The 288,358-nt window shown below is 45.5% G+C and overlaps 1 protein-coding gene across 4 annotated transcripts; it reads left to right on the top strand.

The window, feature by feature from the left end:
• The first annotated feature begins 159,836 nt into the window (after positions 1–159,836).
• ABCC5 (ATP binding cassette subfamily C member 5) lies at positions 159,837–288,064 on the top strand. Of its 4 annotated transcripts, XM_040428481.1 has the most exons (30): positions 159,837–159,970; positions 161,461–161,644; positions 183,710–183,870; positions 183,955–184,110; positions 186,104–186,251; positions 189,824–190,057; positions 203,063–203,236; positions 205,315–205,462; positions 207,069–207,217; positions 208,155–208,262; positions 209,296–209,646; positions 215,775–215,846; positions 218,068–218,192; positions 219,751–219,823; positions 233,356–233,559; positions 233,678–233,821; positions 236,435–236,537; positions 247,564–247,748; positions 248,285–248,431; positions 248,526–248,655; positions 255,749–255,902; positions 268,508–268,636; positions 270,343–270,529; positions 272,773–272,862; positions 273,197–273,386; positions 273,484–273,643; positions 279,371–279,449; positions 279,548–279,661; positions 280,415–280,579; positions 287,543–288,064. In XM_040428481.1, the coding sequence occupies exons 2-30, from the start codon at positions 161,507–161,509 to the stop codon at positions 287,642–287,644; spliced, it is 4,320 nt and encodes a 1,439-aa protein (XP_040284415.1). In that variant the 5' UTR covers positions 159,837–159,970; positions 161,461–161,506; the 3' UTR covers positions 287,645–288,064. The 4 variants fall into 4 exon arrangements, with proteins under 4 accessions (XP_040284415.1, XP_040284417.1, XP_040284418.1 ...); XM_040428482.1 differs by lacking the exon at positions 161,461–161,644 and having other exon boundaries at positions 159,853–159,970; XM_040428483.1 differs by lacking the exons at positions 215,775–215,846; positions 218,068–218,192; positions 219,751–219,823; ... (14 more) ...; positions 280,415–280,579; positions 287,543–288,064 and having other exon boundaries at positions 209,196–209,361.
• The last annotated feature ends 294 nt before the right edge of the window (positions 288,065–288,358 follow it).

Genomic DNA, 288,358 nt, shown 5'->3' with positions numbered 1-288,358 from the left:
CAACAGAAATAAGCTACTTTAAAGAGGAGCTGTCACCAATAGCAATGCAATCTGCAAGCAGTATGTTACAGAGCAGTAGGAGCTAAGCAGACTAATATAGAGTTTTATGGGCCAAAATTCTGTAAAACTTGTAATTTATACATTTAAACCCTCGCGGGCAAATATTATTGCAATGTACTCATTTTGAGATAAAAATAATTTTTTTCAATTGGTCTTTATTAAAAAAATTTAACCCCTGCATCTGTGCAGCCATGAGTTTTTCTAGTAGCAGGTTCTAAATTTTCACTCTGTTCCATCAGGCAGCTCAGCTGATGGCCTCTTATCTCTGATCTCTGACCTCCTAAACATTCGTTATAGCTCAATTCTTATCTTACTCATAAAAATGTGGCTTAAATAAGTGTTTATGACCTTTTAGTAATTTAAGGTTTACTAGAGTGAACGTGAATGTGCCATTCACACAGCTAGACAAACAGTTAACCCTTTGTGACAGAACAGTTCAATATTTTTAATAGAGACCAGTTTAAAAAAATTATTTTAGCCCAAAATTTGTAAAATGTTCCTAAGGCTATATGCACACGACCGTTGTGTGTTTTGCTGTCCGCAAATTGCGGATCCGCAAAACACGGATGGCATCCGTGTGCGTTCCGCAATTTGCAGAACAGCATGGACAGCCTTTAATATAACTGCCTATTCTTGTCCGCAAAGTGGTCCACGGAATGGAGCCATGGATGCGGACAGCACACGGAGTGCTGTCCGCATCTTTTGCTGCCCCATTGAAGTGAATGGGTCTGCATCCAAGCGGCTCGGATGTGGACCAAAAAAACTGCTGTGTGCATGTAGCCTAAAGGTGTACATAGCCTTTAAATCTCATCTGTTTCTGACTTCATTGTCCGCGGGGGAGATGTTATCAGTGACTGACACCTATCTATGAACATACTTACACAGAGAATGCTATCAATCACTGGTAACACCTCCCAAGTGAACAAAAGAGTCAGAAATAGCAGAGATTTAAATGTATAAATTACAAGTTTTACCAAATATTTTCCCATAAAACTATCAGTCTGCTCAGCTCCTCCTGCTCTATATCATGCTGGCTGCAGGTGGCCTTACATTTTGTGGTGACAGGTCCTCTTTAGAAGTAGGTTCTTGTTTAGATTTTGGTTCTTTCAAGCTTTAGGACAGAGTGGGCAAACTTTTTGTGGAAACTGATGATATTGGACTTGTTGACAGGTATCAATAAGAAACTCTAATTGCTCTTCCCAATGTTGTAATTGTGGCAAAGGAGGCAGTGAAACATGTTGCCCACTTCTAATTTACGGTCTACAAATGTTAATTTCAATAGCCAATTCACTCTATAGTTCACACGTCCCAGGAACAACTGGCAGCACATTCCTAGAAATTAAGTTAGAGCCTTTTGCTATTTTGAGCCATTGACTATTTCTGATGGGCCATATGTGACAACCCAAGACTTGGCGCCTTTTTCTTTTACACTGCCCAAAGATCTGAGATCTTAATGGGGTTTTCTGTGATTTAAATATTGATGCTGTATGCTCAAGATAGGTCAATAATATCTAATCTGTGGGGATCCAACTGACATCATTCCCTGCCTATCAGCTGCTTGAAGAGGCCCAGGTGCACCTCTTCCTAGGTCTGCCATGTCATGCCCATCGGTCACATGAGCTTTGTATAGCGCAGTCCCTTTCAAAAGCACAGACACAATTCAATTTACAGCACTCTGCTTGGTACAGATTGAAGAGACCGCAGTGCTTGGACAAGTACTGGGCCCCTTCAAAAGACTGATTGGCTGGGTTTTGGAAACAGTATCCTCATTGATCAGATATTGACCTTTCCTGAATATAGGTAATGAGTATTTAATTCCAGTGCCGGACTGAGACTAAAATTCAGCCCTGGAATTTTAAAATAGACACTTGCTGTTTGGGGAATGTGAAATAAGTTTGTGCCCCCCCCCCCCTCCCCCAGCGCTAATGGCATATTTGGATGGACATTACATTCAGCACTACAAAACATACAGGAGTATACAGCACTACATACCTATTATATCCAGGGATGTCTCTTCTAATGTAGATGCTCTCTTTCCTCATCTTCTCTTCTGGGAACAGACTGCCATGATTACATTTTTCAGCCATATCTCATCTCTACAAAGTTTTCCACCCAATTATTAAATTCCTCACTTTTCTATCCCCCTGGGGCCTCACACTAAGTGAGCACTTCCTGTCAGTCCGGCCGGGTACAGGAAACTTAAGCTCCTGTACCGCAGACCGAACAGAGCTCGGCCACCCTACACTAGAGGTGACAGGGGGGGGGGGGGGTCGAACAGAGCTCGGCCACGCTACATTAACACAGGGCCGGCGCCACCAGTAAGGCGACTTAGGCAGTCGCCTAGGGCGCCATTTAGCAGGGGGCACCCGTTGCGGTGTGGTGTAAAAAAAAACAAAGGTGGTTATATAAGTTCGGCCGGCGGCGCCCCTCATGCTGCGCCTCCTGAGCGGCTGAGCACTTGCCGCTCCTCTAAAGAATCTCCGGCCGCCGGCTCAGTGCTGCGCAGCCTGCCCCTGCTGTGTCTGCTCTGTGCTGTTAATGTAGGGTGGCCGAGCTCTGTTCGGTCTGCGGTACAGGAGCTTTTGTTTCCTGTACCCGGCCGGACTGACAGGAAGTGCTCACTTAGTGTGCACTTCCTTTCAGTCCAGCCGGGTACAGGAAACAAATGCTCCTGTACCGCAGACCGAACAGAGCTCGGCCACCCTACACCAGAGGTGACAGGGGGGGGATGGAAATGGAAATGAGAGTGACAAGGGGGGGGGGAATGGAAATGAGAGTGACAAGGGGGGGAATGGAAATGAGAGTGACAAGGGGGGGGAATGGAAATGAGAGTGACAAGGGGGGGATGGAAATGAGAGTGACAAGGGGGGGGAATGGAAATGAGAGTGACAAGGGGGGGGAATGGAAATGAGAGTGACAAGGGGGGGGAATGGAAATGAGAGTGACAAGGGGGGGGAATGGAAATGAGAGTAACAAGGGGGGGTATGGAAATGAGAGTGACATGGGGGGGTATGGAAATGAGAGTGACAAGGGGGGAATGGAAATGAGAGTGACAGGGGGGGTATGGAAATGGGAGTGACAGGGGGGGTATGGAAATAGGAGTGACAGGGGGGGGAATGGAAATGAGAGTGACAAGGGGGGGGATGAGAGTGACAAGGGGGGGAATGGAAATGAGAGTGACAAGGGAGGGGGGGGTGTAGAATGAGAGTGACAACGGAGGGGGTGTAGAATGAGAGTGACAACGGAGGGGGTGTAGAATGAGAGTGACAACGGAGGGGGTGTAGAATGAGAGTGACAAGGGGGGGGGGGGGGGAGAGAGTGACAAGGGAGTCCCCAGAGCCAGACCAAGATCCAGACTGCAGCCAGAAACCAGATCATCTTATTGTCCTGGTGGTAAGTAGACAATGCAATATGTTTATTATGTAATTGTTTAGTTATTAATACTACATTGGAAACTAATTTACCTCACATTTAGGGTCCATTCACACATCCGTGTGTGTTTTGCGGATCCACAAAACACGGACAACGGCAATGTGCGATTCGCATTTTGCTGATCGCACATTGCCGGCACTAAGAGAATATGCCTATTCTTGTCCACTATTGTGGACAAGAATAGGACATGCTCTATTTTTTTCATATAACCACCTTTTTTTTTTACTGCAACGGACGCCCCCTGCTAAATGGCGCCCTAGGCGACTGCCTAAGTCGCCTTACTGGTGGCGCCGGCCCTGCTCAGGAGTTATAATGCCTTCTATAGTAGTTATAATGTGCCACCGTAGAGCTCACAGTAGTTATAGTGAACTTCTGTAGTTTCCTCAGTAGTTATAATGCCCCACTATGTTGCCCAAGTACTTATACATCCCTATAGTACCCCCAATAGTTATACTGTCCCCCTGTCGTGCCCCCAGAAGTTATACTGCTCCCCTGTATTGGCCCATAAGTGATTAAAAAAAACAAATACTCGCCTGAGTTCAGTTCAATGCTTCAGCCTGCGAAGCAGGCCACAGCCCTCTTTTGGCCTGTGGCCTGAGTTACCCACAGCCCGGCGCAGGTGGTCATTTCGGAGTCATTGCATCATCACGACTGCCTGCACCGGCTTATATAATTTTGGCCTAGTGGCCTGTGATTTATGACAGTGAACGAAGGGGCCAGAAACCATTGGTTCCCATGCCTTGCCACACAATTAATTGTATCAGTGTTTTTCGGATGGAGATACGTTTGCATCTGCAGAAGCCACTATATTTGGGGCCCAGGGCAAAACATCCTGGGGCCAAGTCCCAGGAACAGGTGGCCCACTCTGGCAGTCTGGCCCTGTTTAATTCCTAGAAAACCGTTTTAACTAATGCATGACCAATCAGTTTGGTAAATACCTTCACAAGCATTTACAACCATCTATAGTAAAATATCACTAAATACAAGAGGGAACAGAAAAAACACCCTTTTACAACATTTGTTATCTGTTCTCCAACAGTTATACCATAAATAACACATAATGGCAGGCTGAAAAAAAGATCCCACAAGGTCCACCTATATCAACATTTTGTGAGACTGTCATAATTCAATTATTTGTATGAAAGAACCCAATTAATGGCTGATAATGGGGAGAACAGCTGAAATTTGCTGCTTCTGTAAATGCTTATCTCTCCCCAAGGCCAGCTGTACAGCTACTCCTGCTTTTCTCTCATAACCTTCTATCTCCTTACTTGTTCTGCTGGAAGGATCTGCTGACTCATTTGTACTGCAATGTAATGCCATGTATTTGTACGTTGAGGACAATGAATCTTTTGTGATAGATAATTATTAGTGTAGAATGGTATTTTATAACATGGTTCTATTGGTATATGATCCTCACCTGGATCTGAAGAACTTTCTGTGCCTTTTTTCCTTACTCCCTGTTTATAGCTTACACTAATATAAGGCTATACCAAATACCCCCATAAATATAAGCATGGTAATATTACGTACTTGAATCAGGAGGAACAAGTAGAGAAGTATGTGCATACAGGTTTATGTGAGGTCTCGGTAGTATGGTAGGTGAGAGGTTAGGAAGAAGGTCATTTATTTATAGCAAACTAGGAGAGGATTTAAGATTAGGCTCTGGAGATACAGTTATTATCAGTACTAAAGGGATAGCAGGTCATGACTTAGCAGTTGTGGGTAAAGTCGATGTAACTGGAAGACTAAATCCCCTGGAACAGCAGTATTTTACTTTAGATACCAGTGTGTCTACTGGTTTTGAGATCTGACAACTAGAATTCAGATATATGGATAATAAAAGCAAGGCATGTCGTCCTCCAGAAAGACCAGGCCAGAAGTTAGAAAGCAAGGCCATGTAATTGAAGATGCATAATCCACCCTGTTAAACTAGACATTCTGTCTGTTAGTGTTGATCATGCAGAGTTAAAGGGGTTGTCCACTTTCTGGCTACTGTTGACCACTGTTTATGTAAGATGACTACATGGCCCTTACTAATATAGCCTTTGTTGATATTCTGTGCAATATGTGATATTACATAAGTTATGTTCTCTTCCTGTACATATCTTATGTGCTGTGCACACAGAAATCTTGTCCATAATATGACTGCTGATGAAGGGTCATGTGACCAAGCAAATCACTGAGTAGCCTTCATTCACACACACACTGCAGCTGCACCAAACTCCCAGCATTGCAAATGCAGATTGCAGATCTTGTGTGAACACAAAAAACTTGGACAACAAGTGGTTGACAACCTTATGAAATATAGCCCCTTGGAGCATGGTTTCACCACCTCTTTCCCCTCTTAGCCACTCCTATTTTCCCCTTTAGTGACAGGGCCAGGCATCCATGACTCAGCATTCACAGTATGGGTGGGATTACAGGGACAGGCAGGAAAACAGTGAGGATGTCCTGAAACACAGTGCTTAATACTGTGATTGTGTTTAAAGTAAATTGTGCTTATATATGAGTTCCAATAAAGTTGCATAGGGAGGTTCTAACAAGCCTCCCATGGCTGATTCCGCCCTACACACACAGTACAGAGAAGAAGAAGGTCAGTGTGTGTGTGTGATGTCTGAGGACAAAGCTGCACCTCAGCAGCCATCTTGGAGAGTTACAACAACTCCAAAGTTTAGTTCCATGTACCAGCCCAGAGAAGGGAAAGATTACAGAAGAACCAAGCAACTCAGAGAGGGAGTGAGAATATTGGCAAAGGAAGGTAACTGTCGTTTATCAGGCTCTAGTCTCCTTTGCATTAGGTGGAGAGATTCTAAGCTACAAGCTGCCCACCATAACCAAGGACAGAAAGGCCATCTGTCAAAAGATAGTATTCCTAGAGAGGATACAGAAGTACATGACTATACAGTACAGCAGAGATAGTCCATTCCCCCAGCCTGGAGAAACAAGGGAGAAAGATTGATTGTCATAGAAAACTGCCCCTTATGCAACTTCTGGGAACTAATATGAATCACTGTAAAAGCTGCCTTGCTGTAAATGACTTTTACATACATTGATGACCTTTGGATCAGCTTCAGTAAAGTACTGAGAGTTTGTTAAGAAACTTGGTCTCCTTATTCCACATCATCTAATTGCACCTCATTGTGCTGGCGTCACGAACACAGGTGCTCAGCCACCAAAGCACCCTAAGCATACCCATTACCATCAAGGGCACCTCAACTTCCATCTGGCTGGTGTTCCCTGCAATAGAGAGTGTGCCGGTGGATTTAGTGCTGTCTTCCTCATCACTGCACACCGACCCAGGGAGCTGCGAACCCGTGAATACGACTACTACCCCATCATCCCACCGTGCACTCACATACTGCCCCTGCGGTCCGGTCCGCTGCATTAATTTTGGCGTCACGAACAGGATCCAAATCCTTTGTGCCTCAGAATAAAGAATATACATGTGCTCTCAGATCACTGCTGAAGCTTACAGCATCTGTAAAAAACCCATACAAGTGACTGTATTGCATTTATTTGCTGCTGGTAAAACAGGGGTTAATCAGCCATCTTGTTTTTGCTCTCCACAAAGGAGCAAAAGTGTTTGAGTGCAAGTTCCTAGCAGGACAGAAAAAAAAGCTGTACCCATAGAGGAAGTGAAAGCAGCTCAACCTTGAAAAAAAAATTGAGTTCCAACTCCCCTACAGCCTGAGAATCATCCATGAATGTCAGAGTGAGTGCAGTTGGGGAAAATTAACCTTAATAAGGACTTTTTAGGATTACAATCTGCCTTACAGAGCACTATACTTCTCTATATTAAGCTGTCACAGCGACTCTTAAAGGGCCAGACACCTACAAAGTAGCGGTTGCCCATAGCAACGCAACACAAAAAGTATGTAAAACTGTATTTAACCTGCATTATATTGAAAGACTGTCACTGCCATGTCTGAACAAGGAGATAGTGAGCAGCCTGATCTTAACAGGTTTCCTGCAGCAGCCGCAGCTAGTTCTGGCGCAGCACCAGCCGCTGCAGCACCAAGCATCATGCCCTCAACAATGCCTTATTTTCTAGGAGCACCCTGGTTCCCACGATATGCTGGGGAAGCTCATTGTCACGGGTAGAGTAACGGGTATCAAGATAGAGCGGAGGTGCACCCCCTGAGCTGCCACACGGTCCCCTGTCCCTGCCTACTTGCACCACCCAGCCTAGGTGACGGAGCGCAACTGGGCGACAGTCCCTAACCTACTAAGTGCAAGCAGAGAGAAAGAGACGGCAGGGAAGAGGACAGCCACTGAGAAGTTACAATAAGCGGACAAGAGGTAGAACAAAAACGGAAGGCGAGGCGGGTCAACTAGCCGAGGTCAGTCCAGGAGGTCACGTCAGAACAAGGGAAGAGGCAAAGACAAATCCGTAAACAAACCGAGGTCAAAATCCGAGAGGTAGCGTCAAGGTACATGGAGCAGGCAAAAGAGGTGTCAATAGGCGGATGGAGGTTCAATTCCAGAGGTAGCTTAAATAACAAATAAAGTACACAGCCTATAGGATGAAAATCACAGGCAACCTGTAGCCAGCAGGCCGCCTGTATTTATAGTGGGGAGTGAGGGTCATGTGACGTGGCCAGCGTCACATGACCGACAGACAGACAAGTCGAGCACCGAGTGATCAGCTCGGCGCTCAAGGCAGACCTAGGAGCAGGGAGCCTCCCAGCTAGCAAAGCCGCCCTGGGAACAAGGCCAGACACAGATCCTCGCTCCCGAAGCTAAGCTGCAGGTCTGCGACTGATGGGAGACCGAGTGCGCCTTTGGCGCCCCATTACACTCATATTTTAAGAGAATTTTAAGAAATTTTTTTGTCTGTATTCAGATTGTACCCTGTGTCAGCAGAACAGCAAATGGAAATCCTCATTGGACAATTGGAAGGAGCTGCCCTCAGAGAAGTTCTACCTTCCTAGACTTCAAAGAACTAGCTACCAGTATTTTGGGGAAAGATCCACAACCAGAGCCTGCCAGGCCTGCTGAAATGTCAGTCAGGAAGCCCAAGCTCCAATTATTGATGCAGTTGCTGCCTTGACAGAACAAGTCAACTTCCTAACCAAAAGTCTGGACAAAGTATGCCGAAAACTAGAACAGTGGGAAAAACCATTATTGCTGGAGGATGAGACACCATTACCAAGGAAGCATTTCACTCCTGATGGTAAAGAGACTTATCCCATAAACTCGGGTAGACGCCCCACTGACCGCTTTAATGAGCAAAAGCGACCCATTTGTAGATACTGTCAAAAGCCAAGCCATACAGAAATAATGTGCTGGCAGTTTAAAAGGTTGACCCCCGAGGCTAAGGACTGCTCCTCCGGAGGTAAAGCAGTAGGTCCAGAAGATCCCAGCTGGATGCCCAGATATGTAGGACCCCGTCCAGAAGTGGTTCCACGAATCAATGGGGTTCGCTTTGTTGCCTGTCACGGTCATATTGTTGTTTGACCGTGACGCAGTTGCTGTGCAGACTGGTTGCCGGGGGCAACGTGTATTTTTCGGTTTGCACGTGCATTTCCCCTTTAAGGTATGTCTCCCTGCTGTTTGGTGAGCGAGGGTTTAAGCCTCTAGCTAGTGGGGTTTTAGGTGTATCCTGGGTGTGGCTGCTTTGTGAATATTACCTGTGGCTTCCTGGCTGGAGTCAGTGGGACTCCAGCCTTGTTTGCTGTTGGAGCTCTGCTCCTGTCCTGGGTGATATTGTCCAGTCCTTGAGGGCCACCTTGTTGGACATAAATTGTTTTCCTTTTGTATGCTCCTTATAATCTACCTCACTTGTTGTATGTTAGGTGTGGGTTTATGTTCAGGGTGTGTTGTACGTCTTGATTGTTGTTACATGTCTGGGCTGTTGTTGGTGTTTGTCCCTGCATGTATGTAAGACGTTTTCCATGTGTGTTGTGTCCTCCGGAAGGGGGTTGGTTTCCCGAAGGGGTAAACCACTAGCCTGTATGCAGCGCTGCCTGGGGCTGCCATGCACCTGGTGGCATGGGGGTTCTGGCAGAGTCTGGTGTGCTGGATACCTGTGTGAGTTGCTGGTACGGCGTCCTGTTTGGTGCTAGGGCTCCTGTACGTATGCACGGGTTCCAGTTGTGGAGACTTCGGCAGGTAAGTGTGTTGTCTTTTGTTCCTACCTGCCAATCCTATTGCTGTGTATGGTCTCTCCTTTTCCCTGCTATTAGGTCTTTGGAGACTCTTGTTCTTCTGTGTTTGGGATGAACAGGACGTCTCCCCCTACTCCTATCTGAGGGATTATCAGGGTGACTCAGGGTCCCAGGTTTCCAGGGTATGAGCCGTCCTACCATCGGGGTCCGCTTATACGGTGAAGAGTTAGGGAGAGGATTAGGGACGCTATAGGAGGTGACCTGCTTCCCTTTTCCTGGCTTCTTAGCCTAGCAGCTATCTCTTATCCCTTTACATTGTACGGTGGGGGGATTCCCCCACTCCCCACAGTGACATTGCCTTTTTGGACACCGGGTCTCAAGTCACAACTATCCAACAATAATATGTAGTGGATGGCACTCCTCATGTAGTTTTCGGTGCTCCGTGGTAATGATCAATAAAGATATAGGTAAAGACCACGGCACTCGTATTTGAAGTAATTAGAAATGATAAATATATTGTCCATCCCAAAATTGAATGTTATAACACTGGCCAACATTTCGATCCACCAGGACCTTGTTCACGGCCTAAAGTACAGATAGATACATAAGCTTTTGGTATAAATAGAACTCATAGGGCAGACAATAAGTATGAAATATAACAGAGAATCAGTAACGAACTGATGTAGAGATATCTATAATATACACTGCTCAAAAAAATAAAGGGAACACAATGTAACTCCAAGTCAATCACACTTCTGTGAAATCAAACTGTCCACATAGGAAGCAACACTGAGTGACAATCAATTTCACATGCTGTTGTGCAAATGGGATAGACAACAGGTGGAAATTATAGGCAATTAGCAAGACACCCCCAATAAAGTGGTTCTGCAGGTGGTGACTACAGACCACTTCTCAGTTCCTATGCTTCCTGGCTGATGTTTTGGTCACTTTTGAATGCTGGCGGTGCTTTCACTCTAGTGGTAGCATGAGACGGAGTCTACAACCCACACAAGTGGCTCAGGTAGTGCAGCTTATCCAGGATGGCACATCAATGCGAGCTGTGGCAAGAAGGTTTGCTGTGTCTGTCAGCGTAGTGTCCAGAGCATGGAGGCGCTACCAGGAGACAGGCCAGTACATCAGGAGACGTGGAGGAGGCCGTAGGAGGGCAACAACCCAGCAGCAGGACCGCTACCTCCGCCTTTGTGCAAGGAGAAACAGGAGGAGCACTGCCAGAGCCCTGCAAAATGACCTCCAGCAGGCCACAAATGTGCATGTGTCTGCTCAAACGGTCAGAAACAGACTCCATGAGGGTGATATGAGGGCCCGACGTCCACAGGTGGGGGTTGTGCTTACAGCCCAACACCATGCAGGACGTTTGGCATTTGCCAGAGAACACCAAGATTGGCAAATTCACCACTGGCGCCCTGTGCTCTTCACAGATGAAAGCAGGTTCACACTGAGCACATGTGACAGACGTGACAGAGTCTTGAGAAGCCATGGAGAACGTTCTGCTGCCTGCAACATCCTCCAGCATGACCGGTTTGGCATTGGGTCAGTAATGGTTTGGGGTGGCATTTCTTTGGAGGGCCGCACAGCCCTCCATGTGCTCGCCAGAGGTAGTCTGACTGCCATTAGGTACCGAGATGAGATCCTCAGACCCCTTGTGAGACCATATGCTGGTGCGGTTGGCCCTGGGATCCTCCTAATGCAAGACAATGCTAGACCTCATGTGGCTGGAGTGTGTCAGCAGTTCCTGCAAGACGAAGGCATTGATGCTATGGACTGGCCCGCCTGTTCCCCAGGCCTGAATCCAATTGAGCACATCTGGGACATCATGTCTCGCTCTATCCACCAACGTCACGTTGCACCACAGACTGTCCAGGAGTTGGCAGATGCTTTAGTCCAGGTCTGGGAGGAGATCCCTCAGGAGACCGTCTGCCACTTCATCAGGAGCATGCACAGGCGTTGTAGGGAGGTCATACAGGCACGTGGAGGCCACACACACTACTGAGCCTCATTTTGACTTGTTTTAAGGACATTACATCAAAGTTGGATCAGCCTGTAGTGTGTTTTTCCACTTTAATTTTGAGTGTGACTCCAAATCCAGACTTCCATGGGTTGAAAAATTTGATTTCCATTTTTTAATATTTGTGTGATTTTGTTGTCAGCACATTCAACTATGTAAAGAACAAAGTATTTCAGAAGAATATTTAATTAATTCAGATCTAGGATGTGTTATTTTTGTGTTCCCTTTATTTTTTTGAGCAGTGTAGTACGATTACATCTAAAAATGCAGGGCAGAGGAGATCTGACAAACAGACATATATATATATATATATATATATGTATATACACTGCTCAAAAAAATAAAGGGAATGCAAAAATAACACATCCTAGCTCTGAATTAATTAAATATTCTTCTGAAATACTTTGTTCTTTACATAGTTGAATGTGCTGACAACAAAATCACACCAAAAAAAAATATGGAAATCAAATTTTTTAACCCATGGAGGTCTGGATTTGGAGTCACCCTCAAAATTAAAGTGGAAAAACACACTACAGGCTGATCCAACTTTGATGTAATGTCCTTAATACAAGTCAAAATGAGGCTCAGTAGTGTGTGGCCTCCACGTGCCTGTATGACCTCCCTACAATGCCTGTGCATCATTATGAGGTGGCGGACGGTCTCCTGAGGGGTCTCCTCCCAGACCTGGACTAAAGCATCTGCCAACTCCTGGACAGTCTATGGTGCAACGTGACGTTGGTGGATAGAGCGAGACATGATGTCCCAGATGTGCTCAATTGTATTCAGGTCTGGGGAACGGGCGGGCCAGTCCATAGCATCAATGCCTTTGTCTTGCAGGAACTGCTGACACACTCCAGCCACATGAGGTCTAGCATTGTCTTGCATTAGGAGGAACCCAGGGCCAACCGCACCAGCATATGGTCTCACAAGGGGTCTGAGGATCTCATCTCGGTACCTAATGGCAGTCAGGCTACCTCTGTGCGGCCCTCCAAAGAAATTCCACCCCACACCATTACTGACCCAATGCCAAACCGGTCATGCTGGAGGATGTTGCAGGCAGCAGAACGTTCTCCACGGCGTATCCAGACTCTGTCACGTCTGTCACATGTGCTCAGTGTGAACCTGCTTTCATCTGGGAAGAGCACAGGGCGCCAGTGGCGAATTTGCCAATCTTGGTGTTCTCTGGCAAATGCCAAACGTCCTGCATGGTGTTGGGCTGTAAGCACAACCCCTACCTGTGGACGTCGGGCCCTCATATCACCCTCATGGAGTCTGTTTCTGACCGTTTGAGCAGACACATGCACATTTGTGGCCTGCTGGGGTCATTTTGCAGGGCTCTGGCAGTGCTCCTCCTGTTCCTCCTTGCACAAAGGCGAGGTAGCGGTCCTGCTGTTGCCCTCCTACGGCCTCCTCCACGTCTCCTGATGTACTGGCCTGTCTCCTGGTAGCGCCTCCATGCTCTGGACACTACGCTGACAGACACAGCAAACCTTCTTGCCACAGCTTGCATTGATGTGCCATCCTGGATAAGCTGCACTACCTGAGCCACTTGTGGGGGTTGTAGACTCCATCTCATGCTACCATTAGAGTGAAAGCACCGCCAGCATTCAAAAGTGACCAAAACATCAGCCACGAAGCATAGGAACTGAGAAGTGGTCTGTGATTACCACCTGCAGAACCACTCCTTTATTGGGGGGATCTTGCTAATTGCCTATAATTTCCACCTGTTGTTTAGCCCATTTGCACAACAGCATGTGAAATTGATTGTCACTCAGTGCTGCTTCCTAAGTGGACAGTTTGATTTCACAGAAGTGTGATTGACTTGGAGTTACATTGTGTTGTTTAAGTGTTCCCTTTATTTTTTTGAGCAGTGTATATAAAAAAACACAAAGAAAGGACAGCAGCACTTGTAGATGAAGTCGGGTGCAAAAACCTCTGTCCTTAGGCTGTTCGGTCAAAATGGTTGTAGATTTTTCAAAGAAGAGGCAGCACTCCAGGATAAAAGTGAAAAAGCGACTCGCTTTATTTCCCCTGTGCAACGTTTCAACTGCTCATTGCAGTCTTTCTCAAGCATAACAATTGGTGTCACAGCATCTACATTTATACCCACAATGCTTAGTGAGTCAATTAACAAAGTGATTAACAATAACATGATCAATAATGTATAAAAACATGAATTACATTTAAAAATTTTCATAGTTGCATGTGAATTCATTACATATATCATATGGCTAAGCCACGATTTTACATACATTGTAAAACTTCATAGATAATTTTCAAAAATCGCAAACAAACATTGCCTGATTCATAAAGTGCCTCGTGCTTTAGTTACAGTGAATCACCTGAATGTGCTAATTAGGCGGTCAATAGGCCGCGTGATATAAAAACTTACAGAGTGGAGTATCATGATGGCAGCCGTCCCGGCGTCCCCGGACCTCCACTGCGCATGCTCGGTGTCCTAGCAACTGGTGTCCACAATCAAAGACCGCGCTCAGTAGTGACGTCGCTCATGATGCACGAACCAGCCACCAGGCCCCTCCCCCGAAGCATGACGATACGGGAGGCGACGCCTCCACGTCCGGCCTCCAGGTCACATGACAAGTTATGTGAGCCCTAGCCCGGCAACAAGGAAGCACTCACCCCCAGCGCACCGCAATCTCCAGGGCTGGTCAGAGCACAGCAGTGAGGCCTGTATAGGGGAAAAAAAAGGACCACATAGGGAATGATCGGGTTGTCAATTACTACTAGCTAGATTATTGCAAATGATTATTGTAAATAGATCAGGATGTCAAACCGTAAATATCGGAGGATTGTAGTCCTTGATAGGGACATTACATGTATTCAATGGAGAAAAAAAGGGGGGGGGGGATTGTGCAGTGTATATGGACGCATCACGTAAGTGATCATCCCTACACACCTATAGGGCTACAGGGCACAGAGTGTTGTCCACACCCCGCATCCTCATAGCCTACATCCACCCCCTATACATCTCCTATGGTCATAACTTCCTCCATTCATGACCTATCCATTTTCCCTTTAAGAACAAGATCATAGTTCCAACCCCATTCTCCTATTATGGGACTAAACCGCCATCATTCTCTTCCACCATGAACTTGAAAAATAGAAGAATCCCTTTCAGATCCGGAAAGTTCTGAAAGTAAAAAAGAATAATAAATAATTAAGATAATAGACACCAAAGGTGATCACATAACCAAATTGGTATAAGAGGAAAACATGATGTTCCATTTAAAGTCCACATTCAGGCCCTGTGGTTTGAGTGACTGTAGGCGATGTATCCACCGCAGTTCCAGTTGTTTAAGGGTCACTATGCAGTCCCCACCTCGTCTCCCTCTTTGGACCTGATCTATAATCATACATTTCAGATCTTTTTCAGTATGGCCACATAGAGGAGACCACATGGGCATTTTAACACGTATATGACAAACGTGCTGTCACACGTCAGAAGATGTCGTATTGTACTCCAGTTCCCGGGTGTGTAAACACATTACCCTTAATCATATACGTGCAGTTCACGCATGTAAGGCACGGGAAACATCCCGTCCTTCTTGTACCAAGAAATGTTTGTACCTTCTTTTTAATAGGGACATCAGCCCTCACCAGCCTGTCACGCAGGTTGGTAGGCCGTCTATATGATAGGAGTGGAGGCCTAGCCAGTGATTCGATCTTAGGGAAATTACTTTTTAGGATAGGCCAGTGTTTTCTCAGTATACTAGATATATCCTTACTCTGCTCTGAGTATGTTGTTACAAATGGGATCTGTTTTGATTTAGATTTCTTTTCCTCCTCCCCCTGCGGGTGCTGTATTCTCCTCAGATGTTTTACTAAATTTCTTTGTGGGTACCCTCTCTGTCTAAATTTGTTGACCATTTGTCCATATCTGACAGGTAAGTTCTCTGGATCCTGTACAATTCTCTTCACACGCAGTAATTGGCTGCGTGGTAAGGATTTGATACAGGGTCTGGGATGACAACTTTCATATCGCAATAACGTATTGCAATCAGTTGACTTGGTGAAGATGTCCGTAGACAATCTATCACCAACAATGGACACCATTGTGTCGAGGAACTGGACCTGTTTGTTGGAGTGTGTTAATGTGAATACAATCTCACTGTCCATATCATTCAAATAGCAGTGAAATTGTTCCAAATATTTTATGTCACCTCGCCAAATGAGGAAGATGTCGTCTATGTACCGCCACCACCCCAATACCCTGTTGAAGTGGTGGGATACATAGACAAGGTCCTCCTCAAGTGACGCCATAAACACATTTGCATACGTGGGGGCCACATTGGACCCCATTGTGGTCCCACCTAATTGCAAAAAAAACTGCTCCCCAAACATAAAATAGTTATGTCTCAGGACCAGGTTCAACAGTTGGATGATAAAATCACAGCATCCTCCAGAATAGTCACTACGTTCAAGACATCTCCTGACTGCATTAATTCCCCGTTCATGATCTATAGAAGTATAGAGACTGGTGACATCAAAAGATGCCACCAGACATCCATCAGGCAATCTCACGGTGGAGATTTTTTCCAAAAAATCCTCCGTGTCCCTGATATATGATTTCGTGCTGATTGCATAAGTGCGGAGTATGCGATCCAGGAAAATGGAAATGTGTGAGCAAATTGAATCAATACCCGACACGATGGGTCGCCCGGGGGGGGATTTGTCAGGGACTTATGAATTTTTGGCAATACGTAAATCATTGGCATGCCTGGATTCTCTATAAGCAAAAATTAGTACACACCCTCATCAATGATATCATGATCACGTGCCACCACTAATACATTTGTGATCTTTTTAATGTACTCAAATTTTGGGTCACCTGGCAATTCCCTATACACATTTTGATCATTCAGCTGTCTTCTAATTTCACCTATGTACCAGGACGTGTCCATGACAACAACCGCACAGCCCTTGTCGGCAGGTTTTATGGTGAAGTTGTTGTCATGGCACAACTCATCCAGTGATCTAATGTCAGCTGAGGTCATGTTTGGATGTTGCAAAGGTATATCAAGGACCCTGGATTTGAGTCCACTGATATCCAATGCCACTGCTTTCATAAATGTTTCTACAGTGTGGTGGTTTGTCTGTGGTATGAAGTCACTCTTGGGTAACAGATTGACCTGTCCCAGTGTAACGGTCGCGTACACACACACACAGGGGGGAGGGAAGTGACCACTGCGCTCCACCCTTACCCCTGGCCCTGCCTACTTGCCTCGCGAGTCCTAATGACAGGGGACAACTGGACGGCAATCCCTAACTTGGAGTAAGTGCAGGGATGACAGACAGACAAACAACAGGACGTGAACGGACCGAGTCAATACCAGGAAAGCTGCAAAGTACAAATGGAGCAAGCAGAGAATTGTCAGGAGAAGCCGGGGTCATAAATACCAGGAGAGCAGAGAAGTACAAGAGGAGTCCTAAGAGAGTAGTCAGGTGGGAGCCGAGGTCACAATACCAGGACGGATGCGCAGTACAGGAGGATCAGGCAAAAGGATGGTCAAGGAACAGGATCAGGTAAGTATTCAGCAGTCCAACAAATAGCCAGGAACCTAAAAATTAACAGGCAACCTGTAGCCAGCAGGCTGCCTGTATTTATAGTGGGGAGTGAGGGTCATGTGACGTGGCCAGCGTCACATGACCGACAGACCAACCAGTCGAGCACCGAGTGATCAGCTCGGCGCTCAAGGCAGACTAGGAGCAGGGAGCCACCCAGCTAGTAAAGCCGCCCTGGGAATGAGGTCAAACACAGAATCTCATTCCAAAAGCTAAGCAACAGTTCTGCGGGCAATGGGGGACCGAGTGCACCTTCGGAACCCCGTGACAGTACCCCCCCTTTTACGAGGGGCCACCGGACCCAAGACTTCAGGCGATGGCTTTTCAGGGTGTTCTAAATTAAATTTACGAACAAGTCTAGGAGCATGAACCTCCCTGGCAGGTACCCAAGATCTCTCTTCAGGTCCATACCCCTTCCAGTGAATCAGGTACTGCAAGGAATTACGCACCTTCCTGACATCCACTATTTTAGACACCACATACTCGACAGCATCATTAACAAGAACCGGCGGAGGCGAGGCTTTTGATGGTACTACCGGTTCAAAATATTTTTTAAGCAGAGATTTATGGAACACATTATGAATGTGGAATGACTCAGGCAGCTCCATCCTAAAAGATACCGGGTTAATCACTTCCGTGATCTTATATGGTCCAATAAAACGAGGAGCAAATTTTTTAGAAGTTACCTTGAGAGATAGATTCTTGGAGGACAACCATACTTTATCCCCAACCTGAAAGTTTACCCCCCTTGAACGTCTCCTATCGGCCTTGAGTTTTTGAGAACATTGAGCCTTTTCTAGGTTCGATTGAACCCGGGCCCAAACTGTGCACAGTTCGGAGGAGAGTTTATCCGCTTCAGGGTTAGAGGAGGAGACGGACGACCCAGAATGAAAACGGGGATGAAAACCATGGTTACAAAAGAAAGGGGAGACCCCAGCAGAAGAATTGACACGGTTATTCAAAGCAAATTCAGCCAACGGAAGGAATTTGACCCATAATTGCTGGTCATCAGCAACATACAACCTCAAGAATTGTTCCACAGACTGATTAAGGCGTTCAGTCTGCCCATTACTCTCAGGATGGTAGGCGGAAGAAAAAGACAATGAAATTTTACATCTTTGACAGAAGGCCCTCCAGAATTTGGACACAAACTGCACACCCCTGTCAGAAACAATATTTTCCGGGATGCCATGTAAACGAACAATCTCTCTCACAAAAATAGACGCCAGGGTTTTAGCATTCGGAAGTTTAGACAGGGGAATGAAATGAACCATCTTGCTAAACCTATCGACCACTACCCAAACCACAGTCTTACCCTCTGCCAGCGGTAGGTCAGTTATAAAGTCCATCGAGATATGGGACCAGGGTCTACTGGGAATGGGTAGGGGTCGTAGGTTACCAGCAGGGCGAGTCCTAGGTGTCTTGGACCTGGCACAAACCTCACAGGCTGACACGTAGGACTTGACATCCCTAGTTAGAGTGGGCCACCAATAAGATCTAGAAACCAGATCCTTAGTGCCCTCAACACCCGGATGTCCACAAAAGGCAGAATCATGACACTCACCCAACAGCTGGAGACGAAATTGTACGGGAACAAACAACTTATCTGTTGGGGTGGATACCGGTGCCAGATGTTGTTCAGACCTAATGCGAGCCGAGATATCCTGGGTAAGAGCTGCTAAGAAGATTTTTGCTGGTAGGATGGATTCAGGTGGTACCTCAGTAGGTTGAAAAGCCTGGAAGCTCCGAGATAATGCGTCCGCCTTCACATTTTTACTTCCCGGCCTGAACGTGATGGAAAAATCGAAACGAGTAAAAAACAGAGCCCATCTGGCTTGACGGGGATTCAACCTCTTAGCAGACTCGAGAAACATAAGGTTTTTATGGTCAGTGACAACAGTTACACAATGCCTTGCCCCCTCCAGGAAATGCCTCCACTCCTCAAATGCCCATTTAATGGCCAGCAGCTCCCTATTCCCTATGTCGTAGTTTCTCTCCGTGGGAGAGAATTTCCTGGAGAAGAAGGCACATGGTCTCAGATTAGTGAGGCTAGCAGGACCTTGTGAAAGGACTGCTCCTACGCCGTCCTCGGACGCATCCACCTCCACAATAAAAGGTTTCTCCTGATCAGGCTGGATCAGAATGGGAGCGCTACTAAATGCCTTTTTTAATTTTTCAAATGAAGAAATGGCCTCAGTAGACCAATTCTCCAAATCCGCCCCTTTCTTAGTAAGGTCGGTCAACGGTTTAGCAATTACGGAAAAATTCATAATAAATTTACGATAGTAATTGGCGAAACCTAAGAACCGTTGTAAGGCCTTTAAGCATGAAGGTCTTACCCATTCCTTAATTGCTAGTACCTTACCAGGATCCATCTTGAAGGCGTGAGGAGTCAGAACATGCCCTAGAAACAGAATCTCCTGTACACCAAAGACACATTTCTCTTGTTTAGCGGATAGCTGATTCTCCCTCAACACCTCTAATACTTGTTTAACATGAGACACATGGGATTCGAAGTCAGGAGAGAATATCAAAATGTCGTCAAGATAGACAATAACAAATTTACCTAAGTACTCCCTAAGAATGTCATTCATGAAGTTTTGGAACACAGCTGGGGCATTGCTGAGTCCAAAAGGCATCACTTGATATTCAAAGTGTCCTACCGGAGTATTGAACGCCGTCTTCCATTCGTCTCCCTCCTTGATTCGGATTAGATTGTATGCCCCTTTCAGGTCAATTTTGGAAAACCAGGTTGCCCCCAGAACCTGGTTAAATAAATCCGGAATCAATGGGAGGGAGTATCTATTCTGGACAGTGATTTTATTTAATCTCCGGTAATCGATACATGGCCTAAGACCACCATCTTTTTTCTTAACGAAGAAAAACCCCGCCCCCATAGGAGAGACAGAAGGTCTAATATGCCCTTTACCAAGGCTCTCCTTAATATAATCTTCCATGGCCTTGCGTTCGGGCATAGAAAGATTATAAATTCGTCCTTTAGGAAACTTGGCCCCCTCTACTAGCTCTATGGTACAATCATAAGGTCTATGGGGGGGTAGAACCTCCGGGGTTGGTGATGAGAATACATCAGAATATTCTCTAACAACAGAGGGTAAAGTATCAGACTTTACTGAGACCCCAGCCTGTACCACGGACAAGCACGGGTCACACTTAGGCCCCCATCTCACCAACTCCCCATTGGACCAATCTATAGTGGGGTTATGTAGTCGGAGCCAAGGTAACCCTAGTACCACCTCAGCAGGTAGGTTCTCCAGGACTAGAAGCGAACATCTCTCTGAGTGGCACACACCCACGGTTAGAGAAATCTCCGAGGTACATAAGCTCACCGTACCACCAATAAGAGGAGTAGCATCAATAGCCATGACATGGATAGGAGTTGGTAAGGCAAACATAGGAATACCCAATCTTACAGCATACTCAGAGTCAATAAAGCTAGCCGCTGAGCCAGAATCAATAAAGGCCTTACCCGGCCATTTATCTACTCCCAGAGAAATCGTAATGGGTACCGAAAGCTTACATTTAGAAATTTCAGGGTGTACCTGGTCTTTAGGTTGCCTTGTCTTAGGAGACTTGACAGAGAGGACCTTCTTAGGACACTGGTTGATCCAATGGTCAGGATCTCCACAGTAAAAGCATTCTCCACGTCTGCGGCAAAGATTCCCTCGGGTCATGCCAACCTGCATGGGTTCCTCGGTGGAGACCTCAGCATTGTCTCTGGGATAGGCCTCTGGCTGGACCACCATCTGGGAAGAGAACTGTTGTTCCTGTCGTCTCTCTAACCCGTCGGTCAAGTCGGACAACAAGGGTCATCATCTCCTCTAAGGTCTCTGGAAGTTGATAACTGACCAGAAGATCCTTTAATTTATCAGACAGACCTGACCTGAACTGACTCTTCAGGGCTGGTTCGTTCCATCCTGAGGGGACACACCACCTTCTGAATTGGGTGCAATAATCCTCCGCTGGTAAATTGCCCTGAACCAGTGCCTTTAGAGCCGTCTCGGCTACTAGAGCCCTGTCTGGTTCATCATAGAGGGTACCCAAGGCCTGAAAGAACCCCTCCACAGAATATAAACAACTGGTGCCAGCAGGTAAAGAGAACGCCCAGTCCTGGGGATCACCCTGTAATCGGGAAATGATAATGCCCACGCGTTGACTCTCGGGGCCAGAGGACACGGGGCGCAAACGGAAGTAAAGTTTGCAACTCTCCTTAAAAGAGAGAAACTTCCTCCGGTCTCCAGAAGAGAGGGTTCTGGGAGCTTAATCTGGGGCTCAAAATGCAGACTGGAGGCCTGAGGAGTGGAAGAACCTTGCCCTAACTCAAAAGAACTGAGTTTTTCCCCAAACTCCTGCACCCTCTGCGTCAGATTAGAGACATGGTCAGTCAGGGTCACCAGAGGATTCATAATACAGTGGTTATTGGGCCTGTTAATCTGTAACGGTCGCGAACACACACACACAGGGGGGAGGGAAGTGACCACTGCGCTCCACCCTTACCCCTGGCCCTGCCTACTTGCCTCGCGAGTCCTAATGACAGGGGACAACTGGACGGCAATCCCTAACTTGGAGTAAGTGCAGGGATGACAGACAGACAAACAACAGGACGTGAACGGACCGAGTCAATACCAGGAAAGCTGCAAAGTACAAATGGAGCAAGCAGAGAATTGTCAGGAGAAGCCGGGGTCATAAATACCAGGAGAGCAGAGAAGTACAAGAGGAGTCCTAAGAGAGTAGTCAGGTGGGAGCCGAGGTCACAATACCAGGACGGATGCGCAGTACAGGAGGATCAGGCAAAAGGATGGTCAAGGAACAGGATCAGGTAAGTATTCAGCAGTCCAACAAATAGCCAAGAACCTAGAAATTAACAGGCAACCTGTAGCCAGCAGGCTGCCTGTATTTATAGTGGGGAGTGAGGGTCATGTGACGTGGCCAGCGTCACATGACCGACAGACCAACCAGTCGAGCACCGAGTGATCAGCTCGGCGCTCAAGGCAGACTAGGAGCAGGGAGCCACCCAGCTAGTAAAGCCGCCCTGGGAATGAGGTCAAACACAGAATCTCATTCCAAAAGCTAAGCAACAGTTCTGCAGGCAATGGGGGACCGAGTGCACCTTCGGAACCCCGTGACACCCAGAGTGAGTTCAGATCCACCTGTAGTTCGTCTATGGTCAGCTGGAGGTGGATGTTCAGAAAACCAAATTTGTAGTTTGATATTCCTGAACAGACGTTGCATATCCACCTCAAGCTGAAACCAGTCGACCTTTGTAGAGGGACAGAAGGACAAGCCCTTTGACAGTAAAACCATCTGTGCATGAGACAAAGGAACAGAGGACATATTTACCACCGTAGGTTTGGAGATAGAAGACTCATCCAGCCCTACTGATTGGCCTTTTTGCGACGTGTCGTTTGCTTCTGTGATCTCTGATTTTTGGAGTTTTCTCCTCTTATGGTGCTTTCTCCCTCCCCGTCTGGTTCTTTTGGTGTGGGTCCCTGGCCTAACAAAGGCATCGATGAAGGTGATACAATGTCCGCTTTAGATATGGTTGTCATATTATTTTGTTGTTGTTGCTGCTGATATTGATTAGATAGTGGATATTGTTTCCTCACTGTGGAGCGATAAGGTGTCAACTGTCTCCTTTGTATGTCTTCTTGCCAGGTATATATTTTTCCTCTGGCGTAATCATCAGAGTCACGGAGCCATTTCCTTCTCTTAATGATCTCCTGATCTTTGACAAATCTGTCTAAATATTGGGTACAATTTAGGTCATACTGATTCCATTCCTCTGTATTAAGTAGTAGCTGGAGTGCAGTTTTAGTTTTCAGAGGTCTCTCCTTCACTTCCACCAATTCCTGCTGTAAATACTCTAGGTTGAGCAATATAACGTCAAAGGCATATTTATTTGATATTTGCACAAACTTCAATGCACAAGCTGAGTCACCAGGGAATAAATTAGGTTTTAATTGTGAGCGAATCCCCCTGGGGATTCTATGTTCTTTATAGTATTGACCCAATGTCATGAGATGTAAGTTCATAGAAGCAATTTTTTTGGCATCAGCTTCATATTGTTTCTTAAGGTCAACAGTGGTGGGAGTGGATAGAAACTGGGGATCACTCACCAAACCCTGTAGGATTCTTTCCTCATCCTCTTTGGTGTATGTGAACACGTCGGGGGGGGGGTCCATGATGTAATCAAGTAGTGGAGCAAAGATGGCAGTGCAAAGCTGTACAGGTCCGATAATAAAACACAAAGAAAGGAGAGCAGCATTGTGAAACTTCATAGATAATTTTCAAAAATCGCAAACAAACATTGCCTGATTCATAAAGTGCCTCGTGCTTTAGTTACAGTGATCACCTGAATGTGCTAATTAGGCGGTCAATAGGCCGCGTGATATAAAAACTTACAGAGTGGAGTATCATGATGACAGCCGTCCCGGCATCCCCGGACCTCCACTGCGCATGCTCGGTGTCCTAGCAACTGGTGTCCACAATCAAAGACCGCGCTCAGTAGGGACGTCGGTCATGATGCACGCACCAGCCGCCAGGCCCCTCCCCCGAAGCATGACGATACGGGAGGCGACACCTCCACGTCCGGCCTCCAGGTCACGTGACAAGTCATGTGAGCCCTAGCCCGGCAACAAGGAAGCGCTCACCCCCAGCGCACCGCAATCTCCAGGGCTGGTCAGAGCACAGCAGTGAGGCCTGTATAGGGGAAAAAAAGGACCACATAGGGAATGATCGGGTTGTCAATTACTACTAGCTAGATTATTGCAAATGATTATTGTAAATAGATCAGGATGTCAAACCGTAAATATCGGAGGATTGTAGTCCTTGATAGAGACATTACATGTATTCAATGGAGAAAAAAGGGGGGGGATTGTGCGGTGTATATGGACGCATCACGTAAGTGATCATCCCTACACACCTATAGGGCTACAGGGCACAGAGTGTTGTCCACACCCCGCATCCTCATAGCCTACATCCACCCCCTATACATCTCCTATGGTCATAACTTCCTCCATTCACGACTTATCCATTTTCCCTTTAAGAACAAGATCATAGTTCCAACCCCATTCTCCTATTATGGGACTATATACACTGCTCAAAAAAATAAAGGGAACACTTAAACAACACACTGTAACTCCAAGTCAATCACACTTCTGTGAAATCAAACTGTCCACTTAGGAAGCAACACTGAGTAACAATCAATTTCACATGCTGTTGTGCAAATGGAATAGACAACAGGTGGAAATTATAGGCAATTAGCAAGACACCCCCAATAAAGGAGTGATTCTGCAGGTGGTAACCACAGACCACTTCTCAGTTCCTATGCTTCCTGGCTGATGTTTTGGTCACTTTTGAATGCTGGCGGTGCTTTCACTCTAGTGGTAGCATGAGACGGAGTCTACAACCCACACAAGTGGCTCAGGTAGTGCAGCTTATCCAGGATGGCATATCAATGCGAGCTGTGGCAAGAAGGTTTGCTGTGTCTGTCAGCGTAGTGTCCAGAGCATTGAGGCGCTACCAGGACACAGCCCAGTACATCAGGAGACGTGGAGGAGGCCGTAGGAGGGCAACAACCCAGCAGCAGGACCGCTACCTCCGCCTTTATGCAAGGAGGAACAGGAAGAGCACTGCCAGAGCCCTGCAAAATGACCTCCAGCAGGCCACAAATGTGCATGTGTCTGCTCAAACGGTCAGAAACAGACTCCATGAGGGTGATATGAGGGCCCGACGTCCACAGGTGGGGGTTGTGCTTACAGCCCAACACCTTGCATGACGTTTGGCATTTGCCAGAGAACACCAAGGTTGGCAAATTCGCCATTGGCGCTCTGTGCTCTTCACAGATGAAAACAGGTTCAGACTGAGCATGTGACAGATGTGACAGAGTCTGGAGACGCCATGGAGAATGTTCTGCTGCCTGCAATATCCTCTAGCATGACCGGATTGGCATTGGGTCAGTAATAGTGTGGGGTGGCATTTCTTTGGAGGGCTGCACAGCCCTCCATGTGCTCACCAGAGGTAGCCTGACTGCCATTAGGTACCGAGATGAGATCCTCAGACCCCTTGTGAGACCATATGCTGGTGCGGTTGGCCCTGGGTTCCTCCTAATGCAAGACAATGCTAGACCTCATGTGGCTGGAGTGTGTCAGCAGTTCCTTCAAGACGAAGGCATTGATGCTATGGACTGGCCCGCCCGTTCCCCAGACCTGAATCCAATTGAGCACATCTGGGACATCATGTCTCGCTCTATCCACCAACGTCACGTTGCACCACAGACTGTCCAGGAGTTGGCAGATGCTTTAGTCCAGGTCTGGGAGGAGATCCCTCAGGAGACCGTCCGCCACCTCATCAGGAGCATGCACAGGCGTTGTAGGGAGGTCATACAGGCACGTGGAGGCCACACACACTACTGAGCCTCATTTTGACTTGTTTTAAGGACATTACATCAAAGTTGGATCGGCCTGTAGTGTGTTTTTCCACTTTAATTTTGAGTGTGACTCCAAATCCAGACCTCCATGGGTTAAAAAATTTGATTTCCATTTTTTTAAATTTGTGTGATTTTGCTGTCAGCACATTCAACTATGTAAAGAACAAAGTATTTCAAAAGAATATTTAATTAATTCAGATCTAGGATGTGTTATTTTTGTGTTCCCTTTATTTTTTTGAGCAGTGTATATATATATATGTAGATTGGTTCCAAGGTGGGGACAAGCTCATCTTGATCCAGGTAGACTAAGTGCAAGACCTATGTAGGGGAGCAGTAGTTAAGATTTATCAATAATCATATGGAAACTGAAATTATGCAACTTTCTGCATTATATCAAAGACAAAACATTCAATGCAATGCACGTTGCTGACTTAATCAAAGGAGTATCAGGTGTACAAGCTGTAGTGTAATCCTCATTAAAAGCATCAGCATGAGGATATACTGTATAATAAGGAGCAAGACAAGGAGCAAGTGAAGAACAGATCGCCCTCAATATACTGAGCGATGACAAAAATATCACAATAAAACCGGCCGATAAAGGTGGGGCTATTTTTGTGATGGACACTACAGCCTATATCGCTGAAATTAAACGACAATTGTCCGACATTAATACCTATTCCAAAGTGTCCAGCAACCCCATTTTTCGCATTAAGAAATAAATCATTTCCTTACTTGACCATCATCTCCAGTTAGGTACAATTGATAAACCCACCTATACCTTTCTTATTAATGATTAGCCAGTTACTCCCGTCTTCTATATACTGCCCAAGATCCATAAGAATCTTACTAATCCTCCAGGCCGACCCATAGTTGCATCCACAGACTCAATTCTCTCTCCACTTTCCATATTTCTAGAAAGAATCCTTACTCCACTCATCAAAAATACCCAGTCTTTCCTATTAGACACGACACATTTTATATCTGTCATTTCTTCATTACAGAACATTCCCTCTGATCGTCTATTAGTCACATTAGACGTTAACAGTCTGTATACTTCTATTGCCCATGAGAAGGGCATTGAAGCTGTTTCCTCCCTGCTCTCTACTTCCAACTATTCACCCAACGCCAAGGCTTTCTGTTTAACACTTCTGAGGTTTGTACTACAAAACAACTACTTCATGTTCGGCGATGATTATTATATTCAGAAGCGTGGAACTGCAATGGGTGCGAATGTGGCGCCACCATACGCAAATGCCTTTATGGCTAAATTTGAGGAGGGTAAAATTTACCCTTACCTCCCCTTTCAACAGTTTGCACAGATTTGGTATCGTTATATCGATGATATCTTTTGCGTGTGGACTGGCGACACTGATTCACTTTCCCATTTCATAGACTATATCAACAAACAGGACCCGGATCTCTCCTTCACTTCTCATATAGACCAACACAATATAAGCTTTCTAGACACACTGGTACTTAAGACACAAACTGGATCACTAACTACTGACCTCTACAGGAAATCCACAGATCGTAACACATTGCTACACTATTCCAGTTGTCACCCTCAAGATACCAAACACTCCTTACCCCAGGCTCAGTTTAAACGTGTATCCAGGATTGTAGCCGACCCTTCCCTCCGTAAACAACGCCTTAATGAAATGGCGAGAAAATTCACAGACAGAGGCTATCCCACTAGCCTTTTGGAAGAAGAACTCCCTTTGGCTAAATCGGCTCCCTCTAGATCAGGGGTGTCAAACTCAAATTCATCGGGGGCCGCATCAGCAGTTTGGTCACCCTCAAAGGGCCGGAAAACTTACAGTTACTTGGCTTGGCCCTTGGGGATCTCGGACGCCACTTCCACACTTTGGCCGGGGGCTCGGTGGAGCTGATGAGGTGTTTTATCCTAATGAGAAAGATTTCATAATAAGTATTTGGAGAAGGTGCAGAGGGATAGCAGAGCAGGGAGAGGCTGGTGCTGCTACTAGGGGGTCATACCATGGGGGAGTAATAAAGCCCACCATAATGCCCCCCCCCAGTGCCAGTAATAATAGCCCCCTATGCCAGTAATAGCAGCCCCCCTGTGCCAGTAATAGCAGCCCCCAGTAATAACAGCCCCCGGTAATAAGAGCCCCTCTGTGCCAGTAATAACAGCCCCCAGTAATAAGAGCCCCTCTGTGCCAGTAATAACAGCCCCCAGTAATAAGAGCCCCTCTGTGCCAGTAATAACAGCCCCCAGTAATAAGAGCCCCTCTGTGCCAGTAATAACAGCCCCCAGTAATAAGAGCCCCTCTGTGCCAGTAATAACAGCCCCCAGTAATAAGAGCCCCTCTGTGTCAGTAATAACAGCCCCCAGTAATAAGAGCCCCTCTGTGCCAGTAATAACAGCCCCCAGTAATAACAGCCCCTCTGTGCCAGTAATAACAGCCCCCAGTAATAACAGCCCCTCTGTGCCAGTAATAACAGCCCCAGTAATAAAATCCCCTCTGTGTCAGTAATAACAGCCCCCAGTAATAACAGCCCCTCTGTGCCAGTAATAACAGCCCCCAGTAATAACAGCCCCTCTGTGCCAGTAATAACAGCCCCCAGTAATAACAGCCCCTCTGTGCCAGTAATAACAGCCCCCAGTAATAAGAGCCCCTCTGTGCCAGTAATAACAGCCCCCTGTAATAACAGCCCCTCTGTGCCAGTAATAATAGCCCCCAGTAATAAGAGCCCCTCTGTGTCAGTAATAACAGCCCCTCTGTGCCAGTAATAACAGCCCCCGCCAGTAATAACAGCCCCCCCTTTGCCAGTAATAACAGCCCCCGCCAGTAATAACAGCCCCCCCTTTGCCAGTAATAACAAACAGCCCCCCCTTTGCCAGTAATAACAGCCCCCGCCAGTAAAAGTATTGTACATAATAAAAAATAATAAAAAAACACATACTTACCTCCATGTCAGTGATGCGATGCAGGCCTCTTCTGGCCTGTGTCCCACGCTGTATGGCTCAGGCAGCGCGATGATGTCATCGCGCCGCCTGCGCCGGTCTCTGATAGGCTGCAGGCACTAGGCCGGCAGCCTATCAGAGGAAGGGAAAGGGACACGCCTCTCCCTCCCCTACCGCAGCACAGGCAGGCATCTGTATCGCTGTCCTGAGGATCTCCCTGTGCCCAGCCGCCGCCGCCAGCTCGCTCGCTGCGCGGGCCACATGACGAGGTCTGGCGGGCCGGATTCGGCCCGCGGGCCTTGTGTTTGACACCCGTGCTCTAGATTTATTAAACCTACATCTCCACCACGTATTCCTCTTATCACTACCTACCACCCTTTTGCTCTGAAGATACAAACCATAATAAAAAAAACACTGGTCCCTATTAGGGCGATCATACCCCAATGTCTCTGAATTTCAAAATCCTATCCGTATGTGTTATAAACGCCCGACTAATCTTAAAGATAAACTGGTACACGCTGACATAGGCCCACTCACACCCAAACTTCGACAAACCACCTAATACCTCGTAAAACAAGTACCTACCCGTGCCTCCACTGCGCACAGTGTACCAATGTCATTAAGGGTAATAGGATCGTACACCCCCATTCGGGCAAAATTTACCACCCTAGAGACCCCTATACATGCAAATCCTCTTTTGTGGTGTATTTTATTAAATGCCCCTGTGGTCTAGCCTATGTAGGTGAAGCAACCCAGTGTATCCGTGACCGTATTTCCAAAACATAAGTCTGACATTCGCTGCCAAAAAACTGAACTTCCGATCCCACATCATTTCTTATCCACAAAGCACCAAATCAATCAGCTTCAATTCCAGGTTTTGGAGCATGTGTTACCAGCACGACGAGGAGGTAATCGAATTGCACGCCTCAAAGAGCGAGAGGCTTTTTGGATCTTCGAACTAAAAACTTTGACTCCCCATGGAATGAATAGGGACTTTGACTTCCATGTTTGATTTCTATATTTTGTCTATGTATTAATTGTGGTTTTGTTTTTGCTTATCGTTTTCATTATTATATATATAGTTTTGATCATATTTATTAATTCTCTTCTTCTTACTTTTCACAGAAAAAATGACCCCCATAGCTTCATCACCAAAGGTAGTATATACAGTCGTGGCCAAAAGTTTTGAGAATGACACAAATATTAGTTTTCACAAAGTTTGCTGCTAAACTGCTTTTAGATCTTTGTTTCAGTTGTTTCTGTGATGTAGTGAAATATAATTACACGCACTTTATACGTTTCAAAGGCTTTTATCGACAATTACATGACATTTATGCAGAGTCAGTATTTGCAGTGTTGGCCCTTCTTTTTCAGGACCTCTGCAATTCGACTGGGCATGCTCTCAATAAACTTCTGGGCCAATTCCTGACTGATAGCAACCCATTCTTTCATAATCACTTCTTGGAGTTAGTCAGAATTTGTGGGTTTTTGTTTGTCCACCCGCCTCTTGAGGATTGACCACAAGTTCTCAATGGGATTAAGATCTGGGGAGTTTCCAGGCCATGGACCCAAAATGTCAACGTTTTGGTCCCCGAGCCACTTAGTTATCACTTTTGCCTTATGGCACGGTGCTCCATCGTGCTGGAAAATGCATTGTTCTTCACCAAACTGTTGTTGGATTGTTGGAAGAAGCTGCTGTTGGACGGTGTTTTGGTACCATTCTTTATTCATGGCTGTGTTTTTGGGCAAAATTGTGAGTGAGCCCACTCCCTTGGATGAGAAGCAACCCCACACATGAATAGTCTCAGGATGCTTTACTGTTGGCATGACACAGGACTGATGGTAGCGCTCACCTTTTCTTCTCCAGACAAGCCTTTTTCCAGATGCCCCAAACAATCGGAAAGAGGCTTCATCGGAGAATATGACTTTGCCCCAGTCCTCAGCAGTCCATTCACCATACTTTCTGCAGAAGATCAATCTGTCCCTGATGTTTTTTTTGGAGAGAAGTGGCTCCTTTGCTGCCCTTCCTGACACCAGGCCATCTTCCAAAAGTCTTCGCCTCACTGTGCGTGCAGATGCGCTCACACCTGCCTGCTGCCATTCCTGAGCAAGCTCTGCACTGGTGGCACTCCGATCCCGCAGCTGAATCCTCTTTAGGAGACGATCCTGGCGCTTGCTGGACTTTCTTGGACGCCCTGAAGCCTTCTTAACAAGAATTGAACCTCTTTCCTTGAATTTATTGATGATCCTATAAATTGTTGATTGAGGTGCAATCTTAGTAGCCACAATATCCTTGCCTGTGAAGCCATTTTTATGCAACGCAATGATGGCTGCACGCGTTTCTTTGCAGGTCACAATGGTTAACAATGGAAGAACAATGATTTCAAGCATCACCCTCCTTTTAACATGTCAAGTCTGCCATTTTAACCCAATCAGCCTGACATAATGATCTCCAGCCTTGTGCTCGTCAACATTCTCACCTGAGGAAGGGGGCGCAAAAGGAGTTAAATGACAGGCTGTTACTTAATGCTAAAAACAAACAGTTTTTCCAAAAACAAGTACATTACGAAGAAGGAGAAAAAACGGGAAGAATGCTGGCTCTGATATCTAGAGCGCAGAGACCCACCAATTATATTGCGAATCTCAGGGACCCAACTGGAAATCTGTGTAGTGCTCCGGAGCATATTCTGGAGATTATGAAGGGATTTTACTCCAACCTATATATATCCCGTTTATCGGCCTCAGATGCAGAAATAGATTCATTCTTGGATGGGCTTCGCATGCCTATACTCACTTCTGATCAGAGTATTAAATTCGATTCTCCTATAACGATTTTTGAGCTGGGGGTGGCGCTGTCAAGTATGTCCAACAATAAGGCCCCAGGTGGTGATGGTTTACCGGCCGAAATATACAAGCGATTTGCCTCAGTCATGCTGCCTCAGTTGTTGGAGGTCTTCAAGGAGGCGATGACACAAAAAAGACTGCCCCCCAGTATGACTGAGGCGACAATTGTGGTTCTTCCGAAGCCGGGCAAAGATATTCAGGAGGCCGAGTCGCAATCTCACTACTTCAGGTAGACATTAAAATACTAGCTAAGGTCCTAGCTAACCGCCTGAACCTGATTATATCTAACCTTATTCACACAGACCAGGCTGGCTTTATGCCAAATATGTCTACAGCGGTCAACATCAGACGCCTTTATCTAAATATCCAGAGTAGGAGATATGCTTCAAATGCGGCGGTCGCATCTCTAGATGCGGCCAAAGCATTTGATAGTGTAGAATGGAAATACTTATGGAAGGTACTCAGGAAGCTAGGGTTCGGGCAATCATTTATAGGGTGGATTCAGCTCTTATATGATAGGCCAGTGGCTAGGATTAGGGTGAACGGCAATCTATCAGATAGTTTCACACTCCATAGGGGGACGAGGCAGGGATGTCCCCTATCCCCTTTGTTATTTGCAATTGCAATTGAACCTCTAGCTGAAGCTATTAGATCTTCTACAGGGATCAGGGGCTTCACATACGGCTCCCTGGAGGAGAAAGTGGCACTATATGCAGACGATCTGTTACTATTTATGGATGATTGGAGAGTGTCACTTCCGGTGGCAATGGAAGTTATTAATAGGTTTGGGAGGATGTCGGGTCTGTGTATTAACTGGACTAAGTCCGTGCTAATGCCATTAAAGGAAGACATGGTTGACAATGACTCTTGTGTGGAGGGCTTACAAGTTGTGCACTCTTTCAAATATCTGGGTATTCAGATTTCTTGCAATGACCTAGATTTTGAGAGACTGAACATCTCTCCTCTACTCCAGAAGTTTAAACAGAAGGTTAATACATGGACAAAACTGTAGTTATCTATTATAGGCAGAACTAATCTAGTAAAAATGATACTAATGCCACAGCTTCTATATGTGCTGCACAATGCTCCTGTATGGCTCCCTCTGAGGATTTTTTATGTAATTAATGCAATTTTCAGGGATCTTATATGGAAGAAGGGAGTGCCCCGCATTAAGTTGGCAACTCTGTGTAGGCCAAAGACGAATGGGGGTCTGGGGGTTCCGGATCCGTGGATGTATTACCTGGCGGCACAAATGCAGCATATGAGAGGATGGGAGTCGACGGATGGCATGAGTACTGCTAGTAAAATTATTCAGACATTGGTAGGGTGTCAGAATTTGAGATCTGCTCTGGAGGAGGGTACTTTCCATACACTGGGTAGTACATATCGGGTACTGCGAGCCATTCATAATACTTGGTGGAAAGTTAGGGGAATAATAGGAATAAAGGGTTACTCTGATATCACTCCTATTTGGCCAAATTATATGTATACAGAGGTGGACAAAGTCGAAGGAGTTAAAGTATGGGCCGATGCGGGGCTTAAATATATGAGCCAGCTGTTCAGCAATGATGTCCTCAAAGAGTTTTCAGGGTTACAACAGGAATTTGGATTGCAGAAGTCCCAATTTTACCTTTATCTGCAACTTAGACACGCTCTACGTGCTCAGGAATAGGTAGTGGAAGTACGTCCTGCACAAAAAAATTCAATAGTTGACTTGGTAAAGTCTAGCGGAGGGACAGCAGGTGTGATAACTTTAAATTCCACGTGTCTTATGGAAGCGCAATTTAAAAAACAGGATTTTCCGCTATATGATAAATGGAAAAGGGATGCCCCAGAATTAACTGAGGAGCAATGGGACACTGTCCTAGAGGAGTTTACACAGGTAGCGGTGAGTGAAGCCCAAAGGGTATCTCAACTCTTACTGGTACATAGAGTATACAAAACACCTGTCATATTGAAAAGAATGGGGTATAGAGCGGATGATTGTTGCCCGAGGTGTGATGTAGCGAATGCGGACCTCATCCATCTCATGTGGAACTGTCCTAGACTAAGGAGGTACTGGAGTGGGGTAGAAGGGATAGTAAAAACTGTCTTTGATATCAACCTTAGTATGGATGTTGTGACGTGTATATTGGGGAATGTGGATGTACCGGGATTGGTGCCTGAAAAAAAGATTGGCCATTATTAGAGTGCTTTACCAAGCTAGGAAGGTAATTGCTTTCCATTGGATAGATGCTCAACCCCCATCATTGGACGAATGGGAAAAAAAGGTACATTGGCTGATAAGCCTGGAAAAATATGTATACCAAAAGAGGAACTGTATGAAAAAGTTTGAAAAGATATGGGCACTCTGGATTCAACATTATAATCTGCAAATGTAAAGGAATGAATGAGAAAATGAGTAGGAATGTATGAGAGAGATATACAGGAACGGGAGTTGAGAAGAGAGAAGGAATATAAGAGGAATAGGCGTTTAAAAGGGTAATCTTCAATTAGTCAGGGAATAAAAGTGTTACATATCATGTGTACCTGAATAGTCACCTTTACAAAATGTATTACGGTATATTGCTCAAATTGTGATGCACGAATTTGATACACTACAATATGTAAAATCAATGTGCCGATATGTCAGACCATATGATGCAATATCATTTATTTGTATTTAACTGCTCTTGTCTCATATGTTGAGGGAGGGGGAATTGGGGGGATAATGTTCTGTATGTGACTAAAATTGAAATTTTCAATAAAAATTATCTGATTTAAAAAAACATTCTCACCTGAGTTAACAAGACGATTACTGAAATGATCTCAGCAGGTCCTTTAATGACAGCAATGAAATGCAGTGGAAAGGTTTTTTGGGGATTAAGTTAATTTTCATGGCAAAGAAGGACTATGCAATTCATCTGATCACTCTTCATAACATTCTGGAGTATATGCAAATTGCTATTATAAAAACTTAAGCAGCAACTTTTCCAATTTCCAATATTTATGTAATTCTCAAAACTTTTGGCCACGACTGTACTTTCACATAGTTTAGAGCTATTATTAGCATTGGCCTCTATGTCCCTTTTTTGCTTGTAATCTAATATTGTCTATCTATAACCGATGTACATATTAACAACAAGCCCTTTGTTATGCAGACAGTCGCAATGACATCATTGGGACCTCCTGCACCGAGTCATGGGCAGTGCCATAACGTAGGGCAAAGAGGTCATGATGATGTCATTGCGACCTCCCATGCCGCTGTACTGCCTCATAGGCTGCCCCCCTCAGGCTCAGGGGCAGGTGTGCTTTCTGCCACATTTTTAAATATTATATATTGTAAGAAGGTACAAGGAATCATCGTGGATGATAGGTATGTGTCACCGAGGTTCCTGGCCTCGGTGGAGTAAGAGCCGGGTTTTATGTGTCAGCAGCAATTGCTGTTTAACCTAATACTTAGAATGGCTGTATAGCTGATCTGGGATGACTCTTACTGGGAGTAGTCAAAGTGCTGGGTGGGTGACTACTCCCCATGTTCCAGGCCTGGTTTTGCCAGCCTAAAAACCAGCCAGCACTGCCATGTGGGAAGGATTACCTCAGTCACAGTGGAGCTCAGGAGGTGTGTGTGCTGGGATCTAAGGCTTGTGCCGTGCTGGAGGGCTGAGACCCGTCTGTAAGGGAAACGGGACTCCTAAAAGCCTGCTATGGACTGCTGGAGGCAGATCTCCCAACAAGGTGATATTTGCTATGTGGACTTTCCATTGTGTGTGAACTAACACCAAGATTGCAAAGTGACATTTTGTTTTTGCTTTATGTGTGAATAAAGGCAGAAGTTTGATTTAAGAACTGGTAATTTGCCTCTGTACTGCGTCCTCACACCCTGTCTACCAGAGCGAATCCCCACAATTGGTGGACAATGCAGGCAAGACCAGTGGGCTGAGGTCGTCGCTCTGTTCCTGGCATCTGATTCCCAGCAAGTGTATTTCGACTTGCCGGACGATCGAGCGGCCGACTGCCAAAAAAGTAAAGGGTGAGATTTTGGCAAGACTGGGGGTAAATGTGTTGGTCAGGGCCCAGTGGGTACATCAGTGGCGGAGCCTGCAAGACCCTAGTATTAAGACTTATTTCACCTCTTGCAAAAGTGGCTACAGCCTGATGTGCTGTATGTATGCTGGGTAGACTATTGGCTGATATGTTCTGGAGGGCTCTGCCACCCCTCTCCAATACTGGAATGACCAGGTGTCTCCTGGCAATGCCCTAGAAATAGTGGACCTGGTGGAGCGCTACGAGGCTACTAAGAATCTTATGGGGGGTTCTTTTGGGAGGGGGGCAGTCAAACCCCGTAAATCTCCATCCCAGACCCGGCAACTTGTACTATCCAAACCCACCTGGGATGTACCCCCTACGAACCTGGCTCCGATAGTCTGCTGGCGGTGTCAGGAGCCTGGCCATGTAAGAGCTGACTGTCCACATCAGGTGGAACCCATGGATACTAACTATGGCTACAGTCAGTCGTTATATGCCAGGAAGCTGTGTGCAGCAGGTACCCCAGAAACTCTAAACCACTTGTGCCAGGTGGAAGTGGGAGACACTCTAGCGGAGGCTCTACTGGACTCAGGGAGTCTGGTGTCCCTAGTAAGGGCTCCCCTGGTACGGTCCACGGAGTATACTGGCTGGAAAGTCGAGGTCATGTGCATCCACGGAGACTTAAAAGACTATCTCACCGCCCTGGTGTCTCTAACCACAGGGGCCAGCAGGCGGACTCATGAAGTGGCAGTTGCCACAAATTTATACTATTAACTTATAATATTAGGGAGAGACTTCCCGGGCTTCCCGGCCCTGTGGCATGCTACGAGAGTGACTGAAACCTATGAGACAGGGGTAACCCTAGCAGAGTGGCCTGGCTCCAGGGGGAGGCCAGAACCCTGGCAAACCGAGGCCGAAGGGCCAGCGGTAGGGGTGACCGCCACTTCAGTGGAAGAGGGGGGGGACAACCCCACTGAATGTAATGGTGGGAGATGTAGAGGACTTGCCGCTAGGGCCTGAGCTGGCTGACCTTAATGTCTCTGGGGATAATTTTGGTACTGCACAACACCGAGACCCAACCCTATCCCGATCTTGGGGAAATGTATTAATAGTAGATGGTGAACCACAACAACCAGGGGCAAAGTTGGTGTTTCCCCGATATGTTGTATCGGGTAAACCAACTGTGGGGTGAACATATTGAACAGTTAGTGGTGCCCAGGCTTATCGCAAACTCGTGTTAGAGTTAGCCCACCAACATGTTCTTGGGGGGCATCTAGGAATGCAGAAAACACAGGAACAGATACTACTACGGTTTTACTGGCCCAGTGTGTTTAAAGAGGTGGACGAATTCTGTAAGTCTTGCCCGACCTGCCAGGCAACTAGCCCCCAGCACCTTTTACGCAGTCCCTTGGTACCTCTCCCGATCATCGAGGTACCGTTTGAGCGAATCGCGATGGACATCGTAGGCCCAGTACCGAAGTCCGCTAGAGGACACTAACACATCCTGGTCATCCTAGGATTATGTCACTCGGTACCCGGAGGCAGTGCCACTGCGACATACATCGGCTAAACTGATAGCTAAGGAGCTAATGGAAATGTTCTCCCGAGTGGGGCTACCTAAAGAGGTTCTGACTGGCCAGGGGACCCCTCTTATGTCTAAGGTCATGAGGGAGCTCTGTAAGTTGCAACTTCCAGCAAAATATAACCCTAAAATCTCTTATACTTTATTTAAATTAGTAAAAAAAATGGGAATCGATCTCCCAAAAGAAAAGGACAGACATTAATCAATGAAGATCTAGTCGATAGAGACAAAAAGTAAGCACCATAAGTACATATATTGTAAGGGAGATGGGAGATCTGTCCCTCGTCTTTCCCTACTCTTCTCCTCAGCCCAGGAAACAATTGATATGTTTCTCCTGTCAATGATTATTGGAGTCTTTGTACTATATCATTGGATATTGTGTATATAGCTGCGGATGCCATACAATCTATTTGTGTATCCTGACATCAGTTATTTAGCTACGGATGCCACACTATCTATGTGGGTATCCATCACCCATATCCTATCACCCCCTGATGAACCCGTGAACGGGGGAAACACGTCAGGGTTGTACAGTCGTGGCCAAAAGTTTTGAGAATTACATAAATATTGGAAATTGGAAAAGTTGCTGCTTAAGTTTTTATAATAGCAATTTGCATATACTCCAGAATGTTATGAAGAGTGATCAGATGAATTGCATAGTCCTTCTTTGCCATGAAAATTAACTTAATCCCAAAAAAAACTTCCCACTGCATTTCATTGCTGTCATTAAAGGACCTGCTGAGATCATTTCAGTAATCGTCTTGTTAACTCAGGTGAGAATGTTGACGAGCACAAGGCTGGAGATCATTATGTCAGGCTGATTGGGTTAAAATGGCAGACTTGACATGTTAAAAGGAGGGTGATGCTTGAATTCATTGTTCTTCCATTGTTAACCATAATGACCTGCAAAGAAACGCGTGCAGCCATCATTGCGTTGCATAAAAATGGCTTCACAGGCAAGGATATTGTGGCTACTAAGATTTCACCTCAATCAACAATTTATAGGATCATCAAGAACTTCAAGGAAAGAGGTTCAATTCTTGTTAAGAAGGCTTCAGGGCGTCCAAGAAAGTCCAGCAAGCGCAAGGATCGTCTCCTAAAGAGGATTCAGCTGCGGAATCGGAGTGCCACCAGTGCAGAGCTTGCTCAGGAATGGCAGCAGGCAGGTGTGAGCGCATCTGCACACACAGTGAGGCAAAGACTTTTGGAAGATGGCCTTGCGTCAAGAAGGCCAGCAAAGAAGCCACTTCTCTCCGAAAAAAAACATCAGGGACAGATTGATCTTCTGCAGAAAGTATGGTGAATGGACTGCTGAGGACTGGGGCAAAGTCATATTCTCCGATGAAGCCTCTTTCCGATTGTTTGGGGCATCTGGAAAAAGGCTTGTCTGGAGAAGAAAAGGTGAGCGCTACCATCAGTCCTGTGTCATGCCAACAGTAAAGCATCCTGAGACCATTCATGTGTGGGGTTGTTTCTCATCCAAGGGAGTGGGCTCACTCACAATTTTTCCCAAAAACACAGCCATGAATAAAGAATGGTACCAAAACACCCTCCAACAGCAACTTCTTCCAACAATCCAACAACAGTTTGGTGAAGAACAATGCATTTTCCAGCACGATGGAGCACCGTGCCATAAGGCAAAAGTGATAACTAAGTGGCTCGGGGACCAAAACGTTGACATTTTGGGTCCATGGCCTGGAAACTCCCCAGATCTTAATCCCATTGAGAACTTGTGGTCAATCCTCAAGAGGCGGGTGGACAAACAAAAACCCACTAATTCTGACAAACTCCAAGAAGTGATTATGAAAGAATGGGTTGCTATCAGTCAGGAATTGGCCCAGAAGTTGATTGAGAGCATGCCCAGTCGAATTGCAGAGGTCCTGAAAAAGAAGGGCCAACACTGCAAATACTGACTCTTTGCATAAATGTCATGTAATTGTTGATAAAAACCTTTAAAACGTATGAAGTGCGTGTAATTATATTTCACTACATCACAGAAACAACTGAAACAAAGATCTAAAAGCAGTTTAGAAGCAAACTTTGTGAAAACTAATATTTGTGTCATTCTCAAAACTTTTGGCCACGACTGTAGGTACCTGTATGTCATGCATTTATTTCAGACATTATGGCAGACTTAAAGATTATGTCATAGAATGTCAGGGGCATGGATACTCCGCATAAAAGGTCTATGATATTCTCCCTTGTTAGAAACTCTGGTCCACATATTCTGTGCCTCCAGTAGATGCATCTTACTAATACCACCTTGCGAGCTCTGCGGAAACCATGGGTTCAGTGGGCGGCACACTCTTATCACTCCTCTTCTTCCAGGGGTGTGTCTATATTAATACACAAACAATCGCGATGGGAGGTAAAAGACCTAGCAGTTTATTTAAAAGGCAGCTATGTCTAAGCTCAAGACTAATGAGTCCCCTAACATTTTTGTCGGCAAGAAGGTATAGAAACTATTTGAGTTGAGTTATTAATAATCATTATAAATTATTAAAAATTATTAAAAATTATCATTATCATAAATATTGGAAATGATCAAAATTATTAAATAGTTTTAGAACAATTGATTATATATGACGAAAAGAAATGAAAGGACCATAATTTTAAAGGTAATTTTGTGAGTTTTTATCCATATTCAAAAAGTCCGTTACCTATATTTATATTGATATTTATATATTGTTTTTATATAACATGAAGTATTATTATGGTTGATGGGAACAAATCTTGTTCCAAATTTTTTCAAAATTTTTTCAACATTTATTTTTAATATTATATATTTTTCTGGTTTTCTCTGTGCCTTTTTTTATCTTTTTTATCTTTTTTATCTTATTATAAAAAATTATATTTTTTAATATAGTCATATCCCATAACATTATTAGGAAGAAAAGGGTTTCATCCATATGACCAGTAATAACTCATTTTAGAGACACTTATCTAGCACTGGACAAATTATCGTTATACCATAATTGACTAGTTCATATAGAAATGGAAGACGCAAAGTTTTATTCATATTTATTTGTTTATTCTAAATTATATGTTTATATCCAATGTACATTCGTATAGAGACAGTGACTAGTATTATTTGTGGTTGTCGATATGTTGATATGTCCTTTGTCTGTGTATTTACACACTCCATGACATAAATAGAATAGCGACTTATATAAAGTCGGAATGGGAAATTTAACAAGTTGATCAAAGAGAGAAAAAAAGAGGTGTTTCTCTATAGAATGACAAAGACTTCGAAACCTGCATTACACTGATTGGTATCAGAATGTGAATAATAGGAGGAGTAACACCTAATTGGATAATTGGAATCAGCATAACTTTTTAGATAAAAAGGTCTTTTGTAAGGGGGATTGTTCATCACTGAGGAAGGGGCAATGTGAAGCCCCGAAACGCGTTTGATCCAAGACCCCCAGCCTATCTCCAATCGAACCCGTGTCATACCAAGTGTGGAATTTCATCCAGGCTGACGCCACAGAACCGGAAAACTGTCTAAGAGAACCTGGCACGCTAAGTCATCAGGAGCTCGAATCTCTTAAACAAACTGAGAACGAGCACACTCCTTTTTTACGACTGCCAACTTAATCCAGCGTGGAAGCAGGCAGACACAGGCTTGAAAGTCATCGGCTCTTGAATTGTACGGAGCGGTGCCCGGAGCCGTACTAAACCGGAGGCGGAAGACAACCTGGGAACAGCTACTGGGTGACACAGAGAACCGGAGCTTCAGTAGTGTTTATTACACACTAATAATTATCGAACAGTGAGTACTAGCGGGACGCCGCATATTACACCCACTGCAACATTAACATTGCTCTTTTACCGTTCTATTGAATTGGATCATCCATACAATTTGCTCCAACAGTAGTATCATTTCTTTGGGCCAGGAACCCGATTGTCCTACAAATTATCTGATACCAGCCGTGCTTTATTATTCGTTATTTTATTCTTATTTATTGTTTAATAATCACTATTTCTAATTTCTTTTAGGTTCTAATGCATTATTATATTCTATTGTTATTTTATTGACTTCCAGACAGTCGAGTTTATCACAGTGTATTTTATTGTATTTTAGTGATCCATTAAGCCATCAGCTATATTAATAAATACTAATAAATTTTGAATTTAGTAATCAGTATCGATTTTATTCGTGGTTCTACCTACAGTGTGAGTGCCCAGTATACCTTTTTATATTGTTTTACTTGTAAAGGAGGGGCGAATCCTTTTTTACTGTGAGCACCTCCACCTGTGGCCTCACCCACTCCTGTGCGTCTCATAAACTTCTATTCCAGCTATGTCTTTGTTCATTCTCTTATTGACAACATACAATACACTATATTGGGAATATACAACCCTCCCCCTGGGTCAATGCATGGGCTACATCAGGCAGCAGCTTTTGCAGCTGCCTACCCACACGCTAGAACCATATGTCTGGGAGACTTAAATATGTTGCTGGACCCATCCATGGATCGGTTTGTGAGTGGGGGAGGTCCACAAGTGTCAGGGGTCCCCTCACAATTAAGCAGATTTATGACAGAGTTCCGCTGGTCTGATCTATGGAGGTTTGCTCACCCTACAACCCGTGAATACTCGTGTCACAGTGGAGGACACCACTCGCTGACAAGAATTGATTATATGCTAGGGAGCGAAAATGTGCTATTAAACCTTTGCTTCATAGTATACTTACCCAGAGGAGTGTCGGATCACTCACCAATATTAGGAATCTTAACTCGTAAGGCTCCCTCAGTGATGTACAAAATTAACATACTGTCACGGCTGAGGATGAGGGAAATCCTCAGCCGTGCGGTGAGGGAAGATGTCCAGTCGCTACTCGCCAGCAACACAGAATCAGGGAGCAGGTCACCTCCTGTTGCGTCCCTAACGCTGACCCTGTCTCCTACCTGCATGGGCCGACCTTGATGGTAGGAGGACCCATGCGCAGCAACCTCGGATCCCTGACTTACCCTCCAACCGGTCCCTGGGCTAAGGAGCAGGGTAAGACAACCCACTCCTCCTAGGCACGGAGGAGCAGGAGTCTCACTGGGCAAGCAGCATGAAGAAAGGGGGTACATAAACAGGACTATGGATAAGACAGGTGAACCAAACAGTTCCACACAAACCTGTCTCAGCCTTGCTGACTGGAACCCGTGCTAAGGAAAGGCTGTCCACACAGACAAAGGTAAACAGCACACACATGAAGACACACAGGGACCAGGACATCCATAGCTGCACAAAACACAGAGACACAAGACATCAACAACACATCACGGTATTAGAACTTATGACCGGAAGGGTGGCCCTTACAAGAAGATGGAAATCACAGGAGGCTGCAACAGCAAAGCATGACTGAAGCAACCTACTGAGCCATGCCAAAGTGAGAGGCTTTATAGGCCTAAGAGGCCACACCCAACGGTCAGACACACCCAGTGACATCCCACACACTGGGAAGGGAGTTAACCCTTCCAGCACCACAGGAAAGGGAAAACACCAACTTAAAGGGAAAGTGTCCAACACAACAAACACACTGTGGTTGTTACCGCAGGCAATGACATGGGTGGCAACCGTGTCCTGGGAGTCAGCCCCAAGTGCGGGACACTGCCACCACATGTACACAACGACAAACGTTGCCACGGGCAACCACAGTGCAGGAAAGGCAAACGACAGTGCATACAAACACGCACACAAACTCCAAAGGGACTGCACACATACCTGTTGTCCGCGGCAACCGCACTTGAGGCAAACAACATCAAGCCTCAAGCTGCGGTTGAAACAACAACCCAAACCGCGGGCAACTGTATGCGGCTCCCAAGGAGTCACGGCCAAAACCGCGGCCGTGACACATACACCCGTTTTGGCTGGGTCTCTTGGGAGCGGCTGATGGGATCCCCTACCAGATAGATGAGTTTTTATCGGTACACACAGAGGAACCCAATTTAGTCCACCTATGGGATGCCCTGAAGGCTTTCGTGAGGGGATGCTTACATTCTAGCATTTCTTATATCAAGAGGGACACCAGCCGCTCTGAATTGGAGTTGGCATCCCAATGTACTAACCTAGAACAACAGTACATCCAACACCCCACTGAGTCTAACAGGACCGCCTGGCTCCAGGCAGGGAGACAATATTTGGCAACCCGAAGAGAAAGGGCAGATAGAAAAATGTTTTTTTCTGAAACAAACTGCGTTTGAGTTAGGTAACCAATCTGCTAAATTCATCTACAATTCTAGCAATACGATCCCTAGCTGGTCAGGAGCTTCACATACAGTCGGACATTCTTCAGACTTTTAGACAGTTCTACGACAATCTATATAAATCTAGTATAACCGCCTCTGAAGCAGAAATAATTACCTACTTAAATAGTATCCCCTTCCCTACCCTGACCACATCACAGGGTGCTAAGTTAGAACAGCCCATAACTTTGGAGAAAATACTGCAGGCAATTTCGGATCTTAACAATGAGAAGTCCCCGGGACCCGATGGGCTCCCTAAAGAGGTGTATGCCAGATACTCAGATAAACTGGCCCCACAGCTGCTATCCACTCTTCATTCGGCCTTAGAGACAGGAAACCTGCCCGCCTCCTTCATGGAAGCCACTGTAATTCTGATACTTAAGCTCGATAAAGATCCACTTGACTGTAGCTCATATAGACTAATCACACTTTTAAATGTAGATTATAAAATCCTCACAAGAATATTAGCTACCAGACTAAATCTGGCAATCCTGTCATTGATTCATCCAGATTAGACGGGATTCATGCCAGGGAAGTCAACCTCGGAGAATATTAGAAGGGTACAGGTCAGGGGCGTAGCTTTAGGGGAAGCAGGGGAAGCGGCTGCTTTGGGGCCCTGACCCAGAAGGGGCCCATCCAGGAGAAGGAGGACTAAAAAATTTTGTCAGGGCCCCCTCAACAGTATTACACAATGAAATGACATACAGTGGCAGTATAGTCGGATGGAACAGCTGCCGGGCCTGGCCTGAGAGAGTGATTTTTACTAACAGGAATGGGGGCGGCATGAAAGAAAGGGGTTGCGAAAAAATTTCTGGGGGAGGGGGGCCTCAATCAAATATTTGCTGTGGGGACCAGTCATTTCTAGCTACGCCTCTGCTACAGGTAATTACCCAGATTGGCCACTCCACTGATCAAGATTGGGCCTTGGCTTCCCTAGACGCGACCAAAGCCTTTGATTCTATTGAATAGGCATATCTGCATGTGTGTCTCCGAAATTTCAGGTTTGGCCCTCAGTTCTGCATATGGATCTCATTATTATACTCTAACCCAGTGAGTAGACTATTAGTAAATGGTCAACTATCTGATAGCTTTACCCTACAGAGAGGAACAAGACAAGGATGTCCCCTGTCACCATTACTATTCGCACTGGTGGTTGAGCCTTTGTCCATCCAGGTGAGGGAGAGCGATAACATTATTGGGATAAGATTGGGAGAGAGAGAGGCGCGCATTGGGTTGTACGCTGATGATATGATTCTATATCTGTCCTCCCCAAATATTTCTCTATATAATGCAGTGGTTCTGATAGATGAATTTGGAAAATTCTATGGCCTTAAGATTAACTGGGAAAAATCTGTATACATGTCTCTGCAAAAAAGACAGCAGTCGGGCCCCTCGCACATGGCGGGATTGAAAGTGGTAGACACGTTCAAATACCTGGGGGTTAACATAGCTAGACAACACTCTAAAGCGCTATCTTTTAACATTCATCCCCTAATTACACACATACTGGATAAATTCAAAACCTGGAAGTCACTCCCCTTGTCAGTAGCGAGACGTATTAATTTAGTAACATAGTAACATAGTACATAAGGCCGAAAAAAGACATTTGTCCATCCAGTTCGGCCTGTCATCCTGCAAGTTGATCCAGAGGAAGGCAAAAAAAAACCTGTGAGGTAGAAGCCAATTTTCCTCACTTTAGGGGAATAAAAAATTTCTTCCCGACTCCAATCAGGCAATCAGAATAACCCCCTGGTTCAACGATCCCTCTCTAGTAGCTATATCCTGTAATATTATTACACTCCAGAAATACATCCAGGCCCCTCTTGAATTCCTTTATTGTACTCACCATCACCACCTACTCAGGCAGAGCGTTCCATAGTCTCACTGCTCTTACCGTAAAGAATCCTTTTCTATGTTTGTGTACAAACCTTCTTTTCTCCAGACGCAGAGGATGTCCCCTCGTCACAGTCACAGTCCTGGGGATAAATAGATGATGGGATAGATCTCTGTACTGACCCCTGATATATTTATACATAGTAATTAGATCTCCCCTCAGTCGTCTTTTTTCTAACGTGAATAACCCTAATTTTGATAATCTTTCAGGGTACTGTAGTTGCCCCATTCCAGTTATTACTTTAGTTGCCCTCCTCTGGACCCTCTCCAGCTCTGCTATGTCTGCCTTGTTCACTGGAGCTCAGAACTGTACACAGTACTCCATGTGTGGTCTGACTAATGATTTGTAAAGTAGTAGGAATATGTTCTCATCACGGGCATCTATGCCCCTTTTGATGCAACCCTTTATCTTATTGGCCTTGGCAGCAGCTGCCTGACACTGTTTTTTGCAGCTTAGTTTGCTGTTTATTAAAATTCCTAGATCCTTTTCCATGTCAGTGTTACCGAGTGTTTTACCATTTAGTATGTACGGGTGACTTGCATTATTCCTTCCCATGTGCATAACTTTACATTTGTCAGTGTTAAACCTCATCTGCCACTTATCTGCCCAAGCCTGCAATCTATCCAGATCCCTCTGTAGTAGTATACTGTCCTCTTCAGTGTTAATTACTTTACACAGTTTAGTGTCATCTGAGAAAATTTATATTTTACTATGCAAGCCTTCTACAAGATCATTAATAAATATATTGAAGAGAATAGGGCCCAATACTGACCCCAGAGGTACTCCACTAGTGACAGTGACCCAATCTGAGTATGTACCGTTAATAACCACCCTCTGTTTTCTATCATTGAGCCAGTTACTTACCCACTTACAGACGTTTTCTCCCAGTCCGAGCATTCTCATTTTATATACTAACCTTTGATGTGGTACAGTGTCAAATGCTTTGGAGAAGTCCAGATACACGACATCCATTGATTCGCCACTGTCAAATCTAGAACTTACCTCCTCATAGAAACTGATTAAATTAGTTTGACATGACCGATCCCTCACGAAGCCATGCTGATATGGCGTTATTTGATTATTTCCGTTAAGATGCTCTAACATAGCATCTCTCAGAAAACCTTCAAACAGTTTACCCACAACAGATGTTAAACTTACCGGCCTATAGTTTCCAGGCTCTGTTTTTGGACCCTTTTTGAATATTGGCACCACATTTGCCATGCGCCAATCCTGTGGGACATTCCCTGTCAGTATAGAATCTGAAAATATCAGAAATAAGGGTCTGGCTATGACATTACTTAATTCCCTTAGGATACGGGGGTGTATGCCATCCGGTCCTGGCGATTTGTCTATTTTAATCTTTTTAAGTCGTTGTTGTACTTATTCCTGGGTCAGACAGGACACTTTTAATGGGGAATTTATTTCAACATTCAGCATTTCATCTGACAGTTTATTTTCCTCAGTGAATACATTGGAGAAAAAAATATTTAACAGCTTTGCTTTCTCCTCGTCGCTCTCTGTGACTTCCCCCTCATTACTCTTTAAAGGGCCGACACCTTCAGATTTATACTTTTTAACATTTATATAATTGAAGAACATTTTAGGGTTAGTTTTACTCTCTTTGGCAATTAATCTCTCGGTCTCTAGTTTGGCCGCTTTTATTTGTTTTTTACATGTTCTATTTTTTTCCTTATAGTTTTTCAGTGCTTCCGTGCTACCTTCCTGTTTTAGTGATTTATATGCTTTCTTTTTGTCATTTGCTTTCTTTACAGTTCTGTTTATCCACATTGGTTTCTTTTTGTTTCTTAACCTTTTATTCCCATACGGTATGTACCTCTCACAATGAGATTTTAGGATGCTTTTAAAGATATCCCATTTTGTGGCTGTATTTTTATTTGTGAGGACTTTATCCCATTTAGTTAGGCCTATGGCCTCTCTTAGTTGGCTAAATTTAGCTTTTTTGAAGTTTGGTATTTTTGTTCCTCCCTGTAGAAACGCTCTTTTGAATGATAATTGGAAGGTTATTACTTTATGGTCACTATTTCCCAAGTGTCCCCCAACCTGCACGTCTGTTGTTCTGTCAGGTCTATTGGTTAATACTAAGTCCAGTATGGCCGTCCCTCTAGTCGGGTCCTGAACCAGTTGGGAGAGGTAATTGTCTTTGGTTATTCCCAAGAACCTGTTTCCTTTATGAGATATACAAGTTTCAGTTTCCCAGTCTATATCTGGGTAGTTGAAGTCCCCCATAATAACCACCTCATTTTGATTTGCCGCCTTGTCTATCTCATTTAGTAGTAGATTTTCTGTGGACTCTGGTATATTAGGTGGTTTATAGTAAACTCCTATTAGTAATTTATTATTGTTTTTAGCTCCATGTATCTCTACCCACAGTGACTCCACATGTTCATGTCCCTCACTTATATCTTCAGGAAGTGTGGGCTTTAGACAGGACTTTACATAAAGGCAGACCCCTCCCCCTCTCCGGTTTTGACGATCCTTTCTAAACAGACTGTAACCTTGTACATTAACTGCCCAGTCATAGCTATTATCCAGCCATGTCTCAGTTATTCCCACTATGTCATAGTCCTCCTCACACATCACTAATTCCAGTTCACCAGTTTTATTAGTCAGGCTTCTAGCATTAGTATACATACATTTTAGAGGTTTATGTATATTTTTTACCCTACACCTTTCCTTCTGAACTGTTCTAGTCCCTCCTTCCATTCCTCCCTCACTCCCACTACCTTGCCCCTGGTCTCTATCTGCACTATCTTCCCCTCCTATAACGTATTTACCCTCCCCCCCAGTCCCTAGTTTAAACACTCCTCCAACCTTCTAGTCATCTTCTTCCCCAACACAGCTGCCCCTTCCCCATTGAGGTGCAGCCCGTCCCTACGATAGAGCCTTTAGCCGATAGAGAAGTCGGCCCAGTTCTCCAGGAACCCAAACGCCTCCTTCCTACACCAGTTCTTGAGCCACTTGTTAATTTCCCTAATCTCCCACTGCCTTTCTTGTGTGGCCCGTGGTACCTTTGAGGTCCTTGCCCTAAGCTTTTGACCTAAATCCCTGAAATCATTTTTAAAAACTCTCCACCTACCCCTAACTTTGTCATTGGTTCCGATATGGACAATGACCGCTGGATCTTCTCCAGCCCCTCCCAGTAATCTGTCAACCCGATCCGCGATGTGTCGAACTCTAGCGCCAGGAAGACAGCACATTGTTCGGCGATCACGGTCTTTGTGACAGATTTGCCCTATCTGTTCCCCTAATAATTGAGTCTCCCACTACCAGCACCTGTCTGGCCTGCCCTGCTCCGCTGCTTACCGGAGCTGACATTCCCCTGACTGGCAGAGGAAGTGTCCGGCTGCGGCAGTGCCGTCCCTGGACTGATATCCCCCTCATCTGCCAAACGTGCAAACTTGTTGGGGTGTGTCAGATCAGGGCTAGCCTCCCTGACACTCTTCCCTCTACCCCGCTTTCTAACTGTTACCCAGCTAGCTACCTCAGCCTCCTCTCTGTCACCCTCCCCCTCATCTAACCCAAAGAGTGCTTGCTCGGTGAGAAGCAAACTCTTTTGCAAATTGTCAATGCCTCTCAGTGTTTCAACTTGCCCATTTAGAGACTCGATTTGCGATTCCAAATGGGTAATTTGCTCACATCTTGAACAAAGATATACACCCTTGAACGGCTGTTCCAGGACTGCATACATCATGCAAGATGTGCACTGGACTGCGTTGTCAATTGTGCAACACAAACTAAATGGGGATTACACCACAAAAGCGAAAAATACAATATAATGTAGTACTAAGAAACTGGCTAATTGCAGTCCCCCACTGAAGTCCCTGAATCTAAAGTCACTTAATCTTAAGTCACACACTTAACCACGCGTCGCGGTCAAACTCGCGTTATATATCTCCTTATATAAATATAAATGCAGCTCACTATACCAGCCTGGTTTGTTTTCCCTCTGGATTCAAAAAGGCTGTGCTGCTCTCACTGCTGAGTTTTTATAGTCTCCTAATTAGACAGCCACACCCTAATTAGACAGCCACACCCTAATTGCTCACCTGTGCAACCCCTGGAGAAGGGAAAAAAAAGTGTTATCACAGCACACAATACAGTCAAACACAGCCACTCATCAATGTCCACAAATAATTTAGCTCTCAGATACTCCTTCACTTAATCTTAAGTCACACACTTATGCAACCACACTTAATCAACCACGCGTCGCGGTCAAACTCGCGTTATATATCTCCTTATATAAATATAAATGCAGCTCACTACACCAGCCTGGTTTGTTTTCCCTCTGGATTCAAAAAGGAAAAGGATAACCCCATCCCAAGGCCCTTTATGCGTTACAGCATTCGGAGGTGCCCATCTCCAAATCAATATTTAAAGAATTGGATTCCATGACCCAAACCTTCATATGGGGAAACTCCCGATCAAAATTAAGCTTGGATACATTAAGGAGACCAAAGACTGAGGGAGGCATGGCACTGCCAGATTACAGATTATATTACCTGGAAGGGCAGTTACAGGGCTCATACATACTTGGTACACCACTGAGGAACTCCCTGACTCTGAGTATTTCCTTAAACATTACCTGGGTGTCCATACTCTATGGTCAGTCCTGGAGAATTTTTCTAGGGCTCAGAAACTGTTGCTTCCCATACATAGATTGGCACAGGGAGTTTGGAAGGAAGCAAAATTAACAACCCAATTTACGAGTGTAATTTCTGAAATACCTGTCACGGGGTTCCGAAGGTGCACTCGGTCCCCCATTGCCCGCAGACCTGTTGCTTAGCTTTTGGAATGAGGTTCTGTGTTTGACCTCATTCCCAGGGTGGCTTTACTAGCTGGGTGGCTCCCTGCTCCTTGTCTGCCTTGAGCGCCGAGCTGATCACTCGGTGCTCGACTGGTTGGTCTGTCGGTCATGTGACGCTGGCCACGTCACATGACCCTCACTCCCCACTATAAATACAGGCAGCCTGCTGGCTACAGGTTGCCTGTTAATTTCTAGGTTCCTGGCTATTTGTTGGACTGCTGAATACTTACCTGATCCTGTTCCCTGACCATCCTTTTGCCTGCTCCTCCTGTACTGCGCATCCGTCCTGGTATTGTGATCTCGGCTCCCACCTGACTACTCTCTTAGGACTCCTCTTGTACTTCTCTGCTCTCCTGGTATTTATGACCCCGGCTTCTCCTGACAATTCTCTGCTTGCTCCATTTGTACTTTGCAGCTTTCCTGGTATTGACTCGGTCCGTTCACGTCCTGTTGTTTGTCTGTCTGTCATCCCTGCACTTATTCCAAGTTAGGGATTGCCGTCCAGTTGTCCCCTGTCATTAGGACTCGCGAGGCAAGTAGGCAGGGCCAGGGGTAAGGGTGGAGCGCAGTGGTCACTTCCCTCCCCCCTGTGTGTGTGTGTACGCGACCGTTACAGATTAATAGGCCCAATAACCACTGTATTATGAATCCTCTGGTGACCCTGACTGACCATGTCTCTAATCTGACGCAGAGGGTGCAGGAGTTAGGGGAAAAACTCAGTTCTTTTGAGTTAGGGCAAGGTTCTTCCACTCCTCAGGCCTCCAGTCCGCATTTTGAGCCCCAGATTAAGCTCCCAGAACCCTTTTCTGGAGACCGGAGGAAGTTTCTCTCTTTTAAGGAGAGTTGCAAACTTTACTTCCGTTTGCGCCCCGTGTCCTCTGGCCCCGAGAGTCAACGCGTGAGCATTATCATTTCCCGATTACAGGGTGATCCCCAGTTGTTTATATTCTGTGGAGGGGTTTTTTCAGGCTTTGGGTACCCTCTATGATGAACAAGACAGGGCTCTAGTAGCCGAGACGGCTCTAAAGGCACTGGTTCAGGGCAATTTACCAGCGGAGGATTATTGCACCCAATTCAGAAGGTGGTGTGTCCCCTCAGGATGGAACGAACCAGCCCTGAAGAGTCAGTTCAGGTCAGGTCTCTCTGATAAATTAAAGGATCTTCTGGTCAGTTATCAACTTCCAGAGACCTTAGAGGAGATGATGACCCTTGTTGTCCGACTTGACCGACGGGTTAGAGAGAGACGACAGGAACAACAGTTCTCTTCCCAGATGGTGGTCCAGCCAGAGGCCTATCCCAGAGACAATGCTGAGGTCTCCACCGAGGAACCCATGCAGGTTGGCATGACCCGAGGGAATCTTCGCCGCAGACGTGGAGAATGCTTTTACTGTGGAGATCCTGACCATTGGATCAACCAGTGTCCTAACAAGGTCCTCTCTGTCAAGTCTCCTAAGACAAGGCAACCTAAAGACCAGGTACACCCTGAATTTTCTAAATGTAAGCTTTCGGTACCCATTACGATTTCTCTGGAAGTAGATAAATGGCCGGGTAAGGCCTTTATTGATTCTGGCTCAGCGGCTAGCTTTATTGACTCTGAGTATGCTGTAAGATTGGGTATTCCTATGTTTGCCTTACCAACTCCTATCCATGGCTATTGATGCTACTCCTCTTATTGGTGGTACGGTGAGCTTATGTACCTCGGAGATTTCTCTAACCGTGGGTGTGTGCCACTCAGAGAGATGTTCGCTTCTAGTCCTGGAGAACCTACCTGCTGAGGTGGTACTAGGGTTACCTTGGCTCCGACTACATAACCCCACTATAGATTGGTCCAATGGGGAGTTGGTGAGATGGGGGCCTAAGTGTGACTCGTGCTTGTCCGTGGTACAGGCTGGGGTCTCAGTAAAGTCTGATACTTTACCCTCTGCTGTTAGAGAATATTCTGATGTATTCTCATCACCAACCCCGGAGGTTCTACCCCCCCATAGACCTTATGATTGTACCATAGAGCTAGTAGAGGGGGCCAAGTTTCCTAAAGGACGAATTTATAATCTTTCTATGCCCGAACGCAAGGCCATGGAAGATTATATTAAGGAGAGCCTTGGTAAAGGGCATATTAGACCTTCTGTCTCTACTATGGGGGCGGGGTTTTTCTTCGTTAAGAAAAAAGATGGTGGTCTTAGGCAATGTATCGATTACCGGAGATTAAATAAAATCACTGTCCAGAATAGATACTCCCTCCCATTGATTCCGGATTTATTTAACCAGGTTCTGGGGGCAACCTGGTTTTCCAAAATTGATCTGAAAGGGGCATACAATCTAATCCGAATCAAGGAGGGAGACGAATGGAAGACGGCGTTCAATACTCCGGTAGGACACTTTGAATATCAGGTGATGCCTTTTGGACTCAGCAATGCCCCAGCTGTGTTCCAAAACTTCATGAATGACATTCTTAGGGAGTACTTAGGTAAATTTGTTATTGTCTATCTTGATGACATTTTGATATTCTCTCCTGACTTCGAATCCCATGTGTCTCATGTTAAACAAGTATTAGAGGTGTTGAGGGAGAATCAGCTATCCGCTAAACAAGAGAAATGTGTCTTTGGTGTACAGGAGATTCTGTTTCTAGGGCATGTTCTGACTCCTCACACCTTCAAGATGGATCCTGGTAAGGTACTAGCAATTAAGGAATGGGTAAGACCTTCATCCTTAAAGGCCTTACAACGGTTCTTAGGTTTCGCCAATTACTATCGTAAATTTAATATGAATTTTTCCGTAATTGCTAAACCGTTGACCGACCTTACTAAGAAAGGGGCGGATTTGGAGAATTGGTCTACTGAGGCCATTTCTTCATTTGAAAAATTAAAAAAGGCATTCAGTAGCGCTCCCATTCTGATCCAGCCTGATCAGGAGAAACCTTTTATTGTGGAGGCGGATGCGTCCGAGGACGGCATAGGAGCAGTCCTTTCACAAGGTCCTGCTAGCCTCACTAATCTGAGACCATGTGCCTTCTTCTCCAGGAAATTCTCTCCCACGGAGAGAAACTACGACATAGGTAATAGGGAGCTGCTGGCCATTAAATGGGCATTTGAGGAGTGGAGGCATTTCCTGGAGGGGGCAAGGCATTGTGTAACTGTTGTCACTGACCATAAAAACCTTATGTTTCTTGAGTCTGCTAAGAGGTTGAATCCCTGTCAAGCCAGATGGGCTCTGGTTTTTACTCGTTTTGATTTTTCCATCACGTTCAGGCTGGGAAGTAAAAATGTGAAGGCGGACTCATTATCTCGGAGCTTCCAGGCTTTTCAACCTACTGAGGTACCACCTGAATCCATCCTACCAGCAAAAATCTTCTTAGCAGCTCTTACCCAGGATATCTTGGCTCGCATTAGGTCTGAACAACATCTGGCACCGGTATCCACCCCAACAGATAAGTTGTTTGTTCCCGTACAATTTCGTCTCCAGCTGTTGAGTGAGTGTCACAATTCTGCCTTTTGTGGACATCCGAGTGTTGAGGGCACTAAGGATCTGGTTTCTAGATCTTATTGGTGGCCCACTCTAACTAGGGATGTCAAATCCTACGTGTCAGCCTGTGAGGTTTGTGCCAGGTCCAAGACACCTAGGACTCGCCCTGCTGGTAACCTACGACCCCTACCCATTCTCAGTAGACCCTGGTCCCATATCTCGCTGGACTTTATAACTGACCTACCGCTGGCAGAGGGTAAGACTGTGGTTTGGGTAGTGGTCGATAGGTTTAGCAAGATGGTTCATTTTATTCCCCTGTCTAAACTTCCGAATGCTAAAACCCTGGCGTCTATTTTTGTGAGAGAGATTGTTCGTTTACATGGCATCCCGGAAAATATTGTTTCTGACAGGGGTGTGCAGTTTGTGTCCAAATTCTGGAGGGCCTTCTGTCAAAGATGTAAAATTTCATTGTCTTTTTCTTCCGCCTACCATCCTGAGAGTAATGGGCAGACTGAACGCCTTAATCAGTCTGTGGAACAATTCTTGAGGTTGTATGTTGCTGATGACCAGCAATTATGGGTCAAATTCCTTCCGTTGGCTGAATTTGCTTTGAATAACCGTGTCAATTCTTCTGCTGGGGTCTCCCCTTTCTTTTGTAACCATGGTTTTCATCCCCGTTTTCATTCTGGGTCGTCCGTCTCCTCCTCTAACCCTGAAGCGGATAAACTCTCCTCCGAACTGTGCACAGTTTGGGCCCGGGTTCAATCGAACCTAGAAAAGGCTCAATGTTCTCAAAAACTCAAGGCCGATAGGAGACATTCAAGGGGGGTGAACTTTCAGGTTGGGGATAAAGTATGGTTGTCCTCCAAGAATCTATCTCTCAAGGTAACTTCTAAAAAATTTGCTCCTCGTTTTATTGGACCATATAAGATCACGGAAGTGATTAACCCGGTATCTTTTAGGTTGGAGCTGCCATTCCACATTCATAATGTGTTCCATAAATCTCTGCTTAAAAAATATTTTGAACCGGTAGTACCATCAAAAGCCTTGCCTCCGCCGGTTCTTGTTAATGATGCTGTCGAGTATGTGGTGTCTAAAATAGTGGATGTCAGGAAGGTGCGTAATTCCTTGCAGTACCTGATTCACTGGAAGGGGTATGGACCTGAAGAGAGATCTTGGGTACCTGCCAGGGAGGTTCATGCTCCTAGACTTGTTCGTAAATTTCATTTAGAACACCCTGAAAAGCCAGGGGTAAGGGTGGAGCGCAGTGGTCACTTCCCTCCCCCCTGTGTGTGTGTGTACGCGACCGTTACAATACCATTATGGCATAATCATTCCCTGCCGGGGATACAGGCGGTCATGGGAGCGGAGAGATTGAAGACGGCCTGGGGGATGTATACGACCAGGAAGTTTTTTTGACATTCACAGAACTGACACAAAAATTTGAAATACCCAGATCTATGTTCTTTTCCTATTTACAACTTAGGCTACTCTCACACTGGCATTTTTGTTTCCATTTGTGAGATCCTTTCAGGGATCTCACAAGCGGTCCAAAACGGACCATTTTTGCCCTTAATGCATTCTGAATGGATAAGGATCCGCTCAGAATGCATCAGTTTGGCTCAGTTTGGCTCCGTTCCGCCTCTATTCCGCTTTGGAGGCGGACACCAAAACGCTGCTTGCAGCGTTTTGGTGTCCGTCTGACCAAACTGAGCCAAACGTGATGACACACAATGTAAGTAAATGGGGACGGATCCGTTTTCACTGACACAATATGGCACAATAGAAAACTGATCCGTCCCCCATTGACTTTTAATGGTGTTCAAGACGGATCCGATTTGGCTATGTTAAAGATAATACAAATGGACCAGTTCTGAATGGATGAATGCGGTTGTATTATCGGAACGGATTCGTTTGTGCAGATCCATGATGGATCCGCACCAAACGCGAGTGTGAAAGTAGCCTCAGATTGGCCCTACAAGCTATTTATCCAGACCCCAACACAAAATTCTCCCAGTATCCGCTAATAGGAATTGTTAAAACCAAGTGACCCAGATGCCTTGTTTCTGCAATCTATTCACATCTGCTGCGTGCAAAGTCTCGTGCCGCTCCCCTGAAGGTAATAGATCAGGCATGGCCAACCTGCGGCTCTCCAGCTGTTGTAAAACTACAACTCCCACCATGCCCTGATGTAGGATAATAGCTGTAGACTGTCCGGGCATGATGAGAGTTGTAGTTTTGCAACATCTGGAGAGCCTCAGGTTGGCCATCCCTGTAATAGATAAATCGAAAAGACAAATACCCGCACTCACAGATGAATCAATATCTGACTTATTAGAATCACATTTCCAAGTATCACCAGCAATAAATAGCAAGTTAATTCAACTACGGTATATATTATTCATCAAACATATCTCAGACCAATCAGATTGCATAGAATGGGAAGGTTGCCCAATACGGCCTGACCAAGGTATGGAGAATTGGGGGCAGACTTCTGGCACATGATGTGGGTATGTGATCCAATTGTTGCATTTTGTAATGGGGTGACAGACTTTCTTTCGACCCTGCTACCAGTTCAGGTTACACGCACCCCTGATCTGTGTCTCTTAGGAATAATGGAGGAGGATCAGTGGGACCATTATATGTCTATCTTTTTGCGAGAGTCGCTATTCCTAGCACGCAAATGTATAGCTTTGAGATGGTACAGCCTAAATGTCCCAAATTTAGGCATGTGGAAAACACAAATAGACCAGATCTTACCATATTTTTCTGTGATTTACAGGCATCGTAAGAGACCTCAAAAGTTTGACAGGGTTTGGGGCATATGGTGCAGATCCCCACTCACTACGTGTACAGTTCCGAGAATGCGCCGGGCCCTGTCAACTATACACGATGCCTTTGTTCACTCCACTTAGTTAATAAATGTACTTTCAACTTTCATATATGACATTGTTTACTGATATTGCAAGGTATGTGCAACTGTACAATATGTACTGGACTGATACACGTTCTGTTATATTGAACATTATTGTAATGTATGACTGTTATATAATTCTATTTCTGAATTAATAAAGAGTTAACAAAAACTGGCCAATTCCTTTAAATTCAGTTGACAAACTGCTTGCTCATTGTGTTTGAATATACAAATGCCAAAATCCTGACAGAATCCACATGTGAACATGACCTTTCTATACGACACACCAGAGACTGTACAGAGCTCTTATGCAGTAGTGTCCACAAGGAATGAAAACGATTAAAAAATTATTATATACTGTTTGCACATACAATATGTATCTAGTAAATTTTAAAAAAAAAATGCTACACTGTAATAACATAAACTAAACTCAACACTTTCCATTTCCATGTAAGTAATGTGCACTGCAGAGATGTGTCCCACTGATCCATTTTCAGAGCTAACCTCCTCAATATGAGTGGGGGTGTCTCATGGAGGAGATGGTGGGTTGGAGTATGGGCAGGAGGTCGGCATTTTTGAAAATTTGGCAACCCTGGCTGACATTCCATAACAAAGCTATTAAAACTTAAGAGCGGTTGACGATAGATACTCATCTACACCCAATGGTTGTCCTCTATGTACGCGTTTACTCCATTAGATGCAACAATGCACAATCACAGCTACTTGCAGTTGACAAATGTATCTCACCCTTCACCTAGTCACTAATGTTCCCGCCTATAATGTGTTATTTGTATGTCTTGTTTTCTCTGACATACCTCTGACAAGTGAATATTTTCTCTTAACTCTCTCATGTAATCCTGTGTTCATCTCTTGTATGACATTGTATTTCTATAGATTACCTATGTCAAGATGCTAACATGTGTTTTGATTTTGTTAAAAATCATTAAAAATAAAGAATAAAAAAAACCTGTGAATTAGGGGTCTCTATTTGTATATAAAGATCCATCTTTGTCTCCTATCATCCACATCCCATGCATATTTGGGTTGGAAACAGCATAGCTAGAAAAAAAAAGTGTGATTATCCCACAAAAACTATACAGTGAATAAGGCATACTAAATTATTATTGCAAAATATTGTGATTTTTTTTCCCTGCACATTTTCCTTTCTGGAAGCATCCCTGCTGTTTATCCTTCTGGTCCACCATCTCCTATATTCAGTGGTGGACCGTAATGCTCAGCGGAAACAAAATAGCAGGTCCAGCACTTAGGACTTGCGTAAAACCATAAATATATATATATTTTTTTTTAAAGACAATTTTTATTTTCATTGAGAAAAATAGAACATAAAATACAAAGATACAGAAATCAAAGCAAAGCATGTCTGTTACATATCATTTTTCATAAAGCATACATTAATGCCTGGTTAGACAGCAAGGATACGTAACAAGTTGACCCAAAGAGGCAAGTACCTCCTCAAGTAATTCCCCCACCCCCCCAACCCCAAAAACCTAAATCCCCCCCCCCATCTTCCCAACCCCAAATCAAAACCAACTAACTTTCTTTTTCTTCTTGTCCTGCCAGAACAATTGCAAAGCCACTTGATAGCCATGGGTCAAAGGTATTATGTCAACATAGGGACTAATTCTCAGACGATCTGAATAAAAATATCATAGTGCCAAGCGACCTAGCGTCCCTTTCAATTGTTCCTCTAGATACCATTTTGTTAGTGTAAAAGGTCTCATAATATTATCAATCTCGGAATTAGTAAAGAACTGGATTAGGAAACCTCTCCATTTCTTAAGAAACTTGCCTCCCTTCCCTTCTTTATGTCTTATTGCATCACCTCGCTCCAGAGCCAACAATTCCCTAAGAGAGGCTAGAATGTCATCTTTAGAAGGGACCAAAGGCTGAAGCCAGCGCTGCAAGATGCTCCTCTTAGCTACCATACAGAGTGCATGGAAGAGGGTAGGCAGTCTTCGCTCCACAAGGACCCCGTCCTTCAATTCCTCCCAATAATGAAACAAAAAGATCATCGGGCTTAATGGAACCGTAAGATTCCAGCTAACCTTTGAAATCTGGGCTATCTGGGACCACAGACCTTGAATTTGAGGACAGGACCATAAACCATGACCATAAATATTTTATTTCAAATATTTTTTTTAAGAAAAGACAAAAAATGGCACACAACAGGACATCTCCCGACACCGGTCAATCCGTTTCGGACTTTGCTTAGTCCATATTCAATGCTTGGTAGCTTCCCTGCTTTCTTCCTCTTTTCAGCGCTGGTGTCCAGACACCTTTCATTCATTCACCCCTAATATATAGCTATAGCTCTGTCTACAAAGCGGAGAAGGAAATTGTGAGGTCATTAAATACCATATTTATCTCTGGGGTTATATGTGAGGGACTATTTTCTATACATGGGGAGGAAGGGGTTAATAAGAGTTAACTGCAATGCATCTTGGGAGATGCAGGTCTCATGTGACAAGCTGCTGCCCACCCACAGAAAGGGAAGAAAGCCCTCTAGATGTTTTCTTAGCCAAATAAAAAGAGTTCTTAATTTGTGTGATAACCCCTTCTAAGGAGCCTGATATCACTTGAACACTATCTGATACATTTTATGGGGGGAAAAAAGCCATATTGTGGTGGTCCTCACCATAGACGAAAATGTAAAACTGAAACATAAAATCTTATTCAAAAAGTGCACTTTTCCACATTCTTTGGAGACTGCTTCAGTATATTTACCATAGGCAATAACCAAAGACAATTACTTTTCCCAAGCTGGTTCAGGACCCGACCAGAGGGACGGCCATACTGGCTTAGTATTAACGAATAGACCTGACAGAACAACAGATGTGCAGGTTGGGGGACACCTGGGAAATAGTGACCATAAAGTAATAACCTTCCAATTATCATTCAAAAGAGCGTTTGTACAGGGAGGAACAAAAATACCACACTTCAAAAAAGCTAAATTTAACCAGCTAAGAGAGTAAAGGCCTAACTAACTGGGACAAAGTCCTCAAAGCTAAAAATACAGCCACAAAATTGGATATTTTTAAAACCATCCTAAACTCTAATTGTGAGAAGTACATACCTATATGTCTTGGGCAAACTGTGTAAAGGTTTTCTAAGGCCCCTTGCAGATGAGCGTGAGCGGATTAGGTCTGGATGCATTGCGGATGGATTCAGTGAGAAATACACAATTTCGCAAGCAAGTTCCTTCAGTTTTGTCTGCGATCGCGTTCAGTTGTTCAGTTTTTATCGTGCGGGTGCAATGCGATTTAATGCGTTTTGCACACATGTGATAAAAAACGGAATGTTTACAAACATCTCTTAGCAACCATCAGTGAAAAACGCATCGCATTCGCACTTGCTTGCGGATGCAATGCAATTTTCACGCAGCCCCATTCACTTCTATGGATCCAGCGTTACATGAAAATCGCAGACTATAGAACATGCTGTGATTTTCACGCAACGCACATGTGATGCGTGAAAACCAATGCTCTTGTACACAGATCCATTTAAATAAATGGGTCTGGATTCTGTGCGGGCACAATGCATTCGCATCACGCATTTCACCCGCGCGAAATACTCGCTCGTGTGAAAGGGGCCTAAGAGATGCTATATCAGCATGGCTTTATGAGGGATCGGTCATGTCAAACTAATTTAATCAGTTTCTATGAGGATGAGACTTCACTGGGTTGAGTCAATGGATGTCGCATATCTGGACTTCTCGAAAGCATTTGACACTGTACCACATAAAAGGTTAGTATATAAAATGAGAACTAGGAGAAAATGTCTGTATGTGGGTAAGTAACTGGCTCAATGATAGAAAACAGAGGGTGGGTATTAACGGTACACACTCAGATTGGGTCACTGTCACTAGTGGGGTACCTTAGGGGTCAGTATTGGGCCCTATTCTCTTCAATATATTTATTAATGATCTTGTAGAAGGCTTGCACAGTAAACTATATTATGCTGACAATACTAAATTGTGTAAAGTAATTAACACTGAAGAGGACAGTATACTACTACAGAGGGATCTGGATAGATTGGAGGCTTCGGGAGAGAAGTGGCAGATGAGGTTTAACACTGACAAATGTAAGGTTATGCACATGGGAAGGAATAATGCAAATCACCTGTACATACTAAATGGCAAAACACTGGGTAACACTGACATGGAAAAGGACCTAGAAATTTTGGTGAACCGCAAACTAAGCTGTAGAAACCAGTGTCAGGAAGCTGCTGCCAAGGCCGGTAAGATAATGGGTTGCATCAAAAGGGGCATAGATGCCCATGATGATAACATAGTCCTGCCACTTTACAAATAACTAGTCAGACCACACATGGAGTACTGTGTACAGTTCTGGGCTCCTGTGAACAAGGCAGACATAGCAGAGCTGGAGAGGGTACAGAGGAGGGAAACTAAAGTAATAACTGGAATGGGGGGACTACAGTACCCTGAAAGATTATCAAAATTAGGGTAATTCACTTTAGAAAAAAGACGACTAAGGGGCGATCTAATAACTATGTATAAGTATATCAGGGGTCAGTACAGAGATCTCTCCCATCATCTATTTATCCCCAGGACTGTGACAAGGGGACATCCTCTGCGCCTCGAGGAAAGAAGGCTTCTACACAAACATTCCTCTGCATCAACTTGCAGGATAACAGGCTGAATTAGAAACTATACAAACATATATTACTATGTTATCTTACGCTAGTTTACATGTTTGATGTAACACATATGATTTATAGTATAGTGCTTCAGCACTACGATCTTTTATTTTTTTCTGTGATGACTGCAGTCTCTCTAACAGGCCAAATCCTGTAGAAATCTAAAACACTAAATTCTTCTTTCCCCCAACATCTGCCATCAGAAGAGAGTTGGGAGACCCCATACACATAGTCATAGCCAGTACTGCCAAAATCGATGGGTTTGGCCAACCGAACAATGTGTATGACCAGCTTTACTACACTTAGACAATAAGCACTGGCATCCTAGTAACTAGATTACTCAGGGAACAACTGCAATATGTAGTTGAAGTACAAATATGTAGTGAAGACAAAGACAGTCTACAACACCTTTCCTCTTTTCAGATGTACAACTGTTCTTGTGCAGACTAAGCAGATTTTGCTTTACTATAAGGACCCCCTGCACCTTAAACCCATCTTTTTTCAGTTTTATCCTAATACACTCTGAATAGAGAGCAATCAGGATGTCTTCAGTTCAGTCTTTTTGCCTTTTTAGGACAGAGATAATACGACAGCAGGCTGCGGTTTTATCTCCGTCCAAAATTCCGGAACACTTGCCGGAATGCCGGATTTTCCCATTGACATGCATTAATGTCGAATCTGGATGACACCGGAGAGACGGATCCGGCATTTCAATGCATTTGTCAGACAGATCAGGATCCTGATCTGTCTGACAAATGCCATAAGTTTGCATACGTTTTGACGGATCCGGCAGGCAGTTCCGGCGACTGAACTGCCTGCCGGAATCCTCTGGCGCAAGTGTGAAAGTACCGTAAGTGTTCCAGAGTCCAGTGCTAGTGCTAATGTTTAATACTGGACTGGAAAGCCTGTAGAATGTTTGTTTGGTATGACCCTGTGGTGAACAAAGACAAGAGCAAGAAGTGCATTTGTCACATTTTAAATTTCTCTAAATTTTCATTCTCTATAGACTTTAATATTTCTTACTATTTTGTAAAACTTGCCAGATGATGAAACCGAGAAGAACAGTCTTCATGTCTTCAGGTATTGCCTTCATAAGCTGCTTAGATACGGTAGGTCTAGCAGTTTTACAACTCCTCTATAATCTTTTTTAGACTGTATCACTGTTTTTCCCCCTCTACTTCTCTATCTCCTAATGGATCTAGTGTTCTTATACCTCCAGTTACTGCCTCCATATCGTGGTAAGGTTGATGTCCCTAACTGGATTTTTGTCCCTATATTTTCCACCCCACTTTTAAAGAAAAGCCTACCTATGTCCAAAGCTATCTACTGAATATAGTTATCTTTCTACTTATGTCCCAAGCTATCTACTGAATATAGTTAGCTTTCTACTTATGTCCCAAGCTATCTACTGAATATAGTTATCTTTCTACTTACGTCCCAAGCTATCTACTGAATATAGTTATCTTTCTACTTCTATATGTAGAAAAAGGCAGGTGGGCAGTTCCAGAGAACACCGCGTAACATGCCCAGTTTCCGTTATTGTTATTTTTCCTTCTTCTCTATGGATTCATTAGAAGTGAGAGAAAGGTCACTGACATTGCTCTGAGTTCATTTACAATCTAAAATAATCCCCAGTGCCAGTGGTCACACAATTGTCACTACAGATGTATAGAAAATTCAGTCATTTGGAAAGTGTGAAACTCTATCTTAATCTCAGTAAAATAAATAGGGATTTTGAACACAATTCATATTTTTAAATTATTGTTCTTATCATTTTTCAATTGCTTAAGAATGTAGATAAATTATAATGGTATGACACTCGACTGTTTTCTCTGTCTTACCACTACACTAAATCTTACGTATACAGATGTAGTCACATCATATATTATGACTGTTGTGTGTGCTATTATTTTTTTTTACAATCTCATATAAAACTTGCAAATGCACAATAAAAACATGGTGCTTTTTAAAATACTAGAACCCAATTCTCACCAGATGGTGTTAATAGCTGTAGTTTGGTATTGCTAACTGGCCAATAATTTCCTATGTAGTCAATGTAAACATTCTATTATTAGTAGAAAAACAGGAAAAAATCTTCCTATTAGGGCCCCATGCACACTACCATATCTGTTTTGCGGTTTGCAAATTGCAGATCCGCAAAATAAGGATGCGGTTTGTGTACCATCCGTATCTTATTAGCAGACCCATTGTTTTCAAAGGGTTCGCGGTCTGTATTTTGTGGACGTAGGATGTAGTTTATTATCCTGAAATATGTCTAGTTAGTTGCGCCGCAATCTGCAAATTTTCCTCGCTCACGCCAGTTCCAAAAAAGTGGGTGTGGGGGGGAAGGGGACGGGCCAGCCTGTTTTAGGCTTAGAAAATGGTCTAAATGTAAGCCAGCTAGGAAGCTGTCCTACATTTAGACTGGTCGCTGGATGTGCCAAAGTTATGTAGAGGCCTGTGCCTCTTCATTACTTCGGCGGATCCACTGCTTGTCACTACCAGAGCTTTGGGACGTTCTCACAGCTCTGTTTCTCCACCCCTGTGATGATGTCACTACTAGAGCTGGGAGGAGTTCTCACTGCTCTGTTTACTTTTGGTTTCCTTCCTCCCAGCTGTTCCTCATGCGTTTGATTTCCCTCTCTTTATATCACCCCTCCTCCTCTTGAAGGGCGTGGATTATAGTTCTCATTTCAGTTGTAGCTCTTGCTTTAGTATCTTCACTTGTAGCTATCAGTTCACTGGACCTGTGTTCTGCTGCAGCAAGCACTCCGGATATTGCCAGCTTTCCTTGGATCCGTCTTCTCTGCGGCTGCAACACCTTCAGCTAAGTGTACAGACATTGTTGTGTACCTGATTATTTTCTGACTGGATCTGAGGTGGCCACGGTTCCCTCCATATACTGAGTAGGGCACCGGTGGCCGTGCCCCTTCCACTATTGTAGGGGTTACAGTGGTCATCAGTCTTAGGTACGTGGGCATGCCTCGTTCCGCCATTTGGATTCGGGCATGTGCTTTAGCAGCATAGGGAGAGCTTTGAGGGTCTGACAGGGGTCACCCTTTATCCTCCCTAGTTTGGGTCCGGTCAGTAGCTCTTTTACTGTGTATACTATTGTTGCTCACATACAGCCGTGACATTATAATCCACCATAACCGTCCTTTTTTGACATGGATCCGCTTTCTGGCCTGGTTGACCGCATGCAGGGTCTTTCTTTGGAAGTAGCGGATCTCCGTCAATCTATGACTCAGCTTCAAGCATTGGGCTCTGCTCCGGCTCATGGAGTCTGTTGCGAGCCAAAGGTCTCACTTCCGGAAACGTTCTCCGGGGGCAGTGAGAATTTTGTTTGCTTCAGAGAGGCATGCAAACTCCATTTTTGCTTGTGTCCCCACTCCTCTGGTAAGGAGGAGCAGAGGGTGAGGATTGTCATGTCCCTGCTCAGGGGTAATGCTCAGACTTGGGCTTTTTCGCTGCCATCAGGGGATCCCTCCCTTCGATCCGTGGAAAGATTTTTTGTGGCCCTGGGGCAGATTTATAATGACCCGGATCGTGTTGCTCTGGCCGAATCTAACTTACGTGTTTTATGCCAGAACAAACTGTCTGCGGAGCTTTATTGTTCTGAATTTCGGAGATGGGCAGCTGATTCGGGTTGGAATGATGCTGCACTCCGGAGTCAGTTCTGTCATGGTCTCTCAGAGAGATTGAAAGATGCGTTTGCTTTCCATGAGAGACCAACGTCCTTAGAGTCTGCCATGTCATTGGCGGTACGCCTTGACAGGCGTCTAAGAGAAAGAAACGAGACCTCTCTGTCCAGCCATTGTCAGTCTAGGGGCAGTGGTGCGGACTCATTCAGTGTGCAGGGGCCTCATCCTGTCTCGCTCCTCTCTGAGGAGGAGCCCATGCAGCTAGGTCGACTTGCCCCTGATAAAAGAGGATTTAGTCCTCAGAGTATGGTGTGTTTTTGTTGTGGGGGCATAGGTCATTTGGCAAATGTTTGTCCGTCTAGGAGATTCTTGAACTGTACTAAGAGCGATAATAAGAGAAAAACCTCAAAAGGTAAATCATCAAATTCTGCTTCATCTGCTACTTTGGGCAAAGTTGATGTAGGAATTGATGCTTTTCCTCTGACCTGCAGTTCCCGTTTTCTCCTGTCTGCCAGGGTGGCGCTAGAGAGCAAAGTCATTTCTTGTGAGATTTTTGTCGATAGTGGAGCGGCCGTCAATCTTATTGACACTCAATTTGTAGCCATGCATGGTTTTCAGGTTTGCACATTAGAAAAGGATATACCTGTTTTTGCTATTGACTCTGCTCCACTCTCACAGAGATCTCTGAAGGGCATTGTTCACAATATCCGGCTAGCTGTAGGTGACACTCATGTGGAGGATATATCTTGTTTTGTCCTTAACGGATTGCCTTCTCCTCTAGTTTTGGGGTTACCCTGGCTCACTAGACATAACCCCACTATTGATTGGCAAGGAAGGCAAATAAATGAGTGGAGTGACTTTTGTAGAGAGAATTGTCTCACAGCGACTTTTGCAGAGGTGTCTACTAAAACTGTGCCATCATTTCTCTCTGATTTCTCGGACGTGTTTTCCGAGAGCGGTGTTCAGGAGCTACCTCCTCACCGGGAGTTTGACTGTCCCATTAACCTCATTCCCGGCGCCAAGCTGCCAAAAGCACGCCTCTACAATCTCTCACAACCGGAAAGAATCGCAATGCGAACTTATATCTCCGAGAGTCTCGAGAAGGGGCATATTCGTCCCTCAAAGTCACCTGTGGCCGCGGGTTTTTTTTTTGTTAAAAAAAAAGATGGCTCTCTGAGACCTTGCCTAGATTTTAGGGAGCTGAACCGTATCACGATTCGCGATCCCTATCCCCTTCCTCTGATCCCGGACCTCTTCAACCAAATTGTTGGGGCCAAGGTGTTTTCCAAATTGGATTTGAGAGGCGCGTACAACCTGGTCAGGGTCAGAGAGGGGGATGAATGGAAAACGGCCTTTAATACCCCTAACGGGCATTTCGAGAATCTCGTTATGCCTTTCGGCCTGATGAATGCTCCGGCCGTCTTTCAGCATTTTGTTAATAGTATTTTCTACCATTTAATGGGGAAATTTGTATTGGTGTATCTTGATGATATTTTGATTTTTTCCCCTGATGTTCAGACCCATCAGGATCACCTTTTTTAGGTTCTGCAGATTCTGCGTGAAAATAAATTGTACGCCAAGCTGGAGAAATGTCTTTTTATGGTATCGGAGATTCAATTTCTGGGTTTTCTCATCTCTGCTTCTGGTTTTCGCATGGATCCGGAGAAGGTCCGTGCTGTACTTGAGTGGGAGCTTCCTGAGAATCAGAAGGCATTGATGCGCTTTCTGGGTTTTGCGAACTATTACAGAAAGTTCATTTTGAATTATTCCTCTGTTGTCAAACCCCTTACTGACATGACAAAAAAGGGGGCGGATTTTTCCTCTTGGTCGGAGGAGGCGCTTGCAGCCTTTTCTAAGATTAAAGAGAGTTTTGCGTCTGCTCCCGTCTTGGTGCATCCCGATGTTTCCTTACCTTTTATTGTTGAGGTGGATGCTTCCGAGGTGGGTGTGGGTGCGGTTTTGTCCCAGGGCCCTTCTCCTGCCAAATGGCGACCCTGTGCCTTTTTCTCTAAAAAACTCTCCCCGGCAGAGAGAAACTATGATGTGGGAGATAGGGAGTTGTTGGCCATCAAGTTGGCTTTCGAGGAATGGCGCCATTGGTTGGAGGGGGCCAGGCACCCTATCACCGTTTTTACCGACCATAAGAATCTGGCATACTTGGAGTCGGCCAGGCGTATGAATCCGAGACAGGCCAGATGGTCTCTGTTCTTCTCCAGATTCAATTTTGTTGTTACATTCCGACCTGGGATAAAAAATGTGAAGGCTGATGCTCTCTCTCGCTGTTTTCCGGGAGGAGGAAACTCCGAGGACCCGGGTCCCATTTTGGCGGAGGGGGTAGTTGTTTCTGCTCTATATTCCGATTTGGAGGCCGAGGTCCAGGCTGCCCAGACTGAGGCACCTGCCCGTTGTCCTTCTGGGAAGTTGTTCGTGCCTCCTGAGCTACGTCACAAACTCTTTAAGGAGCATCATGATATGGTTCTTGCTGGTCACCCCGGGAGTAGAGCCACGGTAGATCTCATTTTGCTCGGAGATTTTGGTGGCCGGCTCTTCGTAAGTCGGTGGAGGGTTTTGTGGCTGCTTGTGAGACGTGCGCTCGCGCTAAGGTCCCTCGTTCACGGCCTTCAGGTTCCCTTCTCCCGTTACCCATACCTTCCCGTCCTTGGACACACCTGTCCATGGACTTTATCACGGATCTTCCTCGTTCCTCGGGGAAGTCGGTGATCCTGGTGGTGGTGGACCGTTTTAGCAAGATGGCTCATTTCGTACCTTTCCCTGGTTTACCCAATGCTAAAACGTTGGCGCAAGCTTTTGTCGACCATATTGTTAAATTGCACGGCATTCCCTCTGATATTGTTTCCGATAGAGGCACGCAGTTTGTGTCCAGGTTCTGGAAGGCTTTCTGTTCTCGCCTGGGGGTTCGGCTGTCCTTCTCTTCTGCTTTTCACCCGCAGTCGAATGGTCAGACTGAGCGCCTCAATCAGAATATGGAGACATATTTGCGCTGTTTTGTGGCAGAGAACCAGGAGGATTGGTGTTCATTTCTCCCTCTTGCTGAGTTTGCTCTGAACAACCGTCGTCAGGAATCTTCTGATAAGTCACCATTCTTTGGTGCATATGGGTTCCATCCGCAGTTTGGGACATTCTCGGGAGGGGCTCTTTCTGGTTTACCTGAGGAGGAGAGATTTTCCTCGTCTTTGTCTACCATTTGGCAAAAGATTCAGAGTAATCTTAAAAAAGATGAGTGAGAGGTATAGGCGTGTGGCTGATAAGAGACGCGTGCCTGGTCCGGACCTGAATGTGGGTGATCTGGTGTGGTTGTCTACAAGAAATATTAAACTGAAGGTTCCCTCCTGGAAATTGGGTCCCAAGTTTATTGGGCCTTATAAAATCTTGTCAGTCATCAATCCTGTTGCCTTCCGTCTTGATCTTCCACGGGTTTGGAAGATACAGAATGTATTTCACAGATCTCTTTTAAAACCATATGTCCAGCCCACGGTACCCTCCTCTTTGCCTCCTCCTCCGATTTTGGTTGATGGCAATCTGGAGTTTGAGGTTTCCAGAATTGTGGACTCTCGCATTGTCCGTGGTTCTCTTCAGTACCTCGTTCATTGGAAGGGTTATGGTCCTGAGGAGAGGATGTGGGTTCCGGTGTCGGACATTAAAGCCACTCGCCTCATCAGGGCATTTCATAGGGCTCATCCTGAGAAGGTGGGTCCTGGGTGTCCGGAGTCCACCCGTAGAGGGGGGGGTACTTTCACTACCAGAGCTTTGGGACATTCTCACAGCTCTGTTTCTCCACCCCTGTGATGATGTCACTACTAGAGCTGGGATGAGTTCTCACTGCTCTGTTTACTTTTGGTTTCCTTCCTCCCAGCTGTTCCTCATGCGTTTGATTTCCCTCTCTTTATATCACCCCTCCTCCTATTGTAGGGCATGGATTATAGTTCTCATTTCAGTTGTAGCTCTTGCTTTAGTATCTTCACTTGTAGCTATCAGTTCACTGGACCTGTGTTCTGCTGCAGCAAGCACTCCGGATATTGCCAGCTTTCCTTGGATCCGTCTTCTCTGCGGCTGCAACACCTTCAGCTAAGTGTACAGACATTGTTGTGTACCTGATTATTTTCTGACTGGATCTGAGGTGGCCACGGTTCCCTCCATATACTGAGTAGGGCACCGGTGGCCGTGCCCCTTCCACTATTGTAGGGGCTACAGTGGTCATCAGTCTTAGGTACGTGGGCATGCCTCGTTCCGCCATTTGGATCCGGGCATGTGCTTTAGCAGCATAGGGAGAGCTTTGAGGGTCTGACAGGGGTCACCCTTTATCCTCCCTAGTTTGGGTCCGGTCAGTAGCTCTTTTACTGTGTATAGTATTGTTGCTCACATACAGCCGTGACACTGCTACATATATGGGTTATTAAGACCGCTGTCTAAAACGCCGGTCTTAATAAATGACCCACATAGTTTATCTTTTTACGGAATGAACATACAGAAAGCACATGGACGGTCTGTGTGCAGCTGTATGTTTGTTCCACAAAAAGACAGAACATGCCCTATATTTTTCTGAGGAATGCGGCCCGTGGTCCCACTGAAGTCAATGGGTCCACAGGAAATGCAGACGCAACGTGGACTGCATCACTGCATCTACAGTCAGGTCCATAGATATTTGGACATAAACACAATTGTAACATTTTTGGCTTTATACACCACCACAATGGATTTGAAATTAAACGAAAAAGATGTGCTTTAACTGCAGACTGTTAGCTTTAATTTGAGGGTATTTACATCCAAATCAGGTGAACGGTGTAGGAATTACAACAGTTTGCATATGTGCCTCCCACTTGTTAAGGGACCAAAAGTAATGGGACATAATAATAATCATAACTCAAACTTTCACTTTTTAATACTTGGTTGTTACTTCTAGTAACAATACATCAAATGCATTAAAACAGTCTCTTGATACAATCCGGCATTAAGCACAATCTCCCATACATATGGGGAAAGGGAAATCCAAATCCTCAATGAAGTACAGGCTTTTGTAAAACATAAGAAAGCTACTGCTCAGACTAGGCTTGTAATATTATGAAAGTCTTACACTGGTCAAAACTCCGGCCTCATCCAAATCCTTGTTTAAAGGTGCTTTTCTGAATCCTGAAACTTCTATTCCAATGTTTTTTTGACAGTTGGCCTAACTGTCCTCAGGATTTGAACTGGAGGTGAGGATGCTTCATGCTGTCTCCTACACCTTCTACAAAGGTGCCTAATAAGTCCTCAGGTAATGATTATCTTGCTAATCCTTTGTCTTGCATAAACGTGATAATTCCTTAAATACTCGGCTGTATACAGTTTAGACATTGGTCACCCTGGAAGAGCGATCTATAGTAGTGGATTGCTCACCTCTAGGTAGAATGATTGCAGGCCTTAACCCTGGGCTATGGAACCGACAGGGACAGAGTAGAGAGGCTAGGAAGGGGCCTCCCTCCAGATATTCAGCTACATGGCTGTTGCTTTCTTGTAGGCTCATGAGAGAACTGTATTCAACTGAACTCTCACTTGGACTGACCTGAGCTCATCTGAACTGGTTTGGATTGACCTCAACCAGCCAACAACTGATCTGGTTTGAACTGCCTAACAGGTCTGAGCTAAGCTATTTATACACTGACACTGCTCCATCTTGTGGAGAAACAAGTGTAGTGCACCCTGACTAGGCCTGTGTAAAGGATCTATGCATATAGAATCACATTGTGACATGGAGAATATGACAGGAGATAAAATACAAAATACAGGCATATCACATGACATTAATACATAATTAAAACACGTTTGCTGGGCCCACGGTCACGTGAGTGGGACATTGCACTTATATAGCACTACTATATTCTGCATCACACTGTCCCTTATGGGGCTCACAATCTAAGTTCCCTATCAGTATGTCTTTGGCGTGTGGGAGGATACCCACGCAAACACGGGGAGAACATACAAACTCCATACAGATGTTTCTCTTGGTTGGATTCGAACCTAGGACCCCAGCGCTGCAAGGCACCAGTGCTAACCACTGAGCCACCTTGGCCCTTCCCACCAGTTTTATTATATTAGTGATTTTTAGTAGCTGGGATAATACTAACAATCCTATTTTCTTTATTGTTTCTGTGTTGGAAACTAAATATGTTTGTTCATGTTTGGTATACAGTTCTGTTGAATATAGTGGCCTGTAAGTGCTAAATTTGTCAACGTCGTCTCACAAGTGGGTTACAGTGTTATCTCACGAAGTGTCCGTCGCATGGTCTTCACATAGCCGAGCCACAGCCACAGTGTTGGCAAAAGCTGCAGATCCCTGCAGATTTCTCATGAAAGAAGTGGTCATTAGTTTCAGTTTATAAACGGCCATGTGGTTTTTCCATACCTCCCAACTTTAGTAAAGAAGAGGGACATTATGTGCGCCGCAGCGAATCTTTTGCACACTAGGCCACGCCTGTAACTCCGCCCAAAACATAACTATACACCTAGTCCCACCCAGTCCCCTAAATGCCCCCACAAAGTAGTTATTCCCCTTTATGTAACCACACTATAGTTATCCCCACATTATGTGCCCTTCACAGGTTATGCCCAGATATGTGCCCCTCCACAGTAGTTATGCCAAGATATGTGCCTCCTTCACAGTAGTTATGCCCAGATATGTGCCCCCTCACAGTAGTTTTTCCATGATATGTGCCCCCTCACAGTAGTTATGCAAAGATATATGCCCCTTCACAGTAATATTGTCACGGCGGGGAGTGGGGGAAACCCCCCACAATGCGGTGTCAGAGGGTAAAGGGGGATCAGCCTGGCCAAAAGGAGTAATAAGGGAGCAGGTCACCTCCTACCGTGTCCCTAATCCTCTCCCTGACTCCTCACTGTATGAGCGGACCCCGATGGTAGGACGACTCATACTCAGGATACCTAAAGACCCTAAGTCTCCCTGGTAATCCCTCACCAAGGAGCACGGAAGAGATGACCTGTTCATCCCAGTAATGGAGGAACAGGAGTCTCTATCTGAGGCCAGGCTGCAAGGAGAGGGGAACACATACAGCTATAGGGATGGCAGGTAAGACTAGTAACACACTTACCTGCCACAGACACACTGACTGGAACCCGTGCACAAGTGCTGGTGTCCACACCAACATTAAAAGGACACAGCACACACCACAACCACACAGGAACCCAGGACACCCATAGCTGCAATAAACGTGAGACACCATAAAAACATCTTCTATGACCACAAGGGTGGCCCCTTACTGGAAAGATGGCATATGAAGACCAGGAGGATAACTCCAGCATACACCATGGCTGGAGTACCCCTCAGCTTCAGGCATCCAGCAGAGGCTAAATAGCCCAAGCAGCCACACCCACACACACATAAACCCAGTGTTAAAACACTAGGAAGGGAGTTAACCCTTCCAACACCAGACAAGGGGAGGAAGCCACTTAAAGGGCAAGTGCACACACAAGCATGGAAAGCTACACGTTGCTGCAGGCAACAACATGCGTGGCAACCATGTCACAGCAATCACCCAGAAGGCCGAGACACTGCCAGTGCATGCACACACAGCAACACGTTGCCGCGGGCAACTGCAAGTGTAGCAACAGTGTCACAGCGCACACCATAGGCCGTGATACTCCCAGCCCTCAAAGCCCCCCCACCAAAAAAAAAAGGGGAACTAAACAGAACACCCAAAAAACAACAGGACAGGGGGTGTAGGGGAAAGTAAGAGGATCAGCGTCAGAGCAAGGATGTCTCTCTAAGACTGCCGCCAGCCCCAGGAACAACAAACAGGAACCAGGGCACCAGCCACCAAACAGCCCAGAGAAACCGCACTGAACGCTGCGTCCACCTCAGACACGGTTCACACCAGGTCACTGCCAGCATGCATCCCCAACCAGCACACAGCCAGTACACCAAGGAATGCATCCAGCACACAACACACGCACCTGAACCACTGAGGAATGGACGAGGAGGGACGCAAACACCAGTGACGGTTCACACCAACTGCGACCAACTGTCACAGGGAACCGCACTGTTAACAGCGTCTCGCATTTCACCCTTCCAACACCAGACAAGGGGAGGAAGCCACTTAAAGGGGAAGTGCACACACAAGCATGGAAAGCTACACGTTGCCGCAGGCAACAACATGCATGGCAACCATGTCACAGCAATCACCCAGAAGGCCGAGACACTGCCACCGCATGCACACACAGCAACACGTTGCCGCGGGCAACTAGCAACAGTGTCACAGCGCATACCATAGGCCGTGACAAATATGCCCAATGATGTGCCCCTCCACAGTAGTTTTGCCCTGATATGTGCCTCCTCACAGTAATAGGCACAGATACTGTATATGTCCCCTCACTGTAATATGCCCAGTTAAATACCCCCTCACAGCATTATGCCCAGGGATATATTCTCTCTTCGCAGGAAGTAAAAACAAAATTCACCTAATTCCTCCGATGATCTCCCCAGCAGCAGGATACACACAGAGATGTTGGTCTGTGTAGGAGAAGGAGGAACACAGCGGACTCCCGGCCAGCCCCGCCCCCTGCACAGACCAGCAGTGTGGAGCACCAACAGGGGGGAGGAATGATGAAGCAGAGAGCGGACCGGCTCTCTGCTTCATCATTACAGGTAACTGTCTATGCGTCCTATGGATGCAGAGACAGCTGCCCTGAGAGCGGGACATAACTCCCCTGTACCGGGACCACTAGACAGCCACTGAAATCCGTGTCCAGCCCTGCTGCTTTTAGCCACGCAACAGCCACTTCTTGACCATATGACAGCAATGCAGCAGCTGCTACTTGTGACAGCACCATTGGTAGTAGCAAAGCCTAGTGCACTAGGCCTTATGTATGGGGCAAAACCTTATGCAGCATGAGATGGACCACACTATACAGAAAATGTATACAGAGGTGAAGGTTTTTTATAACACCTATAAAAATTGAGCCATTCTGTATAACCAATATTACGGTATGTGGTATAAATGTCATAAACAACCATAGCCCCAATACAAACACAAAACTAATACCACACTCCATTAATAAAGACTTTTATTACAACGTAATCACTCAAATCCATACATAATAATCACAGTAAAATATAATAAGATATGTCAGAAAATACCCAAAGTCCCTGGAGCCCTGTTATTACTCATTTATAACTAATTTATACCTATGAACCGCACATAAATGCATACCAGGACCAAAAAAGGGTGTTAAAAAACGGCATCCACACGTGTAACATGAAAATAATGAGTACAAAGGTCCAATAAAGTAAAACAGTAAAGTGCAAGTAGTGCAAATAAGCATGAAAATAACCAACCAGGGACCAGCAGCAGCACGCCAACATATGTTGATGCACCCAAGAAGAAGCTAAATATATTAACTTAAAAATATCACTAACATGAAGTAAAATGTGTCACAAGAAAATAATTTCAGAATGGCTTGGATAATTAAAAGCATTCCTGAGTTATTACCACACAAAATGACATCAGATTTGCAAAAATCGGCGTGGGATATAATGTGAAAAATGACTTGGGTCCTGAAGGGGTTTAAGGTTCATCCATACAAAGGTTGTCCTAAATGTTTTGCTTGTCTAAAAATGGAGGGAATACTGAATAAGAATAATAAAATAATTCAACCCCAATTCAAAAAAAGTCATAAATTTATTCACAATAGAACATAGAACACATATCAGTGTGAAAGTGAGACATTTTACCATTTCATTAAAAAAAATCTATTCATTTAGAACTTAATGGCAGCAACAAATCTCAAAAAAGTTGGGACAGGGCCATGTCTACCATCGTGTAGCAGTTCCTGTTATTTTAACAAAAGTCTGTAAGCACTGACCCATACAATGCAATGGGGCCATGCAGACAGCCGTTTATTTTCACCGATCCATGTGCCCGATCCGACAATCTCACTGAAGGTCCTATTAACAGTTTTTGCAGATTAGAATTGCCCTTTCTATTGATAAAAGTGCTAAAGCAATGGAATGCATATGGAAGCTGTCTGTTTTTTGATGACCTGTTTGTATGAGGTCATACAGCAAGATTATTTTTTAAATATAGATGTATAGATATTGAAAATACATAGGAAAAAACATAAATGAATATCTGAAAATATTCATACCATTATATAGATTTCTGCTCCCTCCACATCTCAGGACTGACCAACAGCCCTCTACCAGTGGCCCTGGTGCAAGAGTTCAGCTTGGGCCCCCCTTCCCTCAGTGCTTTGTGGCAAGGGACAGGGAAATACATAGCCTTTGTGTTGCCTGAAGCAAAAATTGAAACGGCAACCCCCTCCCCCCATGCCAAATTCTTGACCTTACTCCTTCCCTCCAGCCAGAGGTGTAACTTGACCAGCATCCACTTTCTATACTGGTGTCTTCTTATGTGGCACAAGGGTCTTTGGGCCTCCTCAGGCTCATGGGCCTGGTAGCGACTGCTACCTCTGCACCCACTACAGCTATGCCCCTGCCCTCTACTGAGGTTCTTAGCAAGAGAAGATAAACTGAAAAAGAAGAAGATTAGATCATAGCTTCACATATGGCAGGCTATTGCTTATCATATGCACTTGTACATTCCACAAATCCTCAGCTAGAAGATACCATATATGGTGCACACTGCTGAGGCCTGGTATGAGGGTTATGCCCATATCATTGCACCTTACATCCATTCCTTCTTTTAACAAGGCTTCTTTGAGAAGGGTTCTCACAGCAGGAAAAATATGATGTGTGTGTCCTCATATCAGTCCAATGCTTTATAGTACCAAAGAAAGCTAGTCTGTTCAATGATTCATTGAATCATGTAGCTGCTCTGGACATTTTTTTAATACTTAGTATTGGAATTATTATCTTGGAATATTGGAACATCATAACTGAATATTTCATGTTCAAAGATGTAGCTTCATGTAACAGGTCCACAACATATGATATGCCATTTATAATTATTGTTTCTTCTTATTCAGCAGATGGACCTTTGGGTTCCCTCAGGCACCAGGTACTTGGAGCTACTGACACCTTTGCACCCCCTATAGCTACTACTACCATAGCAGTAGAATTATGGATTGAGCCCCTGGCCCTGATGGCTACCCAGCATATTATAAAATGTTGCAGTCAAATATCGTTCTCCTTTTATCTCACCTTTAAAACGCACTTTATAAACATCAAGCTATAGCAGACCGCTTTACGGAACCTCATACAATTTTACTTCCAATTTTACTTCAAACGCTGAAAAGGCATTTGGCAAGGTTTCGTGACCCTTCTTACTATCTACCCTGAAAAGAAGAGGATTTTGCCATACCTTTCTCCATTTTTTAACACTCCTGCAGAAATATTCCTGTACTTCCCTCCTGATTAATAATAATCTATCCCCCCTATCAATTTATGCCGTGGGGCCCGACAGGGACGTCCTCTTTCTCCTTTATTATTTATCTATTGATCCCTTATTAAATCACCTCCAGAATACCTCTACCTTCAATTGGATACAGTTGGGTCACAAGGAAATATGGACTGCTGCTTTTGCTGATGACCTCCTCCTCCTCCTGGTCTCTGATCCAAGACAAAACCTTTACTGTGAGAAATTCGGACATTAGGCTCTCTCTTCGGTTATTTTCTAAACCTAGACAAATGTGAAGCCTTATGTTAAAAGGCCCACCTACTCCCACTTGAGCCACAACTGTTCCACTATGTGTCACGGCTGAGGATGGGGGAAATCCTCAGCCGTGCGATGCCAGATGATGTTATGGCTGCTCGGCCAGGACAACAGGATTAGGGAGCAGGTCACCTCCTACAGCGTCCCTAACCTGACCCTAACTCCTATCTGCATGGGCCGACCTTAAAGAGGACCTTTCACCGATTATTACACTATGAACTAAGTATACAGACATGTAGAGCGGCGCCCGGGGATCTCACTGCACTTACTATTATCCCCGGGCGCTGCTCCGTTCTCCCGTTATGCCCTCCGGTATCTCCGCTCACTAAGTTATAGTAGGCGGAGATTTCAGTCCCTAAGTTATGGTAGGCGGAGTCTGCCCTTGTTCTGCTCTAGTGCTGGCCAATCGCAGCGCAGAGCTCACAGCCTGGGAGGTTATTTTCTCCCAGGCTGTGAGCTCTGCAATGCGATTGGCCAGCGCTACAGAAGAACAAGGGCAGACTCCGCCTACCATAACTTAGTGAGCGGAGATACCGGAGGGCATAGCAGGAGAACGGAGCGGCGCCCGGGGATAATAGTAAGTGCAGTGAGATCCCCGGGCACCGCTCTACATGTCTGTATAGTTAGTACATAGTGTAATAATCGGTGAAAGGTCCTCTTTAAAGGTAGGAGGACCCATGCGCAGGAACCTAGGAGCCCTGACTTACCCTCCGTCCGGTCCCTGGGCTAAGGAGCAGGGTAAGACAACCCACTCCTCCTAGGCACGGAGGAGCAGGAGTCTCAATGGCCAAGCTGCTGGAAAAGGGGGAACATAAACAGCTCTATGGATATGGCAGGTGAACAAGGAGTTTCACCTACCTGCCACAGCCTTGCTGACTGGATCCCTGTGCTGGCAGGGTGCAGATCACAACGCATCCCCACACAGGGACCCAGATCCATAGCTGCACAAAATCACAAGGAAACATCAAATAGACATCACACATAACTAGACATAAACTTAAATGTGACATTATGGTTATGACCACAGGGGTGGCTCTCACTGGCAGGTAGTAAACACAGGAGGCTGCTTCAGCTAAGCATGGCTGAAGCAACCTGCAGACCTGGGAAAACCGTGAGGCTTTATAGGCCAAGAGGCCACACCCAACAATCAGACACACCCCGTGACTCAGACACACAGAAAGGGAGTTAAACCTTCCAATACCACAGAAGGGAAAACACAACTTAAAGGGGAAGTGTCAAAACGAAGGTCACACTGTGGCTGTTGCCGCAGGCAACGACATGGGTGGCTACCATGTCCTGGGAGTCAGCCCGAAGGCCGGGACACTGCCACCACATGTACACACTATACAAAACGTTGCTGCGAGCAGCCACAGTGAAGGGAAAGGTCCCAGTGCACACGTAACATAAAACCCCGTGCACACCATACATACATACACACACACCTAACAAAGCGATAGCTAGGTGTAACCGCATGAAGATGCCGCAAGCTGCCTAGCACCAGCTCAGGCTGCTATCTGCGACAATCTCCAACCACATGTTGCCCGCGGCAACCACAAGTGAGGCAACACACAAGTAGCCCTCACCTGTGGTTGAACTACCAAAAACAAACCGCAGGCAACCGCATGCGGTTGACTACGTGGTACCAGACTCCTATATTGATTAAGGATCCCCCAATTTTTGTCTTTTAACCTCTCACTTCAAAGTCCTGTCATTTCTGATGCCTTTTTATTCTTCTTCCGTTGACCAAGAGTGGGGTTTGTGCATTACTACTGTGCCTGCAGATAGTAGGCACGCAGAGATCAGACTGGGCTGCACAATTTCTGAGCCCTCTGAGATCACCTGGATACTGATTGGATGGAGGAGGATAGAGCGAGATGCGGGACTGTTCAGTTAGTTGATTTTATCGGTTGGAACGTTCATTTCTCATGTTGACTTGTCTACTTATATGCTCTTGCTGTCCTGCCCCCCCGAGGACTCTACATACATGCAGAGAGGGGTCCGGTGGTCAGGGTAGTGAGAGGGTTTCCAGCATCTGCTCAAGGGAAGCTCCTGGAGATCCATGATCTATACATCATCTTCCGAGATTGACATGACTCTGTACTTCATATTGTATCACCAGGTTTTATAAACCTTTAATTGTAGGTTTTATTGATGCATTCCTTGGGGGCAGTGATATTTTTCTTTACTGAATGACTCTTGATATGTCCTTTAATGCTGCGCCTGATACTGATCACATGTCATGTTACAACAGACATCTGATAGCCTTTTGCTTATGTTATTGCATTTTGAAAATGTTAATAAAAAACAAATTAAAAAAAAAGAATTATGGATTGAAGGCATCTTCTGGCTTTCCCACGCCTATCCTTCTCTGAAAATCAGCTCATCAGATCATATTACCTTTTTTTTCCTCTGGGAAAATTGCTGTCGAGGGAATGCTTTTTTGTCATTTTATTTTTATTTTTCGTTAAAAACGGATAACCTATGCTCTCAATATAAATATATATATGTATATATATATATATATATAGTCCTCCACATACTATAAATGATATAGGAGAGCTAGAAAAGGTTCAGAGACAGGCAACCAGATTATTAAATTGCATGGTAATAGGAAGTCTCTATAATGAAAGGCTTGAAGATTCTGGCTTGTTCAGCATGGAAGAAAGACGTCTTAAAGATGATCTTGTTACATGTATAAATACATGTGTGGCCAGTACAAAGAATTGGGACAAGATTTATTTGTTTGAAGGACTTCACAAAGGACCAAGAGACAGTCATTAAAGAGGTTGTGCGAGATGATTAAAAATCTCAGACAACCCCTACAGAAGCTTAAAGAGAACCTTTCATGTAATTTTTTTTTGTTTAATTAAGTACCTTTACTTGTAGGATACCCTCCACTGATGCTGCCATCCTTGGTCCTTTTTTCAAATACCCCTCGCTTGCCCCGCTGTGCCCCCCTGCAGTTCTCGTGCCCAGTATATTAATACTGAGCATCAGTACAGGGAGGAGGAGACGCCAGGGTTTCTCAGTAGGCGTCTCCTTCTCTCTGGCTGTGCTGTGGCCCAATTGCAGCGGAGAGCATCACAGTCAGGGAGAAGGTGACGCCCACTGACAAATCCTGGCATTTCCTCTTCCCTGTACCGGTACTCCGCAATTTTTCAGAACAGGTGCGGACCCATTCATTTCAATGGGGCCGCAAAAGATGCGGACAGCACACAATGTGCTGTCCATATCTGTAGATCCGTTCCGCAGCCCGCAAAAAATATAGAGCATGTCCTATCCTTGTCCGCAGACAACAATAGGCATTTCTATCATAGGGCCGGCTACATTCACACGGTCGGTATCCGTGTTTTGTGAAAACTACAGGGGGCACAGCTGAGCATGCGAGGGGTATTTCAAAAAGAGAAAAAGGATGGTAGCCTCAGCGGAGTGTACCCTGCAAGTGAAGGTACTTAATTAAACAAAAAAAATTCTATGAAAGGTCCTCTTTAAAATAAAAAAATATATATACTCACCCCTTTCTCTGGCACTATTCTGTGTGGTGTTCTGTACTGACACTGCATCCCTGCCACATTACTGTGCACTTCACAGTGTTGGTTATATGCAGAGTAACACGCAGGGATGTGGCATCTGACCGCTGCAGTCAATCACTGTAGAGCACTGAGAACATGTCACTGCTGCTGTTTGTAAACACAAAACGAGTTCAGGACAAGCACCACACAGAACGGCGCTGGAGTAGGGGGTGAGTATACATGTATCATGTTTTTTTTTATTTGAACCTATTTCAGGGGTTATCCAAGATTTTTAATTAACACTTTAATGTGTGAGGAGAGGGTGATTTAGATTTCTACTGTATATAGGAAAGGTTTCTTTACAGTTAGAACTAGTAATAATAGATACAATACTACGGTCACACACTACGGCCAGCGTCTACACGTGCAATGACAAATGACATTGAGGGTTATAATTATTCTAGCAATTCATGTTGAGAAAGGTTGAACTTAATGGACCTGAGTCATCTTCCGACCTATATAGTAAGCTGGATAAGTTGAAAGATATACTATGCTGAAAGTAAACCTGTGATACTAGATACCATGATGTGCAGAGGTTATAATTTATAGGTTTCCACTACTGAGTCATTCATTTACCGTACTTTTCGTTCTTGCTCAGTCCATCTGGGTCAAGGGCTAACAAAATGAATATGAAAAAATGTGCCAGACATACTGTATGACGCATTCAAAGACGCACTTAATGACATCAGAACAAAATTTAAAGATAGCTTACTCTTCATTAAAGGGGTTGTCCAAGCTATTTATGACCTATCCTTAAGATAGGTCATCAATATCAGAATGGCGGGGGTCTGACTCCTGGCACCCCTTAGGATCAGCTGTTTGAAGAGAAGGTGCTACGGGTGCCTCCCCCTAGGGCCCTCTATGTCGCGTCCTAGGTGTAGGAAATGCTGAGTGGTATGTTGCGGCCTATAATGTCCTTTTATGTGTGTCACGATGCTCCTACCTGGATACGGCTGGACCCGAGGCTTTGGCTCTGAAGCAATAAATAGGGGGAATAATTGAGGGATTTGAAAGAATAATTTGAGTCAAAACCTTGAGATGAAGATAACGGCAGCTTTACTTCGAATAAACGTTTCTTCATAACAGTTTACAGGCTTTGTCTTGGTTCCAGCAGGCTTTAGCATTAAAACTGGCAGGCAAACTCCACTCTGCTACATCTGTTTCTCTCTGACTCTGCTGTACTGACAGGCTGGCTGTAGAACTCAGCTTCTTCTGTATGCTGCACTTCTTCTCTGTGTAGTCTGACTCTAGGTTATGCCAGGGAACTTTCCTCCTGGCTTCTGAGGCTTCAAGCTTTGGCCTCCAAGGCCAGCAGAGCTTAGGGTGCTCTGGCTGGCATGGGCACATCCAGCAGAGACGTGTCCCTGCACACCCTTCCCTTAGCTGGGGATAAACTAGACTAACTAACTGGTTCCCACACTTCCTGCGGGAATTAGCACCTGCCCAGCTCTCTCCAGGGGGGGTTAGAATGGAATGGAAGGTTCCATTCTATCTAAGTATAAATCTGCCAGGTTTGCTGCCACCTGCTGGTGAACCAGGCACATTACATAAACAGTTACATAACATTAGAAATGCACAGTGTGGAGGACCTGGAATAAATGCATAAGATGACATGAGGTTAGATATTAGCAAGGTGCAATGGTTTATCTGCTCGCCGTCGCAACCACAGCAGTGAGCAGGTGTAATTATAAGCCGTCCTATTCATTTCTATGGGATGTCTCCTTTCATTCAAGTGTATAGGAACAAGCCGTCCCATAGAAGTGAATGTGACAGCTTACTTGTAATTATACCTACTCGCTGGTGTTGATGGCGAGCAGATAAACAATGAAGAGAAGTCAGTGCTCATGTACAGCACAGCCTTCTCTTCAAACAGCTAATTGGTGGGGGTGTCAGGAGTCGGACCCCCACCAATCTGATGGATAGGTCATCCTATCCTGAGGATAGGTCATCAACATAAATAAAGTGGAAAAACCCTTTAAAATAGTAACACTACTGCCTCCCTACCCATCAGCAGACTACAAGCTGTTTGTACTGTATGTCTGTTGTCTAGAGCACATATAACTTGACTTGATACTGAACTAAATGCATGCCTGTAGTCTGCTGACAGATTCTAAAACTGCCTGTATGGATTAGATGGTGCAGGGAGAGCAGGGAAGACTGCTGTTTCCTTAAGAATAGTGTTGAGCGAACTTGTGTTTTAAGTTCGGCGTCTAAAATTCGGGTTCGGGTTATCGAAGTATCACGTTATGGATTCCGCTCCCACGACCATAACGAAATTTAGAATCCATAACGGGATACTTCGATAACCTGAACTCGAACTTTAGACGCCGAACTTAAAACACAAGTTCGCTCAACACTATATAAGAAGTTTTTGTAGCTGTCTTATGTGTATGACAGTCAGCGGCTTGTGTCTCTCTTTCTTATGAAATAAACATGTACAGTATATTGGCCAATCTGTACATGTTTATGGGGGAGTTTAGAGTAATGTTATTTTTTTTTGTCAGGTAACTCCTTAACCCCCTCACACATAATGCCATACATGTACGGCATTATGCGCCCGCATTTGTATGGAGCAGCCTGCTGTGGTGCATACGTGGCAGGTGCAAGCTTACATACAGCAGGCACCTGGCCGTAATGATAGGGAAAGGCGATCCTGCCTATCCCCGTCATTTAACCCTTTTAATGCTGCAATCAATGCTGATCGCGGCATCTGTGAGGTAGGACAGGGGAATGCAGCTCAGTTCCATCCTTTAACTGCCACCAGCTGGATCTACTGTTAGAAGCTATGACAGTAAAATTAGAACAATGAATGGGGAGAGCTCTGGATCCATGTGAGGTACAGGGCTGGTTCTAGCTTTTGTAGAAAGAGGTTGTTATGTATTATATGATGTCTGATTTTATTTTTTACATTAATTGTGGGATAACCCCTTTAACCCTATCCCAACTGCCCAATGACTATATACTGTATGTCCTATCTGAACATACCCCGTGCAGATAGCACATATATAAACGATCAAGAAGCGTTCCTGTGGATGCCCCAGTTACAGAGGTTTTTTAATGACCTCCTGAGGGACATATTATGTGGCAAAAATAAATTAAAATATAAGTAAAAAAATAATAAAAATACAAATAATTTTTTTTTTTTTAAATGTCACCTTCACCATGTTCGCCCTGTCAGTTTTAATATTTAAGAAAAAAAAAGCTATAATTAATAAAAGGACCTAAAAAAAGGAAGAAAATCTCTATAAAAAAACTCTATAAAAAAATAACATCGCAAAAATTATTATGGTAGTCAAACAAATAAAAAAGTTAGGGTCACTAAACCACCACGTGCACAAAATCACCAAAAATTGCCTGGACATTCAGGCTTTTTTTAGGCCCGGTCATGAAAGGGTTAAGCAGCACTTGTCCAATGTATTTAAAAATATAGATTAAGGCTAGGTCTACACGACCTCATTTGGCGCGCAACATTTTGTTGCACCAATGTCGCGTGACAATTTTTATAATGGTAGTCTATGGTGTCGCACTGCGACATGCTGCGACTGCGACGCTCGCAGAAAATCCATTCGAGATGGATTTTTCTGCGACTGTCGCATCGCAGTCGCAGCATGTCGCATGTTGCAGTGCGACACCATAGACTGCCAGTATAAAAATTGTCGCGTGACATTGGTGCAACAAAATGTTGCGCGACAAATGTTGCAGAGTTGTGCCCTATCTGTCACGTGACAAATGTCGTCGTGTAGACCTAGCCTAAAATCACATTATGCTATATATGCACTCAGATCCAGATATTAGGTAACAGGTTAGTTTCTAGAAGAACAATGCACTGAACTATCCCAACACATTATTGAAAAAAACTTTAATAATTAATAGAAAAAGTAAACAAGGTAACATAAAGGAAAATGCAAAAAGGAAAAACAAACTTGAAGAGGGTAGACCATCAGTAGTAAAATCCCAGAAAACTCCTTTAAAGCGAACCTTTCACCTCATTTTCACTTTATAAACTAGCAACAGTACCTTTATAGATCATCTTCAGTGTGTTCTTATACATCCTTGTGCCGCTTTCATGCGCTGTATATGCCTGAAAAAATCGTCTTATAAAGTTATCATTTCCTGCTCCAACAGTCACGCTAGAAGTCAAGGGAGTAGCTACAGGGGAGATACAGCCAGAGGTGAGGGAAGGGCTACCCCCTTGACTTCTAGCGTGACTGTTGGAGCAGGAAATGCTAACTTTATAAGACGATTTTTTCAGGCATATACAGCGCATGAAAGCGGCACAAGGATGTATAAGAACACACTGAAGATGATCTATAAAAGGTACTGTTGCTAGTTTATAAAGTGAAAATGAGGTGAAAGGTTCGCTTTAAGGGGTTAAAGTCTGTGTATATTGATATTAAAATATTACAAATGAAAGTTTTTCTTATAGATTTGTAGGAACAAATATTTATAGTATTTAATATTTCATATTTTGCATATATGGCATGATTTACAGTGCTATCTAAAAGAATAGCACTTTCTGAGAAATATCTGTCCAAAAATCCTTCTGTTTTTATAAACTTTGGATACTCACAACTGCTGGATAAATATATCTGGAACCCACATCTTTTCAATAGGAACGGAAATGGCCTTGATACTTGTCTGGATCCCATTTAGCAAAATCATTAAAGAGCATCTGTCAGCAGATTTGTACCTATGACACTGGCTGACCTGTTACATGTGCGCTTGGCAGCTGAAGGCATTTGTGTTGGTCCCATATGTGCCCGCATTGTGGAGAAAAATTAGGTTTTAACATATGCAAATGAGCCTCTAGGAGCAACGGGGGCGTTGTCATTACACCTAGAGGATCTTCTCTCTCTGCAACTGCTGTGCCCTCTGCACTCTGATTGACAGGGCCAGGCCGTGAAAATATCATCACATCTGGGCTTGTCAATAAAAGTGCAGAGGCTTATTTGCATATATTAAAACATCATTTTTCTCAGCAATGCGGGCACATATAAACATGGGACTAACACAGATGCCTTCCGCTGCCAAGTGCACATGTAACAGGTCAGCCAGTGTCATAGGTACAAATCTGCTGACAGATGCCCTTTAAACCAAAACTTAAAAATAGTAAAAATAGTTTTACACAAAACGAAATAAAACCTCTCAAAGGATTTGTTAGAATAGGATACGATTTGGTTATAGGATAGGATCTATATGGCTTTGTCGAGGCACACAAGCACGGTCACCTCTCCATTGTATTGTGTGGAGAATACGATGGCCAGGGTCCCACACCTTTTATGCATAAGATAAAAATATCTCTTTAATTTTATCTGATGAGTATACCTTGCTCTTTATTAGACCGATAAGGTTTTAGGCAGATGGTAATAATTTGTAGGAAAGTAAAGCTTTATTTTGCCCCTTTTTTGCTCCACTACTTCTGCACTCCATAGTGCCACACACACACTGTGGGGGAGATCTACCAAACTGGTGTAAAGTAGAACTGGCTTAGTTGCCCATAGCAACCAATCAGATTCCACCTTTCATTTTCTAAAGGAGCTGTGAAAAATGAAAGATGGAATCTGGTTGCTGTGGGCAACTAAACCAGTTCTACTTTACACCAGTTTGATAAATCTCCCCCTATATTTCTAAAACATGCATGCGCCAAATTAATACATCATGTATGATATTTGTAATGCGTAAAACTGTCAGACCGTCATTAAAGCCACGCTGGGCATACTAAATATTAATAACGTTGCTAAGTCTATTTGTGCCACATTTTAGGCTTTAGTGGACATACTCCAAATTATAAGTCATACATTGAATACAAGCATTTAGTGAATTTTGCCCTAATTTTCACCAATAAATAAACAGTTGGCATGAAAACACTTCCCAGCACATTTCCATCAAGGCTGTATACAAGAGTAATAGATTAGCTCATGGTTACACATATAATTCACCCCACTGCTTAGGCCTATTGCACACGACCGTATGGCTTTTTCGGTGTTTTGCTGTCCGTTTTTCACGGATCCGTTGTTCCGTTTTTTGTTTCCGTTGTGTTTCCGTTTCTGTTCCGTTTTTCCGTATGGCATATACAGTATACAGTAATTACATAGATAAAATTGGGCTGGGCATAACATTTTCAATAGATGGTTCAGCAAAAAACGGAACGGAAACGGAAGACATACGGATGCATTTCCGTATGTGTTCCGTTTTTTTTGCGGACCCATTGACTTGAATGGAGCCAAGGACCGTGATTTGCGGGCAATAATAGGACATGTTCTATGTTAAAACGCAACGGAAAAACGGAAATACGGAAACGGAATGCATACGGAGTACATTCCGTTTTTTTTGTGGAACCATTGAAATGAATGGTTCCGTATACGGACCGTATACGGAACGCAAAAAACGGCCAGTAAACGGGGAAAAAAAACGGCCGTGTGCAGGAGGCCTTAGACTGCGTGATGGAAATATTTACTGATGTAGGGTAAGTAAGATCTCCTGATGGGCAGAAAGCCTTCTTTAAAAACACTTGATGGAATGAATCAAGAAAAGCTTCTGTAGAGCAGTCAGCACAGTGAAACAAACCCACAACTTGAGTGTCTTATAGATAGAGAACAAGCTGATTCCACCTAAATATAGGAGATTTATTATAAAGAAGGAAAAACAATCTGTAAGGCTCCGTGCAGATTGTGTCTCAGCCTTTCCCGACCTCCAGTGGAATACGTCACCCACAGTAAAAAAAAAAGGAATAGAAAATGTATACCACACAGTACACATTTTTTCTGGTGGCTCTCTGTGTAGGTCTGTATAGTCTGCTGTGCTTTCCTATACAATTGGAATACATGTATACCAACGCATACCATCCCAATGAAGGCCAGAAGGAAAATATTTTGGCCAAATTTGGGTCAATGAAGCCATATGGACAGAAACAGAAAATGACAACCAAGGGCCCCTTTGGCTTCAAGCGTGTCCTGGGCTCCATCCCTACTTTATACTGTACGTATCAGTTATACTTCAGAGACACAAGACGTACGTTCAGGGGTGCACCACCAATGAGGCCTCACCAGGTAGGCAGCACCAGGTAGGGGCAAGAGGGGGCAGCGGAAGGGCCATGGGCAATGAGCTACACACACTCGCTCACTAATTGTACAACTCTTACATGCTACAGCTGCTGTATACACCCAATTCACACAAGACACATGCTACAGACACACACCACTTGCATATCACACACTTGCCACACACACACACAACCCCAATGCATTAAATACATGCCACACAAACACAACTCACACATTTGACAAATACCAGAAACACACCAGTCAAACATTAGACACATCCTACACACATTAGGCTTTTTTCACACGACCGTGTGTTCCCCGTGGCCGCACTGCGGCTCGCATACGGCGGGTCCGCAATACACGGGACACTGGCCGTGTGCATTTCGCATCACGGATGCGGACCTATTCACTTGAATGGGTCCGCAAATCCGGAGATGTGGTGTGGAACGGAACCGAACCATGGAACGGAAGCACTACAGAACTTGTTCTATCTTTTTGCGGAACGGACGGATCGCGGACCCCATTCAAGTAAATGAGGTCGCGATCCGCATGCGGCTGGTCCACGTTCGTGTGCAAGAGGCCTTACACAGAAGCAGCACACAATGCTGAGAAGGGCCCCCATCTCCTCAGGGCCCCTGTGCTGCTGCCCTAGACTATGGATACAATTGATGTATACACTAGGCACTTTTTTAGACGTATAGGCCAAATATTTACTGTAGCTCCGAAGCAATCTGCCCAGATAATAAGGCCTCTTGCACACGAATGTTGTGCATCCGTTCCGTGCATTGGGGACCGCAATTTGCGATCACCAATGCACAGGCAACGTCCGTGCGGCGGCCGGGACGTATCGAGACCCATTCAACTTTGATGGTTCTATTTTTTTGCGGTGGGGAGGCACGGACAGAAACACCATGGAAGCACTCCGTAGTGCTTACGTGGTGTTCCGATCCTTGCTTCCATTCCGCACCTCCGTGATTATGGACCTATTCAAGTGGATGGGTCCACATCCGTGATGCAGAGTGCACACGGGCCGGTGCCCGTGTATTGCGGACCCGCCACGGGCACACGACGTTCGTATGCAAGAGGCCTTAGGCAAATAGCTCCATATAATTCCAGCCCAGGAAAACATTGAGTCATCTCATAACTCAAGCTTGATTTCTTTTCAGTGTCCAGCGGTATTATTCTCCACGACTGAACAATATGTTCTTCAGTCTCATCAGTTGCTGAGTAATTGACATTTCATTGTAGCTATGGATCATGAAAATCTATACGACATTACATATTTATTAGATGTCTGAGGTTTTATAGGAGACAAAAGGAAAAATACAAATATTTTAAGGCAAAGCCATGAATTATGTTAACATCCTGAGCATAAAAGTGTCCCATGTGACAGAAGACATAATGGAGTTGAATTTCAAACGTAAGAATTGAGCATCTGAATAGTGAAATAAATGAACCATTAGGCCTCACACATGTATCACTTCTCCGTGCAAGCTTTGAGGTCTATGGAGCCCATGGGCAACCATAGCAGTTTAACGAATACTGTTCCTCTGTATGCATCCAATGGATTTATAGAAAATATCAGTAATACTGTACGCTGGTGGTGGGTGAAGGGTTTACAGCTCTGTAGTAATGAGCCATAGAACCTCTGTGTGCCACTGGAAAGGTTCCAGGGATGCAGCTCTGAAGCTTTGAATATGGGCTGACTGACCAGGAAATCATTGGGAATGAACCATTCATTCTCTATAATTGCCTGATTATGAGCGGAGGTGAGGTCAGTCACCTCCGCTGTATGTTAAAAGGGGTTATCCGACCCCTTTAACTGGTGACGCTAGGGAGGCTTGTCCCCGTCGCCGCCTGCTATTGGCTGCCCCCCCTCTTGCACCTGACACTGGATGTTTTCATCCGTGCACAGGGAGAAGCAGCGGCGGCTGTGCGGGCACCAGGACGCGGGTGCTGGGGAGCAAGGCAAGTATAAGTTGTGTGTGCGGGGCCCTGGCTACAGCAATCACTCATCCCCATACAGAATCATACCTGTTTACAGAGGACAATCTGCCGCTCAGAAACTATTTTGGGCAGGGAAATTTCCCAGTGGGCTGATGCATAGGGGGCCGCCCCTCTTCACAGCTGCCGTTTGAGTACGTGACGATCTGATGCTTTCAGCATAAATAAATGCTAGAAGCATCAGATACTTATGCACCTGGCTGCCAGCTATTGGGGCCCTTCTGAATTCAACCATATCACCATTCTCAGGACAGTGATACAGTTGAATACTGTGGCAGGGGCAGCAGTATTTTATGCTACATTGTGGTATTTTGTTCTATTGGGGTGGTATTTTGTGTTGCATTAAAGAGGACCTGTCACCGCTCCTGAAATGCCTGTTTTAATAGCTTCATGCATTCCCCATGTAATAACAATTCTGGAACATCTATTCTTATGTCTGTATGTTGTGCCATTCCTTTATTATTTCTACTAGAAGTTATGAATGAATTGCTAGCAGTCTGCAGTAAGGGTACGTAGTTAACCAGTTGTGGGTGTGTCCCTGCACAGACTCACTCTATCCAATCAGTGCTTCCATTTTCAGACTGTGCACAGAGGTACACACAGAGGTACACCCCCCCAAAACTTGTTACCACCCCTCTGTACCCTTACTGCAGACTGCTAGCAATTCATTTATAACTTCTAGTAGAAATAATAAAGGAATGGCACAACATAGCGCCATAAGAATAGATGATCCAGAATTGTTATTACATGGGGAATGCATGAAGCTATTAATGCATGTTAAGAGTGGTGACAGGTCCTCTTTAAGGTATTGCTGGCCCCGCCGATTTATGTTGCCCTTCATCTTTTGTCAATCTAGATCCGCCTACAGCATTGGTCCATCTCTGATTTTGGGAGCCACATTAGCTATGCTTTCACCCAATGAATGAGCATTGCTTTGTTCATCAGGTTATTGGCGGCTCAATTACACTGGCTGGAATGAGCAATCACTCATCCCCATACATTAATTCCTGTGAAAGAAATCCATTGATTCTACTATTCTGTCTGGCTTATATATTATTTTCTTTTTAAAAGACACTTTAAAACTACTATATATTCTACTGTGCTGGAGGGACAATTATACTTGTGCTTTCAAACAGTTTTTCACAAACCAGAAGAAATAACTGTACCCTGCCAGCCAACCACACCTGAACAATCCAAGAAGGCAGAAGATAAGGAAGCATATCTGATGACCATATGTTCATCTGTTTGCGTTGTGATTAAATGTTATACTGTGTTCAAGACGCTCTTATCTGATTGATAGGACACTCATTTAAAGGGTTTCTATCACTTCATATCACATGTTTAGGTGTCAGACACTAGCGATCCGCTAGTGTCTGCTCTAACAAACCATCCTAATATGATAGGTTTTGGGGCAGCCGTTTTGCTAAAATAACAACTTATATCTAAATGTTAATGAGCCTCTAGGTGCTATGGGGGCGTCATTAGCACCTAGAGGCTCCGTCTACCTTCCTAAACTGCCGCCGCCCAGCGCGTCCCTCCAGCCCGCCCATCTCCTGCTGAATGCGATCCTCTCCGTGCGCGTCTCTGTTCTGCGCATGCGCAGTGAATGTCTGACCGCTTCCCTGCTCAGACATCTCCACTGCGCCTGTTCCTCGGAGCACTATGATGTCATCGGCGCAGGCGCAGTGGAGATGTCTGAGCAGGGAAGCGGTCAGGCATTCACTGCGCATGCGCAGAACAGAGACGCGCACGGAGAGGATCGCATTCAGCAGGAGATGGGCGGGCTGGAGGGACGCGCTGGGCGGCCACATTTTATGAAGGTAGACGGAGCCTCTAGGTGCTAATGACGCCCCCATAGCACCTAGAGGCTCATTAGCATATAGATATAAGTTGTTATTTTAGCAAAACGGCTGCCCCAAAGCCTATCATATTAGGATGGTTTGTTAGAGCAGACACGAGCGGATCGCTAGTGTCTGACACCTAAATATGTGATATGAAGTGATAGAAACCCTTTAACATTTTAGTGCAGGCTGTATGTCACTTTGTTGTAATCTAAATAATAATATTTGACATTTGAACCAGCTGTTTCATGTTGTTTTTTTCCTCAACAATTTTGTTGCCAAAGCCTGGGATCTAAAAGGGACTGGAACAGAACCAGGACAGGAGACCAAACTAGTGTCACAGTAGTTGTTAATGTGTACAGTGATGTGCCTGGATTTGACACCTCAGCCCTGCAGCAATTCTCAGCTGTAGACCCCCCACCAAGAGGACAGTGATTGGCTGCAGCAGTCATGTGCCATATCCAGAAAGAGGCTGGACAAAACGGTGAGTAGACCCTGCAGGGTTATCTGAGATTATTATCTCAGAAACCCCTTTAACAGCCATGTATCATACAGTAGCGCTGCAAATAAATAAAGAGGAGGACTAGATTCCTCTCCATCATAGATGGGATATGTAAGACAGTCAGGGCAAACAAGGTTCTGGCCGATCACCAGATCAGAGTAGTAGATGTCCCCAGGCTCCTTCCACTCCATAGGAGGAGATAAATTTCAAGATTGGGGTCAGCAGACAATCATCAAAATGGTGCAAACTGACTAGTGAAGGTATATAAGTATTCCCAAAGAGGGAGCTAGGCCTGTGGGTTGATCTATATAAGACTTAGAAAATAAAGCTAACAGAGCCAAATAGAAAAGCAGCTTGTGCTTATATTACAAGCGCAGATTTTGCAGGCGATTGTCAGGAGGAATGCGATCCTTCTCGACAATTGCCTGCTTGTCAGCGGATGAGGCCACTGCTATTACATGCAGCGATCTCCTCCACAGGACAGGGAATGATAGCGAATGCCATCGCTCATCCCCATACTGAATCATTGTTTGCTGGCAGCATATCGTGATTAGACAGCATGATCTACTGCCGGTAAACAATGATTTTTAAGCATGCTGAAAGATTCTAGGTGCCCGATGAACCAGCGTTTGCTTATTCATTGGGTAATCGGCGGCAGTATTACACTGGCACATCATCGTTAGCGATGATCTGGCCGACAATTGACCAGTGTAATATAAGCTTTGGAGCAGATGGATAGAATATTAAGAAGCAGCAAAAAAACTAAAGGTATTTTTATAGTAGACATAAGACACAGGTAGTAGGGAGAAGTCGGTCAGATTGGAAAGGGCAGTTAAAAGATAAGGGAGAGGGTGAGCAAATCTCTAACATAGAACAGCTTACAATGTGTTATGACCAGCGGGTGAGAACCTGCTGTTCCACGTGACCAACTCTCTCTGAGGGCAATGTCTGAGTACACCCCTCATTTTTCACACGATACCTCTGATGGTGAGGAGAGACTTTCACGAGGGGTGTACCAGGTGCTACCTCAAAGGGAAATTGGAACACAAGGGAATCGGGACCTGAGTGTGAACCCACTGGACTGACCTCCAGGTGACAAAAAACACCTAGTGGATGCTGGGAGGCCAGATGCTTATCAGACGGAAGCTTAGTCAGGGTATGGAGTGTGGGGGTTTGCTCTGGTAGGCAGATGGTAGCGGTGGCAGTATAGAGGCTCAGGAGACAGGCTTTGTGTCCAAACCGTGCTCTTTTATTCACTCCAGTGCATCACATCTAAACTGTGCAATTCACACAACAGCAATGTTCATAAACCTCACCTCCCACAACGGAGCCCCAAACGCTGCAGGCGTCTTGGTGCCTGTTCACACAGTCTCTCACATCCGTGATCAGTACTACACCTTGTTGTGGGGCAGGTTTGTCCAAGTTCGTGCAAGTTAGACAGGCCACGTGTCGGCCTGGACAAGGAATTGGCTCCGGCCACAGGATCCCTTCTTTTGGTCCTTCGCTGAGCCTGCAGCAATTGGGCAGTCTTTGTTAGACGAGCGGACTACAGAGCTCAGCCCGACCGTGCGATCAGCCTCCCGTACAGCTTCCTGCAGTGAGACAGGAGACCACACTTCATCAGCCCCACAGTCAGTGAGCATCAAACCTATATTCACAGCCCTGGGTGTAGCAGGCAGACCACACCCACCGAGCATAGTGAAGGATTAACTCCTTCCCTACCCAACTAAGGCCAGAGATAACCAACCTGCCAGGATCAGTGTAGACTGACAAAACACAAAAGACCCGGCTCTTACTCCACCGGGGCCACGACCCCCGGTGGCACGTATCTTCCATCCACTACCACTCCAGACACTCTCTTACAGGAGGCAGAAGTTGGGGCAGGCGGCAATCAGGCAAAGTCCGTAAAACGTAATCCAAAGTCCAGTACACAAAATGACAAGAAACAGCAGAACACCTTAGCTCAAACAGAAAACTAGACTAGCTAGGAACATAATTGCTCACGGGCCTCCCAGGCAGGTGCCTTTAAATACACATTCCAGACCAGCCATAGGCAGGGTACGGAGGCAGAAGACAGGGTAGGCAGTAATCAGGCAAATTCCGTAAACGTAGATCAGGGTCAAGGTAGGCGGCAATTAGGCAAAGTCCGTAAAAAGTAAAGTCCGGTACACAGAATGACAAGAAACAGCAGAACACCTAAGCTTAAACAGGAAACTAGACTAGCTAGTAACCTAATTGCTCAGGTGCTTCCCAGTTGAAAGAGGCACCTTTAAATACACATTGCAGACCAGCCATATGCTGGGTGTGCGCATGCTGCCTCAAAAAAGGAGGAGAGAAACGCCCCCACATGACCTAACAAACAGAACAGGACTCTGAGCTGGAGAGCAAGCTCTGCTCAGAGCTGTAAGGAAAATGCCAGAGACAACATAGCTGCACCTGTGCCAGCAAGGAAGGAAGCGCCAGCATAGTTCATATACAACAGTTACCCTACCCACTGCATCGATTGTCAGCACGGCAGCAGGAGGAAGTGAAGGAGCCAGACGCCCATGCCTGTGTGTAGGGGCAGCAGCGCAAGCACAGACCGCTGGGCTAACACAATGTCTCTAGTAGAGCCCACTGCAGCAGACTTTGAAGTCTCTGGCTCAAGTGCCCAGGGTACTCCAGTGGACACAGGGGCAAGACCAAAAGTGTCTTTTGGCTCAGCTATAGTGTACCACACAGGAGACTTACCATTTAGGCATAACACATGACATGAATTACTGTATGTTAAGCCCAGTGTCAGGGCCGCCAACCGCTAATTTTATGCCTCATTCTACTCTTACCTCATGGGGAAAATTATCTGTCTAAAGAACATGTTTTGGCCAGACACACAAAAGACTCTTGGGGAGATGAAGGAACTCCTTCCATCAGTCACTAAACCATGAAACAATCTATATGGGTTTGCAAATGAGCTGTGTAATATAACATTGAGTTATAATCCGACATGAAGAGACCTCTTGAAGATAATAAAAGCAACATTTAGTCAAATAGACACTGATGCCATCGGCATAAAGCTTATTCTACAGTACACCAAACCCATCTGAGCAAGAAAACTATCTGCAAAATGCATTAAAATATGTCACAAAGATCAACTACAAAAATGAGGTCTTTGCTCCAGAGTTCTGGGTGACAAATATTGAACAAAAGGCTAAATACCAGTGGAAAATTATTTTGAGAGGTTTAGGCTACTTTCACATTAGCGGCAGCCTTCCGACATGTCGTAGTTTTATTCCGGCTGCCTCTCGGCTTGTTTGCCGTGCTGCCGCCGGAACTCCAGCCCACCCCCATTATAGTAAAAGAGGCCGGAGCAGACTTCCGGCGGCACGAGTGCACTAGTGGCAGCATGGATCTGGCAGGCTGTTCACCCGCCAGAACAGCCTGGCGGAGAAGGCTTCCGCTAGTGTGAAAGTAGCCTTAAAGGGAACCTGTCACCTCTACTATGCTACCCTCACTGAGCATTTCTAAATGTTCATTGTGTTACCCTAAACATATAAATTGCACTTTTAATTTAATTTGCAGACGAATTCAATAGGTATTATGCATTTTTGTACTTCCCGCCTTTTATGCAAATTAACATAAAATATCTTACTTGTGTAACCAGAGAAGAGTCATATTTTCAAGCTCTGACTCATCTCAGGTTAATTTGCATATGTATCAAATCGTTTTTTTGACACAATAAAAGCACACAGAGCTATGGGGACTGGGTATTGCAGATGTGCTAGCGGCCATCTAGCAACCCATGTCCTCAGCTCTGTACCAAAAATCCAGGTGACAGGTTCCCTTTAAGCAAGTTGTGGAAGAGGCAGGTGGGGCTTAGATGACCAAGGAATGGGAAAACTGCTTGGTATCTGGACTGAATATGCAGATTGACAACAAACTGATCTCTGCTCATGCCAAATGGTCTGACAAGTAAGTCCCATACAGGGGAGTAACTACAATAGCGGCAGACCATGCGACTGCTATGGGGCCCAGGGCAAGAGGGGGCCCAGTTGGGATCATCTCCTCTTCTACTGGGGGTTAAAACTTGGTTAGGACTCTACCCTATAAACACCAAAAAAAAGCCACGCAATGGGCAAATAGTAAAATTTATCTTGTTTATTAAATCCAATACAATAAAAATAAACATCATAAAGTGATTGCATCAAAGCGGTTAAAAAAGGATCCTATGTAGCAGCACATGGTAGGTTACACCCACTAACAGTGGTCCGCAAATACCAGAAATATAGCAACAAGTCCACAGATACTCTACCCTCTAAAAGAAACAACTTTTATCAAATGAGGCAGTGGAAAAAAATGGCCCGAGGGTCATTGAAAAGGGTTTAGGTGAAAACCATTCTGTCCTGTGTGGGGGGCCTGGTCGGATCCTTGCTGTTAGACAATTTAGACCTGGACATTTAACCCTTACTATTGATGATGCTAGTAGCTTATGCAATAGTGCCACCTAGGTATGAATAGGTAACATTGCGCCAACAGTTGAAATGCATTCTGGGTCATTATCATATGTACACGCCTAACTGACAATGATTGAAAACTCCAAGTTAGGAAGGTGTGTCTAACTGATAAGTTTGTGATCATAAACCACACATACATGAAGGGAAAAGAACACAGAGAAACAAAGAAAGAAGGAAAGAGGAAAGGGGAAAAAGAGAAGAGAAAGAAAGAAAGGAAGGAGGAACACCCCAGGAGGAAAATCCCAATGATCAGAACAGACTTGAGATCCGACTTCCTATAGACTTTGCATATCATTTGCATTCTCGGGTAACGTATATCTTTATTATGTGTAGTATTGATTGAATTATTTGACTTGATATTTAGTAACTTCCCGTCTTAGTGTGGATGTATAATGTTAGAAATACTACATCAATACTACATCAATATTATCACTATTCAGTAAAGATGCATATTACTGAATAAAATATCTAATATTGATATTGGAGAAACTCTCTGATTGGAATGTTCAAATTCCATAGTCAATATCAGGCCTGATAATTTATAATTTGTGTAGCAATACCACCCGATATCCGACATTGGTCATAGTTTGAGCAAAGCAAGTGTCACGGCTGTATGTGAGCAACAAGAGCATGCACAGAAAATAGAGCTACTGACCGGACCCAAACTAGGGAGGATAAAGGGTGACCCCTGTCAGACCCTCGAAAGCTCTCCCTATGCTGCTAAGCCCATGCCCGGATCCAAATGGTGGAAGGAGGCATGCCCGCGTACCTAAGACTGATGACCACTGTAACCCCTACAATAGTGGAAGGGGCACGGCCACCGGTGCCCTGCTCAGTATATGGAGGGAACCGTGGTCGCCTCGGATCCAGTCAGAAAACACACAGATACACAACAATGTCTGCACACTTAGCTGAAGGGGCTGCAGCCGCAGTGAAGACGGATCCAAAGACAGTACTTGCTGCAGCAGAACACAGGTCCAGTGAAAGGATAGCATACAAGGGAAGATACTCAAGCAAGAGCTACAACCCAAATGAGAAATATAATCCACACCTACAATAGGAGGAGGGGGAATATAAAGGCAGGGAAATCAAACGCAGCTGGGAGGAAGGAAACAGAAAACTCCTCCCAGCTCTAGTAGTGACATCATCACAGGGGTGGAGAAACAGAGCTGTGAGAACGTCCCAAAGCTCTGGTAGTGACAGTACCCCCCCCTCTACGGGTGGACTCCGGACACCCAGGACCCACCTTCTCAGGATGAGCCCTATGAAATGCCCTGATGAGGCGAGTGGCTTTAATGTCCGACACCGGAACCCACATCCTCTCCTCAGGACCATAACCCTTCCAATGAACGAGGTACTGGAGAGAACTGCGGACAATGCGAGAGTCCACAATTCTGGAAACCTCAAACTCCAGATTGCCATCAACCAAAATCGGAGGAGGAGGCAAAGAGGAGGGTACCGTGGGCTGGACATATGGTTTTAAGAGAGATCTGTGAAATACATTATGTATCTTCCAAACCCGTGGAAGATCAAGACGGAAGGCAACAGGATTGATGACTGACAAGATTTTATAAGGCCCAATAAACTTGGGACCCAATATCCAGGAGGGAACCTTCAGTTTAATATTTCTTGTAGACAACCACACCAAATCACTCACACTCAGGTCCGGACCAGGCACACGTCTCTTATCAGCCACACGCTTATACTTCTCACTCATCTTTCTAAGATTACTCTGAATCTTTTGCCAAATGGTAGACAAAGACGAGGAAAATCTCTCCTCCTCAGGTAAACCAGAAAGAGCCCCTCCCGAGAATGTCCCAAACTGCGGATGGAACCCATATGCACCAAAGAATGGCGACTTATCAGAAGATTCCTGACGACGGTTGTTCAGAGCAAACTCAGCAAGAGGGAGAAATGAACACCAATCCTCCTGGTTCTCTGCCACGAAACAGCGCAAATATGTCTCCAGATTCTGATTGAGGCGCTCAGTCTGACCATTCGACTGCGGGTGAAAAGCAGAAGAGAAGGACAGCCGAACCCCCAGGCGAGAACAGAAAGCCTTCCAGAACCTGGACACAAACTGCGTGCCTCTATCGGAAACAATATCAGAGGGAATGCCATGCAATTTAACAATATGGTCGACAAAAGCTTGCACCAACGTTTTAGCATTGGGTAAACCAGGGAAAGGTACGAAATGAGCCATCTTGCTAAAACGGTCCACCACCACCAGGATCACCGACTTCCCTGAGGAACGAGGAAGATCCGTGATAAAGTCCATGGACAGGTGTGTCCAAGGACGGGAAGGTATGGGTAACGGGAGAAGGGAACCTGAAGGCCGTGAATGAGGGACCTTAGCGCAAGCGCACGTCTCACAAGCAGCCACAAAACCCTCCACCGACTTACGAAGAGCCGGCCACCAAAATCTCCGAGCAATGAGATCTACCGTGGCTCTACTCCCGGGGTGACCAGCAAGAACAGTATCATGATGCTCCTTGAAGAGTTTGTGACGTAGCTCAGGAGGCACAAACAACTTCCCAGAAGGACAACGGGCAGGTGCCTCAGTCTGGGCAGCATGGACCTCGGCCTCCAAATCCGAATATAGAGCAGAAACAACTACCCTCTCCGCCAAAATGGGACCCGGGTCCTCGGAGTTTCCTCCTCCCGGAAAACAGCGAGAGAGAGCATCAGCCTTCACATTTTTGATCCCAGGGCGGAATGTGACGACAAAATTGAATCTGGAGAAGAACAGAGACCATCTGGCCTGTCTCGGATTCATACGCCTGGCCGACTCCAAGTATGCCAGATTCTTATGGTCGGTAAAAACGGTGATAGGGTGCCTGGCCCCCTCCAACCAATGGCGCCATTCCTCGAAAGCCAACTTGATGGCCAACAACTCCCTATCTCCCACATCATAGTTTTTCTCTGCCGGGGAGAGTTTTTTAGAGAAAAAGGCACAGGGTCGCCATTTGGCAGAAGAAGGGCCCTGGGACAAAACCGCACCCACACCCACCTCGGAAGCATCCACCTCAACAATAAAAGGTAAGGAAACATCGGGATGCACCAAGACGGGAGCAGATGCAAAACTCTCTTTAATCTTAGAAAAAGCTGCAAGCGCCTCCTCCGACCAAGAGGAAAAATCCGCCCCCTTTTTTGTCATGTCAGTGAGGGGTTTGACAACAGAGGAATAATTCAAAATGAACTTTCTGTAATAGTTCGCAAAACCCAGAAAGCGCATCAATGCCTTCTGATTCTCAGGAAGCTCCCACTCAAGTACAGCACGGACCTTCTCCGGATCCATGCGAAAACCAGAAGCAGAGAGGAGAAAACCCAGAAATTGAATCTGCGATACCATAAAAACACATTTCTCCAGCTTGGCGTACAATTTATTTTCCCGCAGAATCTGCAGAACCTGAAAAAGATGATCCTGATGGGTCTGAACATCAGGGGAAAAAATCAAAATATCATCAAGATACACCAATACAAATTTCCCCATTACAGGGAGTGCAGAATTATTAGGCAAGTTGTATTTTTGAGGATTAATTTTATTATTGAACAACAACCATGTTCTCAATGAACCCAAAAAACTCATTAATATCAAAGCTGAATATTTTGGAAGTAGTTTTTAGTTTGTTTTTAGTTTTAGCTATTTTAGGGGGATATCTGTGTATGCAGGTGACTATTGCTGTGCATAATTATTCGGCAACTTAACAAAAAACAAATATATACCCATTTCAATTATTTATTTTTACCAGTGAAACCAATATAACATCTCAACATTCACAAATATACATTTCTGACATTCAAAAACAAAACAAAAACAAATCAGTGACCAATATAGCCACATTTCTTTGCAAGGACACTCAAAGCCTGCCATCCATGGATTCTGTCAGTGTTTTGATCTGTTCACCATCAACATTGTGTGCAGCAGCAACCACAGCCTCCCAGACACTGTTCAGAGAGGTGTACTGTTTTCCCTCCTTGTAAATCTCACATTTGATGATGGACCACAGGTTCTCAATGGGGTTCAGATAAGGTGAACAAGGAGGCCATGTCATTAGATTTTCTTCTTTTATACCCTTTCTTGCCAGCCACGCTGTGGAGTACTTGGACGCGTGTGATGGAGCATTGTCCTGAATGAAAATCATGTTTTTCTTGAAGGATGCAGACTTCTTCCTGTACCACTGCTTGAAGAAGGTGTCTTCCAGAAACTGGCAGTAGGACTGGGAGTTGAGCTTGACTCCATCCTCAACCCGAAAAGGCCCCACAAGCTCATCTTTGATGATACCAGCCCAAACCAGTACTCCACCTCCACCTTGCTGGCGTCTGAGTCGGACTGGAGCTCTCTGCCCTTTACCAATCCAGCCACGGGCCCATCCATCTGGCCCATCAAGACTCACTCTCATTTCATCAGTCCATAAAACCTTAGAAAAATCAGTCTTGAGATATTTCTTGGCCCAGTCTTGACGTTTCAGCTTGTGTGTCTTGTTCAGTGGTGGTCGTCTTTCAGCCTTTCTTACCTTGGCCATGTCTCTGAGTATTGCACACCTTGTGCTTTTGGGCACTCCAGTGATGTTGCAGCTCTGAAATATGGCCAAACTGGTGGCAAGTGGCATCTTGGCAGCTGCACGCTTGACTTTTCTCAGTTCATGGGCAGTTATTTTGCGCCTTGGTTTTTCCACACGCTTCTTGCGACCCTGTTGACTATTTTGAATGAAACGCTTGATTGTTCGATGATCATGCTTCAGAAGCTTTGCAATTTTAAGAGTGCTGCATCCCTCTGCAAGATATCTCACTATTTTTGACTTTTCTGAGCCTGTCAAGTCCTTCTTTTGACCCATTTTGCCAAAGGAAAGGAAGTTGCCTAATAATTATGCACACCTGATATAGGGTGTTGATGTCATTAGACCACACCCCTTCTCATTACAGAGATGCACATCACCTAATATGCTTAATTGGTAGTAGACTTTCGAGCCTCCACAGCTTGGAGTAAGACAACATGCATAAAGAGGATGATGTGGTCAAAATACTCATTTGCCTAATAATTCTGCACGCAGTGTAAATGGTAGAAAATACTGTTAACAAAATGCTGAAAGACGGCCGGAGCATTCATCAGGCCGAAAGGCATAACGAGATTCTCGAAATGCCCGTTAGGGGTATTAAAGGCCGTTTTCCATTCATCCCCCTCTCTGACCCTGACCAGGTTGTACGCGCCTCTCAAATCCAATTTGGAAAAAACCTTGGCCCCAACAATTTGGTTGAAGAGGTCCGGGATCAGAGGAAGGGGATAGGGATCGCGAATCGTGATACGGTTCAGCTCCCTAAAATCTAGGCAAGGTCTCAGAGAGCCATCTTTTTTTTTAACAAAAAAAAAACCAGCGGCAACAGGTGATTTTGAGGGACGAATATGCCCCTTATCGAGACTCTCGGAGATATAGGTTTGCATTGCGATTCTTTCCGGTTGTGAGAGATTGTAGAGGCGAGCTTTTGGCAGCTTGGCGCCGGGAATGAGGTTAATGGGACAGTCAAACTCCCGGTGAGGAGGTAGCTCCTGAACACCGCTCTCGGAAAACACGTCCGAGAAATCAGAGAGAAATGATGGCACAGTTTTAGTAGACACCTCTGCAAAAGTCGCTGTAAGACAATTCTCTCTACAAAAGTCACTCCACTCATTTATTTGCCTTCCTTGCCAATCAATAGTGGGGTTATGTCTAGTGAGCCAGGGTAACCCCAAAACTAGAGGAGAAGGCAATCCGTTAAGGACAAAACAAGATATATCCTCCACATGAGTGTCACCTACAGCTAACCGGATATTGTGAACAATGCCCTTCAGAGATCTTTGTGAGAGTGGAGCAGAGTCAATAGCAAAAACAGGTATATCCTTTTCTAATGTGCAAACCTGAAAACCATGCATGGCTACAAATTGAGTGTCAATAAGATTGACGGCCGCTCCACTATCAACAAAAATCTCACAAGAAATGACTTTGCTCTCTAGCGCCACCCTGGCAGACAGGAGAAAACGGGAACTGCAGGTCAGAGGAAAAGCATCAATTCCTACATCAACTTTGCCCAAAGTAGCAGATGAAGCAGAGTTTGATGATTTACCTTTTGAGGTTTTTCTCTTATTATCGCTCTTAGTACAGTTCAAGAATCTCCTAGACGGACAAACATTTGCCAAATGACCTATGCCCCCACAACAAAAACACACCATACTCTGAGGACTAAATCCTCTTTTATCAGGGGCAAGTTGACCTAGCTGCATGGGCTCCTCCTCAGAGGGGAGCGAGACAGGATGAGGCCCCTGCACACTGAATGAGTCCGCACCACTGCCCCTAGACTGACAATGGCTGGACAGAGAGGTCTTGTTTCTTTCTCTTAGACGCCTGTCAAGGCGTACCGCCAATGACATGGCAGACTCTAAGGACGTTGGTCTCTCATGGAAAGCAAACGCATCTTTCAGTCTCTCTGAGAGACCATGACAGAACTGACTCCGGAGTGCAGCATCATTCCAACCTGAATCAGCTGCCCATCTCCAAAATTCAGAACAATAAAGCTCCGCAGACAGTTTGCTCTGGCATAAAAAACGTAAGTTAGATTCGGCCAGAGCAACACGATCCGGGTCATCATATATCTGCCCCAGGGCCACAAAAAATCCTTCCACGGATCGAAGGGAGGGATCCCCTGATGGCAGCGAAAAAGCCCAAGTCTGAGCATTACCCCTGAGCAGGGAGATGACAATCCTCACCCTCTGCTCCTGATTACCAGAGGAATGTGGACACAAGCAAAAATGGAGTTTGCATGCCTCTCTGAAGCGAACAAAACTCTCACTGCCCCCGGAGAACGTTTCCGGAAGTGAGACCTTTGGCTCGCAACAGACTCCATGGGCCGGAGCAGAGCCCAATGCTTGAAGCTGAGTCATAGATTGACGGAGATCCGCTACCTCCAAAGAAAGACCCTGCATGCGGTCAACCAGGCCAGAAAGCGGATCCATGTCAAAAAAGACGGTTTTGGTGGATTATAATGTCACGGCTGTATGTGAGCAACAAGAGCATGCACAGAAAATAGAGCTACTGACCGGACCCAAACTAGGGAGGATAAAGGGTGACCCCTGTCAGACCCTCGAAAGCTCTCCCTATGCTGCTAAGCCCATGCCCGGATCCAAATGGTGGAAGGAGGCATGCCCGCGTACCTAAGACTGATGACCACTGTAACCCCTACAATAGTGGAAGGGGCACGGCCACCGGTGCCCTGCTCAGTATATGGAGGGAACCGTGGTCGCCTCGGATCCAGTCAGAAAACACACAGATACACAACAATGTCTGCACACTTAGCTGAAGGGGCTGCAGCCGCAGTGAAGACGGATCCAAAGACAGGCTGGCAATATCCGGAGTACTTGCTGCAGCAGAACACAGGTCCAGTGAAAGGATAGCATACAAGGGAAGATACTCAAGCAAGAGCTACAACCCAAATGAGAAATATAATCCACACCTACAATAGGAGGAGGGGGAATATAAAGGCAGGGAAATCAAACGCAGCTGGGAGGAAGGAAACAGAAAACTCCTCCCAGCTCTAGTAGTGACATCATCACAGGGGTGGAGAAACAGAGCTGTGAGAACGTCCCAAAGCTCTGGTAGTGACAGCAAGGGTTCGTATCTATCTTAATCACTATTAAGTTCATTGTGTATATCTCATAATTGTCGTCGGGACGATAGGATTACATTTTATGTTTGAGAAGTAATATGGAACGCTGGTAGTCATATTAAAACGATCTAGTGGCGAATTTAGGGTACTGCATATCACCGCGTATTATTGCATAATATTGAATGTTATATTCATTAAGCTTTGATTGTATTTTGAGTTATTGTATAATAAATTATTTATATTTTTGCATAGACGCTTGCACCAAGTTTTACTGATTGCACAACATAATTAAATTAACAACAAACTCTTTTTGAGGTGTTTTATATGTCCACCTCTAGGATCAATTCCATTTAAAATTTCTCCTTTGATCCTTTCTTTTATATAAAGCATTTGCTTTATATCCCCGACATAAATTGGAGGCACTGCTGAGATAGTGTTAATTTATGAATTATTTGTGCAAATAGTAAAACGTTCCATAATTTTCTTGGCTAACCAGATTGCTCATCTAGCTGTGTACTAATTATTAGTAGGGAAAATGAGCGCAGCCAGTAGTGAAGCGGGTTATGATGACGCTACAGGAGGTAGTCCATCTAGCCCGGAACAGTTGATCCATAACATTGTTGAATACCGGTATGTAAAATCACGGTTGGGTTTGGATTAGGATGTAACTGCATGGTGAGCTGCAGGCAGAAGCCAAGAGAGAATGTGTGGATGTATGGACATCAATTGGTACAGTCACAAGATATCTAACCTATTTTGGTGTGCTTAAAAGTAACGCTAGTAAAGACCAACACCTCTTAAAGATGCTGCCACTAGATGTTGCAATACTAGAAGTCAGTACCCTCTTAAAGAGTTGAAATATGCATATAACAGACATGCAGGCCTATATATCCTGTATGGAAACAGAATTAGAATCTGCTTGATCGAGGACTTAAAGCGTGAGTTTCGACCTCAGCCATACTGCCTATCATCAACTAAAAAGGGAGGCAGAAGAGCTGAACCTCCGTTATTGCAGACTTCAGCAAATAGACTGACCAAGCCATACTATAGTCAATGTTGAAAGTGATCTGTCTGATAATTAGAGATTTTTGGATCCTCCAGCTCTCACACCCCAAAATACAGATATGTCATCATCACGTGCTCTTAAAGCGGAATCCATCCGAGACCCTAAACCACCCGAGGGTGATGGCATGATTACACAGGAGGTATTAACCCAATTAAGTCAGGCGTTTCAAGCTGTAACCGCCACTGTGCCAAGTGGATATGATGGAAGTGATCGGAGTATGAGTGATTATGACAGTGATGTGGAAAAGCGTGTGGCTTATTCCCTACCGTGCAGGCATGAATTTGTCCACAAGGGGGATGAGAGTTCCAGGTGACTGTCATATGAGGTGGTCTCTAGAAATAAAAATGCTCAGTGTTCAGAAGTGGCTCAGAGTTCCTCGAGTATCATAAAATTTCTAAATGCCACTGTACCTAAATTCTCTAAGAGAGGTTCTCTTGAAATTGCTGATCACTTAGAACTGTACCAGTCCATTATGGATTCTTTAAAATAGTATTCTGATGCGGACAGGATCAGATTCCTACCATGGGCATTTGAAAATAAGTATCACCACTACTTTATTTCCTTCAGAGACAGGGGGATCCGGGATTGGCAGGATGATTGGCACAAGGTGAAATTAGAATTCGGCCCTTAGTGGACTATTACTGCTGCAAAACGTGATATTTATAAACTCACATGTAGACCCAATCAAAGTCCCCGGGAATTCCTCTCTATCCTTAAAAATGCCTATGGGTAAGCATATACTGTAGGTCCCCAAATTGGAAATCTGGGGAATTCAAACAACTGTTTTATGATGCAATGCTTATGCAAATTAAATTGAACCTAGCTAGAGATATTGATCTTAAAGCTCCCTTTGGACAGATTGGTGACGGCTGCCACTTGCTACGCTACGGGTGCCATGCTATGGGTGAGAAAAGATACAAATAGTCCCCCCAAACAAAACGTAGCAGAAGCTAAAATAAACCCTAACCTGGGATTTGAAACGCAGTCAAGCAGGTACCCTCCGTATATAGGACCTTCCCAACAAACCCAGCGTCAACAGGTAGGACCCAAGAAAACAAAACCTCATAGCCCCAACGGGTCAGAGGGTGATAATAATGATGATAAGAGGTCTAACTACCGTCCCCAATATTACAATAGGGGTCCCCCGGGATACAGGCGCTGGAATAACAGGCCCAGACAACAGAAGAAAGGTAGTCCTAAACCCTCTACTTCACCTAGAAGTCGGTCCCCCACCTCCAGTAAGGGTACACCACAAAACCAAACTGTGCACAAATCAAATGATCAGTTTGATCAGTTGGCAGATCAAGTGGCTAAATTAAGTGAAATAGTTAATAAAATGTCCCAGGTGTCCATCGAAAAACAACTTGAGCCTTTTTTAGGGGTGGCTGCAGGTCCCAGCTCAGCCCTATAAAGCAGAGAAGTAAAGAAGGGGCAAAAACTGAAGAATGCAGATGCTTTGATCTATTTGTCTAACCGGATGCAGCAACTGAAGGTAAGGGTCACTCCTATGATAACATCCACCAGAATCCATTGCATATGGTAATTCATAATATGGCTCCCCATAGCATATCCTTACAAAAAGGTACCATAATTGATCTAGGTATGGATTCGGAGTATTACACTTTCGGATTCCAGAATGACGTCATTGGACTTATTCCGGATCATTACTTGACAGAAGAACAAGTAGTGGAACAACGTTTTTCCTCAACATCTGAGGGGTCATTTAACCACCTCAGCCCCCAGTGCTTAAACACCCTGAAAGACCAGGCCACTTTTTACACTTCTGACCTACACTACTTTCACCATTTATTGCTCGGTCATGCAACTTACCACCCAAATGAATTTTACCTCCTTTTCTTCTCACTAATAGAGCTTTCATTTGGTGGTATTTCATTGCTGCTGACATTTTTACTTTTTTTGTTATTAATCGAAATTTAACGATTTTTTTGCAAAAAAATGACATTTTTCACTTTCAGTTGTAAAATTTTGCAAAAAACGACATCCATATAGAAATTTTGCTCTAAATTTATAGTTCTACATGTCTTTGATAAAAAAAAAATGTTTGGGTAAAAAAAAAATGGTTTGGGTAAAAGTTATAGCGTTTACAAACTATGGTACAAAAATGTGAATTTCCGCTTTTTGAAGCAGCTCTGACTTTCTGAGCACCTGTCATGTTTCCTGAGGTTCTACAATGCCCAGACAGTACAAACACCCCACAAATGACCCCATTTCGGAAAGTACACACCCTAAGGTATTCGCTGATGGGCATAGTGAGTTCATAGAACTTTTTATTTTTTGTCACAAGTTAGCGGAAAATTATGATTTTTTTTTTTTTTTTTTCTTACAAAGTCTCATATTCCACTAACTTGTGACAAAAAATAAAAAGTTCTATGAACTCACTATGCCCATCAGCGAATACCTTGGGGTCTCTTCTTTCCAAAATGGGGTCACTTGTGGGGTAGTTATACTGCCCTGGCATTCTAGGGGCCCAAATGTGTGGTAAGGAGTTTGAAATCAAATTCTGTAAAAAATGACCTGTGAAATCCGAAAGGTGCTCTTTGGAATATGGGCCCCTTTGCCCACCTAGGCTGCAAAAAAGTGTCACACATCTGGTATCTCCGTACTCAGGAGAAGGTGGGGAATGTGTTTTGGGGTGTCATTTTATATATACCCATGCTGGGTGAGAGAAATATCTTGGCAAAAGACAACTTTTCCCATATTTTTATACAAAGTTGTCATTTGACCAAGATATTTATCTCACCCAGCATGGGTATATGTAAAAAGACACCCCAAAACACATTCCTCAACTTCTCCTGAGTACGGGGATACCAGATGTGTGACACTTTTTTGCAGCCTAGGTGGGCAAAGGGGCCCATATTCCAAAGAGCACCTTTCGGATTTCACTCCTCATTTTTTCCTGAATTTGATTTCAAACTCCTTACCACACATTTGGGCCCCTAGAATACCAGGGCAGTATAACTACCCCACAAGTGACCCCATTTTGGAAAGAAGACACCCCAAGGTATTCCGTGAGGGGCATGGCGAGTTCCTAGAATTTTTTATTTTTTGTCACAAGTTAGTGGAAAATGATGATTTTTTTTTATTTTTTTTTTCATACAAAGTCTCATATTCCACAAACTTGTGACAAAAAATAAAAACTTCCATGAACTCACTATGCCCATCAGCGAATACCTTGGGGTCTCTTCTTTCCAAAATGGGGTCACTTGTGGGGTAGTTATACTGCCCTGGCATTCTAGGGGCCCAAATGTGTGGTAAGTAGGTAAATGACCTGTGAAATCCGAAAGGTGCTCTTTGGAATGTGGGCCCCTTTGCCCACCTAGGCTGCAAAAAAGTGTCACACATCTGGTATCTCTGTATTCAGGAGAAGTTGAGGAATGTGTTTTGGGGTGTCTTTTTACATATACCCATGCTGGGTGAGATAAATATCTTGGTCAAATGCCAACTTTGTATAAAAAAATGGGAAAAGTTGTCTTTTGCCAAGATATTTCTCTCACCCAGCATGGGTATATGTAAAATGACACCCCAAAACACATTCCCCAACTTCTCCCGATTACGGAGATACCAGATGTGTGACACTTTTTTGCAGCCTAGGTGGGCAAAGGGGCCCATATTCAAAAGAGCACCTTTCGGATTTCACAGGTCATTTTTTACAGAATTTGATTTCAAACTCCTTACCACACATTTGGGCCCCTAGAATGCCAGGGCAGTATAACTACCCCACAAGTGACCCCATTTTGGAAAGAAGAGACCCCAAGGTATTCGCTGATGGGCATAGTGAGTTTATGGAACTTTTTATTTTTTGTCACAAGTTAGTGGAATATGAGACTTTGTATGAAAAAAAAAAAAAAAAAAAAAAATAAGCATTTTCCACTAACTTGTGACAAAAAATAAAAAATTCTAGGAACTCGCCATGCCCCTCACGGAATACCTTGGGGTGTCTTCTTTCCAAAATGGGGTCACTTGTGGGGTAGTTATACTGCCCTGGCATTTTCCAGGGGCCCTAATGTGTGGTAAGTAGGTAAATGACCTGTGAAATCCTAAAGGTGCTCTTTGGAATATGGGCCCCTTTGCCCACCTAGGCTGCAAAAAAGTGTCACACATGTGGTATCGCCGTATTCAGGAGAAGTTGGGGAATGTGTTTTGGGGTGTCATTTTACATATACCCATGCTGGGTGAGAGAAATATCTTGGCAAAAGACAACTTTTCCCTTTTTTTATACAAAGTTGGCATTTGACCAAGATATTTCTCTCACCCAGCATGGGTATATGTAAAATGACACCCCAAAACACATTCCCCAACTTCTCCTGAGTACGGCGATACCAGATGTGTGACACTTTTTTGCAGCCTAGATGCGCAAAGGTGCCCAAATTCCTTTTAGGAGGGCATTTTTAGACATTTGGATACCAGACTTCTTCTCACGCTTTGGGGCCCCTAGAATGCCAGGGCAGTATAAATACCCCACATGTGACCCCATTTTGGAAAGAAGACACCCCAAGGTATTCAATGAGGGGCATGGCGAGTTCATAGAAATTTTTTTTTTTTGGCACAAGTTAGCGGAAATTGATATTTTTAATTTTTTTCTCACAAAGTCTCCCGTTCCGCTAACTTGGGACAAAAATTTCAATCTTTCATGGACTCAATATGCCCCTCACGGAATACCTGGGGGTGTCTTCTTTCCGAAATGGGGTCACATGTGGGGTATTTATACTGCCCTGGCATTCTAGGGGCCCTAAAGCGTGAGAAGAAGTCTGGAATATAAATGTCTAAAAAATTTTACGCATTTGGATTCCGTGAGGGGTATGGTGAGTTCATGTGAGATTTTATTTTTTGACACAAGTTAGTGGAATATGAGACTTTGTAAGAAAAAAAAAAAAAAATTCTGCTAACTTGGGCCAAAAAAATATCTGAATGGAGCCTTACAGAGGGGGGGGGGGGGATCAATGACAGGGGGGTGATCAATGACAGGGGGGTGATCAATGACAGGGGGGTTGATCAATGACAGGGGGGTTGATCAATGACAGGGGGTTGATCAATGACAGGGGGGGTGATCAGGGAGTCTATATGGGGTGATCACCACAGTCATTGATCACGCCCCTGTAAGGCTTCATTCAGACGTCCGGATGCGTTTTGCGGATCCGATCCATCTATCAGTGGATCCGTAAAAATCATGCGGACGTCTGAATGGAGCTTTACAGGGGGGTAATCAATGACAGGGGGTTGATCAATGACAGGGGGGTGATCAGGGAGTCTATATGGGGTGATCACCACAGTCATTGATCACGCCCCTGTAAGGCTTCATTCAGACGTCCGGATGCGTTTTGCGGATCCGATCCATCTATCAGTGCATCCGTAAAAATCATGCGGACATCTGAATGGAGCTTTACAGGGGGGTAATCAATGACAGGGGGGTGATCAGGGAGTCTATATGGGGTGATCACCACAGTCATTGATCACTCCCCTGTAAGGCTTCATTCAGACGTCCGGATGCGTTTTGCGGATCCGATCCATCTATCAGTGCATCCGTAAAAATCATGCGGACATCTGAATGGAGCTTTACAGGGGGGTAATCAATGACAGGGGGGTGATCAGGGAGTCTATATGGGGTGATCACCACAGTCATTGATCATGCCCCTGTAAGGCTTCATTCAGACGTCCGGATGCGTTTTGCGGATCGGATCCATCTATCAGTGCATCCGTAAAAATCATGCGGACATCTGAATGGAGCTTTACAGGGGGGTGATCAATGACAGGGGGGTGATCAGGGAGTCTATATGGGGTGATCACCACAGTCATTGATCATGCCCCTGTAAGGCTTCATTCAGACGTCCGGATGCGTTTTGCGGATCGGATCCATCTATCAGTGCATCCGTAAAAATCATGCGGACATCTGAATGGAGCTTTACAGGGGGGTGATCAATGACAGGGGGGTGATCAGGGAGTCTATATGGGGTGATCACCACAGTCATTGATCATGCCCCTGTAAGGCTTCATTCAGACGTCCGGATGCGTTTTGCGGATCGGATCCATCTATCAGTGCATCCGTAAAAATCATGCGGACGTCTGAATGGAGCTTTACAGGGGGTTGATCAATGACAGGGGGGTAATCAATGACAGGGGGGGTGATCAGGGAGTCTATATGGGGTGATAACCACAGTCATTGATCACGCCCCTGTAAGGCTTCATTCAGACGTCCGGATGCGTTTTGCGGATCCGATCCATCTATCAGTGGATCCGTAAAAATCATGCGGACATCTGAATGGAGCTTTACAGGGGGGTAATCAATGACAGGGGGGTGATCAATGACAGGGGGGTGATCAGGGAGTCTATATGGGGTGATCAGGGGTGATCAGGGGCTAATAAGGGGTTAATAAGTGACGGGGGGGGGGGTGTAGTGTAGTGTAGTGGTGCTTGGTGGGACTTTACTGAGCTACCTGTGTCCTCTGGTGGTCGATCCAAACAAATGGGACCACCAGAGGACCAGGTAGCAGGTATATTAGACGCTGTTATCAAAACAGCGTCTAATATACCTGTTAGGGGTTAAAAAAAACACATCTCCAGCCTGCCAGCGAACGATCGCCGCTGGCAGGCTGGAGATCAACTCTCTTACCTTCCGTTCCTGTGAGCGCGCGCGCCTGTGTGCGCGCGTTCACAGGAAATCTCGCCCATCGCGAGATGACGCATATATGCGTGACTCTGCGCAGGGCTGCCACCTCCGGAACGCGATCCTGCGTTAGGCGGTCCGGAGGTGGTTAATATCCACTCTGTTTATCCTTTCAGTTCTGAAGAAGGTACATGCCACATTGAAGAATCATCTTTGGTTTTTAACCATGAGATCGATGAGAAGGAGTACGAGTCATGCCAACAGGGAAAGGAGAAGGTACGCGATACTCAAAGTGATTTAACTAGTGAGCTTGAAGAAGCTTATGAGTTAAGTCAACCTGAAATCTTTCCAGAATTTCAGGAACGGGTGAAAGAGCAAGTCTCTATAGCGGATGCATGCTCTGATGAGTCGGAACGTCGACAACTAAAGGGGCTCTTCGCAGAATTCCAGGACATGTTTGCTAAGGATTCTTATGACTGTGGGGAAACTGACCTGCATGTTGCAAGAATCCAGACGGATCGCAATGCACCCCCTGTATATGTCAAACAGTACTGACTTCTGCTGGCAGCTTACGAGTCGCTATCGGAAATCGTCAAGAACCTGGAGAGGCAGGAAATCATCTGTCCGGTGCACAGCTCATTCAACCATCCTATACTTGGGATTCTCGAACTAAATGGTCAATTTCGCCTCTGTTCGGACCTGAGGCAGTTAAATAAACGGGTATATATGTCCGGATGGCCCGTGCCGTATATTAACCAGTGTTTGGCGCAAATACAGGGATCCAAAATTTTCACTGCTTAGACTGTGCGCAAGGATATTGGATGATTAAGGTGGATGAGAAGGATCATTACAAATTGGCCTTCACATTTGGGAAGCAGCAATACGCCTGGACCCGATTGCCTTTCGGGTACATTAATGCAGGCCATGAGTTTTCTGTGTTCATGCATAAGGCGATGCCTGATGCCACTGAACGAGGTACCTTATCCTATGTGGATGACGTCCTGATCAAAAGCATGACTTTTGAGGAACACGTTGCAAAACTGAGGCATGTACTAACTGAACTGAGGAAAGCTGGTGTGAATTTTCTTTGCAGAAGGCTCAATGGGGTCGTACCAAAGTCAATTTCCTAGATCACGAAATCACTGCTGATGGAATCAACCCCCAGACAAAGAATGTGGAAGCAGTGTCCAATACAAGGTCACCTACAAATCTCAAGGAGTTGAGATCCTTCCTGGGTATGATGAACTATTCACATAAGTTCATAGACAACTATGCCGAGATTGCGAAACCTCTTTTGCAGTTGCTGAAGAAAGAAGTGAAATAGGAATGGAGTGAACGCCACGAACAAGCTGTGAATGAGCTCAAATCCAGACTCACCCGAGCCCCATGCCTTGCTTACCCAGAAGGTGGGAAACCTTTCTTCATTGAAACAGGCTTCATCGACAAAAGCGTGAGTGCAGTCCTCTTCCAAAAACAGGGAGACCTGAATAAGATCATCGCCTATGCCAGCAAGTCATTGTCACTGGTTGAGGTAAAATTCAATGACTGTGAAAAAGCATTACTGTCAATGGTATGGCCTTTGCAATATTTCAGGAGTTTTATCCAAGGCGATGTCCTTAATGGGATGGCTATTGGAAATCAGGTACAAACAAATTAATAAGAATCCAGTTGCTCAAGGATTAGCTGAACTTCACGATTGTACCAATGCAGGACATAAAGATGAATCAACAGGAAATGATTTCCTGGAAGAACAATCTTTATCTCCATACAAATCTTATGAAAACGAGTATTGCAAATCCTTGCCATGTGTATATGTAGACGGTTGTTCTTTCCATACCAATATAGGAACTGAATGTACATTGGTTGCAGGTATCGGAGTCGTGTGGAATAATATATTCCCAGATGTGTCCGTTGGGTACAAAATTGGTTCCAAAAGTAGCCACATCGCAGAGCTTACCGTTGTGTATAAAGCCGTATGGCTATCGAATCTGGTATTAAAGAGTTTGTTATAATCACAGATTCTAATTATATTCGCAACAGCTTTGTGAAGTACTTCCCTGGATGGCAAAGGTCTAAGATGGTAAGAAGCAACAACAAGCCTGTCAAGCATGGTAAAATGTTTTGTAGGATCGACGAGATGGTTATCGCCCACGGTAACCATTTACTGGAAAAAGGTAAAAGGCCACTCAAAATATCTAGGTCTGGATAAGGAAGGCAATGATTTGGCAGATTCCCTTGCCAAACATGGAGCCATTAATGGAAAAGTCCTGAACGTGGATGACCTTATGGGAACTGTTCAAGTGGAGGCAACGACAAGAAGACAGGTCCAAAAGGAGGCCGAAGCCAATGTGGTGCAATGGAGCCAAGATTCCCCTAGTGAGGATCTTATTGGGAGTCAAAACCGGCATCCAGTCATTGGAATCGGTCATGATCCCTACTCTCGGGTCACGTCACTGGGGTGAATTATACTAGTGAGCTCATCAAGTTACCACAGAAATTCCCAACCACCTATCCTAGATGACGGAATTATGCTAACTTACTCCCCTAGATTCTAACACCCCAATATTTTCTATCACAATAGCTGCCACCACCTATACTATAAGGCAATAGGGGCCTATACTCAGATATTCTCTCAACCCAAATTTAACACGCAAATTATCTATACGGGACCTAAAATCCTCTAAAACACTACTGGTAACGTTATTCCCTCCGAAAGAGCAAGTTCTATAAGACCACAAGGAAGGGACTTATCAATTTTTTTATTTAATACACAATAGTGCAGTGCAATACAAAAAGAAAGTGTCAGATAAAAGATAAAAATATACATATAATAACAATGCAGTAAAACAGATAAAATAAAAGGGATAAAATACAGAATATTGGTTTACTGAGATTCAGCAGTTATATTCCGGCTGTGGGGACAGCTGAAGATATGGGCAGTCACTCCAAATGATGTGGATCCCCAAATGGCTGACAATTACCTGTTCCCAAACACCCATTTTTATCCCCCCTCAGCCGAGGGGTGGGCAGCGAGGGAACCTCCCTCCTTTCTGTCCGGCCTTCTGGGACGTCTGATATTATTCAGGTTTTTGCCCCACCTTCCCACAAAGCTGACCGATGTGGCAATATGAATTACGGTGATTTCTCGCTGTATGACAGGGACCTTCAGCATGCATCTGTATGACAGGGACCTTCAGCATGCATTTGCGTTTGCCCAGAAGAATCTAGAGAAAGCAGCAGTAAGCGCCAAAACCTACTATGACCTGAGGACTACTCAAAAGGAATACCAGATTTCCGATCAGGGTTATCTCTATAACTTTGCGCGGGATCAGGTGAAGGAAAGGAAGTTCATGCCTTTCTGGAAGGGACCCTATGTTGTCATTGACAAATTGTCACCTGTGGTCTACAAGATCAAAATTCCTAAGGGGGATGGATTTGTAGAGAAATGGGTGCATATTAATCAGTTACGTGTTTGTCATCCTAGTTCACAACTTCGCAAAATAGAAGGATTACTGGATGATGAGGAGTAAAGAGATATCAGGGTTCCAGCTAAAGGTGGAAACCCAGGATCGGTATTGTATAAACAAACATGTGTACTAACCTATCCTCATGTATTTTCCTTTGTAACTAATTATCTCTTGACTCACTTCTGTACCAAGAACTTGCTCTGTTAAATAAAGAAAACTATGCCAAATTGAAGATGTATGGTAGTATGACTTCTTTTATTGTAGGGTAGTTAAAAAGAAAAGTGGAAAGATGTACAGTTGCAAGAAAAAGTATGTGAACCCTTTGGAATTATATGGATTTCTGCACAAATTGGTCATAAAATGTGATCTGATCTTCATCTAAGTCACAACAATAGACAATCACAGTCTGCTTAAACTAATAACACAAAAATAATTAAATGTTACCATGATTTTATTGAACACACCATGTAAACATTCACAGTGCAGGTGGAAAAAGTATGTGAACCCCTAGAATAATGACATCTCCAAGAGCTAATTGGAGTGAAGTGTCAGCCAACTGTAAAGATGACTGCAAGAGCACGGCGCAGACTGCTCAATGAGGTGAAGAAGAATCCTAGAGTGTCAGCAAAAGACTTACAAAAGTCTCTGGCATATGCTAACATCCCTGTTAGCGAATCTAAAATATGTAAAACACTAAACAAGAATGTATTTCATGGGAGGATACCACAGAGGAAGCCACTGGTGTCCAAAAAAACCCATTGCTGCACGTTTACAGTTTGCACAAGAGCACCTGGATGTTCCACAGCAGTACTGGCAAAATATTCTCTGGACAGATGAAACCAAAGTTGAGTTGTTTGGAAGAAACACACAACACTATGTGTGGAGAAAAAGAGGCACAGCACATGAACATCAAAACCTCATCCCAACTGTGAAGTATGTTGGTGGGGGCATCATGGTTTGGGGCTGCTTTGCTGCGTCAGGGCCTGGACGGATTGCTATCATCGAAGGAAAAATGAATTCCCAAGTTTATCAAGACATTTTGCAGGAGAACTTAAGGCCATCTGTCCACCAGCTGAAGCTCAACAGAAGATGGGTGTTGCAACAGGACAACGACCCAAGCATAGAAGTAAATCAACAACAGAATGGCTTAAACAAAAGAAAATACGCCTTCTGGAGTGGTCCAGTCAGAGTCCTGACCTCAACCCGACTGAGATGCTGTGGTATGACCTCAAGAAAGCGATTCACACCAGACATCCCAAGAATATTGCTGAACTGAAACAGTTCTGTAAAGAGGAATGGTCAAGAATTACTCCTGACCGTTGTGCACGTCTGATCTGCAACTACAGGAAACGCTTGGTTGAAGTTATTGCTGCCAAAGAAGGTTCAACCAGTTATTAAATCCAAGGGGTCACATAATTTTTCCACCTGCACTGTGAATGTTTACATGGTGTGTTCAATAAAAACATGGTAACATTTAATTATTTGTGTGCTATAAGTTTAAGCAGACTGTGATTGTCTAATTGTTGTGATTTAGATGAAGATCAGATCACATTTTATGACCAATTTGTGCAGAAATCCATATCATTCCAAAGGGTTCACATACTTTTTCTTACAACTGTATGTGCTTATATTTGTCATACAATATATTATAAGAGCAAAATGGCATCAAGGATTGTTGCTGTTATCTACATTGTCCTAATCGTGGGAAAGGAGTTCCATGCTTAACCGATCACTGTACCAGGCCCTTCCTCTGGGATCATGCTGCAAAATACCACGGGATTCATCTTGGTGAATAAGAGGGTTCTATCCCAGAAGATCTACGTCAGTTTAGATCCACGCATCTCCGTTGAAAGACAGTTCAATGTTTCCGAGATTCAGTCTCCAAAGATAAAGATGTGGTATCAAATACACATCGGTTATTCCCAAGAACGGATTACACAAATCCTGGAACAGAGAAGAAAGACCCTGACCAGGGAACAGTTTTCCACGAGTCAACAACCAAAGCGGTTCATTTCTACAATTGCATCTGCCATAATCTTTGGCGTAGTAAGAGCTGTCATTGCCACCAGTGTATTAGCTGCGTATTCCATCTCTATTAAGACATTGGAACTTGACATCGGTTCGCTAAAAAGGAATCTGATGACTATTCCGTTGTGGAGGACACTATCGTCACAACCAACTTACATTCAAAGGTATTGACCCACTAAATAAATCTTCATGGGAGTAACAAACAATTTAGACAAAAACTTATTCATAAAGGAACCGTATGAAAAGCCCTTTTGACATTCCAATGTAATCAATTTTATTTCAATGGATTAGATTGTAATGAATGGGGATTTGTTGTGCCTTTTCATAGGTGTATAACATTTATATCTAAATATCCTAATTATAGTGGATTTAATTACCTATAAGAGGCCATATTGGGATATATTCACCATTTTGTATGTATTTTAGAGTAGGCCGAAAGAGGTTCATGGAAAAGACACTGTTCATAAGGTTTCTTCTCTATAAAACGTGCCAGTCTGAGAAGAGTCATTCTTGTCTCCTTATAGATTTATGACTGAGATAAGGATATTCTCTAGACGTATCTGGTACTAATTATCCCTATGGTTTAATGTCTATTGATGAGGCAGAAATACAGATGTATTGTAATGCATTGCAGGGGGGATCAGACCCCCAAAAGTTGAAGTCCCAGAGTGAGACAGAAGTAAAGTTTAAAAAAAAAGTAAAAAAAAGTGTTTTGAATAAAAAAAACGAAAGTTTCAAGTTAAAAAAAGAACGCCCCTCTCGCCTGATTTTATAATAAAAAATTGAAAAAGAAAAGAAAAAACGCACATATTAGGTATCGCTGCGTCCATAACGACCGGCTCTATAAATATATCACATGATTCACCCTGTCCGATAGACACCATAAAAAATAAAAACTGTGTCAAAAAAGCCATTTTTGTTACCTTAAAAAGTGCAAGTGATCAAAAAGGCGTATGCCCACAAAAATTGTACCAATTTAACCGTCACCTCATCCCACAAAAAATGAGCCCCTACATAGGACAATCACCCAGAAAAAAAAAAATATTTGGCTCAGAGTATGGAGACACTAAAACAAAGATTTATTTTTGTTTTAAAAATGCTTTTATTGTGTTAAATGTAAAAATGTTTTAAAAAGTATACATATTAGGTATCGCCACATCCGTAATAACCTTCTCTATAAAAATACCACATGATCTAACCCCTGAGGTGAACATTGTAAAAAAAAAAAAAAAAAACGGTGTCAAAAAAGCTATTTTTTTGGTCACCTTACATCACAAAAAGTGTAATAGCAAGTGATCAAAAAGTCTGATTATTTTTTTGTTTCAAAAATGATATTAGTGTATAAAACTAAAATAAATAAAAAAGTATACATATTAGGTATCGCTGTGTCTGTAACAACCTTCTCTATAGAAAATCACATAATTTAACCCCTCAAGTCTAGACCGTATAAAAAAAGGTGTCAAAAAGCCATTTTGTCACCTTACATCACAAAAAGTGTAATAGCAAGCATTTATGCACCCCAAAATTTTACCAATCAAACCGTCATCTCATACTGAAAAAAATTAGCCCCTACATAAGACAGTCGTCGAAAAAACAAAAAACAAAACTATGGCTTTCAGAATATGGAGACACAAAAATTATTATTTTTTTTAAATGCTTTATTATGTAAAACTGAAACAAACAACCCAAAAAAGTTTTCGTATTTGGTATTGTCGCGTCTATAACAACCTGCTCTATAAAAATAGCTTGTGATCTAACCTGTCAGATGTACGTTGTAAATAACAAAACATAAAAACAGTGCCAAAACAGCAATTTTTTTGCTACCTTGCCTCACAAAAAGTGTAATATAGAGCAACCAAAAATCATCTTTACCCTAAAATAGTACCAAAAAAAAACTGCCACCCTATCCCGTAGTTTCCTAAATGGGGTCACTTTTCTGTAGTTTCTACTCTAGGGGTGCCTCAGGGGGTCTTCAAATGTGACATGGCAAGTTAAAATTATCCTAGTGAAATCTGCCCTTCGAAAACCACATGGTGTTCCTTTCCTTCTGCGCCCTACTGTGTGCCCGTACAGCAGTTTATGACCACGTATGGGGTGTTTCTGTAAACTATAGAATAAGGGCAACAAATATTGAATTTAGTTTGGCTGTTAACCTTTGCTGTGTTAGCGGACAAAAATTATTAAAATTGAAAATCTGCCAAAAAAGGGAAATTCTGAAATTTCATCTTCATTTTCCATTAATTCTTGTGGAACACCTAAAGGATTAACAATGTTTGTAAAATCAGTTTTGAATACCTTGAGGGGTGTAGTTTCTAAAATGTAGTCACTTTTTGGAGTTTATACTCTAGGGGTGCATCAGGGTGGCTTCAAATGGGACATGGTGTCAAAAAATAAGTCCATCAAAATCTGCCTTCCAAAAACCATATGGCGTTCCTTTTCTTTCTGCGCCCTGCCGTGTGGCCATACAGAAGCTTACTACCACATATGGGGTGTTTCTGTAAACTACAGAATCATGGCAATAAATATTGAGTTTTGTTTGGCTGTTAACCTTTGCTTTGTTAGCGGACAAAAATTGTGAAAATGGAAAATCTGCCAAAAAAGTGAAATTCAGAAACTTCATCTTCATTTTCCATTAATTCTTGTGGAACACCTAAAGGGTTAACAACGTTTGTAAAATTAGTATTGAATACCTTGTGGGTGTAGTTTCTAAAATGGGGTCATTTTTGGGTGGTTTCTATTATGTAAGCCTCACAAAGTGACTTCAGACCTGAACTGGTCCTTAAAAAGTGGGTTTTGGAAATTTTCTGAAAAATTTCAAGATTCTTCTAAACTTATAAGCCGTCTAACGTCCCCAAAAAATAAAATGGCATTCACAAAATGATCCAAACATGAAGTAGACATATGGGAAATGTAAAGTAATAACTATTATATGAGGTATCACTATCTGTTTTAAAGGCAGAGAAATTGAAATTTGGAAAGTTGTGAATTTTTCAATTTTCTTTGTAAATTTGGTATTTTTTTATAAATAAAAATGAAATATTTTGATTCAAATTTACCACTGTCATGAAGTACAATATGTGATGAGAAAACAATCTCAGAATGGCTTGGATAAGTAAAAGTGTTTTAAAGTTATCACCACATAAAGTGACACATGTCAGATTTGCAAAAATCTGTCTGGTCCTTAAAGGGACACTGACAGGCCCAATAAGCATATTTAGGTATATACAGTACAGACCAAAAGTTTGGACACACCTTCTCATTCAAAGAGTTTTCTTTATTTTCATGACTATGAAAATTGTAGATTCACACTGAAGGCATCAAAACTATGAATTAACACACGTGGAATTATATACATAACAAACAAGTGTGAAACAACTGAAAATATGTCATATTCTAGGTTCTTCAAAGTAGCCACCTTTTGCTTTGATTACTGCTTTGCACACTCTTGGCATTCTCTTGATGAGCTTCAAAAGGTAGTCCCCTGAAATGGTTTTCACTTCAAAGGTGTGCCCTGTCAGGTTTAATAAGTGGGATTTCTTGCCTTATAAATGGGGTTGGGACCATCAGTTGCGTTGAGGAGAAGTCAGGTGGATACACAGCTGATAGTCCTACTGAATAGACTGTTAGAATTTGTATTATGGCAAGAAAAAAGCAGCTAAGTAAAGAAAAACGAGTGGCCATCATTACTTTAAGAAATGAAGGTCAGTCAGCCGAAAAATTGGGAAAACTTTGAAAGTAAGGGCTATTTGACCATGAAGGAGAGTGATGGGGTGCTACGCCAGATGACCTGGCCTCCACAGTCACCGGACCTGAACCCAATCGAGATGGTTTGGGGTGAGCTGGACCGCAGAGTGAAGGCAAAAGGGCCAACAAGTACTAAGCATCTCTGGAAACTCCTTCAAGACTGTTGGAAGACCATTTCAGGGGACTACCTCTTGAAGCTCATCAAGAGAATGCCAAGAGTGTGCAAAGCAGTAATCAAAGCAAAAGGTGGCTACTTTGAAGGACCTAGAATATGACATATTTTCAGTTGTTTCACACTTGTTTGTTATGTATATAATTCCACATGTGTTAATTCATAGTTTTGATGCCTTTATAGTCATGAAAATAAAGAAAACTCTTTGAATGAGAAGGTGTGTACAAACTTTTGGTCTGTACTGTATATGACAGTACAGGTCTTCTAAAGTGTAATAAAAGCATATAAGTATACCCCCTGTCCACCTTATAAATACAGTAAACCGAAGTTTTATAACCTGGTTGAATCGTCTTCATTCTGCCCAAGGGGAGGCGTTTCATCTCCACTTCTGCCCAGCCAGCCGCCCCCAACTGCCGTTTTGAAGCGCCGCCCAGCTCATCAATATTCACTTCGCTGGGTGGCTACTACTGTCCCCGACTTCACAAGATCCGGCGCATGCCAAATACAATCCTATGGGCATCGGCCTCCGTCTCATCTTCAGCACTAGTATTAACCCCTTCTGAGGTGTAAGAGAGCAGCGCTCTGAAGCGCTGCTCTGAACAGTTCCTCGGCGCATGCGCATAACGCAGAGGCTGTAGCAGCCTCTAAGATGCAGACTGAATGCAGGCGCGATGTGATCCCAGACAGTGAAGGTGCCGGGCGCATGCGCTGAAGATGAGACGGAGGCCGGATCTTGTGAAGTCGGGAACAGTAGTAGCCGCCCAGCAAAGTGAATATTGATGAGCTGGGCGGCGCTTCAAAACGGCAGTTGGGGGCGGCTGGCTGGGCAGAAGTGGAGATGAAACGCCGCCCCTTGGGCAGAATGAAGACGATTCAACCAGGTTATAAAACTTCAGTTTACTGTATATATAAGGTGGACAGGGGGTATACTTATATGCTTTTAATACACTTTAGAAGACCTGTACTGTCATATATATACCTATTTAGTAAAGATGCACATTACTGAATAAAAAGATCTAATATTGATATCGGAGAAACTCTCTGATTGGAATATTCAAATTCCATAGTCAGTATCAGGCCTGATAATTTATAATTTGTGTAGCAATACTACCCGATATCAGAGATTGGTCATAGTTTGAGCAGAGCAAGGGTTCGTATCTACCTTAATCACTATTAAGTTTATTGTATATATCTCATAATTGTTGTCGGGACGATTGTATTACATTTTATGTTAGAGAAGGAATATGGAACGCTGGTAGTCGTATTAGAGCCATCTAGTGGCAAATTTAGTGTACTGCATATCACCGCGTGTTATTACATATTATTTAATGTTATATTCATTAAGCTTTGATTGTATTTTGAGTTATTGTATAATAAATTATTTATATTTTTGCATAGACGCTTGCACCAAGTTTTACTGATTGCAAAACATAACTAAATTAAAAACAAACTCTTTTTGAGGTGTTTTATATGTCCACCTCTAGGATCAACTCCCTTTGAAATTTTTCCTTTGATCCTTTCTTTTATATAAAGCATTTGCTTTATATCCCTGACATTGTTATGGGGCCCTTACTTCTCTATGTACACCACTGGTCCCATAACTAATAACTCATTAATAAATTAGTCATTTATCAGCAGATTCCGGTACAGACAAGGTCAGGAAAATGTTCCAGAGATTTAGGGGCTCAGTGAAAGCTCATTCATCCAGAGATTAAAGATGCCCTTTAACATCTGTGGGCTGCTATTCCGCCTGACCCGCCATACACGTGCACATCTAGCTTGGGAGTAAGCCTGTGCCAGTCACTTCAGACAGCAGCTTATTTTCCTTGAATAAAATGAATGGGCATTGAAATTCAATATGTCCTCCATCATTTGTCAGGGGGGAAAGTTGGGAGGATCTCTAAACATAAGATAGTCGTCCAGTCCTGATAAAATCACAGGTTTGGATGTGAACAGAGGGCTTTCAAGTCTGAAGTAATTTATAATCATTTATTCATTATTTGAAAGCCAGGAGCACCCTTACACCATGCATACACCTCACACACATGGACACCTCACATAGGTAGACATTTACATGTGTCTATTATTCTTTTTGCTTTACAAGAAAAAACGTATGGATGTACTACTATTGTGAGGTTTTGATGAAAGCCTTCCCATGGAAACATGATGTGGATTTAAATTACTATACAAATACATTTTAATTTACTTACTTATATACTGTGATTCAGTTCCTCATTATATTTAGATCTTTGTTTGCTGTCTGTGAATGGGAACATTTTTTAAGTGGGTTCACATCACGTTTTTTCCATCCGTTTAATATGTACAAAAAGAGTATACGTTAACAGATGCCTCAGAATGATGCCATACAGTGGCATCCATTCACCATAGAGTTCCAAAAAAAAAGTTTACGCTAACACATATGTTTTTTTTACCGGTATCTGCAGAATACAAAAGCATGGTGTTCTGCTCTATTGTATGCATTTTTTCTTTTTACAATGTATCCGTCAAACGTATAGCAAAAACGTGATGTGAGTTTATATCTAGAGCAGTGATGGCTAACCTCTGGCACTCCAGCTGTGGTAAAACTATGACTCCCAAGATGCACACTTGCTTGGCTGTTCTCAGAACTCCATAGAAATTAGTAGAGCATGCTGTTAGTTGTAGTTTCACCACAGCTGGAGTGCCGGAGGTTAGCCATCACTGATCTAGAGGATAAAAACCTGGGCGGCTAGGTGCTTGTGACCAGGGCCGGTACAAGGCAGGGGCCGAAGGAGCGGGTGCCCTGGGCGCTACCATTTGCGGACAGGAGGGGGGCGCAGGTGAAGTGCCAGCCACGGCCCCCCCTACATCATGCTGTGCCCCCCCAACTAAAATGACCCCCCCCCCCAAGTGAGCAGCCGCCGCCGGGCACAGGGAGATGAGCGCTTCCATTGCGCTCATCTCCATTGTAAACTGTCTGTGCCAGCGGAGGTGCAGGGGAGGGAGAGGCGTGTCCCTTCCCTTTCCTCTGATAGGCTGCAGGCAGGCACCGAAGTGGAGGAGAGGCCCCGCCCCCTAATTACTCCTGTTTACCTTTCTAAAGCTAAAGGACCTTTGATGATGTCATCACAGGTCCTGTAAGGGAACTGCACAGTGTAAAGTGTAGTTCCCAGGTTAGAACAGTGCATCTGCCAGGACCTGTGATGACATCATCTTCAACATCACAGGTCCTGCAGAATCTAGCAAAGGAACTGCACCAAAAATGGTGTAGTTCCTAGGTTTCAAAGGTACATCTGCCAGGACCTGTGATGACATCATCACAGGTCCTTCAACCCCTAACAGCAAGTATTAAAAGTTCACAAGCAGCTCTGTATTGATCCATACAGACTGGAATGGAGAGGTAAGAGGAGGTCCTCCACTTTTCATCATTTACCCCCCCCCCCCCCCTCCATGCCCTGTTTTTACTCATTGCTCACTCATGTATACTACTTCAGACGGTTACCACTACCTCATGTACCTCACAGTGACTATAATGCATAACTGACCACATATTTCTATAAACACTGCATCTACAGTATTATACCTTCTATGTGTCACATCAATACACTGCTCTGTATATATATATATATATATATATATACACACACATACATGCACACACACTGCATATATTACACAGTATTATACATGCAATATGTACAGATATATAGTATATACCGCAGTGCACTGATATGTGAGGTATGAGGTATAATAGATGCTGTGTGTACAGATATCAGTACACTTCTGTATATACTATATATGTGAGGTACGAGGTATAATAGATGCAGTGTGTACAGATATATAGTATATACAGCAGTGTACTGATATGTGAGGTACGAGGTGTCAATACACTGCTGTATTTACTATATACCTGTACACACTGCATCTATTATACCTCGTACCTCACATATTACACTACTGTATATACTGTATACACTGCATATATTATACCCCGTACCTCACATATCAGTACACTGCTGTATATACTATATACCTGTACACACTGCATCTATTATACCCTGTACCTCACATATCAGAACACTAGGGAATATACTATATACCTGTACACACTGCATCTATTATACCGCGTACCTCACATAACTGTACACTGCTGTATATAATATACATCTGCATCTATAATACCTCTTTTGTGTGCCAGGGCTGTTTTGTAATCCCATTCCGGCCCTGATGGCATAAATTATAAAACGCAGCAGCAAGAATAGTTCATGGAACAAAGGGAGGGGCTAAAAAAAGGGGAATGGGGACCCAATTTAGATTCCTGCTATGGGGCCCAGTGATTTTTATGTACGCCCCTGGCTGCAGGCACTAGGGCGGCAGCCTATCAGAGGCCGGCGCAATGACGTCATTGTGCCGCCTGAGCCTTACATTACAGCGTGGGACACAGGAAGAGGCTGCATCGCATCGCTGACACTTAGGTAAGTATAAGTGTTTTTTTTTTTGGTTTTTTTTACAATAGTGTTACTGGCACATTGGGGGGGCTTATTACAAAACTGGCACATGATGATGGGGGGGACTTTATACTGGCACATGATGATGGGGGGGAACTTTATAGTGTCTGTGACTTTCAAAGTCCCACAGTCCTTTGTTCTATTGCCTTAAGTATATTCTTGTTTTGAAACAACATTGATTCTTTCTTAAAAACGGGGGGGGGGGGGGGGGGGGGGGGGGCGCAGTTTGCCATCTTCGCCCTGGGCACCAAATGGCCTTGTCCCAGCCCTGCTTGTGACAAATGTATCCATTAGGCAATACTCTGTGAGCTACTTAAATCAGCAGCACATATCTCTTTCCTGTTCTGCCATTTTACTACGATGTATCAGTATGGATGTCACGGACGTTCCCGCGACAGGTGGCAGAAGATCGGTGAGACTGGCAACACGTGGTTTGATCTAAAATGTTTTCCATTTGGATCAAATGACATGTTTCTGGTGCTTGCCACACCTTCTTTCCCCAGGTGTGGCTTTTAGGGTAATTTAACCTTCTCTATTTATAGTTGCTTCTCCCACAATGCTGTGCGGTTTATAGCTTCTGTTTGGACCTTTAGATAGATTGTGGTTGGATCTCGGCTGAGTTCCTGGTACTCCCATTGCTCCTTTGAAGTTAAAGGGCTTCTGTCACCCCATTAAACCGTTTTTTTTTTTTCTTCTTTACTAATAATCCCTACACTGCGATCTCATCATACATAAGCTAATTAATGATTTTCGTTCAGTAGAATTTGTTAAAAATCGATTTTTATAATATGTAAATTACCTTGCTACCAGCAAGTAGGGCGGCTACTTGCTGGTAGCAGCCGCATCCTCCGATGGTAATGACGCCCCCTCTGCTTGTTGATTGACAGGGCCAGGGAACGGAATCGTTCTGTGCTGGCCCTGCCTGTTTTGATTCAATATCTGGCGCCTGCGCCGCACCTCTCTTCAATCTGCGCAGGCGCACTGAGAGGCGGCCACTCACTCGACCAATGACGTCACAGCTACACCCGGCGCAGGCGCATTGAGGAGCGAGCGGCCGAGTGAGTGGCCGCCTCTCAGTGCGCCTGCGCAGATTGAAGAGAGGTGCGGCGCAGGCCCCAGATATTGAATCTTAAAGGGACTTTCTGGTACTTAAAGGGCATCTGTCAACAGATTTGTTCCTATGAAACTGGCTGACCTGTTACATGTGCGCTGGGCAGCTGAAGGCATCTGTGTTGGTCCTATGTTCATAGGTGCCCGCATGGCTGAAAAAAAATTATGTTTTAATATTTGAAAATGAGCCTCTAGAAGTAATGCCATTACACCCAGAGGCTCTGCTCTCTCTGCGACTGCTGAGCCCTCTGCACTTCGATTGACAGGGCAGTTTAAAAGTGGTCAGACCTGCCTGGCCTTGTCAATCAGTGCAGAGAACACAGCAGTTGCAGAGAGAGAGCAGAGCCTCTAGGTGTAACGGCAACACCACTGTTGCTCCTAGAGGCTCATTTGCATATATTAAAACTTTATCTTTAACGATAGGTGACTTATCCTCAGGATAGCAAACACAATGCAACAGAACTCTCCGAACATAGAATATATGAACTAATGCTATACTCTAAAATGAATATGAGGTACTTACCAAATATACTTTGGTCAAAATCATTTGTACCCATCCGCCAAGGCAAGGTGATCTCTTTCTGGATGGGACCCTAGTCTATTTAATACTTAACTGCCAAGTGGCCTCTAATTCAGAGAGAGCAGGCTCCACATGTGTACTGTGTCTGGTCTATAAGGATAAGTCAACAATATCAGATCCATGGAGGGGTCTGACACCCATCTCGCCCCCTCCGATTAAATGTATGTGAAATAAATGTGCTTAATAAAATAGCTATCATATATAGAAACCGTCCCACATTTACTAGTGTGCACCTAGATTTTGCTGTAAATTTTGCCAAAATGTTGTGCAAATTAGTGTATTTAGGTTTAGAGAAATGATCTGTAGCTAGCCCAGTGCTTCTCAATTATTTTCTGTCATGCCCCCCCCTAGGAAGAAGAAAACATTTCGCGCCCCCCGCGCGACTGTAAATAGTATCATTTGTCGGGGGCCGGGGGCTCCCTCTCTCCAGCCGTAGAGTTGCTAGGCAACCGACGCCGCGTGTGACGCCGCTTGTGGATGACGGACACTTATGGGGGGGATCTGTGGATGACGGACACTTATGGGGGGGATCTGTGGATGACGGACACTTATGGGGGGGATCTGTGGATGACGGACACTTATGGGGGGGATCTGTGGATGACGGACACTTATGGGGGGGATCTGTGGATGACGGACACACACTTATGGGGGGGATCTGTGGATGACGGACACTTATGGGGGGGATCTGTGGATGACGGACACTTATGGGGGGATCTGTGGATGACGGACACACACTTATGGGGGGATCTGTGGATGACGGACACTTATGGGGGGGATCTGTGGATGACGGACACTTATGGGGGGATCTGTGGATGACGGACACTGTTATGGGGGGATCTGTGGATGACGGACACTTATGGGGGGATCTGTGGATGACGGAAACTTATGGGGGGATCTGTGGATAACGGACACTTATGGGGGGATCTGTGGATAACGGACACTTATGGGGGGGGATCTGTGGATGACGGACACTTATGGGGGGATCTGTGGATGACGGACACTTATGGGGGGGATCTGTGGATGACTGACACACACTTATGGGGGGATCTGTGGATGACTGACACACACTTATGGGGGGATCTGTGGATGACGGACACTTATGGGGGGGATCTGTGGATGACGGACACTTATGGGGGGATCTGTGGATGACGGACACACACTTATGGGGGGATCTGTGGATGACAGACACATATGGGGGGGGATCTGTGGATGACGGACACTTATGGGGGGGGATCTGTGGATGACGAACACTGTTATGGGGGGATCTGTGGATGACGGACACTTATGGGGGGATCTGTGGATGACGGACACTTATGGGGGGATCTGTGGATAACGGACACTTATGGTGGATCTGTGGATAACGGACACTTATGGGGGGGATCTGTGGATGACGGACACTTATGGGGGGATCTGTGGATGACGGACACTTATGGGGGGGATCTGTGGATGACTGACACACACTTATGGGGGGATCTGTGGATGACTGACACACACTTATGGGGGGATCTGTGGATGACGGACACTTATGGGGGGATCTGTGGATGACGGACACTTATGGGGGGGATCTGTGGCTGGCACTGTTATATATGTGCCATCCACAGACCCCCCACCCCATAACAGTGCCATCCACAGTGCCCCCCCAGCCCATAACAGTGCCATCCACAGACCCCCCCACCCCATAACAGTGCCATCCACAGACCCCCCCCAGCCCATAACAGTGCCATCCACAGACCCCCCCCCCCCCATTGCCGTTCCAGTACAGTTATAGAATGTGTAAAATTAATAATGATTCTATTCATTAGGCCCCCTCTGTAGTAGAACATTCAATATATCCATCCTACTCACAGGGCTGTTATCGTAATCCAGGCCGGCCGGGCAGACGAGCGGCAGCGTCACTGACTGACGTCATGTGCCTGCGCCGCCTGCTTCATTCATAAAGTATGCCGGGCAGGTACGTGACGTTAGTCAGTGACGCTGCCGCTCGTCTGCCCGGCCGGCCTGCATTACGATAACAGCCCTGTGAGTAGGATGGATATATTGAATGTTCTACTACAGAGGGGGGCCTCATGAATAGAATCATTATTAATTTTACACATTCTATAACTGCACTGGAGCTGGGGGCCGGAGCACAGTGAACGCACCGGCCCCCAGCTCCTCCTCCCAGTCCCTCCCCGCTGATACATCGCAGCCTGCGATGCTGGAGCATGGCTGGAGGGAGCGGTGGGGCGGGGCTATAGTACAGTGACCGCACCGCCCCACCGCTATTGCCGGCCCCCAGCTCCAGGCCCTGAACGAGCCCCCATTTACGGAGCCTGGCGCCCCCCCTGGGGGGCGCGCCCCACTATTTGAGAAGCACTGAGCTAGCCCAAAAAGAGGTGTAATTTGCAGGAAAGAGGTGTTGATCTACTATGCAAAATTTTGTTCACAATTGTGCCACGATTCTAGTGTAAACTAGGTCAACCAGTAGGTGGTATAAAGTTACACAAAAGTGTCTATCCATACACCAAATTTACCATCCAGCATAAGCCACTGTGATAATGTGATGCAGGTCTAGACAGCCAAAGTTTGTGCCATTCATAGGATTGGTACACCTGTCCCATTGACTATGTTACATGGCATAAAAACTGTAGGGCACATTTACTATAGCTGTATTTACTAAAGGAGTTTACTGGTGTACAAAAGTTGTGCATTTTTGCACAAGTGTCATTTTGCAGAATGAATTGCAACTTTTTACAAATTTTAAAAGTGGGAATGGGTTTGTGGAATTGGCATGTTCTCCTCGGCCCAACACATTTACCATAAGACTGGGGTTCCATAGTGACTATGGCTGCTTGCATAACCAAATATTGCTGAGTAGTACTGTAGACTTGCAACAAAATGTAATTTAATAAATTCACAGAGCAACTCATGTTACCTCCACTGCACCTCCACAATTGCAAAAAATCCAGCAGTGTTGAGGTTAAGGCAACTTGCATGTTGTTCTGTGACTCCATTCACTTTCATCATATTCTAAGGCTACAGTACCCAACAGATGTCTTAGGTTGCGGCCAAAATCACCATGTAGCCACAGTCTAATCTATGACAGTTTTCTGCCCGAACCTGGTGTAGACTTTATTAGACAGATTCAGAGGCCTCTAAAGGGGTTATCCCATGAGTAATGTAAAAAATGGAAATCAGACATCATATGGTAGATGACAATCTCTTTCTAGCAAAGCTAGAACCAGCCTTGTACCTAAAGGCTGTATTAGACAGCCATATCAGGGAGGCGATTGTTGGCAATCACCTGCTCGTCAGCGGAGGAGACCGCTGCTATTACATGCAGTGATCTCCTCCTCATTATGGGAATGAGCAATCGCTAATGCCATCACTCTTCCCTATAGTGAATGACTGTTCTCTGTCAGATCATGATTAGAATCACTATCTGCCGCCTATAAATGATGATTTTTAAACCTGAGCGTTTGCTCGTTTGTGGGGTGATCGGCGGCAGTATTAAACAATTACAAGCGCTTGTTGTCGATCATCTGGCAGACAATCTGCCTGTCTAATACATGGATCCAGAGTTCTCCCCATTCATTGCTCTGCTAGATTTATATCAACTGGCAGCTCAAGGGGAGCTCTCTTCCTATCACAGCTCAGGAGGTAGATGAAGGATGATGAAACTGAGCATGTGCGGCCATCTCAGTGAGCAGGACAAAGAAATAAGAAAAAGAGCAAACAGCAGGTGGTGCTATACAGATACATTTTATTAAATAATTCAGTGGCTATACAATTTTTATTACAATTACAAGAGTATTCAGATCCAGGTGCTGGTTTGAAAGCTGTAGAATATTTTTTGTGCAACAACCCCTTTAAATTCTTTGCATCTGACTTCAATGTGACGCTTATTAAGACTGGAGGTCTTTAATAAATGTGCCCCTATGGCTGCTGTTGGAGAACAGAAGAAGAGACACAATCATTAAAACGATATTTTATTGACTTCTATACTTTAATGGCTAAAAACATTAAAGAGTGTTTTTTGCATCAAGTACATCTATGGCATCTGAATACTTGGGCCCCCACAAATGGTAGGGGCAGCACTGGCAGCTAGAGCAGTGTTCCTCACCTCCAGTTCTCTGGGCCCACCTGCCGGTCATGATTTGAGAATATCCCACAGAATACGGTAACTACCTTTGGAAAGTCTTGATGCATTGACACTAATTATATCATCTGCTCTACTAATGAAATACTGTCCCCTGAGGACTGGAGTTGGGGGAACACTGGGTTACAGCAACATGCTCCTGTGACTCCCGTCAGATGCTTCATTCACTGCCATTAGCTGTAATGGGCTGACCTTCAGTTTCCTGTGTTCAGATAAAGATAGAGTTTGATATAAGCTGGTAGATCATGGGGTGGTAACCTGTTTATTTTCAAGGGCAATCAGCAGAATTTTGAAAGTGGGAAAGAATAAGAAAAAAGAGGGAAAAAAATAGTAACTCAGTCACACTGCACAGCAGTGCAGCAACAGAGACTACACACACAGCTTTGGTGCAGGGTTTTAAAGCCAAAACTACAAATAAAGCAGAAGTAGAGTTTTCGTATACACTTCCCCTCCATTTATCATCCAATCCTGGTAGTTGCTTCAAAATGGCATTTATGAGACCACCCTTAGGATTTTAGTTGCCTTTTTTTGCAATATAAATGCCAGCTCTTTTTTTGTGAATTAGGTGTTTTTTTGGGCCTTAGACATGTTTTTTAAACACAGCGCATTAAAGAGTCTGCAGTTTTTTTTCTTCTTCTGGCATTTATTTCATAGTTACATAGTTATGATGGTTGAAAAAAGACATAAGTCTATCAAGTTCAACCAAGGGATAGGTGGGGACTCGAATCCCAGAAGGAAATTAAACTAAGATTTCTACACATTTTCATAAGCATTAATGTTGTTTACTTTTAAGAATTCATCTAAACCCTTTTTAAAACTGTCCACTGTTCCTGCTGTGACCACCAGGGCCGGCCTTAGGTGTTCAGGCGCCCTGTGCGAGCTAATCTCGTGGCGCCCCCCCCCCCCCCCCCCCCCCCCGTTCACCTAAACATACACAAAGAGGAAAACAATCTTTGTAACAAACAGTTTTCTTTAATTACAGATAATTTAAGTGCAAGTGCAAACAAGTACAATCATACCCAGTGTCACCCATAGCCAGTCTCCTGCCCCCCTTAATCATACCCTGTCACCTTTGCCCAGTCCCCTGCCCCCCTTAATCATACCCAGTGTCACCCAGAGCCAGTCCCCTGCCCCCCTTAATCATACCCTGTCACCTTTACCCAGTCCCCTGCCCTTCTTAATCATACCCAGTGTCACCCTTACCCAGTCCCCTGCCCCCTTAATTAGACCCTGCCCCCCTTAAATTAAGGGTGACAGACACTGGGTATGATTAAGGGGGAAAGGCACTGGATAAGGGTGACACTGGGTATGACAAAGGGGCAGGGGACCGGCTTTAGTTGACACTGGGTATGATTCAGGGGGGCAGGAGACTGGGTAAAGGTGAAAGGGTATGATTAAGGGGGGCAGGGGACTGGCTATGGGTGACACTGGGTATGATTAAGGGGGGCAGGGTCTAATTGAGGGGGCAGGAGACTGGGCAAAGGTGACACTGGGTGTGATTAAGAAGGGCAGTGGACTGTGTAAAGGTGACAGGGTATGATTAAGGGGGGCAGGGGACTGGGTAAGGGTGACAGGGTATGATTAAGGGGGGCAGGGGACTGGGTAAGGGTGACAGGGTATGATTAGGGGGGCAGTGGACTGGCTCTGGGTGACACTGGGTATGATTAAGGGCCTTAATCATACCCAGTGTCACCCATAGCCAGTCCCCTGGGCCCTGCCCCCCTTAATCATACCCTGTCACCTTTACCCAGTCCCCTGCCCTTCTTAATCATACCCAGTGTCACCCTTACCCAGTCCGCTGCCCCCCTTAATCATACCCAGTGACTGTCACGGTGTCACCCACCTTATCCAGTCCTCTGCCCCCTTAATCATACCCAGTGTCTGTCACCCTTATCCTTATCCAGTCCCCTGCCCCCTTAATCATACCCAGTGTCTGTCACCCTTATCCTTATCCAGTCCCCTGCCCCCAGGCACCAATTAAAGAAAGATATTTGGTAAAAAAAAAAAAAAAAGAGTACCGCACCATACCTGTTACATCCAGTGACATCTCCTGTGATGTACACTTTCCTCAGCATCTTCATTCGGAGATAGGACCGCCATGATAACTTCTTTCAGCCGCGTCTCATCTCTGTAGAGTTTCACAGAAAATTTGGGGGATTTCTCACTTTACTATCATCCTCAGATAACAGACCTCCCCTCCCCCGTAGTGCCCATAACTATAATGCCCTCTGTACTGTATAATTATAATATATACTGGCCCCTCTATATTATTATTATTATTATTATTATTATTATTTCCTCCTCTGTATTATTATTATTAATATTATAATGGCCCCCTCTGTAGTATTATAGTAATAATTATGCCCCCCCCTCAGCCCCTCCAGCATACAGTCCCATGTAAGATACAACCTTCCCCCTGCCTTCAGCCCCTCTAGCATACAGTCCCATGTAAGACACATTACTTCCCTGCCTTCAGCTCCTCCAGCATACAGTCCCATGTAAGGTAGATCACTCTCCTGCCTTCAGCCCCTCCAGCATACAGTCTCATGTAAAATACATCACTCCCCGCCTTCAGCCCCTCCAACATACAGTCCTATGTAAATAATATCACACTCCCTCTCTTTGCCGCCTGCCTTCAGCCCCTTCCAGTCCTTCTTGCACAGTCCCATGTAAAATGCATCACTCATCCTGCCTTCAGCCCCTCCAGCATACAGTCCTATGTAAAATACATCACTCCCCCTGCCTTCAGCCCCTCCAGCATACAGTCCCATGTAAGATACATCACACCCCTGCCTTCCAGTCCTTCTTGCACAGTCCCATGTAAAATGCATCACTCCCCCTGCCTTCAGCCCCTCCAGCATACAGTCCTATGTAAAATACATCACTCCCCCTGCCTTCAGTCCCTCCAGCATACAGTCCAATGTAAAATATATCACTCCCCCTGCCTTCAGCTCCTCCAGCATACAGTCCCATGTAAGATACAACGCCCCTCCAGCATACAGTCCCATGTAAGACACATCACTTCCCTGCCTTAGCCCCTCCAGCATACAGCCCTATGTAAAATAATATCACCCCCTTGCCTTCAGCCTCTCCAGCATACAGTCCCATGTAAATAATATCACCCCAACTACCCTCTCTTCAGACCCCTCTAACATACAGTCTCCAGTACAAAGATGATTCCTTCTCCCTTCAGCCCCTGCAAAAAGCCCCCCAAGTAAAAATAACAGTCACTATTCTCCTCCACACACTTACCTGCAGACTTTGCTCCTGCTCTGTAGAATCTCCTGCACATCTATGGCCCCGCCCCCTGGATGACAAGACTCCGCCTCTTTCCCTGACATCATACCTCCTAGGATCAACTACATTCTAGACACTATGCTCGCTCTACTGCCTCATAGGCTTCAGGCGCTAAAGCCTATGAGGAAGAACGGAGGGGACTGGAGCCATAGGCTCCCATGATCCTCATTTTAGTGTTTCCTGCCTGGGCCCCCTGCAATTTTGCGCCCAATCTCGGCTCAGGTAGGGCCGGCTGCTGTAGCCTGTAGAGACCGACTGCGAGCTGTGTCGGCAGCCGGGCGCCCCTGTTGCCATGGCGCCCTGTGCGGCCGCACAGCTCGCACACCCCAAAGGCCGGCCCTTCTCAGTTCTTACAGTAAAGAAGCTTTGACGCTTCTGGAGACTGAACTTTTTCTTCTCCAGTCGGAGGCAGTGCCCCTTGTCTTTTAAGGGCATTTTGCATGGAACAGTTTTTCACCTTATTTTTTGTATGGCCCATTTATATATTTGTACAGGTTAATCATGTCCCCCTTAGATGTCTCTTCTCAAGACCAAATAAATTCAATTCTTTTAATCTTTCTTCATAACTAAGACCCTCCATGCCCTTTATCAGTTTAGTCCCTCTCCTCTGTACTTTTTCCAGCTGCAGTGCGTCCTTTCTATGGACTGGTGCCCAGAACTGAACTGCATATTCCAGATGAGGCCGCACCAACGCTTTGTAAAGTGGTAGTATTACAGCCCCGTGAGTCCATGCCTCATTTAATATCCTGGTAGCCTTGGAAGAAGCTGATTGACATTGTAAGCTGATATATAATCTATGATCTACAAGGACACCCAAATCCCTCTCTACAAGTGACATAACAGAGTATTGCGTCACTTTCTATTCTCAGCTCAAAGAAAAAATGTAGAAATCTATTAACTGACTCATTTATACTGAAAGCTTTAATCCCTGGAGAAGACAAAGTAGGAAAATAACACGATGAATGTTAAATGCGACACCAAGGAATTAAAGGTAAATTAGTCACTAGTCAGGTCAGAGGTAGCTATGCAGCAAAATAATAATCTGCAGTAATTAATAGTCTGGGGGACTACACCATAGTGAGTCAATCCTGTGTAAGCACAACCAATTCGTTAATGGGTTATCTTAGTTTATATAATTTTCAAAGTTATGATTTCATTTGTGTATAGTGGGAAATTTATTAACTCCAAAAAAGTTGCACAAAAAAGTTACAAACTGTGGGCTTGTGAGTTCTAAAATGCCATTTACGTAAATTTGTTTGCGTAAATGCAGTTTTTACACTTCTCAACACTCAAAGGTGGAGTGGAGTGGGCTGGCAGATTTGTCATTGTTTACGCCAGTTGCCTGGTGGAACTGTAGACTTAAATCCATGCCAGCTACAAGCTGACTTAGATATCATTCTAGGTGCATGGACTGCCGGAGGGTGCACTTACGATGAGGCGTGTGTAATGTATGACGAGACGTCTTTGATAAACCTTCACCCTACTGTTTGAATTTTTCTTAGTATTCAAGATCTTGGCTTGTTGCCAGTGAATGGAAACATACTTATTTACATGCAGAAGCTAAAAATCCATCCTGATCATGTCGAATGAGTTTGAAAAAATCAATATAGTAGTATACACACACAAACAGTTGGGTTGTCTGAGCATGTATGTGTTTTGAATGAGAAGAGAAAATTTCCTTCCAGTAACTAGCACCATCTAATGATACAGCATGTCAATCAGAGCTTGTTTAAAGGGGTATTCCAGGATTTTAAAACTGATGGTCATTGTGTAGTGGACGGAACTGGAAACTGACGCGCTGCTCCCATTGAAGCTCTAGCTGTCCACTGTACAGATCAGCTGCTGACTTCTGGGGTGTAGGAGCTATGCTGAAACAGTTGATTGGTCAGGGTGCAAGGTGCCAGACCCCCACTGATCATATATTGATGGCTATCAATATTAAAAGCCTGGAATATTCCTTTAAGCTCCATTTAAATGAAGCAATTATTGTGCATGCCAAATGTATGGGGATGAACAATCGTTTCACAAACATCCCCCCCCATGTGCCGGACCCCTCAACTCTACTGGTCCCCATACTGCCGCTGCTGCTTCTCCCTGTACACGGATGAAAACATCGACTTGACTATAATGGGGCGGGCCAGAGGTATGGCCGCAGCATGGCAAACATGCCAAAAGGAGGCCAAAATAAAACTATGACATGTCGTAGTTTTATTCCGGCCGCCTCTCGGACTTCTGGCTCGCCCCCATTATAGTCAATGGGGCCGGAGCAGACTTCCAGCGGCACGGTGCACTAGCAGCAGCATGGATCCGGCAGGCTGAAGGAAGTGAAAGTAGTCTCCATGCATTTCACGGCTAGTTTGCAGGTGCTCAGCAGGGGATCAAATTACTGATCTGGAGTCAGCAGCAGTTGTTTTATTCATGTATTACTCTACATATTAGGGCTTGTCTTGAAGTGTGAGTTTCCCATTAAAGGCTGTATTACATACTACGATACAGCAGGCAATTGTCGGAAAGGAAGTGTTCCTTCCCGGAAATCACCTTTTCTTTTAGTGGAGGAGACCGCTTCTATTACATGCGGCGATCTCTTCCACAGGATGGGGAGGAGTGATCACCAATGCCACCACTTGTTGTCTGTAGGCAGCAGATCATGATTAGACACAGTGATCTGCCGCCGGCAAATGATCATTTAAAAAAATCTGGATTGCCAAATGAATGAGTGTTTACTCATTCATCAGATAATCATTGGCCGTATTACACAGCCAGATCTTCGCTAATAAGCGTTACTACGAATGCTTGTTAGAAATTATCTGGCAGACTATCTGCCTGTCTAATACAGCCTTAAGATTGAATTTCTTCCTGTATTCATCCCACCACTCGTTATCACTTCATAGGTGTTGACTTGGATAACATTAATAACCTCTCTAGAGTTCCCCGTTTCCTTTTCATCTCCTTCACCTCTCTCTTTGCTTGCTATATGTGATCATCCTATATTTGATGTTTGTATCACCGCTTGACCCCCTGCATGGACAAGCCTGCTGCAGTCCATAGGGTGCTTCCACACATTCAGGTTTTTTTAAGCAGTTTTTGACACCAAAATCAAGGAGACAAAGTATAAAGGAGAGGTATTACTTTTGCTCAGTTTTTTTTTTTACCCACTCCTAGTTTTGGCTCTGAAACTTGCATTAAAAACCTGAATGTGTGCACCCTTAGGGCCCATTTACACAACAGCTTTTTCAGCAACATTTTGCCGAGGACAGCCGCGCTCAATTTTTGCCAAAAACCCGCTGGCGGCTGCGTCCTTTCTGCCTTCCATACATCTTCCATGTCTGTTCTCGGCCTTAAGAGCTATAGGAGGCAGAAAGGATGTGGCCGCCAGCGAGTTTTTGTGAGATTTTGTGGCGGCTGTGTGAATTAAAATTACGCTGAAAAAGCCGTCATAAGTACATCCCTTAAGGTAGATTAACATAAGGTTGATTTGTGAATAGGGATGGTTTAACGAAGCATGGATTTCTGCAAGCCCCATAGAAAATTCTTCTTCTTTTTATAACACATATATTATTGTTAGGCTACTTTCACACCAGCGTTTTGCTGGATCTGGGAGGGTTCAGCAAAAACACTTCCGTTACTGATAATACAACCATCTGCATCCGTTATGAACGGATCCAGTTGTATTATTTTTAACATTGCCAAGACGGATCCGTCATGAACTCCATTGAAAGTCAATAGGGGACGGATCAGTTTTCTATTGTGTCAGAGTATATGGATCCATCCCCATTGACTTGCATTGTGGGTCATGACGGACCTGTTTTGCTCCGCATCCCAGGACGGAAAGCAAACCGCAGCATTCCGTTCTGTTGAGTTACGCTTTGCCCCCATTGATAATGAATGGGGATAAAACCGAAGCGTTTTTTTTTCCGGTATTGAGACCCTATGACGAATCTCAATACCGGAAAATAGAAACGCTAGTGTGAAACTAGCCTTAATGTTACCATCTTCATTCTTTTTAGATACATATCTACGCTTCAGGAAGTCAAAGATGACATATTATCATGTGAGTGCATGCAGAGTTCATACTCTGTTAGCTACATTTTGCACAAGAAAAGAATAATTGCGCATTTGGAAGATTTTCCTTTATAGTTTTTGAACATTTCTTCAAAACTTCAGAACATTTATGCAGTAAATGTAGTTTTTACCCCCCATAAAGTAACCAGCGACTCTACAAATAAAATATGGAGTATGGCATGTATAAACATACCCAATGTCCTCTGCAGAAAAACCTCCCTGATGATAACCCGTGAGTGAGACCTACAGATAATAATTCCTATATAAATCATCTATTTGCAGTAAGTTAGTAAGAAGATTTTGACTAACTCCTTTTTCACTGGTATTACTGTATGTGCACACAGGCCTATAATTCTACCATATATGTGATATATTTCTTAGTTTAGCAAATGAATTTCCAAAGTTATATTCATTCTTGTTTATGCTCAGAACATGCATTAAATGGGTTGTTAATTAAAGTGACTGTCCAGGATATTTATACTTATGACCTATCCTCAGGATAGACCTTCAAAATCTGACTGGCGGGGATCTGGCGCCACGCACCCCTACCTGCTGCTTTAATTTCTGACCCAACCTCAAACCCAATCAAAGTGCTGTAACTCGTGATATATACAGTACAGACCAAAAGTTTGGACACACCTTCTCATTCAAAGAGTTTTCTTTATTTTCATGACTATGAAGGCATCAAAACTATGAATTAACACATGTGGAATTATATACATAACAAACAAGTGTGAAACAACTGAAAATATGTCATATTCTAGGTTCTTCAAAGTAGCCACCTTTTGCTTTGATTACTGCTTTGCACACTCTTGGCATTCTCTTGATGAGCTTCAAGAGGTAGTCCCCTGAAATGGTCTTCCGACAGTCTTGAAGGAGTTCCCAGAGATGCTTAGCACTTGTTTGCCCTTTTGCCTTCACTCTGCGGTCCAGCTCACCCCAAACATCTCGATTGGGTTCAGGTCCGGTGACTGTGGAGGCCAGGTCATCTGGCGCAGCACCCTATCACTCTCCTTCATGGTCAAATAGCCCTTACTTTCAAAGTTTTCCCAATTTTTCGGCTGACTGACTGACCTTCATTTCTTAAAGTAATGATGGCCACTCGTTTTTTCTTTACTTAGCTGCTTTTTTCTTGCCATAATACAAATTCTAACAGTCTATTCAGTAGGACTATCAGCTGTGTTTTCACCTGACTTCTCCTCAACGCAACTGATGGTCCCAACCCCATTTATAAGGCAAGAAATCCCACTTATTAAACCTGACAGGGCACACCTGTGATGTGAAAACCATTTCAGGGGACTACCTCTTGAAGCTCATCAAGAGAATGCCAAGAGTGTGCAAAGCAGTAATCAAAGCAAAAGGTGGCTACTTTGAAGAACCTAGAATATGACATATTTTCAGTTGCTTCACACTTGTTTGTTATGTATATAATTCCACATGTGTTAATTCATAGTTTTGATGCCTTCAGTGTGAATCTACAATTTTCATAGTCATGAAAATAAAGAAAACTCTTTGAATGAGAAGGTGTGTCCAAACTTTTGATCTGTACTGTATATATACACTCACCTAAAGAATTATTAGGAACACCATACTAATACGGTGTTGGACCCCCTTTTGCCTTCAGAACTGCCTTAATTCTACGTGGCATTGATTCAACAAGGTGCTGATAGCATTCTTTAGAAATGTTGGCCCATATTGATAGGATAGCATCTTGCAGTTGATGGAGATTTGAGGGATGCACATCCAGGGCACGAAGCTCCCGTTCCACCACATCCCAAAGATGCTCTATTGGGTTGAGATCTGGTGACTGTGGGGGCCATTTTAGTACAGTGAACTCATTGTCATGTTCAAGAAACCAATTTGAAATGATTCGAGCTTTGTGACATGGTGCATTATCCTGCTGGAAGTAGCCATCAGAGGATGGGTACATGGTAGTCATGAAGGGATGGACATGGTAAGAAACAATGCTCAGGTAGCCCGTGGCATTTAAACGATGCCCAATTGGCACTAAGGGACCTAAAGTGTGCCCAGAAAAAATCCCCCACACCATTACACCACCACCACCAGCCTGCACAGTGGTAGCAAGGCATGATGGATACATGTTCTCATTCTGTTTACGCCAAATTCGGACTCTACCATTTGAATGTCTCAACAGAAATCGAGACTCATCAGACCAGGCAACATTTATCCAGTCTTCAACAGTCCAATTTTGGTGAGCTCGTGCAAATTGTAGCCTCTTTTTCCTATTTGTAGTGGAGATGAGTGGTACCCGGTGGGGTCTTCTGCTGTTGTAGCCCATCCGCCTCAATGTTGTGCGTGTTGTGGCTTCACAAATGCTTTGCTGCATACCTCGGTTGTAACGAGTGGTTATTTCAGTCAACGTTGCTCTTCTATCAGCTTGAATCAGTCGGCCCATTCTCCTCTGACCTCTAGCATCAACAAGGCATTTTCGCCCACAGGACTGCCGCATACTGGATGTTTTTCCCTTTTCACACCATTCTTTGTAAACCCTAGAAATGGTTGTCCGTGAAAATCCCAGTAACTGAGCAGATTGTGAAATACTCAGACCGGCCCGTATGGCACGAACAACCATGCCACGCTCAAAATTGCTTAAATCACCTTTCTTTCCCATTCTGACATTCAGTTTGGAGTTCAGGAGATTGTCTTGACCAGGACCACACCCCTAAATGCATTGAAGCAACTGCCATGTGATTGGTTGACTAGATAATTGCATTAATGAGAAATAGAACAGGTGTTCCTAATAATTCTTTAGGTGAGTGTATATATAAATCTAGATCTATGGTGAAAACATTACCGAATAGTCAATTTCTAAGAGCTAAGAGAATAAGGAGCAACCCAGTACATCTGAAACAAACCTTGACTAACATGAAAGATGCTTTCATACAACGTGGGTACCCAGTAAGGAGCCGTGATATGCAGATGAAAAAAGTAGAAGTAGTGAGTAGAGCAACTACTTACTACCAACAAGAAAAAGGCACATAGAATGAATAGAATTCCTCTAGTTACTACGTATACAGAAGATAGCTATCAGATTAGAAACATCATCAATAAATACTGGCCCCTTCTTAAATATGGTTTTGATGAGGTGGATGAGTTAAAAAATGCACACTTGATGTCCTACAGGCAACCTAGGAATTTGAAGGACAGACTAGTCCACACGGATGTGGGCTCTATTAAAAAAGTGGGATAGACCTTCTTAAAAACACCTAAGAAGGGATGTTAACCATGCTTGAATTGCATTAATTGCAAACAGATTCAAAAGGGAGGCAACTTTACACATCCAACAACTGAAGTCACATATAAAATTAACTTTTATTTGACATGTGATTCATCTTTTGTGATATATGTGTTGTGGTGCCCCTGCCTGTTACTATATGTGGGAGAAACAACATTGGAGTTTAAAACACGTTTTAACTATCACCGCTATACCATCCGCAAAAAAAGGATGGATTTACCGGTATCAAAACACTGTACAGAAATGGGTCACAGTGAAAGAGATATAAAATGGATGCTTATTGATCACGTTCCACTGTCGAGAAGGGGTGGAAACAAAGACCTACTACTCAAAAAGAGAGAAATCCTAAGGATTATAAAATTAAATACATTGAGACCAACAGGGTTGAATGTTGAGTTCAGACCTTGGATATGTACTTAGTTGGCTGCTGCCCTCTGTATGTTACCCATTGTCTTGCTATGTTAACCTGCTAACTATATGTGGGGTGCTATTTATATTTTATAAATGGTTTCCTTTGTTTTACTTAGAGATGATGTACAGTTGGGCGTTTGGAGGATAAGAAATACTGGTTGGGATCCCTGCAACACATGAAGATGCTGGACAATTGTGAAATAGGAATATATTGACAACTGTGTACTATTGACAAGATCATACACATGATAACATTTGTATATATGGGTGCTCCTTCCTCACTTGGAATCTTGGACTTAGTCTTGTACGATTTGTACTTGGTTCTGACTGGGATGAGTGGCAGATAACTACTATAGCAATAAGTGGGATGTAAATCAAGTTGGCAGGAGCTCCTAGGAACGGGAGTCTTGCGCACTCTAAATAATCCCCTTTGGACAGTTTGGGATAAGGCCAGCCTGAGATTCTCTCTGAACTTAGTTCAGAGAGATAGACATGGGGGCAAATCCACTCTGTCTTTACAGTTTAACTCTGCGCTTTTATGGGGGGTTGGCTGGCACGACGATACTTGCGCTTGGGGACAAGTGCGATATGGCCTGAGGCGCCTACTGATACAACTGGTAACGTTTAGCGATGTCCTCAGATGTTGAAGACCCCTTTAGTGCAAAATTGTAATCTGCCACTCATGCTCTGTCGGCAGATATTACTTTCAATTGAGATTTCTTTCTGAGGTCCGAGATTTTGCGGTGGAGGACAGAGAGCACAATCTTGGGGTGATGAAAGCTAGCTCTACCTCGTATTAAGCTGGCTTCATCGTCTTAAGTAGTAAACTACGATATAGATCCTATGAAAGCTCTACCTGAAACTACAGGACCTGAGACATGTGATCGTCTCCACAGTAACGCTTACAAACAGTCCATATGTGACTGCAATACTCCGGTCACATGACTTTGCGATCAGCTGACTTGGTGATCAGGTGATACGAGTGTCCGTGGAAGATGACTTATACCACTGACGAATGTGCAACAGCGTCGCACAGGCGCAGTTGTCGAGGCACCACGCCAGACCCCCATGTGTTGCTCGGATCCACATCAGGTCACAAACGCTCAACTATTGTTTTTAATCATGTATGCATATAATCACCTGGGTATTGTTGAATGTTTCAATTAGAATGAAATATGACTTAGAGTTGTTTTATGTCTAAAATATGTTTGGGATATATACTTGTGTCATGTATAGATTGCACATGTATCGCACTTATTTTTGAATCATGTTTACTTGGTTTTTTACACATGAATTTATGAAGTTTATCATGCTCTATACATAATTATGTTTATTGATCAATTGATATGTAACATGCTATATATACACTATGTGCACCTCCCTTTTTTGTATCACTGCTTGAGAAAGGTTCCAGTGTGCGAACTGAAACGTTGCTGTTTGGTGAATAAATTACATATTTTACGCAAGGAAGTACCGTGGATTCTCTTGGATTTTGGTATTTTTGAAGTTTTGGATCGCTTCATCAGCCGCTGGCACCCGCTATCGGATTACACTGCTTTGCTGTTCATACTTGCTGGAATTGTGTTATATATATATATATTGTAAGGGGTTACACTCTCAGGTAGGGCGGCGATGACAGATTCTCTTGCAGACCACAGGGGTAAAGTCCAAATGTTGCTTTATTTATCACACTCCGGCAATACAGGCAACCCCAGTTATAATTCACTGGGTAAGGCCTCATGCACACCGCAGTGTTCCGCGGCCGAGAACGGTCCGTGGTAACACGGCCTGGATTCCTGTTGAGAGCAGGAGCGCACAGCGTCATTGGTTGCTATGACGCCGTGCGCTTCATGCCGCCGCTGCACTACAGTAATACACTCGTATCGTATAGTGTATTACTGTAATGCAGCGGCGGCATGAAACGCACGGCGTCATAGCAACCAATGACGCCGTGTGCTCCTGCTCTCAACAGGAATCCAGGCCGTGTTACCACGGACCGCTCTCGGCCGCGGAACACGGCCGTGTGCATGAGGCCTAAGGTGAAGGTCCAGCACCACAAAAGATAAACCAAACCAAAATAAACACCTGCCCGTCTGGCCTCTGGCTAATACAGTGAAGTTCCTAACTCACCTATTGAACACAGTTCACACAAAGAATTTGGCTTCTCTAGCCGGCAGGGCAGCCAGCTTCCCAGACTTTCTCCAGGCATCACTCTCCCTAGACTGACAGCCTGGACTGTGCTTTATTTCCCCTTGACGATCCCAGCTGGCTTTAGCTGGGGATCCCTCAGGCTAGGGGAAAACCTGTCCCGGAATGGGGTGGACTGGGGAGGTACCTCTACCAATCCTACCTTCTCCCAGTCCAAAAAAATCCATTCCATAAACTTAACAAAACTGTCTCAGCCAGGGGCGTACATAGAAATCACTGGGCCCCATAGCAAGCATCTGAATTGGGCCCCCTAACCCCGCCCACTACCCACCCCTGGCCCATCCCACCTCCTGTCCTGGCTCCTCCCACACCACACCCCCATTAAAGAATCCCTAATGCCCCCCAAAATGTCCGGGGGAGAAGGAGTAGGAGAGCACACTGTGCACTATGAGCCTCCAAACCCTTAATGCCCCCCAAAATGCTCAGGACAGTGTGCTTTCCTTCTACTCCTCTGCCCCCTGGGCATTTTGGGGGGCGTCAGGGGTTGGGGGGGCTCATAGAGGACTCGGGGGGGGGGGGGGGGGTGAAGGCTCATAGAGGACAGTGTGCTTTCCTCCTACTCCTCCCCCCCTGGGCATTTTGGGGTAATGGGGCATTAGGGGGGCTCATAGAGGATTCAGGGAGGCTCATACAGGACAGAGTAGGAGGAAAGCAGACTGTCCTCTATGAGCCCCCCCTCCCTATGAGTTCTCTTGCTGCCTGGAAGTGGCAGGCAATGCTGCATTAATCTATCCCTTCTAGTTCCAATACGCAACAACAAAGCAACCACGGCACACCAACCAATCAATAGACAGTGACCACCGTCCGGGACTCCGTGTCTGGTCAGGAGCGGTCGGGCGGGCAGGCAGACCTTCAGTGTGGGGCTGGGCTCGGTGCAGGGTGCGCAGCCTACTTCACTCGCTTAGGTCAGAGAATGAATGGGTTTAAGCGGCGCCCGCTCCTGCTGCCTGCAAACACTGGCCAATCAGCAGCTGCCTCTTTGTGATGCTGACTTGTGCTGATTGGCCAGTGTGAAAAAAGAACACGCCTGCAGCCTGGCCGGGAGAATCAAGTTCATGCAGTGAGGCAGGTTAATACAAGACGCGCGGGGAAAGGGGGGCGGGGGCGCCGATCAAAGTCAAAGGCAAGTGCCGCGGGCCCGCTGCGCCTGCGCCACAGTGTGTGTAGTGTACTACTAGTACTGGCTAAAATAAACGGAGGGGGCGGGGCCTTCCCTGCGCTCCGGGCCCCCCTGCGCTGCGGGCCCCATAGCAACGGCGTGGTCTGCCTATATTGGCGGTACGCCACTGGTCTCAGCAACCTACACATTGCTGAGACCATTTTAACCTTCTGTTCACCTTACCACCTATCCCCTCCCCCCCCCCCCCTCTTCTCCAGACCGGAGGTCTGGATATTTTTAGCCAACAAGCAGTGAATCCTGGACAAAGCATCTGCGTTCCCCTGTCATTTCCCTGGCCTATGTTCAACCTTGAAATTAAAATTTTGCAGGGAGAGAAACCACCTGGTCACTCTTGCGTTTTTCTCCCTGTTACCAACAGAATTTTCTACCCAGCAGGTAATATTTAAGTGACTCCAGAGCCCATTTAATGGCTAGACACACTCGTTCCACTATGGCATAATTTTTTTCTGCTGGGGTCAGCTTCCTACTTAGGTACATCACTGGGTGCTCCTGCCCATTTATCACCTGTGACAGGACCGCTCCCAAGCCTGTCTCAGATGCATCAGTCTGGACCAGAAACTCTTTTCTGAAATCCGGGAAAATGAGCACCGGCTGTTGTCAGAGAGCGGACTTTAGGCTTTGAAAGGCCTTTTCTGCCTCTGGGGTCCACTTCACCATTACTGACTTAGGGCCTTTCGTTAAGTCAGTCAATGGTGCTGCCATCGAGGCAAAATTCGGTACGAACTGGCGGTAGTACCCTGTCATGCCAAGGAAGGCCCTGACTTGTTTCTTTGTTAAGGGCCTAGGCCAGTCTTGTATCGCCTCTACTTTATTGATCTGGGGTTTAACCAGCCCTTTACCAATAATGTAGCCCAGATATTTTGCTTCCTATAGACCCACTACACACTTCTCAGGGTTTACGGTTAGGCCAGCATCACTAATGGAGTCTATAACGGCTTGTACCTTGCAGAGGTGACTTCTCCAATCAGACGAAAAAATTACCACATCATCAAGGTAAGCGGCCGCATAGTCACGATGTGGCTTCAAGATCAGGTCCATCAACCTCTGAAATGTAGCAGGGGCTCCATGTAACCCGAACGGCATCACTGTGTACTGGAACAGCCCCTCTGGAGTGGAGAATGCCGTCTTTTCTTTTGCATCATCTGATAATGGTATCTGCCAATACCCTTTTGTAAGGTCAAGGGTCGTGATGTACCTTGCTTACCCAAGCATCTCAATTAGTTCATCTACTCTGGGCATGGGGTACGCATCGAATTTTGACACCTCATTTAGCTTCCGGAAATCAAAATCTCCAAGTCCCATTAGGCTTCAGGATTAAGACAATAGGGCTTGACCACTCACTGGTAGATTCGTCAATGACTAACTCAAGCATGCGCCTGACCTCAGAGGATACCGCTTTTCTGCGAGCTTCTGGAATCCTGTAGGGCTTTAGATTCACCTTACTGTGGGGCTCAGTTCTCACGGAATGTTTTATCAGGTGGGTACGGCCTGGTAGGTCAGGAAACCTTCCTCTATTTTTCTGTAGAAACTCCTTTACTTCTTGTTTCTGGGGTACTGACAATGCCTCACTAATTTTTACCGGAGTAATTGGTGGTGACACCTCCTTACTCATGGTCTGTGCGGCCACCAATGACTCCTGATCTTTCCATGGCTTGATCAGATTTACGTGGTAAATCTGGTAGGGTCTTCTCCTTTCTAATTGGTGCACCTTATAGTTCACCTTGCCCACTTTTTCCACAACCTCGTAGGGACCCTGCCACTTTGCGAGAAATGTACTTTCTACAGTGGGAACTAGAATCAGGACCCTGTCCCCTTGATTACAGTCCCTTACCTTGGCAGACCTGTTATAAATTTTTGCTTTGAGCAGGGGTGGACACAGACAGCAGAGGGCCCCTGTGCAAAGAATGTGCCTGGGTCCGCACTGCCCGGGAGACTCAGCCTTATGCCCAACCTTTAGAGCCTTATTCCCTCTTGCACCCCTCCACACACCCCCAACAGCCGGAACTCTCTTACCCACAGATGACACGGGTCGGGCACTCCGGGGAGGTGTTGGTGCAGTAGAGACATCACAGAGTTAGTCCTCAATCGCCAGGAACCTTTCCACCATGTTCACGAGCTAATCCGCAGTTTTGGGGTCTCCATGTCCGACCCACCGTTGTAGCTCCGCCGGAAGGGCTCTGAAGTAGTGATCCACCAGTACTTTCTCCACGATCTGGTCCGGTGTAGAAGACTCAGGTTCCAGCCACTTCCGTACAAGATGGAGGAGGTCAAACATCTGAGATTGGGCAGGCTTGTCCATGGTGTAGCTCCACATGTGGACCCTCTGGGCACGAACCGCCGGTGTAACGCCCAAACGAGCCAGGATCTCCATTTTTAATTTGACATAGTCCCGGACATCCTGCTCCCTGAGGTCATAGTAGGCCTTTTGTGGTTCGCCGGACAAAAAGGGGGCGCGAGGACCTCTGACAACTCTGCTATTGGCAGCCTTTCTCTTTCCGCCACCCTCTCAAATACGGTCAGGTAGGCCTCGATATCATCATTAAGTGTCAGTTTTTGCAAGGCCCTCTGCACAGCCCTCCTCACATTCAAAGTCTGCCCCACTTGTGGGGCTGGAGTTACAGCAGTCTCTCTTATTGCAGCAATATGCTCCATCAACAAATGATTAGTTTCCTGCTGCTGTGGCACGGCCTGTTGTTGCTGCGCGTTAGCCTGTTGTTGGACACATAAGGCTTCTTCATGTCTCTTTTTATCCTGTGCATGCAACCTCTGCTGTTGCTCCATGGCCTGTTGTTGCCTTAGGTTTGCCTGCACCAGCTGCTTCATCATTTCCTCCATGGCACTTGATGCACTTTGCATTGTAGTTGCAGCTTTTACCCAGGACATTAAATCCTCAACTGTCACGCCGTTGCCCTTAGCAACCTGCTATTGCCTTTTTCAGCATGGACGCATCCTCCACATATTGTAAGGGGTTACACTCTCAGGTAGGACGGCGATGACAGATTCTCTTGCAGACCACAGGGGTAAAGTCCAAATGTTGCTTTATTTATCACACTCCGGCAATACAGGCAACCTCAGTTATAATTCACTGGGTAAGGTGAAGGTCCAGCACCACAAAACACAAACCAAAACAAACACCTGCCCATCTGGGCTCTGGCTAATACAGTGAAGTTCCTAACTCGGCTTCTCTAGCCAGCAGGGCAGCCAGCTTCCCAGACTTTCTCCAGGCATCACTCTCCCTAGACTGACAGCCTGGACTGTGCTTTATTTCCCCTTGACGATCCCAGCTGGCTTCAGCTGGGGATCCCTCAGGCTAGGGGAAAACCTGTCCCGGAACGGGGTGGACTGGGGAGGTCCCTCTACTAACCCTACCTTCTCCCAGTCCAATAAAATCCAGCCCATAAACTTAACAAAACTGTCTCAGCAACCTACACATTGCTGAGACCATTTTAACCTTCTGGATATTATTTACCTGACCCAGTTGAGGAAGCTGGGTGGGATATACACCCCTTCCAGGACTTTACCATACACTTTTCTGTTCACGTTACCACTATATACACTGCTCAAAAAAATAAAGGGAACACTTAAACAACACAATGTAACTCCAAGTCAATCACACTTCTGTGAAATCAAACTGTCCACTTAGGAAGCAACACCGAGTGACAATCAATTTCACATGCTGTTGTGAAAATGGGATAGACAACAGGTGGAGATTTTAGGCAATTAGCAAGACACCCCCAATAAAGGAGTGGTTCTGCAGGTGGTGATCACAGACCACTTCTCAGTTCCTATGCTTCCTGGCTGATGTTTTGGTCACTTTTGAATGCTGGCGGTGCTTTCACTCTAGTGGTAGCATGAGACGGAGTCTACAACCCACACAAGTGGCTCAGGTAGTGCAGCTTATCCAGGATGGCACATCAATGCGAGCTGTGGCAAGAAGGTTTGCTGTGTCTGTCAGCGTAGTGTCCAGAGCATGGAGGCGCTACCAGAAGACAGGCCAGTACATCAGGAGACGTGGAGGAGGCCGTAGGAGGGCAACAACCCAGCAGCAGGACCGCTACCTCCGCCTTTGTGCAAGGAGGAACAGGAGGAGTACTGCCAGAGCCTTGCAAAATGACCTCCAGCAGGCCACAAATGTGCATATGTCTGCTCAAACGGTCAGAAACAGACTCCATGTGGGTGATATGAGGGCCCGACGTCCACTGGTGGGGGTTGGGCTTACAGCCCAACACCGTGCAGGACGTTTGGCATTTGCCAGAGAACACCAAGATTGACAAATTCGCCACTGGCGCCCTGTGCTCTTCACAGATGAAAGCAGGTTCACACTGAGCATATGTGACAGACGTGACAGAGTCTGGAGACGCCGTGGAGAACGTTCTGCTGCCTGCAACATCCTCCAGCATGACCGGTTTGGCATTGGGTCAGTAATGGTGTGTTGTGGCATTTCTTTGGAGGGCCGCACAGCCCTCCATGTGCTCGCCAGAGGTAGCCTGACTGCCATTAGGTACCGAGATGAGATCCTCAGACACCTTGTGAGACCATATGCTGGTGCGGTTGGCCCTGGGTTCCTCCTAATGCAAGACAATGCTAGACCTCATGTGGCTGAAGTGTGTCAGCAGTTCCTGCAAGACGAATGCATTGATGCTATGGACTGGCCCGCCTGTTCCCCAGACCTGAATCCAATTGAGCACATCTGGGACATCATGTCTCGCTCTATCCACCAACGTCACGTTGCACCACAGACTGTCCAGGAGTTGGCAGATGCTTTAGTCCAGGTCTGGGAGGAGATCCCTCAGGAGACCGTCCGCCACCTCATCAGGAGCATGCACAGGCATTGTAGGGAGGTCATACAGGCAAGTGGAGGCCACACACACTACTGAGCTTCATTTTGACTTGTTTTAAGGACATTACATCAAAGTTGGATCAGCCTGTAGTGTGTTTTTCCACTTTAATTTTGAGGGTGACTCCAAATCCAGACCTCCATGGGTTGAAAAATTTGATTTCCATTTTAAATTTTTGTGTGATTTTGTTGTCAGCACATTCAACTATGTAAAGAACAAAGTATTTCAGAAGAATATTTAATTAATTCAGATCTAGGATGTGTTATTTTTGTGTTCCCTTTATTTTTTTGAGCAGTGTATATACACACACAAATAAGGTATATATCTATATATTGTAGGGATTTGCTCTGGTAGGCAGGGTAAGCGGACGCAACACAGAGGCAAGACCACGGTTGAAAAACAAAAGTTCAGTGTTTATTCACACCAAAACAAGCAGAAAAGAAAAAACAACACTTTACAGGGTCTTGGTGTTAAATCACACAGCAAGATTCCACAAATCACCTGGCAGTCCACAGCAGGCTGCTCTCATGCGGCTCTCAGCCTGGCAGGTCTCCTCAGCTCCCAAAACACAGAGATTCCACAGCTCCAGTATCACATGGAGAATCACACCACACCCAGTTGAGCTGCTAGCTGGGTTTTTAAACCCCAGCCCAAAACCTGGCCTGGACGTAGGCAACAGCCACCCACCCTGCTCTTTGGCTGCTCCCAATAAGAACCGGCCCGGATTGGCTTTACAGCCATACTAAGTACAACAGTGTCAGCGAGCACTAGCTGCCGCTGACACACAAAATTACCGATTCTTATCTCACCGAGGCCAGGAACCTCGGTGATACGTACCTTCCGTCAATGACGGACCCCTGCGCCTTCCTACAAAATAGTAATCTGGACTCCATATCTGCAAGACTGCTCATGTATTACTGTAGATAATGGTACAAAATAGGAATGACAGATTCACTTTTAGCCTAAGTGGTATGTATGAACTCTACACATGTTGAACGTTTATTTTTAAGAGATGTGGTGCATATAACTTTCTGCTTAGGTTACACTTTTACCCACTAACAACTTTTGAGCAATTTTTATGAAAAATCCCACTTTGACACAAAGTTACATGAAGGTGTCTGTGTACATACCCTGCTGAGTGGCATTGTGACAATGTGGCAGGTTTCTACTTTTAGAAAATATATGGGTATGGAGGTTTGTATGATTTTTTTCGTTTGTAATTTCACTTTTATTTGGACATGACAAAACTGCGAAAAGTATCCTGGCTACCAGAGGTGCAAAATGCCCAAACACCCCTGGCAGTGATAGGCTTAAACCCTGCCCCAGAACGCCTAACAAGAGTTTGGAGGCATGAGGTTTAGTTATACAAGCACAGCTAGAATTCTGTAATGCAAGGCACCAACGAAACCGACCAGTGAGGATGAAGTCAAAGGGGTTTATTAACAAAATAAACAAAGTCCAGGTAAACTTCACTGGGCAAATATCAGGCAAACAAAAAAACAAAGGAAAGCCAGGAGTAGTCCCAATCTGTGCATAAGTCTCTGTGCAACTTGCCAGGTAAACGGATGCGCCACGGAAAGTCCCGGGTCCTGGGTCCCACTGGAACGAACAGAGTCCCAGCAAACTTCAGTCAGTAGCTAGCAGTACTGACCTACACCTGGATAAGGAAGGATAACAGTGGGCACTGACCAACCTGGGAGGCCACCTTTTATGTGCCTGCTAACAAATCCCAGGGCGCCAAGTGTCCACTCCCCATAGGTCATGATCCTGCCCTACACCTGTGTACAAGGCTTTGGTCAGTCATTAGTCAATTAGACCAATGCCGGCCCCCTAATCTGCTTTGAACTTGCGGCAGCGTGTAAGTTATAGTTATTAGTAAGTGAAGGATGATGCTGCCGTATAGTAGTCTTTTTTTTTACAAATTTGTGCTTATTTAATAATAATAAAGTGGCAAAAACAAAGCGCACAGGAATAGTGTATAATTAAAAACATGCAAGAATATAAGCTCACATTTATTAAAGGGTTTCTCCGGGTTCAGAGCTAAACTTGTACATATCCCCATTTTCACCCAGGCAGCCCCTGTAATATGAGAGAAGAGGTTTACATGAATAAGATAAACGTCATGCTGAATCTTTTCCCATAAAACTATATATATTAAATCGGCTCAGCTCCTCTTGCTCTATAATATGCTGCCTTCAGATTGTACTCTTGAGCCTGATGCGGCTCTTTGCTTCTTCAAGTGCGGCTCTAGCTGTGGAGCCCGGAAGCAGTTAGGCCGGCTCACTCTCCCCCCCAGGCTCAGATCTACTTTGCAGCTCCAGCTCACTCTCCACTATGTCCTGATGCACACAGTGTGAGAGCCGTTGTGCTCATCAGGTCACAGTGGAGAGCCTGTCAGACCTGCAGAGTAGCAGGTGCCTGAGCAGGAGACCAGTGCCTGATCAGGAGAGGGAAGATGTTTTTTTAAATTATAGAACTGAGCATGGGGGTCTGATCTAAACATGGAAGATTCTGATCTGAGCATGGGGAGGGTCCTGGTCTGATCTGAGCATGGGGGGTCCTGATCTGAGCAATGGGGGGGGGGGTCTGATCTGAGCATGGGGGTCAGATCTGAGCAAGGAGGGGGGGATCTGAGCATGGGGGTTCAGATTTGATCATGGGGGTTTGATCTGGGCAATGGGGGGGGGGGTCCTGATCTGGGCAATGGGGTCTGATCTGAGCATGGGGGGTCTTGTTTGAGCATGGGTTGGTCAGGTCTGAGCATGGGGGTTCAGATTTTAGCATGGGGCAGATCTGAGCATGGGCAGTTTTGTTTGAGCATGGGTTGGTCTGGTCTGAGCATGGGGGGGGGTCAGATCTGAAAAGGGGGGAGATCTGAGCATGGGTGGGAGATCTGAGCATGGGTGGGAGATCTGAGCATTGGGGGGGGGGGGGGGGGGAACTGAACACTGTGGGTCTGACACTGGGAGTCTGATTTGTGTTGTCTGGTCCGAGCATTGGGGGTCTTATTTTAGGTCAGATGAGGTTTGGGTATCTGATTTAGGAGTCTGATCTGAGGTCTGATGAAAAATATATTTTTTATTTGCTAATGAAAAATAAGAAAAATATATTTTTTTATCAGACCTCAGATCAGATGAAAAATATTTTTTTTTCTCTTATTTTTATTTGTTAGGGCAAAAAATATGGTGACTTGTGTGTAAATGTATAGCTTGTGACCCCTGGTAGTCATACGTTTTTTTTTTTGGGGGGGGGGGGGGGGGGCTCTTTGTGTCTGTAAGGTTGGCCACCACTGTTCTAGGTGACAGGTTCCCTATTAGCTTAGATATGAGCTAACATGTTGCCACTGTTAAAGAGGTTGTCCGGGTTCTGAACCCAGACATATCCCAATTATCACCCAGGCAGCCCCCCTGATATGAGCATCAGAGCTATTCATGCTCCGATGCTCTCCATTACTCTGCTCTCCATTACTTTGTTTATATTTTTACACTGCTAGGTGTCAACAGGTTCACTTCTAGGCGGAAGCCTCCACCTAGCTTTCCCCATGGAGAGCCCAGTACGTCACTGGATCTCCAAAAAAAGTATTTACCCTGTGCAATTCAGTGCAGGGCAAGGGAGAGCATCGGAACATGAAATGCTGCGATGCTCATTTCAGTGTCACGATCAGTGGAAGGGGGGGGGGGGGGGACTCCACACTGAACACAGGAGGGAAGGGGAACAGTAACTGGGCCTGGAAACCAGGGAAGAAACAGGTCAACTAGACAACCCTAATCCGGGCCCTAACTATCTATCAATATGAATAGACCCTGAAGGTAGGAATATTCATATGCAGGATACCTAGGCCTTTATATCCCTATTAGGCCCTGGAAAAGGTTAGGACCAGAGAAAACCCATTCTTCCCCAGATGGATGAATGGAAGTCTCTGTCTCAGGCTCAGATACAAACAGGGAATATAAAAAACACAAACAAACGCGACACTTAACTTCTGTAGAGATGGACGAGCAGGAACACCAGAGACAAACTCACACCAGCTCAGCCAAACCTAAATGAAGCTTTCTACCGCATAGTCAGAAGGGCGGGGTCAGACTATAAAGGATAGAAGTGATGACCAACTGAGCAACAGCTGAGAAAAGGGAAGTGGTCATTAACCCTATCAACACTGAATAAAGAGAAATCTGAAGGCAGCATATTATAGAGCAAGAGGAGCTGAGCAGATTGATATATAGTTTTATGGAAAAAGATTCAGCATGACGTTTATCTTAATAATTTAAACCTCTTCTCCTTCTATGCTTAGGAGTCATGTTGGCAGTCCTATTCAGTCACTGACAGATATTTCTCTATACTTAAGGTGGGTTTACCTGGCTTGATAATGGCAACAAATGTTCGTACAAATGCCCGTTCCAGATAATCAGCCTTTTTAAAGATGCTGCAGATCACCCGATGAGCGAGTGAAATGCTCGTGAAATAGTTGAAATAATCTTTAATGTGGACACCTGAACCATCGATTCTCATCTCAGCAGCAGATTGTGCTGTTTGAACAGTGATCTGCTGCCCAGAAACAATGCAGCTGCTGAGGTTTTATGGAAGTCCAGGTTGATTTGATAGCGGCCTTCAGCTCGTCTGCATTGTTGGGTCTGGTGTATCTCATCTTCCTCTTCACAATACCCCATAGATTCTATATGGGGTTTAGGTCAGAAGAGTTTGCTGGCCAATAAAGCACAGTGATACCGTGGTTATTAAACCAGGTATTGGTACTTATGACAGTGCGGGCAGGTGCTAAGTCCTGCTGGAAAATAAATCAGCATCTCCATAAAGCTTTTGGGGATGCATGAAGTGCTCTAAAATTTTCTGCTAGCCGGCTGGACCAACACCAGCATATGACATGGCTCCCCAAACCATCACTGACTGAGGACACTTCACATTGGACCTCAAGCAACTTGGATAGTGTGCCTCTACACTCTTCCTCCGGACTTTGGGACCTTGATTTCTAAACGAAATGCAAAGTTTACTTTTATCTGAAAACAGGACTTTGGATCACTGAACAACAGTCCAGTCCTTTTTCTCCTTAGCCCAGGTGAGACACTTCTAACATTGTCTCTGATACATCTGTGTGTGGTGGCTCTTGAAGCACTGACTACAGCCGCAGTCCACTCCTTGTGAACCTCCTACAAATTCTTGAACAGCCTTTTCTTGACAATCTTTTCAAGGATGCTATCTCTGTTGCTTATGCACCTTTTTCTACCACACTTTTTACTTCCATTCAGCTTTCCATTAATATGCTTGGATACAGCACTCTGTAAACAGCCAGCTTCTTTAGCAATTACGTTTTGTGGCTCACCCTATGTCACGTGCCAGAACTCCGGGACGTCAGGGAACCGGGATACAGGAAAAACAGACCAAGGATACAGACGTACGCACAGGCGCACTACACGGAACAGCGGGTGTGGACCCACTATGCCACTGACTGGCAATACTCTGGAAGGGTGTGACTAAGCAACACCTGGTATTCACTAGAGCCTCCGATGGTGAGGATAGGCTTGGGCCGAAGGTAGTTGCCAGGGGCTACTCCAGAGCATAAACTGAGTCAGTGGCAGCAGGTCCAGACAGACCAGGAGGCACCTGAATTAGGTACCGGCAGGAAGCATAAACATACGGGCACAGACAGAGACGTAATTCAGGAAATACATAGAGAACCACAGAGCAGAGATACAAGGCACAGAACAGGCTAGAGCAGAGACAGAAGCAGTTACCTGTGCCGCAAGCAATAGAAGCTAAGTGGCCCCAGGCAGAGTTGCACAGAACAGGCAGAGCAGAGACAGAAGCAGTTACCTGCGCCGCAAGCAGTGGAAGAAAGCGGCCCCAGGCAGAGCTGCACAGAACAGAGAATGGGCAATCCCCCTCCGGGGACCACAGGAACCCTCTTCCGAAGGCAGAACAGAACAGGCAGACATGAACAGAACAGGGACAGAAGCCAAAAGCACTACAGGACAGACATGGGACAGGATACATCGGAAGCAGTTAAGCTCTCAGATGCAGTTACTGCTAGGCGATACATGGAACAGAACAGGATAACAGACCATAACATGATACATCAGACAGGGCAGGTACAGATCAGAACATGACATGAACACTATAACAGAATAGGAACCGGAGAACAGACACTTGATGCAAAACCAGGCGACACCAAGCAGAAAGGTAGATGGAAAACCCCCAGGAACAGAAGTGAGGTGCTACACCTAGCAGCCACAGACAGGACTCAGGACAGACTGACAAAGACTGATGGAACCGGAGCCCAGAACAACAGGATACACAGGTACAGAATCGGGCATTGCCCCTGGCAACCGGCATACACGGGAACAACCACAGCCAGTACGCCAGAGCACAACCAACCCGGCACCATAGACAATCAGAAGCAACACGGGGAAACAACCTCCCGTGGCACCGCAGAGACGGGGACAGCAGACCCCGCAGCCAGCACGCAGCCCCTAACAACCAGCCTGCACAGGATTTTGGCCTGCAGCCAGCACGCAAGGGCGCATGCAGCCAGCCTACACGGAAAACGTCACCGTGAACCGGACAACTGTCAGGTCAGCAGTCCTGGACAACTGTCAGGTCAGCAGTCTTCCCCAAGATTGTGTAGCCTACTGAACCATAGGGACCATTTAAAGACTTAGGAAACCTTTGCAGGTGTTGATTAGCTGATTAGTATGTAACACCATGAGTCTACAGTATTGAACTTTTTCACAATATTCTTATTTTCTGAGATACTGACTTTTGGGTTTTCATTAGCTTTAAGCCATAATCATCAACATTAAAAGAAATAAATGCTTGAAATAGATCACTCTGTGTGTAATGAATCCATATAATATGAGTTTTCAAACGGAATTACTGAAATATCCAAGCACAATCCACTCGTGCTGCTTTACGTCGTGGGCAGAGCTAGACAACATTTCTTTTGACCAGATTTGCAGAGCAGCTACATGGTCATCAACAGGGACGTTTATCAAACATTACAAGTTGGACATCTCAGCCAGCATGAACTCGGCCTTCGGCAGACAGGTACTTGAACAGGCGATGTTGTGATTCCCTTCCTTTTTTCTATTCTATTGCTTGCCAGTTCCCTTTAGTGTGCTGCTGAGGGACGATTTGGAAAGTTTTAATTTACTCACCAAAATTTGTTCTTTCCATGAGTCCCGAAGCAGCACAACTTTATCCCGCCCATTAAACATTTTCTTTTTTCTGCATACTAACATGTGTGGGTTGTCCCATTGTGGTTCTTATAGTATCTGCCTCTGTCCGGTTCTGTCTTATTTGAATATTGTTGTCTTTTTTTCTTCTGTACTAGTAGGGAGAAAGGAGGATTAACCCTTCAGTGTGCTGCTTCGGGACTTATGGAAAGAAGAAATTTCGGTGAGTAAATTTTAACTATTTCACCTTTGTAATTTGTTCCAGCTTCCCAATACATTCTATGCAATATTAAATGGTGACTTTAGTGCAACTAACTCTACAAAAAAATAAGCCTTGATACGGCTATGTGAATGGAAAAATAAAAAAAGTTATGGCTCCGGGAAGGCAGGGAGTTAAAATAAAAACGCAAAAATGGAAAATCTTAATGTCGTCTAAGAGTTAGGCCTCTTGCACACGAACGTTTATTTTTTCCGTTTATGTTCCGTTTTTTGTGTTCCGTATACAGAACCATTCATTTCAATGGGTCCACAAAAAACCCAGAATGTACTCCGTATGCATTCCGTTCTAAGATAGAACATGTCCTATTATTGTACGCATAACGGACAAGGACCATTTTATTAACCTACCCGTGTAAAGGTTTGTTCACTGCGATTGGCCAGCGCTGCAGCAAGACACGCCTCATACAAGAAATCAGTCAGAGGGAGCGCAGACACCGGAGCCTATACCGGGCGAACGGAGCGGCGCCCAGACATACTAGTAAGTGCAGGGGGACCCCTGGGCGCCGCTCTGCCCACTGATATAGTTAGTTTTTATTTTGTACAGTTGTGAAAGGTCCTCTTTAAGCAACTGACATGGGCGCCATAATTATTTGTCTGATCTGAACACACACAAGTCATGTTAGGAAACACGTGTGAACAAATGCTTACAACTGTAGGTTAATGAAATGGTAAGTCTCAAGTAATGATAACCAATGGGAGCGGCAACCTGGACCCTATTATTAACTGCTTCCAATGTTAGCCTCCTTGCCCTGGTGGATGACCTACTTTGCTTTAAAGACTAGTAATTTGCTGCTTTATCATCTGTATTAGGCCTCATGCACACGACCGTTGTGTGCATCCGCGGCCGTTCCGTCATTTTTCAGTTTAGCGGAGGTCCCATTCATTTCTATGGAGCTGTGAAAAAAAACAGATAGTCCTCAGTTTTTTCTCCGCGTCCGTGATCCGTGATTCCAGTCCGTCAAAAAAATATAACCTGTCCTATTCTTGTCAGTGGAAAACAGACGGATGCACAACTGGTATGTCATCCGTGTCCGCGTCCGTTTTTTTCTACAAGACCTTGGTGCAATAAAATTTTACTTTTCATTAACCTTTCTTTATTTTCCCCTGTCAGACAAAAAAAAGGAAGACACAAGGAAACACAACTGAAGCAAAATCGGACACGGACCACTGAAGCCAAATCACTGACAGTGAAAAAACACTGTCGTGTGCATGAAGCCTAATATAACAGAGAACTTGGACGCCGTTGTTTCTATGTCAAATACAGCTTTGACCTTTCACCAGGATACATGTATTGAAATAGTTATATTACCTCACAGTGCGGCCCCCAGTGATGTCTTTCTGCTTTTTTTTTTTTCAAAGGACCCCCCCTTTCATCCGCTGTGGTCCCCGTTTGTTTTGGCGCCTCATATGCTAATGAGGCTATTCGGTTCAACTAGGCGGGGACTTGGAGTCCCCGGCGGAGAGCATCGCCGCGGCAGCAGCATCCTGTGGGTAAGTATGAAAAACAACCCTAGATCAACTTGTTCAACCTTTACTAATACTCCCCCCTAGGCAAACGAGCATGATGTTAGTTTTACAAATTTACCCCCCACCACCCCCTAAGGGACTCCAAGATGGCGCAAGGCTCGGGATGTGTAAAAGCTCAGGTTCTCGCGAATCTCTCGAGAACTTGAGCTCCTTCTCCCTGGCTAAGAGCGGGGCGCTCTGATTGGATGCGCTCGCTGCCAGGGAGAAGATAACCGCACCCAGGACAAAGTCCCCGCCTAGTTGAACCGAATCACTTCATAAGCATATGAGGCACCAAAACAAACGGGGACCACATCGGACTAAAGGGGGGGGGGTCCTTTGAAAAAATAACAAGCGTAAATACATCACAGGGGGCCACACTGTGAGGTAATATAACTATTTAAATACATGTATCCTGGTGAAATGTCCTCTTTAATTAGTGCACCAGGAAATATAAGCTTGCGACATGGCAGGAATGCAGCACTACCTCTGGCAGCACTGACTGGAACAGTTCCACCCAGGCCTCGGCACAGAACGTTCCAGAGGGTGCTGCAGCCGCAGCAACAACAACGTGCGGGCGTGGCTCCGGCACCAGGCCATCCCACTCTCCTCTTTGATAGTACAGTCACGCCTCTCCTGGGCCTATTGAATCCTGGGAGTTGAAGTCCGTGCTCAGTATCTTTCCAATAGTGCTGAGCCGAAGAGAACTACATTTCCCGTTTCGCACCACGGTTTTGTCAGTCTTTACCGACACTGAGCAGGCGCAGTACGTCTCTCCCTGGACTCCTCCGCAGCCCGGCTGCTTGTTTTCCTGATTTGAAGAGCCGCAGTGGACGAGAGAGGACCGGAGCTTGTGACAGCCCTGAACCCCAGCTACGTGCGCTCACAACCCTGCCAGGTAACCGGGCCCGGGACTAGTGATGCCCCTCAGTACTACTGACGTAAATTTAGATAAGACGTTCGGTGGCGAGACCAATGTCACCCCTGATATCTCTGCCATTGTCATTCTACTCCTGAGGTGCTGCAAGCAGGCCGCCCGTCTTCTTCCTGACACATCGTCGCCCATTGTAACTAGATAGAGGTGACATTGCGGGGGCAGTTCTCCTCCCACAGTCGGCTCTGTGTTTACACCCCAGACGCTTTTTTCGGTTGGTGAAGTATCACATAATGGGGTGAGGTGACGCGCCGCAGGGATGCTGTCAGCCCCGGCCGGAGGGTGTTCGGCTCCTGCTCTGCCGCTTCCTTTTTTTTTTTTTTGTTTGTTTGTCTGAGTGATTTATACTGGGCAGCAGGGGGCGCTGTTGGCGCAGCTCTAGCTCCTTTCTCCTCGCACAGTGCGGGGGGGAGGCAGGCACATCATACTGGCGCAGTAGTTGGCATTGCTGGTGCAGGCATTTGTGGACCCTGCGGCATGACGTGATGCCTGGCCTCCTCTGTGGGGCAGATGCTGCCTGGATGCTGGGGGTTTATGGACTTCTGGTAGATTGTGGCCTTCTTTCCAGTCTGTACAGTGCAGGCGGCCTTCATGTACAAGCCTGGCTGATCCTGCTCTTCTTCTACCCCTATAGGGATCTTCAGGGATGGAGTAGAGGATGTTTTCTGCCCATTCAAAAGAAAAGGAAAACTAAGGGTACTTTCACACTAGCGTTATTCTTTTCCGGCACTGAGTTCCGTCCTAGGGGCTCAATACCGTAAAAAGAACTGATCCGTTTTATCCCCATGCATTCTGAATGGAGAGCAATTTGTTCAGGATGCATCAGTTCAGTCCCTCTTACGGTTTTAAGACGGAGAAAATACCGCAGCATGCTGCAGTTTTCTGTCTGGCCAAAAATCCTGAACACTTAGGCAGAGCCCCTAAGGTAGAACCCAATGCCGGAAAACAAAACTGCTAGTGTGAAAGTACCCTAAGTCTTCACATTGGCATGTATTTCTCCTGGTATCAGGCTGGTGCTGCCCCTATCCAGGGTATTGGAGGGTTACCTGGGTGTAATTTGAGGCCTAGGGATGTAGGAGAGGAGCTGGTATTTAGATTGTACTGCAAATGATAAAACACCCTAATGTCTTGTGTTTTGCTGAACCAAATGCATCCCTTCTGCGCTCATTCCTCCTTTCTATCCATTACGTAAATGCTCATCCGCCTGCTGCTTTCTCTTCAGCCCAGCCATGATGTCATGATTCAAGCAAAATGCAGACAGAAATCAAATGAACCCTAATGAATGGGAGCATTCAGTCAGCCCCCGCTTAGTGCAGGCTTGCCCGGACATGTGCCTGTTTTTGTGTACAGTTGTGTCCAGGGGCAATGAAAACTGCAGTCCCCTTGTGTAAGGTGTGAATAGCGCAGGTGGTGCGGCCAGATGGGAGTGAAACAATTCTGTCTTTTCTTTCAAGTTTTAGTGAACGCTGTGTCACTAGAGGCACTCAATGCTCAGAGAAGATGAAAGATCTAGATCTCGGAGTGGAATATGTCATACCCAGCCTTGGGTACAGAAATGTTCGGGAGCAAACCAACCAAGATGAGAAAAAGGAGCAAGAGGACTTCAGATATTCGAAAGCGTCGAAAGAAAAATCACCGGTCAGTTCGTCTTTCTTAGGCTACATGCACAAGAACGTTTGTTTCCGTGTCTGTTTTTTTAAAAAAGTTTTTGCGATAGGATGCTGACTAATTAATTTCAATGGGTCCGCAAAAAATGGGGACAGCACACCGCGTGCTCTCCTGCATCAGTATGTTCGTTCCGTAGCCCCACAAAAAAAATAGAACGTGTCCTATTTTTGTCCGTTTTAGGCATTGTTACAGATGGCATACGGATGTCATCCGTGTTTTTTTTTTTTGCTTTACTTGTATTTTAATATTGGCTCTCAAATTTCCATAAGACATACATATCTATTTTTTTTTTTTTTTCTCTTTTCCCTCTCACCATCTATAATTTTCTTTCTGTGTGTGTGTGTCTCTCTCTGTCTGTGTGTTCATCATAATAGTATAACTAGCATTAATATAGACCTCTCGAGACGATTATTTCCTGGCATGGGGATTGCTCTGGGAATGCACGTACTGCAGTATCATGGTTGCAGCATCATGTCACCATTTAATATGGATGGGGAACCTTACCCTGAGGGGAATTTTGTTTGAGACTGCATTGCCATAACCTGCACCAGATTTATGAAATGTCACACGATAAATTTGGCGCATAATACTTCTGTAGAGAAATCACTCCCTTTTGTAATGCCACCCCCTTCTGAAGTAGGTTTGTTTATTTTTTTGCAACTTTTTAAAAAGTTGCGTTTATAAATCTGGCATATACCTAATTAACATGGCTGACCACCGCCATCACAAAACTGCAGCAATGGTGGTAAAGATGCTTAGTATTTTTATGGAGTAGTTTTTGTTGTTGTTTTTAACAGCCACTTACCTGCAACATGTAAACCCGGCCTAAGGCGGTGATCGGAACAGCCTTACGTGTTTAGCATTATTGCACAGTAAGCCCATATATCCTTTCACACAGATCTATGTGAAGTCTCACACAATAGTATTTTGTTTCTTTGCAACCGAATTTCTGCCTCCATTGAGCTTTGAAGCAGGGAACATTGGAGAATGTTGGTATTGTCACAGTCTGTTGTTGGCACCATGACGGGTTATGTTCATGGCCGTGCACCTGTTTGCCATTTGTCAGGTATGTATTTTTAATATTCCAAGAGTGTGACTACTTTAGCTGACAGCTTAACACAAAGGCAGTGTGTGTTGCGCACACACAGACTCGCTTGTGCCTTCTTGTCATTCAGGGCATCAGCCTCACCCTAGCATTAGAATCAATGACTAGGTGAAACTCGCATGATTGGGCCTCCGTAATTAATGGTAATGGAGGAATAGTTAGGAAACCAGTTGTTGCTGCTATGCAGGTAGACAACAGCCAAGGAGGGCGAGACTGATCATATTTACTAAAGGTCCTGAATGTTGGCAGCAGATGGTAGTTCAGAAATAGCACCTTTTCTGGGTTTCAGTGACCAAGAATAGTACAACAAATGGGTTTACATTCCTGAAAAAACTGCAGCTGTTTAAAAGACAGCACAGTACCACTAATGTGTGTAAAGCAACAGCACCCCGAAAGAAGAATCAACCCTAGTAATAAGAAGAAATGAACCACACACAGGCTATTTGTAGCACTACTGATTCATTTTGAACTACTCACTGTAGCAGTTCACTAGATTGCATGCAGTTTAGACTATTATTTTGAACTGGAGCTTTATAGTCTCTGTGTAGCCTAGACGCTGATCTCCACTTTAAATGAAAGCCTTTGAGAATATAGACTACATTATGATGAATGAACATAAAATAAAAGCTTCATCACCATCAGAAAAAAGGTTCTGTATTGACACCACTACATAGACACAGTAAGGGTCCATTCACACGTCCGTAAGTGTATTGCAGATCCGTAAAACACTGACACCGGCCATGTGCACATGGCCGGCACGATCAGGGTCCATTCACACTTACACATGAATGGGTCTGTGCATCCATTCATTTTCAATGGGGCCGGAAAAGATGTGGACAGCACACAGTGAGCTGTCCACTTCCGTTCCGCGGCTCCGTAAAAAAAAAACAGAACATATCCTATTCTTGTCCGCAATAGTGGACAAGAATAGGCATTTTCTATTATAGTGCTGGCCGGTGTCAGTGTTGTGCGGATCCTAATGGACCCTAATAGAAAATACCTATTCTTGTCCGCTATTGTGGACAAGAATAGGACATGTTCTATTTTTTGGCGGAGCCACGGAACGCAATTGCGGATGCGGACAGTACACTGTGCGCTGTCTGCATCTTTTCCGGCCCCATTGAAAATAACTTGCGGAACGGATGCGGACCCATTCATGCGGAAGTGTGAATGGACCCTGAATCAGTCTACTTAGAGGTCTTCATCAAGTGTACTACACCCCTTAATACATTATTAAAGGGACACTTTTTTTAGGGACAGTTTTTATTTTATTTTTTAAACTCAATCATAGAATGTTTTTTTTTTTTACATTTTTGTTTTTCATTTCAGCAGTACTGTACCATTGAAAATGATATATTGCAAAATATTGTTCCTTCTGTAAAAGTCAACACAGAGGGTAAAACCTCCTATGTAGTTAGGTGATCCATTATCAGTTTATTGCTGTTGTGAGGAGATGTTATATGAAGGATAATCCTCATGATAGCAACATGTGTAGAATTTGGGATAACAGTTTGACAGCTGTATTGTTCTCTCCGTAGGTCTAGATAAATCCCCTCTTAACGCCCCTTTACACAACTTTATGTGTGATTGTCGGGAAGGAAGCGTTCCTTCCTAACAAGCACCTGCTTGTCAGTGAAGGAGACCGCTGGATTTCCATGCAGTGACCTCCTCCACAGTATGGGGGGGAGCGATCGGTAATTACATGGCTCGTCCCCCTACAGACTTGTTTTTCCGGCAGCAGATACTGTTTACACAGCGCGATCTGCCGCCTGCAAACAATGATTTAGGTGACCGACACCTTTTCACCACTAGATAATCGCTAATAAATGTTCCTATGAATGCTTGTTACCGATTGTCTGGCGGAGAATCGCATTGCTCATATCAGTGTATTGTGTGATGCTAATTGAGTCGCTCATCCTCCTTCCCTCTCTGGCAACAGTGATAGTCTGATTAGGAGACTAAAAGCCACATTCACATAGGCAGTCAGTTCACTGTTTTTGACATAGCTGGATACCACCGCGCACCCTTTCACTGTAATGGGATCCAGCTGCTTTCTGGCATATATGCCAGCTTTCAGTCGGACGAAAAATAATTTTTTAAATTTTTTTTATTTCTTTTTTTGTCTGGCTGAATGTCTGCATAAATGCTGGATACAGAGACCGAATAAGAGTGCCGGACTTCGCATCGCAGATATGAACCCGGCCTAAGTGAGGCTGTTTGCCATCTGAGTCCAAACAAAGGGAAAGTTAGAGCCAGGACTGAAAGCAGAATATATGAGACCTCTAAATATTTATTTTTAATAATAATAATGTTACATAGAATATTCACTTATAGGCTGTTAATCTGTGGTAATGCATTTTTGATGGAAGTGTCTCTTTCAAGGGAATCTGCCACCAGCAACCTCCCTATCCAACTGTTTGCATAGACGCATAGCTGTAGTTCACTTGATTAACACTCTGTTTTTGTTGATCTGAGACTGTTTCTGGGTTATAATAGGCTACTTTCACACCAGTGTTTTTGCTGGATCCGGCAGGGTTCAGCAAAAACGCTTCCGTTACTGATAATACAACCATTTGCATCCGTTATGAATGGGGAATAGATCCGTTTTCTATTGTCAGAAAAAAAACGTATCCGTCCCTATTGACTTGCATTGTGGGTCATGACAGATCAGTCTTGGTCTGCATCCCATGACGGAAAGAAAACCGCTGCGGTTTGCTCTCCGGTATGAGAACAGAATGGAATGCATTCCGTTCTGTTCAATTACATTTTGTCCCCATTGACAATGAATGGGGACAAAACGGAAAGCGTTCTTTTCCCGATATTGAGACCCTATGACTGATCTCAATACCGGAAAATATTAATGCTAGTGTGAAGTAGCCATACTTAGCGATACTTTATCTTAATATGCAAATTAGGCCCTTGGTGCAATGAGGGCATCACCATTGCTCTTGTTACACCCAAGCTCTACTCTTTTCTGTGGTCAGACCCTGCATTGCTGCTTTGTCACTATCTGATCCTGCCAATCAAAACAGCCAGGGAGGGTCTGACCACAGAAAGGAGTGGAGCATTGGTGACACCCTCACTGCACCAAAGGCCTAATTTGCATATTAAGATAAAGTTTAACTAGGGAATGGAGCCTTGATCCACCAAAGAAAAACAGCATTTTAATCAGGTGAAGCACAGTTATGTGTCTATGCATACATTTTGATAGGGAGCTGACTGGTGACAGATTATCTTTAAAGAGACACTGACCGGCCCAATAAGCATAATTAGCTGTATATATGCATGCACAGGTCTTCCATTGAGTATTAAAAACATATAACATATAAGTCTAACCCCTGTCCACCTTATGAATACTGCAAAATGATGTTTTATAACCTGATGTAATCGCTTGTCTTTCTGCCCAAGGGGCGGCGTTTCAGCTTAACTTCTGCCCAGCCAGCCCCCCCCCCCCCCCAACCGCCGTTTTGAAGTGCCACCCAGCTCATCAATATTCAGTCTTCTGCTGTCCCCGACGTTCCGAGATCCGGCGCATGCCCAATAGAAAGCTATGGGTGCCGGGCGCATGTGCAGAAGCTGAAAGTGAGTCCGATGCCCATAGCTTTCTATTGGGCATGCGCCGGATCTCGGAACGTCGGGGACAGCAGAAGCCGCCCAGCAAGGTGAATATTAATGAGCTGGGCTGGCTGGGCAGAAGTCAAGCTGAAACGCCGCCCCTTGGGCAGAAAGACAAGCGATTACATCAGGTTATAAAACATCATTTTGCAGTATTCATAAGGTGGACAGGGGTTAGACTTATATGTTTTTAATACTCAATGGAAGACCTGTGCATGCATATATACAGCTAATTATGCTTATTGGGCCTGTCAGTGTCCCTTTAAGGTGTGACTCAACCAATCATTCATCATCTAATAGAGTACATCATCCTGGGATGGATACACTGCGGACCTGCTGTATACAGTACCAGCAAAGTAGATGAGATTTAAGAGATCTCTGGAGGCTCAGGAAATTCTAACCTTTGTGCCCAGCAGCTTCAGCAGTTGATTGGTGGGGGTGCCGGGAACCGGACCCATTCTGAGTCTAGCTTATCAATAGTAAAAAGCGGACAACCCCTTTGATTTTTATCTTAAAGAGCACTACAATAGCCCCGTGATCACAAGATGAGCTGACTTTATTGTAAATCGCTGTGATACATTCAGTTCAGGTCAGGGGAACTGGCCCAGAGATGCGGCCACACATGGCAGTGTTTCCTGGGCCGATCAGTCGTGTGAATCAGCCCTAAGGCTTTCATTCATTTTCAGCAATAGAATGGCTATTAAATAAGGCATGCAGCATTTCAAATAGAGATAATGAAAAGCAACGTGTGTCGGGCAGCCCTTTGGGGCCATTTCCTCAGGACCAAACTGGATCTTTTGACAACATTTTAAAAATCTATCTCCATATTGTTCTGACCACATAAACTGATACTGGACCATTGCCTTTGTTTTTCCCAAAAGTAATTATGGAGGACTTTACTAGTCCCGAAGACTAGATATAGTCATATAGTCTTATATATAAACAAGAGGTTGGGTGCCAACGTTGGACTCCTTGCACCCATCCTGTCAGCTGTTAGATAAGAAGGCGGGCAGTTATGTTCAGCAGATAATGGGTTCCGACATATATGTAGGACTTGCCCATTGATACCCCTGTTTAGAAATAACTCTGCATCTTACATTGATCGGGTGCCACCTATCGTAAATTGCTCATTGGTGTGATTCATAGTGTGGTGATTGAGCCCAGAGTCCTGACTTCATTTACAATGGTAATGGAGATGACCTTGCTCCATGAATGCTGACTCAACTGGCTTTCAGAGCTTATTGCCTGGAAGGAAAATGCTTATATTTGTGTTGTCATTTGCTAAACTAGCATTATATTGTATAACATCTCATGGGCTCAGTTTATACTTCTGGGAATGTATTCAGGTGCCTTCTTTTAAGTGACTACTAAACATCCCATAATAGGAAGTACAGCTCTGGTCCACAGACTTCTACTTTGACCGTTAAAAGACTTGCAGACAGTACCATTGATGAATACTAGTTGTATTATTTGCATGTATCGGCACTATAAAGAGCATTTGTCACTGTAGTTACACCTGCTCACTGCTGCGCTGTCTGGTACAGAGTATGCCTTCCCTTCAACCAGCTGATCTTATATTGACTACTTATCCTGAGGATAGGTCATCAATATTAAAATCCTGGAAAACCCCTTTCAACAGCTTCCTCTATGCTGATCCTTCGGACGGAGAGACGAAAGCACATGCTCAGTTCCATCCTTCAGCTGCAGCAGAAAGGACATGCCCCCCAGGCTTCCACTTGAAATAAATCTAGCAGAATAATTGCAGTATTGAATGGGGAGATCTCTGTATCCTTGTGAGGCACAGTGCTGGTTCTAGCTTTGTGAGAAAGAGCTTGTTATGTGCTAGATTGAGTACGATTGTCATGATCCAGCCGGGCATATAAACTTTTAGGGCTGTTTCACACGAGCAAGTCTATTGCAGTAATCGTGCTCCGTGTGTGTGAGATCCTCAGTTCTGGACTTTCAGAATCTCAGGGCATTATACTGACTTATAATGCTATGTGCCTCTGCTTGACCGTACAGATACAGAATCATAGTGACCTAAAGCTGTAAGGATGCCCCTGTAGAAGTAAGGTCAAGCAGAGATGCACAGCATTCTAAATCATGATAATGCCGTGCTCTCCTGCAAGTCCAGAATGGAGGATCACGCTCCCACATGGAGCACAATTCCCACAATGGACTCGCATGTGTGAAACGGCTCTTAGGGCACCTACACATGCTGTGGATTTTGTTGCAGCATTTCTGACGCCTGAAAATCAATTCCATTCGCCTGAATAGGGCTTACAAAAATTCACGTGCTTGCCGCCCCACTCAAATGAATGAAACTGATTTTCAGTCACGGAAAATTCTCATCTTGGGCCCAGTTCACACGTCCGTTTTTTTAATCCGTTTTTGTGAGCCCAAACCAGGAGTGGAGGCTACTTGGAGATCGAGTGTAATGGAAAGATTTCCTCCTGTTCTGTGTTTTTGACCCGCACCTGGTTTGTGCTCACAATAACTGATGGAAATAACTGACGTGTGAACAAGGCCTAAGACTCATCTTAGACTCTTAATTTTCTCTAATTAAACTTTCATGAAAACTGTTTAATGGGAGACTAAGGCTACATTGACACTCGCGTTTGGTGCGGATCCATCATGGATCTGCACAGACGGATTTGTTCAGATAATGCAACCGTCTTCATCTGTTGAGAACGGATCCGTTTGAATTATCTTTAACATAGCCAAGACGGATCCGTCATGAACTCCATTTAAAGTCTATGGGGGGCGGATCCGTTTTCTATTGTCTCATAGAAAATGGATCCGTCCCAATTGACTTAAATTGTGTGTCAGAACGTTTGTCTCAGTTTTGTCAGACGGACACCAAAACGCTGCAAGCAGAGTCTTGGTGTTCGCCTCCAAAGCAGAATGGAGACGGAACGGAGGCAAACTGATGCATTCTGAGCGGATCCTTTTCCATTCAGAATGCATTAGGGCAAAACTGATCTGTTTTGGACCGCTTGTGAGAGCCCTGAACGGATCTCGCAAACCGAAAGCTAAAGCGCGAGCGTGAAAGTAGCCTAAAAAGATTAGAGCCATTAAATAAACTAAACAATCTACTATAAGCTGTTATATATTAGTGTTATATTAAAAATAGAAAAGGTGACAGACGCTCTTTTCATGCCTTTTTGAATGCATGGAGAGTTCATCGTGCAGATCTGTGATCTCTGACGCCTCCCGTCCTCACTGGTTGTCATTGTGGCCAGTTTTGATCAGCTACCATGTCAGAACTCCCTGCACTATGGTCATCGTCTCTGTTGGATTCAAAGGGTGCAGCACCATACTCGTGTCCGGCCGGAAACGCTGTGCATGAATTGTAATTGTCGGTACGGCTTGACCTTGCATATGATACAGGTTTGTTGGTAACATTTAGTTGTCGCCTTCAGTTTTTCTGCGCCGCTGAATTGTGGTGGTGGGGCAGTTACTTCTCACCTACATTTGCTCATACTTTGTGGCTTTGCACATTTGCAATTCCCCAAAGTGACAACACAAGACTGTCGTGTCTAATTTTCCCATTTTGAGATCTCTACCACTTTTTCTAGCCTGCTGCTAACCACTCGCATCTTTTGCCTTTTCGTGTCCCCTGGTTTTGTTGTGATCATCAGTGTAATTAGTCTGTGCTATCCTTGTAGAGTACATAATTCTCCAGAAATCCCCCCCCCCCCCCCCCCCCCCCCTTTTCTTCTCAGCTGTGTGTAGGGGTCTGCTTATGTCAGGGGCCTTCCCAACAGGGCTTTATACAAAACAGTAAATTGTATAACCGGCATTGCATAGTCACACATTATACATATTATAATATGCACAAATTATATAGTTATATATTTTTTATTTTCCTACCATTTTTACTTATTGACACTACTTTAACATCTGTGGCATAATTTCTGTTCTGGTATAGGAACAGAAAAAAATAAATTAAATAATGGGTGCCGGTGTTCTATAAAATTTCCCTACCCTCATCACTTCCGGCCGCACCGGACATGACGTTACCAGCTTTAGAAGGAGGTGTGCCGCGCCGCGCAGGCGCACAATGACTGGGTAGGGGCATTTCATAGCAGAGTTGTTGAGAAGCAAAGCAATTATGGTCCAGTGCGCACGTGCGGCGGACACGGAGATCTCTCATACTGAACATCCATCTGATCATCGCCTGATGATCGGATGGATGTTCGGTATAAGAGATCTCTGTGTCCGCCGCGCGTACACTAGCCCATAATTTTTCCCTACCCTGTAACGCTGCTGAGGCTCTTGGTGCATGCGCAGTGTCGGCCGCTGTTCTGCTGTGAAATTTCCCTACCCCGTCGTTGTGCGCCTGCGCGGCACACCAAGTTTGTCAGGTTTCTGTTATGGTTTGTCATTCTGCTAGACAAAATGTCTCTACATACAGCAGTTTTTTTTTTGTTTTTTTTTGTGTGTGTGGTCATGTCGCGGTCATGCAGCTGTTAGGAAACTCTTCCGCATGTAAAACCATACTTTTAGGATGCGTCTTTTGCCTACGATCGTTTATGGATTGTTTTTTGACCTGTTGTGCTTTAGCATTCTGATTTACTTCAAATAATGATGTATCTGATAAAATATATCGCAAACTGTTGGCCAACTGTATACTCGTGGTCAGATGCCACAACCGGGAGAATATGTTTTTCCATGTTGTCAGCCGCACTTACAAGTGCAATCATCATAACTTGGAATGTGCCAGCTCTAAGAAACCTATTTCCCTATTGACTTCTATTGGGAAATGACATGCTGCGTTTCTTAACCGCATGTATCACGACCGTGCCGTGTGGTCATACCCTAACATAACCTTAGCTACAGATGCAAACCTAGCCATTGTGTTCTTGATAGACATTTCTCTGCTCCTGCCCCATATGGTTATCATCCGGATGCATAGAATTACTTTGTACTTTTCCATTAAGGCGAGTTGACATCACCGTTTAGCTTTCATTTTTTCTGATCCATCAGAAGAGCAGAAATAAAACAAAAAAAAGTATCCTGTATTTCGATCATCAGTTATGATCAGTTTGTATCGCTTCCGTTAGGCTGGGTTCACACCTGATCAACTGGATCGACACCACCAGTGCATACACGGGTGTACCTCCTATATATAAATCAACAGAAAGAAAGCTGGTACCACAAAAAAAAAAAATTATCAAAGTTTATTAATATAATTTAAAAGACATATATGACATAAATACACATGTACAGACATGTGGACACCAATAAAGTGCCAATGCCGATGGCTCATACAATCTCATAGAATCACAATTAACATACAGGTGAATATCTAGAGCACAGCACTGTGGATATAAGGGAGTGAAGTATCTATCATGAAGTCCCCAGTATATACAACAAGTGTGGCGGGCAACAAAGACTAGCAAAGTCCACCTATCAGTAATCAGTGGTACCAACGTTCCCAAACATGAAATGATAAGGCGTACTGGACTGTCTGGATCTATCTTACCCTGATACGCTGTGTGAATGAACTGTCGCAGTGTGGCGTGTCCCTCACACCTGAGCGTATTCGATAAGCGCTTCTTACAGGCGGTTTTATCGGGCGTTTTTGAGGAGTATTTTGGGGCGTTTTTGTAGTACGCGCGTTTTGTGTGATTAACCACAGAGGCATCCAATGAAAAACTGCCACAATACGCGCGACAATACGCCCCAAAGGAGCTCCTGTACTTCTTGAGGCGTAGGGCGTTTTACAGCGCGTTCGTACGCGCTGTAAAACGCTCAGGTGAGAACCATGCCCATAGGGAAACATTGGTTTTTGCCTGTCGAGCGTTTTACAGCGCGTAGGAACGCGCTGTAAAATGCTCAGGTGTGAACCTAGCCTTAGAGATCAGTTATTTTTGACGAGATGCGGTACTTTCTTCTGTCAAAAATAAGTAATCTGTGATGGAAGTGACGCAAACTGATCATAACTGATGCTCAAAAAGACGGATCAATTTCTTTAGTGCAAACTGATGCTAACTGAGCATAAATGATGTATTTTTTTTTAATTTTTTTTACTTTTCTGTTTTTCTGATGGATCAGAAGAACCGAAAGCTAAAACGGTGACCTGAACTCGCCTTATAAGAACAAAGCATCAGTTCTAAATGTTCATCGTGAAAGTAGTGTGACCGGATAGGGTTAATAGCACAGTACTGAGTGTACTATTTGCATTATGTCAGCTTTTTGTGGTGAGTCAGCATTGCGTGAGGCTCTTACCCACTTCCTTCGTTTTGCAATGTGTTCCAGGCTGATGCTGCACTCGGTCCCAGACATTGTTCTCCCCCCTGCATGTGATTCATGTGACTGCTCCGCTGCACATTGGCTGTCTGCATCGCCTTCACATCCGCTATCTGCTCTCACAGGTCTCGCTTCCCTATGACAACAGCTTTCTCATTGGCTCGGTGCCTTTAAGTCCTGTCTGCCAGCACACCAGGAGAGAAATGCTTGTTGCTTAGCTTTGCATTCTGTTACTTCCTCACTGAGAGTGTGCGTTCAGCAGATATGATCTGCCTGGGTGATATGGAAAAATAAGTTCTGCTTCTGAATATTGCTTTTTATTTTATTAGGGTTACTTTTTAGGACTTCCTTTATGGAAACCAGTGTTAAAGGGAACCCGTCACCGGGATTTTGTGTATAGAGCTGAGGACATGGGTTGCTATATGGCCGCTAGCACATCCGTAATACCCAGTCCCCATAGCTCTGTGTGCTTTAATTGTGTAAAAAAAACGATTTGATACATATGCAAATTACCCTAAGATGTGTCCTGTACGTGAGATGAGTCAGGGACAGGACTCATCTCAGGTTAATTTGCATATGTATGCCATTGTTTTTTTACACAATAAAAGCACACAGAGCTATGGGGACTGGGTATTGCGGATGTGCTACGAGCCATCTAGCAACCCATGTCCTCAGCTCTATACACAAAATCCCGGTGACAGGTTCCCTTTAAGTATACATGCAGACATCTAGCTCCTGGCCTTCATATATTTAGAGGATGCCAATAAACTCTCAACAGTAATTGATAAAACACTGCAAAAAGTAACTCGCAATCAAGATAAGTCCATCATATTGGTTGTAGCAATTTCTTTACTAGATAGTTACACTACTCACAAAAAGTTAGGGATATTTGGCTTTCGGGTGAAATATATGGAAAACGTAAAAAGTTCACACTACAGATATGTTACTATATTATGAAAGTAGAGCATTTAAATAGAAGCGTGCAGTGGTGATTTCCTCAGCTCAAACAATTTATTGAAACAAAAGCCAACCACAGTGGTGGGTATACCACAAAAAATGTCAGTCTCTATAACATGTGGCCTTGAGCATCCATTATAGCAGGCCAGTGTTGTTCATGCAGAGTCACCATGACTGGATTAATGATGGTATTAAAGTAGCATGGGCTTGTCACTGGACCATTCACAAAGTGTAGGGCAGTTCTGTATTGACTGGACTCTAGTCAATACAGAACTGCCCTACACTTTGTGAATGGTACAGTGACAAGCCCATGCTACTTTAATAACATAATTAATCCAGTTTCGAGCTTGTATGCGCTTCCTCTGGCCTCAGTGTGGGTAGGTGTCTAGTCACTAGACACACCTACCCACACTGAGGCCAGAGGAAGCGCATACAAGGGCAAAACGTCCGTTGCCGGTTTTTTACATGTGCATTTTATGTTGTCTGTCTGTCCCGCTGACTCATTTTTTAAACAGTGAAAGAATAAAGAAAGTTTTTTACATCCGAAGGTGAGTGCCGCAATTCCCTTTTTCTTGTGCACTGGACACCTACCCACACTGTAACAGCACTACCAAAGGCTCGTCTGGTGACAACAGTGGCTGATGCATAGCGCTCTCCTTGACGTCTCCAACATCGTTGGCGGCCATCATTTCTGATCAGCAAGAATTAACTTTCTTCAGTGAACAGTAGTAAGGCCCACTGGTCCCTTGTCCTGTGTAGATGTTTCCTGGGCCATGCAAGACCATGACACCTGTGCCTGGTGGTGTGGTCAGGTACCCTTGCAGGTCATCTAGTACGCAGACCAGAGGTCGCAATAACGCCTGTACAAGCGTCATAGATGCCTGTTCAGGCCATTTTACTCCCTGGAAAAAGTCTAAGGAGTACCGATACGCCTTAGACTTTTCCCTGCTATTCATCAGCGCTGTGAACGGCACAGGCAGCGCAGCGATGCTGCCTGAAACAACCAATAACAAGGCTCCTTACAGTAAGGAGCTTTGTGATTGGTCAGTTTGAGCGGCTGCCGGAGCTTATGGCGCAGTGAGGAAAAGTGGCCGAGCGTTTCAGACTCCTGCTTATAGAAGTCAGCGGGGGTCCCAGCGCTGGACACACCAACAAGAGACCTCCATACAACCTCCATAACTGACAGACCTCTACCTATGTCACTTGTCAGCTTTCTTATGAATCCATCAAGGATTTATTGCAGCATGTTCCATCAGACGCTGAACTAGACATATTGTTTGCTATAAGGATTTTTTCTGTAATGCAGAGCCGCATGGCGGCACATGGTGCTACAAGGACTGCATGTGGCCATTTACAGCCTCCAGGACATACAGTCCCTCTGCCAAGTGCATGAAGTCTTCGATATAAAATTGTATAATCCAATAACCACAGCGGTGGTGGCAATTTTGTGGCATGAGATAGGGCAACAGGGTCATGGAAGACTAACTCCCCTTTATAGCAAGATCAAGCATAACAAAATGACAGCCTCTAGATCAGGGATAAGCAACCTCCGGAACTCCAGCTGTTCTGAAACTACAACTCCCAGTATCCTCCTTTCACTTCTTTGGGAGTTGCAAGAACAGCTGAGCAAGTGTGCATGCTGGGTGTTGTAGTTTCACAGAAGCGGTGGAGTGCCAAAGGTTGCTGCACCCTAGATCAGTGGTTATCACTGTGTGATGACATCATCCATATCCACAACATGTGGCGGTGCAAGGTATGTGCCCGGGTCTTTCGCTTGTGCCCTTGGCACCAGCATGCACCACCATCCATTGTACCTGTGTCCTGCTCTGCCAGTGCCTCAGGTCTCTTCAGAGTCTACCAACAGCCCCGGTGGCACCGACATACCCACTTGAGAGCTCATCTACAAGGACGTAACTTTGGTGGGCAGCAATGGACACGTGATGGATGGCATACCCCAGTGACCAGCGGCACAGAAACGGCAGCAAAAATAAAGCGATTGTCCCAAGATCAACACTTATTTACCTATCCATACTTGACCCAGAGAACACTAAACCATGGTAACCAAGGTGGGACCCCCAGCGATCATGTACTTGAAGAGGACATGTCTGTTTTAGTAACTACTTGCATTTCCCATGCAATAACACTTCTGGGGAGTCAATTCTTGTGACTCTCTATATTGTACCATTCCTCTATTATTCCCACTAGAACTTATTAACGAATTGCTAGTAGTCTGCAATAAGGGTCCAGCTGGATGTTACCTGTTGACAGCACTGATTGAATAATGCCAGGCTGTGCAGGGACACCCCCATCTGGACCTTCACTGAAAACTGCCAGCAAGTCTTTCATAACTAATAACACAGGAATTGTGCAACATAAGGTCATAGGAATAGATGCTCCAGGATTGTTATTACATGGGGCGGTGCAAGTAGTTTACCGACAGGTGAGAAATATCGATCTTAGGACAAACCCTTTAAACCTCATAAAATCACTGCAACAGTGACCTCAGTGGTGCCGACCCCTCAGCGCAACAGTGACCTCAGTGGTGCCGACCCCCTCAGCGCAACAGTGACCTCAGTGGTGCCGACCCCCTCAGCGCAACAGTGACCTCAGTGGTGCCGACCCCTCAGCGCAACAGTGACCTCAGCTAAATTTTAAATTGTCTAAATTTGCTATTTATGCATGGAAGACAGTTCCCGAATACTGGTAATGGTTTCCCTGCATAAATAGCAACCCCTTAATGTTATGTAGGCCTTCGTATTAGCTATTTGAATTACTGTAACTTTCGTACTCCTCATCGGCTAAAAATACTCCTCAAAAATGGTAAGAGGAGTATTTTTACTCTTCCAGAAGAAAATGTAGCGCGACCTCTGACGCAGACCACGCTGATGTAAACGGTTTTAAATGGTCTGACGTGACACTTGGGTGCCTCCCAATCCCCCTTAAATGTGCCTGGAGTTTTTATCCGGTTTCGCAGGCATTGTTTACAATGAAGCGGGCATCAGTGTGGGATATGGCTAAAGGACGTCCACTTCTATTCTGTGACTCTTCCAGTCTCCCTGTTGGAACCTGCTGATGACTCAGTGGCCACTGAGAGTTATTAGCAGGTTCCAACAGGGAGACTGGAAGAGTCACAGAATAGAAGTGGACGTCCTTTGGCCATATCCCACACTGATGCCCGCTTCATTGTAAACAATGCCTGCGAAACCGGATAAAAACTCCAGACATCTGAGAACATCCTGTTTAAGGGCCTCGCAATGGCGAGGTACTGTTTATAAATTGTTAGGTGTAGTCTTGGTCTCGTCAAAATGTGAACAGTATAAGGAGGAGGAATGTTTGAATACCAATTCTAATTGAACCAGGGAATTTATTGGGCGATTAATGGATCAAACACCTGTTGTGACGTTAAAGGGGTATTCCCATCACAGATAATGGCGCTGGCTCAGCTATTTCCATCTTCCCCATAGCAATGAATGGGAGGAGGGGCTGCGCGTGCGCTCCCATTCACTTTTATGGGAGCAGTGCTTCGTGGTGGACGGACCCCGGGAAATCCGGGGTCCTCCAGCCACAGCTCTCCCAGCTCCGTTCTCCTTGTAGGTGTGGGTCCCAGAGGTGGGATCCGCACCTTTCAGACAATGAGGTCATATCCTAATGATATGCCCCCATTGTCTGTGATGGGAATACCCCTTTAAGCTCCTATTTAGAAAACAGCAAGTTGTGCAAAAAGTGCTGGACATGTGCATTCAAAAGTTTAGAGAAGGTCACATGTAAAAGAGTGCATTTTAGGTTCATCTTGAAATTTCACCCACAAGCCAAATATCCCTAACTTTGGAGTAGTGTAGCACTGCCACATAATGTAAGAATGCTGCACTCTGACAAAAAAAAAATTGTTGGGGATATAAAGCAAATGCTTTATATAAAAGAAAGGATCAAAGGAAACCTTTCAAAGAGAATTGATCCTAGAGGTGGACATATAAAACACCTCAAAAAGAGATCGTCGTTAATTTAATTATATTGTGCAATCAGTTAAACATGGTACAAGCGTCTATGCAAAAATATAAATGATTTATCATACAATAGCTTAAAATACAATCAAAGCTTAAAGAGGACCTTTCACCTGGATATCTATAATCTAATTATACTTGTGATGTCGTGGCAATTTTTTATAATTTTTTTTTCTAAAGAACCCCCCCCGTTCGTCTGCTGTGGTCTCTGTATCTTTTGGCACCTCATATGCTAATAAGGCGATTTGGTTATACTAGGCGTGGACTTGAAATTCTCCTGGGCTGCGAGCGCATCCAATCAGGGCGCCCTGCTCTTAGCCAGGGAGAAGGAGCTCAAGTTCCCGCGAGAACTTGAGCTCCTTCTTCCTGGCTAAGAACGGGGCGCTCTGATTGGATGCGCTCGAAGCCGGGAAGAGGATATCCGCGCCCTGGAGAATTAAAAGTCCACGCCAAGTATAACTAAGTTGTCTCATTAGCATATGAGGCGCCAAAAGATAAAGGGACCACAGCGGACGAACGGGGGGTTCTTGAGAAAAAAAATTGCCAAGACATCACTGGGGGATGCACTATAAGGGTCCAGTCACACGTCCTCAAATGGGTCCGCATCCGTTCAGCAATATCGGGAACGGTTGCGGACCCATTCATTCTCAATGGGGCAGAAATTGATGCGGAGAGCACACTATGTGCTCTCTGCATCCGCAATTCCGGAGCGCGGCCCTGAACTTCCGGGACGTGGTTCCGCCCAAAAAATAGAACATGTCCTATTCTTGTCCTCAATTGCGACAAGAATAGGCAGTTCTATGGGGGGTGCCGGCCAAGTGTATTGCGGATCCGCAGAAGAGTGTTACCGAAGATATTTTTGTAGAGGTACTTGGTGGCTGATCTGACATTATGGAAAAACACCCATGGAGATGGGGGAAAAAGTGACTAGACGTAGTTTTCACAAGAAAAATGTGGTGGATGGCCACCCTATTGAACTGGGCCAAGACATAATATGGCCCTGCTTCATATGGACAAAACTCATATTTTACTAATTTTCTTTGTGATACCATGTAGATTGTAAGTCCTCCCAGGCAGGGCCCTCTCTCCTTCTGTACCAGTCTGTAACTCGTCTTGTTCATGCTTGGTGCAATTGTCTGTATTACTTATGTATACCCCTGTACCCATATGTACAGCGCCATGGAATGAATGGTGAAATAATGATGATAATATCTTGCATCTGTTGAGTTCGGAAATGTCTACTGCATTAGTACTTCAGGGCAGTGCGTTAATTCTGAATGTTCAGGATACGGAAGCATTCTTGTCTATTTATACATTGCTCAGATTAAGGTTGCGTTTGTCAGTAATTCTCCTTGCATTTGGCAACATAATGGAAGAATAATCTGTGCAGGGTTTTATTATAATGAGCGCCATTAAAGAGCACTTAGAGGATGTAGAAGGTAGTTATGACTTCTACATAAATTTGGGAAGCTTACGTACATTGTAAAAGATCTTCAGTTAAACCGCATGAATTGAAATAAATGATATTACAAATTGAGGTAATCTCAAAAAATTTAATTTATGGCTTGCTCATTTTAATATGGTTTCTTGTGCAAGTCTGGATGTAGAGCGTGTGTTGGTGTCTCTTCCCCCTGTGATCTCCAGTGTCACTAACACACCACTTGATGAATGTGGTTAGGGATAAAAACCCAGCCAGATTTGCTAATGTTTTTATGCCAGATAACTGGTATAAATACATGGATAAATCTTCTTACCGGTCAACTTTTACCTTGTAGCTCCTGTACTGGAAATCATGTGTGGGAGCTACACATCTCCATCCAATATGCAGGTGGTAGCTGCAGCACTGCTCCCATTCATTTTAGTGGGTGCAGCGTTGCAGTTACCAGCTCCGTCCACCACACAGTGGAGCTGTGTAGTTCAGGCTTCAGAGTTACAAGGTACCGGCTGATTGGCAGGGGTGCATAGCGTTGGGCTACTGCCGATTTTTTAATACTGATGGCCTATCCTGAGTAGGGTTGCACTGGGAATTGGTGCCCAATCGATACTTTTGTACCGGTATTGATTTGATACCGGGATTTGCCTTTTACCGATACTAGACTGCGCATCCTACTATCGCAGAACGAGTAGCGCGCACCATGTTCCCTCAGCAGAACATTCTGGTGGACCTTATCGAGATGTGAGTCCCTGCAAATCCTCCAATCACTATTGTGCGGGTGCAAATGTAGGCGGGTCCTGGGCGTCTCCTCTGCTCTTCCACAGGCAGATTACTGTGCCCAGGATCCAGGGGAAGCAGTGGCTGGTTATGCTGATGAGCTTGACTATTTTTGATTATGGTCTAAGGGTCCATTCACCTGGCCAGCACCCCCATAGAACTGCCTATTCTTGTCCGCAATTGCGGACAAGAATAGGACATTTTCTATTTTTTTTCCATAGCCGCGGACTAGAAGATCGGGGGCGCGCTCCGAAAATGCAGATGTGGACAGCACACTGTGTGCTGTCTGCATCCATTCCTGCCCCATAGAGAATGAATAGGTCTACGGACGTGTGAATGGACCCTAAATGTAAGACCACCTAGGAAGCTGTCTTACATTTAGAAGTGTCAGAGGATATGCCCACTATAGGAGATATTAAAACCGGCGTCTAAATCGCTGTTTTAGGCTGGTAGATTTAGCTGCAGCCTGAGACAAGTACTGCTTTCCTATTTTATTTTATTTATTTTTGGATTCTAGCTTTAGTTCTCTGTACTGGTACCCACAAAAATCCATGACTAGCTAGAAGCTAATGAATATATTGGGAAAGAAACATATTTTCAACTAGTGCTAGTAATTATTTGACTTTAATGTATGAATAATTTTAAAGGTGTTATCCAACACCTATAATGCACTCCAAAATGCCTGGGCACTTCATACAGGTTATACTTAGCCCGCTCCCCGACACCCTCGTCGCTCCTGATTCCCCCCCCCCCCCCCCCCCCCCCACAGCCGCTGCTGCTGCATCAAAACATCTGGGAACATTGGGCAGCCAATAGCAGGCCGACAGGGACAAGCCCCCCTAGCATCACTGGGGGTTTTCCGAGACATAACTGATGACCTATCCGGATGGGTAATCAGTATCTGATTGTTGGGTTTGACAACCAGGACCCCCGCCGATCAGCTGTTGGAGTAGGTAGTGGTGCTTAGAGTAGCACCACCGCCTTCTTGCAGCTTTTTCTAGGCCAGTGACGATGCATTCATCAGTCTCATGGCCTAGGAGCAGCTCAGCCCCATAGAAATGAATGGGGCTAAGTGCAATACCAAGCTCAGCCGCTATAAAATGTCTGCACTGTGCTTGGGGAGCACGGAGAAGGCTGCGGCGCGAGCGCCAATGCATTCTCAAACAGCTGATCGACAGGGTCCTGGGTTTGGACCCCCGCCGATCAGATACTGATGACCAAGAGCCACAGAATTTCTGAAGCCAAAGGTACATCAATTGAGGTGTGCTTACACATTAGACAACCTAAGGCTCCATTCACATGTCCGCAAGTGTTGTCCGCACCTGTTCCGCAATTGTGCGGAACGCGTGCAGACCCATTCATTCTCTATGGGGATTGAATGGATGCGGAGAGCACACTATGCGCATTTCCGGAGCGGGGCCCCCGATCTTCCGGTCCGCAGCTCCTGAGAAAAACTAGAGCATGTCCTATTCTTGTCAATTGCGGACAAGAATAGGCATTTCTATGTGGGTGTCGGGCGGGTGTATTGCGGATCCTCAATGCACTATGGACATGTGAATGGAGCCTAATGTGTATTGGGAGACTTCTGAACCTCTCCCGATGACTGGTGTTGGTCGGCAAGGGATTGGGAATGTTGAAATCAAACCTGCTCTATAATTTATTCCCACAGGATAAAATATAATCTAACTAAAATTATGACCTGCAGAATGCGGAAAAAGATTATTTAACACTTGTGATTTATACACTTAAATTCTTGCTTTGAAGTAAAGGAGCCGGTCCTATCAGTGATTGACAGCTATCTCTATATACAAAGTCAAAGAAGGAAGGCTGTCAATCACTGATTTACACCACTTCCTTGACTTCAAAGCAAGAATTTAAATGTGTAAATCACAAGTTTTACTGAATTTCTTACCCCAAAAACGATATATCAGTCTGGTCTGCTCAGCTCCTCCTGCTCTATAACATGCCACCTGGAGATTGCACTGCATTTTCATGGTTAAAGGTTCTCTTTAAGGGGATATTCCAGTTATGTGAAGTTATCCCCTATCCACAGGATAGGGTTAAACTTGGGTCGGTGAGGATCCTACCACTGGGACCCCCACCGATTGAGAATGTGGAGCCCCCTGAAGCCAACTGGGGATGCATGCAGCCGCCCCATTCATTTCTATAAGAGTTCGGGAGATAGTCGAGTACAGCAAAAGCTTGTTCATCATGTGGTGATTTCTTTTTGCGCAGAATTTTTTTTTTTGCTGATAAGAGCAAGACTTCAGGTTCGGATACTCTATAAATGGGTTACCCGCATTGCCGCTGCTGCTTCTCCCTACACACGGATGAAAACATTCAGTGTTTTGGGGGCAGCCAATGGCGGACGGGGACGAGCCACCCTAGCGTCACCCGCGATGCTAGGGAGGCTCGTTCCTGTCCCCACCTACGGGGACCAGGAGCGGAGTGGGGTAAGTATATTACTGGTGAGGGGCCCGGCACATGTGGGGGTTTCTTGAAATTGGATAACCCTTTTAAAGAGAGACTCTTAACTGCAGCTACACTTCAAAGGAATATTTATAATATGATTTGATTAAATATAATAAGTAGTATATACATATAGCGATATAATGTCCTTCTTTTGCACTTATCTATATACAAAGGATAAAGAACATAATACACAATTATATCAACACTTCAACTGGAGTCCTGACTACATCCAGAATGAAGGTTACATACATCACAGATTGAGCGACATCAGCTTGGAAGCCCTTTCGGTGAAAGCAGTCTTGATCGGGAAAACACCGATTGGGTCCTTACACAAGGCTTCTCCCCGTAGGATGAGCTTCGGACTTCTTTCCTGAAGGATTACAGCTTTAGGGCTCATGCACATGACCGAATGCCCTCTGAGACATGCGGGCCATATGTCCCGGAGCGGCATACATCGTGCACACAGCATCATAGGTTACTCATAATATCCTATGAGTGCGGGGTGGCCCGATGCGCACAGCATCATAGTAACCTATGATGCTGTGCGCACGATGTATGCCGCTTTGGAACATATGGACCGTATGTCTCGGAGGGCATACGGTCGTGTGCATGAGCCCTTATACAGATTAACCAAAAAGCTCAATTCCCTAGTGGAACGTAGCCAGCGCATGCGCTCCATAACTGTCACTGTGTACGTGGTGTTCATCTGCTCTCACCCCAGACCTTGCAGCAGCCAGTTCCCAGGTCCGCAGCGAGTCAGAATCCCAAAACAACCTGTAGACAAAGCCTTACTCCTCCATTCACAGGTCTTGAAATGGAATTTTATTTTTTACCTGCATTGTGCAGGTGCCATCTCATGTTCATTAGCTATCAAATGTTAATGAAACTGTGCTGTGCTCTCCTGACAGCTGCATATCAGGGCTATGGGACGTCAGTAAAGGATTGATGTTCACCAGTGAAATTTGTGTCTTGCTGGTCCCTATAGCAAGTTTTGTATACACTTCAGGTAAGGGGTTGTTTGACTGGTTAAATTTAAAACAAAAGCTTACTGGCTGGACAGACATGTCTGTAACTACCGAAATCCTCCATGTGATAACAATTATGGAGCATCTATTCTTATCGCTCCATGTTGTGCCATTCCTGTGTTATTTCTACTAGAATTGTGAATGAATTGTCAGCTGCTTGCAGTAAAGGTACAGATGGGTGTTACCAGTTGGGGGTGTGTCCCTGCACAGTCTGACAACAGCAGCACTGATTGGACAGAGTCGGACACACCTGCTACTGGTAACATGCGCACACTGACTTTATACCTAGCTGTTAATATAAAGATTGATTAGTAAAATTGTATTCCTAATACACATAATATATATATATATATATATATATCACATTTTATTAATTTTTTTTTAACCTCAAAGGATGTGGGCGTCCTGGATGCCTTGGAGACCGCTGCACGAGCCGAGGGTCTTGGATTGGATGTTTCCATGCACTCACACTTGCAGTTCTTGGGTGACCACCACCACAGTAGCAAATACCACTATGGTCTACACTTGCTGAAACCTTTTCGAATTACCTCCAAGTAAGTTGTCTTTTGACCTCTTCACACTTGTTAGAACTTGTGGTTTTGTTTGCAAAAATTGTTCTTTCTGTTTTGTCCTTACAGACACCAGCACCCTGTGGATAATGCTGGACTTTTTTCCTTCATGACTTTCTCTTGGCTTACTCCTTTGGCACATAAAGCATACAAGAAGGGAGAATTGTTTTTTGAAGATATCTGGCCATTGTCCCGCCATGAGTCTTCTGATGTCAATTGTAGACGGTACGTTGTTTATGCTAATACCAATTTACTATGCACATTATTTGTGAAATGTGTTGTATACCTATATGCAAAATAACACTACCGAGATTGGCGATATTGAGTATAATACGGTTAACTGTCTGAATATTGCTAAAACATACTTTTATTAAATAACTATTAAAACAAGGTGATAGTTCACAAACATGTACTTTTCAGGCTAGGGCATCAGATATACAGGGGTGCATATTAAAACGTAATATCTTTTGCACCTCCACTCTTATCTGCCTCCCACTCTATTAGTACACGACAAGCAGAGTCACTATTCCATCACTCCAACTCCTTTCCTTTAATAATCTCTGTACTGCAGATTCACTTTGTATACCACTCCACCTACAGAGAAATATATAGGATCCCAATATGCGGTCTATATACACTCTATGGCTGTCTCAATGTAGTAAAGCCCTATGTACTGGCTTCATAGCAGCCATCACTGAAGTCTATATACCGTCTGTCAAGACACTTGGAACTCAGGTCGCCCGCAATATATACTGGGATCCCTCCCATGAAACATCTAATGCATTAACTGTTATAATATGGTGCCGTAGTTGTTGCTACTTAAGTTGCATCTAAAGCTCGACGCCTTTCCTGGCTGATAGGAGCGAAACAAAGATACAAACTACACAAACAAACATATAGAGTAGCTGCACGCCACTGATGCCGTACGTGCAGCTTGTAGCCTCCGGCTCTAGTGCAGCCGTAGCGTTTATTTGTTATGATGTTCACCGCATAGATTTTTTTAAAATATTTTATTCGTTTGGACTTTTCGGACGTGGCATAAAATTGGGAAAGGGGGCGATTTATACTTAATATTTATATTTAATTTTTTTTATAGAACTCTTTCTCCCCTTGTCTAATGTGTAGAACCCTTGTCCTATTCACCCTAGTAGAGCTCTATTAGGGTGAATAGGATCTCACACTCTCCCTGCTGCCCTGCATAGTGCACACAGCAGCAGGGAGCTTACCATGGCAGCCAGGGCTTCAGTAGCGTCCTGGCTGCCATGGTAACCAATCGGAGCCCCAGGATTACACTGCTGGAGCTCCGATCAGAAGCTGCCACTGCACCACCAATGAGGAGGAGGGGAGAGGGGACCCTGTGGATACTGGCACTAATGAATTTAATACTGGGGAGGGGGGGGAGAGAAGGGCACACTGTGCCACCAATATTTTTTATACTGGGGAGGGAGAAGTGTGCACTGCGCTACCAATGTTTTTAATACTGGAGAGGGCGCACTGCGCCATGTGCCACTAATGATTGTTAACCTTTAATACAGGAGGTGTGCTGGCAGAATCACATAGCCGGCACCCTGCCACTGACAAGGAGCTGCGATCAGCAGCAGTTAACCCCTCAGGTGTGGCACCTGAGGGGTTAACTGTGGCTCATTGCAGCGCCCTGTCATAGTGGCAGGGTGCTGGCTATGTGATTCTGCCGCCTCCTGTATTTGTAGAAGTAGTTAACTTTCATTGATGGCGCAGTGCGCCCGCCCCTCCTCCTCCCGTCTCTCCTCATTTGCACCGGCGGCACAGGGTGGAGGTAGAGACTGCTTCCTTCTCCCCGTGCTGCTGAGGGAACTTGGAGCGCGCTGACAGCAGCGCGCTCCAAGTTCTGTGATACTTGACAGCGCAGCCCAGTATAAAAAAAAATTGAAATCCCGGTATCGTATCGAAACCGGTACAAAAGTATCGATTTGGTTATCGAAATTTCGATACCTTAAACAACCCTAATTGCATGTTCTAATACCCCAGAGGGACTAAAAATAAAAAGAAGTAAAAATATAAAAAATGCAAAAAGGATTTAAAATTTTAATTGCCCCCTATCACCATTACAAATAAAAATAAACGTAATTGAAATTGCTGCATCCAAAAATACCAGGACTATTAAATATTAAAGAGTTTATTCTGTATGACGAACAGCATAGCAGACCACAAGGGAAATGTTTGTTCTTTTTCCATCCAGGCTGGAGAGACTGTGGTTCGATGAGGTGAAAGAGCGTGGAGGAGAGGAAGCCTCTCTCCGGCGTGTTGGGTGGAGATTCTGTCGCATGAGGCTGATCATCTCCATCATGTGCCTGATGCTCACTCAACTGGCTGGCTTCATTGGTCCAGTAAGTAGTTTCCACCCTGTTTCATGTGCCCAAAGGTAAATACTGTCTTTAGAGCTTTTTTTTTCTTGGTGCGCTCTTTGACCTACTACTGCCTTCTTTTAGTTTAGATCTGCAGAATTGACCCTGGTTCACCATTTTATTTTTTTGACGGAGTGTAGTATACAGTTGACTTTTGGCAAGTACAAGGCATTGCAGAACCAGTAACCCGGTAATGATATCTATACACTGCTGATTTAAACATTGGCTTATCCATATTGTTTTCATTTATATAAAGCAGCAGTGTTGGCTTTTTGTGCCACTAATGAGGTATTGTTTATCTTGCTTATAGCATAAGATAGACCAAATAAATCCTCAGTGAGGCCATATCCCCAACATTATTCCACAGTGGCTGTACATGCATGTATTCAGCAAACAATGGTACCCTATAATCTCCATTGCGACTTTTTACAAATTTTTATTAAGGTGTATAGCAATTTCACTGCTTTTAGTACTAATTTTCAGTGTGCTGTTTAAAGATGAAGGTGCAATATATGGGTAAGTACCTATGGGGCACTGTTAAAATGTCTGTAAATAGCTCTTCCTATACTGAATTGTAATAGCGACTGATTTTTTTATTTTTTTTCATGAGGATACAATTGTTTTGATAATGTTGAGTGTAAAGTTGTAGGCGTACTGTTACACGTAGAATGCTCCAAACCTAACAAAACAAGCTTCCTTAAGAAGAGCTTCTGTCATTGTTACACTACATAGGCGATGGGTGCTCCCAGAGGACTTGTACTAGTGGCTTCATTTTCAGGCCCATGCTAGATATTATCGGATCCTGTTAGTTCCACAGTCTTCAGTTCAAGTAATGAAAGAGCAGAGACAGCACTCCAATTGTGCAAGGTGCATATCGCTTTAATCCAGATATGACATTTTGTCTGACATGGCCTTCTTCAAGCCTGTTTTGACACCACACCTTGGCGTGCTGCTCATCCACCATACTGTTCCTAAGGACCTTAGTTCACGTCAGGAGGCTAAATGTATGGAGTTGAATCTTTTGAAGGGTTTAGTGGTGTTGGCATTTTATGGCAATGTCAGATGATATGCATGGTTCCTCTTAGGCGATCAGAAGAAACCTGTCTTTCTGTAGTAGGAAACAAACCATGGTAGAACCTGAGAACTGGTCAGTAGGAAGAAAGTGAGTGTCATTTAGTGACTAGCGCCCAATGCTCTTAGAGCTGCTATGTATGGACTCTTGATTTCTTAACAGTAAGTGTCCATTTTAAGCTGTTCAGGGAGATTTTATTTAGTTGTTTCTCTTTCTGTGGTGTAATATGGACTTCAAAGATTCTCTGCCTGTTTGGCTCACAACCTCCCATTCCAAGGTGATATATTCCTGTCCTTGCCTTGAAAAGTTGGTTTAAAGGCCATGTCATAGAAATATTTTTCACTGGAAGGTATTTAATGTTATGTATTTGCAAATGACTGTCCCCCAATTGGGAGCTAGAAGAATATTGGGGTGTACTATAAGAGTACAGTGGTTTGGTTTTACATGTTTTGTCTCTTTAATCCAGCCTCTCCTGTTTGCCATGTGAGACGCTGGACTAATGGTGGGGTGGGAGGGGGATCGTTACTAACGTAACCTCTGTAGTGGAACCAATGACAGAAGCTATTCTTTAGAATTTCCAGGGTGGCAGTTCTGCGGCCAGATTCAGCCAGGCAAGCTGGGCAGAAACACATGCAGTGCAAGTCTAAGGTAAGGTCTTATTTATTCCACGGGAATGCTTACCACCACAAGAAGCTTAAGCCTATGGTAACATTAATCTGCAGAGATTCTCCCATTAACTCTTAACAGTGCTTTCATTATTTGCCTCCCATTCTACATTTTATTTCTCTTTTTTAATTTTTTTATTTTCACTTGGTAAATTTATAATTGTGAATGCTGAGCGTTTCTTTTATTAGCCTTTTTGTCATTGGATACGGAACATACTGCTTTTTCTTGAGTCTCTGCCTGGCGTCCGGAGGTTCACACACTTCCTACAGTGGCTCTGCAGGGCTCAGTAGAAGCAGGTCTTCAGTTATCTTGCTGTATCTGTGCTTTTTTTTTTTTTTTTCCTTCTTCTTATATGTATCCAGTGTTTTTAAATTAGATTGCTTCATCCTCCAGTGCCAAAATTTTATACAAGCAGGTACCCCCAGTGTTCCTTTTCCAAACAAGCAACCTAATGTGCAGTCTGTCCGCCTTTCCAAGTGCTGCCTTTCCCTTATACAATTATGAGCTGAAAGTTACCCCCAACAGGGCTGATTTGGGGAAACCACAAGGACATGGACTCATCGGACTCATCCTGTAATAACAGGAAAGGCAGGCTGGGTAATGCGTAACCTCCGGTTCCTTCATACCTACTAATGGCATACGCAGTCAAAGCTTCTGTGCCAGCCACATGCCAACTGGTTGATTGGCTCAGCTTGAAAAGACTGTGTTGTACAAGGACTAGAAGAGACTCGAAAGATTCCAGTCATCCGATAACCGTTTTGATCTTTTGATGAATCTTGTATATCTCGATTAAAATTTTTCTCATCTTGGCGTCAAATATTGGATACAGCGCAAGAAAATTATGAATAGTATTTTTTTTTTATTTTTTTTTATGCTTCTTTCCAGAACAAGTTGGAATGGATTGGTAGAATGTTTGAGATTTGTATATTACCCACTTGCTCTCTTGTTTTGTTTCTGAATTGTATGTGATTCTGTTATTACGGAAGTGCTTGTTGGAATCTGTTGGTGAAATACAACCCCCACTCCCTTAATAAAATTTTGTTTTTTTCCTAAGTTCATAGTTTTTTTATCCACTGTTGGCAAAATAGCTTTGAAGTAGTGTAAATTGGTGATTTATTTAGAGATAACGAAACTGTCAAATAGGAAAGATCATTATAAAAGAGCCGGCTGAAATGTGAACCAGCGTTCAGACCTTTTGGTATAGTGGAAGACTGGGTTGCCTGGGTAAGCGTAAAGTGTCCAGAGTATACAACTGACTTGTATTGTTTTAACATGCTTTTTTTTTTTCTTTTTTTTTTTCTCTATGATAATAAACTGCTGATATTTATTTTCAGGAATTTATTGCCAAAATGTCCTTCTCTTCCCCGTACAACTGTAGGTACAACTGTTCCTTTTTATCCAATGCGCACGTTGAAAACAAAGTATTTGCATTAAGATTATTATATTATTATTATTTTTTTTTTTTTCTATTTTCCTTTGTTTTTTTTCAATGCCTCTGTTTTCTTTTAAACCAGTTTTATATTGGTATTGTACTACTCATGAAGTAAGTTTTATGTTAAGTTAGAATGCTGAGTCCTGTCACAATTCTGCCATTGCTTCTTTGAAGGTGTATGTGTAACCAAATAGCATTTTATCTGTTTTTCTATACTTGCTCTTCACAGTCTCCAAGCGTTACACACTTGCCTCCAACGGTATTGTCTTTCTGTTAGGTCTTTGGAAAATCACTGGCAGTATTCTAACTTGGCATAAAGCGTGGTAAATATTGTTGTAAAAAGCTTGCTAGGCGCCTCATGCCCCTTTGCCTCTCTCCCCGTAGGCGTTCGTAGTGAAAAGCCTCTTGGAGTATACCCAGCAAAGTGATACGGACCTCTCATACAGCTTGTTGTTAGTGTTTGGGCTACTCATGACTGAGATTGTCAGATCTTGGTCCCTGGCACTCACTTGGGGTTTGAATTATCGAACTGGTTCCCGTCTGCGAGGAGCGATACTTACCATGGCGTTTAAGAAGATTCTTAAGCTAAAGAACATAAAGGAGAAATCGCTGGGAGAGGTGTGTAATATATATATTTTTCTTGAATATACTACTGGCTAATTATTAAGTTTCCCTAATGTGGTAAAGTTTTGCTTTTCTCTTCTGGAGTCTGTTACTATGCTACTTAGGGCTGTATTACACCAACAGATAATCTGACCAATAACTGTCCAATCGGACCAATAGTTGGTGTGTATAACAAAAGATCTGCGTGTGTAATTGGCCGCCTGATCAATGATTGGTCAGATAATCTGTTGGTATAATGTAGCCCTTACTTACTACTTGTGATTAGGTTAGTTGTTTACCCTTTGTTTCTATAATAAAGCAGTTGAAATTTGCATGCAAAATGTATTATCCTCTGTTCAGGGATGCCAACTATAGCTGCTTTTGGCGATGGGGGTGGTTAAGTTAAAATAACAATTACTTTGCTTGGGTATGGGTAGCATACATTGTGTATGTCTGCCTTTTTATTATTTTAAGTATATTTACAGTATATACATTTGTTGAGTAGTCCTTTTCTAATCATAATATTTCTATTTCATCCACCATGACTTCAACGGATGCGATTGACCCCTTGACCTCTGTAGGGGCAGGAAATACACAGAGTTTAAAAGCCCTCACCCCTCAGTGTTTTCCTGTCCCTACGGGGCACTACACAGAGAGGACTCCTTAATTTTTTTTTTTTAAGCTACAGCTTATTTTTATTTAGTTTTATTATGTAAAAAGATTGGCTTACCAATCTTCTCCTCAGCCCATGCCAAAGCTGCCCACAGCACTGTATGGTCTCCCTTCCCTTGCTGTGAAAGCAGACCTGCCGGAGAAGGGGAGCGTGTCATCACGCAGGCGCAGGGATGACGTCAGAGGCCGCAGAACATGAAAACAGCGTGGCAATCTCCAGACAGTGTCTCCCCTGACTCCAGTAACAATGTCAGCTCCTGATGCTCCTGGGACCCACATGGACTGCGCAGACCCACCTTTGGCTACTCCATCCGCGAGTTTCCCTATAGGGAACCTGCATTATTATTTTTCCTTGAGTCAATTGGTATTTATGCGCTGAATATGGGTTGCTCTTCTTTTACAGGGGTGTTGGGGTACTTTCATACTAGCGTTTTTTTCAGTTTTATCCTAATGCATTCTGAATGGAGAGCATTCTGTTCAGGATGCATTAGTTCATCCCTCTTACGTTTTTTGGACGGAGAAAATATCTCATCATGCTGCAGTTTTATCTCTGGCCAAAAATACTGAACATATGCCGGATCCGGCATTAATTTACATTGAAGGATTCGGCATTAAGTGTTCCGGCAAAACGGATCCGGTTTTCCGGTCTGCACATGCGTAAACCTTTTAAAAATGCGAAGAAAATTTATACTGGATCCGTTTATGCGGATGATACCGGAGAGACGGATCCGGTATTTCAATGCATTTGCCAGACTAATCCGGATCCGTCTGACAAATGCCATCAGTTTGCGTCCGCATTGACGGATCCGGCAGGCAGTGCCCGCGCCGGAACTGCCTGCCGGAATCCTCTTCCGCAAGTGTGAAAGTGCCCTTAAAGAAGCAAAAATTAAACCATAATATCACAAGTGTGTCACTTGTTAAAAAAAAAAATTACCTGAGGGATATAAAAAGAAACATTGCAAAGCTTGCATTGGTGACCTTCTGAAAGAAGAGCAACAGTCTATCCTTATGGAAGTAAAATCCATGATTCAGGATGAAATTAGATCCTCACTGGCTTCTTACTCCCCTTTCAAAACACACCTCCACTAAGAAACCAAGATTATCCGTTCCATCCTCCTCTCATGTTGAGGACATGGACGAGGTGGCGTCTGTCTCTAGACAGGATCTTGAAGATGATCAATTGTCAGAAGGAGATATAGTGGAGGACGATAAGAAGAAATACTTTCCTCAGAAGAGATGGAGGAACTACTTAAGACAGTGGGAGAGACCATGGGGAGATCGGTACAGGATGAAGAGTTTGGGGGATTACGCACAAAAAAAAGCTACGGTCTTCCCCATTAATGACACTTTTAAAGAAATGGTCCTTGATGAATGGGCGGATCTAGAAAGGAAACTGGACGTCTCTAGAGAATTTAGGAAAAGGCTTCTCTTTGATCCTGCTGAAGCAAAAATATTTTATGAAACACCTAAAATAGACATTCAAGTGGCAAAAGTTGTAAAGAAAATTCCCTGCCATTTGAGGACGCATCCCAATTACATGACCCAATGGAACGGAAAGCGGTGTAGGAAGGTACAAGGAATAATCGTGGATGATAGGTACGTGTCACCGAGGTTCCTGGCCTCGGAGTAAAAGCAGTTTTTTGTGTGTCAGCAGCAGTTGCTGTTTGACACCTTGATACTTTGTATGGCTATAAATGATCTGGGACAGCTCTTACTGGGAGTAGTCAAAGTGCTGGGTGGGTGACTACTCCCCATGTACCAGGCTGGGTTTTGCCAGGCATAAAAACCAGCCAGCACTGCCAGGTGGAGAAGATTACCTCTGTCTTACAGTGGAGCTCAGGAGGTCTGTGTGCTGTGATCTGAGGGCTGTGTTGGGATCTGCGGCTTGAGCTGGGCTGGAGGGCTCAGACCCCTGTGAGGGCGAACAGGCCGCCTAACGCCTGCCTGTCGACTTGACAAGGCAGAACTTCCAACAGGGTGTGAATTAACACTCAGAGGAAAAGTTGACTGTTTTGTATAAGAACTTTTCATGTGTGTGAACGATCACCAAGCAACTTGCGTTTTTGTTTTGCTTTCACGTGTGAATAAACGCTGATGTTTTGAACCAAGAACTTGTACTTTGCCTCTGTGCTGCACCCCCTAATCCGAACTACCAGAGCGAATCCCCACATCTTCTAAGAAAATGTTGGGAAGCGTCCATGTTTGGGGTGAAAACAAATATTGCAGCCACATTTGTTGCTAGAGCCGTGTACTTCTGGCTTAATGAACTAGAAAACCATATAAGAACTAAAACCCCTAGAGAAGAAATCCTGCAGTCTATTCCTCTTCTGAAATCCACCACGGCGTCCCTGGCAGACGCTTCCGCAGAATCCGTTAGATTTGCAGCTAAAGATTTAAAAGGAAGGGGGTTCCTCCTCAACCCCCAAAATGAACAAAATGAAAAACGGTGATGCCAGAGTAGGCTGGAGGTTGAACTTTTTTTTTGACTCAGTGGGAATCCATAACCTCAAACCCTTGGGCTCTAGATATTGTAAAAGATGGATACAAAATAGTTTACTTCAAACCCCCCTGCCCCCCCAAGAAGGTTTCAAATCACTTCACACAGTACCACCACTCTTTCAAAGATATGGCAAGGGGTACAGGATTTGGGAATCTCCAGGCATAATAAAAAAGGTCCCAGAATCGGAGAAAAGACTAGGCTTTTCCTGGTACAAAAACCTGATGGCTCTTCTCGAACCATGATAAGCCTAAAAGACCTAAACAAATCTATAATGTACAAAAATTTCAAAATGGAATGAATCTCGTCCATTGTTCCCTTAATAAAAAAGCAGACCTACATGACGTCCGTGGATCTCAAGGACTCCTACCATGTACCTGTCCATCAGAATTCACAAAAATATATTCGGTTTGCACTAGAAGCAAAAAATAGAAAAATTCCAAGCTCAGGACAGCTGCTTGATCAGGAACGCTATGAGCATTCTAGGTCTCATGACCTCCTGCATGGTGCCAAGCTCACACCAGAACCATGCAAACCTGGATATTAAGCAGTTGGAACAAGGAACAGTCATCCTTGGAAAAGGTAATACAAATTCCACTCCTGATAAAATCGGATTTAAATTGGTGGAAGAAGGAAACAAACCTAGCCAGAGGAGTAATCTGGCAAAAAGAAATACAAATAGTAACAGATGCAAGCGCGATAGGATGGGGAGCAAAAGTGGCCTCCTCAAATTGGCAAGGAAAGTGGCCAGAAGAAATAAGGAACAAGACATCAAATTACAAAGAATTAAGAGCGGTCTGAGGAATTTTAAAATTAAATCTATTAAACATCTAAAAATATTCTCTGACAACACGACAGCCGTCGCTTACCTAAAACATCAAGGGGGCACAAGGTCCCAAAAGTTGAGATCCCTAGCAAGAGAAATATTTTCTTGGGCAGAGAACATGTCCTATCTAATACAGTCATTCATCTGAAAGGAGCAGATTTCCTAAGCAATAAGATTCTGTACCCAGGAGAATGGTCATTAAATCCAGAGGTATTTCAAAAAATAGTAGCCAGATGGGGCCAACCACAAATAGACCTATTTGGCTCAAAAAGAAATACAAAGGTCAAACGGTTTTGTTCCCTAGATCCCAGGGAAAAGCCTTGGGCAGTAGATGCCATCTCAGTAAAATGGACTTGGAACCTGGCATATGCGTTCCCTCCATGGGGGTTAATTCCTAGGGTTCTGCAGAAGATCCTAACAGACCCGGTGACCGTAATAGTGATAACACCATTTTGGCCTAAGATAAGCTGCTTCTCCATCCTAAAGAACTTAGCTCTTAAAGATCCATGGCAGATACCTTTTCAGGAGGACATTCTTTCACAGGGGCCAATCCTACATCAAAACCCAGGTCTCTTCAAACTATCGGCCTGGATCCTGAAAGCGAGATCTTAAGAAGTAGAGGTCTCTTGGATAAGGTTATCAATACTTTAAAAGCCAGCAGAAAGAAAGTTACTGCCGCCATTTTTCTAAAGATCTGGAAAAAGTACTGTTCGTGGTTGGGAGAAGCCTCTCCAGATAAAATTCTTAGAATTCTTGCAAAGAGGCCTATACATAACCTTAGGCCAAGTACTTTTGAAAGTGCAGATATCAGCCCTGGGGGCCTTCTACCATACCAACCTAGCTGACCACAGATGGGTTAGAAGGTTTATAAAAGCTGCGTCCAGACTTAGATCGTCATTAAAACATAAGTTTCTTCAATGGGATCTAAACTTAGTCCTTAATGGGTTGACAAAATCTCCATTTGCACCAATGACTGACATCTCCTTAAAACATCTCTCTTAAGACGGCCTTCTTGATAGCAATAACATCTGCTAGACGCATAGGAGAGATCCAAGCTTTTTCATGTAGAGAAGTTTCAAATTTTCATAGAGACCAGGAAATTATATTGCCATCCTTCTGTAGTGACCCAAAAGATCCCACGGAAGAAAAATGTCATCTCTTAGATGTAAGCGAGACAATTATTCAGTACTTAAAGGCCACAGAAATTTTCAGGAAGAATGATAACCTTTTAATACAGTTAGCGGGAAAAAATAAAGAAGAAGCTCTCCAAAGCATCCATAGGACGTTGGATAAAAACAACTATTTCTTGCTGCTACTCCCTAATGGTTCAAAATTGTCCTACTGGAATTAAAGGCCCATTCCACTGGAGCTATGGCTTCTTCATGGGCAGAGAAAGCCGTTGTGTCTCTTGACCAGATATGCAAGGCGGCAACTTGGTCTAGTATCAATACTTTCATAAGACACTATCGGCTGAATATTTCTGCTTCTGTGTTGCAAACAGTCCGCCCTCCCCCTCCCCCGCCCTCCCCCTACATTGTAATCTGTTAGTTCTCATCTGTTGCTGATATGGTGGATGAAATGGAAAGACCGTAAGGCCCCTTGCAGACAAGCATGTCCGGATGCGTTGCGTCTGCTATCGGAAAATCGTGCAAGTAGGTACTCAATTGCAGTCAGTTTTGACTGCGATTGCGTTCCGATGTTTAGTTTTTATCGCGCGGGTTCAACGTGTTTTGCACGTGCGTGATAAAAAACTGACTGTGGTACCCAGACCCGAACCTGGACTTCACTGAAGTTCGGGTTTGGAATCGGTGTTGTGTATATTTTATTATTTTCCATTATAACATGGTTATAAGGGAAAATAATAGCATTCTTTAATTCAGAATGCTAAGTAAAAGGTCCATTGTGGGTTTAAAAAACAAACAAAAAAAAAAACGTAACTCACCTCATCCTCTTGATTGCGCAGCTGGGCTCGTCTTCTTTCTTCTTCTTCTTGCAGGACCTGGCTGGAAAAGGACCTTTGGTGACGTCATCGCACTCACCACGTGTTGAGCGCTGTGATGTCAGCACAGGTCCTTTTTTCAGCAGGACCTGCACTGACGTCACTGCACTCACCACGTGGTGAGCGAGATGACGTCACCGAAGGTCCTTTTCCAGCCAGGTCCTGCAAGAAGAAAGAAGATGAGCCCCGCTGCGCGATCAAGTGGTTGAGGTGAGTTACGTATTTATTATTATTATTATTATTATTATTATTATTTATTATTATTATTTTTTAAACCCACAATGGACCTTTTTTTTTAAATCAAGTAGTTTTTATTAAAACATTTTCCCCTTTTGTATAGATAAGCGTACATCAAATACACAATTATATAAACAAATGAGTGCCCAACTTGGGCACAATATTACACCAAGTATAAACCCAGAAGGGTAAACCCCCCCCCCACCCCTTTAACCCACACCACACCACAATGTCAGCTCAGTTTTCTCCTCCACAAATCCTGAGAAACATCTACCTCTGTTTCTACCATAACCCGATCATCCGTACCGTCCCGTTATCATGTTTCACTTCATCTTATTCTAGGCATCCATCCTAATTGCAAGGATAGAAGACGTCCAGTGGGCAGTCCTGGCGTACTCAACCACGGTCCCCATATAGATTCAAACTTCTTACTCACACCTCTTTTATAGTACACCCCCCTTTCATGCCCAATTATCACATTCATACGAGCATCAAATTCCTCCTTAGTTGGTACTGTAGTGCTTATCCAGTATTTGGCTATTAATTTCCTGGCTTGATACAATGTTCTACTAATGCCTATATTGAGATCTGTTGTGAATTCGTCCTGTAACAAGCCCAATACACATACCAAAGGTTCTACTGGAAGTCTGATCCTGAACACCTGAAAAATAATATCTAGCACTATATTCCAAAAGGGACCTATGGCAGTGCACTCCCAAAACATGTGCATTATATGTGCCTCCGACACATCACATTTCGGGCAGTTAGATGTGTCACGTACCCCTATTTTATGTAGGAATTTAGGTGTTCTATAAACCCTGTGTATTAAGTATAATTGTGACAATCTGTGTGTCTCACACAATGATAACAAGGGGCTTTTAGACAGTATTTCGGACCACTGCGCATCATTCAAGGGGCCAACCTCTTGGGACCATTTTCCCCTAACATTCAATGGAAAGTGGTCCTGATAGAATGAGAGTAACAACTTGTAGAAGCTGGAAATCACTCCTTTGGTATCCCCTCCCTTTATGATCTGTTCCACTATCATAGAAGCCTGTATAGTGAGATCTGTTGTCTTTCCCTGCGCTGACAAGGCGTGGCGTAATTGCAGGTACTGATAGAAGTTTGTGTTTGTGAGCTGAAACTCCTCCTTCAGTTGTTCAAAGCTTTTGAAAATGTTATTTGTATACAGTTGTGACACCCAGTAGATTCCTTTTTTCTCCCAACTATCAAAGCCTTCCAACTTACTCAGTTCCGGGAGACTGGAGTTGTTCCATAAGGGAGTTAGGGCACTACACCCCGAGATTTTGGTAATATCTTTAAGTTTTTTCCATGCTTTGCATAGAAGAGTAGCACACGGGATGAGTTCTGGGGGACGAATAACAGATCCAAGCTCCAGTATATACCCTGGTGGCCTCCCTCCCATCAAGTAGGACAATAGCGCACTCACAGACCCCGAATTACCCAGGACACTACAGGATTTGCACTGTTGTGCTTGTGCCGCTAAAAAGTACAGACATGGGTTGGGAATCGCCAGTCCACTACTATCCTTCTCCCTCTGTAAGGTCTCTAAGCGAATTCTCGGGGACTTTTTATTCCATATTAGGGCCCTGAATAGCCCCTGTATTTTATAAAAGTGTCTCATTGGTATCCAAATTGGGCTATTATGTAAAATGTACAGAAATTGTGGCATTAGAACCATTTTAACTAAGTTAGCTCTCCCTATAACAGATAATGGCAACTTACACCAGCTATCCACCTTTTGGGCACTTTTTGTCAATAGTGGGCTTAGATTCAGGTCAATATATTCTTGTGACCGATATGTTACCTGTATTCCCAAATATTTAAACTGTCTGGCCAATTGCAAAGGAGCTATTTTGATCTGGAGTGAACTCGGCACCGAGTCCATGGGGAGCATTACCGATTTGTCCCAATTAATGGTTAGGCCCGAATAGGAACCATATTCCTCAATAAGCTGCATGACATGGGGTATTGATTGTTCGATGTTGTCCAGAAAGAGCAGCATGTCATCGGCGTACAGTGCAATTTTTTTCCTCTACTCCGCCATATGTCAAACCCGTTACCTTGGGATCTGCACGTATTAACTGCGCCAGAGGTTCTATAGCCAAGGCAAATAGCATTGGCGATAAAGGACACCCCTGACGTGTACCCCTCTCCAAAGTAAATGCCTCGGACAATACCCCATTAGTACGTACTCTAGCTCTCGGTCTTTTATATAATAATTTTACCCAGGATATAAATTTGGGTCCGAACCCCATACTCTCCATTACTTTCCATAAGAACTTCCACTCGACGCTATCGAAAGCCTTCGCAGCGTCGAGTGAAAGGATTGCACGGCTACCCGCTCGTCCCCCAGACAACTGCAGATTAATGAATAATCCCCGAATATTGATGGCCGTAGACTTGCCCGGCATAAAGCCAGTCTGGTCCCCGTGTATTAAGCTAAGGATCACTTTAGCCAATCTGTTGGCCAGAACTTTAGCCAACAGCTTGACATCTGTGCACAATAAGGAGATAGGCCTGTACGATCCCGGACACGTGGGGTCCTTACCCGGTTTCGGCAGAACTATTATTATGGCCTCTTCCTTAGACTCGGGCAAGCCGCCTAGCATATTCGCTTGATCAAAGACCTCTAAGAGTTGCGGTAACAAAGTCTTTATATTTTTTCAGCAGTTCCCCAGGTATTCCATCCGCCCCCGGTGCTTTCTCATTAGGAAGCCCTCCCACTACCACTTCTAACTCCTCCAAACTAAGGGGTTCCTCAAGTCTCTCTATTTGTTCCGTAGTAAGCACTGGTAGCCTGGCCGAGGTGAGAAAGTCCCGTCCCTCACTGTCGCTGCGCTTTAGTTTAGTGGTGTACAACTGCTTATAGTAATCCGCAAATGCCGTTATTATTTCTGTGCTTTCCGTTATTAAATTGCCTGTCGCATCCTGCAAACACCCTACAAAAGAGGGTCCTTGCTGAGCCTTAATAACAGAGGCCAGCATATGGCCCACACTCTCTCCCTCCTCAAAGTACTTCTGTTTCCAAAACAGCCTTTTGTTGTTTGCTAACTCCATTTGGTGGTCTTTATACAATTGCTGTGCTTCTACCCAGTTAGATCTATTTGCCGCCGTGGGATTATCAACATATTTACATTCCGTATCAGTGACTCTAGATTGTAGTTCATGTGTCAGTTGTCGATTTTTAGCTTTATGCCTTTGGATACGCTTAATGAACATTCCTCTAACAGACGCTTTAAATGAGTCCCATACTACCCCCAACTGTGCTGACCCAATGTTGATAGACATGAACTCCTGCATCTTTGCCAGTATTTTCACCTCATCCTGTAATACGTTCAGCCAGAAAGGATTCAACTTCCACAAACTACCAGTTCTCTTTAAAGCAGAGTCCATGTTTAGCTCTATTCTGATGGGGGGAATGATCAGAAAGACTTCTGGGCAGATATTCCACTGTCCGCACAAGTCTTAGTAACTGTTTGTTGCCTATTGCTAGGTCAATTCGCGAGAGGGAGTTGTGAGAGCTAGAATGACATGAGTATTGTCTAATGTAGGGGTTACGGATTCTCCAAATGTCACTGAGTGTTGCCTCTGCCAATATTTTTGCCATATTGGACAGATGCGGTTCACCCGGGGCTACTACCTCATGATGTCTGTCTATACGGTTGTCTAATACCATGTTGAAGTCTCCGACAATAAGCGTGGGGATATCAGGGGACGCAGCCACGAACGCCAGCACTTGTTTCAGCACTTCCCCCGTGTATGGAGGTGGGACATATATTGCCACAATTAAGCATGAATATTGATATATCGTGCACTGTAGGCATACATAGCGACCTTCGGGGTCTATATTTGATTTGACGCACTGAAACGGAATCTGTTTGTGCACAAGTATACTGACCCCCCTAGCATGACCTAGAGTACGTCGAGTGGTATGCATGGCCAATGAATGCGCGATTAACCGTGGCTACAGATTCCGCTGTCAGATGCGTTTCTGAGAAACATATGATAGCTGGTTGAAATTGTCTAAGAGAGTTCAGTACTGCGTACCTTTTGGCTGCGTCACCGAGACCCCTCACATTCCATGCCAACACATTAACCCCCATCATCAAAGCTCACATATATCCTGCCATGGACGTCTCTCCTTGTCTCTCCATCATTCATCCTATCTTCCTTACTGTCAGAGAAAAAATTAGTATTACAGAGATACATGACATTGTGGTAGTGGTGTGGTTCCCCAAAGTTAACATACAAATTCAGCTCATACATCAACATTCCCCTCTGTAACATGAGGGTATAAACTATTACAGCAAATATACCCAGCGATTATAGGTAACGTGAGTGTATATAACCACTCTTCTTAAATCGCCAGTCTCCTGGACATATTTCACACTGTATATAAATATGCATCCTATTGTGCGTAATGTAGTGCAATCATGTATATCCCTATGCAATTTTGTTAGGTATCTTTCTATGCTCAACAAAGACTCTTTAACTAACATAACAGGAACTCAGAGTCCTATGGTGCCCCAGTACCCTCCAAACCAATATCGCAGCACTCCTTCATATACTCATCGTCCAAAGCATCTATGCAGCTGATATCAGTGCTGTTTCTTCTCCATCCTTCAGCATAGCGTCCACAAATCAACCCAAGGATGTCTCAGGATGTCCCGGCAGACTGGTATCCTCCAGCCATTTCACTGCCGCATCAGCTGATTCAAAGATATGGACTTTTCCTTCAGCCACCACTCGTAGCCTGGATGGATATAGCATGGAGTACGGTACTTGGCGCTCCCTCAAGCGACGTTTTACTTCCACATACTTTGCCCGTTTTTTCTGTACTTCCGCAGAAAAGTCCGGAAATATAAGCACTTTTCTGTCATTTATCCGGAGGTCCTCATGATCCCTAGCTTTTCTCAATATGGCATCTCTGTCTTTGAAATGCAACAGCTTCATCAGGATAGGTCTCGGAGGGGCCCCTGGTGGTGGAGAACGGAAAGGCACTCTATGAGCTTTTTCTATGGCAAACATATTCGACAGGGAGTCTTTTCCAAACTTCTCAGTCAGCCACTGCTCAAAGAAAACAACAGCATTCGTGCCCTCTGCCTTTTCTGGGACACCCACAAGTCGCAAATTATTCCTGCGAAGCCTGTTCTCCAAATCATCCGTTTTATTCAGCAGATAGGAGACATCATGAGTGATTTTGCCCAGGTCTTTTCTTAGAGGGGACACAATATCTTCCAAGCAGCTGACCCGCTCCTCCACTTCTTTAGTTCTCTCTGTGACCTTCCTGAGGTCGTGCCGAATAAAAGACATATTTTCTTGTAGGCTCCCCATTTGTATATTAAGGGTGAGAAGTGCTGTGTTGCAGTTAGTGACTGCTTTAAACACATCAGTCATTGTTTGTTCAGTGGGAATCTGTGCAGCTGCACCAGCTATCTCAGCCGCTCCGGCCGTCACACTCACCGCCTCCTCCACTGCTCCTTGCGTCTCCATGCTGCCAGCACACACTGCAGTCGTCTCCAGAGGTGAGTTCACCCAGTCTTCAGACCCGTCACTCTGTTGGTCCACCAGGGCTGCGGATGTGTTCAGGGGAGTCTGTCTAGCAAACTTCCCCAGCCGCGCTGCTATCTCTCCAGCCTTCTCTCCCGCTCCGGCGCCATCTTGCCTGGAGCGCATCGCTGGCCCGCTCACCTTCTCCTCCCTCTCCTTCTTGTTCCGCTTCATGGTGCCGGCGGCTACTGTGTCCTGGTTCCGGTAACTTTTAGTGTCACTTATATTAACTTTTTATTCGCTGGATTGCTTGGATGCCGATGATTTTGCAGGATTCTTATCCAGGAGAGCGAGCTTCCACGTCTCCTCACATGCCGCGCTAGGCCACGCCCATCCACAATGGACCTTTTACTTAGCATTCTGAATGAAAGAATGCTATTATTTTCCATTATAACCATGTTATATTGGAAATTAATAAAGTAAATGGGGTCCCGGGTAACTCATCCCTCGTCTCCTTAACAACCATGCGTGAAAATCGCATTGCATCCGCACTTGCTTGCGGGTGCTTGCGATTTTCACCCATCCCCATTCATTTCTATGGGGCCTGCGTTGCGTGAAAAACGCAGAATATAGAACATGCTGCGATTTTCACTCAACGCACAAGTGATGCGGGAAAATCACAGCTCATCTGAACAGCCCCATTGAAGTGAATGGGTTCGGATTCAGTGTGGGTGCAATGCGTTCCCCCTCACGCATTGCACCCACGCAGAATTCTCGCCCGTGTAAAAAGGGGCCTAATTAGACCTTCCAATAATTCTGTTTCCTTGAATCCACGTTGTGTGTGTGTATATGTGTGTATATGTATGTATGTATATGTATATATATATATATATATATATATATATATATATATATATATATATATATATATATATATAATTATTAGTTATAGTAAAAAAAGAAATTATAATATTTCATTTCTCTTTTTTTTTGTCAGAACAGCCTGATCTGGTTGATAGCAGCATTTTTCTCTATAATTTATTCTATAAAAAAATATTGGTCTTGAAGGTGAGGAGGATTATTTGAATTTAGGAATGGACCCTAGATGGTTGGTTAGAGTTGGAGTGAAATTCCTTAATCCTGGAATGGATATGCTTTATGTACTTTATGAAATTAATTTGTTTTATCAAAAAATGTATATAATAAGTTTTAATTGCAGCATCATTGTTAATCATTGGGGTCTGGTTTTAATAACTACCATGTTATGATTTCCAGATGATAAATGTTTGCTCCACTGATGGGCAGCGAGTGTTTGAAGCTGCAGCTGTTGGCAGTCTGCTGGCAGGAGGGCCCATAGTTGCCATCCTTGGGATGGTGTACAATGTCTATGTATTGGGTCCCACTGGCTTCCTTGGCTCTGCAGTGTTCATCCTGTTTTACCCAGCTATGGTAAGTTATTTCATACAGTTTTACCTTTTTTGGCGTGACTTCATCCCTGTTCTTTATATACATGGCCATATTGTGGTTCCATATTAGAGCTGTGTATTTAGGTCCACATATTGGAGGTCCATCCCTTTCAATTTTGTGACCTTTTTATTATTAAATTAGTAGGTCACTGCACATACTATACAGCACTGTTTGTAATATTTTTTATTTTGACTGCCCAGTGTTCAAGGGTTATCTGGGAATTTCATATCGTTGACCTATCCTATGGAGTCAGACCCCCACTGATATTGTTGGGATGTCCTATCCTGAAGATGGGTCATCAAGATGAAAATCCTGGAGAACCCCTTTAAAGTGTACCTCCAATTGTAAACAAATTTCCATAACTGAGTAGTACGAGTGACAATAACGCGTAATATCTTATCAGGCTCATTTTCTCTGGAAGTATTTATTCACTCTGCATTCATTGGTAAATGTATATCCATCTCTAGATGACTTTTCAGCTTTGGTAAGAGATCCAGTTACAGTTGACCATAGAAGTCTAGGAAGGAGGAAGCGGCTAGGAAGGGGCAGAGAAATACAGAGACCCTGCTGGAGCCTTTTTTTTCTCATTATAGTACTAGAGCCATTTCTGTGTGCTTTGTGTAGGAGATATTGCAGCTAATCTGAAGATCCCTCCTCCCCCATTCTTCTATGTGCAACTGTAATGTTATCGCTCAGTAAGGCTCCATTCAGACGTCCGTAGAATGTGTACGGATCCGTTCCGCAATTATGCGGAATGGGTGCTGACCCATTAATTTTCAATAGGGCCGGAAAAGATGCGGACAGCACACAGTGTGCTGTCAGCATCTGCATTTCTGGCCCGCGGCTCTGAAAAAAAAATAGAGCATGTCCTATTGTCCGCAGCTGCGGTCAAGAATAGGAATCCTCTATTTAGTGCAGGCGATGTGTGGCGTCAGTGTTTTGCAGTCCACAATATGCGGACCGCAAAACATTACAGATGTCTTGAATAGACCCCAAATCTGAAAAACAGTTTCTTCTCTGGTTACAGTTAGAGTAATCAAACTATGGAATACCCTGCCGCAAGCGGTGGTAATGGCAGATACTGTGTCAGCGTTTAAAAAAGGGGGCTAGATGCTTATCTAATAGCAAACAGCATTGAGCATTGTTATAATTAAAAGGGTTCTACAGTTTGTTTTAACTGATCTATCCTCTGGATAGCTCATCAGCATCTGACCGGCGGGGGTCCGACACCCGGGACCCCCGCCGATCAGCTGTTCGATAAGGCAGCGGCGCTCCAGCAGCGCCGCGGCCTTCTCACTGTTTACCGCTGGCCTAGTGACATCAAGACTATTATCAACTGGCCTGGGCGGGGCTAAGCTCCATTCAAGTGAACAGAGCTTAGCCACGCCCAGGCCAGTTCATAATAGTCGTGACGTCACTGGGCCAACAGTAAACAGTGAGAAGGCCACGGCGCTGCTGGAGTGCTGCTGCCTTCTCGAACAGTTGATCGGCGGGGGTCCCGGGTGTCGGACCCCAGCTGGACAGATGCTGATGATCTATCCAGTTAAAACAAACTGCAGAACCCCTTTTTAATCTAAGAATGTCGTATAATTGATCTGAGAAAGGTTGAACTTGATGGACTTGTCGTTTTTACTGTGTAACTATGATACAGATTTTCTAAAATGCAGCAATGACCAATTTCTGTCCAATCAAACCAATATTTGTTGTGTATGACAAAATATCTGTGTGTGTAATTGGCCATTTGACCAAGGATTGGTCAGAAAGTCTGTCAGATAATCTGTTGGTGTAATACAGCCCTTAGGCACAACTTTCAATGACTCTAGACAGTCCCACCCACATTCAGCTAAGTGTATTATGAACTACACTGACAGTTCAGCATTTTATTATCACAGATTCACTTCTGTCCTTTTTATTATACTCTACAACAATACATTTCAATACATAGTGAATACTAGGACAGTCCCTTTTAAGCTGCACGTTTTATTGTATTATTGCAGTGAAGGAAGCATATTTGGGCAGCGGCTAGTAAGTAAACAGGTCGTTTTTTTTTTTTTCTGTAGATGTTTGTATCCAGGCTCACTGCATACTTTAGAAGAAAGTGCGTTTCAGTCACGGATGAACGTGTTCAGAAGATGAATGAAGTTCTAAATTACATCAAATTTATTAAGATGTATGCATGGGTGAAAGCATTCTCACAAAATGTACAGAGTAAGTACAGGACGGGAAACTTTAATTTTCAATGAATTTTCTATTTTTGATTTTATAAAGGCACAAAGCAATACCCTTCTTTTTCATGCTGCTTTTGCTTTTAAGTCATTGTATAATACTACTAATACCATCCTGATGTACCGTATTTTCCAGCGTATAAGACGACTTTCTAACACTAGAAATTCTTTTCAAAAGTCAGGGGTCGTCTTATACGCCGGGTATACTCAGATCCGATGGTATATTCTAACCCCCAGGCGTTCCCATGGTGACGTGGACGCTTGCCTGGGGGTTAGAATATACAGGGCCCCGCCATTTAGAGGAGTATACATTTTTTAACTGTAATCCGTAACTTTAAATCAGCGCTCATCTCTTTACTAGGGTACCTTACTTTCAGCTCCGGTAACAGGCAGTGCGGGCGGCGCTCACTCATTGACGTCACGTGCCTGCTTTTCCCACTAGGCGGCGCAGGCACGTGACGTCAGTGAGTGCGCGCCGCCCGCACAGCCGGTTACCGGAGCTGAGAGTAAGGTACCCTAGTAAAGAGATGAGCGCTGATTTAAAGTTACGGCTTACAGTTAATGTTTACTCCTCTGAGTGTCGGGGAGGGGGGTCTGTGGATGGCACTGTTTAGGGGGAAGGGGGGGGATATGTGGATGGCACTGTTTTTAGGGGGGGGGATATGTGGGTGGCACTGTTATGGGGAGGGGGGATCTGTAGATGACACATATAGCGTAAGATGCTATATAGTGTCATCCACAGATCCCCCCCCCCCCCCCCCCCCCCATAGCAGTGTCATCCACAGATCCCAGTCAGTTCCCTGGACTGGAGAAGATCGTCTTCAAGGCGGAGGCCTGGGCATTCAGGGGTAGTCTTATACGGCGAGTATAGCCCAAAACCTATATTTTTAAATGAAAAAGTTGGGGGTCGTCTTATACGCCCAGTCGTCTTACACGCTGGAAAATACGGTATGTAATTGTAGTATTCTTAAAGGGAGTCTGTCAGCAGATTCATGCTGCACTAACCATGGAAAAAGTTTGTATGCCAATAAGGAGAGAGCTGTCTGCCACTGCCATTCTGAACTCACACCCATTTACATGCTGCTTCTAATAGTCCCGGAGGTGCTAGCAGATAGAGCGAAATGCATAGGACAGGGACCTGATAGCTAGGGAGGTTTAGGTTCCAGTGCGGGCCGGGATTACTCTTTTCAGGGCGAGTGCTCAGTTTATGCCAGAGTCCGGCTAGTTTTGAAAGCACTCAGCAAGTTGATAGGCGATGCAGCAATAGAGGTCAGCACTGACTATATTAATACCTAACTTCTAAAACAGTTACTTTGTGATGTGAGCATTGGAAATGTATAAAATACACCAGAAATATACAGGGATATTAGCTATATGTTTATAGTATGTTCATAGCAAATGTGTTCATTTTAACCACATTTATTAAAGGTTAAAGTTTTAAGTTATTCCTCCATCTTGGGTGAACTGTATATTGCTCTATGTAAGTACTAAAAAGAGTGAAATGTCCCTATCTGTGTAAGGCAGCAGGCATTGCTTATGTTTCAAAAATTATCTTTTACACTGTAGTATAAACCTCTTCCTTCTTTTAGAAATACGAGAAACTGAACATAATATCCTTGAGAAAGCTGGGTATTTCCAGAGCATCACTGTGGGAGTTGCTCCCATTGTTGTGGTCATTGCCAGTGTAATCACTTTCTCTGTGCATATGCTGCTTGGATATGATCTCACCGCTGCCCAGGTAAGATATGATTTAGAAGTGACCTATTACATATAACCTTAAGGGTGCATTCACATAACCGTATAAATGGGTCCGCAGCCATTCTGCAATTTTGGCCTATCCTCGAGACAGTTCATCAATATGAGATTAGTTGAGGGCCTGACATCAGGCACCCCGGACAATCAGGTGTTTGATGGAGTCCAAGCGCTCACCATAGCTCCAGTGAGCTCCAGACACAGTCCTGTCTATTGGATAGCGCCCATGCTTGGTATTGCAGCTCAGCCCTATTCACAGCCTAGGACAGGGATGGCTAACCTCCGACACTCCAGCTATGGTAAAACTCCAACTCCCAAAATGCACAATTGCTTGGCTGTTGAGAACTCCATAGAAATGAATAGAGCATGCTGGGAGTCTTAGTTTAACCACAGCTAGAGTGCCAGAGGTTAGCCATCACTGGCCCAGGCCATGTGACTGATGAATGTGACATCACATGGCCTTGGAAGAGGCCTAAGCACTTATGGAGTGCCGCTCCCTCTTCGAACAGCTGATCCCCTGCTAATCTGATAATGAACTATCCTGAGTAAAAGGCCATCAATATCAAAATCCAGAGAACCCTTTACATACGTGAATCATTTCCAAAGAAATGCAGGATCTACAAATACTGGGAACTACATGTATGTATATTACCCTACACATGTGGGCCCTGCTTATGCAAACAACACTATAATACATCTGCGGTTTGACCAAATTCATCACAATCGCACAACGGCCTGCAAATCTCCTGAAACTTGTAACAATGAGAGCCATCTTGGCAGAGCGAACAGATACTAAGCAGATGCACAAATAGGCCTTTGAGTTGCATGGGGCTTCCTCAACTACTAAATAAAAGGCATCTGTAAATTAACGGATGGTGGAGTTTTCATTTAGTGAAGTTTAAAAATGAGCACTTTTTTCCTAGGCATTTACAGTTGTCACAGTCTTTAATTCCATGACGTTTGCGCTAAAGGTGACGCCATTCTCTGTGAAATCGCTGTCTGAGGCTTCTGTATCTATGGAAAGGTTTAAGGTAAGCTGCTGTCCACAGGTTTGGTCCCATTTTTTCCTGAGTCATTCAAATGACATGCGGTCATGTAAAATTTCTAACTGGGGTCAAAACGTTATAACTTGGGGTTTAATTTCTAGAGTTTAGTCAATTGGCGACTTTGATTCATGCTGGGGATAATCTTTTCCATGTAGTTAACAGTATGTAACTGTTATTTGCATTTTTCCTGGCTGCACAATATTGGCGCCATCTGCCTCACGTTAATACAGCTGGACTTACCTGCAGATGTTTCTTTTTAAAACACTCACTTCTTGTGCTTAACCAGTCTTCAGGTCTATATACGTAGAGTTATGTCATGCCAGTTAAAGTTACACTGAAGCAGGCAGAGGGACCTATGGGCTGCCGCAAAGGTAATGTAGGCCCAGAAGAGCATGCCAGCTCTTTAAAAAAAAACTAACAGACATTTGTTTCAGCTCTAGCAATCAAGTCAGATTGGTCTCCTGGTCAAATCTCACGGATGTAAGTGTTAAGTCTACTAGGTGTAGCTGCACAGGGTATGGCTATTGGAGGCTTAGAAGGTGAATAGCTGATAATAGGCTATATTGGGATGAGGTTGGGGTTAATTCTTTGAGGATTCCGGTTTGCTGCATGGTTTTTTATATATATTTTTTTTTTATCTGTTTATTTTTGTTGGCATTTTCAAATAAAAAAAATATAACACCGTACAACAGTACGGATGTGTTTTATATTCAGTTGTCATTGCTTTATGGGTGTGTTATACTAGTACAGGTTCGATTCATATTATAAGGTTAGTGCCTCCCCTCGAATAAATGGGGGTTCTGCCTTGTCCAAACTATTTGTCTGATATAAGAAGAATGCAGAGTTACTCCAGAAATACTTTGAGTCACCCTCACCCTGAAGTTAGTTGACTCTAATGAGCTACCTTTTGCTCCGCAGCATTTTCCTTCCACTGTATAGCCTGATGTTTTTGCTTCCTGCGTGACCTAGACCTGACCTGCTGTCTCATCTTTGCACCTTTCTCACAACCTCCTATCAGAGTTTATTTCTAATGGAAGAGGTTCACATGGTAAAGAAAAAGCCATCCTCCTCAAACATCACCATTCAGCTGAAAAATGCTACATTAGCATGGGATTCTTCCCATGCCAGCACCCAGTGCTCTCCGAAGACAACCCCCAAACTGAAAAAAGACAAGAAGGGGGCAAAAGGAAAGAAAGAGAAGGCTAATTTGCAGAAAGAAGGACCACAGGCTGTTCTGGCAGAGCAGAAAGGACATTTACTGGTGGATAATGATGAGCAAGCCAGCCCTGATGAAGAAGGTAAAGAAATCCAGCTATCAAATGTACGGCTGCAGCGGACTCTATACAACATTGATCTGGATATTGAAATGGTAGGTAAAAAAAATGTAATCCTATTATTAAAATACTAATTTAGGAAGTCCATATTCATATTTATGGTGATTCTTTTGCAATCCATACTCTAGTACACTGCTGACATATCAGAGGTGTATGAGAGTACAGATTGTACTGCTGGGCTCAGTGAGCATTGTACAGACAGGACCACACATCGCTGCTCCTCCATGTCTGCTCTGCTAAAGTCTGGCATAGATGGACTATGCTAGGCTTTAGTGGGGCAGGCACAGGCAGGAGAATTTGCTATGCTGAGCTCCTGCTTGCGCCCACTCGCTTCCCTCTGCATGGTGCAGGGTCTAGCCTGCCTGCTCCACTAAAGCCTGGCATAGCCCATCTACGCCAGGATTTAGCACAGCAGACAGGCAGGAGCAGCGATGTGTGCTCACTGAGCCCAGCAGTGGAATCCGTACTCCCATACACCTCTAATATGTCAGTAGTGTACGAGAGTACGGATTGCAAAGCGCTATAGACACGTGAACTTCAGGTGCCTATTTCGTGTAGAACATCCCAAATTTTTTTTTTGGTATATTAGAAAAATTTGATTTTAGGGCATTTAAAATAGGTTTTTATAAACTTTATTTAAAAGTTTTAGGTACACTTTAACCCCTTAAGGACACAGCCTTTTTACACCTTAGGACCAGGCCATTTTTTGAAAATCTGACCAGAGTCCCTTTAAGTGCTGATAACTTTAAAACGCTTTGACTTATCCAGGCCGTTCTGAGATTGTTTTTTCGTCACATATTGTACTTCATGACACTGGTAAAATGGAGTCAAAAAAATAATTTTTTTTGCACCAAAAAATACCTTATTTAACAAGAATTTGGAAAAATTTGCAAATTTCAAAGTTTCAGTTTCTCTACTTCTGTAATACATAGTAATACCCCCAAAAATTGTGATGACTTTACATTCCCCATATGTCTACTTCATGTTTGAATTGTTTTGGGAATGATATTTTATTTTTTGGGGATGTTATAAGGCTTAGAAGTTTAGAAGCAAATCTTGAAATTTTTCAGAAATTTACAAAAACTCAATTTTTAGGGACCAGTTCAGGTCTCAAGTCACTTTGCGAGGCTTACATTATAGAAACCACCAAAAAATGACCCCATCTAAGAAACTACACCCCTCAAGGTATTCAAAACTGATTTTGCATACGTTGTTAACCCTTTAGGTGTTGCACAAGAGTTATTGGCAAATGGGGAGGAAATTTGAGAATTTCATTTTTTTGTCTAATTTTTCATTTTAACCCATTTTTTCCACTAACAAACCAAGGGTTAACAGCCAAACAAGACTATCTTTATTGCCCTGACTCTGCCGTTTACAGAAACACCCAATATGTGGCCGTAAACTACTGTACGGCCACACAGCGGGGCGTAGAGGGAAAGGTGCGCCGTATGGTTTTTGGAAGGCTGATTTTTATGGACCGGTTTATTTACACCATGTCCCATTTGAAGCCCCCTGATGCACCCCTAGAGGAGAAACTCCCTAAAAGTGACCCCATCTAAGAAACTACACCCCTCAAGCTATTCAAAACTGATTTTACATACGTCGTTAACCCTTTAGGTGTTGCACAAGAGTTATTGGCAAATGGCGATGAAATTTGAGAATTTCATTTTTTTGCCTAATGCTCCATTTTAACCCATTTTTTCCACTAAAAAAGCAAGAGTTAACAGCCAAACATGACTGTATCTTTATTGCCCTGACTCTGCTGTTTGCAGAAACACCGCATATGTGGCCGTAAACTACTGTACGGGCACACAGCGGGGCGTAGAGTGAAAGGTGCGCCGTTTGGTTTTTGGAGGGCTGATTTTGCTGGACTGTTTTTTTTGGCACCATGTCCCATTTGAAGCCCCCCTGATGCACCCCTAGATTATAAACTCCATAAAAGTGACCCCATCTAAGAAACTACACCCCTCAAGGTATTCAAAACTGATTTTACAAACTTTGTTAACCCTTTAGGTGTTGCACAAGATTTAATGGAAAATAGAGATACAATTTCAAAATTTCACTTTTTTGGCAGATTTTCCATTTTAATATTTTTTTTTCCAGTTACAAAGCAAGGGTTAACAGCCAAACAAAACTCATTATTTATGGCCCTAATTCTGTAGTTTACAGAAACACCCCATATGTGGTCGTAAACCGCTGTACGTGCACACGGCAGGGCGCAGAAGGAAAGGAACACCATATGGTTTTTGGAAGGCAGGTTTTGCTGGACAGTTTTTTTACACCATGTCCCATTTGAAGCCCCCCTGATGCACCCCTAGAGTAGAAACTCCAAAAAAGTGACCCCATTTTAGAAACTACGGGATAGGGTGGCAGTTTTGTTGGTACTAGTTTAGGGTACATATGATTTTTGGTTGCTCTATATTACACTTTTTGTGCGGCAAGGTAACAAGAAATAGCTTTTTTGGCACCGTTTTTTTTTTTGTTATTTACAACATTCATCTGACAGGTTAGATCATGTGGTAATTTTATAGAGCAGGTTGTCACGGACGCGGCGATACCTAATATGTATACAATTTTTTTTATTTATGTAAGTTTTACACAATGATTTCATTTTTAAAACCAAAAATTTTTTTTAGTGTCTCCATAGTCTAAGAGCCATAGTTTTTTCAGTTTTTGGGCGATTATCTTAAGTAGGGTCTCATTTTTTGCGGGATGAGATGACTGTTTGATTGGCATCTATTTTGGGGTGCATATGACTTTTTGATTGCTTGCTATTACACTTTTTGTGACGTAAGATGACAAAAAATGGCTTTTTTTACACCGTTTTTATTTTTATTTTTTTACGGTGGTCATCTGAGGGGTTAGATCATGTGATATTTTTATAGAGCCGGGCGATACGGACGCGGCGATACCTAATATGTATACTTTTTTTTTATTTATGTAAGTTTTACACAATGATTTCATTTTTGAAACAAAAAAAATGTTTTAGTGTCTCCATAGTCTAAGAGCCATAGTTTTTTCAGTTTTTGGGCGATTATCTTGGGTAGGGTATGATTTTTGCGGGATGAGATGACGGTTTGATTGTTACAATTTTGGCGTACATGCGACTTTTTTGATCACTTTTATTACCTTTTTTGGGAAGTAAGGTGGGCAAAATTTCAATTTCATCATAGTTTTTTATTTTTTATTTTTATGGTGTTCACCGTTCGGGTAAAGTAACATGACCGTTTTATAGATCAGGTCGTTACGGACGCGGCGATACCAAACATGTGTAGGGAATTTTATTTTTTTCATTTTTTATCAGTGATAAATGTGTTTTTTGATTTTTACATTTTTTTCACTTTTATTCACTTTTTTTTGATCCAGACCCACTTGGTTCTTGAAGATCCAGTGGGTCTGATGTCTGTATAATACAGTACAGAACAATATATATTGTACTGCACTGTATTTTACTTACACTGAACAGATCTATGCCTTTCAGCACAGATCTGTTCAGCACCATGGACAGCAGGACGCCTGAGAGGCGTCCTGTTGCCATGGGAACCTTCCCCGTCTGCTCAGAACTTCGCAGACGGGGAAGGGTAAGGAGGGGATCTCTCGGGGGGCTGTCTGGGGGCTCTCTCCCTCTCCATCGGGGGGGGGCTGCAAAGGCACAGCAGCCCCCCGATGGGAGAGGGAGGGAGCTCCCTGCGCTGTTAACCTTTTCCATACAGCGGTCCGTACGGACCGCTGTATGGAAAGGGTTAAACGGCTGACATCGCATCGCAGATGTCAGCCGTTTATACCAGGGTGCCAGCAATGTGCTGGCACCCTGGTATACCCACTGAACACCAATGAATTTTCAAGGGGAGGCGGGCGGGGGATCGCGATCCCGCCTGCCGCACCGCCCGCCTCCCGCACCGCCCACACCGCCCGCAACCCTCCCCCTGCACCTCCCGCCACCATAAAAATCATTCGGGGGTGCAGGGGGGGGTGAATAAAACTTTTTTTAGGCATATAAAGTTTCTGATCCCCGCGGTCAGGGACCGCGGGAACCAGAAACTGCAGAAATCGCAGCAAACCGCAGGTCTGAATTGACCTGCGGTTTGCCGCGATCGCCGACATGGGGGGGTCACGGGACCCCCCCCGCGCATTTAGCCTAGGTGCCTGCTCAATGATTTGAGCAGGCACCGGGTTCCGATCACTGCCGGCCGGGCGGCAGTGATCGGAACAACACATGACGTACCGGTACGTCATGTGTCCTTAAGTACCAGGACATCATGACGTACCGGTACGTCATGTGTCCTTAAGAGGTTAAAGAGGACCTTTCACCGATTATTACACTATGAACTAACTACACAGACATGGGGAGCGACGCCCGGGGATCTCCCTGCACTTACTATTATCCCTGGGCGCCGCTCCGTTCTCCTGCTATGTCCTCCGGTATCTCCGCTCACTAAGTTATAGTAGGCGGAGATTCCAGTCACTAAGTTATGGTAGGCGGAGTCTGCCCTTGTTCTGCACTAGCGCAGCGCAGAGCTCACAGCCTGGGAGGTTATTTTCTGCCAGGCTGTGAGCTCTGCAATGCGATTGGCCAGCGCTACAGAAGAACAAGGGCAGACTCCGCCTACCATAACTTAGTGAACGGAGATACCGGAGGACATAGCAGGAGAACGGAGCGGCGCCCATGGATAATAGTAAGTGCAGTGAGATAGTTAGTTCATAGTGTAATAATCGGTGAAAGGTCCTCTTTAAGTAGATTTCATCTTTATAAATTGAATATTGCATCAGACTATGAAGTGAGCTTCAAAATCTACAGTAAATGAAAAACCACCTCGTGGCTGAACATTTTTGTATAGAGGAGAGTATGTGTAGTTTGAGAGTTCTTACATGATTAGCAATGGTTTTCATATTTGTCAAATTACATTGAGTTCCATTGAGATCTTATTGGCAGACCATAGGATAGTGGCAGCCTGTAGTCTGTGAATTGGGCACAGAGCAGAAACTGTCATTTGGAAATTCACTGTTAAACCAGGCACAATGTCTAGTATTGATGCCTTTTCACTTCCATTGATTATTTTTGGAGAAACAGTATTGTTAATATATATGAAAATGAGCAGTTAAAGGTTCTGCACTTTGTTTTAACTGATGATCTATCCTCTGGATAGATAATCAGCTTCTGATCGGCGGGGGTCCGACACCCGTGACCCCCGCCAATCAGCTGTTTGAGAAGGCAGCAGCGCCACGGCCTTCCCACTGTTTACCGCTTGCCCAGTGATGTCATGACTAGTATCAACTAGCGTGGGCGGGGCTAAGCTCTGTTCACTTGAATGGAGCTTAGCCGCGCCCACGCTAGTTGATACTAGTCGTGATGTCACTGGGCCAGCAGTAAACAGTGAGAAGGCCGCGGCACTGCTGGAGCACCGCTGCCTGCTCAAACAGCTGATCGGCAGGGGTCCTGGGTGTCGGACCCCCGCCGATCAGAAGCTGATCTATCCAGAGGATAGATCATCAGTTAAAACAAAGTGCAGAACCCCTTTAAGCGCATCAAGGGCGGTACCAAGCCGGCATGTGCACCCTTGTTTCCTCTGCCAACCCCTTCCTCTCTTTGACAGAGCCAGGCCAGATGACTATACAGGAACCCTGCCCTGGGGTGGAAAAATGCAAGCTTTCCATCTATTATATCTTTGAAAAGAGCCATTTACGTGCATGATCCTGTATGAGGAGCTTAGTTAGATTAAGAGGGGTACACTGTTAATTTTTACAGTGTTTGGGAACCATGGATAATTGGGCAAATGATTGGCAATCGTGCTTTTTTTTTCTGAGTGAATAAACTCCTGAGGTATAAAGCCCCCTCCTTTTTTTTTTTCTTTATGTTCTTCAGTATGTCTTCCCTCACACAATGAATGAATGCGTGGAGCGCATGGGTTTGGGAAGCTTTGTGGTGGGTTAGGTTGTGAAAAGATAATTCTCCAACTATTGTGTGTGTCATATTTTATACTTATGCTCTGTAATTTATTTTATATTATGTATGCATGTGAAACCAAGTATTTTAACCTGGTTTTCCTTTAAAAAAATTATTTGAAAATCTTGATTTCTTTAGCCTAAAGAATACAATTTATGAATGCATTTAATTATGTTAATGTGATCTCTTCATAGTTGTTCATTTGCTTTTTTTCCATAGGGCAAGCTGATAGGAATATGTGGTAGTGTGGGCAGTGGAAAAACATCCTTAATTTCTGCAATACTGGGACAGGTAATGTAATGGAAAAGTTCAGTGTGTATGTGTCTTGTAAGATATGTTACAAAGTTTCTCATATTCACCTGTACTATTGATCTTTGCAAAGTTTGTTGAAACAATCGTGGCCATTTTAAATGATCACCAGGAAATTCATAGTTGGGGTCCATTCACACGTCCGTAGTGTATTGCGGATCCGCAATACACCCGGCCGGCACCCCCCCCCCTAGAAATGCCTATTCTTGTCCGCAATTGCGGACAAGAATAGGACATGTTCTATTTTTTTCGGGAGCCGCGGACTGGAAGATCGGCGGCACGCTCTGGAAATGCGGCTATTTTTTTCGGGAGCCGCGGACCGGAAGATCGGCGGCACGCTCTGGAAATGCGGATGCACTGTCTGCATCCATTCCTTACCCATAGAAAATGAATGGGTCCGCACCAGTTTCGCAAAATTGCGGAACGGATGCGGACACATTTGCGGACGTGTGAATGGACCCTTAAACCGGGCACATTGCCTTGTAGGGCTAACTCAGATAAATGTAATGATACCTTTTACTTTGATCCATTGCTTCATTCTGGAGAAAAAGTTAAATAAGCAGTTACATGGAGAGTCCAAGCCGCTGTAATCACCCTTGCTCCTTCTCCTCCTCCTCCTCCTCTACCAGCCCCTCCCTCTTCATGATTGACAGGGCGAGATGAGATGAATATACAGGAACGGGCCCTCTCAATCGAAGGAAGGGAATGGGCTGGAAGGGGGACCATCGACCTATTATAGGTGCACTTAACTGCTAAGTTGCCTATGGATTACAAAAAATACTTTTTCTCCAGAATGAAGCAACAGATCGCTAAGTAATAGGAAACATTACATTCAGCTCAGCTAGCTAACAAGGCATAATGTGCCTGGTTTTAGTAGCCAATTTCCTGGTGACAGATTAAAATATGAATATTGTGTTAAGAAATCTGGACGTAAAAGTTCAGTAAATCACAGATAATTATGTTAGGCCTCATGCAGACTACCATATTTTTGGTCTGCGTCAGGTCCCTTTTTATTTTTTTGCAGAGGTGCGCAATCTGAGGGGTTAATGGTGGCGGATCGCAGCGCGCAGTCATAGAAGCTGGGTGCCGGGTATGGGATATGTCCGGCAACCGCAGCCTGCGTTTGTATTAAGCATAAACGATATTCATTGGTGGCGCAGTGGCCACAGCCCGTCCCCTCCTCCTCCCTGCTATCAGCCCATTGGTGGCAGCGGTGCAGGGGGGAGGGACTGCCTCCTTCTCCCCTGTGCTTTTGAGAACATGGCACGAGGCTGAGAGCAGCGAAAACCCCGTCCCCCCCAACCCCAGTATTATAAAGTAAAATCATTGGTGGCGCAGTGCGCCCCCCCAAAGTATTGTAATCATTGGTGGTGCAGTGCGCCCCCAACCCCCCATCCCCCAAGTATTATCATTGGTGGCGGTGGCAGTGGCAGCTTCTGATCGGAGCCCCAGCAGTGTAATCCTGGGGCTCCGATCGGTTACCATGGCAGCCAGGACGCTATTGAAGCCCTGACTGCAATAGTCTGCTCCCTGCTGCTGTGGGCACAGGGCAGCAGGGAGAGTGTAAAGTCCTATCAAATAGATAAACAATAAAAAAAATTACATATCGCCACGCCCGAAAAAGTGTGAACTATTAAAATATTTAAAAGTATCTCCTATGCGGTGAACGCCGTAACAGAGAAAAAACAAAACGTGCAATTTGCCATTTTTTAGTCACCTTGTCCTAACAAAAATTAGATTAGGACTGTTCTATTATGGTCCAGACGTTCCAGAAAATCTGGAATGCACGCGGCTTTTTTGGTGTTTTATTTTTTTCACGTGGTATCGAGTGTCACAATACTTTCTTATGGTATCGAAATAGAGTCAAAATTTTGGTATTGTGACAACCTTGGTAAGACATGTGTGTGTTTTTTTTTTTTTTTTTTTTTTTTTTTTTTTTATACCGTAATTATATGTATTTTAAGTTTGGCTCCTACATTTTTCAGGTTAGGAGCCAATGGCTCCTTGATATTTTAGAAAAGTGACAAGGACCGCAAATAAAGGGGAGACAATATATATTTTTTTAAGTTGCCATTAAAAAGTCGAACCTGCAACTTTTTAACACCATTTTTCAGGGATAAAGGGAATGATAAATCTCCCCCCAATTTTCTTTTCTTTTTTTCTGTACTTTTTCAGTACTTAATCACTAGTATATTCTTTGCAGATGACACTTCTAGAAGGCAGCATTGCTGTCAATGGGTCTTTTGCCTATGTTGCTCAGCAAGCTTGGATATTGAATGCAACTCTAAGAGATAATATTCTGTTTGGAAATGATTATGATGAGGAAAGGTATGTGTCAGATACTATATTACATCCATCTCCAAGTAAAAACTGCATGAAAAAACGCCCATGTTTCGGTTTTCAGAGCTTAAAGGGTTTCTGTTATGTAGCTGACTGACATTAGTGATGTGCTAATGTCAGCAGTACATAACAGTATGATTTATAACTCCCTGCCTGCCGCCGTTCTCTTGAAATAAAGACTTTTAAAATATGCTAATGAGCCTCTAGGTGCTATTAGGGCGTTGCTTCAGCACCTAGAGGCTCGGCCTACGCACCCATTGGCACGCCCAGGTCCAGTTGATTGACTTTCGAGTTCTCCTCAGTGTCCCGTAAATCCTGCGCATGCGCCAACTCGTTTAGTATTTGGCGCAGGCACAGTGAGAGAAGGATGCGCTCCTGCTGCCGGCTTACTCACTGCGCTGAAGAAAGGAAGCCAGCAGCAGGAGCACGTCATTCACTCACTGCACCTGCGCCGAATACTAAACGAGATGGCGCAGGATTTACGGAACACTGAGGAGAACTCGAAAGTGAATCAACTGGACCTGGGCGTGCCAAAGGGTGCGTAGACTGAGCCTCTAGGTGCTGAAGCAACGCCCTAATAGCACCAAAGGCTCATTAGCATATTTTAAAAGTCTTTATTTTAAGAGAACGGCGGCAGGCAGAGAGTTATAAAGCATACTGTTATGTACTGCTGACATTAGCACATCGCTAAAGTCAGTCAGCTACATAATGTTATTTCTCATGATAGAAACCCTTTAAAGGGGTATTCCAGTTATCACCTATTTACAGGTGATATTTGTCACCTATCTACAGGATAACTATCAGATTGGTGGGGGTCCTACCACTGGGACCCCCCACCAATCACGAGAAAGGGGGGCCCTATACCATGTGGACCCCCCCTCCCCTGAAATGGACGGAATGGCAGGTCAGAAATATGCACCGCCGTTTCATTCATTTCTATTGGGAGCACTGGAGATGGCCTTGGCAATGATGTAATCTGATCCTTCAGTGAGCAGGTAGTCTGTCTAGATGGCAGAAAATTTCTCACACATTTCTGAGAAAAAGTTAGTTTACAAAAGAAGGAAGAAAACAGCTGAAAACTCTAGAACAGGGTATTTTGCCTGTATTATTGCTTTATGCCTTAACTATATAATGTCAGGAACACCTTCAACCTAACTTTGTGCCCTCATCGATGGCTGACATTATGCAACATTAGGTAATAGCTTTCATAATTGTACATTGCAAAAAGTTGTGTGCATAGGTACAAATTATCATAATGTGATGACATTTAGACACAGTAACTTCTGAAAGCCACGTCATACTACTATGTAATTTGTGCTGATTCCTACTTGACAGTCTCATCTTTAATGGTAATGATATCTCTACTAGGCATGGTTTTGGTGTGACTGTTTTGTACATGCCTGTAGTTACCTTAGAATGTATAATGTAAATACATACTGGTAGAATGTAGTAAATGTTTGAGCAAATACACCACAAAATTGTGCTATTTGATATAGTTAGAGTAATTATGATCTGTATGTGCTTTAATTCTTGCTTCTTTTTCCAGGTACAACACTGTTTTAAGCGTTTGCTGTCTCAGACCAGATTTGGCAATACTGCCCAACAGTGATTTGACAGAGGTGCGTTCTGTTACGTGCTACATTGCCTTATTCATTGCAGACTTAGTGTTTTACTGATTGTTTTCTATATAACTTATGTTGTATTATCTTCTACATAACCACCATCAATGGTTGCCAGTACTGTGCTAATAAATTATTACATAAATAATTGCTACTTAAGATTGTTACTTAAAGAGGACCTTTCACTACTGTAGAAACTAAAAACTAACTATATCAGTGGGCAGAGCGGCGCCCAGGGGTCCCCCTGCACTTACTAGTATGTCTGGGCGCCGCTCCGTTCGCCCGGTATAGGCTCCGGTGTCTGCGCTCCCTCTGACTGATTTCTTGTATGAGGCGTGTCCTTTGCTGCAGCACTGGCCAATCGCAGTGCACAGCTCATAGCCTGGCTATGAGCTGTGCGCTGCGATTGGCCAGCGCTGCAGCAAGGGACACGCCTCATACAAGAAATCAGTCAGAGGGAGCGCAGACACCGGAGCCTATACCGGGCGAACGGAGCGGCGCCCAGACATACTAGTAAGTGCACGGGGACCCCTGGGCGCCGCTCTGCCCACTGATATAGTTAGTTTTTAGTTTCTACAGTAGTGAATGGTCCTCTTTAAAGGGGTTATCCCATGACTAATGTAAAAAAATGAAAATTAGACATTCTATAGTACAGTACAGGACAATCTCTTTCTAATACAGCTAGAACCAGCCCTGTACCTCACATGGATCCAGAGATCTCCCCATTCATTGCTCTGCTAGATATATATCAACCTGGCAGCTCAAGGGAGTGTCTATTCTGCCGCAGCTTAGGGGGCGTGTCCATGCTCTCCCTATCACAACTCAGGAGGCAGCTGAAGGATGAAACTGAGCATGTGTGGCCATGTCAGTGAGCAGGACAAAGAAATAAGAGAAAAAACTAACTGCAGGTGGCGCTATACGGATACATCTTATATACGCTATAAGTTTTCAATTACATGAGATTACAAAATAATTCAGCTCCAGGTGCTGGTTTGAAAATTGTAGAATATTCTTTGTGGGACAACCCCTTTAAACTGTTACATGAGTAGTTTGAAACTGAGTCAAAGCAGTTCTTACCTTTTGTTTCTAAATGTGATGAATTTGATATGGTTAGCCGTACGCATTAATTCTTCTACTCCCAAGGATGTATGTGATACATCCATGACTTTAATGGGGCATTTCCACCTGTGGGATCCACACCAATCTCCATAAGTGGAAGGGGAGATGCCCTGACCCACATTGTATTCAGACCGGGAATGAATAGAGAGGTGGCTACTTATGTTTGGCAACTGCCTCATGAGGTGGGGTGGAAGTCAGGAGACCCCAATTAAACGATTGCTTTGTCTAGACTAAGGGTTAGCGCTTATCTTGCTATTAAAGCCGAGCACTTTAGCTTTAAAATGATTCCAGGCTCAGTATTCTAGGTCAAATATTTGTGGTGCAGTACTTGTTTAAAGTTGGGGAGCAGCATGAAAAGTTTTTCTTCCTGATTCTTAAAGTCTATGTACACCGTTGAGTGCATTTTTTTATGATTGCTTTTTACTCATTTTGGGCTAAAATATTTTGCAATTGGTCTTCGTCGCTTGTACCTTTGTGCCGGTCATCTAATAAACAGCATCTCTAAATTACTAAAAGGTCATAATCACTTTTCTCGTACTTTTTTCCATTGGGGGACACAGACCATGGGTATAGCTTAGAGGTATTAGTAGGAGGGACACTATTCAAATATAAAAGAGCTCCTCTATACCCCCAGGCTCCACCAGGAGGAACTCAGTCTTTGCTTAGTGTCTGGTGAAGGAGGTTGACACTTTTTGATTCGTCTCCTTTTTGTTATTTTCTTCTAGATGGGGACGCAGATTGGCATAGCCCCTTCCTGGTCCCCCATGGAGTGCCCGCCGCCGTCTTTTGGACGCTGCCTGGCTGCCTCCATTTTCCCCCCCAAGAAGACAAGTGGATCCGGGCTCGACCTGTTAGCTCCGGCATCCCACCAGCTCCTGGGTCACCTGCTGCTGCCCTTCATCCAGGGCACTGTACTCCGGTGAGTCAGATGTCTGAAGAGGTGAGCCCTGCTGGTACAGAATAGAGGGAGAAGACTGCAGGAGCAGATAAGTATGGCTTCCCCTCTTACCTCCCTCCCTATGGGATTTGGTGGCGGCTGGCTGATCAACTTTCTGATGAGGGAATGGATGGGCTGACTGAGTGCGGGGAGATAGATGTGTTCTCTGTCAGGGCATTTGGAGGCACTATACCAGAATTAGAGAAGGCCCTTACTCCTGCTGGCACCCCTCTCTCTGTTACCATCGTCGGTACCTGTCAGCTCCCGACCAACGAGGGCCCTCCGTTTATTCTAAAGGGCCGCCAGCACTGCTATCGTCGGTACCTGTAGCTCCGGCCCTGTTTAGGGGCGGAGTCTTTCCCTCGGCAGCTCCCAACCCTCCGTTTATTCTAAGGGCTGCCGGCACTGCTGTCATCCACCGGAGGCCGAGGACACCTTTATTTACCCCCGCCACGCAGTCTCCGGACGCCATTTTTTCATAAGAAACGCGCGCGCTCTTTTTTCGCGCCTCTATGACTCGTCCGGGGGGCGGAGCCTCGCGCTTCGCTCTGGTGTTTTTTCCTGCTTCCTGAGAAGCTTCTGAGCTGCTCTCTGCCCTCAGGTGGATGTTGGTGCTATTGCCTGAATGGTAGGACTGTTAGCTCGTTTCTTCTTGCTACATCTGGTTGTGGTGGCCATCATGCCTAAGCCTGGGGCCTCCCCCCTTAAATCTGCAAGTCCTCTTCTCAAACGGCCAGACCTCTTCTCGGATCCCAGTGGGGTCCTGTATGGAGGTGTCTTCTGCCGCTTTCTGTCTCTGGTATTTGTGCCTCCTGCCCTGCTCCTGCCCTGCCCCATGGACAGGATCATCCTTCTCCTCCTTCTCTCGCCCAGCCCACCCCCCCCCCCCCTGTCCCTGCGGAGCCTGAGGTTCCCGCTTGGGCATCTGCCATGTCCAGCGCGGCCGCTGATTTGGCCTTAGTCGCCAAGGCAGCCATGTCCTTTAATCCTGTGGCGCCAACCACTCCATCTCCTCTCAGTGGTTCCCACAGAGGACGCCTGACTACTAAGAGGCAGCGTGAGCGGCAGCATCCCTCCTCAGATGACTCCATCTCTCCCCCCCCCCCCCCTTGCCTAGAGGCGCGTTCGGACGACTCTCTCTCCCCCCCCCCCCCCCTAGGGAGCGCAAGTCTGAAGGGGAATTGTCCGGCTCGGACGAGGTCATGGAGCGGGACCCCTCGCCTAAGCTCTCCACCATGGTGGCTGACTTAGTGGCGACTGTCCGAGACACCTTTAATCTCCAAGGGGATTCTTCTCCTTCCACTAGTCGGGAGTTTACCCCTTTTTCCGTCCAAGAAGCCGGAGGCTACCGCGTTTCCGGTCCATAAGGGATTTTCCGCGGTCATATCCAGGGCCTGGGGCCATCCTAACAAAAGTTCTCGGCCACCAAGCGCATGGATACACTTTATCCTTTGCGAGGAGAGGTGTTTTCTCCCCCTAAGGTGGATCCCCCGGTGGCCAGACTAGCCAAGAATACGGCCCTCCCTGTCTTAGACGGCTCCTCTTTGCAGGACTCTGTAGACAGGCGCATAGACTCTCTTTCCAAGTCCATTTTTTCACTGGCAGGTGCGTCCCTGCGACCTGCCTTTGTCTCAGCAGGGGTGGCCAGAGCCCTCTTGGTGTGGTTACAGCGCCACTACCAAGAACTGGCGGAACAAGATGTGTCTACCGACACTGAATTTGGTTCTCCAGATGTCTCGGGCTTCTAAGCTCCTTTGCGAAGCTTCTTGGGACATTGCTTCCCTCCTTGCCCGCATGTTAGCCATCTCGGTCATTCAGCGCAGAGAGGTCTGGTTAAAGGTGTGGGGATGCCGACGGCTGGGGGTCTCAGGATGCCCGCAAAAGGCCCTCCTTCAAACCCCAGCCTTCCTGGCGCTAGAGGGCCCAGTCAGCCCGACCTGCTGCTCCTAAGCAGTCCTCCGCATGAAGGGTTTACTGACTTATTGTATGAACTCGGGGTTCCCTCCCCTTCGTTTTTCCATCCCTATGGTGCTGTCGTTTCTTCAGTCCGGGCTTGAGATGGGACTGTCACTGAGCTCCCTCAAATGTCAGGTTTCGGCTCTGGCCGTCTTTTTTCAGAAGTCCCTTGCTCTTATGGGTCCTGTGAGGACTTTCTTCAGGGGGTGGCACATTCCTTGTGGCCATAGCTTACATCAGGCGGGTGTTGGCTGCACTTTTCTGCCAGGAGCCCTTTGTTTTTTTCTCCAGGATAAGGTGGTGCTCCGTCCGGTTCCCTCCTTTTTGCCCAAGGTAGTCTCTCCCTTCCACTTTAACAAGGTTTTTGGCGAGGGACCTTGTAAGGGTCTGGCGGCCTCCAAGGTCACTGTGGCGCGATGGATCCGCTCTGCTATCTCCGCGGCTTATCGCGCTCGTGGTAATGTTCCTCCGGCTCGAATTACCGCTCACTCCGCTAGGGCGGTGGGAGCTTCCTAGGCAAGGCGCAATCGTGCCTCTGCGTCTCAGCTGTGTAAGGCGGCCACCTGGTCGTCCTTACATACCTTTACGGGGTTTTATCAGTTGCCTTCGCGTTTTCGGCTGATGCTGTCTTTGGCCGCAGGGTTTTGCAGGTTGTGGTTCCTGTTTGACGTTCCTCCTGGCAGTGCTGATATTTTTTCCCACCCCATGGACTGCTTTAGGACGTCCCATGGTCTGTGTCCCCCAATGGAAAAAAGTACGAGAAAAGGAGATTTTTTGTGAAACTCACCTGTAAAATCTTTTTCTCGTCTTTTCCATTGGGGGACACAGCTCCCACCCATTCTGCCTGTTAGAGGAGGGGTGTTCAGTTCTGTTGTGGTTGGACCTCACGGGCTTGGTGTGATGGCTTCCATTATTTTTTCTTGTCTCCTTCTCCTACTGCTTTTGCAACGCCTGAGTTCCTCCTGGTGGAGCCTGGGGGTATAGCCCGAGGGGGAGGAGCTCTTTTTGCATAGTGTCCCTCCTACTAATACCTCTAAGCTATACCCATGGTCTGTGTCCCCCAATGGAAAAGACGAGAAAAAGATTTTACAGGTGAGTTTCACAAAAAATCTCCTTATTTAATGGCCCTATTACATAGGCAGATTATTGTTAAGATCCCTAAAGAGCATTCGTATAAGGGTACTTTCACACTTGTGGTGTTTGATTCCGGCAGGCAGTTCCGTTGCCTGAACTGCCTGCCTGATCAGGCAAACTGTATGCAAACGCATGTCATTTTTTCTGACTGATCAGGCATTTTTCTGACTGATCAGTCTGAAAAATGCCTGAAATCCATTGCAATACCGGATCCGTTTTTCCGGTGTCATCAGACAAAACGGATCCGGTTATTATTTTTTTCTCATTTTTAAAGGTCTGCGCATGCGCAGAACGGAAGGACGGATCCGGCATTCCGGTATTTTGAATGCACTAATACATTCCTATGGAAAAAAAATGCCGGATCCGGCATTCAGGCAAGTCTTCAGTTTTTTTTCGCCGGAGATAAAACCGTAGCATGCTACGGTTTTCTCCTTTGCCTGATCAGTCAAAATTACTGAACTGAAGACATCCTGATACATCCTGAACGGATTACTTTCCATTCAGAATGCATGGGGATATGCCTGATCAGTTCTTTTCCGGTATAGAGCCCCTGTGACTGAACTGTATGCCGGAAAAGAAAAACGCTAATGTGAAAGTAGCCTAAATGCTTGTCAGCGATTATCTGGCAATGTAATACTTCCGCCGATTACCCGGGTAATTGGGATCTTTTAACATGTTAAAAAATCGTGCCGTGCAATAGGTGCTTTTCTGCTTGAAAAACAATGAGACAGTATGGGGACAAGCAATGCATTAGTGGTCACACGTCCATATACTGAGGAGGAGATTGCTGCATGTAATAGCTGCGGTCTCCTCCTTTAGTGAGCAGGCAATTGATGGCTTCCCAAAAAGGGCAAGATGGAAAAAGTATACAGAAAAGCAAAGGGCATATATTCCACTAGACTGTCATGTATCCCCACAAGGCTAATCAGCACTTATCGGGTACCAGGTCTGTGCTGTGACTCACAAACATCCAATGTGCGCCAAAGAGGTGTATAGTATAGAATTTACACACCTCAGTGGAGAATTGCATAATATAATACAATTATCTCAAGAAAAATTCATGGATGTTAGTGCGATCCACAGCCTACGTCCATGGCAACCACAAGCAACATAGATATATGGTGCCTGGTACCAAAATATCCACAGCCTAATCTAAGCACAGCACACGATAGTATATATGTATGACCTGATCAATAACATAGGCCTAATATGGATGCTGTATATGGCAGTGTCTATAATGGTGTCTCAATAGACACTTAAGTCCTGGGACGTACCTGAAGACATAACCAAGCCCAGATGGATGTAATAGCCCTAAGCGCAAGACCTCGACACTCGTTTCACCTCAGCGGGTTCGTCAGGAGGTATAAAGGAATGAAAGAGCAAGGTATATATACTAGTAACATTAGTGAGTAAGGTACCTGGATTGCGGACACCTGTGCTCCAACCAATCGGGCGCGACAGCACCATGATGTACGGCGCCATCTCTCAGTGCGTCCACGCCAACTCACTTAGGGCTATTACATCCATCTGGGCTTGGTTATGTCTTCAGGTACGTCCCAGGACTTAAGTGTCTATTGAGACACCATTATAGACACTGCCATATACAGCATCCATATTAGGCCTATGTTATTGATCAGGTCATACATATATACTATCGTGTGCTGTGCTTAGATTAGGCTGTGGATATTTTGGTACCAGGCACCATATATCTATGTTGCTTGTGGTTGCCATGGACGTAGGCTGTGGATCGCACTAACATCCATTAATTTTTCTTGAGATAAGGAGACTTTTGTATTACTTACCAGTAAAGTCTCTTTCTCGCTCTTCCTTGGGGGACACAGGAAACCATGGGTATAGCTCTGCTCCCTAGGAGGCGTGACACTAAGTGAAAGCTGTAAGCCCCTCCTCCATCAGCTATACCCTTCAGCCTGGAGAGAGAGACTACCAGTTGCGTGTCCAAGTAGTGAAAGATAACCACCAACCGGAAAAAAAGGAACTGTCAAGCCCCAACGGGGGCAACCAAGCCGGAACCACAACTGTAAACCCAAATGAAGGGCGGGTGCTGTGTCCCCCAAGGAAGAGCGAGAAAGAGACTTTACTGGTAAGTAATACAAAAGTCTCCTTTTCTCGCCCATATTCCTTGGGGGACACAGGGAACCATGGGACGTTCCAGAGCAGTCCCAGAAGGGAGGGACCAGAACAAACTAGACCAACACCGGAGGCATCAATCAACTGCCGCCTGCAACACCAGACGGCCTAAAGCAGCGTCAGCCGACGCATGAGTATGCACCCTGTAGAACTTGGTGAAGGTGTGCAAGGAGGACCAAGTGGCCGCCTTGCAAATCTGCTCCGTAGAAGCCCGATTCCTCTGAGCCCAGGAAGCCCCGACCGCTCTAGTGGAGTGAGCGGTAACACCGAGGGGCGGAACCTTGCCCTTGGCGAGATAAGCCTCAGTAACAGCCATCTTGACAAAACGGGCGATAGCAACTTTGGATGCCGCCATCCCTCTGCGCGACCCCTCCGGAACCACAAAGAGCGAGTCAGTACGCCTGAAAGAGCTGGTTACCTCCAGGTAAACCTTGAGCGCCCTGACAACGTCCAGGCGATGAAGCTCCCTCTCCCGGGGGTGGGAAGGGGAAGGACACAAAGAGGGGAGAACGATGTCCTCGTTCAGATGAAAGGCGGAGACCACCTTAGGAAGGAAGGGACCGGACGAAGGACCACCTTGTCCTGGTGGAACACTAGGAAAGGTTCCAGACAGGAGAGTGCAGCCAATTCGGACACCCTCCGAAGAGAGGTGACGGCCACAAGGAAAATAACCTTGCAGGACAAAAGTCGCAAGGAAACCGTCCGCAGAGGCTCGAAAGGAGAAGCCTGGAGCGCTGAGAGAACCAGGTTCAGGTCCCAGGGCGGTACCGGAGGGCGGTACGGGGGAACCGCGTGAGCCACGCCCTGAAGGAAGGTCTTGACAGGACCAAGGGGGGCCAGTGGGCGCTGAAACAAAATGGACAGCGCAGACACCTGACCCTTCAAAGAACTAAGACCCAGACCCTGGGCGAGTCCGCTCTGCAGGAAGGACAAAACAGTGGGGAGAAAAAAGCGGAGCGGAGGAATCCCCAGATCGGCACAGAACCCCAAATAGGTCCTCCAGGTCCTATAATAGATCCTAGAAGAGGACGGCTTGCGGGCACGGATCATGGTGCGGACGACGTCCGCAGAAAAACCCCTACGTGTCAAGACGGTGGTCTCAACAACCACGCCGTCAAACGTAGGGACCTTAAACGCGGGTGGAAGATCGGTCCCTGAGAGAGAAGATCTTCCCTGGCGGGCAGCCGCCAGGGCGCGTCTGCCAGGAGCAGCATGAGGTCGGCATACCAAGACCGGCGGGGCCAGTCCGGAGCGACCAGAATCACCGAGACGCCCTCCGCCGCGATCTTCCGAAGGACCTTGGGCAGGAGTGGGATGGGAGGGAATATGTACGGACGCGCGAAGCCTCGCCAAGGACGAACGAGGGCGTCGGCTCCGCAAGCTCCCGGATCCCTGGCCCTGGACAGATAGGCGGGGACCTTGTGATTGAACTTGGAGGCCATGAGGTCCACGTCCGGCATGCCCCAACGAAGGCAAATGGCCTCGAATACCTCCGGGTGAAGAGACCACTCGCCGGGGTCGACAGTGGTGCGACTGAGGAAGTCCGCCGCCCAATTGTCCACCCCTGGAATAAAAATTGCCGATAGAGCCGGGACGTGGGCTTCCGCCCAACGGAGAATGCTGGTGACCTCCCGCATCGCTGCAGCGCTGCGAGTGCCCCCCTGGTGGTTTATGTATGCCACGGCCGTGGCGTTGTCCGATTGCACACGAACTGGATGACCCTTCAGCAGATGAGTCCAGTGTCGCAGAGACAGAAGGGCCGCTCTCAGCTCCAGGACATTGATCGAGAGTTTGGACTCCGATGGAGACCAAATGCCCTGGACGGATCGGGGAGGAAACACACCTCCCCAGCCCAAGAGACTGGCATCGGTTGTAACCACCAACCAGTTGAGCGGCAGAAAGGACCTGCCCAGAAGAGGGGACTGTAACCACCAGCGGAGAGATGACCGCACCGGAGGCGATAGATGGAAGGGATGATCCAGAGACTGCGGCGATTTGTCCCAGGAGGAGAGGATCGCCCGTTGGAGAGGGCGGGAGTGAAACTGCGCAAATGGGATCGCCTCGAAGCAGGCAACCATCTGCCCCAAGACCCGCATGCAGAAGCGGAAGGACGGTCGACGGTGGAGAAGGAGACCCCGAATCGCCCGGCGGAGGGTCAATCGTTTTTCCGAGGGAAGACGTACCTCCGCCGCTCCTGTGTCTAAAAGCATTCCCAGGAAGACCAGTTGTCTGGAGGGGGGAAGGGAGGACTTGGGGAAGTTGATGACCCAACCGAACCTCGCCAGAGTCTCTAGAGTGAGATCCACGCTGGCAACCGCTTGAGAAAGGGACGGAGCCTTGATGAGGATATCGTCCAAGTACGGTAGCAGAAAAACACCCCTGGAACGGAGTAAGGCCAAAACCGGGGCCAGGACCTTGGTGAACACCCGGGGGGCTGTTGCCAGCCCAAAGGGAAGGGCGACAAATTGGAAGTGGAGGTCCCCCACGGCGAATCGGAGGAAGCGATGGTGACACCGGGCTACCGGAACATGGAGGTAGGCATCCTGTATATCGATGGAAGACATGAAGTCTCCCCGCTCCAGGGAAGCCACCGCGGAACGGAGGGACTCCATCCGAAACCGTCGAAGGAGGAGAAAACGGTTGAGCTTTTTGAGGTCCAAAATGGGCCGCACCGAACCTCCCTTCTTGGGAACTACAAAGAGGTTCGAATAGAACCCTTGGAACCTTTCCTCTAGAGGAACGGGGGTAATCACCCCTCTGTCCAGTAAGGCTTGAACAGCCGCGGAGAACGCAGCCGCGCTTTTCGGGTCCCGCGGCGGGCGGGAGCGAAAGAACCGATCTGGAGGGAAGGACGCGAATTCGATTTTGTATCCGGAGGACACAATTTCGAGAGCCCAGGCGTCGGAGACGTGAGCCATCCAGACGTCCCTGAAAAGGAGGAGCCGGCCCCCCACCCGGGTGGGTGGGGGCGCGCCTTCAGGCAGAGGACTGCTTTGCTGCGGGTGTGCGGGCAGCCTGCGGCCTGCGCCAGGAGGGCTGCGCCCGAAAAAAACGGCTTCCTACGCTTATCCTGGGGAGGGGCCGAAGCGGCAGCTGCGGGGGGAGCCCCAGAGTTCCTGCGGGAGGACCGAAAACGAGACGCACCGGGGCGTCCGCGGGGGGCGCCCCTGGCTTGGGGTTGAGGAAGATGGGTGCTTTTACCACCCGTGGCCTCCGAAATAAGCTCGTCTAGGCGGACCCCGAAAAGGCGGGAACCCGCAAACGGTAGCCCCGCAAGGAACGTTTGGAGGCAGCGTCCGCTTTCCAAACCTTCAGCCAGAGCTCCCTCCTGACGGAAACCGCCAGGGCGGAGGAGCGTGCAATAAGGGCTCCCGCATCAAGGGAGGCCTCACAAACAAAATTCCCGGCCCGAATAATAAGCTGGGCCAAGGAACGTAGGTCCTGGATGGGGACGTCCGAGTCCAACTCCTGTTCCAGCTGCGCACCCCAAGCAGAGATTGCTTTACCTGCCCAAGCAGAGGCAAAAACCGGTCTGAGGGCAGAACCGGAGGCAGCAAAAATGCCCTTGGAAAGGGTCTCCATGCGACGGTCCTCCGCTGACTGAAGAGAGGACCCGTCGGGAACAGGGATGGCCGTGTTCTTTGACAAACGGGCCACAGGGGGGTCCACCTTGGGTGGGGACGACCAGGTGGCCACGACATCGGCCGGAAAAGGATAGCAAATGTCCAGCTTCTTGGGGTTGACAAAACGGGCGTCCGGGCGAGCCCAAGCCTTAGACACCACGGAGGAGAAATCAGAGTGGATTGGAAAAACACTTTTGAGGCCTGCCTGGGTCTGATAAAGGAGACGCTAGCTGCGTCAGAGCTAGGGGGGTCATCTTGCACCTTAAAGGTGTCACGAATATCAGAGATGAGCTGACCCATCGCTGAGGCTAGCTTGGACGGCAGGGCCGAGTCCATTTCCAAATCTGAAACCGCCAATTCACCTTCAGAGAGCGAATCCTTTGGAGAGGAGAGGCTCGTCTGAGTGCGCACGCGTGGCGGGGAGAGGGAGGCATCCGAGGAGGAGGCTCGCTCTACTCTAAAACGCTTCTGAGAGTGCCTAGCTCGGGAAGGGTCACTAAGAGAGGGTGAACCCGCCGCAGCGGCAGAAGCGATGGACCCGGAGGGCGCGACAGTAAGAGTGGCGTCCTGCGGGGTAGGCGGCCTGTCTATTAGGCGGCCCACGACCTGAGTGAGGCTTTCCACGGCCTGGGACAGGGATCTAGCCCAGTCAGGCGGGTCAGAGGAAGCAGGGAGCGACACAGCGGGCGACTGAGGCTGCGGTGGAGCTCGGCATGCAGGACAGTGCGGATCAGACTGCCCCCGGGGAAAGGCTTCCCTACAAGCGGTACAGGCATGGTACCAAGGCTTGGCAGCTGCAGAAGGGTCTGACATGGTGGAAAAAAAGTTGCACTTAAAGTGGGAGACCCCAGGTGAAAAAACGGGGATCACACCCAAGTAACAGTACTGGTGGCACGGATGGGGTTAACAGTCCTACCAGACCCAGATGATGCAAGCGGCAGACAGCAAGGGCAGCAGACTGAAGGGAGGCTGTGGAGGAGAGGCGGCAGGCACAGAGGTGAATAGCTTCAGGATCGGACGGCAGAGAGAGAGCTCCACGCAGCACCTGAGATGTGGAGCCTGACGAACCAGGAAGTAGCGGAGCGCATGTAGAAAGCTCCGCCCCCCCCCCTTGCCGCGCTGAAGGAGAAGCAGAGCCGCACGCGCGCGCGGCAAAATGATTTAACCCCCTAGGTAGATGAAGTGCCGGCCATGAAAAGGTGCCGTTCGCGCCAAGTAAGCGGCCCCCGCCTGAATGTGACGACTCCTCATACAGCCGTCCCCCTGACTGCCCTGCCGTTGAAGTAGTAGTCACCCCCCTAAGAACCAGCTTGTCCTGGGTCTGCAACACCAGAACGAAGTCCCCCCCAAATGATGGCCGGTAAAGTTGCCGGCCCCGATATGCCCATGGGGGAGGGGAGGGAAGGGGGGGGGGGGGGGGGGGGGGGGGTAGATGGACACCACGGAGAGATGTAGCAGCGGTGGGAGGGAGGGAAGGGGAGGCTGGAGCAGCCACTCTCACCATACGCTGTCTTCGCCCTCAATCCATCCAGCAGGGTCGCCCCTTCAGCCACTGGCACCGCAGTGGCAGGAAGCCGGGGGAGGGACTTGGCGTGCGTGCGACCCTTGAGCTGGCGGGACGCAGGGGAGCAAGGCTGCCCTGGTCCACCTTGTCTTCTGTGGGGGAGGCGGCAGTGCGGTATTACCGGCACTGGCGCGACTCAACCCCGGGAGAAAACAGAGGGGTCTAGTGCGCCTCTGTTGTCCCTGTAAGTAGAAAAAAACCGAATTAAAAACAACAAATAACGCAAAAAATAAAAAATTATAGGAAAACGACCCTGCCTAAGCAGGGAGTGTCTTGCCTCCTTGGACACTAAGCAAAAACTGGTAGTCTCTCTCTCCAGGCTGAAGGGTATAGCTGATGGAGGAGGGGCTTACAGCTTTCACTTAGTGTCACGCCTCCTAGGGAGCAGAGCTATACCCATGGTTTCCTGTGTCCCCCAAGGAATATGGGCGAGAAAATTGTATTATATTATGCAATTCTCCACTGGGATGTGTATAGTCTATACTATACACCTCTTTGGCGCACATTGGATGTTTGTGAGTCACAGCACGGACCTGGTACCCGATAAGTGCTTATTAGCCTTGTGGGGATACATGACAGTCTAGTGAAATATATGCCCTTTGCTTTTCTGTATACTTTTTCCATCTTGCCCTTTCTCTCTATATTTTATACATAATAAAGTGATGAATTTGGATATATTATCTCCAGTGGCTTTTTTGTTATGACATTGTATGTTATTCCAGGTGGAACGTTGTGCTGTCAATTATAGACAGAGGTTTTTTGTAAATGGATGGCTTCCCGACAATTGTCTGCTCTATCTGCCCTTGTAATAGGGCCTTTAGCCACATTCTTATCATTAAGATAAGAATTGAGCTATGAGCGTTTGAGGTCAGAGTTCTGAGATAAGGAGCCCATCAACTGAGCTGCCTGAAGGAACAGAGAGAAAATTCAGAGCCTACTACTAGAAAAACTCAAGGCTGCACAAAGACAGTGGTTCAAAATTTTTAATAAAGACTAACTGAAAAAATGCCTTTTTATAAAAAAAAAATTATAATTTTTATTTTTTATATAGATTGGAGAGCGTGGAGCCAACTTGAGTGGTGGCCAGAGGCAAAGAATCAGTCTGGCAAGGGCCCTGTACAGTGACCGCAGCATTTACATTCTGGATGATCCTCTCAGTGCCTTAGATGCCCATGTAGGCAACCACATCTTCAATAGTGCTATCAAAAAGCACATGAAATCAAAAACCATTTTGTTTATCACCCACCAACTTCAGGTAATGGTCAGAGACCAGGGAAGTGCTAAGAATGGTGCCAAGGTGACATAGCCTGAACACATGGTCAAACTTGACACACCAGTCATTCTGTGCCCTCTTTAACACTTTCTACCTCCAGTACCTTGTGGACTGTGATGAAGTTATTTACATGAAGGAAGGATGCATCTCAGAAAGAGGGACACACGAGGATCTTATGAAGCTCAATGGGGAATATGCTACGATTTTTAATAACTTACAACTCGGGGATGCACCTCATGTTGAGGTAAGATTAAGGCATTTAGCCTCTTTTTTGTGTTACTCCTCTTATACTATAAAACCGAGAAACAAAGGCAAATATACTAAAACTGGCATGACATACGCCAGTCTCGGCAATCAGTCTATTGGCACAAAATGATCCAAATTTATTTAACAAAGTCTGTTAGCAGTTTTGACCATGCTAAGCTGCTGACAGAATTGGGTAGGGGCACAAGAGGGAAGTAAAATTGTTTTTGTGGAGCTTTTCTCATCAAAAGTGGTGAGAATATAAAGTTTTATTCTGCTGTCTCCCATGGCCTGGTCTCACTGTTAAACGTTCTGCATTAAGCTGCTTCAAAGCTCCTCCCATCTACTCCGAGTGATAGGTGTATCATCCAATCAGAAGACCACTACAGCTGTCATTTAGAGGGAAGGGGCTGTCAAACAGCTTAATTTAGAGAGCAACTTATTAGATACTATAGGACGGTTGATGAACTTGAAAACACAGCCCTTTGTGTTTTGTTGGGAACCGTTGAAGCCTTGAAGGTCATTTTTTTTTTCTGCTGAGGCTTACAGTGTTCAGCGCAACTACCAATGCCCACATTGGCCGCCTGGGGCATCAGGTTTTTGCGCATTTAGATGCCGTGATCTCGCTTGATCACGGCATCTAAAGCCTTTAATTACCGCAATCGGCCTTACACATCTCTCCAGTGCTGTACATGTATGGCGCTGGTAGTGCATGGGTTAAGGAAAGCACTCCCTGTCCTTTTCTTCATCAATACAGTGGACTCTATTTGTGTGTCACATTCTTTGTTAGGTGCTATTAGACCAGTGGCACAATCATTTTTGACATGCGCGTTGCATCCGTTCTATTGTTTTTGAAGATTGGATATGCGGGCACGTACGGACACAGAATGCACATGGAGTAATTTCCGTTTTTTTTTCTAGCCCTATTGAAATTAATGGTTCGCATATGGAAATGGAAGATAAATAAGTTCTTAGGGCTCATGCACACAAACGTATCTTCTGTCCACAAGATAAAGGAGAAGTATCTGATTACAGCTTTGTGGGACTGCTGAAGAGAAGCCCAATACAGTGTTTGGCTATCTCTGACAGTGCTTGACCACCACTGCTTTCAGTCCAGGGACTCAGCACACACTCCTGTGACTGGTGCGGGTTCCAGTGGTTAGATCGATCAGATACTTATCCCTAATGCTGTGGATATGTGATAAGAGATTGTCCCACCAAAAGAATTTAACTCTTTCCAACAGTCGGGTCTTTAAAGATGGTGGAGACAATGTTTGTGATCGGCGATAACACTGATCATGGACTTTTGACCTCTTATATGCTGTGGTCAGTTGCAGTCATGGCATCTGAGAGGTATTTTCCCAGGAGCACTGTGATTCCGGGGCCCAGACCACTCCCTCGCACCAAGCTCAAAAGGATCCGAGGCGTGCCACCGCAATGTTCCTATGCAGCCTTGCCTTTGGCAGGGCTCCATAGGAACACAGTGAATTTCCCATAGGCTGCAATATTAAATCATTGCAGTCTTTGGGAGAAGCAATCCGATAACTCTAGAGGGACTTAAAATAGGTGTAAAAAATAACTAACACATTTTTTCATTAAAAAAAAATAAATATATCAAAATTGCCTCCTTTTCCGAATATTGAAAATAAACCTAAAACAAACTAAAAAATACATATCGCTGCATGCCAAAACTATTAAAATATATATTTATACGGTGAACGTTGTAATGGGGGTGGGAAATCAAGTTGGCCAATTTGTTGTCTTGGGGTTTTTGTCACTTCACCATCCCAAAAATGTATGATCATAAAGTCATACACACTCCAAAATTTTATCATTAAAAACCACAGATCGGCCTGCAAAAACTGAGCCCTCACAGCCCTGTAGGCATTAAAAAGTTAGGGGGAGGAGGGGTCAGAATATGGCTTGGTCAGAAAATGCTCTGTATGCTCCCTCTACCTAAAATGAGCATTCTGTGCCTTAGATGTAGTCATGTAATCACTGTGATCTGAGGCCGAGTTCACATGTGCATTTGAACTTTCAGTCCATCTGATCTGTTAGAGTCCATTATTTTGAACATTAGTTATGCTCAGTTTGCATCAGTTTTTGTCAGTTCCGTCAGACATCAGTTATTTTTGACGGGAGAAAAGCGTAGAAAATGGATTAGAAGGACAGAAAGCTCAACGTAGATGTAAACTCGATCTAAGTGGCATGCCTAGAAAAATAAGTCCTTGCACTACCCTGAGCTGACAGTTTTTTTTTTTTAACTGAATACACTTATAGCACATTTTGGGATCCGCACTTTTTGTTAGAACTATATGTCTTAACCCTCATTCTGCAATACAAGTTGGCCAGAAGAGGTTGTAGCGCTCCTGACAGATTGGGATCCCAGAAGTGGGACAGTTTATTAAACCAGTAGGACAATTTCTGCAACTGTTACTGCAACTTGTCTAAAGCAAGTAATTTGTATGGAATAGACTCACCATTTAATGGTTTACACTGCTTACCAGCATTTGCTTACTGTATATTTAACCCACTTGTTTGTTTGTTTTCTGTAATATCCATATGTGTAGGTTGTCTTTTGTAATTTTCTTAAAATTAATTTTTATCTATGCAGGTGAGTCTCAAAAAGAATGTGAGCACTTCCTTAAAGAAGCCTTTAGACAAAGGAAATAAGCCAGGGTCTGTGAAGAAAGAGAAGGTCACAAAAAAAGAAGATGGTAAACTATTTCTCTCCCCCACAGGTTTTCTTTGAGCACATTAAAGTGTTAGAACTATAAGTACCGTATTTTTCGCCCCATAAGACGCACTTTTTCCTCCCCAAAAAGGGAGGAAAATGCCCCTGCGTCTTATGGGGCGAATGCTGACAGTTTAACATCGCTGGATGCGATGTACGGACTCGGGCCAGGGGAGGGACTGGGAGGAGGAGCTGGGGGCCGGCAATAGCGGTGGGGCGGTGCGGTCACTGTACTATAGCCCCGCCCCACCGCTCCGGTATTCTAATATAAAATGTATTATTGAATTAAAAGTTATTAAGCACTCACTCCTAATAGTACCGTATATCCGAATTTCTTCTGTATAATGCCGGCAGGCAGGCCGGGCGGACGGCAGCGTAACTCCCTGATGTCACGTGCCTGCGCCGCCTCCTTTATAAATGAAGCAGGCGGCGCAGGCAAGTGACGTCAGTGAGTGACGCGCCGGCCGCCCGGCCCACCTGCCGGCATTATACAGAAGAAATTCGGATATACGGTACTATTAGGAGTGAGGGGGGCATGTTTAATAACTTTTAATTGAATAATACATTTTATATTTGTATACTGGGGGGGGGGGGGCACACGGAATCTGTGGATGGCACAGTTAAGGGGTGGGGGTCTGTGGATGGCACTGTTATGGGCTGGGGGGGCACTGTGGATGGCACTGTTATGGGGTTGGGGGTCTGTGGTGGATGGCACATATATAACAGTGCCATCCACAGATCCCCCCCCCCCCCTGTAACAGTGCCATCCACAGTGCACCCCCCTGTAACAGTGTCCGTCATCCACAGATCCCCCCCATAAGTGTCCGTCATCCACAGATCCCCCCCCCATAAGTGTCCGTCATCCACAGATCCCCCCCCCATAAGTGTCCGTCATCCACAGATCCCCCCCCCATAAGTGTCCGTCATCCACAGATCCCCCCCCCATAAGTGTCCGTCATCCACAGATCCCCCCATAAGTGTCCGTCATCCACAGATCCCCCCATAAGTGTCCGTCATCCACAGATCCCCCCATAAGTGTCCGTCATCCACAGATCCCCCCATAAGTGTCCGTCATCCACAGATCCCCCCATAAGTGTCCGTCATCCACAGATCTCCCCCCCCATAAGTGTCCGTCATCCACAGATCCCCCCCCCCCCCCAATAAGTGTCCGTCATCCACAGATCCCCCCCCCCCAATAAGTGTCCGTCATCCACAGATATCCCCCCCCCCCCCAATAAGTGTCCGTCATCCACAGATCTCCCCCCCCCCCCCCCCCATAAGTGTCCGTCATCCACAGATCCCCCCCCCATAAGTGTCCGTCATCCACAGATCCCCCCCCCCATAAGTGTCCGTCATCCACAGATCCCCCCCCATAACAGTTTCCATCATCCACAGACCACCATTAGTTCCAAACCCACCAAAAGCACACCTTTTGGTTCAAAAATTTTTTTTTCTTATTTTCCTCCCCAAAAACCTAGGTGCGTTTTATGGGTCGGTGCGTCTTATAGGGCGAAAAATACGGTAAATGCCTGATATAAAAAGGATCAAAGGAAAAATTTCATTGACCCAACCCCCCCCCCATGTCTGCAATCGCCGCAAACCGCAGGTCAATTCAGACCTGCGGTTTGTGGCTTTTACCTATGGCGGTGCCATCTGGTCCCCATGGGGCTGTAGGGGGGACCCTATGGCATGGAAGGCAGCGCTGTGCCTCGCAGGCCTGAAGCTGTATGAGTAATACTCACTGTATTACTCATACAGAAGTATTGGAATGCATTGTAAAGGATTAGACCCCCAAAAGTTCAAGTCCCAAAGTGGGACAAAAAAGAAAAAAAGTTTCCCCCCAAAATAATTAAGTTTCAAGTAAAAATAAACAAAAACGTATCGACCGGCTCTATAAACATATCACATGACCTAACCCCTCAGATGAACACCATAAAAAATAAAAACTGTGCTAAATAAACAATTTTTCTCGTGCATGGCATTGGGGGACACAGCACCATGGGTATATGTCCAACTACCACTAGGAGGCACTAGACACAAAAAGTGTTGGCTCCTCCCCGTTGGGCTATACCCTCTCCACAGGCACAAGGCTATCCAGTTTTTGTCTAGTGTCCGTAGGAGGCAGACCTGTCCTGCTTTTTTTGCAGGACTTGCTGTTTATTTTTTATTTTATTTTTTATTCTTTTTTTCTCTCTTCTGCAGGTCTCGGTGATCTCCACCGTTATACCTGCTGCAGGCTGGGGCTCCATCGTGTTCCACTTTAGTTGCCCCCCCTGCGGGCGCGTACTTCTGTACCATCACCGGTCACCCAGTCCCCACAGACTGCATCCGCAGTGGCTTGCCGGCATTCCCACGGTTCCCGTGTTGAGTCTGCCGAAGGGGTGACCCTGCGGCGCCCGAAGACATCAGATGGTGAGTAAGTGAGTACCCCTGTCCCTGTGTCCCTGCCCCAGGGTTAGGTTCCCTCCTGTGGCCAGGGGGGTGGGATCCACCTTAGCTGGGGGTCCTGGGAAGCTTCCATCTTCCTCCACCTTTCTCTTCCCCCTTGGTTTTTTTTTTTTTTTTTTTTTCTTTCTCTCTTCCCTGGCCACACAGTCTTCTCCTGGGCCTTCCCCGCTACTTTAGTCCCCGGCTTTTGCAGGGACTAGGCCTCATCTTCCATGGCCCGTTCCCGGCTCCCAGGTGCTCTGTTTGTCCTGTTCCGCCCACCCCCAGGCGTCGTTTCCCCCCCCCCCCCCCCCTTACCCCCCCTTACCCTCCTCACCTAGTTTTGTGGGTCCGGAGGCCCCTCGGTCGGCCGCGATTCGCCCCGCCCCCCTCGCTCCATTCCCGGCCGCCTCATAAATCGAGGCCCCGGCTTTTGGGCCTGCTAGGCCGCGATCTTCCCGGCCCCTCCTCCTTGCTTCCCGGGCTTTTCTGACCCCGCCCGGCCCTCGGGAGGGGCTATCTCCTCCACCCTTTACTGGTCTAACGTGGGTTATATATCCAGTGGATAGATCCCCAGTTTAAAAGAACTGCAGAACCCCTTTAAGTCATTGTCCTATGTTTTTGTCTCTCAATTGCTTCATTTCTCCTGCAGCCTCTATAGCTGCTGCAGCACCTCTTTGGGGAACATGGCATCCGGGTCCAGATATGACAGCCTCTGCTGGCTGCTCTATGAGGGTCTCCTCGGATCGCCACGTGTTTTCACGTGCGTCCGCTGTCTACGAAGGCTGCCATGCGGTCGGCCTGTCCCTGCTTGTGTGCAGTACCTCTTCCCAGACCCCATTGTGTCCCCTGACCAAATCCTTTTGTGTAGGTCCCTTCTGAATGGTCTCCCTCTTTGTCAAAGCCATGGGAACATTGTCCGACTCTCCCAATCTCTGGTGGAGTCGCTGGACCGCTACCTATCCAATTGCGGCCACCTATGCCCTCCCAGGGTCCTCCCTGCAGATGAGGCATGCTTAGATAACGGCTCCGGCAAGGTGTAGCTCACAGTACAACCTCGGGTGGTCTCAACAGGATTCCACCCCTCCTCGGCATCCTCGGGTCCTCCCCAGGACAGGCCTGAGGCTGGTGACGAATCCTTTCCTGTCCCCCCCATCCGTTGCCTCTGGGGACACCTCTGCACCGATTCCCTCGGAACAGAGCATCAGGCGGTCTTCCTCCATACAGAAGCCCCCTGGGAGGTCAAGACTAACGTGCACGGAGGAACCTCTCCTACCCAGGGTTGGTATCCCCTCTAGTGGATTTTCGGATGGCGCTCCCCTGACTGCACAGGTATTCAACCGCACAGGTAAGGCAGCCGCCCCCGTGTTTAGCATAATGAGTCACCTACTTGGTGTCTCTGGTACGTACGCCTTCTCCTTAACAGGGGGGTACCTGCACCACTGCCATTGGCTGTACCTGACAAGCCTTCCTGGTTCCCCTATACCAGGGGCTATGCTCTACACATTTGAGAGTGTTTCCACCGGGTCCCCATCCTGGTGCTGGTGTTCGCCACTCTACCTCATAACAGGAGGTCCCTGTTCTAGGCAAGCGCCTCCTGTAGGTTGGTAAGGAAAAGCAATTTTATCTGGCTGTTTCCATCCGCCTTGCTCCTTTTCATAGGTAGAGTACCTACACCTACTCCAGATGCTGAAGCCATTACTCCTGGCTGGCTCTATGGTGTTCCATGCGGCACTGTTTCTCCCTTCCGGGCGAGATACACAGGCCGCCTTCAATTGCCGTGGCAATTGCACCTGTCTGTTCCCAGCCACTTTGCTCCTTTCATAGGTAGAGTACCTACACCATCTCCTGATGCTGTAGCCGATACCTCTGGCTGGCGCTATAGTGTTCCATGTGGCACTATTTCTCCCTTCCGGGCGGGATATACAGGCCGCCTTCAATTGCCGTAGCAATTGCTCCTGTCTGTTTCCAGACTTTTTTGCTCCCTTTCATAGGTAGAGTACCTACACCATCTCCGATGCTGTAGCCAATACCCCTGGCGGGCTCTATTGTGTTCCATGCGGCAACATTTCTCCCTACGGGCGAGATATAGAGGCCACTTTCAATTGCCGTAGAATTGCCTCTGTCTGGTTCTAGTCGGCACCAAGCTGCCACCTTGGTCCCTTCATAGGTAGAGTACCTGCACCATCTCCTGATGCTGTAGCTGTTGCTCCTGTCTGGCTTTATGGTGTACCATGTGGCATTTTCTCTCCCTTACCGGACGAGATATTGAGGCCTCCTCCAATTGCCGTGGTCATTGCACCTACCTCATCATAGTGTGCACCAAACAGCCATCTTACTCCCTTCATAGGTAGAGTTCCTGCACCGTCTCTGATGCTGCAGCCGTTACACCTGTCTGGCTCTATGGTGTACTATGCGGCCCTGTTTCCCTTTTTTTCAGGCGAAATAGAGGGCCTCCTTCAGTTGCCATTTCACCTACCTGATTGTAGTGTGCACCTGTCTTGTTCTTTGTGGTACCGTGCGGCCCTATTTTCCCCTTCCCGGGCGGAATATAGGTACCATTGCTAACGCGGTAGCCGTTGCACCTCTCTGGTTCTAGGGTGCACCATGCGGCCACATTGCTCCGATCTTAAAGGTAGTACCTCTACCATCTCCAGATGCTGTACCCATTACACCTTTCTGGTCATATCTCTGCACTCGCAGCCATATTTCTACTTTACAGGTTGAGTACCTGTACCCTCCAAATGCTGTCGCATTCCCAGATGCTGTGGCTATGTTTCCACTCTCCTTAGACATGCAGCCACTTTCCCTATATTTTAGGCGTGTGGTTGTATTACTCAAAGTGCTGGGCCCTATGGTGCAATCTGTGGCCCATACAGTTTCTGTATTACTGGGTGCTTTCTGCCCCCAGGTTCTAATCTGTGCTGCGGATGTTGGTTTCACCCTTTTGGTTCTTCCATACATCTCCACTCCGTTACTGTCGTGCTCAATGGTCTCCTTGTACTTCTCAGGGCACTGTCTACAACAGGCCTTCCTGGTTCTGCATGTGCATGGTTACCATATCTGGCAGGGGTGGGCCAGCCCAACCCCCACCTTGTCGGTCTAGTGCTACTTATTGTAGCTCCAGTATATGGCTGATCTGTTCTGATCCGGCGGGTGGTCCACATACAACCACGCTCCCTACACCATGGCCAGGTGGTCGTTGGCCTTTGTGCTAGGGTTGCTCTTGCCATCTCTATAAGGTACTACGGTATGCTGCGCTTCGCGTTACCCCATGTTATAGAGGAGTACTCGCGTGGTTTCCTATTACAGAGTGGCCCATTCCTGGTGGAGTACAGGGATCTCCACTGGATCTTCTACCTTGTTGGGGCACGTAGCTGGTGAGCATCGGCCGCTGCAGCAGTTTTCGGTCATCGCTGGATGTCCTCCGCCACATGGAATCCTTCTGGGGTCATCGGCATTTTTCGACGCTGGACGTCTTCCCTGACGGGTCAGGGACAGGACCACTGAGCGCCACACACCTGCCTGGCAGGTATTTTTTCAGCTGATTGCTCTGGCATCGGACAGGGTCCCGTAGTTCCTTCTGGGTCCAGGTGTTCTCGGTATTCCCTTATATTCTCTGCTTAGTTGTACTACATGACAGAGGGGCAGTCCCCTTGGACCTTGCCGTCGTTTGCACCTGTCAGGTACTTTCTCCCCCCTGGGAGTTTTCAGTACGCCGTTCGCAGCTGGTTTCTACTTTTCTGTGTAGTCTCACCCGGTTTTTTCATGGCGACTTCTGCATTCCTTATGCATATGGATGTCTGTCAATTTAGTGGTACATCCCGAGCAGCTGTACTTGCCCTTTCTGGGACAATGTACACAGTTTGCTAGTCACTGTTCTTGGAATGGCTAGTTGTCCATGGCCAATGTCCCTTCCCCTATGGTAGTTTCATTTCTCCTTTCCTGGATATTCTGGCTTGCGTTGTCTTCTGGTGGTTCAGCTCCTGGTTCCTTGTGAGCCCATTCCGGGTACTCCTTTCTGGAGTCCCTGTCCCCGTTCATTTGACCACTCAGGTTCTGCATGACAATCGTTTTTTTGGGGGGGTCGGGGCCTGGGTTGATTGTTCCCTTTATGGGTTCCAATAGCCTTGTGGTCTTCTTGGGATTCGTGTCTCTTTTCCCATCCTCCCACGTCAAGTACCTGGTATTGAGTGGTTTAGCGCTACGGTTTGCAATTCCGCCGTATGGTCTCCTTCGGGAGGGACCTCCTCCTGTTGTAGAACCTTTCCTCCTTAGGCTGTTGGAGTACTCTCCTTCTACTTCCATGTCTTTCAGTCCAGTGTGTCCTGCTGAGATTTCCTGGGCCTGTATCTGGTTCCTTTTTTCCCTGATGCTTCACATGCCCAGAGTTTCCTCTGGTCTTACGCTTCACAGTGATATCTTGTTTTCAGAGGCTCGAGCCTCGTCTCCTGTTTTTGGGACGCAGGTCTTACTCTTTTTTCCTGGCTTTTACCTACAACCCCCTCCTTCTCCAAGGGTTGGCGTTTTCCTCTAGCAGCCTTGGGTTTTCGCCTTTTAAATAGGGCGCTTAACTTCATCACCTGCCTTGCGGTGAGGGGAGACCTGCTCCCTTCACATGTGAGCCTTGCTATTGCTTCACTCACTCGTTTTGGCTTCCAGTAGTTCCTTGTTTCCTTCTCCCCTGGCCTGTCAGGGGTTGGCCACAGGTTTTTTCGCTCTTTGGGTCTGAGACAATTTAGAGCGTTAGGTAGTACCAACACGCGGTGCTGTCCTAATTTTTTCTCCAGCCCTTGGCTGAGCTCGGTGTTCCCTTTTGCCGCCTTCTTGCATTTGGGATTTTCTTCCAGGCATTTTTCCTGGGGTGTTGACAGTCTTCACTGATTCTTCCTTGAGGTTTCTTCCTTGTTATGAGGCCTCTTGCCCATTCCATGTCTTTCTCCTGTTGGGTCACATGGTTCTCCCGCACCTGTATGCCCAACCGGTGGCATGGCTGTTCTTTTCCCACCCTCGGGGACTGCTTTTGGACGTCCCATGGTGCTGTGTCCCCCAATGCCATGCACGAGAAAATTGGATTTTTTGTACTCACCGTAAAATCCTTTTCTCGTAGTAGGCATTGGGGGACACAGATCCCACCCTATGTTTTTACTTCCGATTTTCCGGGCTGGTCTCTTCATCTTTCCCGGTACGGGAGTTGTTGGTTCCTTGCTTTTTTTTCTCTCTCCTACTGCTTTTGGTACAAACTGAATAGCCTTGTGCCTGTGGAGAGGGTATAGCCCAACGGGGAGGAGCCAACACTTTTTGTGTCTAGTGCCTCCTAGTGGTAGTTGGACATATACCCATGGTGCTGTGTCCCCCAATGCCTACTACGAGAAAAGGATTTTACGGTGAGTACAAAAAATCCAATTTTTTTGGTCCCCTTACATCACAAAAAGTACAACAGCAAGCGATCAAAAAGGCATTTGCCCACCAAAATAGTACCAAGTCACCTCATCCCGCAAAAAATGAGCTCCTACCTGAGACAATCGCCCAAAAAAAAATAAAAAATATGGCTCAGAATATGGAGACACTAAAACATAATTTTTTTGTTTTAAAAAAGCTGTTATTGTGTAAAACTTACATAAATAAAAAAATGTATACATATTAGGTATCGCCGCGTCCGTATCGACCGGCTCTATAAAAATATCACATGAACTAACCCCTCAGATGAACACAGTAAAAAAAATTAAATAAAAACTGTGCTAAATAAACAAAATATTTTGTCACCTTACATCACAAAAAGTGTAATAGCAAGCGATCAAAAAGTCACACGCACCCCAAAATAGTACCAATAAAACAGTCATCTCATCCCGCAAAAATCATACCCTACCCAAGGTAATCACCCAAAAACTGAAAAAATTATGGCTCTCAGACTATGGAAACATATATTTTGAACCAATAGGTGTGCTTTTGGTGGGTTTTGAACTAATTGTGGTCTGTGGATGGCGCACTGTTATGGGGGATCTGTGGGTGACGCACTGTTATGGGGGAATCTGTGGGTGACGCACTGTTATGGGGGAATCTGTGGGTGGCTCTTATTGGGGTCTCTGGATGGCACTGTTATGGGGATCTGTGTATGACACATATATAGCATCTTATGCTATGTGTCATCCACAGATCCCCTCCATAAGTATCCCTGTAGTGAATGACCCTCAATACAGGGGGTGGGGGTCGCATCTGCTTTTATAATGACAGCGGGGCCCGTGCAGTGACTGTATTCTACTACACGGGCCCCGCTCACTGTATAATCGTATCTGTAATAGTTAATTATGTATATACCGGTAATCGCATAATCAGCGCTACTTACACCTACAAGCGCTCGGTAGGTAGCAGAGAGGAGGGAGGAGGCAGGCTGGGAGGACGGGCGCTGGCAGCGTGAGTCACTACGTCATGCGCCCACGCCGCCTGCTTCATTCATAAAGTGGGCGGCGCAGGCGCGTGACGTAGCGAGTGATGCGCCGCCCGCCCGTTCTCCCGGCCTGCCTCCTCCCTCCTCTCTGCTACCTACCAAGCGCTTGTAGTTGTAAGTAGCGCTGATTATGCGATTACCGGTATATACATAATTAACTATTACAGATATGATTACACAGTGAGCGGGGCCCGTGTAGTAGAATACAGTCACTGCACGGGCCCCTCTGTCATTATAAAAGCAGATGCCGACCCCCCCCAGCCCCTCCTCCCTCACAGCTGATGTATCATTGAAAATACGGCAAAATCAGCAGCATTCGCCCCATAAGACGCACTGCTATTTTCCCCCCACTTTTGGGGGGGGGAAGTGCGTCTTATAGGGCGAAAAATACGGTACATAAATAAATAAAGTATACATATTAGGTATCGCTGCGTCCGTGACAACCTGGTCTATAAAAATACCACATGATCTAACCTGTCAGATGAATGTTGTAAATAACAAAAAATAAAAACGGTGCCAAAACAGCTATTTCTTGTTACCTTGCCTCACAAAAAGTGTAATATAGAGCAACCAAAAATCATATGCACCCTAAACTAGTACCAACAAAAACTTCCACCCTATCCCGTAGTTTCTAAAATGGGGTCACTTTTTTGGAGTTTCTACTCTAGGGGTGCATCAGGAGGGCTTCAAATGGGACATGGTGTAAAAAAAAACAGTCCAGCAAAATCATGCCGTGTGCCCGTACAGCAGTTTCACGACCACATATGGGGTGTTTCTGTAAACTACAGAATCGGGGCCATAAATATTGAGTTTGGTTTGGCTGTTAACCCTTGCTCTGTAAAAGTAAAAAAAATATTAAAATGGAAAATCTGCCAAAAAAGGGAAATTTTGAAATTGTATCTCTATTTTCCATTAATTCTTGTGGAACACCTAAAGGGTTAACAAAGTTTGTAAAATCAGTTTTGAATACCTTGAGGGGTGTAGTTTCTAGAATGGGGTCATTTTTGGGTGGTTTCTATTATGTAAGCCTCGCAAAGTGACTTCAGACCTGAACTGGTCCCTAAAAATTGGGTTTTTGAAAATTTCTGAAAAATTTCAAGATTTGCTTCTAAACTTGTGCCGAAAAAACAATCTCAGAATGGCCTGGATAAGTCAAAGCGTTTTAAAGTTATCACCACTTAAAGTGACACTGGTCAGATTTGCAAAACATGGCCTGGTCTTTAAGGGAACCTGTCATGTGGATATTTGACTATAATCTAACTAATTATATACAATCATTAACTACTAAAAAGTGCCTTAGATGTATTCACTTACTGGTGTGACAGATGGTTACCTCATAATATACACACAAAGATGCCGCATGCTAATGAGCTGATTGGAGTCCAGCGTGATGTCATTTAGTCCAGCGTATATTTAATTCAGAGCTATAGCCACTCCCCTGCCCACCTGCTGCTGGTTCATATGGAAACAAACTGACCCTCAGCAGCAGGTGGGCGGGGAGAGTCAGGAGCTCATGAATATTCAGGACTCATCATTATCAGCTGGAGCTTTTCAATACAAGATGTTGGCAGATTGACTGGGTCAATTAAAGAAAGTGACCCAGCATTGTGCTAAGAGAATCAATCACTTATGTATGTTGCCATTAGTTAGGACACCATAAAACTGGTGACAGGTTCCCTTTAAGGTGAAATAAGGCTGTGTCCTTAAGGAGTTAATGGAACTTCCCATGCAAGAATAAATAAAAAGGCATGGGATTGGGACCTTTTACCTAGAAATCCTCTGTTGCCAGCCTTTCTGCACTTTAGAGTGATACTACTGAAGATGTGGCAGTGATAGGCAACAGTGGGGTGTATTTGTGCCACTGGCAAACAGGCACGAAAAGTGTTATTTAGAGGGGCAAGAATCCATATTTGTTATAGAGCAACGCTTTCTCATTTCCGGGACTATAGTTATTATTTACAATAATGTTCCATAATGAGAACCCTTACTGTATACTATGGCATCTAGAACCCAGAGAGGATGCATATGGTTCATTGGGATTATGTTGAAGTATTAGGATCTGTTTAAAATAATTGTGAAATAAGTTATAATTTTATACAGAATGTTGTTTTTATTTGGACTATGTAATCCACAGGCCAGCTTATGCAAATGGAGGAGAAAGGCAAAGGATCAGTGCCCTGGTCAGTATATGGCGATTATATCCAGGCAGCTGGCGGTCCTTTCGCGTTTTTCATCATCATGGCCCTATTTGTGCTCAATGTTGGAAGCACAGCCTTCAGCAATTGGTGGCTCGGTTATTGGATTAAGCAAGGAAGCGGGGTAAGGCTCTCTTTACAATGTTAAATTTAATATCCATAAAACTGAGTCAGATTGAACCATATTTACTGTCTGATATCAGATTTCCTTTTTCCTATGGATAGAGAAGAGAGGGAGACACCTATTTCAATAAGCAAAAATACTCCTCCGCACTCCAGATACATGCAAAAATGAAAGTGATTTATTCCACCATGTTCACAGCAGCAGCATTTAAGTCCTATCACAGGACCTTTCTGAAGCTTGAGAAAAGTCCTGTGATAGGACTTATTAGGACTGAAATGTTGCTGCTGTGAACATGGGGGAATAAATCACTTTTTCATTTTTGCATGTATCTGGAGTTCTGTGGTGTATTTTTTCTTATGGTTATTTGAATCCTCGGTTGGGATTAAATGCGCTGGCACCCATCTTTGATTGTCATAGCCTGTGAGAGTACTGCTTCATTTTTTCTGTCTGTGCACTTTTGAACAAGTATGATATGATGGTGAAATGTTGCAGAATTACTGCTGTAAGTGGTTCTGAAAACTGTTTTGTTCCTACAGAACACTACGGTGCTGTTACACAATGAAACTGTGGTCAGTAACAGCATGAAGGACAATCCTCATGTGCACTACTATACTGGCATCTATGCTCTGTCTATGGTTATCATGCTCATCCTGAAAGCAGTGCGTGGCATAGTCTTCGTTAAGGTAATGAATTTTGCGTTTTTGGGGCATTTTTTTTTTTCCCCCTGCTAACTCCTCTCCACGGATAACTAATATTCTTTTGTTTCATTATTTTCAGGGCACTCTTCGAGCTTCTTCTAAGCTTCATGATGATCTCTTTAGACGCATTCTCCGGAGCCCCATGAAGTTTTTTGACACGACCCCCACAGGTCGAATTCTGACTAGGTTTTCTAAAGACATGGATGAAGGTCAGTTTTCTGATATTCTTGGAGAGATTGTATCATGTAATTTGGTAGAAAAGGATTTGCTTGTTCACAAATTGGCTGCACTTGGTATTTCTTTAAAATAAAAATCTATTGTCAACTTTTTTGTGAAAATTTAATGGTTTCTACATACACAAACAGATGAGCCTTTGAGGTTCACTAAAATGTATGTGCAATGAGTCACAAGAAATACTTAGTGGTTGACTCGCTTCAGCAAATGGCATTTATCATGTAGAGAAAATTTAGATTTTTTTGTACTCACCGTAAAATCCTTTTCTCGTAGTAGGCATTGGGGGACACAGCACCATGGGTTTATGTCCAACTACCACTCGGAGGCGACACTAGACATAAAAAGTGTTGGCTCCTCCCCGTTGGGCTATACCCTCTCCACAGGCACTAGGCTAATCAGTTTGTACCAAAAGCAGTAGGAGAGAGAAGAAAGGCTAGGAACCAGCAACTCCCGTTTCGGGAAAGATCAATAGAGCAGCCGGGAGAAGCGGAAGTAAAAAAAAAAACATAGGGTGGGATCTGTATCCCCCAATGTCTACTACGAGAAAAGGATTTTACGGTGAGTACAAAAAAAATCCAATTTTCTCGTGCATGGCATTGGGGGACAAAGCACCATGGGATGTCCCAAAGCAGTCCCCGAGGGTGGGAAATGAACAGCCATGCCACCGGTTGGGGATACAGGTGCAGGAGAACCATGTGACCCAACAGGAGAAAAGCACGGAATGGGCAAGAGGCCTCATAACAAGGGAGAAACCCCAAGGAAGCAACAGTGAAGACTGCCAGCACCCCTGGACAAATGCCTGGGAGAAAATCCCAAATGCAAGAAGAAGGCAAAGGGGAACACCCAGCTCAGCCAAATGCTGGAGAGAAAGTAGGACAGCACCACGTATTGGAGCTACCTAACATTCTAATTGTCTCAGGCCAAAGCACAAACACCCTGTGGCCAACCCTTGACAGGCCAGGGGAGCAATGAAACACGGAACCACTGAAGGCCAAACGAGTGAGGGGAGCCATAGCAAGGCTCACATGTGAAGAGAGCAGGTCTCCCCTCACCACAAAGCAGGTGATGAAGTTAAGCGCCCTATTGAAAGGTAAAAACCCCAAAGGCGCTAAGGAAAATCGCCAACCCTTGGAAAGGGAAGGGGTTGTAAGTAAAGGCCAGGAAAAGAGAAAAGATAAGACCTGCATCCCAAAACCAGGAGACGAGGAACGAGCCTCTGAAAACTAAATATCGCTGAGAGAAAGCCAAACGAGTGAGAGACTTGGACTGAGAGACTTGGGAGGAGAAGGAGAGTACTCCTAACAGTCTAAGGAGAAAGGTACTACAAACAGGAGAAAGTCCCTCCCGAAGGAGACCATAAGGTGAAAATGCAAACCGTAGCACTAAACCACTCAATACCAGGTACTTGACGTGGGAGGATAGGAAGATAGACACGAATCCCAAGAGGTCCACAAGGCTATTGGAACCCACAAGGGGAACAATTAACCCAGCCCCCCCCCCCAAACAACGATTATCATATAGAATCTGTGTGATCAAATGAACGGGGACAGGGACTCCAGAAAGGAGTACCCGGTATGGGCTCAAATGGAACCAGGAACTGAACCACCAGAGGACAACAAAAGCCAGAATATCCAAGAAAAAGTTAAAAGAACCACCATAGGGGAAGGAATTGGCCACGGACAACTAGCCATTCCAAGAATAGTGGCTATCAATCTGCATACATTATCCCAGAGAGGGCAAGTACAGCGGCTTGGGTTGTACCACTAAATCGACAGACACCCATATGCATAAGGAATGGCGAAGTCGCCATGAAAGAAACTGGGTGTGACTACACGAAATGTAGAAACCAGCTGCGACCGACATACAGAAGACTCCCAATGGGAGAAAGTACCTGACAGGCGCAGACAATAGCAAGGTCCAAGGGGACTGCCCTCTGTCATATAGTACAACTAACCAGAGAATATAAGGGAACACCCGAACCCAGAAGGAATTATGGAACCCTGTCCGATGCCAGAGCAATCAGCAGAGAATTCACCTACCAGGCAGTTGTGTGGTGCTCAGTGGTTCTGTCCCTGAGTCGTCAGGAAGGACGTCCGGCAAGGATAATGTTTCTGACCCCAGAAGGATTCTGTGTTGTGGAGGACATCCAGTGATGACCGAAAACTGCTGCAGCGGCCGATGCTCACCAAGCTACGTACCCCAACAAGGAGAAGATCCAGTGGAGATCACTGTACTCCACCAGGAATGGTCCGCCCTGTAATAGAAAACAACGCGGGTACTCCTTTATAACATGGGGAACGCGGAGTGCAGCAGACAGTAGTATTTTATAGGGATGGCAAGAGCAACACTAGCAGAAAAGCCAACAACCACCTGTCCATGGTGTAGGGAGCGTGGTTGTATGTGGACCACCCAACCCCCACCTCTTGGGCCAGCCCAACCCCCACCTCTTCGGTCTAGTGCTACTTCTGGTGTACCCAGTATATGGCTGATCTGGTGGGTGGTCCACATACAACCACGCTCCCTACACCATGGCCAGGTGGTTGTTGGCTTTTGTGCTAGGGTTGCTCTTGCCATCCCTATAAAATACTACTGTCTGCTGCACTCCGCGTTACCCCATATTATAAAGAAGTACCCGCGTTGTTTTCTATTACAGGGCGGACCATTCCTGGTGGAGTACAGTGATCTCCACTGGATCTTCTCCTTGTTGGGGTACATGGTGAGCATCGGCCGCTGCAGCAGTTTTCGGTGAACCCACCCACCAGATCAGCCATATACTGGGTACACCAGAAGTAGCACTAGACCGAAGAGGTGGGGGTTGGGCTGGCCCACCCTTGCCAGATATGGTTACCATGCTGAACCAGGATGGCCTGTTGTGGACAGTGCCTTTAGAAAGTACAAGGAGACCATAGAGCACGACAGTAACGGAGTGGCAGATGTATGGAAGAACCAAAAAGGGAAGTAACCAACATCCGCAGCACAGATTAGAGCCCGGGGAAGGAAGCACCCAGTAATACAGAAACTGTATGGGCCACAGATTGCACCATAGGGCCCAGCACGTGGGATACTAAAATAACACGCCTAAAAACCGAGGTAAAGTGGCTGCATGTTGCACTCTGAGGAGAGTGGAAACAAAGGCACAGCATCCAGTAATGTGACCGCATTTGGAGGGTACAGGTCCTCAACCGGTAAGGTAGAAATACAGCTGTGTAGTGCAGAGATACGACCAGACAGGTGCAATGAGTACAGCATCTGGAGATGGTAGAGGTACTAGATTTAAGATCGGAGCGATGTGGCCGCATGGTGCGCCCTAGGATCAGAGAAGTGCAACGGCTACCGTGTTAGCAATGGTACCTATATTCCGCTCGGGAAGGGGAAAATAGGGCCACACGGTACCACAAAGAACGACAGGTGCACACCACAATCAGGTAGGTGCAATGGCAACTGAAAGAGGCCCTCTATTTCACCTGAAAAGAGGGAAACAGGGCTGCATCAACAGTATCTGGAGATGGTACAGTAAGATGGCTGTTTGGTGCACACTATGATGAGGTAGGTGCACCGGCCACGGCAATACAAGGTGGCCTCAATATCTCGTCCGGTAAGGGAGAAATAGTGCCGCAAGGTACACCATAAGGCCAGATAGGAGCAGCGGCTACACCCTCTAGAGATAGTGTAGGTACTCTACCTATGAAGGGAGCAAGGTGGCAGCTTGGTGCCCACTAGAACCAAACAGAGGCAATTGCTACAGCAATTGAGAGTGGCCTCTATATCTCGCCTGGAAGGGAGAAATAGTGCCGCACGGAACACAATAGAGCCCGCCAGGGATATTGGATACAGCATCAGGAGATGGTGTAGGTACTCCACCTATGAAGGGAGCAAGGTGGCTGGAAACAGACAGGTGCAATTGAAGGCGGTCTGTATATCTCGCCCGGTAGGGGGAAATAGTGCCGCATGGAACACCATAGAGCCAGCCAGGATTAAGGGCTACAGCATCTGGAGTAGGTGTAGGTACTCTAACCTATGAAAGTAACAAGGCGGCTGGAAACAGACAGATGTAATCGCCACGGCAGAAGAAGTCTGCCTGCATATCTCTGGTACATGCACTACAAAAGAACCTTTAGAAGGGTTACCAACACTGCAAGAGGCGTTTGGCTGAATTATCAGCTTGCCTAGAACAGGGACCCCCAGAAATGAGGTAGAGTGGCGAACACCAGCACCAGGATGGAGACCCTGTGGGAACACTCACAAATGTGTAGAACATAGCCTACGTACAGCCTACGAGGGCGCACGTACCAGAGACACCACGTAGGTGTCCCAGTTGCTAAGCACGGTGACTGCTGCCTTACCTGTGCGGAAACTACCTGTGCAGGCAGGGGAGCGCCATCCGAAAGTCCACTAGAGCACTAGAGGGGCACCAAACCTGGGTAGGGCAGGTCCCTCCGTGCATGTTTGTCTCGACCTCACAGAGGGATTCTGTATGGTGGAAGACCACCTGATGCTCTGTTCCGAAGGAATCGGTGCAGAGGTGTCCCCAGAGTCAACTGACAGAGAAGGTTTCGTCAACAGCCTCAGGCCTGTCTTGGGGGCGACCCAAGGATGCCGAGGAGAGGTGGAAGCTAGTTGAGACCACCCGAGGTTGGTCTGTGGGCTACTCCTTGCGTGACCCTGGATCTGAGCGTGCCCCATCTGCAGGGAGGACCCTGGGGGGGGGGGGGGGGTGACCGCAATTTGGGTAGGTAGGGGTCCAGCAACTCCGCCAGGGATTGGGAGAGTCAGGCAAGGTTCCCATGGTTCGACAGGGAGGGAGCCCATTCAGGAGGGACCTGCACAAAAGGGTGGGAGGGGTAATGCTGGAGTCTGGGGAAAAAAAATACTGAACAAAAAAAAGCAGGGACAAGCTGACCACATGGAAACCTCCGTAGACAGCGGACGCATGTGAAATACGTGGCGATCCAATAGGGAGGCTGGGAGACGAGGCCCTCATAGAGCAGCAGGGCTGTCCTATCTGGCCCCGGATGCCACGTTCCAAAGAGGTGCTGCAGCAGCTATGGATTAGGTGGTCAGGACAGCAGGAGAATGAGGCAATTGAGAGAGGGGGGGGGGGGGGGGGGGGGGGGGGGGGAGATGGAGCCTGCAGAAGCAAATCAGCCAGAGGCTGCCTACCAGACCCCAAGAGCTGTATCCCAGCGCGCCCTGTGCAGGTGAGCAACAAGATGGTGAGAGAAGGAGCCGGCAGCAAGAGGAAGAACCGCCCCTCTGAGACAGAGCAGGGAACCCGCGCTGGAGCTGGATTAGACAGGCAGGAGAGGCCCCTCCCAGGCTCCCCCCACGGAGGGGGGGGGGGGTGACGGAGCAAGCCCGGGAAGCTCAGGAGTGGGCGGGGAGTTGCGGTCTAGTAGGCCCGAAAAGCCGGGGCCTCGATTAGTGGATACTAGAACAAGACTGATTAGCCTTGTGCCTGTGGAGAGGGTATAGCCCAACGGGGAGGAACCAACACTTTTTATGTCTAGTGTCGCCTCCTAGTGGTAGTTGGACATATACCTATGGTGCTGTGTCCCCCAATGCCATGCACAAGAGTTAATTCAAGCCACTTACTAATGTATTGTGAGTGTCCATATTGCTTTCTTTGCTGGCTTGATTCATATTTGAATTGCATTATAACCTTCTTGTTTCCATGGTTATGACCACCCTGCAATCCAGCCGTGGTAGTCATGCTTGCACCCTATAAGAAAAAGCGCTGGCCTACATACATTCCTGTGTTCCTGGCCACCATAGAGGCCAGCACTTTTTCCTATAGTGTGCAAGCATGACCACCCCTGCTGGATTGCAGGGGTGGTCATAGCCATGGAAACAAGAAGTATAGAATGTGATGAAAAATTTATCAAGCCATCAAAGGAGGCAATATGGACAATCACAATACATTAGGAAGTGCCTTGTATTAACTTTCTCTACATAATAAATGCCATTTGCAAAAGTGAGAACTCCTTTTAAGACATTTTTATTTTTTTACTACATCTCTTGCATTCATGGTGTAAATAAAATACCCTATTACTGCATCCACAATTTGTTGGACTGTAATGAGGGACTCTTCTTTATCAGTTCATCTCAATAGACACATGTAATACCATATTCCCCATACAGTAGCCACCAGACAAAGCTTTCCCCATCGAAACTAGTGAATTCAAGGCAATCAGCTGGTCACCACCATGACTGCATTCTGCAACTGGTTGTTTCTGATCAGACAGCCCCTGTAAATTGATTTTCCCGGGCAGACAGCCATTTTCATTCTAATTTAACCAATTTGTGTCTGACATTTTTCATTTTCTAACAGAAACCTTTAAAGCGAACCTGTCACCATGATTTTGCGCATAGAGCTGGGGACATGGGCTGCTAGATGGCCACTAGCACATCTGCAGTACCCAGGTCCCACAGCTCTCTGCGCTTTTATTGTGTAAAAAAAACGTTTTGTGATATGCAAATTAGCTGATATGAGTCCTGTAGCCGGAGATGAGTCAAGCGTCAAGGAGCCCAGCACCGCCCCGCGTCCTCCGAATCTCCCCCTTGCCGGCTGACGTCACAGAGCTGGAGCGCCGAAATCTCGCGATGCGCTAGCTAGCGCATGCGCAGTGTCGGCATCATGTTCATTCCCTGTGCTGGCATCAGCACAGGGAACGAACTACGCATGCGCTAGCTCGCGCATCGCGAGATTTCGGTGCTCCAGCTCTGTGACGTCAGCCGGCAAGGAGGAGATTCGGAGGACGCGGGGCGGTGCTGGGCTCCTTGACGCATCTCCGGATACAGGACTCATATCAGGTAATTTGCATATCACTCAAAACGTTTTTTTAACACAATAAAAGCGCAGAGAGCTGTGGGACCTGGGTATTGCAGATGTGCTAGTGGCCATCTAGCAGCCCATGTCCCCAGCTCTGTGTGCAAAATCATGGTGACAGGTTCGCTTTAAGATGAATTTACAATACTCGTTTATGTACTACAATGTGGTATTTTGAGAGCTAACACCATCTACGTGAAATGTTAACCGATAAACCTAATTCTAATCTCTTCTCTTTACAGTTGATGTCCGCCTTCCTTTTCAAGCTGAAATGTTTGTTCAAAATGTCATATTAGTTTTCTTTTGTCTGGGAGTCATAGCTGGTGTCTTTCCATGGTTCCTGGTAGCTGTCGGACCACTTATTGTCTTGTTCACCATTTTGCACGTGGTTTCCAGGCAAGTGCTATACTACAGACATCTTAGGGCTTAGGGTACTTTCACATTAGCGTTTTTCTTTTTCGGCATAGAGTTCCGTCCTAGGGGCTCTATACCGGAAAAGAACTGATCAGGCATATCCCCATCGCAGTCTGATGGGAGATATCCGTTCAGGATGTCTTCAGTTCAGTCAGGTTTTGACTGATCAGCAAAAGAGAAAACCGTAGCAAAAGGCGAAAAAAAACGTAGACTTGCCTGAATGCCGGATGCAGCATTTTTTTCCATAGGAATTTATTTTTCATAGGAATGTATTCAAAATACCCGGGAATGGCCGATCCGTCCTTCCGTCTGGCGCATGCTCAGACCTTTTAAAAATGAGAAAAAAAATAATACCGGATCCTTTTGCCTGAGACACCGGAAAAAACGGATCCGGTATTGCAATGCATTTTTCTGACTGATCAGGCATTTTTCAGACTGATCAGGATCCTGATCAGTCTGAAAAATGCCTTATCAGTCAGAAAAAATGACATGCGTTTGCATACAGTTTGCCTGATCAGGCAGTCAGTTCAGGCAACAGAACTGCCTGCTGGAATCAAACAACGCAAGTGTGAAAGTACCCTTGCTGTTACAGGCTGGTATGACATAGGGCAACATTTTCTGTTTAAGCTGATCTATTTGGTAAGGTTATCCAGGATTAGAACGAGGAGCTGCCTTCCCAGTCATAGTGTCACATCTGTCCACAGACTGTCTGGTATTGCAGCCTATCCCCATGAATTTAAATGGAGATGGTTTGCCATAACACACTCACTCAGCCCATGGACACATGTGGCACTGTTACAGGATGAGATGGGAGTGGAGATTGAGATAGAGCAGACCCTCTTTTCTAACCCTAGACAACACCATTTAATGATGAAAGGTGTGTTATGTTTAGTGATGGACAAACATCTGCCGGGACGGTTCGCGATTGCGTGAACACTATCAAATGTTCGCAAACAGCAAGTTCGCGGCGGGTCCCATTCATTTTAATGGCAGGCGAACTTGAAAAACCTTCAGCTCATATTTGCAGCCAAGAAATAATAATGCAAAATATCGGCAATATATTTTTCCCGCATGCGCAAATGCACTATGCAGTACCCAAATGCACTATAAAGAAAGTATATTGGTATATAACACCCCGCTTCAATCAGTTTTTTTGAGGGGCGACTAGTATATCACACCAGTAGAAATTATTTGTTCCAACAACGCTTGTCCCTCTATATACCTGCAGTATCGCAGCAGAACCGCACACAACTGCCGCACAATACAAATGCACTATAATATACTTTCTAACATAGAAAGTATATTATAACATTGTACAAGGAAGGCAATCCATTAGAATATACATAAAGATAAAATGTAACCTTTAATAATTTTACTATGAGGGTTCATTCACACGTCCGTAAGTGTTTTGCGGATCCGCAAAACACGTACACTGGCAATGTGCATTCCGCAATTTGTGGACCGCACATCGCCGGCACTTTAATAGAAAATGCCTAATCTTGTCTGCAATTGCATGTTCTATTTTTTTTGCGGAAACGGAAGCACGGATGCGGACAGCACATTCTGGCCCCATTGAAAATGAATGGGTCTGCACCCGTTCCACAAAATTGCGGAACGGATGCGGACCCATTTTGCGGACGTGTCAATGGAAAAGATATCCCTCAAAATGAAAATAAATGTAATTATTAAAGTTAAAGGGGTTCTGCACTTTCATTTAACTGATGATCTATCCTCTGGATAGATCATCAGCTTCTGATCGCCGGGGGTCCGACACCCGGGACCCCCGCCGATCAGCTGTTTGAGAAGGCAGCGGCGCTCCAGCAGCGCCGCTGCCTTCTCACTGTTTACCGCCGGCCCACTGACGTCACGACTAGTATCAACTAGCGTGGGCGCGGCTAAGCTCTGTTCACTTGAATGGAGCTTAGCCCTGCACACGCTAGTTGATACTAGTCGTGACATCAGTGGGCAGGTGGCCTGGCGGTAAACAGTGGGAAGGCCGCGGCGCTGCTGGAGCGTCGCTGCCTTCTCAAACAGCTGATCGGCGGGGGTCCCGGGTGTCGGACCCCCACCGATCAGAAGCTGATCTATCCAAAGTGCAGAACCCCTTTAAGCAAAAAGCATAGATGTGGTAGGCAATAACAAGTGCTCGGCGGCACCAAATCAGAAACCATATGTCCTACCACAATCTGGGGGGTTCCAGTGCACATCCATGAATCCCGGAGGGAAAGCAAAAAACCTCTATTCCTGGGCTAGATGATGATGTGGTATTGAAGGACAGGGTGGGCAAAGAACTGTCCCTGATATTGCCCTACAGGGGGTGCTATTCTGGCCCTGATAAGAGCGCCCCGTCCGAAACCTTACCCTGTATAAAAATGGCCCTAGTAAGCCCCTGACTATATAGATCTATGTGTTTTTGACTCATTATAAAAGTATAAGTATATCGCACCCCTCTGTGTATCACACCTATCGATAGCACACCTATACCAGTCCTTAAAATGACTTTTCTCGTTCATTCCATTGGGGGACACAGACCATGGGTATAGCTTAGAGATATTACTAGGAGGGACACTATGCAAAAAAAAGAAGCTCCTCCTCCTCGGGCTATACCCCCAGGCACCTCCAGGAGAACTTCAGTCTTTGCTTAGTGTCCGTTCAAGGAGGTTGACATTTATTCTTCTCCTGTTTGTTATTTTTTTCTGGTTTCAGATGGGGACGCAGGTCAGCATTGCGCTTTCCTGGCCCCTGTGGAGGGTCTGCCACGGTCTTCTGAAGGTTCCTGGCTACCTCCCATTCCCCCACAGAAGAAAAGTGGATCCAGGCTCGACATGTTAGCTCTGGCATCCCACCAGCTGCTGGGACACCTGCTGCCTACCCTCCACCAGAGCACTGCTCTCCTTGATTGGAGTCAGACGTCTGAAGAGGTGAATCCCTGCTGGTCTGGACATCGAGGGAGCATGCTGTGCAGATAAGTATTGCCTGCTTCAATCTCCCTCCTTTCCCCCCCCTCCCCCCACCCCTTCATGTCGTCTGTCTGGCGCTCTGTGACCTGAGGTGAGCTAGAGAAGGACCGGCTGGGGGCATTTTTTTCCCGTTGGGAGGGGGCCCTTCTGGGGAGGGCTGGTGATTCCACTGATACCTGCCTGCAGCTCAGACTATGGCCGCACCGGCGGCAATCTTGGCACTGAAGGAGTGTATTTTATCTTATGGCCGCTGCGCTCTCTGCAGCTCCCGCCGGCCTGCTCCTCCCGATATTAACCCCCGCTGCGCCGTTTCTGGCGAAGGGGTGTATTTGAAGTGCGCGCGCGCCTATTTCGCGCGCTTATTTCGCGCCGCAATGACGCGTCCAAGGGGGCGGAGCCTCGGCGTCCAGCTCTGTCTCTCCCTACGCCGGAGACTCTGCTGGATTGCGGCCGTGCAGCTCCTCAGTTCTCGGTGACCGGAGACTTCTGCTGTTGCCTGGGTGGTAGGAATTGCAGCAACCTGGTAGGAAATCTTTTTTGTGGAATACCATCATGCCTAAACCTGGGGCCCCTAAGCCTTCCAAGGCTTCCTCTCAGGCTCCACTGGAGTCATGTAAAATATGCCTTAGGCCTTTTTCTGTCACTGGTTCCTGTGACTCATGCCCTGCTCCCGGACAGGATCAGCCTCCTTCTCTTGCTCAGCCCGGTCCTCCCTCTGCCCCTGCGGATCCAGCGGTACCCGCCTGGGCCTCCGCCATGTCTAATGCGGCAGCTGATCTGGCCTTAGTTGCCAAGGCAGCCATGTCCTTCATGGAGCGCATGGCGGCTACTACTCCAGTGGCATCCACCACTCCATCCCCTCTCAGCGACTCTCACAGAGGGCGTCTGACTTCTAAAAGGCAGCGTGAGCGGCAGCATTCCTCCTCGGATGACTCCGCTTCTCCCCCTCGCCTTGAGGCATGCCCGGTTGACTCTCCCCCTCGCAGGGAGCGCAAATCCGATGGGGAATTGTCCGGATCGGACGAAGTCACGGAGCGGGAACCCCTGCCTAAGCTTTCCACCATGGTAACCGAGTTGGTGGCAGCTGTCCGTGACACTTTTAATATACAAGGGGATTCTCCTCCCTCCACTAGTCGGGAGCTCTCCCTTTTTTCCACCCAAGAAACAGGAGTCCGCCGTGTTCCCTATTCACGAGGAATTCACTGCGGTCCTATCAAAAGCTTGGGATCGACCTAATCAAAAATTTTCGGCCACCAAGCGTATGGATACGCTTTATCCTTTTCCAGCTGACACAGTGGAAAAGTGGACTTCTTCCCCTAAGGTAGATCCTCCGGTGGCCAGGTTAGCCAAGAACACGGCCCTTCCCGTCCTAGACGGTTCCTCTCTGCAGGATGCGGTGGACAGACGTTTGGATTCACTTTCCAAGTCCATCTTCTCGCTGGCGGGCGCTTCCCTGCGACCGGCCTTTGCGTCGGCTTGGGTCGCCAGAGCCCTTACAACGTGGTTGCAGCGCCACCACCAGGATCTGTCAGAGCAGGACGCCTCTGCAGATACTCTGGATTTTATCATCCAGATGTCTCAAGCGTCTAAATATCTCTGTGAGGCTTCAATGGACATCGGCTCCCTCTTTGCCCGTATTTCGGCCCTCTCTGTCATTCAGCGCAGGGAGGTCTGGCTGAAGGTGTGGGATGCTGATGCCTCATCCAAGCGATCCCTCGCTAACCTTCCCTTTGAAGGGTCCCAGGCTCTTTGGGGCTCAACTAGATGAATTCATTTCTGCCGCAACAGGGGGCAAGAGCACTCATCTACCCCAGCCCAGGACCAAGCGTCCCTTTCGGTCTCGGCCTTCAGGTTTCCGGGGCCAGTCCTTTCGTCGCTTCTCCACTGCCAGGACGCCGTCATCCTCATCGGCAGGGGGGTCCCAGGACTCCCGCAAGAAGCCTTTCTTCAAGCCCCAGCCTTCTTGGCGGCCTCGGGCGCAGTCAGCCCGTCCTCCTGCTCCCAAGCAACCCTCCGCATGAAGGGGTGCCCCCACCCCTCGTGGTGGGGGGCCGTCTGCTCTCCTTTCAACAGGTCTGGAGGGCTCACGTTCAGGACGCCTGGGCTCTGGAAGTGGTGACGTCCGGCTACAAGTTGGAGTTCGCGTCCAGCCCGCCGGAACGTTTTTTCCCTTCTCGCGTTCCGGGGGATCCAGCCAGGGCCTCGGACCTCTTTTTTGCGGTCTCCTCTCTTCTGGACCGTGGTGTCATTTCCCCCGTTCCCCCAGAAGAGCAAGGGACAGGTTTTTACTCAAACCTGTTCGTTGTTCCAAAGAAAGAGGGGTCAGTGCGTCCAATCTTGGATCTAAAACTTCTCAACAAGTTTCTACGGGTGCGGAAGTTTCGCATGGAGTCCCTTCGCTCCGTTATTGCTTCTCTGAGTCCAGGAGAATTTCTCGCGTCTGTGGACATTCAAGACGCCTACTTGCACGTCCCTATTGCAGAGTCCCACATCGCTTTCTGCGCTTTGCCATAGGGGGGCGTCATTACCAGTTCGTCGCCCTACCTTTTGGGTTGGCAACCGCCCCTCGAGTTTTTACGAAGATTCTGGCGCCTCTCATGGCGCTTCTTCGCACCAGGGGCATCTCTTTGTTACCATACCTAGACGACATCTTGATAAAAGCTCCGTCTCTTCCACAGGCCGAGGACAGCATCCGAATCACGGTTCAATCCCTGGAACGGTTCGGATGGCTGATCAATCTCCCCAAGTCTTCTCTGCACCCCTCCCAGAGACTTTCGTTCCTGGGGATGATCTTGGACACCTCGATTTCTCGGGTGTTTCTTCCAGATTCCAAGGCTTCCCAGATTCGTCTGGCAATGGTGCTCCTTCTACGCTCTCCACGTCCCACCATTCGGGAGTGCATGCGGGTGCTGGGCCTTATGGTCTCCTCTTTCGAGGCGATTCCGTACGCCCAATTTCACACTCGTCCGCTACAACAGATGATCCTTGCCCTCTGGAACAAGAACCCTCGGGGTCTAGACACTCCTGTTCGTCTGTCCCGGCAAGTTCGAGCGTCTCTCCCTTGGTGGCAGTCTCCCCTGAACCTATCGTCAGGAAAGTCCTTCCTTCCGTTCTCCTGGACGATAGTCACCACCGACGCCAGCCTCATCGGTTGGGGAGGTGTTCTCCGGAACCTCACAGTTCAGGGTGTCTGGTCGACGGAGGAATCCCGTCTCCCGATAAACGTTTTGGAATTGAGGGCGATTTTCCACTCCCTCTCCCATTGGACTCCTCTCCTGGCGACTCGCCCGGTGCGGGTTCAGTCGGACAATGCCACGGCTGTGGCTTATGTCAACCATCAGGGCGGGACTCGCAGTCGGGCAGTAATGCGGGAAGTAGCGAGGATCCTCTTATGGGCGGAGTCTCATGTTCCAGTATTGTCGGCAGTGTACATCCCGGGAGTCGACAATTGGACGGCGGATTTTCTGAGTCGCACCAAGGTGGATCCGGGAGAGTGGTCTCTCCATCCGGAGGTGTTCGAGGACATCTGCCACCGATGGGGCCGTCCGGACGTAGATTTGATGGCTTCCCGGCTCAACCACAAGGTGCCGGTGTATCTTGCCCGCGCTCGAGACCCACGGGCGGACGGGGTGGACGCGCTGGTATTTCCATGGCAGCGGTTCAGCCTCCTTTACGTCTTCCCTCCGATTCCTCTGTTGCCGAAGGTGCTGCGCAAGATCGAGGCGGAGGGGATACCAACCATTCTCGTCGCTCCGGATTGGCCTCGTCGCGCCTGGTTCTCCAGCGTCGCTCGTATGTTGGCGGACGTCCCGTGGCCTCTGCCCGACAGAGAGGATCTCTTGTCTCAGGGGCCGCTCTTCCACCAGAATTCACGGCAGCTGCGTTTAACGCGTGGCTGTTGAGACCGCCATCCTGAGGAAGAGAGGCTTCTCTGATGCGGTGGTAAGAACCATGATCAGGGCTCGAAAGCCGCTTCTTCACGAATCTATTATCGCACCTGGAAGGCCTTCCTGGTGTTTTGTGAGAAATCGGGCTACTCGCCCCTACGTTTCTCTGTCCCAGTGGTGCTGTCTTTTCTCCAGTCCGGCCTCGACATGGGTCTGTCGCTCAGTTCTTTAAAGGGTCAGGTTTCTGCTTTGGCTATCTTTTTTCAGAGGTCCATTGCCTTTTTGAGACCTGTAAAAACCTTCCTGCAGGGGGTGGCGCATTCGGTTCCTCCGTATGTGCCTCCCTTGCCCCCCTGGGATCTCAACTTGGTTCTGCGCGCCCTTCAGGCGGCGCCTTTTGAACCTCTGAGGGAGATCTCTCTGGTTTTACTCACCTGGAAGGTAGTTTTTCTGGTGGCCATAACCTCCATCAGGCGAGTTTCGGAGCTGGCCGCACTTTCCTGCCGGGAACCTTTTCTGGTCTTTCACCAGGATAAGGTGGTGCTCAGGCCGGTGCCTTCTTTTTTGCCCAAGGTGGTTTCTCCCTTCCACCTTAACGAGGATCTTGTCCTGCCCTCTTTTTGTCCTTCTCCGGTGAACCCCAAGGAATGTGCTCTCCACTCCCTGGACGTCGTCAGGGCCCTGAAGGTGTACCTGGGGGCTACCGCTTCCTTCCGGCGTTCAGACTCTCTCTTTGTGATTCCTGAAGGGTCCCGTAAGGGCCTGGCGGCTTCCAAGGTCACCGTGGCGCGGTGGATCCGTTCCGCTATTGCTGCGGCATATCGCGCTCGCGGCCACGTTCCGCCGTCGCGGATTACCGCTCACTCCACAAGGGCAGTGGGTGCTTCCTGGGCTAGACGCAATCGCGCATCCGTTTCCCAGTGGTGTAAGGCGGCCACTTGGTCGTCCTTACATACTTTCACAAAGTTTTATCAGTTACACTCTCTGGCCTCGGCTGATGCTGCTCTTGGGCGCAGGGTATTGCAGGCTGTGGTTCCGGTTTGACTACTGGACGTTTATTCCTGGCGGTGTTGGATTTGTTCTTTTTTCCCACCCCATGGACTGCTTTGGGACGTCCCATGGTCTGTGTCCCCCAATGGAATGAACGAGAAAAGGAGATTTTTGTGAAACTCACCTGTAAAATCTTTTTCTCGTAATTTCCATTGGGGGACACAGCTCCCGCCCCCTTTTTTGGTTTACGCCTTAGGGTGTGCTGTGTGATGGTTTCCATAATGTTTTGTTTCCGTTCTCCTTCTCCTACTGCTTTTGCAACGACTGAAGTTCTCCTGGAGGTGCCTGGGGGTATAGCCCGAGGAGGAGGAGCTTCTTTTTTTGCATAGTGTCCCTCCTAGTAATATCTCTAAGCTATACCCATGGTCTGTGTCCCCCAATGGAAATTACGAGAAAAAGATTTTACAGGTGAGTTTCACAAAAATCTCCTTTTGTGGCCCTATTAGCTAGCGTTTGGTGTCCCTAACAGCCTGTCCCTGCTCCACACAGCAACCTCTCCCTACACTGGCAAAACACTGAATGTAAAATGGCGGCCAGATCAGGTTTATTTATAAGGTAGGGGGTATGTCCACGTGCTGAAATGTCTCAATTGGCTGTCCTGTAACACCTGATGGATGTGTCATGGGTCAGAGTTCTTCACAATGTAAATGAATATGGCGGGCGCGAATATCTCCATATGTTGGCATGTTCGGCGAATCGCGAACACGCAAAGTTCGCCGTGAAACGGCCGCCGGGCGAACTGCAAGGCCATCTCTAGTTATGTTTACTAAAGGGGTTGTCCGATGACCTATCCTCAAGATAGGTCATCAGTATGTGATCGTGGGGGTCTGACTCTCCTGCAATCCCTGAAGATCAGCTGTTTGAAGAGACCGTGGTGCTTCATGAGCGCACAGCCTCTTCCTAGGCCAGTGATGTCACATTCGACAGTCACATGGTCTAGGCGCAGCTCAGTCCCATTCAAGTGAGTGGGGATGAGGCGCAATACCAATCACAGCCGCAGTGCTTGGTAAACGGCAATGAGGCCACAGCGGCTTCTTCAAACAGCTGATCGGCCGGGCGTCTGACCCATCAATCTCAATCACATACGGATGACCTATTTTCTCAGCTGTCATTAGGGGGTACACAATTCGTTGTTATTTGTTCTCACTGAGAAGCTGAAAATATCAATGACCCGTAATAGTATGCCGCACAGTAGCCACAATGTAGAGCTAGAAAACTACTAATAACCCCTTGTGTGCTAATGGCAGCATCCAAGAGTCAAAGCAAAGGTAGTCTTCCCCTTGGATTGTGTCGCTGGATATTTTGTGACACTATATATACTACCTTATATGGGTAGATCGTGCAGATTCTATTGAAGGACCATAGTGCTACCTGTCTGTGATGCCTGTGCAAACTAAGATATATCCTGATGGAGACAGGTCAATGCGCTAGTATACATATAGTGCCACCAATATGATAACCGGATCAATAGTTTTAATATTACGAATGGGGCAAAAACATGTAAACTGAGCCACAAAAAAATTGCAACGCCACACTTCGGTGACAAAGTGGTAACTACAAACTTTATTAAAGGTAAAATATTACAATACAGTACATAGATAATTATTTTAGACAGCAGCCGTAACAAAATGGAGGACACAAAACCAAGGAGGAGGTTGAGGGGTCAGCACATGCGGGACACTGCGAACAGCATGAAAAAAGCAGACATTCACATTTACCTGTCTATAAGGTGCATGAAACTTCCGGACAAAACCAAGGAAAAAGGTGAAAGTGACATGTGGAGAAACGTAAATGTAGTAAAAACCCGCCGTGTGCTGGCTCCTCAGCCGCCGCCTCACAACGCCGTTGCAATTTGTTTGTGGCTTAGTATACATATAGGTAATTTTATAAAAATGTTCTACTAAAAAGTTTTAAGAAAAAAAAAATTAAAAGTGGAAAAAACAATGGGAGTCCTTTTATTAACAGATATATACCACTTTTTTGCATATACAGTCAGGTCCATAAATATTGGGACATCAATACAATTCTAACATTTTTGGCTCTATACACCACCACAATGGATTTGAAATGAAACGAACAAGATGTGCTTTACCTACAGACTCAGATTTAATTTGAGGGTATTTACATCCAAATCAGGTGAACGGTGTGGGAATTACAACAGTCTGCATATGTGCCCCCACTTGTTAAGGGACCAAAAGTAATGGGACAGAATAATAATCATAAATCAAGCTTTCACTTTTTAATACTTGGTTGCAAATCCTTTGCAGTCAATTACAGCCTGAAGTCTGGACCGCATAGACATCACCAGAGGCTGAGTTTCATCCCTGGTGATGCTCTGCCAGGCCTCTACTGCAACTGTCTTCAGTTCCTGCTTGTTCATGGGGCATTTTCCCTTCAGTTTTGTCTTCAGCAAGTGAAATGCATGCTCAATTGGATTCAGGTCAGGTGATTGACTTGGCCATTGCATAACATTCCACTTCTTTCCCTTAAAAAAAGCTTTGGTTACTTTTGCCGTATGCTTTGGGTCATTGTCCAATGAGTTATGAAGCATTTGGCTGAATATGAGCAGATTATATTGCCCGAAACTCTTCAGAATCTATCCTGCTGCTTTTGTCAGAAGTCACTATCAATAAATACAAGAGAACCCGTTCCATTGGCAACCATACATACCCATGCCTGGAAACTACCACCACCATGCTTCACTGATGAGGTGGTATGCTTAGGATCATGAGCAGTTCCTTTCCTTCTCCATAGTCTTCTTTTCCCATCACTTTGGTACAAGTTGATCTTGGTCTCATCTGTCCATAGGATGTTGTTCCAGAACTGTGAAGGCTTTTTTAGATGTCGTTTGGCAAACTCTAATCTGGCCTTCCCTTTTTTGAGGCTCACCAATGGTTTACATTTTGTGGTGAACCCTCTGTATTCACTCTGGTGAAGTCTTCTCTTGACTGTTGACTTTGACACACATACACCTACCTCCTGGAGAGTGTTTTTGATCTGGCCAACTGTTGTGAAGGGTGTTTTCTTCACCAGGAAAATAATTCTTCGGTCATCCACCACAGTTGTTTTCCGTGGTCTTCCGGGTCTTTTGGTGTTCCTGAGCTCACCGGTGCGTTCCTTCTTTTTAAGAATGTTCCAAACAGTTGTTTTGGCCACGCCTAATGTTTTTGCTATCTCTCTGATGGGTTTGTTTTTGGGTTTTTTTCAGCCTAATGGTGGCTTGCTTCACTGATAGTGACAGCTCTTTGGATCTCATCTTGACAGTTGACAGCAAGAGATTCCAAATGCAAATAGCACACTTGAAATTAACTCTGGACCTTTTTATCTGCTTATTGTAATTGGGATAATGAGGGAATAACACACACCTGGCCATAAAAACAGCTGAGAAGCCAATTGTCCCATTTACTTTTGGTCCCTTTAACAAGTGGGAGGCACATATGCAAACTGTTGTAATTCATACACCGTGCACCTGATTTGGATGTAAATACCCTCAAATTAAAGCTGACAGTCTGCAGTTAAAGCACATCTTGTCCGTTTCATTTCAAATCCATTGTGGTGGTGTATAGAGCCAAAAATTTTAGATTTGTGTTGATGTCCCAATATTTATGGACCTGACTGTATCTGTCGCAGATTGTGGTGCAGCAGGCTCGTCTCATTTATCATTTTCTATGCCTGTTTTAGGCGTAGAAAATGGTCTAAATCTGCGCCAGCAAGGGAGCTGGTGTAGATTTAGACAGATGGTGGATAAGCTGATGTTATGTAGAGGCCGACGCCTCTACATAAATTTGGCGCATCCACCGCCAGCTAAAGGGGTATTAAGACTGGCGTCTAAAACGCCGGTCTTAATAAATTACCCCAATATTTTTACAGTTTTTACATACTATTTATATAGTAATTACAAAACTAAATTGTACACATTTGATATAACAACCTGTACTGTAAATCTAACATTATTTAATGGGATATCTGGGACATCGATGGCCTATCGCTAGGATACGCCATCTGTGTCAGATAGGTACAGGTCCCATGTCTTAGACCTGCTCCTATCTCTAGAACCAGACCCCTGAAGTGAACACAGAACAGCTGTGCATTCACAGCCCCCCCAGCGTTCACCACTATGGGAGTTTCGAATATAGCTGAGCACTGGCTCAGCTGTTTCAGGTAGTGGAGAGGTGGCCACGCTATGTGTGCTCTCCATTCACCACTTTGGGAGTACCTAAAATAACCGAGCACGCTCACTCAGCTGTTTTCGGAACTGCCATAGCTATGAATGGAGGGCGCACCGCTCATGTGCGGTGTGCTCTCTTTCACTTTTGGGAGCCCTGTTCTTTAAATAGGTTAGAGTTAATGATTGAACCGTAAATAGGTTAGAGTTTCACCTCTGGGATCTGCTACTATCTGACATTGATAGAATATCCTAGCGCTATGCCATCAGTGTTATAGACGGGAATACTCCTTTAAGGTGAATAGTGTATAATAATCACTAACCTATATCTACCCCAAAGAATTTGAAAATGCTTTCAGGGGCTAAATCACTATAAAAAATAGAAATCTTATAAATGCCGAGAGGCAAAAACAGGTCATTGTCCTCAAGGGGTTAAACAACCTGTAACTGCAAACAAATTGTCAAGAATTATGTGAATATGCGTGTTTTATTCGTTATTGAAAGTAAATGTATATTGTTTTCTAGGGTGTTCATTCGGGAGTTAAAGCGGCTGGATAACATTACACAAAGTCCATTCTTGTCACACATAACATCTAGTATTCAGGGACTTTCCACAATTCATGCATACAGCAAAGGGCACGAGTTTCTGCACAGGTCAGTGCCACATGTTTACCTTGGCATTTTCATTATATTGTGTGGTACACAGTGAGCAACAGAAGTATTTGAACACCCTGCGATTTTGCAAGTTAGAAATCATGGAGGGGTCTGAAATTCACATTGTAGGTGCATTCCCACTCTGAGAGACAGAATAAAAGAAAACATTTCAGGAAATCACATTGTATGATTTTTAAAGAATGTATTTGTCTTGCACTGCTGAACATAAGTATTTTAACACCTGAGAAAATCTGTGTTAATATTTGGTACAGAAGCCTTTGTTTGCAATTACAGAGGTCAAATGTTTCCTGTAGTTCTTGACCAGGTTTGCGCACACTGCAACAGGGATTTTGGCCCACTCCTCCACACAGATCTCCTCTAGATCTGTCAGGTTTCGGGGCTGTCGCTGAGCGACAGAGTTTCAGCTCCCTCCAAAGATGTTCTATTGGATTTAGGTCTGGAGACGGGCTAGGCCACTCCCGAACCTTGATATGCTTCTTACGGAGCCACTTCTTCGTTATCCTGGCTGTGTGCTTCGGGTCGTTGTCATGTTGGAAGACCCAGCCACGACCCATCTTCAATGCTCTGACTGAGGGAAGGAGGTTGTTGCCCAAAATCTCACAATAAATGGCCCCAGTCGTCCTGTCCCCTTCACAGTAAAGCACCCCCAAAGCAAGATGTTACCACCCCCCATACTTCACAGTTGGGATTGTGTTTTTGGGATGCAACTCATCCTTCTTTTTCTTCCAAACGCGACGAGTGAAGTTTAGACCAAAAAGTTCTCCTTTGGTCTTATCTGACCACTTGGCTTTCTCCAATGCCTCCTTTGGATCATCCAGATGGTCATTGGCAAACTTCAGACGGGCCTGGACATGTGATGACTTGAGCAGGGGAACCTTCTGTGCAGTGCATGATTTGAAACCATGACGGCGTGGTGTTCTACCGACAGTGACCTTTGAAACTGTGGTCCCAGCTCTCTTCATGTCATTGACCAGCTCCTCCCTTGTAGTTCTGGGCTGATTCCTCACCTTTTTTATCATCAGTGATACCCCACGGGGGGAGATCTTGCATGGAGCCCCAGTCCGAGGGAGACTGACAGTCATCTTTAGCCTCTTCCATTTTCTAACAATTGCTCCAACAGTTGATCTATTTTCACCAAGCTGCTTGGCAATTGCCCGTAGCCCTTTCCAGCCTTGTGGAGGTCCACAATTTCGTCTCTGGTGTCTTTTGACAGCTCTTTGGTCTTGCCCATGGTAGTAGTTGGCGTCTGACTGACTTTGGGGTGGACAGGTGTCTTTAAAGAGCTGAGACAGGTGCTACTAAATTAGATTAATGAGTGGAGTAGAGGTGGACTTTTTAAAGGCACAGTAACAGGTCTTTGAGAGCCAGATTCCTTGCTGTCTTCTCAGGTGTTTAAATACTTATTTATGTTCAGCAGTGCATGACAAAAATCATACAACGTGAATTCCTGATTTTTTTTTTAATGATTTATTTATTTATTTTTATTCTGTATCTGAGCGGGAATGCACCTACAATGTGAATGTCAGACCCCTTAATGATTTCTAAGTGGGAGAACTTGCAAAATCGCAGGGTGTTCAAATACTTCTGTTCCTCACTGTATGTATTCTTGTACAGCAGCTGTTGATGGTTGATATAAATATAGCAATGTCTTCTTTTAGCCTCAGACTTTTCGATTTGCTTTTCAGGTATCAGGAGTTGCTGGACAGTAACCAAGCCCCCTTCTATCTGTTTAACTGTGCCATGCGCTGGTTGGCCATACGGCTGGACATAATTAGTATATCGCTAATCACTACTACTGGCCTTATGATTATTTTGATGCATGGGAGCATCTCTCCGGCATACGCTGGACTTGCAATGTCGTATGCAGTACAGGTGAGAGAAGGATTTATGGAATTGGATTTCCATTGTGATATTCCATACCATTTCAGTTTTCTTGTCATAATTATAATCTTTATATAGCGCCAACTTAGGCTCCATTCACACGTCCGTGGTGTGTTGCGGACCTGCAACACACCCGCCTGGCACCCCTATAGAAATGCCTATTAGAATAGGACGTGTTCCATCTTTTGTGGACCTGAAGATCTGGGCCGCGCTCCGCAAATGCGGATGCTGTCCGCATCCATTCCGTCACCATAGAAAATGAATGGGTCTGCACCTTTTCCGCAAAATTGCGGAACGGATGCGGACCCATTTGCGGACGTGTGAATGGAGCCTTATTCCGCAGCACTTTTCAGGGTTTCATGCAAAAAGTCATAGCATAGCAACAGACAAGTCAATAATTAGAACAAGAGGAATGAGGGCCCTGCTCACAAGAGCTTATAAAATAACCCTGTACCCATGTACTATGCCACGATTAGCTGAGCAGAGCGGGCTCCTGCTTTGCTAAGTTGCTGACAGCTCCTGCATGTCAGCATTAAGCTTAGCAAGGCAGGCAGAAGTAGGAGCCTGCTCCGCTCAACTAATCCTGGCATAAAACATGGGTACAAGGTACCGATGTGCTATGTCAGGAGTTGGTAAACCTCTGGGGGGCACGGGCAGAAGCAGCAATGTGTGCTCCTCCTTGCACTGCGGCCCCAATCATAAAATGTACAGTCTGTACTCCGTACACTGCTGACAAGTCAGTGTACAGAGAAGTGAATTTTAAGCGCACAGGGAAAGGTGCTCTTTGAGGGTGTAAAAGTGTAATAAAAATGCATTAATAAATTAGATTACAAAACTATTAGGGCATTAGGGACATTTTCACAAAGTCATACGTTCCTAATTGTATTTCAGTATGTTGCTGTGTATATGTTTTTATCGGCGTGCACAATTTGGCATGCTGTACCTTCATCAGATCAATCATATTTAAAGTGGGCAAGACAAATAGAAATACCAAGTCAACACCCAGGCCTGGTGATCCTGTCATGAAAAATGATGGACACCTGAAATCTGTACACCTCAATCAGAATTATGATCAGTTTGAGAAGATTTCAGCTTAAGTGTTTCAAACCACTTAGGAGAACAGAGTATCCGGTGGATTTATCTGAACAGATCAGCCTGCTATGTGTGTGTGTGTGTGTATACGCAAGTACTGCAGCTATAGAAGACTAACCTGTTTTAAAGGGGTTGGCCACATACGTTTGGTTAATGTGCATGTAAGATAACTATACAGCACTTACTAATGTAGCCATTCCTTATATACTGCACCATTTTCTATATTTCATAAGGTATGCCTCCTCATTTGCCAAGTTTTGTGCGGTCTTCACGGCGGTCCTGTCCATAACATGGCTGCTGATGGAGGGTCATGTGACCAGGCAAATCGCTCAGTCTCTTATACACACACTGCACCTGCACTGTTGGGATCTTAGTGCAGTCTATTTGTGAATCAGCAGCCATGTTATGGACAGGACCTCCGTGTGGAGAGCACTGAAGTCCTGAAGAAGGGGGGATGGCTTATGAAATATAGCAGACTGCACAGATTATTAACAAAAGCTGTATTTGTAAGTGCCATATAGTCATCCTAAAAAACACATTGGTTATAGTAACCAGAAAGTGTCCATCCCCTTTAATGAAAACCTATTCAGAGAATGATTTTTAGCCCATAAAAGGTGCAATGCAATTATTAAAAATGTCCATTTACAGTGTACATGGCCTTTAAAGGGAATCTGTCACCTGCTTTTACCATTTTAAGCTGTCACCATCGCGCAGGCCGCAGGCGGTACTGCGCCTGCGCGAGTTTTCTGGCCGCCGACAGGAAGGAGGACGGGGCATTTCTAGAAGGTAGACTGACGTGGGGAGGGGGCGGAACAGTTTGCCGGGCTGTGGGAGGTTATTTTAGGATCAGGAGGCGTTCTTGGGCACTGCAGGGGGGCGTCACTGGGCACCGGAGAGGGGGAAAAAATGCCCCTCTGGGCACCTTGGAGCCTCATTAGCATATCATAAAAAGGGCTTTTATATCAAAAGGACAAAACGAAATAAAGTAAAAAGACTGCTGGAAATAAGGTACTTTAGTGAACATAGCGATGGTAAAAGCAGGTGACAGATTCCCTTTAAGCTGCAGTAACCTTTTCTGCTTTTGAGTTTTGAGCAGTAGTGGATGCGTTTGCTATTGATTGTTTTTATGTTTCAAATTCCAGTTAACTGGATTGTTCCAGTTTACAGTCAGACTTGCATCAGAAACCGAAGCTCGATTCACCTCAGTAGAGCGTATCAGCCATTACATCAAGGTAAGCATCAATATGTATCTAAGATTTCTGCATGGTCTGTCCTAATCGCCTGTGTGCACTCATGTGCGTTCTTCAGCAGATTTCCAGTCTTTCCTCCTTCCTGTGAGAATAGTTTTTGTTGTGCTCCTTCCACTGGGACTTACAGCATTATTTTTCCCAGGTTTAGGTCACTTTCACACGGTTAGTGTTTGTTTGGTATTTTTCATCAGTGTTTGTAAGACAAATAGTTTTCACTCCTCGTTTTGGCTTACAAATACTGACCATGTCAAAGTGGCCCCAAGCATGTCACCATCATCCATTGGTATGATTCTTATACAATCCTTTTTCTATTTAGACTTTGGCCCTTGAGGCTCCTGCCAGGATTAAAAACAAGGCACCCCCTGCAGACTGGCCCCAAGAAGGAGAGATCATTTTTGAAACTGCAGGAATGCGATACAGAGAGAACCTACCCTTGGTACTGAAGAAAGTGTCATTTACCATCAAGCCGAAAGAGAAGATTGGAATTGTGGGAAGGACTGGCTCAGGTGAGAGAAGTATCATTGTACAATGACCTCATTTGATGTCTTTATTTTTGCAGTTCAGTATTTTTTAATCCTTCCAATCTATAATTATATCCTGTAGGGAAGAGCTCCCTGGGTATGGCTCTTTTTCGACTTGTGGAGCTTTCTAATGGTTGTATAAAAATAGATGGTGTAAATATCAGCGACATTGGCTTGGCAGATCTGCGCAGCAAGCTCTCTATTATACCCCAGGAGCCTGTCTTGTTCAGTGGAACTGTCCGGTAAGCACTTTTAAAATATGTACGGTAGGTCCCACCCTTTTCCCCATAAACTGATGCTTTCACTCCCGAAATATGGCTTCTAAAATGCTGCTTTTCCAATTTTTTTGGGCTCACTTGTGCAAACATTTAGCGACCACTCACTCCAGTTTTGAAATATGGGTGCAGAAGCGGGCATGGTTACGGTTAGCTATGTTAATGAGTTTCACGCCAGATTTATCATTGAGACTTATTTCAAAAGTTGCAAAAAAAGAAATAAAGAATTGCAATCTCACTTCAGTAGCAGGGTGGAGTTGGAAAACTGGAATAGCTTTTCTAGATGGAAGTGTGAGGTTTTAAGGATAAGACAAATTTATTAAATGGCATACAGCATTTGATAAATGTGCAATTTAAAAATTTCAAAAAGTCTGATACATTGCCTGTAAACAACCACGCTGCAGGTCCCAAACGCAAAGTGGGTTCTATTCACACACAAGTCAGCAGCCAGAAAGTAATAATGTAGGACCGTGCTGCTTTCTCCCCCCTTCAGGAAGCCAATCCTCCCTTGTTCGTTTATCCTCCCTTGTATAGTCTGCACAGGAAAATTGTGATCCTCATAGAATCCACAGTCCTCCTTTCATGAAAGACTCTGATAGACCAAAAGATCGCACCAATAGTGAAGTATCGTCAACCAACTTGCTATTAAAAGGATGTATTTATACTCGCAAACATCCATAAAATAAGGCACATGAAATAATAGAACACCCTCAGGATTCTGCCCGACCCGGGTTTCTTTCACACTTCATCAGGGGCGAATACCCCACCCTCGTATGGGCTGTCCTTTATATCCACAAATCTCCATACCCCTCCCCCATTAGGACTTTTCAGATGTTAATGTGTACATAAATCTAAAACATCAGAACAAATACAGCAATAAAATTGATTTTCTAATATAAACCAAATACTCATACATAGCCTCTCTTATATATCCTATATACCACGATTAGTTTTTTTTTATTCAGGATTACACCTTACTCATTCATGAAATTGCACCTGGTCCCAATTCTAACCACCAGGGGTCTTCCCTTTACTCAGGTTTACACCTCTCTCATTCACAAAATTGCACCTATTCCCATTCTAACCTCCAGAGGTCTTTACTCCTATCCTTCCCCCACTCAGACACAACCTTCTTATTTCCTAATGACATCCTACGGTTCATAATGACAGCTAGTAGTGGCAATATATCCATTCACATCAGTATCTTTGAAAAAGGTTTTGGTCTTAAAAACATTACCTTCAATAAAAATAATAAAATCTAAAAAAAATTATGGCAGTCGCACTGATGTCACTAGTAAATTTAAGGTTCCAGTTATTTTCATTCAACTCCATAATAAAATCCACCAATCCCTGTTGTTCCCCTTCCCAGATCAACAGGCAGTCGTCGATGTATCTCTTCCATACACACAATGTTCCGCCTTCAGTTTCTTTTTTACAGAATAGGGTTGATTTTTTTTTTTTTTCCTTTTTCCCAGAGGGAATTTCACACCCATCGCCGTCCCAGTTCGCTGCAGGTTATACATACCCTTAAACCAAAACAAATTGTGACCTAAACAACAATCTACACAATCTAAAATAAACTGCCCCTGCTTACTGGACATTTCAGGGTCATTCTTCAACTCATCTTCTATTGCTTTGAGACCCAGTTCTTTCGGTATAATTGTATACAATGATGCTACATCGACTGTTGCGAGCCAAGTATTTTTCTTGCTGGGACCTAAGTTTTTAGTTATCTCAATAAGGCTACTTTCACACTTGCGTTCGGAGCGGATCCTTCTGGTGTCTGCACAGACGGATCGGCTCCTATAATGCAAACGATGGTATCCGTTCAGAACGGATCCGTCTGCATTATATTTCTGAAAATAAAGTGTGAAAATCTAAGTGTGAAAGTTGGTCAGACGGATCTGTTCAGACTTTGCATTGAAAGTCAATGGGGGACGGATCCGTTTGAAATTGCACCATATTGTGTCAACTTCAAACGGATCCGTCCCCAGTGACTTACATTGTAAGTCTGGACGGATCTGTTTGGCTCCGCACGGCCAGGCGGACACCCGAACGCTGCAAGCTGCGTTCGGGTGTCCGCCTGCTGAGCGGAACGGAGGCCAAGCGGAGCCAGACTGAGGCATTCTGAGCGGATCCGCATCCACTCAGAATGCATTGGGGCTGTACGGATGCGTTCGGGGCTGCTTGTGAGAGCCTTCAAACGGAACTCGCAAGCGGAACCCCGAACGCAAGTGTGAAAGTAGCCTAACACTGCCTGTGTCTTTAAGGTAGGAGGGGATTTGGGTGGCATATTTTTGGAGGAAAAAGTCAATATACTCGGTCAGTCTACTCTTTAATGAATTAATTCCACAGACTATAGGGGGTTGATCAGACTCTTATGAATTTTCGGCAGATTGTATATAACTGGAGTCACAGGGAACTTGATGGTTAGATATTCTAGTTCTCTTATTAATAATCCCGCCTTTGAAGCCCCCAACTTTGTTTTTATATTCTTCAGTCGAATTTTTATTAATATTTGATATGTATCCCTGTCCGATGATAGTCTCTGGAGTTCTTCCTAATTTTTTACAACACTCGCGTTTGGTGCAGATCCGTCATCTGCATAAACGCTTCCGTTCAGATAATACAATCGCATGCATGGTGGCTCGGTGGTTAGCATTGGTGCCTTGCAGCGCTGGGGTCCTAGGTTCGAATCCGACCAAGGAAAACATCTGCATGGAGTTTGTATGTTCTTCCTGTGTTTGGGTGGGTTTCCTCCGGGTTCTCCGGTTTCCCCCCACACTCCAAAGACATACTGATAGGGACCTTAGATTGTGGGCCCCATTGGGGACAGTTGGATGCTAATGTCTGTAAAGCGCTGCGGAATATAGTGGCGCTATATAAGTGCATAAAATAAATAAATAAAAAACGGATCCGTTTTGAACACCATGGAAAGTCAATGGGGGACAGATCCGTTTTCTATTGTGCCATATTGTCAGTGAAAACTGATCCCTCCCCATTGACTTACATTGTGTGTCGGGATCCGTTTGCAAGCAGCGTTTTGGTGTCCGCCTCCAGAGCGGAATGGAGGCGGAACTGAGGCAAACTGATGCCTTCTTAACGGATCCTTATGCATTCAGAATGCATTAGGGCAAAACCGATCCGTTTTGGACCGCTTGTGAGAGCCCTGAAACGGATCTCGCAAACTGAAACCAAAACGCCAGTGTGAAAGTAGCCTAACATCCAAAGAGCCCATGTTTTATCCCTAACTACTGAGTTGATTATGGTCTCGGGGAGCAATTTTTCGTATGTACAGGAGGTATTTAAAGCTTGAATGATCTCTAATAAAGCGGGGGAATCTACTGCTTTCCAATGTCTCGTGATAACTAGTTTAGCACACAACAAAATATGACCTATAATATGTCTATAGTCGTGGGGGAGGTTATTAAGGCCAATGAATAAGAGTGCCAGGGCAGGAGAGGGAGCAATTTGTAACCCTGAGACTTGTGGAATCAAGATGAAGGTCTGATGCCTGTAGGCTGCAAGTTTTGGGCATGACCAGAGGACGTGATACAGTGATCCAGTTTCCCCACATCTCCAGCAACAGGCCGATGATCCTGGGTATATAAGACTTAACCTATGGGGGGTAAAGTACCATCTGAGCAGGGTTTTCATTCCAGCTTCATAATGAGAAGCACATCTGAAGGTGGACACAATGAAGCACACCGCCTCAGCCCACTCCCCCTCTGAAAAGGTTGTTTGCAGGTCTTGTTCCCACTTTATCTTTGGAGGGGTTTTGACAAATTTAGATTTATCTCCTAAAAGATCGTATATATGGTGAGTAGTATGTCGTTTATATAAAGACGAATTCTGGAATATTCTGACAACATCCGGCTGGGATTCAGGAAGAGTGGAGGAGTGAACCAAGGCACTGGCGAACCCTCATATATGATAGAAACTCAGTGAGGTAGATTTCTGACCTTGTGAAGATGTTCAAAAGAGACCATCATTGAGTGTTTAACCACCTCCCGACCGCCTAACGCACGGATGCGTCCGGAAGGTGGTTGATTCATTCCTCCTGGACGCATCCGTGCGTCATCTCGCGAGACGCGCGCGTTCACAGGATCGGAAGGTAAGCGAGTGGATCTCCAGCCTGCCAGCGGCGATCGTTCGCTGGCAGGCTGGAGATGTGATTTTTTTTAACCCCTGATCACCCCCCTGTCATTGATCACCCCCCTGTAAGGCTCCATTCAGACGTCCGTATGATTTTTACGGATCCACTGATACATGGATCGGATCCGCAAAACACGTACGGACATCTGAATGGAGCCTTACAGGGGGGTGATCAATGACTGAGGTGATCACCCCATATAGACTCCCTGATCACCCCCCTGTCATTGATCACTCCCCTGTAAGGCTCCATTCAGACGTCCGTATGTTTTTTACGGATACATGGATCGGATCCGCAAAACACATACGGACATCTGAATGGAGCCTTATAGGGGGGTGATCAATGACAGGGGGGTGATCACCCCATATAGACTCCCTGATCACCCCCCCTGTAAGGCTGCATTCAGATGTCCGTATGTTTTTTACGGATCCACGGATACATGGATCGGATCCGCAAAACACATACGGACATCTGAATGGAGCCTTATAGGGGGGTGATCACCCCATATAGACTCCCTGATCACCCCCCTGTCATTGATCACCCTCCTGTAAGGCTGCATTCAGATGTCTGTATGTTTTTTACAGATCCACGGATACATGGATCGGATCTGCAAAACACATACGGACATCTGAATGGAGCCTTATAGGGGGGTGATCAATGACAGGGGTAGTGTGTTGTTTTTAATTTATGTACACATTAACATCTGAAAAGTCCTAATGGGGGAGGGGTATGGAGATTTGTGGATTTTAAGGACAGCCCATACGAGGGTGGGGTATTCGCCCCTGATGAAGTGTGAGAGAAACTCGGGTCGGGCAGAATCCTGAGTGTTCTATTATTTGATGTGCCTTATTTTATGGATGTTTGTGAGTATAAATACATCCTTTTAATAGCAAGTTGGTTGACGGTGCTTCACTATTGGTGCGATGTTTTGGACGATCAGAGTCTTTCATGAAAGGAGGATTGTGGATTGTATGAGGGTCACGATTTTCCTGTGCCGACTATACACCTGTGAAACGAACAAGGGAGGATTGGCTTCCTGAAGGGGGAGAAAGCAGCACGGTCCTACATTACTTTCTATTTGATAAATCTGGTATAAAGTTCTCCAGCAAAACTGACTTCATATATTCCCCTGATGATAAATTCTTCGATGTGTGTTTGTCATCTGCACAAGACTTTGCTATCAGCGTTTAGACAAGCTTTAGTTGCTGCGCAAGCAACCATCATGACCTTTAGAGGAGCCGGAAATTGTGTTGCAAGGATTGACGTGGTCATGTTTTGTAGGTAGGGTGTGCGGTTGTTTAGTTGCCCTCTAATGAGGACTCGTGTAGTCCCAAGGGATTCTGCTAATTGTCAGGCACAGATGCATTCTTTTCCAGTTTAATATTTTTGACTGTTGAATTTCTTTTAAGACGGGTCTCGTGTATGATAATTTAACATTCTTATATTAGGGCAAATAAGAGTTTCAGATTCTTTCTACAGAAGATTTCTCTGCATACTGGAGGTTGTTATATTCTGATATTCATCTTCTTTTATCTCTTCAGTTACAACTTGGATCCATTTAACCAGTTCACCGAGGAGCAGATTTGGGATACCCTGGAAAGGACACACATGAAAGAATGTGTAAGTTAATATTTCTAATTATGTTTTAAGCCATTGAATGAAAATGCTATACTGCTGCAAGTCCATTTTTCTTCAACATATATCTTTCTTCATATTAGGTTGCCCAACTACCTCTCAAACTTGAAAGTGAAGTTTTGGAGAATGGAGAGAATTTCTCAGTGGGAGAACGTCAGTTACTGTGCATAGCACGAGCTTTATTACGTAAATGCAAGGTAAGCTAAAAACTCAATGTCTCGTTGAGGGTGTGACCACTGGCACCACCAAGTGATCCCAGTAGTGCGCATGCCTGATCACCACTTTCTAAACTTTTATGGGACTGGCTGATTGCTTTCCTGTAGATAGTTGATAACTCTCTGTTAGTGGGATAAACCCTTTAATTAGTGCTTAATTGTGTTGCATTTCCAATGCTAATTGCTGGGCCGCACTTGTTCTCTGCAACTGGAAACCAATATGTACCTTAACTTTTACATAAAAATAGTATTTCTGACCTTTTTTTAACAGTTTTTTTCTAGTGAAATAGGTGTCTATCGCACTTTGGAATCCGTACATGCGTACACTGCTGATATGTTGGCTCTATACTGTTGGTGTACAGATTCCTTTGGCGCTGCTGTGAGCAATGTACAGACAGGAGCACACATCGCTGCCCCTGCTGTATTAGCTGCATTCTCTAAAAGCTCATCAGTGATGTGCTATGTCAGGCTTTTGGGGAGTGGGCACAGACAGGAGCAGCGATGTACTAGGCCAGCTTCTGCCTCCGCCTACTGAAAGCCTGTAACCATGTGTGACATATCAGCGGTGTACATATGTACGGATTCCAAAGTGTAATAGGCCCCTGAACTTCAGGTGCCTATTTCACTAGGCAAACAGAATTCTTTTTTTTATAACATGTACAATAGGTTTTAATAAAGTTTATGTTTAGGTATACTTTAATTACATTTAACTAAATAATGATGCTTTTGTTTCAGATTCTAATTCTTGATGAAGCTACTGCAGCCATGGACGCAGAAACTGATCTTTTGATCCAGGAAACTATACGGGAGGCATTTTCAAACTGCACAATGTTGACCATAGCTCACCGTCTTAACACTGTACTTGGGTGTGACCGTATCATGGTGCTAGTACAGGGACAGGTCAGTGAGAAGAATGGTACCATGGAATTTCTATTGCCAAGCCTTTGGTTTCTTTTTACCTAGTACATTGTAGGAAATTATTCTATTGTAAGCAAGAGCAAAGTACTAATTAACCCCTTTTTGACAGTCCTCTTTCACCTTCATGACAGAGGCTATTTTTGTAAATCTGACGTGTAGCTTAATGTGGTAATAACTTTTCTCGCCCAGTTTCCTTGGGGGACACAGAAGACCTTGGGTATAGCTCATCTCCCTAGGAGGCGTGACACTAAGTGAAGACTGTTAAGCCCCTCCTCCACAGCTATACCCTCAGCCTGGAGAGAGAGACTGCCAGTTTTTTGCTTAGTGTCCAAGGAGGCAAGACACTCCCTGCTCTGCAGGGCTGGTTTCTCCTTGTTTCAATTTTAGATTTTTACTTTTTTCTTTTTGTTCCAGATCATCAGGGATAACAGAGTCGCACTAGACCTCTCTGTTCTCCCGGGGTTGAGCTGCGCCAGTGCCGGTCACCCGCACTGCTGCCTCCCCCACAGAAGGCAAGGTGGATCAGGGCAGCCCAGCTCCCCTACATCCCGCCAGCGCAAGGGTCGCCCGCACGCCAAGTCCCTCTTCCAGCGTCCTGCCACTACGGTGCCAGTAGCTGCAGGGGCGACCCTGCTGGAATGGACCGAGGGTGAAGACGGCTGTGGTAAGAGAGAGGCTTCTCCAGCCCTACGTCCCACACCCCCCCACCCTGGTCTCCTGCGTGCCTGACCCCCATACTGGGCCTCTAGTCCCTTGCTGGATCTATAAACATAGTTTATTTCTCTGGGTCCCCCCCCCCCCCATCTCCTACCGGAGTGTTGCTCAAGGCCTGAGGCTCCTGACTCCTGACGGCTGTAGAGTAAGGCCTCACCTCCGGCCGACATTGGTATCCCGGTGCGGCCGGGCGCCGCAAAAATCTTAGCCCAGGCTTCGCGGCCTGCTAGGCCGCCATTCCGGGTCCCTGACTCTTCCGGCCGGCGGGGTGGGCTCCCGCGGCCGGCAAGCCGCCATTCGAGCCCCTGACTCTTCCGGCCGGCGGGGTGGGCTCCCGCGGCCGGCAAGCCGCCATTCGAGCCCCTGACTCTTCCGGCCGGCGGGGTGGGCTCCCGCGGCCGGCTTTGGGCTTGACTTCTATGCAGCAGGCCCCGGCCGACCGTTGGTGCCGGTCGGTGGGGCTCCGCAAATTTTGGCCCAGGCTTCGCGGCCTGCTGGGCCGCAATTCCGACCGGCCCGCGGGGTGGGCACCCGCGGCCGGTTTTGATGCGTCACTCCCCTCAGGTCCCGGCGGTACATACCGGGCGCCGCAAATTTAGACCCCGGCTTCACGGCCTACTAGGCCGCAAAATTCCGGCCTCTGGTGGAGGGGGCGGGAACTTCTCCAGGCGCGAATTCTTCCCGCCGGGAGGTTCCTCCGCCCCCAGGGGATCGCAGCGCCGCCCTCCAGGCCGGATCCATGTTAACCCTTTGGGTACAGGCCGGCTCCCAATGGGCCTGTATGGCTGGCCCCACTTTTCCTGACTATCTGTGCCCCTATAGGTGGCCCCCCTTTAGCCTCAGAGAAGCTGTGTTTTTAATGAAAAAAAAAAAAAAAAGAAATAACAGATTTCTATTGGACTGCGCAGGACGCTGCAGCCTCATCAGTAGTGCTGCATGTCTGCATGCCCTCTTTCCACAGGTGGCATAGTGTTGCGCTCCCAACCTGCGTCGGTGCTAGGGCATTTCCCCTTTTAGGTGGTTTTCCTGCCCTCTTCCAGGATATGGCGCTGGCCAAGTGCATGCGGCCCTTCCGTAGGCAGCATTCATCATCTCTCCAGTTATGGTGCCTGCCATGTGCATGACCCCCTTTTAGGCGGAATACTGCACCTTCACCCGATACGGTGCTGGCCATGTGCATGACCCCCTTCCATTGGCCAGAATGCCGCACTCTCTACGGATTTGCTGCCGGCCATGTGCGTGACCCCCTTCTCTAGGCGGAACGCTGCACTCTCACTGGATTCACTGCCGGCCATGTGCGTGACCCCCTTCCATGGGCGGAACGCAGCGTTCTCACTGGATTCGCTGTCGGCCATGTGCGTGACCCCCTTCTCTAGGCGGAACGCTGCACTCTCACTGGTTTCACTGCCGGCCATGTGCGTGACCCCCTTCCATGGGCAGAACGCAGCGCTCTCACTGGATTCGCTCTCGGCCATGTGCGTGACCCCCTTCTTAGGCGGAACGCTACACTCTCACTGGATCTGTTGCCGATCATGTGCATGACCCCCCCTTTTTAGGCGGAATACTGCACTCTCACCGGATACGGTACTGGCTATGTGCACGACCCCCTTCCATAGGCGGAACGCTGCACTCTCTCTGATGTGCTATGATGTACTTATGTACTATGTTGCTATGCTGCACTCTCACTGGTTTCGCTGCCGGCCATAGGCATGACTCAGGCAGCATACATACATCCCTCCGTCTGTGGTTGTTTTCTCGCAGGTACGTTGCTGGCCATGTGCATGTACCCCATACATGGCGGGGTGCTTGCACTCTCGCTGGATCCGCTGTCGGCTATATGCATGACCCCTCTTCCGTGGGCGGTGTACGCACTCTCGCTGGATTCGCTGCCTGCCATGGGCATGCCTTCCTTCCTCAGGTGACATACACACATTCTCACTGACTGTGTTTGTCTCTCACCAGTACGATGCTGGCCATGTGTATGACTCCCATACATGGCGGGGTGCTCGCACTCTCCCTGGATGAGATGCTGGCCATGTGCATTACCCCCCTTTTTTTCTGGGCGGCATGCTACACTCTCACCGGATACCTTGCTGGCCATGAGCATTGCCCTCTAACATGGGTGGAACGCTTGCACTCCCATTGGATACGGTGCTGGCCTTGTGCGTGGCCACCCCTCATTCCATGGGCAGAATTTGGCACGCTCATGAGATTCACAGCTGTCCTTGATGGCTGTGCTGGACTTGTACATATCCCCCTTCATTGGCAGAGTAGTTGCACTCTCGCTGAGTTCAGTGTTGGGTGTATTATTGCACACTCACTGAATGCTAGGATAACCCTGTGCATGTTCCCCTTTCACTAGGTGGACCTCCTGCGTTCCTGCTGGATTATAGGGTATGTCCTGCTTCTCTGAAGTAGGTACGGCTTTAAGCATCACTCCCCTTTGGGACCGGCCTTTGCACTCTTGCCGACTGCAGTTTGCCTGATACAATTCCCCCCTTTCGGGGCAGACTGCTTGCGTTCCATCGCATGCTTTACTAGGCTTGTGCATAACTCCCTTTCAGGTTGCACTTTGCAATTCCGTACATGCTGTGGCACTCTGTGGCGAGCCCCCTTTTTCGCTGAATTAACCTTTTTGCAGTGAGCGGACGTTCTTGTGCGTTGTTTGGGCCGCGTATGCCTTCTCCTCCTGTAGGTGGGTTGGCCTTCTCACTGCTTACGGGCTGCTCGTACGTATGCCTCATCTACTTCCTGCGGCATACTTTTGTTTTCTTGGGAAACGATGCTTGCCGCAAACCTTGCACTCGTCTCTAAGGAGTTCATTCTGTCCACCTGACCCGGACGGGCTCTACTTGCTCTCTGCTGCACGGAGCTGTGTGGTACTCATTCATTTAGTTGGCCCTTCATCCCAGGGAGTGTTCATGGGTCCTAGATGCGTGCCCATTCGTCCTTCCGCGGTATTGCTTCCCTGCGCTAGTGGTCACATGGTCGAGAGTGCGGTTGTCTGGAGCGCCCCTCGGATTCTTCGTTGGCTCTGGCAGGACTGCGGTTCCCTTGCCTGCTGCAATTTCCTCCTCTTCGGATGTAGTGTGGTATGAGTCCTTCCTCTTGGCGCCTCTACGCTTCAGTCTGATCTGCTACCAGGTGCGGGCCGCTTTCTCGGGAAGGTCACCCAAATTCTCTTGGGTGCTCGATTACCCAGGTCCGGAGGACCTCCGCCTTGGGTTCTTCAGGGTATTCGCCTTCTGCGAGGCGGTGAACCGGGCATCTCAGTGTAGCAGGGTTCTGCTTTTGAGCTGTCCTATGGCTTCCCTGTTGCCACTCCTCCGTTCGGTTGGAGGGTGTTACGCCGGCCTCTGTCTCGACTACCTTATCTCGCCGGCTCTGTTTGGCTCCCGCTCGGTACAGATCACTCCGATGTGGCTTCTGTCCCGCCAGACTTCAGAGGTTGTTCCTTCACTGTCCTCCCCTCTGGGGAGAGCATGGTTGTTCATGTGGATGGTTCCGGTGTTCCTTTTGGCCTCGTACTGTCTCCCTTGTTCACACTGACTGTATTAGCTGTGCCTATTTACCGAGTCTACCGCGTTCTGTCCTCCCGCTGAGTGCAGATTGCGTGGTCCATTCTAAGACAATGGTCCTGCTGTAGACTTACCTTCTCGGTAACTTGGGGAGGACTACCTTTCGGTCCAGATTGTCCTTTGATCTCCTACACCGGGACTGTAGAACATGGCTACATCAGCATGAACTTTAGCCTGTCTTGTCCTGGCATCTGGCGGATGCTGGGCGGACCCTTTGGTTCCTTTCCGTCTGTCCTTCTGCTCCCCCACTTGGGTGGATACGGGACAACGTTGCTCGGGGGCCGACGGGACCAGTTTTGTCGACTTCTGCCCGTGTTACTGGTCTGCGCCTGATCACATTTGGTTTTTAGCCCGCTTGCCAGGCGACTCCAGCGGGTTCGCTACTGTCCGCTCCTGGCTGTATTTCGGCCAGGATCTGTCGTAAGACTTATGATTTTTTTATCTGGGGTTCTGTGGGAAGCTGTGCATTCCCCACTCTGACTTTTTCTCTCCCCATGGTTCTGTCTTTTTTCCAGTCCGGCCTGGACCTGGGACTGGGATTCCTTTACTTGAGGTATCAAGTGTCAGCGCTGTTCTTCCTCTTCCAGCGTTCCCCGGCCCTCTGGGCCTGTCAAGACCTTCTTACTCGAAATGGCTCTTTGGTTCCTCTGTACTGTCCTTCGGTACCGCCCTGGGAACTACATACTGAGTTCTCGGCGCTCCAATCTTGTCCTTTGGAGCCGTTACAGAAGTTCTCTCTACCCCGCCTGTCCTGTACGGTTGTGTTTCCGTATCAGTCGTGTCTCTGACGGGTGCCTGAATGGCCCCCTTTTGTTCTGAGCCTTCTGTCTTTTCCCAGGACAGGGCTGTTCTACATCCCGTTCCTTCCTTCTGAAGGTGGTGTTTGCCTTTCGCTTCAACACTTCACCGATTTGGACGTTGTTTGGGCCTTGCAGTTTTTACTTGGAGATCTCCGACTCTTGTCGACGTTCGGTCTCTTGGGTTTCCTGGAGGTCCGCGCTTAGAGTTGACGGACTCCAGGGTGGTTTTCCTCCGCTTTATCAGATTGGCTATTGCTGAGGTTACCGCACCGTGGGCAGGATTCTGCCTTTGCTGTCACCGTTCATTTCACCAGAGCGGTCGGTGCCTCCTGGGCCGGAGGCATTGGGCTTCGGCCATGCATTTGAGCAAGGCGGCCACAGGTCTTCCTTGCACGCTTTACAGAGTTCTACAGGGTGCATACTCTGGCTTCGGCGTATGCTGCCTTGGTCCGCCTGGGTCTGCAGGCGGCGGTTCCTTGATGCCTTCGGGTGCTTCGCCTTGGAGCTGTGGTCCCTCCCCTTTTGGACTGCTTTTGAACGTCCCAAGGTCTTCTGTGTCCCCCAAGGAAACTGGGCGAGAAAACGAGATTTTTGTATAACTTACCAGTAAAATCTCTTTCTCGCTCTTTCCTTGGGGGACACAGCACCCACCCATTCGTTGTTTTTCTCTACACGGTTTCCGAGTTTGTGTTACCCGTTGGGTAGTTGGCTTGTTGGTTCCTTGTTGGACTTTGCCTTTTCTCACTGCTTGGACACGCAACTGGCAGTCTCTCTCTCCAGGCTGAGGGTATAGCTGTGGAGGAGGGGCTTAACAGTCTTCACTTAGTGTCACGCCTCCTATGGAGATGAGCTATACCCAAGGTCTTCTGTGTCTCCCAAGGAAAGAGCGAGAAAGAGATTTTACTGGTAAGTTATACAAAAATCTCGTTTTTAAGGCTTTTACATATCCCACCACTTCTAAGATTATTCTCTCGTGACACATCGTACTTCACGTTAGAGAAACCTGCAGGCTGGGCCTCATAAGCTTCTGTACATGGCAGGTCCAGAGGCCTTTGTAAGGCTTCTAGATGTCATGGCAACCATTGGCACCACCTGATCTTATCATAGGAAGACTATGGAGAGGGAGCCCCTTCCCTCTGTATACCCCTTAGATCAGGCATCTCAAACTCGCGGCCCTCCAGCTGTTGTAAAACTACAACTCCCACAATGCCCTGCTGTAGGCTGTCCGGGCATGCTGGGAGTTGTAGTTTTGCAACAGCTGGAGGGCCGCGAGTTTGAGATGCCTGCCTTAGATGCTGCAGCATTTAGCTATGCCAGGCACCTGTACTGATCATTATATGTACAGTGGATTGTGGAAAGTTATATTAGGAAGGAATGTGTTATGACATGACTTTCTTTGTTTTGAACTCAATAATTTCCTCCAAAAAAAATTTGACAGTGTGAAAAAAACAAAACCATGCAATTCTGCTTTTGGTTTTAATTTTTTCAGTGTTTGCTGCATGGTTATAAATGACATTTTAACTTTATTCTGCTGGTTAGTACGATTATGGAAATTCCATATGATACTTCTTACATGTAGCCCTGTTGAACAGAATCCATTCATTATTGAGCCAAGTTTCAGAGTAATCACAATAGTGAAATATCATCCATTATCAAAAGCTGACTTGGCTACTGAAGGATTTCAGGTGCTAAAAAGTATTTTATTCTAAGTAAGTGAAAGTAGCAATGTCATAAGCTAATGACACTGTTTTTGTGAAAAGTGAAGGTACGCAACAAAATGTCTATTGTTGGTATAAATGATCTGGTTGCATTTCACTTTTTACATCCCTAACGTGTGTTTTTATTGGTTTCAGGTTACGGAATTTGACACACCGTCTACCTTGCTGTCCAATGAGAATACTCGGTTCTATTCCATGTTTGCTGCAGCAGAGAACAAGGTTACCGTGAAGGGCTAAATAATGAGCACCTCAGCTAAAACCCCACATAGTGGGGCTGTGCGCTGCTTCTCATTCCCTGCCTGTGGCAGGCTCAATCCCTACTTTTATTTCTTGACTGAAAATGTTATATTTTGCCTTTTTTATTTTTCTTGTTTTATTTTTTGTTTAGCACAAACCAATTCAGGACTGATTTAGATATTTTTTTAACTGTTTGAATATTCATGTTCTATTGTATTTATTCCTATTACTAAAGGTAAAAATATATGCGTTTTCGTTATGAAATGCACTGAAAATAATTAAAATGGTTCAGGCAACCATAGTTCTGTATGTAGCCAGCTTAGAATGAAGCTTTCTACATGCGTTTGTATATAGCCTATATTTACTGTGAAGATGTAAGCTGGTTTATTTTATATTAAAATGAGCACTGGGTTAACTATGGAATGTGTTTGGGTATTTTATTCAACATTTTAATTGTGAGATTGGTGTTTTAAGAGCTTAGCAAAGAGAGGAAGTACAACAGAACAGAAGGGGACATATTTAGAAGTATCAAATCTAATTTCCTAAATAAATAAATAAAAATATATAAATGACGTGTACAACTAGGGTTTCAGCTATCAATTATTTTAGTAACCAAGTATTCTATCGATTATTCCAACGATTAATCTAGTACCATACTCTAATAAGAAAAAACTAATTAAAAGAACGTTTTCCTTTTTAACAAGCAGCTTAAGG

Source organism: Bufo bufo, chromosome 4, assembly GCF_905171765.1.
Source record: "Bufo bufo chromosome 4, aBufBuf1.1, whole genome shotgun sequence".
Classification (NCBI taxonomy): Eukaryota; Metazoa; Chordata; class Amphibia; order Anura; family Bufonidae; genus Bufo; species Bufo bufo.
Note: the sequence above shows the minus strand (reverse complement) of the source record. Positions and strands in the feature narration are given on the sequence as shown.

What these genes read in the sequence shown, in the direction of transcription:
- ABCC5 (XM_040428481.1), top strand. Translation starts at nt 161,507, where the DNA reads ATGAAAGATCTAGATCTCGGAGTGGAATATGTCATACCCAGCCTTGGG. An exon ending in ATTCTCACAAAATGTACAGA is followed by an intron (nt 205,463 to 207,068) that starts GTAAGTACAGGA and finishes TCCTTCTTTTAG; the next exon opens with AAATACGAGAAACTGAACAT. An exon ending in TGTGGGAAGGACTGGCTCAG is followed by an intron (nt 273,387 to 273,483) that starts GTGAGAGAAGTA and finishes TATATCCTGTAG; the next exon opens with GGAAGAGCTCCCTGGGTATG.